The sequence below is a fragment of the Myodes glareolus genome, chromosome 8, assembly GCF_982192425.1.
Source record: "Myodes glareolus chromosome 8, mMyoGla1.1, whole genome shotgun sequence".
Taxonomy (NCBI): Eukaryota; Metazoa; Chordata; class Mammalia; order Rodentia; family Cricetidae; genus Myodes; species Myodes glareolus.
In genome coordinates, this window is record NC_142033.1 from 101,210,186 (window position 1) to 101,492,163 (window position 281,978).

Here is a 281,978-nt window from a genome sequence, read left to right on the forward strand (position 1 = left end):
AGCGTTTATTTAAAACATGATTGACAGAATATAGACAATTCTCCTGCACCACCCACCCATCCACCCTCCCATCCATCAATCCAAGAACCCTCCAACCTATCCACCCATCATTCCACCCACCCTTCCATCTATGCACCACCAACACATACATCCACCCATTGAATCTTCCACCTATCCTTCCATCCACTCATCCATTTACTGATCCACCCATCCACCCACACATTCACCCACCCATACACTCACTCAGACACCCACCCACCCATGCATACATCCCTCTACCCAGCTAGCCATCTACCCATCTTTCCACACAGTCACCCATTCTTAACATCCCTCCAGCCACTCTCTGTCTGTCTCAGTTTTTTTTTAATCACTCTGAAGAGAAATACCAAGACCACAGAAACTCCTACAAAGAAAACATTTAATTGAGGTGGTGGCTTACAGTTTTAGAGGTTCATTCTGTCTGTCTATTACTTCATGGTGGGAAGCATGGTGGCATGCAGGCAGATGTGGTGCTGGAACTGAGAGTCTTACATCTTGATTTAGAGGCAACAGGAAGTCAACTGGCTGTTACACTGAGGGAAGCTTGAGCAAAAGAGACTTCAAAGCCTGCCCTTACAGTGACATACTTCCTCCAACAAGGACACACTTCCTAATAGTACCATTCCCTTTGAGTTATTTTCTTTCAAACTACCACACCATAAATCCATCCATCCATCCATCCATCCATCCTTCCATCCATTGATTCATTCATCCCTCCTATCTACTCATCCCTTCATCCATTCATCCACCTATCCACCCACCAATGCACGCACCCATCCATTAAGTCATACACCTATCCATCCATCCTTCCATCCATTCATCCATCCATCCCTCCTTCCATCTACTTATCCCCTCATCCATTCATCCATCTATCCACCCATCCTTCCATCCATTCATCCATCCATCCCTCCTTCCATCTACTTATCCCTTCATCCATTCATCCATCTATCCATCCATCTATCCACCCACCAATGCACCCACCCATCCATTAAGTCATCCATCCATCCATCCATCCATCCATCCATCCACCCATCCATTCACATACCTACTTGTAGTGGGAGGGAGGAACCGGGCAGAACAGAAACCTCAGAAAACACCCACCCATCCATTAAGTCATACGCCCACCCACCCAACTATTCACACATCCATCCTTCCACCAATCTTATGGAAGGCAATAGCATGGGCCAACTGGTTACCAGAGTTGATATGGTGAGTGTGGCTCCCATCAAGCAGTCTCTGAGGCAGAGTGAACAGATGTCCACCATGCTGGACTGGGCAGAGCAAGCAGGCAGGGCTGTGTTTGCCCTAACTATGCCCACTTAGCATTTTAAGAAGCTGTCCTGACCAGAAAAGGATTACAGATACACAATAAAGACAGATTCAGATGAAAAAGACATCTAAATAGGTCACAGTGTTGAATAAATGTATGTAGGCTTGGGATAAAGAAAAAAAGAGTACTGAGAGTTATAAAAGAAGTAAATTGTTTAAAAAATAAAAGACCAAGACCCCCTGAAAGGTCTTTGTGAAGCCTCCCCAAATTACTTTGCCCAATAAAAAGCAGGAGGCAGTTTAGAGAGAACGACACCCAAATTCCCAAATATTGTTTGTAAATGTTTATTTACATTTAAAGGGGGATATGCTATATATATGAATACTTTGCTTTGGTATGAATTTTGGTCTGTTGATGCAAATTTGAAGTCAATTTTGCTATATGTTTATTTCTACTATTTATTAAGGTATTGTGTTTGTGCTGATCACTTAAAACTATAATGTATAATTAAGAAATACAGGTTAATAATCATCTATAATGGTTAACTTTGTAGTCATGTTAGTTAGGTTTTCTAGATATATAGAAATACATTTCAGTTAGATAGATATTCTTCAAATCATTCAGAGACCTTCAGAATATGGAATTTAAAATATTTTAAGAACTTAGACTTTTCATGACAATGAGACACATCTGTTCCTGGCAGCACCAATAACTTCCAAAGGAAGATGGACACTGAAGAGGCTCCTTATGGAGTTTGCTAGCCATTTGGACAAGAAACTGTTCTTGCCTGGACTGCTTGATGTTATGCTTTATGAACTGAACTTGCAGGACCCACAGAAAAATTACTGCTGAAGCTGCCTAAAGTAGGTGAGATATCAAGTCCAAATGGATCAAAGACCTCAACATAAAGCCAGCCACACTGAACCTTACAGAAGAGAAAGTGGGAAGTACTCTTGGACATATTGGCACAGGGAATCACTTCCTAAATAGAACCCCAGCAGCACAGACTGAGAGAAACAATGAATAAATGGGACCTCCTAAAACAGAAAAGCTTCTGTAAAGCAAAGAACACGGTCAACAAGACAAAACGAGAGCCTACAGAATGGGAAAAGATCTTCACTAACCCCACATCAGACAGAGGTCTGATCTCCAAAATATACAAAGAACTCAAGAAATTAGACACCAAAAATTACATAATCCATTTTAAAAAAAAATGGAGTACAGACCTAAACAGAGAACTCTCAACAAAGGACTCTAAAATGGCTGAAAGACACTTAAGGAAATGCTCAACATCCTTAGTCATCAGAGAAATGCAAATCAAAACAACTCTGAGATTCCATCTTACACCTGTAAGAATGGACAAGATCAAAAACACTGATGACAACTCATGCTGGAGAGGTTGTGGGGAAAAGGGAACACTTCTGCATTGCTGGTGGGAATGCAAGCTGGTACAGCCCCTTGGATGTCAGTGTGGCGATTTCTCAGAAAATTAGGAAACAACCTTCCTCAAGGCCCAGTAATACCACTTTTGGGTATATATCCAAAGGATCCTCAAACATGCCACAAGGACATGTGCTCAACTATGTTCATAGCAGCTTTGTTTGCCATAGTCAGAATCTCGAAACAACCTAAATGCCCCTTGATCGAAGAATGGATAAAAAAGTGGTACATTTACACAATGGAGTACTACACAGCAGAAAAAAATAATGACAGCTTGAATTTTGCAGGAAAATAGATGGAACTAGAAAACATTATTTTAAGTGAGGTAACCCAGACACAGAAAGACAATTATCACATGTACTCACTCATAGGTGATTTTTTAAACACAAAGCAAAGAAAGCTAGCCTACAAACCATAATCCCAGAGAATTTAGACAACAATGCGGACACTAAGAGAGACTTACATAGATATAATCTACATGGGAAGTAGAAAGTATAAAAAGATAAGATCTCCTGAGTAAATTGGGAGCATGGGGACTTTGGGGGAGGGTTGAAGAGGGGAGGGGAGAGGCAGGGAGGGGAGCAGAGAAAAATGTAGAGCTCAATAAATACCATGGGAAAAAATAAACCTAAAAAATGCTTTTTACAGGTTTGATTATTTGTTTGTTACTTTAAAAAATTCTTATTTGATCAGACTCAGACATATAAGTTCTTAGGCAGAAAAAAAAACTGTACCCCGGCTATCTGCTCTCAGTATTTCTTTAGCATCATTATTTCATTGGGCAAAATGAGAATATTCTAAAGACTCTTCTAATTTCTTTTCAGTACATTTTCTTCAGAGCAATAGCCACCATGCAGGTACAGTACAAAAAAAAAAAATAGGCGAGATAGTCCTTTGGGGTTCCTGCTTCATGAAAATGTCTGCCAGACATTCTGCAGGACACAGAAGAAACTGCCAATATAGGTGGAACTGTCTTTGAAATTTCCTGCTTCATGGAAAAGTCTGCTAGATACTATGGTCTGTAGCTGAAGATGGATGTCCAAATGTTATAGAAGAACTTTGGGTGACTGTCTAGGTAGCAAGATGTCACTGTCAATTCTAGAGTTTTGGAAGTTGCTTACAATGTACTTCCTGTTTGCTTAGGTAATATTATATCCTTCTGGAGTCTTTGATGGCGTTGAAGAATAGATAGTTACAGTTATAGTTTTCCTTAGTTTTGATAAAGATAAAGTAGATATAAATATTGTAACTCTAATTCTTGCTTGATACCTGCTTTGTTATACATAATTTTACTATGTTAAAGTTAAAACCTTCCTTTTAGTTTTTTGTTTTTAGACAGAAGATGTGGGAAGTCCTTCTGTCTATGTGTTCCTTTTATTGGTTAATGAATAAAGAAGCTGTTTTGGCCTGTGATAGGGCAGAATAGAGCTAGTCAGGGGAGATTGAATTGAATGCTGGGAGAAAGAAGGTGGAGAGAGGAGACACCATGTAGCCACCACCTGGGACAGACGCCAGAACCTTGCCAGTAAGCCACAGTCACATGGCATTACACAGATTAATGGAAATGGGTTAATTCTAGATGTAAGTGCTATCTAGAAATATGTTTAAGTGATTGAACAAGCAGTATTGTAAATAATGTAGTTTCTGTGTGATCATTTTGGGAGGCCAGGAGGCCAGGAAATGAACAAGCGGCCTTCCCCAATACCCATCTATCAATCCATCAATCCACCAATCCATCCATTCATCCAACCATTCACCCACTGACCAACCCACCCACCCATACAACCATAAGTGTACATACCCACCCACCCATCCATCATTTCATCTATCTATCCCTGTACCTACCCACCCTTCCAGCCATATTCTCAGCCATCCATTTGTCCATCCTTCCCACAACCACATACCCATCCACCCACCCACACACCTATGCACCAAACCACTAACCCGCCAATCCACCCACCTACACATCTACACATTTATCCACCCAACTATTTATTCATCCACTCACCCATCCATTTTTCCAACATCTATTCACTCATCCACCAACTCACCCTTCTACCCATTCATCAATTCTCTTCATCCATCCATCCATCCATCCATCCACCTGTCTACCCTTCAATGCATTAATGCATTCATATCCATTCATGCACCCATCCATCTATCCATCCATCCATCCATCCATTTATCAATCCACCCACCAAGTATTTACCTATCCATCCATCCCTCCACCAGTCCAACTACCTATGCATCCACTCACACACCTATCTGCCCATCCATGTATTTAGATACCCAAACACACCCACACCCACATACACACCAAACCATCTGTCCATTCACACACTCATTATTTATCCACTCATCATTCCACTCACATGTGAAGGCCCAGAAATGTGAGCCTGTTTTCAAGTTGACCAAAAGTCAGAGAGTTGGAACTTTCCTCTAGTCCTTCAAGGTTATTATGCTTCTACCTCAAACAAAGGTCCCACCTAGGTGTTGATCAGAGAGTTCTGTTCTCTTAAGGTTATTGTCTACAGGTGTGCTAATTGCCAGACCTTGTGCTCCGGGAATAGCTAAGTAGACTTGTTCCTACCTCAAACAAAAGTCTAAGGATCCAACTAAGTTTCAGTTCCCTTTATGGAGATAACTCGGGATTCCACCCAGGAAGTGGTTTGCCTAAAGAATGTTTTGGTCTAGGGTGTGAGCGTGACTTAGTGACTTGTGTTGTTCTAGCAGCAGAATGTTTAACTATGAATGTAGCCCATGACTTTCAATTGGTATATTCATTTCCTTGTATCATGTTAATGCAGTCTTTTGTCTTACTCCTACCATTTGGGGTCAGGGGTATTTTAGGCAGTTGGAAATTAAACGCGGGCGAATTTTCAGTACCCATGAAAATTCCCTTCCAATACTATCCTATATGTTTCTTCATTTTATTATTTTCATTTGCATCTTCATATTCTTTACCATATTTATAATCCCCCACCCTTACCCTGGCTATAGGTGTTTTTATCGAGGTTGGTGCCTGACACTCACACACCCATCCTCCCACTCATACGCCCATCTGTCCACTCATCTCCCCACTCACCCATTCATTAACCCACACACAATCAAAGCAACCATTCACCCACCCATCTACCCACTCATCATCCATTGGTCATTCATCCATCCACCCATCCTTCCCTTTGTTTACCCAAATATCCCCTCATCCACCTATTCATCCATACACCTACCCATCCATACTTCTATCAATCCTTTCACCATTCAACCATCTATCCACCCATTCATCCATCCACTTGTCCATCAATGATCCATACATCCATACATCCATCCACCAAGCCACTGACTTGCCTATCCCCTCACCCATTTATCCATCTATCTACCATCCATCCATCCATCCACTTGCCCATCAATGATCCATACATCCATACATCCATCCACCAAGCCACTGACTTGCCTATCCCCTCACCCATTTATCCATCTATCTACCATCCATCCATCCATCCATCCGTCCATTTATCTACCCACACATTCATCCACACATCCACCCTTCCACCCACCACCTTCCAACTACCCACCCATCTATACTATCACCCATTCACCCATTCATCCAGCCACCCACCCAGTCAGTCAGCCATCTGCCAATCTGCCCACCCACCAACCAATCCATTCACCCACACATCTCTTTATCCACCTATCCACCATCCACTGACCCATCCACCTACCCATCCACCCATCCCTCTATCAATCTATCCATTCTCCTATCCATTCAGTCATTCACCCACCTATTCACTCTACCTATTCACTCACGCATCTATCAGTGGATTCAGCTACCCATCATTCCATTCATCTATCCATCCATCCATCTACCTATCCATTCACCCTCCGTATACCCATCAATCCACCCACCCCCCATCAATCAACACACCCACCTTCCCATCCATGCATCTAACCACCAGTTCATCGATCCCTCCACCCACCTACCCATCCACCACCTGTCCACCCACCTACCTACCCATATATACACACATCGATCTACTCAGCCACCAACTCACCCTTTTGTCCATTCATCAATCCCTTCCTCTCTTCCTTCCTCCCTCCATCCATCCATTGATCAACCCACCCACCCATCCGCCCATCCATCCACCAGTTGATCCAATTACCCATCCCTCCATCCTCTCACCCATACACTCATTTACACACCCACTCAACTACCCATCTATCCAGTCATCCATCTGTCCATTCATCCACCAAATGAATCCACCCTTCCACCCACATCCACGCTTCCACCCACCAATCTTTCCAACTACTCATCCATACCATCACCCATCCATCCATTCATCCAGACATCCACCCAGCTAGGCAGCCATCTGTCAATCCATTCACTCACACAACCATTCATCCTCCTATCAACCCATCAACTGGCCCATCCATCCACCCATCCACCCATTCCTCTACCAATGCTCCACCCTCTTATCCAGCTGGCCGTTCTCCCACCTATCTATTCAGCTAATCACCCATCCATTCATCCATGCATCCACTGTCCCAACCAAGCAACCATGCAAGCATACATCCACCCATCCATTCACTCATTTTTCCACCCATTTACCCACCCACCTATTCATCAATTGGTCCACCCATCTCTCCACCCACTCTCCCATCCATCATTCTGCCTACCCATCCTTCTGTCCACCTACCTGCCCATTTATCTATCTATTAACCCATTCATCCTTCTACCCATATAACCACCCATTCACTCATCCACCAACTCACCCTTCCATCTGTTCATCCTTCCCTCCACCCATGCACCCACCCATCCATTAACTCATACACTCAGCCATCCATCCATCTATCCATCCAGTCACCAAGTATCCACCCAACCATCCATCAACCCATCCTTCCACCAGTCCAACCAACCACCTACCCACCCATCTATGTGTCCACCCACTCAACGACACATTTATCCACCCACACACCTATCCATCCATTCACAAACTCATTCATCCACCTATTTATTCATCCATTATTCTACCCAACCATGCATCTATCCTCCCATCCTTCCTCCCATCCATCTACTCATCTGTCCACCTGCCCACTCACTCATGAGTTTATCTACCCACCCATTAACCAATATACTAATTACACAACTATTTACCCACCCATCTACTTATCCATCCATTCAGCCACTTATCCATTGATCATCTACTCATCCACCCACTCATTCTTCCCCTCATTTATCCAAACCTTCACTCATCTACCCACTTATCTATCCACTCACCCATCCAGTCATTCATCTGTCCATTCATGCACTCACCCATTCAGCCATCCACCCACCCATCCATCTATCCACTTGCCAATCCATCCCTTCACCCACACATCCTTTAATTTATCTATCCACCCATTTGCTGACCCATCTATCCACTCTTCCCTCGATCTACCCTATCATCTATCTTCCTCCACTACCCCTCTACTTATCCACCTGTCCACTCATCCACCCACCAATTCACCCATCCTTCTACCAATCCTTCCATTTCCTACCTATCCAGCCATTCATCCATCCACTCACCTCTCCATCCGTCCACCCATGCATCTGTCCATCTCATCACTCATTCATCATTCCATCCACCCATCCACCCACCCACTCACCCATCCATCCACCTACCTACACATTAATCCTCTGTATACACATCTATCCATCCACCCCTCATCAAACCAATCACCCACTCATTCATCAACCAACCCACCCACCCACTTTCCCATCTATGCACCTATCCACCCACCCTTCTCTACACTCACCCACCCATCCATACACCACCCATCCATCCACCCAGCTATCCAACTTCCCACCCACACATCTCTCCATCCAACTACCCATTCATTCATCCACTACCTGTCCACGCATCTACCCCCCCATCTACACCCATCCACACATTCACCCCTCTCTTTTACCCAACAATCTACCCACCCACCCACTCATTCTTCCATCCATTCTCCCACCCACCCCAACCATCCACCCACCCATCCATCCATCCACCCACCCACCCATCCATTCACCCACCTACCCATTCACCCACCCACCCACCCATCCATCCATCCACCCACCTACCCATCCATATATCCACCTACCCATCCACTTACCTTTCCAAAGCCCTCATCCATTCACCCATCCACACACTCACATACTCACCCACCCAGCCACCTTTCCAGCCAGGCACACACTCACCAATCCATTCACTCACCTATTCACCCCCAATCCACTTATCTTTCCACCCTTCATCCATCCATCAGTATGTTCCCCTACGTCCTTGACATCAGTGCTGACTCTGGTCACACCTCTGTGAACAGAGCGCTTCGATCCTGCCTCCCCTGTCTTCACATCTGGCTTGGAAGGAGGTATGAACAGCACAGGCAGTTAACGGCATCACAGAGTCTCTGAGAATTCTGAGTTGTAGCATGCAAAGTGAGTTGGGAGTGGAGTTGGTGTCCAGACACAGGTTGCAGCACTATGAGTGTGAGAACTAGTTGCTGTGGGGTACATGGGCGGGGAGGTGTAAGGAGAGAGCACAGATGAAGGAAGGACGCAAGCAGGTGGAGACAAAGACTGGGTATGAGGGAGGACTCAGACTATGACTTGGGGATCACTGATACATGGGGTATCCTTGACTGGGACCACAAACCTGATGTCATCATCTGGTGTCCTCCTAAGTTGTTAGTCACCTGTTTTTTGAGACAAGGTCTAACAGCATGGCAGCCACCAAGTTGGTCAATTTAGCTAGCCAGGGAGCCCCCAGGATGCCCGACTCCGTCGGCAGCACTGGGATCACACAGTGCACCTCACCACGTTTGCCTTTTTAAAACGTGGGTGCCGGTGATTCGAACTCTGGGCCTCACACCTGCATGCCGAGCACTTCCTCCACCTAGCTGTCTCTGCAGTCCCAGGGTTTCTTAGGGTCACCTTGAGGCCGGTGAGGTCCTCTCCGGGAGTGACAGCCTGACAGGACCTCCCCAGGCTGTGGTGATGCCGAGGACAGCGGTGGCAGTCGACAGCCATGTAGGAGCCATGCAAATGGCTGGTCCAGGGCGCGCTGTGACAGTCGAGTGACAGGCTTTATTAGTCCACGAGCAGAGCGGGTTTAAAATAGCATCATGGTGGCAACAAAAGCAATTTGCTCCCGAATTTTTATTCTGAAGGGACGATGTGCTTTTAATCAAGCAGGGCGTCCCAGAACGCTTCTAATTACCCAAGTCAAGGGCTCAGCAGTCATCCTGGCGTTGATGCGGGGCACGTGATAAGACTTTTACCAAACAGGTTCTCCTGGAGCTGGGCCAGGGACCAGGGCATCTGGGAGTCCGTGGGCTTCTAGGGTAGTCTGAGTTTGGACTGGTGGCAAGGGTGCCAGGTGCTGGCTCCAGACCTTGGGACAGAGGGCGTCCAGCTGGGAATCAAGAGTGATTCTGGGGGAGTCCCTTCTTTGGAACCCCAAATTTGACTTCTGTAAAATGAAGCTAGTTCTACATAGCTTGTCACTGTGGTGAGGCGTGTGGTACTCGGAGACTTACATCATGGCTGCCGTGCTGTGCTAGTGTCTGTGTGTCATCCTGACATCAGAAGATTGAGGCAGGAGGATTACTCATCCTGAGTCAGCTTGAGCCACAGAGCAAGATCTCATCTCCAGTTAGTACCAGCTTAGTTTTGCTGCTGTAACAATCCGGCCCATATTTCTAAGCCTTACAGCACAGGTTCCCTTCTCACCCACATTGGCAGGTGCTGTGAGCTAGACCATGTAGCTTTGGTCTAGCTCACAGCAGCTGACTCCAGGACTATGACACACAAGTGACAGGTCATTACCTGTTGACCACATCCAGTCCTGAAGCCCCTTGTAATCCAACTAATCTCAGAAGCCAGGAAAGGCAGTCTTAGGTTGTGTGCATGTAATAATCAGCTCCTGCTGGGTAACAAACGCCTCCCACATCTCTGGCAGGCAATCCTGAGCCTGCCCTTGTTCCCATGGCCTCAGGCCATCTGGACCTCACTGGAATGTGGGCACTGTCACTGTCCTTGGATATATCTGTGCCATATAATTGCCACACCAAAGCTATGCACGTTAATGCCTAGGTTGCAGTTGGGGAGTCCCACGCATAGTGACTTCAGGAATGGTTGGATCCAGGGACTCACTTCTCCTGAGTCTGCTGTGTCCAGACTCCCTGCAGAGGTCTTGGGGAGAGACAACTGTGCGTTTTGAGCTGCACACCGTGAGCTTGAATTTTCATCTTTTCTTTTTTAAATACCAAATCGCCCAGACAGCATGCCACAAAAGCTACAGCAACTTCGGGCACTTGATTGGCGTGTAAAATGGGCAAATTATAGCCTTCTTTTCCCACAGTTCCGCGCACACTCCTGTCACATTGTAACTGGTCCTCAGGAACAGACAGGGTCCTCCACGGTGCTGGCTCACGGGTTCCCCCTCCACTCTCGGTTGGATCAACTGACTCCATGTTCCTGGGGCCAGTGAGCCCTGCCTGGAAAGTCCTGATCCCGCCTCAGTTCTGACCACAAATGGGTTTGCTTCCAGTCAGAGAGACCGAGGGCAGAGTGCTAAGGGCAAAGCCAAAGCACAGTTTGCTTAATTGATTTGCTCTTAATTGGCGCCTTTCCCAGAGGGTCTTGGTGGGGGAGGGGAAGAGCGCTTCCTCCAGCTTTGTTCTGAGAGCAGCTGACCCCAATCCTCTGGCAGCTTTTCCCGGGGCTGGGGGTGTGGTCAGAGATGGACCCCTCCGCCCAGAGTCCCCCAGTGAGGGACGGGGGCGTGGTCAGGGTGAAGGTCCTCCTAGAATCCCCCAGTGAGGTGCTGGGGGCGTGATCAGGGTGGAGCCCCGCCTGGAATCCCCCAGTGAGGGGCTGGGGGTGTGGCTCTGCCAAAGCTTCATCTCATTCCCAGCACCCATAGGTGGGGGAAGACTCTGGGTCGCTTGGGCTGCAAAGCTCAGCTTGTACATAAAGATATTGTGGAGGAACCCTGCGTGGCCCTGTATTTAAATCTGACCTCCTAACCAGAACCACCTTGGCCAAGGGAGATAATCACATCTCACTGGGAGTAGATGGAAAAGCCATGAAGCACATAAGCACTCAGGGGCAGGGGGACCAGGTTGACCAGAACGCCTGCTCCTCCTGGCTCAGCCTCCCGAGTGCTCTTATACCCGGTTTCCGTGGACTGTGGTCCTGCGGCTGTGTCTGGGTCTCACTCTGAGCCTTCCCAGTTTCTTACTTCTCTGTTAAGTACCAGGAGGTGGATGTCCCTCAGCTGCGTAGATGGCAGGTCACCCCACACCCATTTTATGCTTGGGAACAGCATCTTGGGGACTCCTCCGTACGGAGTTCTGCCCTGCCAATGTCCGAAGGCCTGAGAACATCTGTGCTACACGTGGAAGACTCCTCGTTTGGTCTTTATTGTGACTGGGGGAAGGGTGGCCACCCATAGAGTATAGACTCAAAGTCTCTCCCGGCTCCTACGCCCCCCCTCCAGTCCCTCGGTCTCCCTCCTTCCGTCCTGTCTTCCCGCCTAGACACCCCTCAGGGCCAAGGTCCATTGGAAGTCGTGTCCTCCTTTTACCTGGAGACCCCACGGTGGCTCCTTAGCCCCCAGTTCCTGTGTCCCCCTCCCCGTGAGTGTGAGCTGGAGTGGATTTGCTTCCGGCCAATAGAACAGGTAAAGGCGATGTTACTTCTGTGACTCCCCGACCTTTTCCTCTGATTGACAGCCGCGTCCTCTGCTCTCCCCACTTCCAGTCTATCTAATATCTTCGCCCTCCTCTCCAGCTGCTTTTCCCCAGGTTTTTTTTCTCCAAAGATTTCTGCATTTATAAGTGTTCTGTTGTGAAATAATTTTAAACTTACAGGAAATAGTGCTGGGATGGCGCCCCCCCCCCCCCGCATCGCAGCCGGGCGGCCAGATGGCCAAGCAGCTGTGTCCCGCTTCACCAGCAAGTCCCCTGATTTTTTTCTTTTAAGACAGGGTCTCCATCTGCAGACCAGACAGGTCTGGAACTCATAGCGATCCTCCTGCCTTAACCCTCCCAGGGCTGGCATGCAAGCAATTCTGTGCCCTTTTCATGGTTGTGGCCGGCTGGACCCCAGGATCTTTGCACAGGCCGAATTCACAGTTCCCGAGAACAGTGTGTCCTCACCTGAGGGATCCGGTCCCTCTGCTGATACTGTCTCAGTTTTCCACCATTCCTGCATTCTTCCTGTCTGAGGGACAGGCCTTGTGGCCTCCCGGGAACTGTTGAGGTCCCTGGGCATTGCAGGGCAGCCCGGCCAATGATCTGTCTTGGAAAAGGGGTGGGGCTGGAGGGACAGGGCCAGGGCCTCCAAGATCAGTCTCAGCCGGTACTAAGTGTGCTGGAGTGTGAGGCAGGAGAATTGCCGTGACTTCAAGGCGAGCCTGGGTTACAGAGTTCAGACAGCAATGAGACCGTGATTTACAGGTGTCATGGTGCAGGCCCCGGACCTCAATAAGGGCTCTCAGCGATGTGGCGGGTGAGGCCTGAGGCACCTGGAAACCTTTGGCCGCCTCTTGGGAGAGATGGGACCCCGCCCACCCCGGAGTCACGTGGGCACCTGCAGGCAAAGAACCCAGGTGCTGGAGGCTGGGTGGGCGGGGGAGGGGGGAATTATTTAAGGTGGAGCCTTAAAGGGGCGGGGCCTGGAGGGAGGGCTCTGGGTTGGGGGTGTACTTGAGAAGGGGTTTGAGGGACCCCAGATTCCTCTTTCCCTTGTCTCTCTGTTTCTCTCTGATATCTTACACGCTGGCTTTGAATTCCAGGCAATGCCCCTGCCTCAGATTCCTGTGTGCTGAAGTGACAGGTGTGCCCCACTACTTTCTCTCTGTCTCTCTCTGTCTCTGTCTCTGTCTCTCTCTCTCTCTCGTTTCCCCCCACCTCTGAGTCGGATCTTGTGACGCTATGAACCAGGGAAAACCCAGCCTAGTGGCCATGCCTTTAATCCCAGCACTTGGGAGGCAGAGGCAGAAGGATTGCTGTGAGTTCTGGGTCAACCTGGCTACATAGTGAGTTCCTGGACAGCCTGAACCCTGTCCCACAAAAACAAGAAAACAGCAAATGACCAACTACACAGAAGCACCGACCTTTCCTCTTTATAATCAGACCGCGTCAGGCTCCATCACAGACCTGCCAACGGGCCGGGCCGGGAGTGCTGAAAGGGGTCAGTCCCGTGTACGCCCCTGCCTGCGATCTTCAGTCACAGCTGATCATGAGGCCTGTCCCAGTACCCCTCTCTGCTATGCCCAGAACGGAGGGAGGACGAGGTAGATGTCACCAAAGGGGACAAGAGAGCCAGGGCCAGAGGGGCCGGTCTTCCCGAGGGTGGCACAGTAGGCGGAGGAACCGGTTCTCGGGCTGGAGGGAGGCAGAAGGCAACACATTGTAGTTTCAGTTTTCTTGAAGATCTCCCTTCTAGAATAGTCCTCAACTGAGGCAGCATGCGCTCTCCAAGGTGACAATGGAGACGACTTGCCGCTACCAAAGCCGGAGAGCGGATCCGGCTCCATCTCTAAGGTCCCCAGAGTGGGAGCTCCTTCACAGTCTCTGTGTGAGTGGGAAGGTGTAACCCCTCACCAAAATACAAGCTCCTATCATCCTGGATTGTTTTTTGGGGTGCGACATTGAGCAAAGTTCAGCGAATCAGAGCCTTGAGTTCCCGTGGCCACAGCACAAGCCTGGGGCTGACATGGGGCCTGGAGAGTGGGCGACAAAGTTCCCCTCCCTGGGGTGTCTGTCTGCACAGCTGCGCTGGGGACGGAAGAGCAGGGAATCCCCCAGAATCCCTTTTGGAGCCCTTTCCTGCACCCTGAACTCTATCCTTGTGTTCGGATGCTGAGTGAAATTCGGTTCCCACTTCCAAGAATGGATGTCCCATGGGACCCATGTCCTGGACTTCTCTGGGAATGCGCCACCAACTAGGAGTCCGCACAGCTGAGTGTTCTTGGGCATACGTGACAATGACGCCACAGAGGTCGGAGGCTTCTAGAACCCCGAGGTGTCATCCTCAGAGCAGGTCTCCTGGACACCATGTGGACCGCGCTGTCCCCAGGAGCCACTTCCGCTTGAGGCCCTGCGTCCGGCCACAGCGGGCGCCGCTCCCACCCGGCCACGGGTTCCCCGGGTGGCTCCGGAGATGCCCGAAGGGCTCCCGTGCCGTCCCACGCGGGACTTGGCGGCGCGCGACAGCTGGAGGTAGGGACGGCCATGGCGTGGTCGGCGTGGGCCCGAGTAGCCCTGGTGGCCCTCTGGCTGGTTCTGTCCCCGTCGTCCGCGAACGCGCAGGTTAACCTGAGCTCCGTGGACTTTTCGGAGCTCCCGGCGCTGCTTGGGGTCTCCTTGGACCCCCAGGGCGCACGCAGTTACTTGCTGGCTGCCAGGCCGGCCAACGCCTGCCTCGCGATCGAGGCTCCTGGGCCCGATAACCTCTCGCTGGACCCACTCGTGCTGGTCCGGCCCCTGGGCTGCACGTGGGAGCGCACGGGGCGGCGCGCGCGGAGGACTGGAGTCACAGCACCTCCCGCGCGCACTGAGGCCCCGGGGCAGCTGCGCGCGTTCGACGACCTGGAGGTGACCGTGCGGTGCGATCGGCCAGCGCGCGTGCTGCTGCCCCACGGGGGACCCTGTCCAGACCCCGAGTGTTACCCCGCCGTGGCCGCATCCTGGGCGCTCGCTCGAGCCCTGGCCCTAGCCGCGTCCACGCTGTTCGTGCTGAGGCAACTGTGGCCGCGTGTCCGGGGTTGGGGGAGCCGGGGCACCACGGTGAAGACGCAGACGTGCCAGAAGGCCCAGGTGCGCACGTTCACGCGCCTCAGCGACCTGTGCGCCATTTGCCTGGACGAGTACGAAGAGGGCGAGCGGCTCAAGATCCTGCCGTGCGCGCATGTGTACCACTGCCGCTGTATCGACCCCTGGTTCTTGCGCGCTCCGCGCCGCTTGTGCCCCCTGTGCAAGCAGTCGGTGGCCAGCACGCACGACGGCTCCACGAACAGCAGCGTGGGCGGCGACGACCCACCCCTGCCCGGACACCGTCCCCCCATCTGGGCCATTCAGGCCCGGCTGCGTTCCCGCAGGCTCGAGCTGCTAGCCCGGACAGTCCCCTGCCGTCGCTGCAGCAGCACCACGTCCCTGGGGACGCCCGAGAACGTGGAGCCGTCAGAAGTGACCCCCGAGACCTCCTGACCCCAACTGACGCGGGAAGGGGGTGTGGGGGTTTAAATAAAGTCTGTTTGAATCTGGAGGGCTCCCGCTTTCCCGCGCCGCGCTGGGGAATTCAGCCGCCCAGGACCCGCCCCTAGAATAGCCACGCCCTGTCCTACTCCGCCCCAACGTAACCTTGTCCCCAAGTCCCAGCATAGCCCCTCCCAGTCCTGCCCCAGGGCACGTGGGTGAGGGGCAGAGCGGAGGGGCTTTTTGAATAACTGCGTCCTGAGGCCAGACAATCTACTTCTTTGTTTCGCCTCCCTGAGCTCAGTTTTACCATCCGTAAAATGGCCTCAACAGTACGTCTGCCTCACAAGTCTGAAGATGGCTGATTTTTCACTGCATGTGCAAAGGCCTGGGTGAGCGGCCAGCATCTGTTGACTAAGTGAGTACTGAAGGCCCGCGGTGGTACAAGGCCGCGGTCCTGGAGGCTGGGGATGAGCGGTGGCCGCCGCCTCCAGCAGGCGCCTGGTAAGTGCACACGGGATTCCCTTCCTCCTGTGAGTGGGGTCCCCCATTTTGTCGCAGCCTCTCTGTCCCCCACCCGAGCCCGGGCGCGTGTCCAGCCGCCTCCGGCTGCCATCGGCTGCCAAGAGTCCCAGCTGCTGGGGCGCCCGTGCCAGCTCCCCACCCCCGCTCCGGCGGGGGCCCCTTCCTGCCCGGCCAGGCGGTGTCATCTGTGTTCTCCTGAGGAGGGGCAAAGGGGGAAACTGAGGCTTTGCCGAGCGTGCTGGCCGCGGTGACCCGGCGCTGGCTGGGACCATGGGCATCCGTCGGGGCTCGGGCATCGTTCGTTCGGGACCCCGAGACACCCTTATCCGAAAGGGAAACTGAGTCTCCCAACCTGCTGCTGTAGCAGGGGCACAGAGGCAGAAGGGAGCCGGATTTGAACTAAGTGTCAAGGCTACCGGGACTCGGTCTGTGCAGGGAGGCGGGGACCTCGGATTTCAGACTCAGGGATCCCCAGGCTGGAGTGCAAGGCTAAGGAGAACCAGGGCTGCGGGCCCCGGGGGTCTGGGCGCACGCCGCGTGCAAAGGTCCTAAGACCAGGGTGGGCTCAGAGGTGGTTAACGGTGTCTCACCCCTTCCGAATCGAGTTAGCTTCGGCGAAGGCCAAGCACGCACTCACCCCGACCCCTCTGCTTCCTCTGCGGACCCCCTGCGCGGGAGACCCCCTTCCTCTTCGTCATCCGTCCTCCGCTCCTTCTTCCGCACCCACCTCTTCTCCTCCCACTCCTCCCTTCTCCTCCCCTCTCCCCTCCTCCCGCGCTCCCCCCAGCCCCAGCCAGGCCCAGAAGGAGAGGACATCTTCGGAACAGATGGCCGCCGTCCTCGCCCAGCGCTTTGCCAGTTAATTAACGCCGCCTGTAATTAAACTTCCCACAAATTAGCTGTCAGCGTCGCTAAAGGGAACCGTCCTCTCAGATGCCACCTTGACGAGCGGGATCCTGAGTCTTGTCAACAGGATAATTAAAGGGGGGCGGGGGGCTCGCCGATCTTCCTCCCCTAATATCTCTATCTGCACTACGGAGGGCAGCGCAGACACGCGGGCGTGTTTTTCCTCTTGTTCCAGGAATTCGCAGTTTGCATTGTGTTTTTGAGTCTTTATTGAGAACCTACTGTGTGCGGGCACCGTGGTGGGGCAGGCAGTTGGCAAGCTACGGGGATCATTGCCTATCTTGACTGGCATCCCGGGGTTTGTGCAAAGGTCCTCAGAGGACCCGGGAGTCTCTCAGTCTCTGTCTCTCTCCCTCCACAGCGGCTCTGAACATTTGCAACTGTTCGATCTAACTGAATCTTAAATCCTGCCTTAACTGCGATGCAGCCCGGGGTAGTTTCCTCACAAGTGAAACCCCAGAGGCTGCTCCCACAACACCGTGTGCACGAGTCTACCCCACCCAACCTCAGCTCTGCCCATGCGTCGGAATATGATGTAGCTGTCAAAAAGGAATGAAGTTTTACAGAGACTTACGGGTCCTAGGCAGAGTCTAGGGTGCTGCACTGGGTCTCCGGTGCTTTCCTGAGTCTCAGGTGCTTTCCTAAGTCTCAGGGTGCTGCACTGGTCTCGAGGGTGCTGCACCGAGTCTCAGGGTGCTACACCGGGTCTCAGGGTGCTGCACCGGGTCTCAGGGTGCTGCACTGGTCTCGAGGGTGCTGCACTGAGTCTCAGGGTGTTGCACCGGGTCCCGAGGGTGCTGCACCGAGTCCTGAGGGTGCTGCACTGAGTCTCAGGGTGCTGCACTGGGTCCTGAGGGTACTGCACCGGGTCTCCGGTGCTTTCCTGAGTCTCGAGGATGTGCGCTGGGTCTCCAGTGCTGCACCAGTTCCAGGATGCGAATGCCTTCTGGCCCCATGTCTTTGTGTCCCTGAGTGGGCAGAGGGCTCTGGAGCTCTAGGACACCACTGGAGGGTCGTGGGGCTGAGTCACCGGTGCTGCGTGGAGACTTCAAGGTTAGCCTGGCTGTGTGACTTCCTGCCTCAAAAAACAGCAAGGTTGGCCACACCTTTGATCTCAGCATTTGTGAGACAGAGGCAGGGTGAGTTCTGAGTTCCAGGCCAGCCTGATCTATACAAGAAAACCCTGTCTCAAAACAAAAACAAAGTCAGAAAGACCCAAAAAGTAAAGGGATGAATGAACTTGAAGGCCAGGCTAGCCCAGAGTCAGAGACCAGAGATTGTCCAGCAGGGCCCGGGATCCCACCCCTACATCACAGTCCCAACATGAGACAAACCTCAGGATTAGCCCCATGAGATTCGCTGCTTCCTAAAATTTTGAACCTTAGAAGAGGTCCGATCTTCCACTTTGCCTACCCTGGCCTCCATGGCGACTTACATCTGTGTTCCACACACCGGAAAAACTGAGGCAGGATGATTGTGATAAGTTCAAGGTCAGCCTGGCCTACGGTGGGAAAGTGAGTTCATTTCAAAATGAAATGAAAGTAAAGAAAAATACATTGAAAACTAAAATTAGAAATAATTGAAAGTCATTTAAAAAATAAAATGAAGGCTGGCAAGATGGTTCAGTGCGCAAATCCTGACGACCTGAGTTCGATCCCGTGACAAGGTGGAAGGAGAGACCTTTGACTGCCACAAGTGGGAGGTGACACACATACTCCCAGCCCCAATAAATAATAAAATTTTAAAATAGGATAAAGTGCAAAGTAAACTAATTTTAAACACAAAGATAACAAAAATTATAAAATAAAATGCGCACTTGGCAGTTTGGGCACCGCATCCCACGTAGGTGGCAAGTTGGCACACCATAGGCGTTCGATAAATGTGTAGGGCGTGGCAGCACGGGTGGTGAGCTGGCACACAGTAGGTGCTGCATAAGGGTTCACGTGTTATCCAGCACACCGAGGGAGGCGAAGACAGGAATATCAGGGGTACCAGGCAAGCCTGGGCTCTACAGTGCGCCCGAGGCTAGCCTGGGCTACCGGAGACCTGGTCTCAGAAATTCACACCTTGAAAATAAGAAGCGCTCCTTTCTGGAGAGTTCCACGTAGCCCCCTCTGCAAAGCAGCGAGTCCCGCCCTGAAGGACAAGCCTGTGGCCTGGCAGAGACCAATCAGGACGCGGTTCCGGGCATTACCTCATCGCGAAGCACGGTTATTGGCTGCGTGTCCCTGCGGCTGAGTCACCACAGCGCCTGCGCAGACTCCTGGGGCCTCAGCAGGCAGCTTGGGGGTCAGAGGGAACTGTGATCGCCCCCCCCCCCCCCCGCCCGGCTCGGAAAGGAGCTCAGCGTGCGGGAGATGGGAGATTCTAGAACTCTGCTCCCTGCCCTGTCGTCCCAAATTCTGCTTGGAGACACCCTCCAAGCTGCATCACACAGCACCTCGCTTTGGAGACTGGGGCTGGGGCTGGGGACAGTGCAGTGCAAAAGCCCCAAGGGTGGGGGACGGGCGTGCAAAGATCCCTAGGCAGGGGACTTAGCTGTGCAAAGGCCTGGGGCAGGGGATTCAGCTGTGCAAACGACCGGGGCAGGGAACTCAGCTGTGCAAAGGCAGGGCCTGGCCTTGAGGAGCAGGGAGGAGGCCTTTGTGACTAGAGTAGAAGATAGGAGGTGCGGAGAGGAGACAGCAGCTTCCTGGGCTTCAGAGAGGACTGGCCTTCGGTCTGAAGGAGCCATGGGGGCTTGTGGGTAGAGAAGGCGAGTTGACTCGGTGGTCACAGGAAGTAGACGATGGTGTAGACATTCTATTCTCCCTGTGTTGAAAGAAGTGGGTCGTGGGCCCCTCCCAGTAGCTCACTCATCGAGGGTGTGTGGGGCTGCAGCTCCCTGTGCTCCAGGACGAATGGATGAGTAAGTCACTGCAGGCGACAGTGGCGCTGAGGTATACACTAGGCGGTGACTCAGTGCCGCCCGTGGCTGCGGTGACTACGCCTGAGTCACATGCGTCCTGTGATGTTGCCATCCCAACCTCAGCCGCTCTTCATTCTAGACCCTCCCCAAGCCTTCCAGGTACAGCCCTGTCTTAGCCTGACCCCCAAATCCCACTATGGAGCCGGGGTACGTCTTGGGTGTGGTCACTTGTCTGCCCGGAACCCTCCATAACTCCCTATTTATTTCCCACAGAGCCGACTGTCCTCACAATGGAGTCCAGGCTGTGTGTGGACATGTTAGGTTCTGGCTTCCCTCCCTGGCACCAGCCACTGTCATTTTTCTGCACAGTGACTTCCAATTTGTCACCAAGCCCAACCCTGCAAGACCCAGCCTCCAGCAAGCCTGGCGAAGCTCTGCTCTCTGGTCACCTGTCTCTGAAGTCACCACAGCAGCTCCCCAGCACACTCCTTCCTTTGTGTACTTCCTGACTTGGCTTCTCAAAGTCCACACCCAAGGGACTCTCGTCCCAACTAATCCCTGTGCACCCTTCACTCAGCGTCCCACCCTCTGTCACGCCAACTCTGCATGCTGGCTGGCAGGCTTCGTCCTTCATTTTGGAGGCAGCTGGAGCTTGCTGATTGGTCTGACTAACAGCGAGTCTTGTGTTCTCTCTGTCCATTCGGTGTCCTGAAGCCCCAGAGGTCATTGCACCGCCTGCCCGAAACCATTTTCCAGTTGGGGTAGTAAAGTGCCCTCCTCAACAGTTGAAAACTAAGCCTGTCCCAGGCGCCACAGTGTCCCATGTGGGCCTCAGAGCACAGGGGTCCCCACTTCTCCTCCCACATCGCGTGACAGGAGATGCTCAGCCTCAGAGGCCACAGTAGGGCCAGACCCGGCCCATGGCTCCCCGTGTGATGGATCTGGGCTGTTAACCTAGGCGTGATGTAGAAGTGACATTCTACTAGGTTCTGTCCTGAACTTGGGGCCAGTGTGACAAGTGGCAGGGTCTCCCTTCCTGCCTGTGTTGGAGGACAAATGGGTGCTTCCACGTGTCCCAAAGAAAGTGCACCAGCGTCTTCTCTGCTGTCCTGGAGCCATGAGCTTGGCACTGCCATCTGACGTATGGTGACTGGACCAGTGCATCCATGGAGGGTTGAGTTCATGGAAAAGAATCAATTTTTTGTGCCGTCTGTGTTCCCCCTGACCTGTCGTCTGGCCTTGTTATCTGTTCAGTGTCTCGGTTCCCTTAACAAGCACCACCACTGCCATAACCACCATCAGTATCATCATAATCAAATCACCATCATCACCAAATCACCACCATCACCATTACCAAACCACCAGTCACCACCATCACTACCGTCATCACCATCATCGTCATCGTCCCCATCGTCGTTGTCACCGTCGCCATCGTCACCGTCATCAGCAGCATCGTCATCATCATCACCATCGTCCTCATCACCATCGTCGTCATCATCACCATCGTCATCATCACCATCGCCATCATCATCACCATCGTCCTCATCACCATCGTTGTCATCATCACCATCGTCATCATCACCATCGCCATCATCATCACCATCGTCCTCATCACCATCGTCGTCATCATCACCATCGTCCTCATCACCATTGTCGTCATCACCATCGCCATCATCATCACCATCGTCATCGTCACCATCATCGTTGTCACCGTCGCCATCGTTACCGTCATTAGCAGCATCATCACCATCGCCATCACCATCATCATCATCATCACCATCGCCATCATCATCACCATCGTCATCGTCACCATCATCGTTGTCACCGTCGCCATCGTTACCGTCATTAGCAGCATCATCACCATCGCCATCACCATCATCATCATCATCACCATCGCCATCATCACCATCGTTATCGTCACCATCATCGTCATCATCATCATCGCCATCATCATCACCATCGCCATCATCACCATCATCGTTATCATCACCAACATCATGACTATCATCTCAACCTTTCCAGTCTCCCAGCATATACTGCGCCTGAGACACTGCTCAGAGTGAACCTTGGATACGACTGACCAGCCCTGGTCTTTGTCCTTCAGGATCTCCTGCGGTCCTTGCTCCCATTTCACTGATGCACAGACTTGATGCTCAGAGAAGGGACACAGCTGTCCCAAGGCCGGTCGGTCAGTGTATGGCTGGGAGTCTGAGAGTCGATGGCGGGTCAGCAGCTGCGCCCATATCCCTGTCCATGTGGCTGGAGCTGGCTTTGCACTTGTCAGCGGCTTCGCGGAACTCTGATAAATCGGGAGAATTAAAATCCATTTAGAGGGAAATCTCTAAATAGGCCTGTGTTGTTGTGTTTTCTCCTTTTTTTCCCCTTTCTCTTCCCTGCTGTCTCTGGCTGGTAATGTATTCCAGACGCAGAACGGAGGCTGATTTAATTGAATTTAAAAGCAGGTGTTACATCTGCCCGGTGTGAACCAAAGCACATGGAGGATGCTGAGGACAGTGGACAGCTAGTGGGTTTGCTGCTTGTCCCGAGGAAGGAGACTGGAGCCTCTCTTGGGAACCTGGGCTGGAACTTAGTGAAGTCATCCCAAAAGGTCAGGACCGCAGGTAGACTGGAAGGTGAGTGGATGAACCCAGGCAGCTCTCACTTCTGACTTTCCTGGGACCTCATCTCTGACAGTCCAGCCGCATTAGCACCAAGGGGCCCCAACTATCACTGGGGGATTCTAGGCGGGGCTCCACCATGACCACGCCCCCAGCCCCTCACTGGAGGATTCTTGGGGAGTGTTTCATCCCTGACCACGGCCCCAGTTGTTGGTGCGTTTTTTCCTCTGTGTCTATGCATCATGTCCGCACCTGGTGCCCACAGAGGCCTGAAGAGGACTCCAGTTCCCTGGAACTGGAGTAACAGACGGCTGTGCACCAACCGTCTGTGGGTGCTGGGAATCAAACCAGGGCCTCTGCAAGAGCAGCTGGTGCTCAGAATTGCTGTGCTGTCTTTCCTAACCCTCAGAGTCGTTTGAAGGCAGAGTCTCACTGAGTTGCCTACGTTCTGCCTCAGCCTTTCCGGTACCACAGGCTTCCACCACTGGGCTTTGCTCCTAACTCTGTCATTTAAGCGATGACTCCTATCGTCCCCTAGGTCCTCTGTGTCTATGCATTTTGTTTCTCTGGAGACCTTTCTATAAGTTGGGTCATAGTGTCTTAGTTACTGTTCTTTGGCTGTGAGGAGACACCATGACCAAGGCAACTCTTGTAAAGGAAGCATTTAACTGGGGCTTGCTTACAGTTTCAGAGGCTCAGTCCACAATCATCATGGTGGGGAGCAGGCCCTGGGCCTGCTGTAGGCTGTTGAACCCTCAAAGCTCTCTCTCAGTGACACACCTCCTCTAACGAGGCCACACCTCCTAATCCTGTTCTAACAGTTCTATTACCTGGGGGACCATGCTTTAAAAATACATGAGCCAAAGGGAGCTGTTCTCATTCAGCCTTTCTCTCTCTCTCTCTCTTTCTCTCTCTCCCTCCCTCCTTCCCTCCTCCCCTCTGTTTTTCAAGGCAATGTTTCTCGACGAGGCTTCTGTCACTGAATATAATATCCTCAAGGCTCATCCTAACTGTACCATGGGTCACATCTGCCCTTTTCGTGGCTGAATAATATTTCGCTGTCTAATGGCCACGCCAGGCTCTTGCAGTCCTTTGCACGTGAGCTGTTTCCAGCTGTTTCCTATTGGGAATTTAATGGCACATCTGTTACAACAGCTGCGCTCCACTACTAATGGTCACCGCCTAGAAGGTGTAACAGCTGGTTAATATTAATAACTCTATGTCAAGATGATGTGTGTTTTTGGTCTTTCTGAATCAGGGTTTCTCTATGTAGCCTGGCTGCCCTGGAACTCACTCTGTAGGCCAGACTGCACTTGTACTGAGATCTGCCTGCCTCTGCCTCCCAAGTGCTTGGGTTGAAGACATCACCCATTCCTGCTTCCAGTTCTCTCAAAGAACCCTGGTTTGATTCCCAGTACCCACAAGGCAGCTCACAACTGTCTGTTACTCCAGCTCCAGGGGATTCGATGCTCTCTTCTGACCTCTGTGAGAACTGTACTCATGTTCACACACACACATATAATTCAAAACAACTCCAGCCATGGTCCACCAGTGCCTCATGTCCTCCTGAACCCAGCTGGCCACACAACACCTTCTGACACTGCTCTCATGCTTCTCAGCACAGCCAGGACCCCCTCGCTCCCTCCAACTCAGACCCCAGCCCTTGAGAAAGAGGAAGAGGACTCTCCCTGCCTCTTGGCTGTCATTGAAACTTGTCTAATTGATGTCTGTGTTTTCGATCTGCAGAGTCTTGGTGATGGATGACGGCGGGGGTGCAAGGAAGCCAGTGGAATTTTCTCTGTTTCAGGCACTAGGCAGACTTTCTTCAAAAAGCTATCTGGCCTGATCTCCAAATGAGAAAGCCATTAAACAGTCACTCACAGACATGCTGCAGACAGCATCTCGTATCTTAAATTAAAAAAAAAAGGAAAAAACTAAGCAATTAATACACAGCAGCACAAATGCTACCTTTTGCAGGAGGAGATGGGGTTCCAACTGACAGGAGCAGGGCCAGAGAGGGCTCCTCCCCAGCATGGGCTCCAGCAGCACAGACAGGGCTGTGACCTTTGTGGCAACCCTCTGACAGGGACAGATGGACAGCTCATGCTCCAGCCTCCTCAATGGTAGGACTGCTCTGCCTAGCCTGGCCTTGTCAAGAGTTTGCAATTCAGAACAGCTTCGTGAGGCCTCTACTTTACACAGACATTGTCCCTTCATTTAACTGATTGAGTCCTTACTTGGGGCTGAGGAGGAGGATATGGAGGAGAAGGAAATGGAGAAGGAGATGGAGGAGATGAGGAGGAGATGGAGGAGGGGATGGAGGAGAAGGGGATGGAAGAGGGGATGGAGGAGGAGGAGATGGAGGAGGAGGAGATGGAAGAGGGGATGGAGGAGGAGGAGATGGAGGAGGAGGAGATGAAGGAGGGGATGGAGGAGATGGTGGAGCTTTTGTGGTCTGGGGACATCAGTTAACAGACAGATCAGCCCTCATCTTCATGGAGCTCAGGGACATTGTCAGTACCATACAGTCTGAACTGTAAGGTGCCAGGCTGCTTGTCTTTTGTTCTGTAGAGGTCACTCCTTCCTCATGATTGCTGTCAGTGCGGGAGGTTCCTCAAAGGGTGACAGTTAAGGATGCCAAGGCATTAGACGCAGGGCGCTGAGGAGAGAAGGGGTGGGAACAATGGAGTCTTGAGCTTGTACGGGATGTTGAAAATATCAAGAAGCGTGTGCTTTCTGCTGAGGGCGCAAGGGAGCCATAGAGAGATAGAGAGGGAGAGAGGAGGAAGGTCAGGATTTACTGAAGATGGATTGATGCCTGCTTCAATCCACATCTGGCTGCTATGTGGATGCCTGGAGGCCCTCAGGAGACCTCGGAAGACGCTGTTTTGTCCAAGCAGGATCCGCCCTTATGATGACTGTGGAACCCAGAGGGGGGCAGAGAGATTGGAAGGCTCTTTTTCTGTAGGGCTACCATGGGGTGGGATTGGGGAGACAGGGCTGCACTGGGGTCCAGTCTGTGATGGTACCTGGGAGACACCTGGAAGATGATAAGGGGGCTGGAGGGACGGTTGTGGAAGTGTGTACAGAGTCTGATAAGATGCATGCTCCAAACAGACCCAGGTTAAAGGCTGTAGATTAGCGGTAAATAGAGGAGGAGGAGGAGGAGGAGGAGGAAGAGGAGGTGGAAACTGTACTTCTTTCCACCCACAGCGGTCCTCAACAAGGTTAGACCTTTGAAGTTCTTTATATATCTGTCTGTCTGCATCCTTCCGTGTCATATGATCCAAACTAGTCACACTTGCTGTGATTAGCTAGAGTGGTAGGCAGGGGATGCGGGGAGCAGGTCCTCCTCCATGGAAAATGCATGGGCAAGCCTGGAAGTCACAGCTCTTTTGCTTCCTCCTGCTTTTGCTCCATTCACATTTTAGCTGCTTCAGTGCCCTGCTCAGAGGGCTGGTTGCACAGAGGAAAGGGAGACTGGTTGTGAGGCTCCCCAGTCACAGCAACGCTGGGAAGGAAGAGATGGGGAACCTCTGTCACACAGAAATCTCATGATGTCTTTTAATATTTGCAGGCTAAGAAGTTTCCAGATAGGGTCATGGGTGTGGAAGTCACAACTGTGGCTCCACAGTAAAGAATGATGCTGACTGATAGCAGAGACAGATTGTATTAGAAGAATGGTAAACATAGGCAGCTAGATGTGTGAATGGGTGGGTGGATGGATGGTGGATGGATGGGTGGATTGATGGATGGATGGGTGGATGGGTGAGTGGATGGATGGGTGGGTGGATGGATGGGTGGATGGGTGGATAGATGGGTGGGTGGATGGGTGGGTGGATGGGTGGGTGGGTGGGTGGGTGGGTGGATGGATGGATGGGTGGGTGGGTGGGTGGGTGGATGGATGGATGGATGGGTGGGTGGATAGATGGGTGGGTGGATGGGTGGATGGATGGGTGGGTGGATGGGTGGGTGGGTGGATGGGTGGGTGAATGGATAGGTGGATGGGTGGGCAGATGCCTGTTCTACCTATGCCTCTTCTGTCTAGCTATTGGTCATTCAGTTCTTTACTCAACAAATCAGGTGCCTTAGGCAGGCAAGGTGAAACAATTACACATCTTTACATAGTTAAATATTTCACAACACTGATGTATCAGTTTTCCTCTCTGTAGGTTTTGGCACTGTCCTCTGCCCCCCAGGTAGATACACCTGAGTGCAGTGAACAGATGTTTTTGATGATGCTTCCCACTGCCTTCGATGCCGGTGGCTCTGACTGCAAATCCGATCTTTTCCTTGCATTTTTTATACGAAGACTATCTTAACGCTCTAATCAGGCTCTCATCACTCTCTAACACCTGGCTCTCTCTCTTTTTTTTTTAAATTTATTTATTTATTATGTATACAGTGTTCTGCCTGCATGTACATCTGCAGGTCAGAAGAGGGCACTAGATATCATTACAAATGGTTGTGAGCCATCATGTGGTTGCTGGGAATTGAACTCAGGACCTTTGGAAGAGCAGCCAGTGCTCTTAACCTCTGAGCCATCTTTCCAGCCCCCCGGCTCTCTTTTTGGACTGAGCGAGTCCCAGCAGTGTGGGCTGTCACACAGCTGTCCCACCCTTCGGGAGTCTGGGTCTCGTGCGTCCCTCAGTTCAGCACCAGACTGGGCTACACAAGGAGAAACGGTGTCAATAACATGAATGAGTCAATCTGCCTTATTAGAGGCACCCATGTCTGTGTAGATTGCCAGCACACAACGTTGATTTCCTTTCAATGTATTTCTGCCTCAATCTGTGAGTTCAGCTTTTCATTCACAGCCAACAACAACTTTTGTGATAGGTTTCATGATGAGGGAAAGAATATCCAGGAAGTCCTGGTTGGGCTGTGCGCAGGTGCCAAAAGATTTGTGTAGATTTGCTCCCCTGCTGCTGTGTGACCCTGGGCAAGCCACTCACCTTGTCAGCCCCTCAGTTTTCCTCTCTGAAAATACTTCCAAGCCCCCTTGTGTCATCAAACAGTCGCTGTTTGTCTGTCTGTCAAGGTCTTACTATGTAGCCCAAGATGGACTGAGATCCATCTCGTCTTCCAAGTTTGGGGGTGAAGGCAAGTGCCACTTCCCGAGCAAGGGGACCAAGGTTTGAAGTGGGGCTTCCAGGGGCTGAGCCTTCATCCTCCTGCAAGGACTCGAGTCCATCTTGGAATGACTGTCGCGGGCAGGTACCAGTGTGTCCGTGGGACTTGTGGTCCAACCTTGGTCCCCCAACCTTCTCCACCTTTCGGCTCCACTCTCTCCTCCCATCCCCACTCCCATCACCCAGGACCCGGTGTGTTTTCCCTCGATGACATTTGCAGGCTTTTAATAGTTGTCACATTTGCATACATTTGCATATGTTATGGTAATCAGGCGATTTATTTTTGATGGAACACTTTGCCTCCGTGGGGCCTTCAGTCACCTGGGAGGTCTCACATAGTTTTGTTTCAAGAAATATCTGCTTCCCTAAGGTCACTGCAGCCCAGGACAGAAGTCGCAGGCACCTCACCAGCCAGGACTCTTGAATGCTTGGACCTCATCCGAACTGTCATTGATTTATTTCTTTACACTCTGGGGACTATGTAGTCCAGACTGGCTTTGAGTGGTTGATCCTCCTGCCTCTACCTCCCAAGTGCAGAGATGATCACTGTGCACTCTGGAAGGGAGGGTCCAAGTGTGTGTGACGACAGAGAAAAAAGAAAAGAAAATAGTAAGATTCCAACCTGTACACTGGCCATGCTGGCATTCAAAAGGCTGAGTGAGTTCCAGAGAAACATGGGCACAGTGACCCACTCTTTTCCAAGGGCAAGCAAGGGCTGTGAACAGGGCTTGGTGGCCTAGCACCTGCCTGGTGTGCGCAGGCCTGCTTTGTCAGGGAAGAACTCAGAGAACAAAAGCTCAGTGCAGCTGCAATCCCACAACCCAGGACAAACAGAGCCCACCCTCTGGCCCTTCATCTCTTCCTTCTGGAAACTGACCATCTCCTGACCCCACGCCCCCAGCAAACTGTCCCTTCCATCCCTGGAGTGTCAAAGGAAGTTAAGCCCAGTTCTGGGGTGGTGACATTTGTAAAACACAAAGTTTAAGCATTTTCAGCACAGAATGGGGAGCATTTTGATTTATAGTCATTGGAAGAAGCCTTGGTGGCAGGGGCTGTGTGGCTTCACCAGGGCCTATCAGCACCAGGTGGGTCGCGGCCCAGGTAGGTTAAGCAAATGTGACACTTTAATAGCCTGCAGAGGCGGCTGGAGCCATTAGTGAGAGGGGAGGATAAATATCACTTGAAGAAGCTCTGAAATCGCCGGTTTTATCACCCAAAATTGTCCCTGTGCTATTTACTTTCAATTTAGATTTTTGGGAAAATGGCTCTGGGTACAGTTATGTATGAAGGAGTGCAACTGGAATGGGAAAATGACCCGGTTTCACCATCCAAGACCCAAACGAGCCTCGTGACTGCTTTTGAGTCATCATCCCTGTATTTAGTGGGCACCTGGGCTCTGGGCACTGAGGCTGGAAGAGTTTCTTGACATCCTACAGCCTCAGCAGGCTTCCTACTTGGGAAACTGAGGCTCAGAGAGAGGTCCTTGTGGGCAATGTGGCTCTGTTTCAAAGCCTACCCTTATTCAAGAGCTTTTATAGCATCATGGTTCACGGGAGAAGCCTCCTACGGTTACACTTCACACCAGGATGTGATGAGAGTATGCCTGCCATCCCAGTACTTGGGACTGAGGCACGAGGATGGTGAGCTCCAGGCCAGTATTGTCTGTGTAGTGAGATCCGAAGGCAAAACTGAAAGTAAATAATATAAAGGGAAAACCAAACAAAAAACCAAGAACTGAGAAGTGACCCCATGAGCAAAGGTGTGTGGCAGTGAGCTGAAGACCCAAGTTTGGTCTGCGGGGTGGACATGGTGGAAAGACAAAACACCCTATGATGATGAGCCACAAGCACAGGTTCACAAGCCACAGCTCCAACCAGGAGAAGCCTGGAAACTGCCAGGGGAAGTGAGAAATACATGCAGAATGACAGATTCAAGCCGTATCTGTGACCAGGTGGGAATGGTCAGTTGTGAATGAGGATAGAGACCACAGGAGGGATCGCTATGCCCCTGTCAAAAAGGAAAAACAGTGCAGTAGAAATCCTGGCAAGGAGGAAAGAAAGATTGTTCAGAAATGCTTAGGAGACAACATCCACAGGACAGGGGTGTGCACAGTTACAGGTGGGGCTGCAGGCTCCCTGTCATCACAGGGTTGGGCAAACTCAGACCCTGGCCCGCCCCAGCCCCTTACCGGGGGACCTCAGCAGGATAACCAGTTTCATGAGAGAGGCTTATCTTGTCTGGCTAGGTTGGCCTCAAACTCACAATTTTTCTGCCTTTGCTTTCTGAGTACTGTGTAGCAAGCGTGTACACCTGTGTCTGCTGGCTTGCACAAGGCCAGGAATGTCGGCTTTGTTTCTGTTAAATTTTCTACTGTATCTCCCAGCCTGGTACCAACTGGGTGCTCACAGGTCTCTGTCAGCTTTCCATTGCTATGACAAAATGCTTGATGTAATCAGTTTAGAAAGAGGTAAGTTTATCTGGGCTAACACTCTTGGAGATTCTAGTCCAAGGTCAGTCGATCACATTGCTTTGGGTGTGGAGAGAGGCCATGAATCATTACAGAAGAATATAATGGGCAGAACTGTTTACTTCATGAGAGTCAGGACACGGCAGGGGGGAGTAGAGAGAGAAAAAGAAATAAATACAGAAGGATAGACAAGAAGAATGGAGAGGGGAGAAGATATGAAACAAGAATGGGATTCTACAACTGCTTCAAGAGCAGTGACCTTACTTCCTTACAATAATGCCATGGGTTAGACACCAAGATGTCAACATCTGTGCCCTTGGGACCCAGTGCAACAGATTCCATCCCCTACCCTCAATTCCTTCTATCCTATGGCTTGGTCTTTCAGAGCACAGGAGGTTGCCTATGTCAGAAGATGTATGGGACAACCCCTCACTGTTAACAATCCCTTGTTGGCTGAGTCATGCTCCCTCAAAGATGGCCAATCCTGATGTAACTCATAACAGAGAAGGAGGGTTTTTTTTATGCAGTTTTTTGAGGCAAGAAGTCATCCTGGACTATGTAACTGCCCAGGGGAGGCAGGAGGACCAGAGAGCAGCCAAGGCAGAGATATCAGCTGGATCTGAGTTTCTCTGACAAGTGTGAGGCTGTGGATTCCTACCCTAGAATAAAGCATCCCAGAGATCAGCTTGTTTTGGGACTCTAGACTCGTTGCCATAGGCAGTACCTCAAAGTGGGAAATACAAGGAACATTACTCCCCTGGAGCTTCAGAAAACATCCCTCTCAACACATTTTAAAGCTCCAGCCTCCAGAAGTCTAAGATAAGAAATGTGTTATTCAAAGCCACTATGTTTGTGAGAATTGGCCACTGCAGCCACAGGAGATGAAGACAGATCCCACGTGGGTAAAAAGCACTATGACTCTCATCCACATCCTATTGGCCAGATTATATCACATGATCACACCCATGACCAGGGAATCTTGGGAATGTATTCCATGGCTAGTCAGTCACACCACAGGTGACTTGGCTCCATGAGATGTATGGAAGAGGGTTATTTGTGAGTGTCAGTTTTTCTGTATTCAAGGTCAGCTAGTGCTATGTGATGGGGTGTGGGCTGCGAGATCTTCAGGAGGAAGAAATTCAGCCAGTGATCATTGGGCAGGGACAGAAATCCAGTCATATGGAGTTATCCTTATTAAGAAAGGCAAAACACAGTCCAGCCATGTAGGGACACAGGGAATGGGCCTTTGCCCTTTTTCCCTGGGTGGTGCCCAAATCACTCATCTCAATCCCTGAGACCTCCTGAGCCTGGCCTCCTTCTGTTGTCTCTCCACCTGCTAGCCTTTTCCTACAGCCTCTCACTCTCTCCTATCACCCTCTCCCCTAAAACTGTTTCTCTCAGCCCTACCCACCCCTCCACCTGCTCATCCTGGAATTCAGCTGATTCAGTCTCTAGCTCTTGGCACCAAATCCTTGCCCACATGGTGCTCCCTCCCAAGCACAGCCTCCCACTGGCCACCATCTCTTCAGCTTTTACCATGATAAGATATGAAGGTGGAATGTGGCTCGAGGAAGGAGTTAGGTTTAGGGGAGTACTGGGAGGAGGGTGATTCAAGGGCAGAAGTCCTGGAGCAGAATGTACTTGTGTGTCAGGAAGACAGCAGGGCAGTTTGTGTGATTGGAATAGTGGCAAAGTTTTTGTTTATGCTTCATTTGTGGTTTTTGAAACAGTCATATACCTGAGGCTGTCTTTGAACTTCCTATGTAGCCAAGGATGTACCTTGAACTCTGGATCCTGCTGCCTCCACCTCCCAAGTGCTGGGATGATGGGGATGCATCCAGGCTTGGTGGTATTTCTGAAGGTAAAGATGGAATCCAAGTTTTGAACATGCCAGGAAAGGGGTCTAACTCTGAACTATGCCCCAGCCCTAGAAGTTGGAGCTTAATTGAAATGCAACAAGGATTGTTAGACAGTGAATGAATGAATGAATGAATAAATGAGCATAGATGACTTTGGTATGTCGAAGTGAAGCCATCACTCACTATTACTACCTGGTTGCCTTTGATGGACTAAGTCTGTCTCCCCTTCCCCAATGGCCTGAGCTCCCAGGTTCTCTCAGAAACTTGTCACCTGAGCCCATTGGCAGTTTCTGTGGTGGCTGAACCTGGTGCTGGTTCTGTCTTAACACCACTCACACAGACACACAACCAAACGACTCAACAGAGTTATTATAAAATATTAACATTACTCACAAGATAAATTATTCACACTTCTTGTGTTCCTGCTTGCAGGTGTTTAGAGGCTAATGAGGTTTTTATTTCAGTGCAGAATGGAGATGGACTCTCAGGAGGCAGAGTCATGGGGGATGGGCCACACTCACACCACAGGGACACTGAGGCATCTGGCTCCGTGACTTTCTGTGTCTCAGTTAATCTCAGCCAACTGGCTGCGGTGGGTGCATGAGCAGAGTTTGAGGCTTCCCCTTCCCTAAGGGTGCATCTAGAAGAGCATGGGTGGTCAGGAAGGGGCTGCAGAGCAGACAGACAGACGTGGACAGGGAGGAAACCAGTGAGCTTGAAGGAGTCACAAAGACTGAGTAGTTGGACTATGTCAACCTCAGGAACTTTCCTGCAACAGCTGGGAGCTGACTTTGGGCAGGGAAAGCCCTTTTCCAGGCCGCCAGTAAGTAGGGGACACACGGGGATTCCGGGTCCCCCAGCTACACTGCATACCTAGAGGCTGGAAGGAGCCCTGTTCCCATCCACTCAGTACTGCACCCTTCAGCATGTGGCCCCAGCCCCTCAGCATTAAGGGCAGCTGCTCTCTGTCACCCATGTCAGGGGGCCCTGCCCCCTTTACTGTTGGGTAAAGTGAGGCTGGCACAGGATCAATCGCAGAACCCGGCAGCACCAGGTGGGCAGTCACCTGACACCACTGTATGAGGTCTCTGAGCCATCACGCTCTCTTTCTGATGGGCGTGCACCAGGGACAGACTCACTCCCACGCATGACTATGTTGGCCTTTGGCAGAGGCCACAGACAAAGGGGTTTTGAGCAATTCGGGGTGCAGGGCCTTCTGTTTGGGAAGCCCCCAGCCCCACTGGCCCTATTCTCCCTCTACAGGTACATACTCACCCTCAGGTCCCACCGAGCATCCCCATTGAGCAGGAGAGCCCCCATGTGGTCCGTGTCTGCAGCCTCGGGTGCCAACCGCACACAGGGCACAGATGAGGAGCCGACCCTCCTTGTTGCAGTACCACCCCTGGGCTTAGGTGTCATCCTGCCCCTGAGATGGGACCCTCACTTCCACAGAGGTAAGCAATCCTGTCCAGAATTGACCAGCTCTTAAGTCCTGGGAAAAAAATAAATAATTAATTAATTTAAAATAACAAACTGTCTTTTTTCATTATACATACCAATCCAAGTTCCCACTCCCTCCTCTCCTCCCATTCCCTCCACTTACTCCCCCACCCCCATCCACTCCACAGACAGGATAAGGCGCATTGCTTTGGGGAAAGTCCAAGGCCCTCTCTACTATATCTAAGCTGAGAAAGATATTCATCCAAAGAGAATAGGTTCCCAAAAAGCCAGTGCATGCAGTAGGGATAAATCCTGGTGCCACGATTAGTGGCCCCACAGTCTGCCCCAGCCATGCAACTGTCACCCACATTTAGAAGGACTAGCTTGGTCCTATGTTTGTTCCTTCCCAGTCCAGCTAGAGTTGGTAAGTGACCATTAACTCAGGTAAACTGTTTCAGTGGGTGTATCCAAGTCCAGCTGAAGGGTGGGAGGAGTGAGAATGTGAGCAAAGAGGTCAAGACTATGATGGGAAAATTCTTCTGTGAGACTCTCAGGCGTCCATGGAGACAGGGCACTAGGCAGGAACCTGATCCCTTCCAGCCTCTTGCAACCTCCCTCCTAGCCCCCTCCAAGCCCCCTCCAGTCCCCTCCAGTCTCCCCTCCCCCTCCAGCCCCCTCCAGTCTCCTCTAGTCTCCCCTCCCCCTCCAGCCCCCTCTAAGCCCCCTCCAGTCCCCTCCTGTCCCCTCCAGCCCTCTCCTGTCCCCTCCAGCCCCCTTCAGCCCCCTCCTGGTCCCTTCAGCCCCCTCCTGTCCCCTTCAGCCCCTCCAATCCTTCCTCCCTTCCCCAGCCCCCCCTCCAGGCTCCCCAGCCCCCCCCTTCAGCCTCCCCAGTCTCCCCAGTCTCCTCCACCCCCCCCATCCCTCCTCTAGGACCCTCTGTCCCCTCTCCAGCCCCTTCCATCTCTGGGGAGAGGTGAGAGCGATCACATAAGGAGGTGCTGATGGCCTGGACAAAGGCTCTGCTGCAGGAGATGCTGAAGATGGCTGGTGAGGAGATTTTCCCACCATCTCCTGCCCCTGCCATCTCCCCTCCCTGAGCATTTATTTAGCTGGATACCACCCCGGGGCACACAGTAGGTGCTATGCTGTGCACCCATGTACTCTCTCCCTCGGGCACAGTGCCCCCTTCTCTCCCTCCCTTCTGGTGTGGGTGGTGAGGGACTTCATCTGGTCCCCACGGCTGTCACTCAGCCCTAGTCAGAAAGGCGACAACACGGTTGCCATGGAAATGAATAAGCAATCCCCCCTCATGGAACAGATGTGTGAACCAGGCACAGAGTGACCCAGGCTGGTGAGTCAGGACTAGGGTGCGGCTGCTCCCTGCTCCCTGCCCATCTTCTGCTCTAGGGCGAAACAGCTTCATGGTGGAGAGTGAATCCCTGAAAGCCCAGCTCTTGACCCAGAAAACATGGCCTCTCCATAACTCAGTTTCCTCATCTGGGAAGTGGGCCCGAGAATCACAGCTACTTGTTCACTCAATCTCTCCTTGGAGAAGATAAACTAGGTTGGACTGGGAGGGAGACAGCGGCCTCCACAGACCTTAAAGCACTATGTCTCATCTAATCGGATTCTGCTCTCCTGTTCTGACAATGGAGAAACAGAGAGGGCAAGACACTATCTGAATGTCACACAGCCTTCCTTACTGAGCTGAAGTTCCAGGCTCTGGCTATTTGTGCAAGTGACAAATGCTGGCTGCCTCTGTTGTGGGAACTTCTGCCCCCTCCAGATCCTGGCCTGATCCCAGCACTCAGTGATTAGCAGGACTGTCACCATGATTGGTTCAGGGGCGGTCATGTGGCCTGGGACAAACTGACCAGAGTAAACCATAAGCAGTCAAAAGATTAATTTCTACTTCTCAGCACTGGGTAGGCTGAGGCAGGAGGATTGCCACTACTCAGAGACAATCACACAAGACAAGGGGCACATACTGTCGGCTCCCAAATGCAGCTGGGCATGAACACTGAAACTTCTGGATACCCTGTCTGAGACTTCTTTGTGGTAAATAATGGTAATTATCATCCAGTTGTTTTCAAGACAGGGTTTCTCTGTGTAGCCCTGACTGTCCTGGAACTTGCTCTGTTTACTAGGCTGACCTCAAACTCACAAAGATCCACCTGCCTCTGCCTCCTGAGTGCAGGGATTAAAGGCGTGCTCCACCACTGCCCAGCTGTCATCCAGTTTTTTGAATTGGCTTTATTTTTGACTATGTCTGTGAAGGAGGCGCCCGCGTAGGCCAGAGGCTGGGGACCCCAGAGCTACCATCTCAGGCCATTGTGAGCAGCCCAAAGTGGGTGTCAGCACTCAGACTTGGGCTCTCTATAAGAGCGCCGCACACTCTTGACTTTCACGTCACTGTGGCCCTTGGTCGGTCGTGGGTCTCAGCCTGAGGAGACACCCTGACAGGCTGGACGCGAGCCCAACACCGGCCTGACTTATCAGGACCCTTAGTACAAAGTGTGAGTGGGGGGACGGAGGAGGAAGGGCGACAGGATGTCTTGATGGGTCTGAGCACAAGAGTCCGGCCGTGTCCCTTCCGTGCCCTGCACGTCCACTCCTTTGCGTTCTGCGCTGGGCGTGCGAGTTCTCTCTTGTGTCCCAGAGATTTGCAGGCGCTGTTCCCAAGCCCTGCCCGGAAGGCAAGGGAAGTGACTTAGAGCCCCGGCTTACAGCTCCTGCTGCTGCCCTGTGGGGAGAGGACGGCCGACTGGCTGGGAGGATTCAGATAAGTGGGACAGAGTCTCACTCTGTGGCCCAGGCTGTCCTGAAACTCATTCTGTCGACCAGGCTAGCCTCGAACTCACAGAGATCCTCCTGCCAGCTGGAGCATCTGTGGGGAGGAGTCAGTGGATGCCAAAGTGCCCCTAGCTGGGACCTCACAGCCCCTAGAGAGGGTTATGGAGGCACCTCCATCACAAAGTCCTCCAGGGTTGCCCCCAACTAACCACCAAGGGCCCAGCTTGGTCCCCCAAGTCCCCCGCGGGGCTCCCTGACATTGGCACAGACCGAAGATGAGCTTTTATCCCAAAAGCGAAACCCAGAGCAGGTAGCAGGAAGTGATAGGTGTCACTGGGCCTCAGTTTCCCCATTTGAGTCAAGGCAGAACTTGGGTATCCTCAGGGGGATGGGGTGCCCAGGAGTCTGCATGGTTGCCATGGTTATGCAGCAAGCACCCTCTCCCTCCCTCCCCAGCCCTTCACCCTTGGACCAAGCCTTTCCAGGGACCAGCGGCTCCCGGTGTCATAGTAACCGTTTCCCAGGCACCCGTTGCGCTTTCTCATTGGCTGAGCCTGATGCCAGCAAAGGTCAGCCTCGAGGTCACTGCTAGGGCCTAGGCATCTCCCTCCAAGATCTGAGTGGGAATCTCGGTTTTAATTCCTTGGCTCCCAGTAGGCCCAGGGACCAGATAAAACCGCCTTGAGGGAGAGTTTGTCTAGGGGACCCTCAGCTGCACCTCCCGGCTCCCCAAAATCTCAGCCAAATGCTCAGGAAGAGTCTAGGCCGCCAGGTGACCCCTCTTGCCTCTAGAACCCTCACCTGGTACTGGAGCCTGTGGGGACAGTAGGGTCAGGGCTAGCCTGGGCTACTCAGCCAGACTCTGCCTCCCCCCAAAACAGTATCAAGATAGCCCGGGTTTGGCTCAGCCAAGAGGCAACAAAGGCCCAGGGGCTGTATCTGAATATCTGAAGCGGGACACAAGCCATCCACAGTGGTCCAGTGGTCGTGTGCCCAGGCTGAGGGTAGGCGTGGTCGTGGGGGGTCACGGTGGAGACATCATCGCCGGGCCTCCCGCCATTCTGGCTCCCGCCAGTTGCCAGCCACATGCAGCCCAGATGTTCCATCCTGGGAAACATCTGTCAGGAGCGCGATGGCAGGAGGTTGTTGCAGACAGAAAAGCCCTCAGCAGGGTTGGGGGTGGACCTAGCCCCGACCCCCAGGAACCTTCCGCCTCTGCCTTTGACTCATTCAGGTACTGAACACCAACTGTATACCAGATGCGGTCCCAGGGACCAGACAATGGACAAAATAGCAGTAAAAGTTTCTGTCAGTGCCTGTGAGGGACAGACAGAAGGGGAGCATGGTGACAGTCGCTGGAGAGGATTCAGCAGCCGTGCAAAGGCTGGGGGGAAGCACATCACCCACATCTTGCCAGCTGTATTTGCTGGACTTCTTTCCCAATGACTTAACCAGGGAACACAACACAGGAACCTCTCTAGTTCCTTATGTGGAACAGGCACAGGGCTCCTGCCCTGCCAGAGAGTTCTGCCATGTGTGGGTCCCTGGGCTTTGATCCTGCACCCATCAGGAGGGAGTCAATCTCTGCAGATGCATGCACGGTTGGTGTAGCGGTCAGCAAGACCTGACAGTGTGTGTAACAAAACCACCTTCAGATTGTAGGCTGCAGTGCCAGTCAGGCGCTTGCTCTCCATCCATCCACTAAAGAAAGTTTTAAAAATCACTTCTCTCGAATTCTTTCCTCTATTCCCCATCGGAATGACCTTGATGCTAGGGAGATGGTTCACTAGTTAGAACGCTTGTGGTGAGAGTGTGAGGGACTGAGTGTAAGTTCCCAGAACCCAGGCAAAAAGCCGGTGCACCGTGGGCGTCCAATTCCAGTGCCATGGGTCCCTGGGCCTCACTGGCCTGAGAAGTGAGAGACCCTGTCTCAGGAAAACAGAGCAAATAAAACACCAAACAGTTCTTCTATTTACAGTCCCAGGCATTCGGCAGTGCCAGCTCCCGCCCCACCAGCAGCAGAAAGACTTTCTCTGCAGCCAGGATTTGCACCTCCGCAGAACACATCTTTGCTGGACGGTGTCCCCGAGAATGGGCTGTGACTTCTCAGTGGACACCACAGCTGTCCGGTGACCACGGACCACATACAGTGAGGTCCTGATGTGCGGGGTGACGTTAGAACCCCGTGGTCTGGATAATCAGATTAAGGGCCGTACACATAAAACTGCTCTGATCACTAGGTGCGGACAGTTAACAAACGTCAGGGACCAATTAACTCGAAGGCCAGGAGGCTTTCCACCAGTTAGCTGCAGTTCCGAGGGACCCAAGGCCCTCGCTTCCTCCTGTCATGCTCTGCCCATTAAAGGTCCCACCACCTCTAAGTAGCACCATTCCCGGCCACGCCTGGAACGCACAGACCCTGGAGAATATTCTAGATCTCAACTGCAGTAGAAGTTCAACAGGGGACAGCCTCCCGATGCCTCAGTTTCCATTTTTGCCTCATGGAGTTGATGGTGCTGCCCAAGGGCATTTCTTCTGGGTCTGTGCCGTCCAGGCTGGTCCGTGAAGCTAGGGAAGGGGCCTGGGGCCTCGTGGAACTTCCCAGCCATTCGGCAAGTCTCCCCTTGCCCTTGCAGGAGCCCCTGGTGTCCCCATCCCTGCACAGCCCCACCTTCCCCGGAGCCATTTAACCGATTACAGAGATTCTATTTTTATCTCCAGGAAAATTCAATTATAGACCACGACCTTTACATTTCTTCCCAGGCTCACGTGGGCCGGGCCAGGGTGCGAAAGGCTTACGCTTGTTCACTGAAGGCTATCACTCACTAGGATGGCAGCCAGGAGAGGGGAGCTGAAGGGGGGGACTGAGGGATGAGAGGGAGGGGAATGAAGGAGGAAGGAGGGGGAAGATTAGAGAGGGGAGGAGTGTGGAGGCTGAGGGGTGGGGAGGCTGTGGGGAAAGGAGACTGGGGTAAGAAAGCTGAGGGGAAGGGAATCTGTGGGGGAGAGAAGCTGACGGAGGGGGGAGCAGGGGTGGATGGAGTCTGAGGAGGAGGGAAGCTGACTGGGTGGGGGGTGGAGTTAGGGGGAGAGAGGCTGACATGGGGGTGGGTGAGGCTGGCAGAGGCTGGTGCACGATGGTGGATGGAGCTGCCAGGCCACTGGTGCCTTCAAGGTGAAGATGTCTTCTTTTTCGTTTTTCTCTCTGATTGTTACCATTTTCTGCACACACACACAGGGGTTCACTCTCTAGCACAAATCACCCTTAAACTTACCATGCGCCAGTCTTTCCTCATCACCATCTGCATTGGTGCACAGTGGGCATCAGGGGAGACTTCTGGAGCCAAGACACTGATCAATCTCAGCCCAATTGCCAGGCTATGACTAGAGTGGGCGCTCATCACATGGGCACCTGTATCCTCCCACCCATCCATCCATCCATCCATCCATCCATCCATCCATCCATCCATCACCCATCCATCTGTCCATCCATCCATCACCCGTCCATCTGTCCATCCATCCATCCATCCATCCATCCATCCATGTGTACATCCATCCATCTATCCACCCATCCATCTGTCGATCCATCCACCCATCCATCCATCCATCCACCCACCCACCCATCCATCCATCCATCCATCCATCCATCCATCCACCCATCCATCCATCCACCCACCCACCCACCCATCCATCCATCCATCCATCCATCCATCCATCCATCCATCCATCCATCCACCCTCCCATCCATCCACCCATCCACCCATCCATCCACCCATCCACCCATCCTCCCATCCACCCATCCATCCGTCCACCCACCCACTTGCCCACCCACCCACCCATTCCCCTAGCTTCCCATGTGCCCCCCCCCTGCTACTCACTGATCCATGACCTGTCACGCTGTCTTTTACCTGCACCCTGTTCCCTCCGTTTTGCCGGCTGCACCTATGTCTGCCCCTGCAGAGTCAGTTCCCCCACACTCTGGGGTGGCGTCCCACACTGTTTTTGCCTGCTGCATTCCATGTCATGGCTTCCCCCTTCTGCCTGGGATCCCAGGTTTGGGCTCCTCTCCAGCCCCAACAACCGCCATGGTGTCCTGTGTGTGACCTCCAGTTGTGTCTGGCCTCAGTTTCCCACTCTGGACACTGGGGTTCCAGGCATCCCTCCTGAGAATCACCCTGGGTTGTAAGAACGTGTTGTGTAGTTGATCTCCCACTCGTATACAGATTCTTGTGTGGTGACATCCATTTGTCTGTCTATCCTCTTCTCGTTACTGCCCCCAATGTCTGGGAGGGAGACACCAGGTTAGGTTCTCATGGAGGCCTCAACCACTCTACTGAGCTGTTTGCTTTTAAAGATTTAAAGAAAATTTAAAAAGTTTTTTGTTTGTTTGTTTTTGTTTTGTTTTTCAAGACAAGGTTTCTCTGTAGCTTTGGAGGCTGCCCAGGAACTAGCTCTGTAGACCAGGCTGGCCTCAAACTCACAGAAATCCTCCTGCTTCTGCCTCCCAAGTTCTGGGATTAAAGGTGTGCACCACCACTGCCCGACTCGAAAATTTAAGAAGATTTAAAAATCTTTTTAGAGGCTGGAGAGATGGCTCAGAGGTTAAGAGCACTGGCTGCTCTTCCAGAGGACCTGGGTTCAATTCCCAGCAACCCATGGTATCTCACAACTGTCTGTAACTCCAAGATCCAGGGTTTCTGACACTTTCATATCAATAGGCATACAATAAATAAGTAAAAAAAATTCTGCTGGGCAGTGGTGGCGAACGCTTTTAATCTCAGCACTTGCGAGGCAGAGTTCGAGGCCAGCCTGGTCTACAAGAGCTAGTTCCAAGACAGGCTCTAAAAGCTACAGAGAAATCCTGTCTCGAAAGAAAAAAAGAAAAAAGAAAAAAACTGTAAGTCTGCTTTCATAAGTCTGCTTTCATAGGTTGTAATTCAGGAGCTCGGTGTGGGGCACTGAGGAGCGGCCACTCCTCCCCACCTGGGACTTCCTTGAGTGTCTGGCAACTGGTTCCTCCGAGAGACTGATTAGGAAACAGGAGATACCTCCCCGCCCCTCCCCTGAGTGCACAGTTCCAGAAGGATGTGTGTTGCTCCCCCCCACTCCTCCCTCCCAGGCTTGGTGTGGTGGGAGGACCCCTGACCTGAGGGACTCAGTTTCCCCAGGTTGCGTCACCTGCTCTGAGGCTGGTCCCTGGAGGCAGGGGAGGGAGTGAGAGAGGAAGGGGTGAGGTCACCAGCTAGGAGATTGCAGGTGCCCACTGGGGCTGGTGCCAGGAGCTGAAGGAACCCGCTCAGCACAATGAATGGAGTGTCCCAGACCTTGTGCTGTGACCCTGAAGGGCAGGACCACCCTTCCTCAGGTCTGTCTGATCACCGTGTCCACTTTGTGGATGAGAGTGTGGGCTGCACAGAGAAGGACGGGTTTACAGAGTGTCACGCAGCAGATCAAAATCTTAAAAAGAGATTTAATCATACTTCTCGGCTATTGTGAATTCCGAGGATCTCACAGGGTGCCAGTCACGTGGCACCCGTCCCAAGGGCTATTGTCACAGTGACGCCAACCTGTGTGCTGTTTACCCTGCCATGTTCTGTTTCTACTTACCTAGCTCCTGTCACCTGTGTCCTTCAATATGTTCACTTTGTTTGTTTTTGTTTTCCGACACAGGGTTTCTTTGTGTCTCCCTGGCTCAAGATGACAACTAGGCAAGTCCACTCTGTGCCCTACTGCGTGATTTGTTTGCAGTGTCCCTCTCCCTCTGTCTCACCGGGGGCCCTGCCAACTGCTAAATGGGCAGTGCTGTCCCAGCCACCTGCAAACATAAACCTGTGGAGGGAGAACAGAAAACTTATGGAGGGGACCAGACACAGGCAGGGCCAGGCCAGGTGTGTGGACCGTGGCCCAGGAAGGGCTCAGGCCAATCCCTCCCAGCAGCTTCCATCTCGACGCTCGCTGTCACCAAGTGTGGACAGGGGCAAGGAGGTTAGAACGCAGGTGGGCGACGTGGCTGATGAGCTCTGAGGTCTCCAAGGCAGAGCTGCCATCAGCCTAGGACTGAAGCTGCAAATGAATTGATTTGGGCTCTGCCCAGGAGTCAGGCTGTCCAAGTTGCCCTGTCCTCTCTTAGAAGAGAAAACCAAGTGAATACCATGGGCCTGTAGGTTGAAGAACAAGTGAGCAGCTTCCGATGACAACCGAGGGTCAGGGACAGGAGGCAGCTTACTCCACAGGCATATGGTGTGAAGACAGCCCGGCAGGTGCCACTTCTACTTGTTCAGATAAAAACAGCCGACAACCCTCCCAACACCTTCCTTGGAGGCTGCAGAGTGGTCTCTTTGAACAGAAACTGCTCCTTGATCCTGGTAGCACACATGTGTAGCATGCAGACCACCATGTCTCAATCTGATGCTATGGCAGACATCATTAATCAACAACTAAACTCTCCCCAGGAACCAATGAGTAGACACAACCAGTGGACTGTAGCACCTCTTTTTGTCTGAGACTGATGCTCAGAATATTTACTGCTTCTTAATGAGACATGGTCTCAGGTATCCCAGGCTTTCCCTGAGTTCACTATGTAGCCAAGGATAGCCTTTAACTCCTGATCCTCCATGATAGGTGAGCATCACCATGCCTGGTTCCCGCAGTGCTGAGGACAGAACCCGGGACTTCCTCTGTCGTGGGCCAGCAGTCTACCCTCTGAGCCACTTCTCCCATCCTCAGACTCCCAACGCAGCCACAGATAGCTTTGTGTGTGAGGGGGAAATGTTGCCCCTGTTTTTTCCAGAACTCTCTTTGTATGCCACAAATGGAATACACCTCTCTTCTAAACAACAAAATTAAAAAAGTAAAATCGAAAGAAAAAGCAAGACAACTTAGGGAGGGACTGAGCATGACCCCTAAATGACCTGGAAGACACAGGCCTCCAGGACCTCCAGAGCCGGTACTGAGCCTTGAACTTACAGCAGTCACTTGTGGCCTTGGAGGACCCAGTGCTGCTGCAGCTGCGGGCACCGGAAGTGTGTGTTTTTACACCCGGGCACTCCCCGGCCTCTGCTGTGTTGGAATGGCCCGTCCCTTTATCCTCCTGAGAAAAGAAGATTTAAAAATAATTTTCTTTTTAGCTCTTCCGCTGTCACTTGACTCTCAAGTCTGTATCCGAGGGCGACGAGGCCAACACATGCTGACTGGGGCGGAAATGGAGACGGTCTCAGTTATACTAGCAGGAGAGTGGAGAGCCCCACTGGTGGGCAGCTGATCATGTCCAAGATAATTCAGCAATGGAGGCCTGGGAGGTGACACCCTTACCTCCCCACTGTGGGGGATGCCAGCCCTCTGTCCCCACGAGTGTGTACCACTCCCTACCTGACCATGGGGAGTGTCACCTCCTCCCTCCCCACCAGTGTATGTGTGTGTCCTGTGTCACGCCCTGTCTCCCCACCAGTGTATGCGTGTGCCCTGTGTCACCCCCCCCCAACCCCCGTCTTCCCACCTAGGGTCCCTCACTCGCGCTGTGTAGAGAAAACCCACCTTCTCCATCCCCAGGCCCTTGGTACATTCTGTTCCAGCAACCAATGGTTGTTTGTCCCTCATCCGGTCTTTGTGTCCCAAGGGGTGTCTAAGATTGTCCCTGTGACCTGGTGACCCTGGTGAACCACAGGAGGACCGACAAGGGGACAATGAGGGGGAGTGAAAGCTATGTGCCAGGGTCCCGGGTTGAGTCAAGACAAGGGCCCTGGTTCCGTCTCGCCAGAGAAATAAATATTTAAAATATGTGTTTGTCTTTGCGGAGTCCCACCCCTCCAAGTCTTTTTCGCAGAGAGAGCCAGGCACCAATCCTGGAAGTCCTAATGTTCGGCCTGGCCCGTGGGGACTCCCCCTAGTGGCTCCTTTTAAGGAGCCTTTGATGCCAGGGACCTCATTTTGAGACCCAGCCCCTGCCCTCCGCGCCGGCTTGTCTCAAGTTCATCCCGCGCACAGAAAATGGGTTTTCACTCCAGGCTGGTTTCGGCCTTTCTGTTACTGTTCCGTTGCACAGAGCACTAACCACAGCCAGATCGGTGCGGGACAGAGTGCGGGAACAGAGTGTGGAACAACCCTGGATTGCAGGCCGCTCCTTCAGAGCCAGGATCCTGCAGTCGCCACCAGGGGGCGCCGGTGAACACACCCGCTGTCCCCCCACCCCCCACTCCGCGACGGCTTCCACCACCCTGCAGCCCACCAGGCCCTGCCCTCCTGCTCCCGCCTCCCTGTGCTCTACGCTCCCGCGGCACAGGGGTCTTTGCTCTGCCTTCCTTGTTCCTGTCCCTGGAGCCTCTTCACAGCTGCGTCCTGGCCCCTGGCTTCTTTCTAACATCACAGGGGCCTCAGTGGTGACAGCATTGCTAGTCTGGACCTGTCTGTGGTGGCATTCAGGAGGGAGATACAGAAGGATGGGAAATTTGAGGTCAACCTGGGCTAGTGTGATTCTCTCAAAAATCAAACAAAACCGAAACTTTCCCCAGAGCCTGGCTTCCCCTGAAGTCTGTTTCTCTAGCTGTAACAAAGGGAACCGGGCCTCATTTCATGGGCATCCCCCGCTCACGGACTGGCCTTCTTGACCCGGTCCCAAGCCTCCCATGAAGGCAGACATTTCACATTGTGTTTGTAGACATGGGCTGGAGTGTCTGTCCAGGGATGGGACTCAGGTCCTTTGCCCAAGCTAGATCCTGAGCTCCCCCCACAGCCCTCCTCTCTCTCTCTCTCTCTCTCTCTCTCTCTCTCTCTCTCTCTCTCCTTCAGGTTGCCCTTAAGTTTCCTCTCCAGCCAAGGCTGACCTTGACCCCTGATTTCCCTGCCTCCGATGCCACCAAGGTGCTGGGGACAGAGCCCAGGACACGCAGGGCGGGGGCTTCAGTCACAGGATCCCCACTTGGCTAGAAGAATCCTGTCTGTGGACACTCGGTGCTTCCCTGGAATCTCAACAAAACACACACACACAAGAAATAATTACCAGGTTCTGGAAGTTGGCAAGATGAGGGTGGGCGTCTGGGGAGAGCCCCTCCCGCCCCACGAGCACAAGAGGGAAGGAATATTCCAGAGCGAAGGAACTATTCACCCAACAGTGAGTCACGCCGCCTCCCTCCCCATGTGCAAGGCTGGACAGAAGCCCAGAGACCACCAGACAGGAGACCAACCCCCTCTAGAGAAGACTGGTATCTTTTGGCAGCTGCTCGGTCCCTTTCCTCGGGGGGCCTGGAGGCCACCAAGCTCACAAATGCAAAGTTGGGTGTTGACCATCTTGTTAGATGAGCCACGCCCCCAGGCCCCAAACTCCCAAGCTCCACCCCTGAAGTGATTGACAGGCTGCCTCTCATCCTAAATCACACACTAGGAGTCCCACACTGACAGGACATCAAGGTACACAGCCAGAATAGGGAGACTCACGGAAAACCAATCAACGGTCCTGATGACATCATTCCTATGAAATTCATGGTCACTTCAGCACAATATTGGGAACAATATGTCAGGAACCGGGTGGGGAGGTGGGGGGGAGGGTCAGCTCTGGGCAGCCAGAGGAGCAGCACGCTAGACTGAGTGCACAGTATGTGCGAGGGTCCTGGGGCAGGCTGGAGCCTGTGTGAGAGAAGCACGGGGGGTGGGGCCGCGGGGGGAGGCGCTGTGACTGGAGCCACACAGCATGGCGGCCAGGGCTGCAAGGATAACCTGCTTTGAGCTGATGTATTGCGACCTGTTTGCTCTCTGTCAGCTGCAGGCCGATTGTCCTGTTTGTTACTTCCCCGTCCATTGCATTGAACACGGTGCGGCTGTGTGGGTGGATGAATGGCCGCCGGAAGCTTCCAGACGCTTAGATCCGCACAGTTTACACGTTCTCCTTCGCTGCCCACCAGGACCCGGGGGCAGAAGCGGTTACTCAGCTTGGACAGACAGGATGAGGCCTGGTTCCCTCCCTGATGGACGGCCAGCCCTACTAGCCCCCAGCTCCATAGTGTGTGTGCCTTCTGTGTGAAATCAAACACCTGCAGGAATATGCCAAGCTGAGCCCCTACCGTGTGCAGCAAAGAGACCCACTGTGCACACATGCCAAGGGCCACTGAAGACTGTAAAGCTCTGGTACCTACTGTATGCAGCCAGTCTCGCTAAGTGCTTGGCGTGTAGACCAGGCAGGCCAGTCAGGGTCACCCCTGTCAGGCAAGAGGACAAAGCCGGCTCCGCAAACCTGGCCTCGGTGCCGGTGCCGGCCTGGGAAGCCCTGTTCTTAATTTAGGCGCCTTGTCAATTATTCATGGCGCTCTTCCCCATTTACGACCCAGTCCTTCCGCTCCATCTCCAGGCTCCTTGCTCATGGCTCCATCTTTGGCCCGAATGAATGAATTCTGAAGAGAAAACAAAAAACAAAAAACCTAAATTGTAAAATAAAATCGTTTTACTGCCTGAGGCAGGGTCTCAATGTGTAACCCAGGCTGGACTTGTACTTGCAGCAATCCTCCTGCCGCCGTCTGACAGACCAGCATCCCACACTCGTGATAACTCTTTAAGTCTCTTGCTGTTTTTATTTTTGGGCATGTCTAGTAGCTCTGGGGACATGCGTGTGCTTATGCACGTGGAGACTAGAGGGTAACCATAAGAGTCGGGTTCCGCTTTCCTCTGTAGGACCTCGGAGATCGAACTCGGGTTCTCAAGTTTGGCAGCAAACACCTCTATGTACTGAGCCGTTTTGAGAACCCCTTTTATCTCGTGTCAGGGTCTCTAGACTTTTCCCAAGCTGATCTCGAACTCACTGTTAGCCCAGGCGGTCCAGAAACTTGACATTCTCCTGCCTCAGCTTCTTAAGCCAGCAAGCTCAGCTTTGATAGGAAAGATTAAAAAAAAAAAAAAGATATTTTGGCTAAAGGAAGCAGAGGGGGAGGCAGAGGCAGAAGGATCATCGGGTCGTCCTCAGCCACATTGAGTTCGAAGCTAGCGTGGGCTACTCCACACCTTAAGTTTAAAGGGAAGAGAGAGGAGGCAGGCCTGGCCCACGTGTCGCGCGCCCCACGTGCTCCCGCGGCCCTCCAAAGGCTCCCACAGCACGTGACCGAGTCGCGCCTCTCACTGGGCCTTTCTCGGCGCGCATGCGCAGTTTTTCCACACGGCCAGCCCCGCGGCCGCGGCGGCGGAAGGGTGACGTCACCGGCTGGGGGCGCGCGAGCCGCAGTGGGTTTTCGCCCCGCCCGCCAGGCAGCTCGGGCCGCGCGCGCACGCTGAGCCGCCGGAGCCCGGGCCGACCCGGTGCCGGGAGCAGCATGCGGATCCCGCAGGTACCGGGGTGCATGGGGCGTTCAGGGGTGCACGGGGGACACGGGGGCGGGGCGGGCGGCGCCGGCTTTGTGCTCCCAGGCTTCTCGGCCTTTGTGCTCCGAGGGGGTCCGGGCTGCAGCCCCGATCGGATTCTGCAAGATGGAGAGGGGATGGGGAACCGGGAGAGATAGAGATGGAGGGAGACGGGGACCGAAAGAGATGGAGGACGAGAGAGATGGGAACCGGGAGGGATGAGAACCCGGAGGGATGGAGGCCAAGAGGGACGGGGACCGGGAGGGATGGGGACGCGCGGGCGACTTGGCGGGTGCCCAGGGTCTCCGACTGCACCAGCCGGGCGGGGACGCGGTACGCGGTGTCGCCGTTGGGAGCTAGGACCGAGCCAGGCACCTCAGCACACCTGGGGCTTCAGCCCCACCCTTCCGCGGCCCAGGTGCCCCCGCGATCTCCTCCAGGCTCGGGATTGGGGTTCCGCATCCTCCGGTCCTTGCGGCGCGGGGCCCCGTGGGTATTCCCGGAGAGGCACTCTGCGGCCCCGGGCCCCCCCATACACCCCGGGAGCCCCCCGGCTGTCTGAGGGTGGTGACGTCACTGGGGGCGGGGCCTGGGGCGCAGGTGGAAAGGGGGTCCGAGCTCGGGGACCCCGGGTTGCAGCGCGCGCTGGGTCGAGGCCAAGTTCTACGCTCTTTGTGGAACCTCCTCGCCCCCAAATCCCGGTACCACTACAAACTAGGATCCTTTTGATTGCCACACCCCCAAACCCCTGTTCCGTTACCCCCTTTCCCTGCACTTGGATCTGCCTCCAGATGCCCCCGAAAGCCTGCAGCAGGTGTGAGAGCGCCCACCTTCTCGGTCACCCCCACCTCATCCCTTCCTCCAGTGAACCCCCTAACGGTCACTTCCCTGGGGTGTCTCCTGGCCTGCCTGGGATTCCCTCACCCTGGCTTCATTTCCCCAGTCCGAGCCAGGAGTGCCCCCCCTCAACAAAAAGCGTCCTTGATGCTCCGGGGGAGACCTCTGAGGTGTCCCAATCCAGAATGGGCACTTGGGGACCCAAAGACTGTGCTTCAGAACGAGGGGGATCCCGAGGGTATTAGACTGGGGGATACAGGTCTGTACCCATCTTTCTCCACCGGGATTCTGGGTCCTGGCTTCTATGTCCCCCTCCGGGGTGCGGAGAACCGGCGGTCTGCTTTGTCTGGGCTAGCCTCGGACCCTCCTCCTCGGGCTCCTTCCCTCATTAGAGGCCGGGAGTCGGTACTCCATTTGCATAGACTCCCCTCCCCCTGCCCCGTCCTTTCTCCTTTCTTTGTGTCCCTCCCCCTGTCAATCTCCAGCTGCCTTCTGTCCCCGCTCCTGCCTTCTGCCAGCTGATTTCTTGGCGGTGGCAGGCGGGCAGCTGGGGCTGGGGGCGGCTTCTCGCCAGGCCAACCGTAGAGTCCCCAGCTCGGGACCGTGGGGGGACACTCGGGTCCCAGACCATATCCCAACCAGGCCGGCTCCCCGCCTTCCTGCCCATCACTGCCGCCTCCTCCAGAGAGACCCTCAAAGTCCCGTCCTGTGCCCTCCGGAGCCCCAGGGAGGATGAGGGGGACACACCCTCACCATGACATCGCATTTCTTCTTGGGGACGGCTCCCCCACCCCCAGTCCCTCGGGAGAAGCCGAGACTGCCCCGAACCTCCTCCTAATTGGGCTCAGGGTGGATAAACCGCGGCGGGAGCCCGGGCTGCCTGTGAGCGCCGCAGCCGCCGTCCCGCCGAGAGGTGACATCGGTGTCCCCAGGGCGGGCGACTGTGGCGGGTGCCGGTCCCCGAGGCGTCCGCAGCCGACAGCGACGCCCGCTGGGCGTGGCCGGGCAAGCTGTCGGGGTCCCTGTGAGTTGAGGGGCTCTGTGGAAGAAAGGTACAGAGGGGAGCGCTCGCCCCACATACCCCCTTGGTCCCCCGGTCTGCACCAGCGGGTGCAGCGTGGCCTGTGACTCGCGCAGACTTGACCCGATTCGGACGGAGCCTCCGGGGCTCTTTTCTCCACCACCCAGGAAGACGGGGTGTCTCGGTGTCCCTCGTGGACTTAAAGGCAGCCGAGTACCTCTTGGTGACTCGGTTTCCCCTGCTGTTTCGACTCTCAGTCTGCTGTGTCTGCAGACCTGTGGCTTCAGTGTCCCACCTGCCTGGTGGCCCTGTCGCATGGCCTTGTTCTGGTGGCCCTGCCGTAGTGGTTCTGTCCTGGTGGCCCCGCCATGGTGTGGCTCTGTCCTGGTGGTCCCGCCATGGTGGGTGGCTCTGTCCTGGTGGCCCCACCATGGTGGCCAGGAGGATGGGTTGTGCTGTGGTTATGGCAGCCTCTGCCGGCAGAATGCCCCGTGGCCCTGCGCTCACCTGTTCCCTGAAATTGTGTCTCAGCCGCCGCGTGGGGAGAAGGAGGGGGCGTTGAGAGAGTTCGGGGTGCGGGCAAGCCCGAGGAGAGCCTAAGAATAAAGCCGGATATTTATAAACTCGCTGGGTTGGGGGCACATGGAGAGCCGCGTCTGCCGCCCTGGACTTGGGGTCTGGTTGGGTCTGCAGAGCGTTTCGTGGCTGTGGTGTCTTTTTGGGAGGTGTCCCGGGCTCCTGTGGGGAGCCCTCAGCCTAGGGTCCCAAGTGAGGGAGGATGTGCACCTAAGTCTGACTGTTTCCCGTTTGCTGTGTCTAGCCCTCTCTAGTCCTGCGTTCTAGACGCACCTGACATCCCAGAACCTTGGAAGTCCCGGGAAGAGGCCGGCCGCCCTTCCTCTGTCCTCTGTGGCAGACGGTGGCCTGCCCGTGCTGGGGTGGGGTGGGGGGGTCGGGCAGCCACACAGATACCGCACCCACCGAGGGGTCCCTAAACAAAGGCCGGGCCGCAGGGATGAGAGCTGAGTCTCCCCTGAAATCAGAGGGGGAGTTGCCTGCTGGGGGAGGGGGCTGCTGGCCGGGGAGGGCGGGTTGGCGGTGCTGTCACCAGGGAGCACTTTGACCTTAGGGATTAGAAACTGCTGTTTGCCAAGGCCGACCAGAGAGGGTGTCTGAGCCTGAGACTGCACAGCGCTCCAGTGATGTCGGGGTTGCCCCATCTTGATCTCTGGCGACGTGTGGCTCCCCCCTCCCCCTTTTTTTCCTATATAAAAAAGGCCCTGGATTATCAAATTCTTTTAAAGAACACAAATGGAGGAGTGTCTGGGTGGCCAGCCTGGGCAAAGGCCTGGGGCATCCCGCGAAGTGTCGCGGATCCTGGCGCACAGGCGACCGTTAGGGCCTCGCGTCCTCGGTTTCCCCTCACCGAATTTTGTTCCTCCCTTCTTTCTGCGCTGCCCCCCCTCCGCCAGGCGGAGCTGCTGCGGGGGACTGACCAGGGATTGACGCCATGTCCGCCCTAGCTGAGAGCCAGCCCGGGCTCGCCCCCCCCCACCCCCGTGAGTCGGATGTCACCCTCTTGTTGGCTCACGACCCCCTGTGCCTTCCGGGGGACCTCAGTGCGCCCGGTGTTCGTGCTGTGCAGCCCGGCTGGGTTTCTAAAGGCCTTTCTATGTCCCGCTGCGCCCATGTCTGTCCCTGGCGCCCAGTAGGGAACCGCGACCCCGTGTCCTTGTGCGCTGTGGGCCTATGTCGCCTCCGTGGGGGCCACAAAGCCAGAGTGGTAGCCTTGGCGGCACACTTACCGCCCTCGCGAGTTAGAGAAAGAACGGGGACCAAGGTTCAAATCCCACCTCTGCTGCTGGGAGGCTGTATGGCCTGGGGTGGATGCTCCACCTCTCTGTGTTGTGTGTTGCTGCGGATGTATATAGTGGGTGCTCAGCGGTGATTCCTGGCATCCCCCCACCTCCTCCCTGGCCCCTTGAGCCGGATGACTCAGTGCTGCAAACTGGGGCGTTCCCGTCGCTAGCTCCCTAACCAGGCCGCCCCACTTATGTGGGGGGATCCCCCTAGAGGGGTCCCGCAGGTGGGATGCTCGGGTTCAAGGTCATCCTTGACTACTGTTCAGAGACGCAGGGCTAGCCTGGGCTACGGCTAGCACTTGCTACCAAGCCTGCAGGCCTGAGTTCGAGTCCCAACCCCAGGACCCATTCCCAGTTGTCCTCTACCACCGAGCACCCTGCGCGTGGCTCGTCACGTGGCTTTCCACGTGCCTCACTCAAAAGAGAAAATAAACAATTTTTAAAAATTTTAAAGAGGAAACACTCGGTCTGTTTCCCAGAATTCTCCAGGGTTGAGCAGGGACGTTGGGTCTGAGGAAAGGCCCGTGTGGACTCAGCTGGGCCGGCACTAGAGCAGGCTACCCACTGGTCAAAAAAGGGGGAACTGAGGCAGAAACCTCAAAAAGAGCAACTTCTTATAGGCCTGCAACCACTGCAGCACTCAGGAGGTGGAGGCAGCAGGGTCCAGAGTTCAAGGTCATCCTGTGCCACGGGCTGCTCAACTCCTGCCTCACAGCCTCACCCATGCTCCCATCCCGGGTCTGTGAGTTCCAGAAAACCTGGAGGAGCCGAAAGAAAAGATCTTGCGGGGGTACCCATTCCCCAGCACCCCACACTTTGAGAGCCATGCAGTGCCTCAGTTTCACCAGCTGGCAATGGGTTGTGTCACATCAGGGAACCTCTGGCTGCCGAGTGAGGTCACAGAGAGGGTCAGTGACCTTCCGGTGGACACAGCTCACAGGCAGAGGAGGCAGACCTGAACCCAGACCCCATCAGGAGCTTCGTGCTTGCTCTTGTTCCCTGGGGGCTGTGTGGCCTTGGGACTGTTGCTGAGCATCTTTGGTCAGCAGCTGGGGTTCCCACAGCTCCCGCATGCTCCCTTGGCCCTGAGGGCAAGTGCAAGGGGATAGCTGTGTGTCCTTTTCGGAGAGCCTAGTGTAGCCTGACCCCGGTAACCCGGACCCGGCGCTGTGGGGGTGGAATGGCCCCACCCTCAGCCAATCAGCGAGCTCTGGGTTCAGGTGGGGAGTCACCTGACAGCCAGAGGTCCCACGTTCAAGTGCCAGGTCCTCTCAGGCCTCAGTTTCCCCTGAGGCATCAGGAAGCATGGGGGGTGCTCTCCCCCTCCAGTGCTCCCCTGCGTCCTCCCCTCCTGTCAGCTCCCCACTGTAGCCTGGGGGGAGGGGCCTTCTTCCCGAACTCAATTAATGAGCCTGTTAAAAACTATTTATTTTCCCTGACATTTGTTTACGGAGTAGAAAGAGATAAACTGTCGGCGGCGCCGAAGGAGCCGGAGGCTGCGGGTGGCTGGCTCTGGGGCCCCCACCTTGGTGACCCCGCAGGGCCTGGCATGGCCTGGGGTGTCCCCTGCAGCGTCTGCATTCCCTGGAAAAGTGCGGGAAGGGAGGCGGGTGGATGGCAGGTGCTCGCGCAGCTGCTTTTGAGCCACGAGGCCTCGTGGGCCATGCGGGTAGGAAGGTTCACCCCGAAAAGCCGGGATTCGCACGGGCTAAGTCAAGTGCTCTCCGGGAACGGTTCTCTTGTGATGAGTGATGGTGAACTAAGCCTGGCGGTACTGGCGCTCTCCCAGGCTTCCTGTTGGGTGCTTAGAGCACAGTTCCCACCTGAATCAATCCAGTCAGGGTCAGGCTGACCCACTCTTAGCACGGGAGCTCTTGGGGACCCTTCCCTGTTCCCCAGCGCCCACCACCCTGCGTCAGGCCTCTGGGCCTGGCACTTGTGAGGGGAAAAGCAATTTCCAGTGTCCCCTGGCTCTGCGAAGCCCCTCCCCCTTCCCCGGGTCCCACCCCTTACCCCTCTAATCAGTCCCCTCCTTCCTCTGCCCACCACCCTCCATGGCTCCCACTTTACCCCAGGTCAAAGGCTTTGTCCTCCCTAAAGCCAGGGCCCTGCCAGCCCTTCCTCCCCTCCCTCCCTCCATTCCTCCCTTCCCTCCCCCTCTCCCTCCTCTCCTTTCCTCCCCCTCCCTTTCCTTTCCTCCTCTCCCTCCTCCTTTCCCACCTCTTCCTCCTCCCCTCCTCTTTCCTCTTTTTCCCTCCTCTCCCTCCTCCCTTCCCTCCTTCCTTTCTTGCTCTCCTCCCTTTCCTCCTCTCCTCCCTCCTCCCTTCCCTTTCCTCCTTTCTTCCCTTCTCTTCTCCCTCCCACCGCCCCTCCCTCCTCCCCTCCCTCCTCCAGCACTGGCTCCACCCACCCTGGGGCCTTTGCACATCCTCTGCCCCAGGACACATCAGGCTCCCCAGCCTGCACACAGTAGGAACCCTCTGTGCAGGACTGCCCTGAGGGACAGGGACAGCAGCTGTGACTCTGTCCTGATCCCTCTTTGGCCCTGGCAGTCCCCGGCCGCAGCTTCTCCTTCCGCCCCTGCTTCTCACCTCTATCTCCAGAAATAGCCACATCCCAAGTTCCGGCGCTGCCCACGGATGTGACGCGCTGTCCTGCGGCTGCAGAAATAGCTGCGGTGGGGATCCCCCCCCCCCAAGGTCTGAGGAAGCCGGGCACCCACGGGACCACGTGTGGCCGAGGACTTGACCACCGACGGGGTCCAGCTGGCAAGGGCAGGAGGACCAGTGCTGTGGAGACCTCTCTGTGCTGGGAAGTTAGCGGTGGTTGGCTCTAATGCCAGGGTTCCCCCTGCCCGCCTGGGTGCGGCCAGGGCCACCAACCCGACGCCCCCTTCCGGCCTCCGCAGGCACTGCATGCACGTGCACAGACACAGAAAAAAATAAAATTAATCTTTCATAAAAGCATCTTCAGGACTGTGAGTTTGGGGCTGGGTAGCCAGCTTAGCACGGGCGCAGAATGTCTCCCCGACTCGGTGACGTCCAGAAACCTCCAGACATGGCAGAGAAGGGCCTGAGAACCGCACAGGGCCTGGGGGAGCTGACTGCAGAGGTGAAGGTGGGAGAGGGGAAGGGGGTCAGCTGGAAGGCTGCAGATACCTGTCAAGTCTCCTCTAGAGGCGGAGAAGGCTGGATTGTTATGGAATGACGGTCCCGCTGCCCAGAGAGGCCTAGCCAACTATCTGAGGCTACACAGCAAGGACGCAAAGCCCACTGTTGAGCAAAGTTCTCCGAGTGGCACCAGTGGGGTTCTTGGAGGGAGGTGGGACTCAGGGAGGGCTCTGGGCCTAGGGGAGGGTGGACTGTGGTGCGAGGGTTACCAGGCAACGGCGAGTGGAAGTACTTAGTCCAGCACTCAGCATGTACTCAGAACAGCACCTGGGACAGACAGACTGGGTGGGAAGCTGCAGGGTGCTGACCAAAGACGGTTCAGCACGTAGACCCCCCCACCTCCCCCCCCACTCCCCGCCTCCTCCCTCTCCCGGGGCTGCCAGCTCCTGCTCGGTTCCAGTCCCGCCTGACTCGCCCACCCTGCCTCCCGGTCCGCAGCGCCAGGTCGGTGCCAGCTGGCCCCACTGGCAGGCCCCTCGGCAGGCGGCCCCCTGCGTCCGCTCGGGGTTCCTTCTGCCCCCCACGCCTCCCTCTGTGTCCCCGCTGCCGAGGGCGGAGGGGGAGGGGAGGAAATTACACACGGACAAGTAGGAATTGGTTTAGGATCCGGGCCAAGAGCCACTTGCGCTTGGCCGGGCATTGTGGGTAATTCATCGTTCAGCACCATAGAGGCCGGAGAGACGGGCAGACCTGGGGCTTTTGTTTGAGATTCTGCTGAATGTATGGTTTCACTACCGGCCCAGGGCCCCCACCCCCGTCCTCAGCCCTGGGCCCCCCAACCACCGTCCTCGGGACCCAGGGCCCCCAACCCCCATCCTCAGCTTCGTAGGGCCCCTACCCTGTCCTTGGACCCCAAGGCCTCCCAACCCCCATCCTCAGTTCCCCAGGACCCCTCAACCCTATCCTCGGAACCCAGGGGCCCCCATCCAGCCCCCAGAGCCCAACACTCCCTTGGACCTCATAGGATCAAAGGACCCCCCCATCCTCAGCCACCCAGGACCTCCAACACCCATCCTCGGGACCCAGGGCTCCCAACCCCAATCCTCAACCTCCTGGGGCCCCCAACCCCTGTCCTCGGAACCCAGGGCCCCCAACCCCTGTCCTCGGAACCCAGGGCCCCCAGCCCCGATCCTCAGCCTCTAGGGCCACCACCCTGTCCTCAGTCCCCTAGGGTCCCACCCCATCCTCAGAACCCAGAGCTCCCCCACCCCGTCCTCAGTCCCCTAGGGCCCCCACCCTGTCCTTGAACACCAAGGACCCCAACCCCCATGCTAACACCCTAGGGCACCCCAACCCCCCAGACCCACATCCCATTCTTGGACCCCCAGAAACCCCACCCCCATCTTCACTCCCCAGGGTGCTCCAGAGAAACTGGGCTCTGTATTCAATGTCTCCCACCCCAAGGGCCTGTGTGGGGTCTTTGGGTCCCCAGCTGTACTCACCCTCAGTTTTTCCACACCTTAGTGGTTTGGGTTCTTTGTCAGTTTTGTGTAGTAGTTTTGTTGTTATTTGGTTTTTTAAGACCCGGTTTCTCTGTGTAGCCCAGACTGGCCCAGCAGTCGCAGAGATTTGCCTGCCTCAGCCTCCCATACTGGGATTGGAGGTGTGACCACCATGCTTGGCCATCATTTTCTGTAATTTTTTTAAAAATAATATAGTGTAGTCATTGTAGCACAAATTCTAATTGATATTCATAATGAAAACCTGGAGTCGGATACTAGGGGGTGAAAGCTGAGAGATCAGAGAAACAGAGCAGCCAGTCATGAGAGAATTCTTACCTCTACCAATGCTCAGACCAAAGGGGCAACCCTGTATGTAGGAAACCTCAGACTGAATCCTCAGACTGCACTGAGCTCCTGTCTCCTTCTGCCTTATATTCTTCTCTCCACCCAGCCATATCACTCCTGTCTCCACCTCCCTAGCCCTGGAATTAAAGGTGTGTGCCACCACTGCCTACATAGCTAACTAGCAGCTTAGTTCTGCACTCTGATCTTCAGACAAGCTTTGTTAGGTTACAAACAAAATATCACTAAAGTCACCGCATCTCTCCCCACCCCCTCGTATCTTGGGGTGTGGTCTCATTGGGGTCACCACGCCTGGCTTCTTAAGTGGGTGCTTGTCCGGCAGACACTGCACTGGCTGTGCTGCTTCCCTGCAGCACCATTTTTCCCCAGAGCGTGGACTTGAGGGTTCTGATCACATGACTCCCAAGGCACTGGGGGCCACGGTGAAGGGAATGAGATACTTCCCTGGGGATGAAGGTGTCTGATTTTAGGGTTTGACTTTTCTTTCTTGGTCTTGCCCTGTAGTCCAGGCTGGCCTCCAACTCCGGGCAATCCTCCTGCCTCAGCCTCCCGAGTGCTGGACTGAAAGGCATCTGCCACTGTGATTATCAGACCCTAATAATGAGCAAGAGGGGTCACTCTTGCTCATTTTCCCACCCTGACGGAGGCCTCTGCAGCCATGATGCGCTTGTCCTTTGTGCCTTCCACGCTCAGCAGCCCCTCGAGCCCCCGATGCGATGCCCACACACACCAGTGGGTGTGACCCTGCCCCGAGTCCCGGGTGCATACCCCCCACCCACGTGTGTGACCCTGCCCCGAGCTCTGGGTGCGTCCCCCAGTGCGTGTGACCCTGCCCTGAGTCCCGAGTGCGTCCTCCCAGTGCATGTGACACGCCCGCCCGTACCCTGACGGTGTCCCCCAACTCCCGCCTTGCACTTATTTCTCTCGCTTTACTTGAAAGCAGTCCTTTGCCTTTAAAGCACTCAGGAAGCAGAAGGAGGAGGATCTCTGTGTTGGAGGTCACCCTGAGCTACAGGGTTAGTTCCAGGACAGCTTGGGTTACGTGGTGAGACCCTGTATATATAGAGAAAGGAAACAACCGTTCTAGACTAACTGCAGCTGTCCTCAGTTTAGAGCCTGGTGTCCAGCCAGCAGCTCCACAAATGCTCCTTGTGATGGGACGTGATTGTTGTTGACCCCGCCCAGCACTGCCCCTGGGCTTTGTCCCGCCCTCTTCTGATCAGCTTTTGGCCTCAGGGCCTTTGCTACTAGCTGGCGTGTCTCAGGACATCCCTCCCGTCCTGGTGTTCTCTGCCCTCTCCCTTTCCACAGAGGACATTTCCTGCAATGTCTGTGATTCCTGTCTCAGTTTCCCCAGTCTCCACACAGACCTTGAAGGCACAAAATTCGGTCCCAGCCACCAAATAGCCACGGCTTCCCTGCCATGCACCGGTGGAAGAAACTGAGACCAGAGAGTAGCAGAGGCTTGCTCAAGACTCCAGAGACACTGGGGTCTCTGCCTTTGTGATTTGTGATTGTACAGAGTCAAGCACCTACCTACTTGCTGAAGACGGTTCGCAGTAGTGACTCAGGGCCACCAGCCCAGCAAGCGGTTCCCTCTCTCTTCCTAGCTGGACTGAGGTGGGGAGGTGCCCCGAGCCCCGGGTGCGTCCCCCAGTGGGTGTGACCCTGCCCCGGTGTCCCTCCCCCACCCCAGGCGCCTGTCACTGAGGACCCCAGCTGAAGCTTCGGGTACCTTCCAGCCCTGAGAAGTCAGAGATCCGTCACCCTGGTCTGTGCAGTTGACGCCTTATGTGAACCTGTTTAAGGCGGAGCCATGTGACACCGGTCAAAAGATCCCTGAGTCACAGGGCTGTCTGGGCGACCCCACGGGTCCCCTGGGGCCGAGAGTGGGTGTGATGTGCGTGACGTGGTACGTGCGCCAGCTCTGTCTTCTTGGCGAATGGGGAGTTTTGTGACCCTGTGCCAGAGTGAGGGTGGTGGGAGCTGCAAGGGCCTGGTGGAACCCGAATTGCACAGCTAGGTCAGACAGTCGACAGCCATGGGCATTGAAAATCCTGAACCGCACAAAAGAAATAAAATTCAGGGATGTGTGATGGAAGGTGGGGTGTTGAGGAGGCCCCGGGGCAGAGGACCAGCTGTGCAGAGATCCTGGCATGGCAGAGGAATGTAGAGGAACAGAGGAGGAAGGAGGTAGGGAGAAGCAGAGGAGGAGGGAGGAGCAGAAAAGGAGGAAAGAGGGAGAAGCAGAGAAGGAGGAGGAAGGCAGAGAGGACCAGAGAAGGAGGAAGGAAGCAGGGAGGAGCAGAGGGGGAGGAGGGAGGCAGGGAGGACCAGAGAAGGAGGAAGGAGGTAGGGAGGAGCAGAGGAGAAAGGCAGGGAGGAGCAGAGGAGGAGGAAGGCAGGGAGGAGCAGAAGGGGAGGAGGGAGGCAAGAAGAAGCAGAGAGGGAGGAGGGAGACAGGGAGGAGCAGAGGGGAGGAGGAAGGTAGGAAGGAGCAGAGAGGGAGGAGGGAGAAGCAGGGGAGGAGCAGAGGGGGAGGAGGGAGGCAAGAAGAAGCAGAGAGGGAGGAGGAAGACAGGGAGGAGCAGAGGGGAGGAGGAAGGTAGGAAGGAGCAGAGAGGGAGGAGGGAGAAGCAGAGAAGGAGGAAGGAAGTAGGGAGGATCAGAGAAGGAGGAGCAGAGAAGGAGGAGGGAGGCAGGGAGAAGCAGAGGGGGAAGGAGGGAGGCAGGGAGAAGCAGAGAGGGAGGAGGGAGATAGGAGCAGAGGGGAGGAGGAAGGTAGGAAGGAGCAGAGAGGGAGGAGGGAGAAGCAGGGGAGGAGGGAGGCAAGAAGAAGCAGAGAGGGAGGAGGGAGACAGGGAGGAGCAGAGGGGAGGAGGAAGGTAGGAAGGAGCAGAGAGGGAGGAGGGAGAAGCAGAGAAGGAGGAAGTAGGGAGGATCAGAGAAGGAGGAGCAGAGAAGGAGGAGGGAGGCAGGGAGAAGCAGAGGGGGGAAGGAGGGAGGCGGGGAGAAGCAGAGGAGGAGGAGGAAGGCAGGGAGGAGCAAAGAGGGAGGAAGGAGGCAGGAAGGATCAGGGAGAAGCAGAAGGAAAAAAGCAGGGAGGAGCAGAGAGGGAGGAAGCAGGAAGGAGCAGAGAAGGAAGAGGTAGGCAGGGAGGAGCAGAGGAGGAGGAAGGCAGGAAGAGCAGAGAGGAAGGAAAAAGGGAGGAGCAGAGAGGGAACAGGCAGGCAGGGAGGAACAGCGTCACTGCACCTAACCAAACCTGAAAGCCTTTTGGATTTATCCCAAAGGAAAGAAACCCGTGATGCCCACGGGTGGGCGAACCTTGCAGGTAACAATTGCTGACGAGCAGCAATTGTGCCCGTAGGCTGTGAGCATGGGTGGGGTGGGCTCCCCAGCCTGTTGGCACATGCTCCTGCCCCAGGTCACACATTCTAGGACGAAGCCCTACCAACCATGCGGTTCCTTGGAAGCCACTGCTTTCAAGGTGTGGTGCTGGGTGTTGGGTGTTGGGTGTTGATGGGTCGGGTCCTGCCCAGCCACAAGGGGCAGTGTTGTCTGCGAACCCCATTCAGAAGCAGAGTCACACGGGTCACCCCATCATCAGATGTCCTGGAACTTCATAGTGAACCTGGCCGTGTGTATCATGGGGGGCCCTCTGCTATACCCGGGGGGACACATGCCACCACGTGGTCTCAGGAAGGTAAACCCCAATGTGGTTGAGATCTGTCATCTCAATACTTGTAAAAAGCTGAGGCAGGAATATTTTGTAAATATTTATTTATTATGTATACAATATTCTGTCTGTGTATATGCCTGCAGGCCAGAAGAGGGCACCAGACCCCATTACAGGTGGTTGTGAGACACCATGTGGTTACTGGGAATTGAACTCAGTACCTTTGGAAGAACAGGCAGTGCTCTTAACCTCTGAGTCATCTCTCCAGCCCCTGAGGCAGGAGTATTGCTGCAAGTTCTGAACCAGCCTGGGGTACATAGTTAATAGGACATAACCTAGCACAGACATAGGCCTGGACGGAGGTGGCTTGTTCCTTCAGACTGGAGTGCTGTTCCTCCTGTGGGTTGTGACTTCACCCGGCCGAGGGGACCCAGTGTCACCCGACTCCAGAGCCTCATCTCCTACCTGTGCTGGGGCCGCTCCAGGCCCAACCTCCACCCTGTCCCCAGCAACCCCGCACATAGTAGGTTCTCAGTTTGTGTTCCCAGGAAAGACTGAATGAATAGTCACAGTCCAGTACGCTGTTCCTGCCCTGGCCCTGTGCATTCTGGGTAACTTTTATTTTCCCTTTTTCTGCGGACGTCTGCGGATTTTTTTTCCTGCACGGGACTGTTTCATAATTAGAAGAAAAGTTATTTTGAAAAAACAAAAATTCCCCCCCCAACATCCCAGCTGCAGGAGCCGCTGACGCGATCCGTCCCCGTGTCTGTTCCCCAAGGGTGGCTGCATCTTGGTGGCGATGGAGGATGTAGTGACAGCGAGTTCCGGAACCACTGGGGTTGGTGCTCAAGGACACCCCTTGAGTGCTCACCTTCAGGGGGCCTAGATGTTGGCACTGGACTTTCCTAGCCCAATATCCATAATAACCAGTCCCCGGAAAACTCACTGGGACTTTAGAATTCTACCCAGAATCCACCTTCCCTGCCTCTACCTGGACCAGCCTGTGTCCCCCGTCCTGGGCACCTGACTCCAACCCCTAGTCTCATCCCTCCTGCCCACAGCTCTGTGGCTCCCACCTCCCTTGGGGTGAAAGCCCACGGAGCCCAGCTCGAAGCTTTCCTGCTTCTGCCTTCTACTTCCCTGCCCTTTGCTCCAGCCAGGTGGCAAGATCAGTACTACCCCAGGGCCTTCACACGACTGGTCACCTCACCCTCTACCCCAGGGCCTTCACACGACTGGTCACCTCACCCTCTACCCCAGGGCCTTCACCCGACTGGTCACCTCACCCTCTACCCCAGGGCCTTCACCCGACTGGTCACCTCACCCTCTACCCCAGGGCCTTCACCCGACTGGTCACCTCACCCTCTACCCCAGGGCCTTCACCCGACTGGTCACCTCACCCTCTGCCCCAGGGCCTTCACACGACTGGTCACCTCACCCTCTGCCCCAGGGCCTTCACACGACTGGTCACCTCACCCTCTGCCCCAGGGCCTTCACACGACTGGTCACCTCACCCTCTGCCCCAGGGCCTTCGCACAGCTGCAGTGTAGGAATGTTCTTTCGCTGGCTCCTTTCCATATGGTTCCCATTCCCACATAGCCCCTCATTTATCCACATTGTTCCCCTCCATTTCCTGTCACCTCTTGATCTCTAATGTGATTGGCTCTCTACAGTAGACTAGCAGAAACTTTGCTTTACAGGAGACACACCACTATTGTGACAAGGGCTGGAGTGGAGCGAGGTGGCTCTGTGCTGATTGGGAGGGGGGGGGGTATGGCAGATCCCAGCTGCTCCATCTAAGGAAACTTCTGATATAGAGGTGGGTCCTGTGGCCAGCTGTTGATATGTGTGCCGTCAGCGCTGTGACAGGGTGCTTGGGGTTCCTCAGATTGTATTGCCCATTGCAGAAGGACACCTGGCCCAGATTTCCCTGACTCCCATGTTGGTGGCTGTGTCCCAGCCCAGTATGGTTACCATGGTGAAAAGAGGCAGGATATCAGTTCCATATGCTTGAAGAAAAGAAAAAAAAAAAGACCCAGGCAGACTGGGAGCAAGCCTCTAGCCCTTGGCTACTGTCCCCTGTATGCTAGGCAGCCCAGAGGGTCCTCCCTATCTGCACTGCACAGCCCAAGGGGCTTGGGCAGGTAGACATCCTAGCGCATGCTGCGGGTTGCCTGAGCCTTTGCATGCCTGAGCCCGGCCAGAGAGGCATTTTGTTGATTTTTGGAACAGGCCGACCTCACACTTGCTATATGGCCCATGGCACAGGCATCTGGCCCGGGGTTGTCGTCTATAGGTCACCAACTGGGTATCAGGGGACTCCAGCCTTGCTGTGTCCCTGATTATTGTAGGGCCTTTCAGTACGTGGTGTGCCGTCCCGTTGTGTGGGGGGTCGCCTGCTCTTTGGGACATGGGGGAGGGGTGAGAGCACTGAGTCCCCTGCGCGGACCCCAAGCCTCCACCAGGTCTGTGTGTGGAGGGTGTGGGAAGCGGCATCTGTTTCCAATCTGGCGTGCAGTTGGGCGGGAGCTTTGGCCCCCAGGTCCGCGCTTTACAGCCCCTAAGACCCCAGGGGAACCCAGGGTGAGGGGACCAGAGGCCTGAGCTGGTTTGGGGCTCCTGGACCATCCCCGGCCCTGCCTGCATCTGTTGCTATGGCGATGGCGCCGCTGTAAACCGGGTCTGGGGTATCAATTATGGCCATCCCCCCCCCCCGACACACACACACACACACACACACACACACTGAAGCTGGGGGGGGTCACTCCGCCCCACTTCCGGCCGGTCCCGCCCCCCCTCAGGAGACGGGGCGTGTCCTACCGCGGAGCCGGGCCTCCAGGACCACGCCTCTAGACCGGCTTTGTGCCAGAAAGCCACGCCCACCAAAGTCCCGCCCCGTGGAGTCCTACAATCCACAGCCAGCCAGTCTCAACTCTATCGGCATCTCCGCCCCTGAGAGGTCTTGGGGGGGGGGGGCCTCCTCAGCCCCGCCCTCCTGCTTTCGCCCTCACCCTGTCACCTTGAAGCTCCGCCTCCTCCTCAGGCTGCCACTGCGAAGTCCCGCCCTCTAGCCCGGTTTTCTCGGAAGCCCCGCCTCCTGCCCCTTCCTCGGAACCTCAGGGCCCCGCCCCGCAGCCCAGGCTCCGCCCCCTGTCCATCTGCTGCTGCGCTCCCTGCGCCAAGTCTCCGCGCTGAGCTGTGCGGGCGCTGACAGACGGGCTGTGCGGCGAGCGGCCAGCCAGGACCTCGCAGTCGCGGTGAGTCGCTCGGACAGGCTGCCTTCCTGGCCGGCTTTTGTCAGGTATCCTCTAAAGAGCCTGGGGACTCCTGCGTCCCTGCGCGCCGGACCTCGGGAACACTCGGGCGCGATCGGGGACGCTCGGGCGCGATCGGAGCCGCTCGGGTCCCCTCGGTCCCGCGCGTACCCTGCCCGCGCCCCTCACTTGGCAGAACTCTGGACCGTTATGCTCCGAGGTCCCCTCCCCCACCTGGGGGTGGAGCCCGCGAGCCGCGGAGTTATCAGGAGGGGGAGGGGCGCTCGGAGCACAGAAACTTTCCCGCTCGCCCGCCCCGGGGCTGCCTGCACCCCCCTCCACCACCCCCCCCCCCCCCCCCCCCGCTCGCGCCTCTCGAAGGTCCTGGGACTCAAAGGGGCCCGGGCCACGCCCACCGCTCACCCCACGACTTCACGCCTGGGCCTTTCCTGTCCCCAGGTCCTCAGCAGACGTACATCTCACTCTTGTCTCCTCCTGTTGCTCTGCAGTGCTGGGCTCTGTAGCCTCAGTTTCCCCTTCTAGCGCAGAGGGGTGTAATGGATTAAAGCGCCCAACGAGGTTTAGGTACGCGTAGGCGTCGGTGCGTGCGACTTTCGTTTTAATTCTTGCAAGGGGGGAGTGGGGCGAGGCTGGGAAAGTATATTTGGGACAGTGCCCCGACAGTGTTTTTGGGATTCCACCTGGGATGTCCAGGTTGGCAACCTGGAGGGCTGGTGTTCGATGGGGAACGGGGAAGGGTGTGCCGCTTGCAAGAAACAGCATGTAACATCAGGACGGACTCAGGCAAGGAATGGGTCATGGTGGATGTAGGTGGGAGACACGCAGGATTCTAGAGAGGAATTGAGTCCCAGCCCTGATTGGGGGGGGGGGTGTCTTAGGACTTGAAGGATGTGTCGTTGGAGCTGCATGTGAGAAGGGGCATCTGGTAGAGGCTCAATGCTCTGAATCATGGGTAGTTGGGAGAGACTGCAGGCCAAGCCAGCAGCCCCAGTTGAGGTTGGTGGCAGCCAAGGAAGGTCGACTACTCCATCCTGGCCCTTTGGGCACAGGAATCCCCTCTCCGAGCCTCAGTTCCCTTGATCAGTAGGTGTGATCAGCTGTTCTCTGTAGCCGGGCTTGGCGCTCAGGCGGCTCCCACCCACTCCTGGCCTTGATGTCCACCCCTCAATAGATGGACATAGATCTGTAGTAATTAAAGCTGGCTCTGGGCTGTGGATGGGCTGAGGGACTAGTTGGTTGGAGAAGTGGTGCCCTCTGGACACTTTGCCTCCTAGTGAAGCAGGTTCTACTTAAGTCCCTCTTGGCTGACACCCCATTGATCTGGGGGGGACAACCCCACACCCTGGAGTCTCTGACCCAGGGATGGAGCATGATAGTCATGGGACTGTCCGGGGCTCCAGCTTCCGGTGTCCCCCAGGGTTTGGGAAGCCCTGTCTGGGCTCCAGGAGACGCCCCTTGTGCAGGGGACCCAGAGCCTGTGTGTTGCGCAGCCTGGGTTATAATCACCCTTTTATGTTCCTGGGCCACGTGGGCACAGAAAGCCGGCTCCATGCCCGCGTGACCTGCGGCCTGGCGCCTGCTCATTCCCTGGGGGTGCAGTGTGGAAGCCCCCAGAGGTGGCTGCCTGGTAAGACTCAGTCCAGACACCTCCCAGGCTCCAGCTGAGGCAGCCTGGAGGAGGCCTAATGCCTCCTGAGCCTCAGTTTCCCCTTCTGTAAAGCAGGTGGGACCTGCCTCTAACCAGCTTTTGAGAATGGTAGGTCATTGACTGATGGCTAGATGGATGGCCAAGGTCTCAGTTTCCCCAGTTGTGTGCACAAAGACCCTGGGACAGGATGGACCAAGTTAGGGTGACACAGTGTCCTCGTCCTCCCGCCGAAAACCCTTCAAGGGTAATGAGGTGTGATAGACTCTTGAATTTTCTATCTGCATGGGATGGTGTGTAGACTTCCTCAGTTGCTCTTTTTCTGCCTCAACCCCATGTCCCATCATGCTTCAAGCGAATGTGGGGGTGCCCTCCCATTCCCTCTGCCTGTGTCCCTTATACCCCACTCCATCGCTATGTGACACAAAGCCGGGACCCTGACAGGCCGGAGTGGTGTCACCTTGGGGACATTCCCTACACATCCTGGGCTGTGAGCTTGCTTGGCTTTTCAGTTAACCCCAGAGGCTTCCCCAGGCGTTGTCTGACTGTCCTAGGCCTAACAACTCCTGTCCTCGCTGTAGTTATGCACAGGCACCTTGAGTGAGGCTGGCATGGGCAGCCTGCCCTCAGCTGGCACGGCCCTCCTTCCTGAGTGTCTGGGGTTACAGGGTGGGTCCCAGGCGAGAGGCTGATTTGGGGCTTTATCTGTCCACCTGGTTGCCAGTAGATTGGGTCCATGGGTGTCGTGTGCAGTCTGACTGCGTGCAGAATCAGACTGGGTATAGAAGTGGGGACGTCCTCATCTTGGCAGCCTGCCTGTGAGACTCAGAGTTAGATGTATCTCTGTGTCTACCACGGCCTGACTGTGTCCAGGTCTGCCCATCACCTGACTGTGTTCCCTGGGTCTGTCTACTGTCTGACTGGCTGTGTGTATGTCTGTGTGACTGTGGTCTGACTATGTGTATACGTAGTCCCCCCCTTGCCTTGCCTTCCCCCATCATGCCCTCCTAGCTCACACTAGGCCATGAACTGGCTGCTGCAGGCGCTGCCCTCCTTCGGGGCTGGGTGAGGCAACCACAGCTGGATATTTTGGGAGACAGAATCACAGGGTCACCTGTCATTATGCGCCTCTCTCCTCCCCAAGGCCACAGCCTGGGCCCTCTTTGGGTGTGGTGGTCACACTCTCTGGCCTCTTCTTGGTCTTTCTTCCCCACTGCCTTAGCTAGAGGTAGACTGTGAACTTCAGGATGCCGGGGCACAGCTGGTCCTGGGTTCGAGGCGTGCCTGAGGGATGCTGCCCCGGGGAACTTAGGTCCTTGTGGGTGGGCTGGAGACTGGTGCCCGTGCAGGATGCTGGGTAAATGCCATGGCACCATATCTGCTGTTTCCGAGCTGAACAGTGGGGTGCTTTGATGAGCTGAGACTCACCCGGTAGGGGAGAGGCAGCAGCAGCTGTCCTGGGGGCCCTGGAAGCTGTGGCCTATCAGGGCAGGGGAGTGTGGAGGCAGGTAATGGGGCTCAGTGTGTGGGTGGAAGTACCTGCGGGGTCTTCACCTCAGCACCAGGGAACTGGTGAGCAGAAGGTAAAAGGGTCAAGAGTTCGAGGTCATTGGTTGCATAGCAAGTTGGAGGATAGCCTGAGCTACAGGAGGGCAGCCTGGGCTACAGGAGATGCAGTCTCTAGAAACCCCACATGTGGGTCCCTGGGCATGGCTCCCTCTCCCAGCACCGCCTGCGGGGAAGCCCATTCCTGACTCACTGCCACTCTGTTGTCTCCACAGTTGCTGCCCCTCTGGACACCTCAGCTCGAGGCCTCTCCGTGAGGGGCGGGGACACCGTCCCCCACCGGGGCAGAGGCCAGAGGCCACTGCCAAGCATGGCGCCCACCTGGAGTCCCAGCGTGGCGTCCGTGGTGGGTCCCGTGGGGCTCTTCCTCATACTGCTGGCCAGAGGATGCACCGCTGAAGGTAAGAGGCCCAGCTGGAGGGGGGTGGACCTGGCCACACGTCTGGTCCACGGCATGTGTGCGTGCACTTCCCACACTTGAGGAAGAGGCCTGGTGCCTAGATATGTGAACGGCTGAAGATAGCGAGGTGACGCTGGTGGCGTGGTAACAGTGAGGTGACTCTTAGTGTCCACTGCACCAGTGTCAGGTCAAGTCCAGCCAGGAGGAGCTGAGACAGGCTCTCAGGAGAGAGGGCCCAGTGGTCGGGGTTTTGTCGGTATATAAGAGTCTGCTGACATTCCAGATGGAGCTGACTGACCATGGAAAGTCTGGAAATAAAAATTGCTGTTGGTCAGTGGTGGTGGCACACGCCTTTAATCCCAGCACTTGGGAGGGAGGCAGAGGCAGGTGGATCTCTGTGAGTTTGAGGTTAGTCCTGGCTGATTAGTGAGACCCTGTCTAAAAGAGCCAAAACAAACCCAAAAGGGAGTGGGAAGGATGGCTCAGTGGTTAGAGCACCGACTGCTCTTCAGCACCCAAATGGGCGTTCACAGTCGTCTGTGACCCCTGTTCCAGGGGCTGTGACCACCCCCTTCTGGCTTCCAAGGATGCTGCATGCGCACACACGAAATAAATCTTTTAAGGGGAAACTGGTGTGCTCCAGACAAAGTCAGGGTCACATTTTCCTTATTGTTGAGATGTATACAGAACCTCAGTTTGGGTTTGGCACCAAGATCCATCAATTCGTAGGAGACCCTTACCCAAGGGGCCTTGGAGGATAAGGGCAGGCCAAACCCCTCTCCTCATAGGAAGTAGGGAGGGGGCAGAGCTGGTGATGCAGTCGTAGAGGATGGGCACCTGGGACCCAGATAGCTGGTCCAGGAGGGCAGTGGTTCTGGACAGGAGTCCCAGCGTAGGCTTAGGTGCTTGTGTTGTGGCCAGTGGATGACAGATGCAAGCCAGGTCTGGTCCCCAAGGCTGTGCCGTCCAGAGCCCAGAACATGGTTCTGTCCAGCTGGAAGCCCTTCACCCAGAGCCTAGACTGTTACAGCCACCGTGGTTGGCGCTGAAGTGTTCGGTGGGCTCAGATGGTCAATTTCTGATATAAAAACAGCTCTGGGTCCTGGGGACCCTTCCAGGACGGGCATGGGGGAGCTGGGACAGATGTCCCTAGGTATCCCAGCCCTAGCCTTGACTCTCACATGGGCTGAAGTGGAAAAGCTGAGCCAGGCCACAGCTTTGTCAGCCTCTGTAAGATGCGACCTCCATTGTGGACTTCAGTCTCTTCTAAGGCTGGGGCTGGGGAAGCACGACCTCTTTATATAGGAGTTGTCCCAGACATGGAGCCCTGTGGGGCCAGGTTAGACCCTAACTACTCAGCATGAGCTGGGGACCGTGTGTCCCCTCTAGACCTCTGTACAAATGAGTGTAAGAATTCGGTGAGCCCATCCAGGCCCGGTGCTGAGGGGACTTAGTCCCTTAGAGAGTGTCCACCCTCGCAGGACCAAGGTGGTTTTCCTTTTTGAAAAATGGGTGTGTGCGTGCCAAGCGGAGATGGCAGGAACCAGAAAATTCTGTCTACTGCAGCGGGTGGAGCATCCTCTGCAGGGTTGGCTCAGGGCCCAGAGCCGGGTGGACCGATGGACATTTGCTCAGCACCAGGGGCCAGCGGGCAGAGGGGCAGGGACCCATGTTCTTAGAGGTCACTGTGGGGGCCACAAAAGGGAAGAGAGGTGCTGTGGAAATGTGGGCTCCCTGAGGGATCGGTAGGGGGCAGCTCCACAGGACTGACTGGATTGGAAGACATGAGGGGCGTGTCCACCTCTGGGGGCCGTCCCACCCAGCTGGACTGACTCTCCCCACAGCCTTGGATGAAGTCATCTCAGGGCCTGGACCTGGTGTGGGCCGAGGGTTGTCATTTCTGAGTTCTCTAGGGAACCTTGGGAAACCCATTAGTACCCCGAAATCTGTAATGGGGACACACCACATACAGCAGCCTGGACCCTGGGGGCTTTGAGGGCCTCTTGCTGGGGGAGGGGAGGCTGGTCAGTCCCATGGCAGCCGCTTCTGTTGACAGCTTTCCATGAGGTCTGTGAGGAGGGTCATTGTGCTCCCTCTACCCCCTTCTGGTGCATGTGTGTGTGTGTGTCCCATGCCTTTACCGGTTCCCCTTTTGTTGAGTGCTTAGGTTGTGTCCCAGCTTTGTTTGGGGTTTCTGGGGAGGAGATTGCAGCTCAGCTGAGATTAACACTGTCCATCCAGTCCTGCGCTGGGCCGGGCTGCTACCAAACAGTCAATGAAAGGGAAGCCTGGCAGAGTCTTCCCCCACCTCAGATCCCCAGGCAAGCATCAGAGCTGGATTCCCAGCCTTCCTCCAAGTCCCCATGAGGCCGTCATTAGGCCTGCGCCCCCTGCTCACACCACTCTCCAGGGCTGAGTTCAAATGCTGACTTTGGTCTTTTTTTGTATTTCTATTTGGATGCCCGTTTACTTGTTAATACTGTGTGTACGTGGGCTTGCCAGGGCATGTGAGCTGGCGTTGGAGGGCTTGGTGGCAAGCGCCTGTACTGACTGGGCCACCTCACTAGCCATCGACTCTCATCTTGTGGTCACCTTGAACCCCCCCTCCCCCTGCCGGTGCCTTAGTTTCCCCACAAGTCTCATTAAAAAATTAAGGCACATTTTGTATGTTTTAGGGGCGAGTCCAGATGTAAAGGGTCTCTGGTTACCGAGGCGTCTCTAGGGGCTCAGTGTGGGAACTCCAGTCTCCAAAGGATGTGCATGTGTGAGCGTGTGGGAGGCCCTCGCCCCTCACTCCTTTGCCTCCTCCCCTCATTCAGACCTCCCCTCTCCTTGCTGAACCCCCAGAGCCACCCAGGTTTATCAAAGAGCCCAAGGACCAGATTGGTGTGTCGGGAGGCGTGGCCTCCTTCGTGTGCCAGGCCACGGGCGACCCTAAGCCACGGGTGACTTGGAACAAGAAGGGCAAGAAAGTAAACTCACAGCGCTTCGAGGTGAGCTGGGGCTGGGGTGGGGCTCACAGCTCCCGTCCTGCACCCCACTCCCCAGCACCACAGGGTTCTTTCGTCTACCACTTGGTGCTGTGTGTCCTCGGGCAGGGCCCTCCCTTCTCTGAGTCTAAACTCACACCCTGACCTGGGACATCTGCACGCATGCCCACGCCTTGTAATCAGGATGGAGTACGTGGGCCTCAGGCTCAGCGCCATCCCAGTGCTTAGTCAGTGTGGTCAGGTGTGCGTCTCTTGGCTGCTCTTCAACTGTGACTGATCCTGGGTAGCATCTTGTGTGTGCACTCGCGTGTCCCTACCCACACACATGTGACACCCTTGGCTCATAGATGCCATATGTCTGAGGTGGCTACTGTCCCTACCCCAGCAGCACAGCCTGACTGGGCTGGAACCCACCCTGGACCCACTCACTTGTCCCATTCCTTGTGTGTGTGTGTCCCCAAATGTGTGTTCCTGTCCTGTGTCCTGCCCCCCACATCCCCCACATATCCTCACCTCTACTCCCCACATGTGTCCCCCCACGTGTCCTCACCCCCATTCCCCACATGTGTCCCCCCACGTGTCCTCACCCCCATTCCCCACATGTGTCCCCCCACGTGTCCTCACCCCCATTCCCCACATGTGTCCCCCCACATGTCCTCACCCCCATTCCCCACATGTGTACCCCCGTGTCCTCACCTCTACTCCCCACATGTGTACCCCATGTGTCCTCACCCCTATTCCCCACATGTGTACCCCCGTGTCCTCACCCCTGATCCCCACATGTGTCCCCCCATGTGTCCTTACCCCTGTTCCCCACATGTGTACCCCCATGTGTCCTCACCCCTATTCCCCACATGTGTACCCCCATGTGTCCTCACCCCTATTCCCCACATGTGTACCCCATGTGTCCTCACTCCTATTCCCCACATGTGTACCCCCATGTCCTCACCCCTGATCTCTGCATGTGTCCCCCCCACGTGTCCTCACCTCCATTCCCCACATGTGTCCCCCCCACGTGTCCTTACCCCTACTCCCCACATGTGTCCCCCCACATCCCCCACATGTCCTCACCCCCACTCCCCGCATGTGTCCCCCCCACGTGCCCTCACCCCTACTCTCTGCATGTGTTCCCCCCATGTGTCTTCACCCCATATGTCCTCACTCCTACTCCCCACATGTGTCCCCCCATGTGTCTTCACCCCTATTCCCCACATGTGTACCCCCGTGTCCTCACCCCTGATCCCCACATGTGTCCCCCCACGTGTCCTCACCCCTGATCCCCACATGTGTCCCCCCACGTGTCCTCACCCCTGATCCCCACATGTGTCCCCCATGTGTCCTCACCCCTACTCCCCACATGTGTACCCCCGTGTCCTCACCCCTGATCTCTGCATTTGTCCCCCCCACGTGTACTCACTCCTATTCCCCGCATGTGTCCCCCCACGTGTCCTTACCCATACTCCCCGCATGTGTCCCCCCACATCCCCCACATGTCCTCACCCCCACTCCCCGCATGTGTCCCCCCACAGCCCCCACATGTCCTCACCCCTATTCCCCACATGTGTCCCCCCACATCCCCCACATGTCCTCACCCCTACTCCCCGTATTTGTCCCCTCCACGTGCCCTCACACCTCACTCCCCCTAGACCATCGACTTTGACGAGAGCTCCGGAGCAGTGCTGAGGATCCAGCCGCTGCGGACACCCCGAGATGAGAACGTGTACGAGTGCGTGGCCCAGAACTCGGTGGGGGAAATCACAGTTCACGCGAAGCTGACTGTTCTCCGAGGTACCGGCCCCCAGGTGCAGGGAGGAGGAACAGACCGCAGACTTTGTTCCCAAGCCTCCTCACTGCCTGTTGCTTTAAGGACATAGGTTTCTCGGTCCCCCAACACTGCCGGCCCCGTGGTGTGTGTGGTTTAAAATGTCTGCAGTTGGTGGGCTTAGGCTCCTCACTTGCTCAGTCAGTGCTGTCTGACCTCTGCTTTCCGGCAGCCTGGGTCACAAGTGCCCTGCCGCTCAGGATCAGATGGCCATAGCTGGTCTCATGTCTGTCTGCAGCCACCAGTGGGCCAGCCCCCAAAGAAGAATGTGGCAAAGGGTGGTTCCCCAAAACCAGGACAGACACAGCGCAACAGCCTGAGCCCCAAACACCCTGTGCCCTGCTCAGTCTAAGGGACATTGAAATAAATGTTCTTTTAATACTGGCACCAGACGGCTGGGTTCAGAGCTGTGTGACCCAGGCGGGGTTAATGAACCTGCTGGGACTGGGTATCTGTTCCTTAGGGACATTGCATTTATGGCCATGAACATCAGCCCTGGGCATTGCAGGTTCCCAAGGGCTCTCTTGTGAAGCTGGAACACAGGGCCAGTTGCATTGGTGGGAGCTCTGGGCCACCTCAGGGCGCTGTGCAGTCTGGGAATTTTGTCATTTCTAACAAGGGGCCCCTCAGTACCCCAGGGCCCCTCCTCTTCCTTCTGTCTTTGGGATATTTTTTGCCTTGACACCCCCCCCCCTCCCCGCACAGACTCGGCAGCCAGCCTCCCGCTGCCCCGCCCCGTGTCAGCCTCATGGTCAACACTCCCGGAGTTGGGACTTACTCTGCATCCACTAGGCACTCCTCTCTGCGAGTCTGGAAAGATCCTCTCGCCTCCTCCAGGCACCCCAGCCACCTCCCTTTGTTCTTTGACCATCGCCTGCTCCCCACACTGAGCCCCAGGACAGACACCCCTCCCCAGCCCTAGGCAAGCTCATGTTCTGCCTCTTGCCTGCTGCGGGCTGCCAGAGCTGATGCCATTGCACCTGCTTCCCACCCCTCTGATTATGACCTGGGGTGTGTGAACCCTGAGGTGTGGGGCACAGTGTGGCATGTTGGGACACCAGGAAGCAGGGCCCCTCCCCAACTCTGCACCCTGGCCAACTGCTGCAGCGCACATATATGCACAGGACCCCTCGGGTTTGTCTGGAGCCTGCTACATCTTGGGTTGCTTTCCCTACCAGGGCAGTGGCTTTTTGACCACTTCTATCCCCAGCCACCTTCACGGTACCCACCATCCCTTCTGACGTTGTATCCCAAGCACGTGACCATTATGCTTCCCCTCCACCCACAGCACCCCAAGTGCTCCTGAGGGTCCAGGCCTTTCCTTCCAAACACCTTCAACCACAAGCCAAATGACTCCCTTTGCAAACACCGATTCTGGTGTCATGACTGGGGACATGCCACAGATGACAGGGCCACCTGCACGAGAGGCTGAGACTTGTACACTGTTAACACAACAGACAGTGTCCTGTTTGTCCGTGGGTGGCATGGGCCCCTTGCAGTATCTCATTTCCACCCTGCATCCCCCGGGAGCAGCAGGTACCCCTGGGACCGGTGGCTCCATGTTGTCTCTGCTCTCTGCTCTTCTGGTGGCCCAGGCTGGCCTCAGGGTCGTGTTGCTCTTACCTCTCCATTCTGGGTATCTGGGTGTCAAGCTGGGATTCTGCAGTTGCATTCATGTCCCAGCAAACTGGGTTTGACATTCTGGAGGAGACGTTTGGGTTCTGAGAAGTTCTGGGGGCGTCTAGAACAAATTCATTTGTTCCAGGTGATATTCGAACGGAGGCAGGGGTTGAGTTTGGGAGGAGGGGATGCAGAAACAGATGGCCCAGACCCAGCTGGGAATCTAAGGGGCCTGGGTTGGTGTCACCCCTCCATGGTCCCCAGTGTCCCCATCTAGCTGTAGACACCAGCATTGGGGCCCTCCCAGGAGCAGCGTTAGCCCAGGTTAGTCAAGGTAGAGGGGATCCTTCAAGCTCTGCCCACAGCAGCCATGGGGGTCTCGGGGGCGTGAGCCATAGAGGGTGGTGGGAAGGTGGCAGCCTGGGACCGCGGTCACCTCAGGCCCACCCTAAGGGTGTTTCCCTGCAATAACCAGACTCCTGCCCTCTTTTCCCGGTCTGCACACCCCCAGAGGACCAGCTGCCCCCTGGCTTCCCCAACATTGACATGGGCCCCCAGCTGAAAGTTGTGGAGCGCACGCGCACAGCCACCATGCTCTGTGCCGCCAGCGGGAACCCTGACCCCGAGATCACCTGGTTCAAGGACTTCCTGCCTGTGGACCCCAGTGCCAGCAATGGGCGCATCAAGCAGCTTCGATCAGGTGGGCATAGGTGGCCAATGGGATACAGGTGCCATCGAGGGTAGCAGAAGGCCCACGCCTCAGGCCTGGTGGGGGACCACTTGGTACACAGCATGGATGGCAGTGACCCGAGGTTGGAACATGGTGTATGCAGAGCTGGCCAGGAGCAGAGCTCAGGCCCAGCACCCAAACCACAGGGCGCCACAGAGGCCCGCACTGGGAGCAGAGCTCTGCGGTGTGCATTGTGGGTGGGGACGACTGTAGCCGACGGGCAACTGCAGAGCGTCTGCCCTGCGGACAGGTAGTCAGGGTCTGCCAGTGGCATGTGGGCAGTCAGACAGTGGAGGACTCCCAGGAGTGTCCTCTGTGCGGAACGTGCCAGAAGCAAGCCGTGTGGATGATTGTCTGTCATGGTTCCTGCTGGTCTGGGGAGGCCGGAGGTGGAGGCCAGGCTTTGGGACCAGTGAGACTGGGTGGTTCACAGTGGTGTGTGTCCGTCTGGGGCACTGTTTCCTGTCTCTCGTCTGTGTCTGTGTATGCGCGGCTCCCTGAGTGGCTCACCCTGCCTCCCTCGTGTGACCAAAGTGCAGTACTGGGCTCTCTGCCACATGTGAGCCACTGGCTCAGGTGTCCCCTGTGTCCCCTGTATCTCCTGGTCTCCCCAGCCACTGGCTCATGTGTCCCCTGTGTCCCCTGTCTCCTGGTTCCCCCAGCACCCCATGCTGACTTGGTCACGCTCTTGCTCTCTCCCCCTTGCAAGGTTGCCCCTGTCCCAGGGCGTCCACTCTGCCCCCTACCCCAGTGTCCCCGAGACAGCTGCCCACTGGCAGCCACAGTGATCTGCTCACATACTGGGGGAGCCCTCGCACTCTGAGGCGCCTCCTGACCATCATGTGGCCACGGTCCAGGGTCACAATGACGCCCCATACCCTGTGTTCCCCCTCAGATGCCAGTGCCCACCTTAACCTTCTTCTCTCTCTCCTTCCTCCGTGTAACGCTCAGAGAGCTTTGGTAAGTCCTCACTTCTTTGCCACGCCAACCACTAACGGCCCTGCCACCCCTGCCCCTACACTAACAGCCACCGTGACAGTAACTGACCCACTGCGTGTGGCATGTGTACTAACGCCCTCTCCTGCCACCCCCCTGACCCCAGGCTGGGGGATCTCACACCTTGTGAGCCCTGCTCTGAGCTTTCTCCAGTGCTCCAGTTGGTGGAGCTGGGGTTTAATGCTGAAGATGCTGAGTCTAACCGGAGCATTCATTCTGAAGCAGCTGCCCGGCTAACTCTTGCTAAAGTTATAGTGACTGATAGAAGCATTCACAAGGCCCTGAGGTTTAAACCAAGTACCATCCAAATAAAGGTGGGAGAGGAAACACGGTTTCTTTTCCCTTACGGGACTGGCAGTGAGTATGTCCTGGCGCCGTATCCTGCCACTGTAATCCAAGCAAAGTTAGAGTTTCGTTATGGCCACTCCTGACTCTCACCGCAGTTGGCAAGTTCCCATTGGCTCTCACTTGGGGAGCCCCAAGGGAGTATGATGTCTCTATGGGGTATGGTTGCACCTTTAACCCCAGCACTCAGGAGGCAGAGGCAGGAGTATTGCAATGAGTTCCAGGCCAGCCAGGACTGTACGGACACTGTGTGTATATTGCGGGGAGGGGGAGCCACACAGAGCAGGGAGGGGTCAGGTACAGGTCCAGCTAAGAAGGTGTGAGAAAAGGTGTCAAGCCTACTGCCTTCTGCCAGGAGGCTGCCTGAGACCGGCACTGTCTGCCTTGGGTCTCAGTTTACCCAACCATGCAGTGGGCCTGGGCTAGCTCTTATGGCTGCGCCTGGCTTTGGCCCCAGCAAAGGAACAGCATTAGAGGCCGCATGGGCGCCCCCAGCCTGGAACTTTCTCTTCCCTGGGCGTGGCCAGCCCATAGAAGGCTTTTTCCTCTTTTCCTTTGGAGTCGAAGGAGGCCACACGGTCCACTCCACCCTCGGCTCCCTTCCCATGTCTCCCTCTCAGCCTTGGTGACACCTGACCCCACCACACCAGTGTCCAAGCCCTTGGTGCTAACTCCTGTCCCTCCCTAGTCCCTAGTCACTAACAAGACTCCTGGGATCCTGCCGCTACTCACCCCTTCCCATTTGGATTTCAAAGCAACCCCTTGCTGGAACCCCAAAGTAACTCACAGGAGGAGATGCAGTTTCCCTGGGGCTCTACCCAGACCTGGGGAGGCCACCTGCAGGAAGCGCCCGCCCTGAAGGCCCACAGCCCCAGCCTGGAGCCCTCAGAAGGCTGGCTGCGGCTCCACTGCCCGGCAAAGGGGCAGGCGTGGCTCCTGACCCCGCACCCCCTCTCCTTTGGCACTCACCTGTGTCTCTCTGTTTCCCTTACAGAAAGCACCCCCATCCGAGGTAAGAGGTCCACCCCTCACCAGCCTAGCTCCCTACCTGCCACGTCCCTCATCCATCTGGTGTTTGTGTCTCTGTGGCTTGGGCTTGAGTGTGGCTACAGGGAACAATGTAGGTGTCCAGCTGCAGGGGCAGGCGCGGCCTCCTGTGCCCCCTGAACCCCTGCTGAGCCATCTCTCTCAAAGCCATCTACCATAAACTACAAAAGCCCTTCTGAGATTTAGGGCGTTCAGCCTGGGAGAGAGTAGAGAAGGAATTCTTCAAGGACAAGTCTGATACCCCACTTTCCCGGGGCCCAGTGCTGTCCTGCTGTGCTACCTCAAACAGGTTTCCTCCCCTCTCTGGTCTCTGCAGTAGCCTTGAAGTCAGTAGGAAGCTTTCTATGGTGGCCATCCACCTAAGAGAGGGGCCATGGGGGCTTCTGGGTCCTGTCACTACTGGAGTGCCACCACCAACAGAACCAAAGATCATGAACAGGAAGTCTGGAGCAGCCGGGTTTAGGAGCCCAGGGTTTTTATGTGGCTGTCGCTCAGTCAAGCTCTGTAGGAGCCGGGATGCAGGCCTGTAATCCGGCATACTGAGCCAGGCTCCCTCGCCAGGATGCGGGCCTATAATCCGGCATACTGAGCCAGGCTCCCTCGCAGGCCTTTGGTGACAGGCATGGCTGCCTCCGCCACACTTTCTGTTTTTAATTTGTAAACGCTAAGCTGTTCACTGAGGCAGAGATTTCAAGTGTTCCAGGCTTCTCTGTGAACGGGGAATACCCAATACCCGGCTTTAGCTTGTTCGAAACATCCTTGGGGGAAACGTGGCCTCCTTCAGGGCCCTGTGGGTGTGAGTGGTTCCTCTGTATTTGAGTTTTGGTTTTCGTTGGATTTTGGGACGAGGTCTCCTGTAGCCCAGGCTGGCCCAAGAGCATGCTGATCTTCTGCCTTGGGCGTGCACCACCAGCCTGCTCAAAGGCCACCCTGGGCCTCAGGACCTGGAGTGAGACTGAGGTGTAGGGCCTTATTAAGGTCCCTAAGCTCTGCCCTGGGCTTCAGACTTGAGATCTGACCCAAGTCACTGTGCTTCTGGCCCCAGAGGTTCTTCACCCAGTGACTGTCAGCCTCCACTGACTGGCAGCTGCCCTGGGGTTGGGGGAGGGCCTGGGCTCACTGCCACCACCTGCAAGTCTGGGATGGCCTGTTGGTCCACAGGAGGCTGGAGTGGCCTCTGCCTCCTCCCATGCCCCTGGGAGTGGCACTCGGTGATGCTGTGCCCATGGAGCCATTTTAGTGGGAAGTATGGATGTGGTAGTGGGGGTGCTCGTCAGACCCGTCCCATCCGATGCTGGCCATCATGGCTGAGGTCCCATCCCTGTCCCCACAGGTGCCCTGCAGATAGAGAGCAGCGAGGAGACCGACCAGGGCAAGTACGAGTGCGTGGCCACCAACAGCGCTGGTGTACGCTACTCATCACCCGCCAACCTCTACGTGCGAGGTAGGGAACTCCGCCAGGCAGAGGCAGGGACCCACCGTCCCACCCTGTCCCATCCCACCCTGGGCTCATGGCCTCCTGGCTCCCCTGTCCTGTGCCGACCCGAGCAGGAAGGCCCTGACCTCATTCATGGGATCTTTAGAATGACAATCACTGTACTGTGGGCCTCTGGGGGTCACACTGATGGCAGGGTGGGTGGGAGCAGTGTGGGCTTGGGGGGCCACTCTCGGGCCTACAGGGCTGGGGGAGCCTGAGGGCCACTGCCCCTCCCCGCCACGTTCCCACCCCCCAAGTTGGCTTGTGTGGTGTGTGTGCCTCCTGTGTCCTGCTGGCTTTGCTTCTCTGAACCTGTGGCCTCGTGGCTCCCTGCTTCCCTGCCCCATCCAGTGTCCTCTAGCAAAATCTGTGGGGAATGGGGTTTCCGAGCTGTCCTCCTACCTGGCATCCCAGAACCCAATGCTCGCTCTATAAGAAATATATCCAGGCTGTGGGAGGCCAGGGCCACGGCTCACCCCTGTGCTTGTGGCTTGGTGGCGAGACATGCCACCTGGCCCTTGGAAACCCCATGTGGGTTTCAGAATCCCAGACTCGCTCAATTGTGGCTAGAAGCCTGGGGTCTTGGACGGCTGCCTCCCCATGCCTCCACCCCCAGGAGGCTTCCTATGGGACCCTTGGTGTGATGCCCCTTCCTCCACGTCCATGGGTACCGGGGACCCCATCTGCTTGTACCAGCTGACCTGCTCACCTTCCTCCCCCAGCCTCAGTTTCCCTGCAGCGCCCCTGGCCTTCACCCGTCTCCACCCAGGGAGGCAGGCAGGCTGCCCCTCTCCCTCCAGCCCTTGCCTTCCTCAGCCCCTAGTCAACTCCTTTGGGTCCTGGCTGTGGGTTTTCCATCTTGGCTCCAAGCAGGAGGCCGTGTGGAGGGAGGGTGTGAGTGAGTGGGAGGGGGGCCAGTCTGATCTTCCATCACCATGGCACCCGGGTGAGTTGTGGTCCACGCAGGACTCCAGCGACCGGCCTTCATCTAACTTGTGTGTGTCTTCGTAGACACTGGGGATGGGGGTTGTGAGTCTGGTAGGGTGCAGGAGAGAGGGGCCAGCAGGGGTGGAGTGGGGAGGGAGGAGCCCTTAGCTGAGGGTGTGAGGAGGGAGGAGGGCCCTGTGTGTTCCGGCCTAGCCCCTCCCTGGGGGCAGGTGAGGGTCGGGGAACGAGTCAGCAGTCAGCGCAACTGGCTGTGCTCGGCTGAGCCAAGACAGGGAGCTTTATGTTCTTTTTTCTTTTTCGATTTTAATTTTTTTAATTTTTTTGGTTTAAAGAAAAAAAAAAGCGAACTATTGCAGCGTTAGCCGTGGGAAGTCCTCTTTTTACTCTCTGTATCTCCCCTATTTTTTCTCTTCTCCCCATGTCATTGTGCGCATCAAATCCCCTTTACATCCCTCAGAGCTTCGAGAAGGTTGGTGTGGTTTTTTCTTTTTTACTTTCTTTACCCACATTTTTACATTCTGAAAAAAAAATTACTAACAGCTGACACGTGCTCACACACGCAAGAAACACATGCAGACGCTGTGCAGACACACGCACACACGCACACGGAAATGAATAGCAAAACAGACATAAAGTGGAATGAGGTACCAAGCCTAAAGCAAACAACCCAGAAAGACACACAGACGTAATGTCAGCCGCCAGCGCGGCCGGCACACGCGATGCTTGCATTGTGGTCGCCTCTGCATCCCTTGGTAATGTTGTTGCTAAGTTTTTTTTTTTTTTTTGCACTCGTCGTCATGGTAACTTGGGCCTGATGCATGCTGGGAGAATGTAAAAAAAAATTTCTCTGCATGCCACTCCTGTCATTTTGGTGGATCCTCGCCTTCTGTTGGAGTGTCTGTCTTCTGTTTGTTTTCTTGGTTTCTTTCTTTTTCTTATTTTTTTAAACTTTTTTTTGTAAGTTTTGTTTTGGGGGGATTGATTGCCCCCCTCCCGCTCTGCCTCCCCTCACCAGACGCCCTTCTCCCCAAAGCAATGTCTTTGGTTCTGTCTTGTTTTGTGCTGTTTGGTTTTGGTTTTCTTGGCCTGAGCTGTTGTGGTTGTTACCAAATGCATTGTGAGTTCAAAGCCAGTGTTCCTGTCCCAGCTGTCACTCAGAGGGCAGAAGGGGTCCCACAGCTGGGATGCTTTGACGAAAAGTGACCACTTAGGCACCACAGGACAAGGGACACGAGTAGGGGGCACTCGGGTTAACTGGTTCCTAGTTGGTGACTGGCAGGAGGGAATCCCAAGGGCATCTCCCATCCTCCTGCCTCAGCGTATTTAACATTCTGCCCTCCCAAAGAATGCAGCAGGGTGGGGACTGCCAGTGCCCGGGTTCCCACTCAGTGTCAGCCAACCTGCGAGAGAGTGGGGGCCAGAGTCTCGAGCGCTTGACAGAAAGTGCAGAGTGGCAGCCGGCGGTGGCTTCATGCATGCTGGGCTAGACCTGCCCATTGGCAGGGCGGGGAGAGGGGTGATGTGACAGACTTCGGGAGAACACCTGGCCAGTGAGCTGGTCTGCGGCGTGTGCGCCTCTGCCTCCCATGCTGTGTTAGCCACTGCTCCTTCCTCCTGGCTCTGAGGGCGACCACGGCTGTGTTGTCCCACGGGTATTGTCCCATAGCATGGTCACTTTCTGATCGCCTGAGCATCAGGGCTGTGGGATTCCCTAGAAAACCATGGTCATTTGGGGCGTGGCCTCTCCCCGCTCTCTCTCTCTCTCTCTCTCTCTTTCCCTCTCTCTCTCTCTCTCTCTTCCCCCCACTTCCTCCCTCTTCCTTTGTCTACCCTTCCTCTTTCTAAACTCTCTTTTTTCCTCTCTCTCTTAGCTCTCTCTTGCTCTCTCACTCCTGAGATCCACACATCCACAGTAATTAAACCCCCCATGATGCCCAGCCCACTGTCCACCTCTTTGCCCCCCTGGGACAGCTGAGGGCCAAGCCCCCTCCCCACAGGTCACCCTGTCCCTCCAGCCTCCTCTCTGCCCTTCAGGTTATTAAATCCAAAGCACTGTCAGCAAAGGTCTCTAGATGCCTCAGGAAGAGATGATGTTGCTCCTCTCAGCCTGAGCCCTGGCAAAGCAGGTCCTGGTACTCTGTACCTGGGTGACAGGGACCCCTAAGGACCCACCTGGATTGGAGGGCAGTGCCGCCCAGCCCAAGGCAGGTGCTGATGCCCACACGTGTGACCCTGACTGCTCATGTGACTTCTTAGGATTCTTGATGGCTTTCTGGCTCTAAGAGCCAATGGTGTCATGTGCCCTGGGTGGAGAAAATCCCAGGTACTCACAGAGTTGGAAGGTTGGGAGTAAGGGACTCCGGCTGTAGGCGGTCGGGTGTCTCCCACGTGTGACAGTTTAAGGGACAGTGGTCAGACTTGCCTGGCTGCGGCCTGTGGGGGCTGCCACAGAGCTCCACAGTGCAGAAGCGAATCCCAACCCTGGACCCTATGGTCTTTACTGGTGTTTTCCTGAGCCCTATCCACTGGGGGCAAGTGTCTCCTCCGGGCCAGTGATATCATTTTCCCCCTTGTGACTTTCTCTGAGGAAGTCCTGGGGCCCAAGAGGCAGAAAAGGGAGCCTGGAGAGACAAGGTCTCTGGCACAGAAGTACCCACCAGGAGAGCAGTGGCGGGCCTGCGAGGCCTGCAGAGTGCCAAGTCAGTCAGTCGGCTCCAGCCCCTTCCCTATCTGGCAGGCTCAGCTCCTGCTGAGGGAGCCAGGGCCTGCTCAGACTTTGACCCCCGGGGACTAAGCCACCAGAGCCTGTTATATATGTATAGTATATGTCAGTTTTCACATGCACGTTCCGCACCTCTCTGAGGTTTCCCTGATGGAAGACCATGCCAGGAGACAGACAGATGGCGTCATTGGAGGCTGCTCACATTTTCCTCAGTAGTAGTGTGGTGCTGTGAGCCTTTAACAGGTTCATGGTTTAACCAAAAAAGATGGTGTCTGACGGCACCCATTGGAACATAGCAATACTGAGCCATGGTGCACCCAGTTAATGATGCGTCCCCCACCTGCTGCAGAGGGAGGGACAGTCTCCCACCTACAAGAGACTCGAGGTAGTGGCCATCAGGCTACCCAGTGCTGGACAAGAATGCCCGGTCCCCTCACGAGTTCAGAGCATGGCTGGGCCTAGGTTGACCTGCTCCACTCCTGTGGCTTGGGAAAACAAGTTGGCCTTCGGTGAACTGCACCCAGGGTCTGGAGGTATGGGACCTCGGATCCCTCTCACTTGTCACATCTCCCTGCTTCTGTGGGGTCTGTTGACTGTGCACTGTACACTAGGCCCCTGACTTGATCCCGGGGAGGTGATGGTACACCATCCCCACCATCCTGTCTGTCCTGAGGGAGAGGGGTCTCAGGGCGGGGAGGCCCTAGCGGGGTCTGGGGGGCTGCAGGGGCTGTCCCACAGGAACACTGAGCACTGACTGACACGTCGCCTGCTGCCTGCCTCACCCCTGCATCTGTGTCCACTGTGGGTGGGGTCGGATGGACATTAGATTACACCTGGTCCTTGGGAGAAGCCATAATATCCCACAGCCACAGTGGCGGGTGGGGGTGGGGAAGTCAGTTGGCAAAAATATGAGGGAAACAAAGAGGTCGAGGCTGGGTGCCCCTCCCCCCAAATTGAACAACCAGAAAATGATCTGTGGCGGAGTATAGAGCCAACAGCCTGCTGCAGCCACTGCTCAAACACCCAAGCCAGGGCTCTGGCCCTCTGGCCCTTCAGGTGGAAGCATCGTAGCCAATGGAGCTGGTGGCAGACAGGGAGGTGGGTCGGGAGGGGACGAAGGGGAAGCGATGGGAGATGGGCCATGAACTTGGGCCTCTGCCCCCTCCTTTCCGTGACAGGTGTAATCTAAGCTTAACTCACCCCTCCCTGGAGGCCTGCACAGTCCTTGGCACCCCTACCCCAGCTCCCATCCACACATCTATTTTGGAGTTCAGAGAACCAGCTACATTTTTCTCTCACCCCAAAATGCCCCACAGACCCCCCCCACCTGCAGCTTGCTCGCTGCTGCTTGTGTGACGCTGTGGGCCCTACCTAGCACTTCAACCAGATCACCTCACTGTTTGAGTTTTCTCCCCTCTCACCCCTCCTGTCCCTGCCCACCCATCCCTCACCCTGAAAACCCCACTTTGAGTTTTGGTTTCTGCCTCTCTTCCTGCCTGGGGGAGAGGCTGTCTCCTGGTTGCTTTGATGGTTTTTCAGTTGGTTTGATTTTTTTTTTTTTTGCCATGTGAATCGGGGTTTGAAGCGGCCATCCCCTCCTGACCTGCCACCACCATCCCCCACCCCTGCCACCCAACCCTCCTGACCCCACTCACCCACACGGGTTTCCCCTGCTGGGACCCTCCCGGCTACTCGGTGACCAGAAGCGCTGGGGACCAGAGCCAGCTGGAGCGTGCTGAGGACCAAGGCTGGTGTTGCCCCTTATAACCCGCCTGGACCCTCCTTTCAGGTCGGTAATTTGGGGCGGGGGTCCCGCGGGGCCTGTCCGTCCCATGGGCTCTGTGCCCCCTTTATTTCCTAATGTGCACCTCAGGCCTGCAGCCAAGGGGTGGAGGAACAAAGCGGGGGGCGACCGCCCAAAACGAGGGTGCAAAACACAGCATCGGCCGGCCGCCATCCCCTCTGGGTCGGAGGGTGCGGGGGGGGGGGGGTGAGAGCCACCTCCTGCCTACAGCACCCTCCCTTGCAGACTCTGGCAAACCAACCCACTTCCTGAAGGACATAGAAACCAAGGGGCCGAGAGGCCAGTGGGCAGCACAGCTGCTTGACATCTGTGTAATAACGGGAGCTGCCATTTAACTCCCAGCGGCTGGGCGTCTAACTGATAGCCACCAGCCTTTTCACTGGCAGTGGCTGGCCATCTGCCCTATAGCAATTGGCCATTTAACCTATAGAGGCTGGCCATTTAACTGATAGCTACTGACCATTCAGCTGATAGTGACTGGCCACGTCAGGGATGATGAGCATTAAAATGACTTGTGGTCCTATCCAGCATTTAAGGCCACAGTCACAGCCCTGGATAGAAAGTTATTATTCAGATTGTCTGTGGCCTCTGTTCTGGAAGCTGAGGTCCCTCCCACGCAGCAGTGCCCTCAACATAAACTAGGATTGGGTCAGGAATGGGCAGGACCTCTGGAACCAGACATCGGAGCCCTGTAGGCTCTGGACTCTGCCCCTTTGGGGTTCCACACATTTGCATAGGACCTGAGTGTGGCAGCCATGACTGGGTCCCCGGAAAGGCGCACACATTTAAAGGAGCCCGGATGCTGAGAAAGGGACATTCAGCTGTCCTTGCTGCTCGTGTGCAAATGGCAGAGAGAGGGCAGAGATGGCGTTGAGGTTGGCAACTGCTCATTGTCGTTGGCTTTGTCACCTCTGGCACACTGTCTCCTCTGCAAACTGGGCTTTGTAGAGCAGGGTCAAATGAGACGAACGTGCAGCCAAGGTCTCCAGTTCCGGTGTCTGGCTTTGGACAGCTGTGAAGTAGCACATCTGAGTCTGCTATCCCAGCTGTCAGGAGGCTGAGGCTGGGCCATTGCAAGCAGATAGGTGTTGATCGATTGATGAACAGATAGATAATTGCTGTTGAGGCTGATAGACGGCAGCCGTGAGTGGCTAATAGGTAACCAATCAAATCTTCCGTCACTGGGGGTCTGGACAACAATGTTGGCAGCCACCTGCCTGTGCTGGGTGGACCCACTCCCTATGGGTCACACAAGGGGACTTAGACCGTGGGCCAAGGCCTCTGCCTCTGGGTTCTAGTGCACTGTGCCCCGAATGAGGTTCAGGGCCATCTAGAGAAGCAGGTTCTGAGTCTGGGTTGGTCTGCCCTGAGGAAGCCTTCTCTGGTGGCTCATGGCCCAGCCGAGGACCCTGGGTACCGGGTGGCGAGGCCGGATGCTGTGTTCTGCTGGTGGGGAGGGCCCGGGCATCTCCCTGGGGCAGCCACAGCCCTTCTCTGTTCAGACCCCGATTTTCAACCCATACCCATATTCCATGTTTCTCTTCTTGCTTTGAGTGTTGATTCCTTTCAGGGCACTTTTGTTTGGTCTTTAGATTTGTTTTGCTTTTTTATTTTTTTGAAATTTGTTGCCTCCTCACCCCTCCTAGTTTTGGTTTGGACGTCAAATGCCGTTTTCTGTCCTGGATTAATTAGCCTCTCCACACTCATTCCCATTCTGTTTCCATGACAACGCAGCCTCAGCATCTCCCACCCTGAGCCTCGCTGTGGATGCTGGTAGCAGGTGGCCAGCTGGACCCCAGTGCCGCCACCCCTGTTCCTCACCCTCCACCCAGCCCTGTCGGAACTGTGTCCCCCATCCCTGTCCCACCCCTCACCTCCAGCCTGCATGCCCCATGTCTTCCCTCCTCCTCCCCTCCATCCCATGTCCTCCATGACTCTGGACTTTTTGTGGGGCTACGTTTTCCGAAGGGCTCCAGCCTGCAGATGTTCACCCCCATCTTAGTGGCCCCTGTTCCCGCCTCCCTTGACTTCCACCTGGATTCTGAAAACAACCTGAGGTACCTGCCTAAAGGCCCAGACTGGCAGGAATGGCACAAGCTGGCTTCCCCCACCCCAGGCAGAGCAGAGTAACCTTTAACAGCAGTTAGTGATAAGTGACCTCTTTGAGGCTGTACCCCAGAACCGTGTGGCAGAGGCATGGCGACGGCCTTCACGTGTCTTCCTAGGTTGGGGTTAAGCCTGTCAGAGAGTCTTCACACACCTAAGGCCAAGCTCTCACCTCTTGTCTTCTTTGGGCTCTGGCTGGGTGTCAGTACTAGCCTCACCCCGGGGAGGAGGCTACTCTTCGAAGCTTGGGTCCCTGTGAGTGTCCCACGCCCACCTCAGAACCCACCCAGCTTCCGAAAACGGAGCCCTGGAAATGTCCTGCTGCCTTCCAAGCCCAAGAGGCCCCTGCAGAAGGTGGTATCCATCCCCACCCACTAAGGAACGCAACAAACATGCCCCTGTATCCAATGCTCCAACTCATCGGCCCCTTATTGTTAAGAATTCTCAACTATGAGTCATCAGTAACTATCCTATTTATGGTTGTGCCAGGGCTGATGTGGCAATTGCGTCGCATTGCGCCCCATTGGCTAGAGTACCATGCAGCACTGAAGTGGCTCCCTCCGCTGTCCCCATCTTCTCTCTCTCTCCTCATCTCTGCTCTCCCCCACCATCCTGAGACCCACACTTCCCTTCCATCAGTCTCTCTCTCTCCCTACCCTGTGCCTCCCTCTCGCTCGCTTTCTCTCTCTCTCTCTCTCTTTCTTTCTCTTTCTCTCTCTTCTGCATGATGTTTGTGACTTTTGAGAGCTGCATCTCTTGATGGAAACGTGTCCAATCCGACAGAAGCTTCAAGCTCTAGGAGGGTTTCTAACACCCCAAAACCACAAAAATTTCATTAGCATTTTTCTCATCTTTCCCTTGGGGGATCGGATCGGGAGGCCATGGGGTTCCCTGGTCCTTCCACCTCCTTATGATCAGGTTCTGTCCTCATTTCCCAGGAGGATAGCAAGCCTCATTCCCAGCCTCAGCCCTCGGCACCAGAGCCCTCTGGCACCTTCCGTGGTAGTTGCCCCTTCTTGGGTGGCCTTGCAGGGGGCCTCCGCCTAAGCCACATCTCTCCACAAAGATGAGAAACTGCCGATAAATTTTTGTGTGTCCTTCCGTGCTGCGATCAGCAACGGCGCTGGTCGGGGAAACCCTGTTGCTATGAGATACCGCTTCGTGTCCCACTCCAGTAGATCTATATTGTTTGTGAAGTTCCTACCTTTGAAGTTTCCTTTGTGTTGGAATTTGTTTTTATAATTTGTTTGGTTTAATTTTGTTGTTGTTCTGTTTTCATTTGGGGGAATGAATGACCTGGGGGCTGTAGTGGCCCTGTTTATATTTAAATGAATTTCTACCCTTTCCCCCCCTTTTTTTCTCTTTCCTCCTCCTCGTCCTGCCCTTTGCTCATTCTCCTGCCAAAACCGCCGCCTGCCCTCCCCAGTCCGCCGCGTGGCCCCCCGCTTCTCCATCCTGCCCATGAGCCACGAGATTATGCCCGGTGGGAACGTGAATATCACTTGTGTGGCCGTGGGCTCACCCATGCCCTACGTGAAGTGGATGCAGGGGGCCGAAGACCTGACGCCCGAGGATGACATGCCCGTGGGTCGGAATGTTCTAGAACTCACTGATGTCAAGGACTCAGCCAACTACACGTGTGTGGCCATGTCCAGCCTTGGTGTGATTGAGGCTGTGGCCCAGATCACTGTGAAGTGTAAGTCAGGACCGCAGTGGGGGCAGGGTGGATGTGGCACCCGCCTTCGTGGGGCTGAGAAGCAGCAGCTGTACCTGGCTAAAGGGTGTGAGACAAGCACTAGGGTGATCTCAGAACTTTGGAGCTGAAGCAGGAGGATCGGGTGCTCGAGGCTATCCTGGGCTACATAGCAAGCAGGGTCGGGTCCAGGAACGAAGTCGGTTTGGTGGGAAGAGTTAAAGTTAAACAGATGATTCCGACCCTGGGGTGAGGGCAGCCTGTGTCGAGACTAAAGACCCCATGACTTGAATTCTCAGTGAGAATCCAAGGCCAAGCTGAGCCCCCACTCTCCACTTACTTAGATGAAGTGTTTTGAGGTGGCCTCACACTCACTCATCTCGTCCCTGACAACATCGAGACTGTTTGGGAAAGCTGGATCCCAACACTGGACAAGTGTATGGTGAGCCTCAGTTACTGCAGCCCATTGGCGTGCTGAAGGTTAAATATGTAACTGCCAGGCCTGGTGGTGCGTGAGGTCTAAGGGTTGGGCATAAAGCCCTGGCTAATGGCAAAAAGAGATGGAGATGGCAGAGGTCTAGATGTCATGTGACCCACAGTGAGGAGGAGGAGGAGGAGGGACCTCATCTGCCGGAGGCTTTAGTGTTGCAGGGGTGAGGAAGAGCAGGTGTGGAGTGGGACTCAGGAAGCTCCGTATGCAGAGAGATGGGCCGGGTACACTGTCAGCTTCTCACAGGAGATAATGCTCCTTTATAAACATCGTCTGCTTTTGCAGACTGGAGCAGGACAGGGCCTTACTGTGTAGCCCAGGCTGGCTTCTCAAGACCTGAGGTGACAGGTGAACTCTAACATACCTACAAACACTGGGCTGGTGGCCTGTGTCTGTTATCCTCAGCTACATAGTGAGGTCGAGGCTAGCCTGGGCTACCTGAGGCCCTGTAATTTTGTTTTCTGAAGTAAATACTTTTTAACCTCATGTTAACGTCTGCTGTGTTCCCTCCTCTCTGGCATGGCGGTGTGACCGTCAGCCATTAGCAGTGCTGTGAGTGCTGACCTGAGGTCGGTGGGTGTTGGCCTGTGTGTTTGCTGATGAAGCTGAGGTTGGGGGGATGCACCCGAGTCACTGTGCCTCCCTCCTGCAGCTCTCCCCAAAGCCCCTGGGACTCCCGTGGTGACGGAGAACACTGCCACCAGTATCACCGTCACATGGGACTCAGGCAACCCCGATCCAGTGTCCTACTACGTGATTGAGTATAAGTCCAAAAGCCAGGATGGGCCGTATCAGATCAAAGAGGACATCACCACCACACGCTATAGCATCGGGGGCCTGAGCCCCAATTCCGAGTATGAGATCTGGGTGTCGGCTGTTAACTCCATCGGCCAGGGTCCTCCCAGCGAGTCAGTGGTAACCCGCACAGGCGAGCAGGCACCGGCCAGTGCTCCCAGGAACGTTCAGGCACGCATGCTCAGCGCTACCACCATGATAGTGCAGTGGGAGGAGCCGGTGGAGCCCAACGGTCTGATCCGTGGCTACCGCGTCTACTACACCATGGAACCCGAGCACCCGGTGGGCAACTGGCAGAAGCACAATGTGGATGACAGCCTGCTGACCACCGTGGGCAGCCTGCTGGAGGACGAGACCTACACCGTGCGCGTGCTGGCCTTCACCTCGGTGGGCGATGGGCCACTGTCAGACCCCATCCAGGTCAAGACGCAGCAGGGAGGTGAGGTCTGGGGAGCAGGTCCCACACACTGCTATTGCAGCATCCACTCCTAGACATAAGTGGTGCACACCCTGAATCCCATCACTGGGGGAGGGGGCAGAGGCAGGCAGAGCTGTAGGAGACAAGCCTGGGCTATATGGTGAGACACTGTGAAAATAAAAGAATTGATGAGAATAAATGCCCAGCCCCAGGCAATTTCTATTTGTCTTTTCCTTGGAATAATTAGAAAGGACGGCCCATCCTGAACCCTAGCTAACTCTAGGGGGTGGGGAGTGGGGTGGGGTGGGGGTGGGTGGGGGTGGGTGGGGGTGGACCCTCCCCCTCCCCTCCCCTCCGCTCCCCTCCCAGGAGTGGCTGGTTCGGGAAGTATCCTGAGCTGCTCAGGGAACAATGTCAGGAGCCTGGTTTGAGATGAGAGTTCCCTTGGTGAGTCAGGTAGCCCATGTGAGAGACTGACCGACCTTCCCCCGCCTTGTCCCCCCCTCCATGTGCTTTTCCCTCAGTGCCTGGCCAGCCCATGAACCTAAGGGCAGAGGCCAAGTCTGAGACTAGCATTGGGCTCTCGTGGAGCGCGCCGAGGCAGGAGAGTGTCATTAAGTATGAACTGCTCTTCCGGGAGGGCGACCGAGGCCGAGAGGTACCCGGGCTGGCTGGGCGGGAGATGACAGCTGGGTTGGGTGAGCCGCGCTGGCCTCCATGACCTCTGGTCAGCTCTGTCTCCCCACTTCTCGCGGATCTCTGCCTCTCTCCGTCCCTCTGCCCTGCATCTCCCACCCACTCCCACCCCATCTGTTCTCAGGTGGGGCGCACCTTCGACCCAACCACAGCCTTTGTGGTGGAGGACCTCAAGCCCAACACGGAGTATGCATTCCGGCTGGCGGCGCGCTCGCCGCAGGGCCTGGGCGCCTTCACCGCGGTCGTGCGCCAGCGCACGCTGCAGGCCAGTACGTGTCTCTTGGCACCTTGTCCTTGGGGAGGGGGGAGCACAGTGGCCACTGACCTGGCCTGAGCCCCTGGGCGGGGGTGGGGGTGCCTCCCGCCTGGCCTGCCTCAGCCTTGGCCATGTCTGCCTGCCATGCCTCAGTTTCCCCACAGCAGGGTGGGTCTCCCCATGGGGATGAGACCAGCACAGAATGGCCACTCAGCCACTGGTTCCTTTCTACTCTCCCCAAATGTGGAACCAGTCTGTCCCCAGGAAGTCCCTACAGGGCCCCAAGGCTGTCACCCGAGGATATAGCATGACAACCTCTATCAGGTCCTCCAAAGGGACAGGGCTCTAGAAGCCTTCATACAGGGTCCCTGGTTCCTAAAGCAGTTTGTTGTGCCTGCCTGGCCCCTTGTCACAGAAGAGTCACCTGTGACTAGGTTGCTGTCTCTGGGCCACATGGTGGCCCTACTGTCCCCACTGCCATTCCCACCTCTCAGCTCGGCTGGCATAGCCCCTGCTACTGTAGCCTCTTGCACTTTCCCTGCTCCCTTAGCCACCAGACACGGTTCTGGAAGCATCTGCCTCGCAGTGCCCTCACTCCCCATGTGTGCATTTGGTCTCGGGTCCTTCGAACGTGTTATAGACTGGGGCCAGGGTTTCTCTAGGGGCAGGGGCTGTGGAGACCCGGTCCCCCTGCCAGCCTCCTCCCCCCCCCCCCCCGCGGAGCCCCAGATGGCTCTGAGGCGGTGATCAGGTGGAGGTCAGTGAGGGTGGCCTGGGGCCTGGGGTCACCAAGCGGCCGGTAGAGGTGGCCCACAGGTGAGTATCAGCCGGTCTCAAGCGACTCACAAACACAGCCCACCCTGCATGTCACCCCTGCCTCCCTGGGCCACACACATGGCCCAGAGGAAACTCCAAATAACTCTGACTGGACATCACACACACTTGTCCAGCTTCTGGCATATGTCCTCTCCTGAGATACCATGCAGGTTGGGCTGGATTGTGAAGGTCGTGACCTCCGAGGTCACCCAGAAAGCATCTTCGGCCCAGCCATGTGCCTTCCAGGGCGGCCCAGGACAGGGAGTGGGGGAGCGGGCTCCCCACTTCTCACCCCGAGACCCAGGGCCAGGCGTGTCCCCAGGGCTGTGGGCTCATTAGGCCCTGTCAAGGGTAGGTGCAGGTCTGCCCGCTGGCCACTCCGGGTGTCCCCAGACCCCGCCATCCCCTACCAGCCGGGAGCTGCAGAGTGGCTCTCCCGGCCGTGGGCCATCAAGAGCTCATAGCCTTGTAGCCGGCGCCGTTCCCTCTCGTAAGAAAGTCTGTTAAGTTAGCGCTTGAAGGAGTAGAAGGTAGGTAAAGACCAGGCGTCTCTGCGAGGCGTCTGTCTGTCTGTCTGTCTTTCTTTTATGATTTTTTTCCATCATTGCCACCATCACCTTCACTCTGGTTTTATTATTTTGGTTTGGTTTTATCGCTTTGTCTTCTCCCGTTCACAGCGGAAGAACCTTTCCAGTGCATACCCAGTGGCTTATTTTGTTTCCATCATCCCTGCCTGACTCACCCCCCGCCCCGGGCACTTTGAATTGGGGTGACTGGTCAAGAAATGGGCCCCGCTCCATCCCATGGCTACTGTTCAGTGTTCAGGAAGGGGACCTGGAGGTTGTTCCAAGGCCCACCGCAGCCACCATCTCTGAAGATGAAGCGTGATTGATTCTAGGTCCTAACACGGTCAGGGGATGCACACAGCAACACTGACTAGATGCCAGCCTGAGGTATGGCAGGTGGCCCTGCCAGCAGGGGCAGATCCATGAGCTGTCTCTCTGCCACCTGCATAGACTGAGGTCTAAGGTCCCCAGCTCAAAGTCAGGCCACCATAACTGACAGCTGAGCCTAGGTCCGAACTGTACCGTCTGAGTGGTCTCTGAGTCGGCACCTGCTCTCCCAAAGACTGCGGGTCACTGCCTGCAGATGAGATGTGCCCCTGGGCTTCCAGGAGGATTCAGAGTCTGACACCTGTAGGTGTACAGTGATCCCAGCAGCTAGGTTTCCATCTGTGGCCTGAGGCAGGGTTCAGAGGTGATGACTGAGTGTCTGTGAGTCTGGTGTGGGAGCCTTCACCATGCCCAGGAGACAAGGCCACAGGGAGCCAATGTCAGGCGCACAGTAGGTGCATGGCGTGTGTTATCAGTCATTCCCACAGACTGGCCTCTGGCTTGTGCTAGCGCTGCAAGTGTTCCCCAGGGCCTTTGAGGCACACAGTGGCCTTCCACTGTGAGCAGAGTCCTGATGTCCTGCCCAGTGCATAGTAGGTGCTCCTTTAGGGTTGTTTGAAGTTGAAATACAGATCAGGATATAATCATAAATGAAAGCTATCAGCCATCAGAGACAAGCTGGATCTGAAGCTGAGTGCATCGTAGGTCCCACACATCGGGTTCTGACAGTTTGCAAGCCTCTTCATACACAGTAAGCTCTCGCTCCCATTTGCTGTGAAGACATTGGCTTGAAGCCAGGTGGTGGTGGCGCATGCTTTTAATCCCAGCAGAGGCAGGCAGATCTCTGTGAGTTCAAGGCCAGTCTGGTCTACAAGAGCGAGTTCCAGGACAGGCACCAAAGCTACAGAGAAACCCTGTCTCAAAAAACAAACACATTGGGGCTGGAGAGATGGTTAAGAGCATTGCCTGCTCTTCCAAAGGTCCTGAGTTCAATTCCCAGCAACCACATGGTGGCTCAAACCATCTGTAAAGGGGTCTGGTGCCCTCTTCTGGCCTTCAGGCATACACACAGGCAGAATATTGTTCACATAATAAATAAATAAATAATTTAAAAAAATAAAAAAAAAACATTAAAAAAGAAGAAGAAGTTGGCTTGGTGTTTAACACACAACACACAGGTGCTCGTATCTGGACTGTGTTGGTCTGAAAAAGAATTGTTCTGCTCAGGTTTGTCCAGCACAGTTCCTGCCAAAGCCCTGGCACTGCACCATTCTAGGGTCATATCATGGTACCTGACACAAAGTACCTTCTTCATATGTGAAAATTAGAACTCAATTTAATAAAATCCCTACAATATGGATGGATACCCCATAAATGCTTAAGCGACAGCCCTAAGAGTACCTGACACAGAGTAGGTGCCCAATACACGAGCACTCCTAGTGCTTCACGGGGTATAATAGACCATGTTTGACGCATAGTAGGCACTGAGTGATGGAGACAATTACTCCAGTGTCTGGCACACAGTGGCTGTTCAATACGTGGGAGCTGTTGGTCCAGTGCCCACACAGTAGGTGTTTAACATGGGGATTGTTCTTGTTCTTCAGTAAAGCCCCGGTGCAATATCAGGCACATAGTAGGGACTTAATGTGTGGTCACTGTTAGCCTAATCAGTGCCTAGCATATAGTATAGTAAGTGTTTAATGTATGGGTGCCTATTAGCCCAGTGCCTGGCATGCAGTAAATGTAATGTATGGGTGCTACTAGCCCAGTGGTGCTTGGCACACTAAGTATTTGAGATACATACATACATACATACATACATACATACATACATACATATATATATATATATATATATATATATATATATATATATATAGCCTATTAACTCGATGCCCTGTACAGAGTGGGTGTTATATGCAGGAATTGTTAGGCTAGTATCTGGCACATAGTATGTGCTTATTATGTGGGGGCTGTTTACTCAGTGCCAAGTTCACAGTGGGTGCTTAACATGAAAGATTCCTTGATATTCTCTAGAGTTGGTAGTCCAGAGCCTAGCACACAGTAGGTGTTTAAAGTATGGAGACTTCTTTTCAGTAGAGCCCCTAGCACAGTACTAGTACACATTAGGTGACTTACCGTTTGCAGTCTGACTTTCTGATTTAGCAATAGCATAATACCCACCACATGGGTAAGTGCTTACCACGTGAGGAGTAGCCTGGTGCTCTGGCACACAGTGGGTATTCAGTATTCGGAGACCTGTCCCAGTGCCCAGCACACAATCGGTGCCCTCACAGGCTGTGTTCAGCGCCTCTGTTATTACTCTGTCAAACACCTGGCATGTGACAGGTGCACATGAGGTGCTCAAGACACCCATCTTTGAGTAAGGCCAAGAGAACAGAGGTGTCTGGAGTTGGCTGCTGGGATGGCCTCAGGGCTCAAGTGTTAAGTAAATAGATGAACCCTAAGAATAGTTTAAGCACTGTATGCTTTAACCCCAGAGTACTTCAGCAAGGCCTGCAAGTAGATGCTCAGAATAAGTAAATCTGCTGTTGTCTTAAGACACCTTGGTGTGATGCCTTGAACATAATAGGACCTGATATGATTGCTAATCCTCTTGGCAAACACCCAGCACACAGTAGGCCTCTGATAGCACATGCCTTTATCTTATTCTATGAAGCCCTTGGCAAACACCCAGCACACAGTATGTACCTGTGTGTAGACTTCTCCCCTGGCATGATGCCCAGCATATAATAGGTCTGGGGGCCATAGGTGATTTTGCTCCAATTCTTTTAAGCCCTGTGGGGGGCCTGGCACCTAGTAGGTGTTCAGTTGCTGGAGCTTCAGTTGTAGTCCTTGTCATGGTGCCTGGCTAAGTACATCCCTTAGTATATTATGGGCCAGTATATGCTTGGCCCGTAGTAGGCACGCAGGAACTTACTTCTGCCATTCTCTGAAGGATATGACAGTGTCTTAGCAACTTTGTGGAGCCTGACACATGGTAGGAGTCTGGGAAATGATTTTCCTATTCTGTAAAGGAGCTGGCAGACAGTAGGTCCTTAGTGTATGGGAGCTTCTGTTCTGGTTTCGTGTCGTAATGCCAGGCACAAAGAGGGTGCTCGGTAATTGTTTTCTCTGTTCCGTGAAGCCGGCATTATACTCATGACACACAGTAGGATCATCTCGAGCACATAGTGGAGCCCAGTGGCAAGCGCCTTCTCCGCCACACCACCCACCCTTGTCTCTCGCACAGCTAGCGGACGAGTTCTTGGCCAGCCCCCCCCCCCCCGCCCACCCCCCATCTCACCTTTGTTTGACACCCGCTTCTTTTGGGTTCGATTTCTCTTTGGTTCGTTCTGTTTTGTTATCATCTTTTTATTTTCTCTTTCCCATCTTCTGTCCCTGCCCTCCCTGCCCATCCCACCTCCCCGCCCCCACGCTCTCCCCAATAGAACCGTCAGCCCCCCCTCAAGATGTTAAGTGCACCAGCTTGCGCTCCACGGCCATATTGGTAAGTTGGCGCCCGCCACCGCCAGAAACTCACAACGGGGCCCTGGTGGGCTACAGCGTCCGCTACCGACCGCTGGGCTCAGAGGACCCGGACCCCAAGGAGGTGAACAACATACCCCCGACCACCACTCAGATCCTTCTGGAAGCTTTGGAGAAATGGACGGAGTACCGTGTCACCGCAGTGGCTTACACAGAGGTGGGACCAGGGCCCGAGAGCTCGCCCGTGGTCGTCCGCACCGACGAAGACGGTAAGCACCGGCCCTGGCCGGACCCAGGGCTGGGGTCAGAGCGGGAGCCAGGAAGCCAGGAGCAAGCTGCATCTCAGGGGGCCTCGCCACAGGTAGCCTGAGCCTGGGGCACCCTCTTCCCTTGGTGCGCCTCTAAGGTGGCCTCCTTAACCTGAGTTTTAGACTCTTGGTGGCCCTGCATCATCCTGCCTCCTCCACCAACATATACCCATGATGGCCTGTTCAAGAGGCCATGTAGCTTGAAGCAGAAAAGCCGCGTGACAGGCAGGCTAGTGACACGCTAGGAGCAGATCATCATCGGACGTGGGACTTGTGAATAGCAGTTGGTGCCCAGTGCCGGGAGGGAGGCTTTGGGCCTGATGGCAAGCTGGGGAAAAAAAAAAAAGGCTCCCAGCTTAGCAGACCAGGAGACGATGATTTTGGACTGACCGCCCAGTCTGTCCTAGCTTTGTGATCACCTGGGATCAGGGTTCCATTTTCCAGGCCTCAGTTTCCCCATCTGTAGACTGCAGAGATGTGTATCAGCTCTGAGGGGGACAAGCGCTAAGAATGGGGCCTGGGAGAGGGACCACGGTTGGTCATTGTGTGGTACAGCAGCAGGTCCTGGGAACGTAGGGGTTGGAGGGGGCCACGCCCTCCCGGGCCAGCAACTCCCAGTACTCTGGCCCGGGGCGGGGCCTAGTGCCCCTGTAACAGCCCCGCCGCCCCCCTCCTGCCCGCCAGTGCCCAGCGCGCCCCCGCGGAAGGTGGAGGCGGAGGCGCTCAACGCCACGGCCATCCGAGTGCTGTGGCGCTCGCCCACGCCCGGCCGGCAGCACGGGCAGATCCGCGGCTACCAGGTCCACTATGTGCGCATGGAAGGCGCTGAGGCCCGCGGGCCACCGCGCATCAAGGACATCATGCTGGCAGATGCCCAGGTGGGCCACACGGCTGGGGTGGCATGGGCGTCTGGGCACTGTTTCCTCTCTACTCCCCACTCTACTGCTGGCCCCCCTCTCACGTCCCTCCTCTCTCCCCCGCCACCGCCTCCCGCTCAGTGGGAGATGGACGACACTGCCGAATACGTGAGTAGTCTCCTGAGCCACCTGCCGTCCGCACTGTGCAGTCTGCACGCCCGTGGTCCCCAGGTCTCCTCCTGTGTCCCCCACGTGCCCTCCATAGTTTCTGACGGACCCAGGGTGGGGAAGGACAGCTGCCAGGCTGCCACCTCAGAGCAGTGTGGAATTGGCATGTGTCCTCAGGCAAGGCCCTGCCTGTCTCTGGGCTGCTCAATCAGATTGACAGGAGACAAGGGCTCTGCATAAGGTCTAAAGTTGCCACTGACCTGGCTGGGGCTTGCAAAGGTCTCTCTCCGGCTCCAGGGGATGCCCTCTGTCCTTCCTGCCTGTTTCTGTCCCATCCCCCACTCCTGTGCTCCTGAGGACTCTGCTTGCTGCCGGGCATGCTGTGTGTGTGTGTGTGTGTGTGTGTGTGTGTGTGTGTGTGTGTGTGTGCGCGCGCGTGCACACACACACGCGCCCCTGATTACAAGAATGCATGTGTACATAGGTTGTATGCAAGACATGTCAGTCACCACTATAGAGTTGACATATCTTATGCTGTGGGCTCAGGAGAGTTGGTGGCCAAGGCTGACTAAAGTCCCCAGGAAGAGGCAACAGGATCCAATGTGTTGGAACATCCACTGTCTGGGGTGTGGTGTGAACGAACTGTATCCCAGCATGGTGTCACACTGTCACCTGGATAGGAGAGGGGACCAGGCACAGGGTGGTCCGGGAAGGATGAAGCATTCCGCTGCGGGGTTGTGTCTGACACAGGCCTCACTGTACAGCCTGTGCCAGCCTCCCACTCCAGTCTGCACCTCTGCAGCTATTGACTTTAAGTCTGCAGTTTGCATCGTAGCATGAGACGGCTGCGGTTCACAAGTGACTTTCAAAACTCCAGCTAGCGTAACTGCATTTCTCAAGTCGGTTAGGGCATCTCTAAGAGGTCAGTGGGCTCAGAGTGGCCAAGCCATGCCAAGGCCTAGGGTGCCCAGGACACCCTGTGACTGGAGCTGAGGGAGTGAGGGGTGGGGAGGACTTCATTGGCTTTACAGAAGTGGGGGCGCCCTGGAGGTGGCTGCTCACAGCACTCTGGTGGCTCTGAGGATCTGTTGGTGACAGCCTGGCCCAGGATGTGTGTTGTTGACAGGGTGTGGCCGCTGCATGCTGTGGTCTGTGCATGCGCTCACCAGTGTGTCTGTCCATGTCCCATCTTTGTCTTAGGGGAGAGGGTGAGCATCTTGCCCCATGGCTGACACCCACTCCCGTCCACACTCACAGGAAATGGTGATCACGAACCTACAGCCTGAGACTGCTTACTCTATCACAGTAGCCGCGTACACCATGAAAGGCGATGGCGCTCGCAGCAAGCCGAAGGTGGTGGTGACCAAGGGAGCAGGTACAGGCCCAGAGCAGCCCCCATGATTCTCAAGCCTGTATAGTGTAAAGATATACCAGGACAGTGGGACCAAGAGAGGAAAGGCATGGGCTTTTCTTGGAGGTTCCAGGTTCCAGACACTGCTAACCCGTGTCTGTCCCTGCCCTCGTCCCGCTCTCTGCCTGGACGCTCCTTATTTGACTGTCTCTCAGCAGCAGTGTGGGAGTCAGGCTTCCAGTGATAAAAGGATGCTCAAGAGATGTCCTTGTGCCCCACCTTGGAATCCAAGCCTTTGCTTAAAAGTCCTTGCTAAAACGCATCTTTAAAAGCTAGACCTTTGGAGCTGGAGAGATGGCTCAGCGGTTAAGAGCATTGCCTGCTCTTCCAAAGGTCCTGAGTTCAATTCCAGCAACCACATGGTGGCTCACAACCATCTGTAATGAGGTCTGGTGCCCTCTTCTGGCCTGCAGCAGACACACACAGAGAATATTGTATACATAATAAAAATATTTAAAAAAACTAGACCTTTAAGGTCTGGGGGGCATGGTCAGGGTGGAGCCCCCATTTAGGATTCCCCAGTGAGGGGCTGGGGGCGTGGTCAGGATGGAGGGGCTGAGTGACGGGCTGAAGCACGCTCCTGGCTCTGGCTGACCATCTCTCCCTGCAGTGCTGGGCCGCCCCACCCTGTCGGTGCAGCAGACCCCCGAGGGCAGCCTGCTGGCGCGCTGGGAGCCCCCCGCGGACGTGGCTGAGGACCCTGTGCTCGGCTACCGCCTGCAGTTCGGGCGTGAAGACGCGGCACCGGCCACGCTGGAACTAGCGGCGTGGGAGCGGCGGTTCGCAGCGCCTGCACACAAGGGCGCCACCTACGTGTTTCGGCTGGCGGCGCGCGGACGCGCGGGGCTGGGAGAAGAGGCGGCGGCGGCGCTGAGCATCCCCGAGGACGCCCCGCGCGGCTTCCCGCAGATCCTGGGCGCCGCGGGCAACGCGTCCACGGGCTCTGTGCTGCTGCGCTGGCTGCCTCCCGTGCCCGCCGAGCGCAACGGCGCCATCGTCAAGTACACGGTGTCCGTCCGGGAGGTTGGCGCCCCGGGGCCCGCGACCGAGACGGAGCTGGCGGCGGCGGCTGAGCCGGGGGCGGAGACGGCGCTCACGCTGCAGGGGCTGCGGCCGGAGACGGCTTACGAGCTGCGCGTGCGAGCGCACACGCGCCGCGGCCCGGGTCCCTTCTCACCCCCGCTGCGCTACAGTCTCGCGCGGGACCCAGGTAGGCGCCGCCCCGGCCCCGGCTCGCCCCTCCCCGCAGGTAAGTCTCGGCCTCCACGGACTCAGCCCAGGCGCCCGAGGCTCCGGTCTGCACAGGTGGGATGCGGCTCGGCGGCCACACCCTGGAGGCCACGCCCCTCCCGCTTCTCTCCGCAGTGGCGTCGTCCTTGCAGCAGCAGGCACTGGGGACAGGGCAGGCAGGGCCGGGCCAGGCAGGAAGGCCGAGGGCACAGCGCACCGCAGGGACGACAGGGGCCGCCCCAAGGGCCCCTCGGCTCTGACTCAGCGCTTACCTGGACTCTCTTCTTTCTCTCCCCGCTTGCCGCGGCCTGCAGTCTCCCCCAAGAACTTCAGGGTGAAAATGATAATGAAGACATCAGTGCTGTTGAGCTGGGAGTTCCCTGACAACTACAACTCGCCCACGCCCTATAAGGTACCACAGTGAGAGCAGGGCGGGAGACACCCGGGCTCTGGCCGGAATCAGCTGGCAAAGGCCAACCGAGGTCGGGATTCGACATCCGGTCTAAGATCAGGAGTCACCTTTAAGTTTGAGGTTGGGTTAAGGAAGAGTCTGGGACCTGAGCAGTTTTGAGACTGAAGAGGATCAGTCAGTGTTGGGCCTCTGCCTGGGATCGAGGGTCAGTCGGTGATAGGGCTCACGTCAGGTTGAAACTCAGTCCAGAAGCTCAGCTGGCCTGCAGCCAGGATTTCTTGTGGGGTTGAGGCCCAGCCAGGGTTGGGGCTTAGCATTAGAGATGGCCTGGAACAATTGGGTTGGCCCTCAGACTGGCTTCAGGGCTTAGCAGATATGGCAGTTTGGCCCTCGATCAAGGCTTAGTTGGATGTGAAGTTCAGTATAGGACCAGAGCTCAGTCAGGTTTGGGAGGGTGTCAGCACTCTGCCTGGGTTCTCAGGACAGTCAACCTGAGCTCATGGTGAGCATTCTGAGGTTGCGACTCCACTGGGGTCAACAGGCTATGAGCTAGCTGCCCCCACGCTGAGCCAGCCCCACCCACAGATCCAGTACAACGGGCTCACACTGGATGTGGATGGCCGCACCACCAAGAAGCTGATCACACACCTCAAGCCCCACACCTTCTATAACTTCGTGCTCACCAACCGTGGCAGCAGCTTGGGTGGCCTGCAGCAGACGGTCACTGCCAGGACCGCCTTCAACATGCTCAGTGGCAAACCTAGTGTCGCCCCAAAGCCCGACAATGACGGCTTCATCGTGGTCTACCTGCCCGACGGCCAGAGCCCTGTGACCGTGCAGTACGCCTCCCTTCCTCGCATGACCCGGTCCTTTGCTGTCCCCACACAGGCTCTGCCTTGGTTTTCTCCCTTACCGAGATGACAAGGGTCCATGAGCCTGCCCCTGGCACTGTCCCCCACAGTGCAATCTTAGCACCTCTGTGAGGTTTTGATTCTGTTCTTTTGGGCTGATGGGAGCCTGACTAGGAGCCCCCAGGGAGGAAGTGCTCCTGGGAGCAGGGAAAAAGGATTTAAGAGCATATGGGCACTCAGACTTGGACTTTGAGGGGTACACAAGAGTTCGAGAACTAGAACACCATGAAGTTAGCAGAAGGCATGTGACCCTGAACTGGGATGTGGAGTCGTGGGGGCTACGTGGGCAAGGGACACATACCTCCAAACTTCCTCCACAGGAGCTACTTCATTGTGATGGTCCCGTTGCGCAAGTCTCGCGGCGGCCAGTTCCCGATCCTGATGGGTAGTCCAGAGGACATGGATCTGGAAGAGGTGAGGCCAGCGCTCCCCTCTCCCAGGCCTGCTCACAACCAGACTGTGGTGCACACTGACCCTGGGAGCACTGAGCCGACATGCCACTGTCTCCACAGCTCATCCAGGACATCTCCCGGCTGCAGAGGCGCAGCCTGCGCCACTCACGCCAGCTGGAAGTGCCCCGGCCCTACATTGCAGCCCGTTTCTCCATCCTGCCAGCTGTCTTCCATCCAGGGAACCAGAAGCAATATGGCGGCTTTGACAACCGCGGCTTGGAGCCAGGTCACCGCTATGTCCTCTTTGTGCTGGCTGTGTTGCAGAAGAATGAGCCTGTAAGTCCTCCGTGGTGCCTGCCCACATTCCAGTTAGGCTTCCCCACCAACCTGGAAATAGGTGTGGGAATGGGGGCACAGAGGACTTTGGCTTGCGCCCATCACTCCACTAAGCTGATGGACAAGGGGACCTCTCAGTGAGGTTGACCTAAATTGATCCCTGAAGCCAAGCATAGACCTCATCAGCTCCCAATTGGTCAGTTCTGGAAAGAGGGAGGGACTTGGCAGAGGGGGACCCAAGGGCTTATCCTTTAGAGAGAAGGACCCTGGGAGCAGGGGCTTTGAAGGATGAGTAAGAGCACTTCAGAAAAGGTATCCCATCATTCCCCATCACTCGTGGGCTCCAGAGAAGCAGAGGGAGTCAGGGAGGCACCAGTGTGTGTCCAGCCCTGATGGCAGCCCCTCCTGTCGCTCTCCTGCAGACATTTGCAGCCAGTCCCTTCTCAGACCCATTCCAGCTGGACAACCCCGACCCCCAGCCCATCGTGGACGGTGAGGAAGGTCTCATCTGGGTGATCGGGCCCGTGCTGGCCGTGGTCTTCATCATTTGCATCGTGATTGCCATCCTGCTGTACAAGAAGTGAGCCTTGTGGCTGGTGGGGGGGGGGGGGCAGGGGCCTCGCAGGCAGCGTGAGGGGCGGGACCACTACACATCCCACAGGTGAGGGCCCACCACACCTTCCCCGGAGGGCTGTGGTGAGCCTCGGAGTGGGGTCCAGACATGAATGACAAGCCCTTACTTGCCAGAGACTGAGGGTCAGCAGGGTCGCAAAGCCACTGTAGTCACAGCAGGGCACGCTCTCACGTGATCTTCTCTTCTCTTCTTTCACCTCATCCGGCCTGCGGACAGCAAACCTGACAGGTGAGGACCAGTCTGAGGCAGGTGGGCAACGGTGGGAGGAACTGGGCTCAGTCCTGATTGGAGCCCCAGATGGAATCAGCCATCATCTGGGATTGAGGCTCTGTCTGCATTTGGAGCTTTGTTAGACCAAGGTTAAGGCTCAGTGTGGGATCAAGGTTAGTGTTGAGTCTCACACCGCTGGGCGTGTGCTGACCCTGGGCCGTCTGTCCCACTCACTCTCCATGAAGTAAACGCAAGGACTCTGAGCCCCGCACCAAATGCCTGCTGAACAACGCCGACCTCGCCCCTCATCACCCCAAGGACCCTGTGGAAATGCGGCGAATCAACTTCCAGACGCCAGGTGTGTGCTGGCCCTGGGGCCGGGGCGGCTTGGTGGGGCCACTGTGACTGGGCCTCCTGCACCCCAAGAACGAGCCGGGCTCTCATCACCAAGCGAGGTCAGTTACGTGGCGGCCTAAAAAGTCAGAAGAAAACAGTGGATTGGACAGGAGAGCCGCAGTTTTGTGCCCCCACCCTCGGGTAGGGTTACAAGGATTATCCTGGCCATTTCCCACACAGGCCTTTGGCGGTGTCCTCGCACCTGCCGAGCCCTGAGTGTCCCTCTGTGGCCTCAGACTTCTGCAGGCCTCATCATCAGCTGCACCCCCCCCCCCCCCGCCCCTAGCTAGGGTTCCTCTGTGTAACAGTCCTGGCTGTCCTGGAACTTGCTGTGTAGACCAGGCGACCGTGAACGCATTGATCCACTGCCTCTGCCTCCGAGTGCTTGGGTTAAGGGCAGGCGCCACCACTGCCCTGTGAACACACACTCACACACACACGCTCTCTTTCTTGCTCCCCACCATTATGAACTCCAGCCAGCAAGGGTTTTGAGTTTGAGTCTAACTGACATCTGCTGTGTTCTTCCAAGTGCCCAGAGTCTCACATCACCCTAAAGTCCAATTCTGAGCTAGTTCATAGCAGACATTCGGACTCTAGTGAGAATCCCCGAAAGCTCCTGACAAGGCCCGCGTGTAGCTCCCTTACCCTCGGCATCTACCGTCCCTCCAGGTCCCTTCTCCATAGGGGCCCCACCAGGTCGGTGTAGGAAGGGGTACACAACCACGCAGGGACCCCACCAGGTCAGTGTGAGGAAGGGGTACACAACCACGCAGGGACCCCATCAGGTCGGTGTGAAGAAGGGGGTACACAACCACGCAGGGACCCCACCAGGTCGATGTGAAGAAGGGGTACACACCCACGCAGGATCAAAGCTGAAAGAAGAGCTCTCCTGGCCGGCACTGGCAGGGCCTGGACTGCAGATTGGAGGCGCCAGATCCCGCCTCCTTCAAGACACAGGAAACCAGGGACAGCCCAGCACGTGCACATAACACAGTGTGCTCTTCTGGAGGGCTGCTCGACCCCTCTGGTCAGGGAGGGCAACACCTAGGCATCATGTTTCAGCTGCACCAGCTGCCTTTGCTTCTCTGTCTCTGCCCCAAGACATTGGGACCTTGGAGCCCTGGGCAGTGTGGGGACCAGGACATTATCTTCCAGCTGGGCAGCAGGGGCACCACCCCCATCTTGCCCACTTGTCAAGTCCTCTAACCACAGTGCCTGTATCCACTGACCCTCAACCCGCCCATCTCCCCACAGGCATGCTCAGCCACCCACCCATCCCCATCGCAGACATGGCTGAGCACATGGAGAGACTTAAAGCCAACGACAGCCTGAAGCTCTCGCAAGAGTACGAGGTGAGCTGGGGTTACAGCAGGGCCTCCCTGACCTATGCCCCAGCACCCCAACCCTGCCAATCCTGAGCCTGCCCTCTTCCTGCAGTCCATCGACCCCGGGCAGCAGTTCACCTGGGAACATTCAAACCTGGAGGCCAACAAGCCAAAGAACCGCTACGCCAACGTCATCGCCTACGACCACTCACGTGTCATCCTGCAGCCGCTTGAAGGTGGGGGAGGGGGCTGCACATGTATGATGGTCTCTGCTCAGCCTGTGTCAGCCTCTGTCCTCTCAGGGTTGTCAACGTTGTGGGGGAGGGTGCCATAGTGACAGGCGTGTGGCAAACAGTGCATCGGGGGAGAGGGTGAGTTGGGCAGCCCCCACAAAGCTGTTCCTGGCACCCTGCCCGGCTGCAGGCATCGTGGGTAGTGATTACATCAACGCCAACTATGTGGACGGCTACCGTCGGCAGAATGCGTACATCGCCACACAGGGGCCCCTGCCTGAGACCTTTGGGGACTTCTGGCGGATGGTGTGGGAGCAGCGGTCAGCCACTGTGGTCATGATGACGCGGCTGGAGGAGAAGTCACGGGTGAGGACCACAGGCAGCACCTGCCCACGGCACCCAGGGCACTGGCCGCCCTTCCTCACCCACCTCCCCTCATCACCTGCCCACGGCACCCAGGGCACTGGCCGCCCTTCCTCACCCACCTCCCCTCATCCCAACACAGATCAAATGTGACCAGTACTGGCCTAACCGAGGTACAGAAACTTACGGCTTCATCCAGGTCACCCTGCTGGACACCATGGAGCTGGCCACCTTCTGCGTCAGGACCTTTTCCCTACACAAGGTACAGCCTGGGTAGGAGAGGCGTCGCACAGAAAGATGAGTGTGTCCCAGGCTGACAACATTCCCACCGCCACAGCGGGACAAGGCCAGGCTTGGCTTGGAAGTGTGGTGTGCCCTGCCTGCCTCTGAGCTGATTGGGTTCTGCCACCCACGAGTCCTGTCCTGATGGGAAAGGACACAGTCATCTCTCTATCCATGCACATCTTAAATGATGGCCACCCTTGGTGTGTAGCAGAATCCACTCAGTTCATTTGTTGTAACAGGGCGCAGTGTACTGCGTGTTTGTGTGGCAGGAAGGAGCACCATGGGCCACCAGGGCTGCCCATCACCAGCGTTCTTCCCCCTCTATAATGGGTGTGGCTGTAGAGCACGGAAAGGGACGACTGTCGTGTCGTGTCGTGGGAGGGCTGCAGGTCTGGGCGTCCCAGCAATGGAGAAACGTGAGGGTGGGCAGGATCTGGCAGGGCTGAGCTGCAGAGGGGACACGGGCTTGCTTTGACTCTGAGGGGAAGGGGGATATGGAAGGGCTATGCTCAGGGAGCTGCAGGCCCTGGGAGCAGGACAGGGACTCCTGGAGTTAGCACGGAGTTAGTGCGTTTTGGGGCGAGGGAGGGAATTGGGGGGAGCTGAGTTACCCCAGGCTGTGGTCAGTGTGATGTGGGCACAGTGGGAAGTATGGATTGAGGTGTTCTGGGGTGCACTTGACCCACGGTGACAGATTGCTTTCCCTCTGTTCCAGAATGGCTCGAGCGAGAAGCGTGAGGTGCGCCATTTCCAATTCACAGCATGGCCGGACCACGGGGTGCCCGAGTACCCCACTCCCTTCCTGGCATTCCTGCGCAGAGTCAAGACCTGCAACCCACCTGATGCCGGCCCCATTGTGGTCCACTGCAGGTGTGCACAGTGCAGCCCCGGCTTATCCCCTGCCCGGCTTGCCCTGTCCTGCCCTGTGTCCTGACCGTGGCATCTGTTCCCACAGTGCTGGCGTGGGCCGCACTGGCTGCTTCATCGTCATCGACGCCATGCTGGAGCGCATTAAGACCGAGAAGACAGTGGACGTGTATGGGCATGTGACGCTCATGCGGTCGCAGCGCAACTACATGGTGCAGACAGAGGATCAGTACAGCTTCATCCACGAAGCTCTGCTGGAGGCCGTGGGCTGCGGCAACACCGAGGTCCCCGCGCGCAGCCTCTACACCTACATACAGAAGCTGGCCCAGGTGGAGCCTGGAGAGCATGTCACAGGCATGGAGCTGGAGTTCAAGGTGACTGCACATGGGCCAGGCCCCAGGACCCACGGGTGTGCCTGAGAACTGACTCCCTTAAGTTGCCCTCTGACCTCTTCATTCACCTAATACATACAGTCAATAAGGTGGGGTCCCCCCTGCGGCTCCCTCACTGTGGTCCTGACCACCCTGCCTCTGGTCCCCACAGAGGCTCGCCAGCTCCAAGGCACACACTTCGCGCTTCGTCACCGCCAGCCTGCCTTGCAACAAGTTTAAGAACCGCCTGGTGAACATCCTGCCATACGAGAGCTCGCGCGTGTGCCTGCAGCCCATCCGCGGCGTCGAGGGCTCTGACTACATCAATGCCAGCTTCATTGACGGCTACAGGTGCGCTGGGGCCTCCAGGGGCCGCCTCTTCACCCCCATCCCGGCCTTCGCCTCCTCCTCACCCCCACCTCCGTTCTCACCCCCGTCCTTGCCCCTGCCCTCAGCCTGTGTTGCCTGGCTTTGATTTTCAGTTTTTTTGGTTGTGTGCTGCATCTTTTCCTAGGCACGTTCTTTAATGAGCGGGGCATCTGAAACTCCCCAAGTAGGTTCTACAGGCTGCCTTAGTTACTGTCCTGTTTTGCTGTGACGAATGCCGGGGCAGTTTGAAGAAGAAAGTTTATTTGGGGCTCAGGGTTCTGGGACTCAGTCCATCGTGCGTGCGGCAAGCAGGCAGGCAGGCAGGATGCTGGAGTAGCCGAGAGCTCACATCTTAATTGCAAATGAGAGGCAGAGAGAGCCCTGGGCCCCTGAACCCTCAGAACACAGCTCCACGACATGCACTCTTTCCCTGCAGTGCATCTGTTGGGGACCTGAGCCTGTGGGGCTGCTGTTGCTCAGACACCACAGTGACTGAGCGGTGACCACCAGGACGGTTTGTCGCCATGTCCCAGAACCGAGGACTGAACTCAGGTCCTCACACGCTCAGCCAGCTCTCTGCCCACTGAGCCACCTCCGTGGCCCCAGACCTGGCCTGGTCATTACAGGAGTTAGAACCCAGAGTCCCCTCAGTGACACTGAGCTGAAGTCTGACCTGAAGCTGAGATGGTTCGGTGGTTGGAGCTCTGGCTGCTCGTCCAGATGGCCCTGGTCTGGCCGCTAGCACCCATGGCTCCACGGAGTCTGTAGTTCCGAGAAGTGGCGCCCTGGCTGGGGTGAGGGACCGCTGTCGCTGTCGGCACAGCTGAGTGTGTCTGATGGCTTTGGAGAGTGGACAGAGGACGTGTGTCTCGCAGTATGCCTCTCTTGGAGGCTGACCCCACGCTTGCCGCCCTCACCCCCAGACAGCAGAAAGCCTACATTGCGACGCAGGGGCCGCTGGCGGAGACCACGGAGGACTTCTGGCGCGCCCTGTGGGAGAACAACTCCACCATTGTCGTGATGCTTACCAAGCTCCGGGAGATGGGCCGGGTGAGTGTGCCTGGGGCCACCAGGGAGGTCCCTGCAGGACCATGCCACTGACCCTGCCCTTGGCTCCACAGGAGAAATGCCACCAGTACTGGCCCGCCGAGCGCTCTGCCCGCTACCAGTACTTCGTGGTGGACCCGATGGCAGAGTACAACATGCCGCAGTACATTCTCCGCGAGTTCAAGGTCACGGATGCCCGGGTGAGTAGGGCATAGCAGAGGCTGGAGCAGTGTTCAGGAGGAGTCTTCACCAGGGTGGGAGCAGCTTGGCACAGCTTGGCACTGCTGGGAGCTCTTGTGGATTTTAGTGATCACCATCAGCTTTGGGGGTTGTGCGGGCAGCTGGCCACAGAAGGTGGCATCTTGGACATTGATAACCAAGGCTCTCATGGCAATGATCACATTGTCCGTGTGGAAGACACTGTTAGATGCAGAAGGGGTTTGTGAATGGTTATCCCTTCCAGGATGGCCAGTCCCGGACCGTCCGACAGTTCCAGTTCACGGACTGGCCCGAGCAGGGCGCGCCCAAGTCAGGCGAAGGCTTCATCGACTTCATCGGCCAAGTGCATAAGACCAAGGAGCAGTTCGGCCAGGACGGGCCCATCTCGGTGCACTGCAGGTGAGTGCACAGAGGAGCTCAGGTGGGGGGTCTGGGCAGCCAGCACCCATGTGACTGCCATCCGCTTCCACTGCAGCGCTGGAGTGGGCAGGACAGGCGTGTTCATCACCCTGAGCATTGTGCTGGAACGGATGCGGTATGAGGGTGTGGTGGACATTTTCCAGACAGTGAAGGTGCTGCGAACCCAGAGGCCCGCCATGGTGCAGACGGAGGTATGGGGCCATGCCTGAGACGTCCCTGCATGCCATGCCTCCTTTCCTCTGCTCCCCTCAGGCCTGCTCCACAGCCCTGCAGACTTGGGGTTGGTCGGGTGTCTGCCTCTGGGTCACAGATCTTAAATCTAGTGATATTTGTGTACAACTGGGGAAACTGAGGCCTGTACCAGGCTTTTTATGGGGGGAGTCACCAGCCAGCTCCCAAATCTTGACACAGAGACTTAATATTAGTCATGAATGCTAGGCCTTATTTTCATTTCTTGCTCTTACAGCTTAACCTGTTTCTCTGCATCTTTGTTTTGCCTGGGGGCTGCTACCTTTCTTCTGTGTTCTTTCCTTGCTTCTCAGTCCAGCTGGCTGGTTAACCACCTGGCTTCTGGCCCTGGGCATGTCCCTCTCTTTCTCTTTCCTTCTCTTCCTCTGTCCCCTCCATCCCCCACCAACCAGCCAGTCCCACCTATCCCTTTCCTGCCCAGCTTTTTATCAGACCAATCAGGTGCCTTAGGTCAACAAGGTGAAACATATGCAACACATGTTTGCATAATTAAAGTCAGCAGGAACACATGTGACACGCCTTGACACAGTTAACAAAAGCAGCGGGAACACATGTGACCTTCTTCTTCATATAACTAAAGTAACACCCACAGCAGAGGCCAGGGGAGGATGAGGCTGCAGGCCTTGGGGAGGACCCTGCTGCTGCTCGGGGAACCCTGTGTCTCTGGAGCAGGTGCCTCAGTTTCTCCTCTGCCCCGCAGGACGAGTACCAGTTCTGCTTCCAGGCGGCGCTGGAATACCTGGGCAGCTTTGACCATTATGCAACATAAGCCATGGGCCCTGCCCGACGCCAGACCCTGTGCAATGCGCCCAGAAGTGACCCAGGCCCCGCAGGGCACGAGGAGGCCCGGCGTTGCGGGGCCCAGCCGCTGCCTTCCGAACTCGGCACAAACGAGGTTCCAGGGTGGGGGGTGGGGGAGAGAGCGAAGAGGGTGCGGCTGCTGCTCCCCACTGCCGGCAGCTCTGCCCCATGCTCCCTGCCTGCCTGGCGGGGACTTTTCTTTCTTTCTTTCTTTTTAATAGTGTTTTTTTTTCTTTTTCTTTTTCTTTTTTTTTTTAAGAAGAAACAAAATCAATCGTGCCGGTCAAAACTTTGAAAAACAAACAAGATCGCCATGTATGCCTCCATGGGAGGCCTATTTTTTCAGTCAGCTTGTCGTGTGGCAGTTACGTGCGAGCGTGGGACTGAGCCCGCGATGTGTCCCTCGTCCCCGTGTGAGTGACACACTCTTAGTTCTTGTTTTCCTTTTTTTTTTTTTTTAAATCAATCTTCAGACATATCAGATACGGAGGGTGAAGCTGGGGGCACTCGGGCCACCGAGGACACTGGTCTAGCCCCAGCCGCCAGGAGTATCCTCGCCCACTCGTGGCTCCGTGCCCTGCATGGAGGACCTGGTCCCTAGAACTGCAGGACACTTGGGGGCATTCGACCCCCCGGAGCAACTGTAGAGCGGGTCAGCTCTGCCCACGCCAGTTTTTTGGGCAGAAGCAGTGGGCGCCGCCCCTGTATGTAGATAAACCGACTTTGTATTAAAGGAAGATTCGTCCGACCTCAGTGTGGATTGGTCCTTGATGCTGCCAGGGAGGGATGGGGCGTGATGTCCTCTGAGGTCACAGCACTGAGGAAAGGGCTTAGCGGGTAAAGGGCCGTGGAAGAATACAAGAACCTTTGTTCGAATCCCAGCACCCGCATTAAGACCCAGGCGTAGTGGCAAATGTAGGTCATCTAGCACTCGGGAGGTGGAGATAGTGTTTGGGGGCTCACCAGCCAGCCACGCAGGCTGCTGAGAGGCTGGGGAAGGGAAGGGAGAACACTGAAGAATAACTGGGACAAGTCCTGAGTTTGAAAGTAGAGAAAACAGCCAAGGAAGGTGAGAGACTTAAGCCTGGCCCTCTGGAATGTTCTATAATCTGACCAACAGGTTTATGAAGCCTAAGCAACTCCGACCCAGTTCCCAAAGCCCACTACTAAAGCCCTCTAAGAAGGATCTCTTATTTTTCCCTGCGCAGGCTGTCTGAGCCTCGAGGGTGCTGACCTAGGGGGTGAGAGGGGTGAGGACCTGTCCAGAATCCCTCACTACCTGAGTCTTTCCGTGACTGTGTAGTTCTCCTCTCTGGATTGAAGCTGGAGCTCTGAAAGCCTCATACAGAGGCTGGGAATATTATGGGATGTGCACAGGTGATGCTTAGCAACAATGTCCTAACCTTGAATAGCAGCGACTGAGCAAGTGCCATGCATTCCAGACCCTGGGCTGAGCAACTTTGTCCCCTTCATTAAAAGTGAGACCAGGCTGGTCTTGAACACACGAACCCCCGCCTCAGCCTGTGCCACCCCACCTGGCTAAACGCATCAAGAGTTTACTCAGATGAGATTTATCCTGAGGGCCCTGCTCTGGAAATAGCCAGATGGTTTTACAGCAGTGAGAGAGAGCCAAGGGTCTGCTCATCTCTCCTGTTTTTTATTCCAAGATTAATCCTTACTTTCCATGTGAGTGTGGCACCTGTGGGCGGCGAGTTCCTCTCTGATTCTCACTGTCCTCCATCGGGGTCACTTTACAAACCAGAAGGAAAAGTAGATGTGGTGGGGGGTTCCCCGAGCCCAGCCTGGACAGAGACTGTTCTGATACAAAGTCCATTTGCAGCCTGAATGTGCTAACAGACAGATTTCCACTCTAAATCTCCGTCAGGCAGACAAAAGACACAGTGTTGGCTGCCCCTGCCGGAGGCCCTAGACAACGCCAGGGTGTCCATAGCCGCAAAGGCCACAAAGGCGACTGTCTACCCTCTCACCCCTGGCTGTGCTCAGCCTGTGGCCCTCTGGACCCTAGAGCAGGGAGGAAGACAATCGCCCAGCGTGTCCCCTGACCTTGACGGGACTTTGCACAGCCTCATGTTGCCCCTCTGTCCTCCAAAGCCAAACATCAGGCAGATGTGGGCTCACGTCACAACACAGACTGAGGCATGAGGGTCGTCAGTTCAAGGTCAGCCTGACACAAAATGTCTGGAGACAACATAAAGGCACAGTGACCTGGAATACACAGCCACAAAGAAGATAAAGTGTGGGGGACCAGGTTCTGGCTAGAGACCCCCCCACAAAGACCACGCTGTGTGGAATCCATGACAGCATGGGGTGATGGTTCATGGTGGTGGCAGTCACATTTGACATAACAGAAAGCTCAAGAATCGGAAGGAAAGCCTGTATCTATGGAGGCTAAACAAGGAGATGACATTGTAGCTGTGCAGCACTCGGGAGGCAGAGACAGGCGGATCTCTGTGAGTTCGAGGCCAGCCTGGTCTACAGAGGGGGTTCCAGGACTCAAAAACTCAAAAAAAGATTCTAAGAAAGATCCTCCTCTGCCTGACCCTGAGGACCAGCTGCATGGAGGCTTTCTTTAAACTTACCATTTTGTCTTTGGGGAAATTTCATAGAATTAGTCCAAGTAGATAATAAAGGTATACAAATGTTCTGGAAGGAGTGTTTGCTTTGCATCAGACCTGAGGACAGGCATGTGGAATGTATAGGGGGCGTGGTCGGGTGGGACCCCTGCCTAGAATCCCCAGTGAGGGACTGGGGACGTGGTGGGGGGGATGCCTTGAGTCTGGTGTCAGCCTCTCTCACCCAGCCTCTCTCACCCTTCCTCTCTGTGGCCTGGAGACCTTGCGGCCATATTGACCACCATTTTATTCCGTGGCCAACAGCACAGGAATGATTAGTTTTCTGTAAGATTTGTTTCAAACAATTAGTCCCCACATATCAGCCTCTGCAGTGAGGGAGGAGGCAGATAAATCCTGGCCGGCCTCACTTAGTCTTTTAAAGGCAATTAACTCCTCGTTATTAGCCTTTAATTAGGGTGATTATGTCCTCATCAATACACATTATTATAGTTGTTAGCAGACAGCTGTTGAGGCAGACCGCATATCAGATGTCCCCACTGTCCCCCGTGGGGTCTAGTTACCTCCTTCACCACATGCCACAGCAGCCTGGCCCCGAGGGAATCCGCCTCCCCTCCCTGTGGTGCAGTGATGTGGGTTCTGGGTGTGACGTCACGGGTGAAGGCAACTGTGGAAGTTTCCTTTACAAAAGCTCCACTTCACAGCTGTGGGGGACACAGCAGGCTGAGGCAGGAGGATCAGGAATTCCAGTCAGCAAGACTGTATCACAAAGAAGTAAGGGCCCTAAGCCCAGGAGGTCACATGGGTGTAGCAGCCCTCACGGACAAGCCCTGCTGATTTTGGGTCTCTTCACATCAGCCATCACAAGGAAAGAAATACGACATCCCAAAATACTCCCAGAAGCTCGACGTGGCTGTTGTCACTAAGTCAATGATCAGAAAGTTGTGGCTCCCGGTAGACTATCCCACAATCAGACAAGAGGAACAGGCCAGAAACACGCTGGGTGGTGTCCCAGCCCTTCAAAGGGACAAAGGCCTTGAATGACCAGCCTGAAGAGCCAGGAAGCAGTGATGGTGGAAAAAAGGTTCTGCTGATGTTTTCTTGTCGGGATATATGTGTCGGTTAGGACGCCGCTGAAAAATTTAAGACAAGGAGAAGAAGGTACTAAATGTGAGACAAGGGTAATTAGGGACCATAAAAATGTGCAACATTAACGGAAGAGTTCACAACCTTACACTGTAGGAAGAATGACTGCAGGGAATTGGTCACCGAACGGTGGGTAACAAATCATTTCCAAGACTGGTGCTTCTAACTCGTATGGAGACTTCACCTAAGCTTCAGACTTATGTGGAGACGTCATCACCTCGCTTCAGACTTGTGTGGAGACGTCACCTCAGTTTCTGAGCTTCAGAGCAAGGGGTGTGAGGGTCATAGCCTCATGATTTCTACACAGGATTCCATATCTGAGGGAGTGACTCGCTGGTGAAATCCCTACCCAAAATCCCCCAGTGAGGGGCTGGGGGCATGGTCAGGGTAAAAGGATGGCTAATAGGATTAAACTCCTAATGACTAACGATGTTGTCTAGGTTCCTGGACTTGGCTTTCCTACTGCAAATATCAACCAGCATAGTAAGTTAGCCCTTTTCAGGGTGGCTGGAACATCAGGCCTGGACAGGCATTCTGCAGGGCAGGATGCTAGGGTTTCTGGGTGCTTGGGAAAGGGGTTACTGATATCAGCTACTTGGGGCATTTCCTGTCAGGCAGATGTTTGCAAGGTCTGGTGATCACCGCTGCACCTCCACGGCCCCGGACACACAAGGCCCTCACAGCCTTCACCTTCACTGTGCGCATGTTTCAGAATGTGGTCCAGGTGCTGTGAGTGTGGGCTCTGAGCACAGCTATCATGGGGTCGAATCCCAGCTCTGCCTTTACCCTGTCTGCAACCTTAGGCAGCTTAACAGCCATCTCTGTGTCCACGAATCCTCTCAAAGTGCAACGGACTTCTCAGGCTGAGGGCCCGGCCCCAGGGAAGGACGCAGCCTGAGCACTCACTGCCCCACCAGGGACCTGGAGGGGACGGTAACTGTTTTGTCTGCCGTGTGACCAGACCCATGGCCCAGGCAGACTATGACAGAGTTTACTGCCGATCATGGTTACAAGGGTGAATCCATGACCATCGTGTGGGAATATGACAGCAGGCAGGGTGGTTCTGGAGCAGCTGCTGAGAGCTTACTCGTTCACAACAGGAGGCAGAGAGAGCGAGGCAGAGAGTGAGAGCGAGAGACAGAGACAGAGACAGAGAGAGAGAGAGAGAGAGAGAGAGAGAGAGAAATGTTGCCTGGCATGGGGCTTTTGAATCCTCATCCAGCAAGGCCATGCCTCTGAATCCTTCCCGAGCAGTTTCAAACACAGTAAGCTTTAAAAATATATGAACCGGGCCCTGGAGAGATGGATGGCTCAGCAGTTAAGAGCACTGACTGTTTTTCCAGAGGACCTGGGTTCCATTCCCGGCAACCACATGGCAGCTCAACTGTCTGTAACTCCAAGATCTGACACTGCACACAGACATACATGCAGGGAAAACACCAGCATACATAAAATAAAATGTTATTTAAATATATGAATATGAGCCAATGGGGTCATTCTTCTAAACCATACTTAGCTGTTGTTAAGGACAGGAGCAGTGGAGGGAGCGTTCTTGGAGGGGGAGCCTGGACGGAGCCTGGTTAGCCCTGGGAAAGCGAAGGCATCCGGGTTTAAGGGGCACAGGTACAGAGGTGCTAAAAGGAGTGTTCGGAGCACAGCAAGCATGGGCACCGCTGAGTCGGGCTCCGAGTGGCTGTGCAGACTTTGGACACTGCAGGGAACTACTCTTCCCACAGGACTCCTCGGCAGCCACAGGAATAGAGGTCCAGGAGTCTGTGGACTCTAAAGCTGTCGCTGCCTGATCATACCCATGAACGCACGTGTCCGTGGACTCTGAAGCTGTCATTTCCCGTTTATATCCACGAACCCGTGTGTCCGTGGACTCTGAAGCTGTCATTGCCCGTTTATACCCATGCTCGTGTCCGTGGACTCTGAAGCCGTCACTGCCTGTTCATACCCACGCACGCATGTGTCCGTGGACTCCTGATCACTCCTTCACTGTGTTTGTCACGTGCCTGTGTCCTGTTACCTCCTCAATACCGCCCAAGTGGTCTCACACACAAAGAACCGAGCGACTCCATTCCACACCCGCAGGGACCCCTCCAGCACCCTAGGTGGTGTCTTGACGTGGCTCAGTCCAAATCCCACGTGTGCATTTTCAAAGACACTCGTCTGTGATAAAACTTGATGTTTTCTGGACCGAGATCCTACAGTCTTTATCAATAAAAGCCTGGAGTCAGATGTGGGGTAAAAGCTGACCAGTCAGAGGAACGAGCAGCAGCCACCAGACGGCTCACCTCTCAGAGATCCCGCCTCTGCCCCTCCTGACAGCCAGATCTCCCTCCCTGCTTAGCTAGTGGCTAGCTTCACCCTCTGATCTCCAGGCAAGCTTTATTTGTCAGAACACAAACAAAATATCATACAAGATTTTTCTTTATGGGACTGGAGAGATGGCTCAGAGGATAAGAACACTGGCTTCCCTTCCTGAGGCCCTGAGTTCAAGTCCCAGCAACCACAGGATGGCTCAAACCATCTGTAATAAGATCTGGCCTGCAGGCATACATGGAGACAGAATGTTGTCTACATAATAAATAACAATTAAATGAATGAATAAACAAATAAATTGAAAAAAATAGTTTTCTTTATAGGCCAGGTACTGTGAGAGGAGGCATAAGGTAAGACACAGAGACTCAGATGCACAGAATTCTGGAACAGGGTTTCTATTGCTGTGATGGGACACCATGAGCAAAAGCAACCTGGGGAAGAAAGGGTTACTTTGGCTTAAGCTTCCACATTGCAGGCTATCACTGAAGGAAGTCAGAACTGAAACTCACACAGGGCAGGAACCCGGAGGTGGAGCAGGTGCAGAGGCCGTGGAGGGAGCTGCTTTCTTACAGAACTCAGGACCACCAGTCCAGGGATGGCACCTCCCACCATGGGCTGGACCCTCCCCATCAATCACCAATTAAGAGGATGCCCTCAGGCTTGCCTACACCAGCTCTTAAGGAGGCCTTGTCTCAGTTGAGGCTCCCTCCTCTCAGGGAACTCTAGCTTGTGTCCACTCTCTGATGAGGACCCTGTGCCACCAGGCCCAGCAATAACAGCTTCTAAAATCTGTTTTTAAGGGCTCCTCACTCTTCACCTCTCCCCTTTCTGAGGCAGGCCTCCGCAAGCCTTCCCTTTCTTTTCATACACCATTAGTAAACTTCCACGTTTATTTATTTATTGTACATTGTGGTTCTTACTGCCGCTAAGCTACAACCAAAACCAAATAGTTCTTTTAAAATTTTAGTTTTCAGCCGGGCGGTGGTGGCACATGCCTTTAATCCCAGCACTTGGGAGGCAGAGGCAGAGGCAGTTGGATCTCTGTGAGTTCAAGGCCAGCCTGATCTACAGAGCGAGTTCCAGGACAGTCATTAAAGCTACAGAGAAACCCTGTCTCGAATAAACAATAAATAAATAAATATTTTAGTTTTCAAAATACTGCCGAGTGGCCAAGCCTCATAAGCAATGGCAGGCCTCATGGACACCTTAGTTTTTGTTTTGTTTATCAAAGACTTTTATAAAGAGCAGGACTGAGACACACGTGGATCTCCAGAGTTCGAGGCCAACCTGGTCTAAAGTGAGTACCGGTACAGCCAAGGCTACACAGAGAAACCCTGTCTTGAAAAGTCAAATAAATAAATAAGAATAAAAAATAGCGGCTCAGTGGCTGGGAGCTGCTCATCCAGGTTGACAACAGCCGGCCCAGAATCAGAAGGCAGCTGACACACGGAGCCTCGCTGTAGGGTGACAGCTGATCCAGGGAAGTGCTTCCATCAGGGCTTGGGCCTCCATTCTGCCCACAGATTTCCTGCTGGAGCCGGATTGAAAAGCCACCCACAGAGGTTGTGTAGCACAAACCAGGCTTCAGGCTACCAGTCAGGTTTCTGGGCCACAGAAAGTCAATCACCATAAAATCTGCCAGATTTTGCTCAATGGTTGTAAAATGGGGCCGTAAGGAAAAAGTGAAACGTTATCGGCTTTCAGATGGTTGGTTCCAGAAGAATCTAGAACACTTCCCCACTGGTGTCTTCTTACACAGCCATTGTTACGCTCGGGTTTCTAAGTGTCAGGCGTTATAACACTTTGCTAACCCATACAGTTTTGAAATATCACGCTGGTAACCTGAGACTGGCCGTGACAGGACAATTTACACAACCAACCCACAGGTGACCTCATGAGCAAATGGTCTCCCTCAGGACTTGCTGACAGCTGCCGCATCCAGTCGCACACAGGAGAAAGGAGAGCAAGTGACTGCTGTCCTGAGGAAAAGACAGAGACCTCCTAGAAGTTCCCAGCCACGGAGGCTTCATTTCCCAGAGCCGTGCCGTGTGACCTGGGAAGTAATTGGGATTTCCTGTTGACCAGGGGCCACAGCGAGGACTTCTGCTGATCATGACTAGTCTTTGTCCACCCTTGTAGGAGCCACAGGGCAGCTTGTGAAGATCAGAGTGGAGACAGCTGGGGACGCCATTGCTGCATAAGTACAAAGCCCACCCCACTTTCCTCTCCAGGAGCCAGTGAAGAAAACTCTACAGTGAAGAAAACCAGAGCGAGAACGGCAGGGGGCATGCCTGGGGCCTCAGGAGCCAACCCACCTGGAAAGGCAGCCAGGCATGGTGCTGAGCCCAGTGACTCCCAGTTCTGGAGACTGCAGGGTCCCCTGGGCTCGCAGGCAGAACAGCCTGGCACAAGGGATCAGTCGAGTCCAAAAACAAGGTTGGAGTGGAGCAACTGAGGGAGATACCCAATGGTGACCCATGACCTCCACACACACAGACACAGGCACGCACGCAAGCATTCAGAGGCCTCCCGGCCCTGAGACCAGCCTAGCGGCTGGTGTCAGCCTCCTGCCTCAGGGCCCACGACCTACAGACACTGTTTACTGCAGGCTGGAGGGCAAGGTACCACACCTTTTAACCATTCCAGCACTCGGGAGACTGAGGCTGGAGGATCTCTGTAAGTTCAGAGCCAGCCTGGTCTACAGAGCAAGTTCCAGGACAGCCAGGGCTACACAGAAAAACCCTGTTTCAAAAAACAAAACAAAAAAACAATGGCAAAAAATTCTTTATGTGTGGGCTGTACGCTGGACTCCTGTCTCCAGCACTGTTTATAGACCAGGTGTGATGTCCCCAGAGATCCTGCTTCAGTAATAATCTACACTAGAAACAGGCCCTGTCCAACAATAGCAGCTTATTAAAAAACAAAAAACAAAGCAAGCACACAAACCATCTGTATAGTGCAAGACCCAAAGGCCACAGCCTGACAATGGGGCGTCACCTCAGCCAGAGAGGCTTGTGACTCCTCCAACAGCAAGAAGCTGCCTACTACTAACCCCAACCATCAATCACTGCACCTTCCCCATCTCCTAGCCTGACAGCTCCTTCCCGACCACGCCCGGGCTCCACCCCTGAGCACACCCCAGTCAAGTATCTGTCTGGCTCTGTTCTTCCAGAACCTGGGAGAAAGTGTTTGCTGACAGGGCTGCAGGACTGAAGAGCTGGTTTGTCTGATGGGATTTCAGACCTAAGACAGGAGTTTTTACGAGAGAGAAGCAAAGTTGAGAAGACACAACTCCTGCCGCATTCCAAGTCAAGGAGCCTCAACTGAGACAATGCCTCCATAAGACCGGGCTGTAGGCAAGCCTGTAGGGCATTTTCTTAATTAGTGATTGATGGGGAGGGCACACAGTCCATTATGGGTGGTGCCATCCCTGGGGTGCTGGTCCTGGATTCTACAATAAAGTAGGCTGAGTCAGGCAGTGGTGGCACACACCTTTAATCCTAGCACTTGGGAGGCAGAGGCAGGCGAATCTCAGTGAGTTCCAGGCCAGCCTGGGCTACAGAGTGAGTTCCAGGACAGCCAGAGGTACACAGAGAAACCCTGTCTCAAATTATATATATATATATTTTAAAAAAGTAAGCAAGCCATTGGGAGTAAGTCAGGTGGCGGTGGCGGCAGCAGCAGCACCCTCCACAGCCTTTGCATCAGCTCCTGCCTCAAGGTTCCTGTCCTGAGTTTCTGGATGATGAACGGAAGTGTAAGCTGAATTAACCCTTTTCCTTGCCCAGTTGCTTTGGTGATGGTATTTGACCACAGCACTAGAAACCCTAAGACACTGAGGTAGGAGCTAGAGCAATCATGCCCCAAGTTAAGGGATTCAGGATTCCTGCAGATGACCCTGTGGGTCCCCTGCTTGGTCTTCAAGCTTCCAGCCAACAAGGACTACAGCATATCATCCAAGTCCCGACTTTGTAACCCTGAGTCTCCTTGCAGTCCACCAGCAGCCCCAGAAAACAAATAAGCAACAGGGACAGGTCTGACTCCTCCAAGCCGCCGAGGTTGAGGCTGGATTGTGTGGGGACAGAATGGACATGAGGTCTCCATTCTGCTCAGGAAGGGCCAGAGGGCTACAGACCCCAGAGATCACATTTATTTCCACTGCAAGTGCAGGGCCCTGAGGCAGTGACCCCCACCCCCCTCACCTGCTTTGGTGATGCCCCTGGGTTTGTGACTCAGGTCTTCAGATAGGTTCTCCACAGACCTGGGTGAGACGGGGAGGTCTGAGGAGAGAGAAGGGGACACGACTTTTCAGGTTGTCTAGGAAGCCGTGAGCTGTAACCACTGCGGTTGGGAGCCAGGGAGCACTCATCCGTGGAGCACTCACAGGTGGGATGAGGATGAAGGCCATGCAGTCTCTCCACTCTGACCTCCTGGAATTAGGTGCAATTGCAGGAACCTGAGAGCCTATGAGTGACAAGAACCGGGTTGGGGCGGGGGCAGGCAGGGTGTGTAGGCTTCTGCTGAAGAAAGCAGGTGCTGACTTGGTGCTTCTGGGTGCCCCTGGCTGCCAGGGTAGGGGCTGCGGAGCAGGTGGCCCAGGTTCAAGCTAGGTTCAGCTTTACAGGTCAGGCAATCATTCAGCAATCTGAGGTTAGGGCCAATGGCTGCCACATGCAAATAAGTATCACAGTGGCCCATGTGCAAATAAAACTTTATTGACAAAAAACAGGTCTAGGGCTAGATTTGGCCCAGGGCTGCAGGCCTCATGTCTGAGCTCAGTAGGATCTGCCAGTCAGGGTCAGAGCTAGTTAGATGTCCCCTCTTGGCACAACATCCTACCCCCACAGGATCCTGGCCATGTCCCCATCAGGGCTGCCTTCCCTTTCCTCCAGAGCTTTTTGCCTGTTCCAAGGTCTATTCTATGTTTCAAAGAGGAATGGAAAATCAGGGTCATCTGCCCCACCTGGCTGCCTGCTGCTGAGATCCCTCTGTGAGTACACTGTTGGCTCCTCCTCCCTTGGGCCAAACCCAAGTGTCCCTTGCAGCCCACCAGAGGCCCCCCCAATCCTCCCTCCGTGCCGTTTGCTGTGTTCCCTCTGCTCCAGCAGGCCAGGATGTGCTCGGCCGCAACACCACTGCTCATCTGTGGTCCCTGCTAGCATTGGAAGCAAATGGAAGCTGCTGAAAATGAGCGAGTCGGAGAGCCCCATACCCTGCAGGGACACACTGCCTCAGCACTGTGCCACTGGAGCAAGGTGGAGTCTTGCGGAGGGTGTTCCACCTCCTGGCAGCCCCTACATCCAAACCAGAACATGCTGTGCCCATCATCCTGTCAAGGAAACCTCTGTCCTGAGCCCATCTGGCCCTGGCCAGAAATGAGAACATAGCCATGGCCAGACAGGAATAGGAAGTGCTTGAGGCTTTTAATTGATCCTGAGCCAGAGGCTGGGGACTGAGGCAAAAATATGGCATCCTTCATCTGGGGTGGGGAGAAAAGTAAGGGAGGAGCGAGGTTTTGTTTCTGTTTTGCACATTGTAAAACCCAGGCCTCTCTGTGAGACGCATGTGCGGGCCACCTGCAGCCTCTGCAGAGCCCATGAGAGTCACAGCCTGAGGCCCCTGTGGCCCAGCCGATTCCTTTAGGCCCAAGGCTGGGCCCTTTTAATTCTCTTTACAATATAAATAGAATTTCAAAGTACATGTGGACATGGTGGTCACTGGGCACTCAGCAGAGGCCCAGTCCCTCCAGGTCCCCAGCAGGTCCCCAGGGCCTGTCTATGCAGTCCTTTATCATTTACAGACGAGCTGGCTGGCCATGCTGGGGACTGACGGAGGCGCTAGGGTGGCAGTGGCTTCTAAAGAGACAGAGCCAACCCACAGGCAGTGGCCACTAGTGAAGAGCAGGCCTGAGTAGTCACTCAACCCATGCCACAAGGGAAGGCGGCACCTGCTCTCCTGCCTTCAGCCACAAAGAGGCTCTTTCATGGGGGAAGGCTCATGGGACCTCAGGCCACAGCTGTGGGACTCAAACACCTTGGCAGCCTGGCTCACCCATGGGGCAGCTGCCATGCCAGGCCTCAGAGACAGACTCTGCATGGGGCGGGGGACAGGACAGGGAAGGGACTCGGCGCCTGCAGGGCCTGCCTCCCCAGCAGGAAGCAGAAGACACTACCAGCAGCCACCACACAGGCCACCGTGCACTGGCTGTCCGAGTGCCTCCTCTCCAGCTGCTGAGGAGAGAAATGACCTCCACAAGCGGCGAACAAGGACGAATCTCCTCATGTCTTGGTTCTAAGGAAAAGAGTAGGTCGCTGTCCGTGTTTAAAGCCACGAATCTAGAAAACAGGTTGGGACTGTGCCCCAGTGTCCTCGGCTGGCGTCTGTCACAGGAGGCTCTGGGATGCCCCGTAGCACCTTTAGGAGAAAAGCACAGCCAGGATGGGTCCCACGGAATCGCTGCAGTCCAGGGACACTGGCCCCTCTCCCTGAGTCCGGCCATGTTGGATCCTGCTGGTTCTGTTGCCCAGGTAGGTCCCGCAGTGGGAACAGGAGTGGGCAGCATTTAGAAGGGTGCCCCAGGTCGGCCCTGCGCTTGCAGCAGGCTCTCCACGAAGGCCAGGTATTCTGGGCTGTGCCTTGTGTCCTGGGTTGTGGTGGTTACCGTAGTAGCCACCCGTGGACGCTTGGCAGCCTTCACATCCTCTGCAGAGAAGCCGGGCTCCTGTGGAGTGCCGGTGCTCAGCGACTGTAGATGCCAGGGACACAGAGGGATGTTAGTCTAAGATGTGCTGTTCGTTCAATGATATAAGGCTGTATTGCATTCTTTCATGTTGCATTTAATTCTGTGAATCTGTGTTTGTTTGCCTGCCTAAAACACCCAATTAGTTTACTAAAGAACTGAAAGACCAAGAGCTAGGCAGGAGAGAGAAATGGGCTGCCAGGCAGAGAGGAGAAATAGAAGAAATCTAGGCTGGAGAGAAAAGAGGAGTAAAAAAAGGAGACGGAGAGGAGGACACCAGGGCCAGAACCCGGCCAGCCACGGGTAAGAAGGAGAGGTAAAAGCCCAGAGGGAAACACAGTTAGAGAAACGGGATAGGCTAAGCTAGTAAAGCTGGCTGGAAACAAGCCAAGCGAAGGCCAGGCATTCATGAGTAAGAACAAGTCTCTGTATAAATTGGGAGCTGGGTGGCAAGTCTCCAAAGTGTAAAAAAACAAAAAAACAAAAAACCTCAACTACAGAGATGGATGAGGCTGTCGCCCTCAGCACCGTGACCGTGCCTGTCACTGCACCCTGATTCACACCCAACGGGTAGTCCCCACCTGTCCTTCGGTCTACAGAGTCTACAAAGTAGACACCTGTCCCTGGCTGAGCAGAGTGGCAAGCCCTGTATGACTGTGATCAATGCCAGAGCATCATTTATGGCCAAGGAGGAGGGGACAGCCTGTCTGGGGCATGCATCTTCCATGCCCCAGAGGGAGGTGCCCAGGACACTTACCAGCCGGGACCGTACCCTCTTGGGCAGCTCCTCTTCCAGGGTGAAGATGTCCCCACGTTTCACCGTTAGCTGAGACCCGTCCTCAAATTCCACCTGCAGCAACAAGGGGTCTCGGCATGAGGAGGGCCACAGGACGCCAGCCCTACCCACGGAGAGCCCCAGGGGTGTCAGGGGCTCAGGCGGCCTGAGTGACCAATGACTGACACGGGGAAGACGCGCCTGGGCAGCAGCACTGGCCCTGGACAGGAGGCTAAGGGCTCACAGGGTCCTTGGGACCCACTCAGAATGGCAGCTGTGGCCCAACACTCCAAATAGGCCCCATCCTCCAGAAGTGATGCCCAGGGGCTGGGTTGGGCAGCTAGCTGGGAGGCAGGCGCCATGGGGCTCCAACATCTGGCCACCTTCTCTGGGGACAGCAATGAGGAGCACAAGCAATCAGGGGCCTAGTTCCCAGCCTGGCCTCCTGGCTGGGTAAAGTCACGTGCTGGAAACCAAGGCTCCTCTGGTGTCTTGGAGGGGACCCTGGAAGTGCGCCTGGGCAGGAGACCTGCCAAGGCAGCAGCTGGACAGTGCTATGCACTGGGGGTTCTGGAAGGTGCCTGCTGCCACCCACCTGTGATACTCCAAGGGGCAGGCTGTACCCCACCCCCAACACTCTGAACAGCTGCAGCCCTCAGCCCAGGCTACCCTGCGTGGGCTCACACAGCTTCTGGAAATATCCTGAGAGGAGTGTGACGGGCATGTGAATACACCTGTCCCTGGCTATTGGGCTTCAGGGTGGGGTAACCCGGCTGGCCTACCATTTTATGCCAGCACCTTGTTTAGCCACACATGTGCTGTGTGTGTCCCCACGCTGCCTGGTTTCCAGGCAGCGGGATAGCTGGGCTGGACTGTCCCCTCCCCCTCTCCGCCCAGGTGGGGGCACAGCCGTAATGCAGTTCTGTCGTTTGGCTCTGTCATGCTGTTTTGAGACAAGGTGTTGCTGCACAGCCCCAGGCTGGCAGCTCCACCTCAAGCTGTTTGGTGAGCAGCACCCCACCCCAGCCCCCACCCGGGTGCAGTGCCGAGTCCCAAGTCCCCAGCCCTGGCCTCCCCTACCCTCTCTGTGAGCACTGATAAAGTGTAGGCGGGCAGAGGCTGGGTGTCTGTTAGAGGACTGCTGTGGAGGTTACTCACCTGGTAGATGAGGCTGGTAGCCGCGGAGATGAACCTGGCTCTATACAGGTTGCCATCTGTCCACCGCAGCTCCACCAGCTCGCCCTCCGGAGGTGGTCCTAGCCGCAAGCAGTCTCTGCTCTGCAGGGAGGGTATGGTGAGGCACTGTCCAGCGTGCTCACCCCGTCCCTCCCCTCCCTGCCCCGCCCCTCACCGTGATGCTTTCTGGGTACAGGTTGTCGCTGTAGGAGCCATCATCAAAGTTGACCTCGTAGAAGGTCTGTGCGGTGGTGCCAATGACACGGCAGCGATAATATAGCCCATTGCGGTTCTTGGTGATGACGACCTGGCCCAGGGACACAGCGCGCAGGAGCTGGCCCTGGGGGCGGGGCGATGGTGCGTGTGGGTGGGGTTTTGCTCAAGTGGGCGAGGCCGGGTGGTCAGGGCTAGTACACAAGGGCGGGGTCCCCTGGTGCAGCACTCACCCCAGCGCCGCCTGCTCTGTGCTTGAGGCAGGTGATGGACACCACGTAGGGCCAGTCATCAGGCTCCATGAGGACACCAGCGGCATGTGCGCAGGTCACATGGAAGGACGTGGAGCAGTGCTCATAGGAGCACTGGATGCAGGCACCAGACACCCTCTTCATGCGCTTGCGGCAGTACACACATTTCTGCATAGGATGGGGTGCAGGGTTACCAGCAAGGCCAGAGAAGTATCTTCCAGAACGGGGGGGGGGGCAGTCATCTGAACCCAAACTGCCAATTCTCAGACCTCTTCCCTGACCATGTCCCCACCCTCCCTGCAGCACAGAGCTGGGGGATTGTGTCTCCTGGTGCAGCACCATAGGGTTTAAATTGTCAGGACATGAATGGAGACAGACAAGGTCTTGGGATTTGCACGCTATCCACCTGAGTCATAATGCTCTCACTAAAGGCCATCCAGTTGTCAGATCCTGCTTCTAAAGGGGCTTCTAAGGCCATCCACTGGGCCTGCTCTGGTGGCCTGTATCCTTAGGCTGGAACATGGCCCCTGAACTTGTGACTCTGTCACCAGTCACTGGAGAGCCCAGGCTCTGGCTGTGAGCCAGCCTAGTCCCTCCTGGGCCTAGTCCACAGCGGCCTTCCACTCAGTGTGTCCTGGAAGCAGGGGAAAAAAACCAGGCAAAACAAATACAGGCACTGTCCATGTCCCTACCTGGGGGCCTGGCCTCCAGTTTGACCACAGCCAGCTGCCCTCCCCTAGTGTGCTAAGTGCACCACGGAGAATGGATGTGGGAAGGGGCTGCATGCCCAAGGGCAGGGATGGAGGAAACAGCAAAGGTTACTCATGTGCTTGTGGCATGCATGCAGACAGGACTATTCTGCATCACATGCTCCAAGATGCAGAGTCCAGCAGGTGAGTGAGCCTGGTCACGCCGTCGAAAAGAGAAAGAAGGCTGGAGAGATGGCTCAGGCAGAAGCACTTGTCCAGCTCTAAGGACATGGGTTTGCATCATCGGAACACATGTAAAGCCAGGTGCGGAATGTGTAACCCCATGTGCTATGGCATGATGGGAGTCAGCTGGCTGGACAGGCAGCTGGGCATGTACATGGAAAGGCCCCATCTCAAGCAAGATGGAGGGCAAGGACTGACACCTGGGGCTGTCCTCTGGCTTGACACATGCCTGCACGTGTGTGCACACACACAGGACACACTACTGTGCTTGTAACATAGTGGAGGAAGATGAAGCTTGGGACGTCACTCTATGGGAGCTAGGAGTCACAGCATAAGACAAGGCTCCTCCTCCCCAAGTCACAGAAGGCAAGCACCGTAGAAGGCAGGTTGGGCAGGGGGAAGGCTGGAGCTGCCAGGGCCTGCTGGGACAGCTCTCAGCAGCGCGAGCACACTGAGCTCAGGCACTAATAGTAGGTAGGAGTATCTGCAGAGAGGCCTGAGAGCTGGGATACTTAGACCGGGGCTGCCTGGCTGAACTTGGGGATAGGTTCTCACCACTGTGCCCTACGCACTGCACAGAGCCCCCCACCTTGCTGCAGGGCTATGGGTTTGGAGAAATGAGCATCCTAGACCAGGCTGGGGCTATCCTCCCAGGGTCTCTTAGTTCACCCCAGGACTAAAGCTGATGGCCACAGCCTTGGAGACCTACCAGTTTCCACCGCTGTTCAGGGATGGCACTGACATCCACGGGGTTGCGCTCAATCACATTCAGGAACCGTACCTCGGGGACTGCAATGGCGCAGATCACGTGAATCCACCTGAGAGGTCAGGGCAGGGTCACAAATGCACTGCAGATGGTTCCAGGCTATCCCCAAGGGGCCAGCCAGGCTGGGTTGTTGGGGGGTGGGGAGGGGAGGTTTATGGGCATTCAGGACACTGCTCCCTTCATGTTGGATACCCTGTTCCTCTCTCTCCAACCTCCAGGGAAGCTGAGCAGGGAGGCAGGAGAGTGACAGTCGCATAGGGCAGGGCGGAGCACACACCTGTGCTCTGTGGTCGTCTGCAGTGCTCCCCCCCGGAGGTTGCACAAACAGCATTCCTGAGGAACAGATTAACATGGTAAGGTGCAGCCACCTCCATCCGAGAAACATCCTAGGAATAGCTAGTGTCAAGCCCCAGCCTCAGCATAGCTACGATCAAGACCACTGGCCCATGGAGGTCTAGGCCCTCCCAGGCTTTAGGCGCCACCCAGCACAGGTAAGTTACCGCAGTCCAGGCATGGGCCGCACACCGGGAGCATGTCCAGCCCTCCTTGGCCAGCTCAGGCCGGACACCGTAGCAACCTGGAAGACAGTGGAGTGCTGGGACCAGACAGAATCTGTCACCTGAACACGTGCAGCCACTCTCACACCTGCAGCCCTTCCCCCACATCTACAGCTCTCCACACCTGCTGCCCCCCCATACACTGTACAGTGTAGCCTCCTGAACGAGAACCCTGGACAGTGCTCCTCAAACTCAAAATGCACTGTGTCCAAAAAGTATTCCATGTCCCCAGAGTCCCTCACACTGAGATGGCTGTGGAACACTCACTGGCGTGGACCTGCAGGCAGCAGTGGGCACAGGAAATGAGTGGGCTGGTACCATCCTCACCGACGTAGGAGTTAGCAGGCAGCGGCTCCGTGTTCTCCCCACTTGAAGTGAAGCACATCTCAGGGATCAGTGGCCGTGTCCTCTGGCCACTTTTGGAGGGTGGCTGGACAGCACTGTCCCCTGGAGCGGCTGGGACCTCTCGCTCTGTCTGTACTGACTGCAGAGGCATGGACATCAGGAGGTGACAAGGTCCCATACCCAGCGCAGGGCCACAGAAGGTCAAGCTACAGTTCCCTCACCATCCAGAGTCTAGGGGTGCATAGCTGCTCTCTCCTGAGTGGGGTGGGGGAAGCCAGCAGCTGCAGTGTCAATATAGGGAGGCCAAGCAGGCAGCTCACCTGGCTGTAGGGGTAGAAGAGGGTACAGATGGCGCAGTAGGGCTCGTTGAGGGCAGCTGCCGCATTGAACTTCCTCTCAGCTTGGAAGCTGGCTGCCTTGTTCTTCCACTGCAGCGAAAGCAGGGACTTCAAGGCCTCGGGGTCACTGACATCGTCCTCCCCTGAGAATGGGAAGGCTTCTGTGATGGATGAGGGACTTGGGTTGGAAGACGAGGCCCCAGCAGAGCACCACCCCACTGGTTCTCTGTCTGAGCAGCCCTGGCTGGCACTCGGCAGTCTGCATTCCTGCAGGGAGCGGGGGCTGATTTCCCTCCATGGTCTCCCCAGAGTCTAACCTAAGTCCTGGACACCAAACATGCCACCCTCAGACACATCCTCTTGTGTGTAAAGCTGGGCACAGTGCTGCCTACCTGCCCGGGAGCCTCAGCCACCAGCCTGCTAAAACCCATCTAAGTGGCAGCACGACCATGACGGGCAGGAGGACGGAGGAAGGGGGCTATCAGCCAGAACCACTCCATTCTCAGCACCTTACACCTTCCGGTCCGAGGAACTCCTCATGCAGGGCTTGGACACCCTGCCAGGGATCCAGCCCACTCAGCCTGGAGAAGCCCCACACCAGCTCGAGGGAACCAGAAATCTTAGGACTACGCTAGATTCAGGCCCTGCCACCTGCCAAGAGACACAGGGCATGGAGCTGGGGGGAGATTTGCCTGCCTAGAACTCCCAAGAGAGCCTTCTGGGAAGAGTTCAGTAGGGAGGTAAGAGCCAGGGGCCTGGTTTCCACTGTTCCCCAGATTATTGTCACTCCTATAGTGAGGTCTTGAGGTCCTGGGTACTTCCAGAACCATCCTGCTAGCACAGGAAGGCCTTGGGTGGAAGAGCTGCCAGTGGCTCTCAGACTCTGCCAACAGTTTTAAGAAGGAACTGAAACCCACCAGGGCCCGCACACACTACTACTGCCCTGCTAGCCTGCAGAGACAGATGTACCCAAGGCCTAACTATCACTGGAGAGCAGCCTCCTGGGTACCACCTGCACTCACCAGCACACCCCCCCCCCCCATCCATAGCCACACTCTAAGCGTTTGCATTGTGTCTGGGGACACTCTAGATACCTAGTTCTGCAAGCACTGATGAAGCTCCTGTGCAGAAGTTAGGGTGCAACCCTGGGACAGAGGAGCTGCTGCCAGAGCCTAACATCATGGCCCAAAACCATGACACCACGACCTGCACACCGTACCCTCTGCCACCATGGCCTCCACACCACACCCTCTGTCTGCATGCTGCACCCTCTGCCATCACAGCCAGCATGCCACACCCTCTTCACAGGTGCTAGCACCAGGCCTCAGCAACCTGTCTCAGACGCTGGCCCCTCAATCTTCCCACTGAGACCCTGAATGCTGCAACCCATTGGAATGGGGATTGGAACTATGGGTCCTGGTTGGAGATGGCTGTGATCTAGGCCCTCCCTGATCACATGATATTTGAGGCACTAGGTCCTGGCAAGTGACTGGTTGAAAGGTGGGGTCAGGTGGAGGTCCTGTAGGCCACAAAGAACTGGGGTGGTTAAAGGTATGTGTGGGCAGCTAGGTCTCTGTAGATGTGAAGGGGCAGGGAATTCTGTGGTAAATCTCTCACAGCATGGTGACGAGGGTGCCACATTGTAGGAGAACCTGATCCCAAGGGACTGGATGGGTGGACACTGGCACCTGTGCAGAGGGGCTGGCCTGCGCCCCATGCAGGTGGGAGTAAAGTGGCATGGTGGCAGGGTCTTGCTCACCTTCATCACTCGAAGCCTCCTGTTTAACCACAGACAGTGGAGACCGTGTAGGTGGACGACCCAAGGGGTGACGCCGGCTTTTTTTGATTTCTACCTTCAGCTTAGAGAACGAGGATGGTGCCTGAAACACATGGCACTATGGAATGCTGGACCCTGTCACCCACAGCATGCACACATGCACTCATAACCACTCCTGTCACCCACGACACACACTGACTCCAGCTGCCACCCTAGCATTCAAATGCCACACACAGCTGTGTGGGCAGAGTCACAAAAGCACCTGGTGGCCATTAATCACCCACCTGTGCATCGCCAGCTTGGGCCTGGTTTTCGTCTTCCGGTCCCAGCTCCATGGGTGCCAACTGCGGGTGGGCAGTGCGCTCCCTGTCCCCATCAGCGGTGTTGGTACGCGGAAGCACATATAGCATTGGGATGATGGGCCGCGGCCGCACCTCTGCCTCCTCACCTGGTGCCCCAGGAGGCACCACATTGAGGGTTGCTGGTGGAGGGCCCCCCTCTGTGGCCATGGGGCCCATGGCCGGCACCGGAGACTTGGGTGGGGGCTGTGGTCTCAGGACCTCCTCAGTGGGTAATAGGGCTGGTGGGGCAGGTGGCAACAGGGGTGACAGGGGGTTGGGGGTCTTCTTCTTGCTCCGGGCCTTGGTTGGTCGGGGTTTGCCTCTGCCATCCTCTGGGGGAGAGAACATATCATTCAGAACCAAAAGAATCAGACAGAAACAGGAGACCATGTTCTGTGGTGAGGAGAGCACAGCTGGCTGCAGACTCAGGATCCCCAAAGCTTGGGTAAGTTCAACCTCCGAAAGTGACCAATACTGGCCACTGCACTTAAAGAGATTCCTGACCTGGTGTTGAACTGCAACCTGCCACCCCAGCACTCAGGGCACCCTTGTCTGAAAAAAAAAAAAAAGACAGAAAGAAGAGGGAGGGGGGAGCCTTGGGAGGGGAAGCCTGGGTTTTCAGAAAGTGGCTGCGAATATGCTTAACTGTCCCATGTCATGGGCTCCTGCCAGCCCAGCGCAGGTATGGGGAGGAGTGGACTTGTACAGTTAGCGCAGACAACACATCACAAGCCAACACAGAAGGACCCAGCAGCAGATGGGCCTGGGGGCCCCCATCTGGCAGCCTCTGGGGTGAGTGTTGGAGACAGTTCCTGACAGGGGACATGAAGAGTGGCTGATGGGACTTGTCTTGGTGGTACTTCAGTTTGGTGCTATAATGGCTGCACAGCACATCACTTAAGCAGGGACAGAGTGATCAGGGGCTGGTCACTTGTACCATGTTCTCCAGAGAACCCCACCTGACGTGTGCCCTGGAGCCTAGTTCTCAGGGTCAAGATGTCACCTAAGGGTATCACGGGATTCTACCCTGCTGTGAGGGGCCTGGGTGCCACTTGTGTTTTAAGAGCCCTAGACTGAGTGGCTTGTGGGTAACAGCTATACCCCAGGCTTGGAAGCTGACACCTGTACTATCCAGGCAGGCTGCTGATGGGAAAGGAGGCACACTGGAGTCAGGCATCTGGAGTAGGCCCCTTGTGTATCACACCCTCACACCCTCCAAGGGCAAGGCTCACTAACCCGGATGACAGCATGCACTCTGCTCGGTTTTGAGTGTATTAGATAGCACCACCAACCCCTAAGACACTCAGTTCCCCAAGCTGCAATGGGACATGGGTGGGAACAGGTGGGGTGTTGCCCAGCCCCCAGACAACAGACTTCATCCACTTCCATACTGGAGTCGCTGTGGTCACCAATGCCAGGATGAACCCCTACAGGATGTGTTCTTGGATCCAAGGAAGGATGTCAAGTGTGGCCTCAGGAGTCTGTTCCTATGACCATGGCAGCTGCTGTGGAGTGATCATGGTGAACCTGGTATCTTTACAGCCCTTAGTGCTGGACCACAGGGTCCTGCCCTAGTTTTCTTATGACCAACGACAACTGTGGATCCTTGGCATCTCCAGGCTCTGTATGGCCATGAGATAGCCCGGAGCCCTTAGCAGAAGGCCAAGAAGGGCACCTCAAAGCCCACTGCCTCATCACAGACTCAATGGCTGCATCAGTGGGAACACCTCTGGTATTGCCTTGGGGATCAAGGAGAGGACTGCCACAGTCTGGTCCCTCTAGAGTGCTGGGGTGAGCAGTCTGGTGGAGAGGTCCTTCAGGGGTGACTGGGAGCTATGGCCTGGTGTCCCAACATGCCTGGGTTTGTCAGCCTGGTTGGTTGAAAGTCATAGGCCACAGGAGGCCAAGGGGTATAGTAGGCCACACATCTACAGGTGTGGGCTCTGCTCTAGCTCCTGAGGCTGGACACACCTGGAGAGCAGTACCTTCTAGCGTGGCCCTGCTGAGGAGCACTGTCATGGAAATCAGGTCCAGCTGCTGGGGATCCCAACCCATCACCCGCCGATGCCCCCTCAGACAGGCTGTGGGACACAGACAGGCTGTGATTTGGTGCCCCACTCAGTGCCCAGCACCCCGTCCTGAAAGCAAGGCCATGCTGACTACCATCCATGCGTTCCACAAAATGTCGCCTACCTCCTACCACAGGACAGATGCTGTTTCCACTACTTTAGGAGGACTTAAGGTCAAGGAGTCCTTAAATCAGAAGTGTGAAAGCCTTCAAAGACAGCCACACCCTGCCCTGGTGCCTGGCGGGGGCACCTCCCACAGCAGAAGGAACTCCTTAGAAAGGATTAAGCCAAGGACTCTGAGGTCACCACAGGATCCTCAGAGGAAGCAGGATGAGAAGCATAGACTAGAGAATGCCACATTGCTAGGTGGGTCAAGGAGACCCTCCTCACACCGTACTCAGGAAGGGGGAGCACCTGGCACCAGATCCACAGGGAACAGACTTCAGTAATTGGTCACATGGCTCCGGGGCTCACATGCCAGTGTGTAGGTGGAAGCAGGGAGCTCAGGCTAGACTCAGCACACCACCTACGTCCTGCAGCTTCTCTGTGTAATTGTAGCTGCTGGCATCATTCCAGCCCTCAGCTCCTGCAGATCCACATGCAACCATGGCAATCACACACAATCCAGAAGGGCGCAGGGATGTCACAGAGACCTCACACCTGTAGCCTCCTGTAGTTTCCTGTTTCTACAATAGCTGGCTGTTGTCCTTACTCTCAGTGTGGAGGAGAGTGCAGGGCCTTATGCATGCCAGCGGGTACCTCGCCACCTTGCTTGAGCTGTGCTCAGACGTCAGCTGGAAGCCCCCCTGGTTACGTGGCCATCAGTTTCTTCTTGTCAGCCTTAATTTGCTGTGTAGCTACTTCTGGCTGGTTCTTATTGGCTGGTGTGAGCTGCTGTCCACCAGTGGCCTCACTCGTCCACAGTGCCTACAGAGCCTAAGTCTCTGGACACGCGTGGCCTTGTCCACAGCCCCATGGATCACTCTGTCTGTGGTCACATCACATTGTGGCCACCCTGCTTTCCCTCACTGGGCCTTTCTGGGTTGGAAGACCCTGCCATGGTGTGCTGTGGACAGGTCTCTGTAACTCTCTGCTGTGGGACAATGGTCTTGTACCCTGTAAAGGTTTGTCAGTTGTACTGGTTTAATAACATGATGATTGGCCAGTTGCCAGGCAAGAAGCATAGGTGGATGACCACAACAGGAGAATTCTGGGAAGAGGAAAGGCTCAGTCTTCAGTTGTCACCCAGATACAGAGGAAGCAAGGTGAGAAGGCCTCACTGATAAATGATACCAAGCCATGTGGCTAACACATGTCATTAAGAAGCTTGAGCTAATTGGCCAACCAGTTTATGATTAATGTATACCTCTGTGTGTTTCTTTGGGTTTGAAGGGCTGTGGGACCTGGTGGGACAGAAATCTCTGTCAATGATTCTCCTGAGCAGTCAGTAGGAATCTGAGACACTGTGTTGATGCGTTCCAGTCCCTGCCTCACACCCCAAAAAGGTCACAGAGGAAAGCCCTTCCCTACGCTGGTGGAAGCCAGTGGTAGGAATGAGGCACAGAATATGCAGGGCAGGAGAGCTGGGAGACTCAGTGCCAGACTGCAGCTCAAGGTTCCCACGTGCACAGGTGCCTGCACCACTGTGCTGCCTCCCTGGGCCATGTCCAGGCCAGCAGGAACAAAATGCCAAAGTAGGGCTGCAGAGACCCAAACCCGGGCTGCAGGCATCCAGCACTGACCTTCCAGGCCCTCAGCCTCTGGGCCCTGTGAGGGCAACAGTTCCTCTTCCTCATCCTCATCCTCAGGAGCAGCCTCCTCCCGAGAACAGCCCCCAGGCTCATCCAGACCAGGAGACTTGGAGTCTTCAGGCTTGGACTTCTTGGGCTGGCTCCGTCTCCGGTGTGACCTGGAGGAGGGCACTGGTCAGGCAGCAGGGGAAATGGAGACTGCAGTAGTCCAGGGTGGGTAGGAAGGAGGGTCAGGGAAGAGCAGGGCTGGGGTGAAGCAGGCGATGGCGGCACGGGATGGGCAGGACGCTGTGGGCTGGAGGGAGATCACTTACGCTGGCCCTGGCCTCCTGGTCGGCTCCCGCCTCCTCTCTAGACTCGGCCTCCTCTCCTCCTCAGCCTTTCTCCAGGGTCTGCTCTCCTTCACACTAATTTGTCTAGAATGTAAATTTCAGGGTTTTCCTCTGGCTCGGGGGCCCTCTCTGCACACAGGGCTCTTAGGACCCATGCCCAGCCTGAGCACAGTAGCGTACCACCTTCATGTTGACAGCAAGGACGGCCCTTGGCACCACAAACTGGCCTCGCTGAATGAAGAGATAGGGTGAGGATGTGGAGCAGGGGCAGAGGCAGGACCCCCCACCAGCACCTGAAGCTGCTTAGACTCACAAGGGACAATGGTTTCCTGCAGATCTGTGCCCTGGGGTCCCCAGGCCAGTAGCCCTCACCCACCACAGCCTCTCAGTGGCCCAGAACTGGCAATGCCCAGCTCTGGGTGGTGGCTTCTGTGACTCTGACCATGGCCTGCCCTCCTTTCCCTCACTCCTGTGGCTGAAACACCCCCTGACCAGGGCAGGACCCCTCAATGAATGTGTGAGCCCCACAAAGATGACCAGCAGGCAAGCAGGTGGCATTCCAAGGAGGGACAGACAAGGTGTGCAAGGGCAGTGGCTGCAGGACAGGCTGGGGACAGGCAGGAGCGGGGCGGGGGAGGCAAGGAAGCACTGACAGGGAGAGGAGAGAGGCTGGGGACACGAGGCCTTGGATCCAGGGACACACACCCTTCTGCTCTGGGTGGGCAGCCCCAGCAATGGGGTGACTTGGAAACACCGAGTCAGGAAGGAAGTGAGGTGGCTCAGACTGTAACTGTTGTCCTCAGGGTCTAGGGCTGCTCCTGGTAGCTCTCAGTTCAGATAGCACTCACAGCCTGCCACCAACTCACTGGGCCACAGCTTCAGGAGTGGTCCTGGTTCAATCACTGTCCTGATCCCACTGGAGGCCACCCTTGCACAGCTGACTGGGACACCCCAGGCCTCTTTATACTACACTCTTTACAATTGAGCACAGCAGCCACTTAGTTCCCACAGCCACAGGACTCAGATGTGTGTGCTGCACCCATCCAGAGCAGGGAGGGTACTGGATACCAAAGAATAGCCATGCTGTATTAGGAAAACAAGCTGGAACCCAGCTCTGTGCCAGCTGTCCCATCTCCTCACTGACGCCTCTCCCACCAGGCTGGATGGATACACACAGATGTGGCCACCCTTCAGCAGCACACAGCGTGCCCTTACATCTTGTGACCCTGAGCTGGGGCACGGCCCCTTTTCTTGGCATCTCCAGGTGCTCTGGCCCCACCCTAAACTCCTAAGTGGCATGTCCCTGCTCCAGATAGCCTTCCATTGTACTGCAGCTCGGGGGGGGGGCTTGTGCTGGGCTGACGGACGCTCACTGTGGAGCTGCAAGTCTGAAGCTGTCTAGCAGGCAGTCAGGCTAGGGGACCCTGGGAGGGTGCCCTAGGCCACAGTGGCTTGCTCTGCAGCCTTTAGCCTGACACCAGGGTCTCTCTGGAAGTTCTGGGGGCTGCCTGCTGAACCCCGGTGAGGGACCCACGGGTGTGTTCCACACTATGGGTGGTCATCACCCCGCCACAGGACCAGGCTGCACATGGTCACTGCTACACGTGTCTTTGCTTCTCTTAGAACTCCCTGGAGGCTGGATACGGCTTCCGGCACCTTCTGTCTGCTGCTGCCTGCTGTTCCTGCATTTCCCTGCAGCATTCTGGGCTGGTGTGCTGGCTCTTCCTGTCCCTGCTCTTCTCCCATATGCTGTGGTAGCTTTGGAATCTTTCTGAAGTCTGTATCTATACCATTCTGGGCTCTGGCTTTGTTATGAGCTGGCATTAAGGAAGGTGGGTAAGGGGCTCGCTGAGGGTGATGGCAGGTGGAGATGGAGGTCGGGGAGCTTCATGGAAGACCATCGTTAGGATCAGAGCCACTAGATGGGTCCTGTACTGAAGATGCCAGTCCTGTGCCATGAGGCAAGTGGTGTGTCCCAGGGAGTAGGCCTGGCTATGGGGTCTCAGGAAGAAGAGCCTAGGACTCCTCCATACCAGGGCTCCCACTGGCCTATGCAGCCTGGGCCTGCTGGGAAGGCCTCCTACTGCCCTGTCGAGGCCTGAGCCATGCAGCTGCTCCTGCAGTCCTGCCCTCTCCCCATCCTGCGGGATCAGAACATGGCTGGAAATCAATCTGCCAGATTTCAGAAGTCAAGTGTTGGCATGTGAATGACACAAACTCTTCTGAGATGAAAGTAGGTGTCTCGGACTTGAGCGATGGGTGACGAGGAAGCCTACAGCCTTCGCTGAGCGGCAGGACACACAGAGAGATGACAGCTGCAGATATATGGTGACCTGTGCCCACAAAGCAGCTAGGAGACCACCTGCAGGCTCTAGTTTCCCCCAATATGTTCTGTTCCTGCCACTAAGGCAGACCTATGAGTATTTAAAATATCCCCTGGGAAACTGTGGTACATTCTGGGGTTCAGAAGACATTCATGAAGTCCTGGGTGTGAGTGCCTTGGGTCATGGGCCAATTCTGGTGTTGAGGTCAGTAGGCTAGGGCATCACACTATCAGCATCAACACCTCCTGACCCCCACACGTCCACAGCAGGCCAGGTTGGCTGAGGACTGTGGCATTGTCTCCTGATGGTCACCCACAAGAGGGCTGGAGTTGGCTCACCTGTTAAGTTGCTGCGGGAGACAGGAGACTGGGAATGGGGACAGGGTGGGCACAGGACAGCCTGAGCTTAGGCCTGTGCTGAGAAAGTCCAATGTAGACATGCAGGGATATAGACGGGGGGCTCTCCTGTAGTGAGGAACCTCTGATGGGTAGAGTTATGGCCAGGACACTGCCCAGAAGACAGAAGTCAGGGGCGCTCTTAGTTCTTGCCAACAACAGTAGCCCCAGATCCTGGTGTGTCAGGGAAAGAGAGCTCTGACCCAACTCAGAACCCCTGACATGCCTCAGTTTCCCTAAGGAAGTCCAGCATGCAGCCAAGGCACACCTGGGAGAAACTGGGCACATGTTCATTGCAATCCCAGCCCCAAGTGCCGTGAACTGTGAAAGCATGGCAAATGGTTCAAAAGAAACAAACAGCTCTGACCTTGTGCATTGTTACAGCTTTAAAGGAAATTATGTCCTTGGGAGCGGGCTTCATCTGCTACTCAGCCACTGCCACATTAGCACGGCTTCCAGAGTGAAAAGATGGGATGCTGCTTGTGGGAGAGAGCCTGTGAGAGTATGGCTGGAGACTTGAGGGTGGGAGATCCCATGGGCCATCTCTGGATGGTCCTGGTGTCACTGTGGTTCTGGAATGTGGTGCCTATTTACTGGTTGTCTGCTCAGCTGACCCATAAGCCCGGACACTGGACACCAATCATCATGAAACCACTCCAGAATCCTGCAGGCCCACTCAGGCAACATCACAGGCTGTCACCGGACTGCTGGGTGCTGCAGAATGTTGTGGAGCACAGACTGCTCTCCAGAGAGGAGGACACAGAGCAGGAAGTGGGGGTAAGACTGCAGTGCACAGGAAGAGGTGTCTGAGAGGACATGAGGGAAGGCTGCAGGCCACAGGTCACTGCCCAGACACAGGCCCATGACGAAGATAGTAGTGACCTCAAGCTTGCCAGGAGTGGAAGGTAGCAAGTTGCTCACAGCACAGCCAATGCAGGGTGCAGCTGCAGCTGGTTCCAGAGGATGCCATGGATTCTGTAGCATTTGGAAGACATTGGGATCCTAACAGCTGTGTCTACAGGCCAAGGTAGCAGCTGTGTTCCTATGTAAAGTCCTGTCAACAGTGGTGGTTCCATAGACTGGCCTGCCTAAATGCACAGTTCTTGGGACTCCCTGGCTCTTCACAGGTAGACAGCTGAGTTCCATGCAGTCCCACAGTTGTGGCCCTAGCTCAGCTCTGAGGACCATCCTTGGCCTGTCAGAAGCTCAAATCCCTGAAGGGCTGCCAGAGTAAGATGGATACCCTGGAGTGAAGGACTGGGCCCAGCTGGACAGGCCTCCCTCTTAGACAAAGGAGTCATGTATTTTTAGCTAGCTCTTACATTTTAAATTAACCCATTTCTATTATTTTGCATTTTACCACGAGGCTTGTGGCCTACCGGCAAAGTTTTGGCGGGCTATGCTGGAAGCCTTTGTCTCCTGTAGTGGCTACATGGCTTCTAACTGCCTACTCTCTTTCTACATTTCTGTTTTGATTTCCTGCCTGGCTTTACTCTGTTAAGCCATTAGCCAAAAGCAGCTTTATTCATTAACCAATAAAACCAACACATAAACTGAAGGACCTCCCACACCAGTCAAGCTCCTTCCCAACCCTGCTACCTGTACTACCAATGCTAAAGACCACACAGTGCTCAAGGTTGTAGCAGCCCTGCCCAGGTTCCCAGTCACAGGTGACCACATTATTATAAGAAGCAGGCCAGGAGGGTCCAGTCATCCTTAGGAGCATGGCATCTGCTATGGGCTTTTGGCCACATGAATGCTTGCAGGGAGGGGACCTTCCGGCTCTCAGAGCTGCAAGGGTACCAAGTTTACGTCACCAGGGGAAGCAGCAGTGAAATGTTCATTTGGATGTCCAAACGAAGTAGAAACGAGAGAGAGAGAGAGAGAGAGAGAGAGGAAGAGGAAGAGGAGGAGGGCAAGGAGGAGGAGGAGGAGGAGGAGGAGGAGGAGGAGAAGGAGAAGGAGAAGGAGAAGGAGAAGAAGAAGAAGAAGAAGAAGAAGAAGAAGAAGAAGAAGAAGAAGAAGAAGAAGAAGAAGAAGAAGAAGAAGAAGAAGCCACTCACCTGCGCAAGAGCTTGGCCTTCAGTGAGGCACGCGAGGCACTCCAGGAGCTAAGCTCAGGGCTGCTAAGGGCTGTGGGCCGAGTATGGTCCAGCACCGTGAGGTCACGGCCCTGCTTCCACTGCTCATAGCGTTCAGGCTGCAGGATGCGTACAAACACGTCCATGGAGATCTTGACCATGTCCTTGCGACATGTGCACTGTGGGGACACAGCAGGCACTGAATCTTAGGCAAGGCTCCTGGCTCCCACACTGCAGACAACTTGGTGAGGATGGGACTGCTAGCCCAGTGCCTTCCCTACCCGACCACAGGCAGGCCAGGCCGAGAAACTCCCGGAGAGATTACCCGTCAATAAGTGGATGCCCAGTCTTGCCCACCAAGAAGTGAAGAGAAGAAAAGTAGACACAGACCATTTCCAGAGGGCAACATGGTCTTACAGATCAACCACCCAGGACGAGGCAGTCTGGGTGTCATCCAGAAGGGCCTAGAAGATGCAAGGCGGGGCTTGTACAGTCCAAAGCAAGGACTGGCAAATCCAGACAGTTACTGAGTGCAGCCAGGGCCTGTGCTCACGACCCAAGCTGAACACTTCTGAGCCAGCCTTCATTCCCAGCTTAGTGGACACAGGCCTCTCGACACAACACGCTATGCCAGAGCAGAGCAGTAGCAGGGGGCTGACTCACTCCTGGCTTCTGAGGACACTGTGGACAGGGCTCTTTCTGCCCCCATTCCACAGCAGCTGGGGAAACAGAGGTGAGTAAGGAGAGCACTTCCCAGTATCCCTGTCCTGCTGAAGATGGTAAGAGCGGCCTAGGACATGAGGAAACATCCCAAGGCTCCTGCCCCTCTTTGCTGGGGGTGGGGTGGGAGGCTTGGGATCTGCCTCGGCTGAGAGAGAGGGAATATTTATGGCTGAGCCATTCCCAGCAAACTCGACTTGCTTAATGGGAATGTGCAGGACAGCGGCTGTGTGGGACTTGGCCGGTCAGTGGCAGCCACAGATGGTGCCCATGTTACACATTCCTGGGCCTGGCCTCCCCAAACCCCCATCAACTGCAGATTAAGGGATCTGTGCCAAGTGGCTCAGCCATCGCTTTGCTGTCAGTAATTAGCAAAAGCACCTGAGTTCTCCCACGGGGTCCATAGACACTGCCGCAGCCAGCATTGGCTCCATGGCCAGCACCAGCAGTCAGGACAGAGCTGCCAGCACAGGCTGGCCTTGCAGGGAAGTGGTTTTCACAAACTCCATATGGGCTCTGTAGATCTGGGGAGTGTGGGTCCAGAAGCAAATGTGTCTGGGAACCCAGTAAAGGTGGCAGGGTGGCCTGAGGCTCAGCCACAGGGAGGGCCCACTCTGAGGCCCAAGAGGCTTCCCCGGGCTCTGCATCTGGTCCTAGCGGCTTAGCACATCAGTATGGGAGATGGCAGAAGGCTGCCACAGTGAAGTCACTCTGCAGATGAACAAAAAAGTCCATCTGTGCAGAGGATCTGACTGGACTCCTGCAGGTTGGAGCCTGCTTAGGGCTGGGTGTCACCAGGTGAGTGGCATTGCAACGTCATCGCCCTGAACCATAAAGAAGGAAAGCGGTGGGGCCACCAACTCAGTCCATTCCAGAGCAAGGTGGGGCCTAGGACTCCATCACCTCTTGGAGACAGAAGTGACCTTAAGGCTACCTACCAATGCACTTTAGGTTCTCTGTTTGGTGAGCAGTTGTCGCCACCTGGGATTCTGGGGTAGCCACGGACCTTTCTGGCGAGCCCAGCCTGTGAGGGATAAGCAAGCCCTGTGATGACACCTGACACTGGATGTGGAGCCCAAACTCAGCTCCTGCACCGCCCTGCACTCCTGTGCCTTGGCAACCAGAGCTCCAACAGAGTCCTCAGTGACACCACACTCCACAGGAGCCCCTGCTCACTGAAGTTTGCTAAGAATCTTCCAGAGCCTGAGGCGCAGGCACCTCAACTGGAGCAGCCCCTCACTTCCACCATCCCTGCAAACCCCTACTAACAGGGCAGTCTGCCTTCCGAGTCTGCCTCAGAGAGGGATTGGGGATTGGGAGGAAAGGCTCCCTGAATGCCCCTCCTGAGGCTGCCCTGAGTCCTGAGCAGGGGTCCTGTCAGAGACCTGGAGAAAGGGCCTAAGCTGAGATTCAGCTGAGACAGCTGTCACTCATGCATGGCAAGCTGACAGGATATAGGTTACTATCAGTGTCCCCAGGCTTCTGTCCACCCTGTCACTGCCTGGGACGGTCAACACATCAGAAAGGCCCACCCCTGGAATCCAGGGAACGAATGAATGGCAGGGCTGCTGCTGTCCATGGCCGTGCAGCATGGTTTGCAGCTAGGATGACTGAGTCTGCCCCAAAGTGAGAATACAGGGACTCTCGGTGCCTACTGAGGATGTGGCCTGGGTGTTAGGAGTGCAGGGTGGAGTCCCAGGTGGGTAACTAGAGACCTGCCTGGTTGCCTCAGGATGCCCATAACAGTGTGGGTCACAGGGCAGCAGCAATGACCAGAGGATGGCAACCAAGCCTTACCCCTCTTGCTGGGGTTGAGGGTAGGGAACCATGGAAAGAACCAGGAGACATCAGCTTTCCTCCACCTCACTCTCCAGAACCCCAAAGCTGACTGCAAGCCTGCCGTCTTCTAAGTGTGGATACCTTTGTGCATCGTGCAGGCCCTGGGGGAAGCACAGAAATGCCTTCTGAATCTCCTGCTGCTGGGGCCATGAAAGAGAGGGACATTTGCCCCCCAGCGCCTGGGATCCCCACTTCTGTTTCCTGTCCCTATCACCATCTGGAAGTAGCCAGAGGGAAGCAATGCCTGTACCCCAGTTGCCAGACTGTTATTCTCAGCTCCGCTCTGAGACAGTTCCTCTAGGAGCCTCCACAACTGCCTAATAGGAAGTGGCCACACAGGACAAGGCCAGGCCTTCATGAAGCACAGCACATCTGAGGTATGGCGCCCTGGCCCGTGCTTCCCAGACCTGCAGGGCATGCTCTCCAGGCCCATCTGATATGGTACCCAAGAGGCTCAACAGAACTCACAGCAAAGAAGAATTGGAATGTGCAGTGTGGACAATGAACACAGACTGGCCAAGGGAACTCAAGGCACAGGGGTGGCTCCGCAGACTCCGAGGATGGCCCTGCCACACTCTTCTTCTGAGGTGGACACCAGACAAACCCGGAGTCAAGCTTGGACAGCCAACCTGGACCAGCCTCCAATTCTGCATGCAGACTCTAGGGAGACCCATGGGACCGACCTCCCCACACATGTGAACAAATGGCACCCTGCAGCCACCACTGCACCTGCACTGCACTCTGCACCCTACTGCAGTCACAGGTGTCCACACACAGCAGACACCTTCAACATGCTGCTGCACAGGAGACCCCATCTGTCGACAGTGGCACCCTGCTTCCCCAGTGGTCCTCACTACTGGGTACTGGTGCTCCTCAAAGCATGTAGCCTGCTCCGCTCTAGGCACCTTCACTTTACACCATCTGTGTCACCATTCACTTCCCCACACAGGACTGGTGGAGACCCCTTATCTACCCCACAGGTCCTTGTGGTCATTGACATCATCAGAGACACTAGAAGACTTGTCTTCCCTGGCTACCCAAGACACAGGAGTGAAACACTTGTGTGTGGCTGGCAAACACAGGGCACAGTTAGCAGTTTAAGGTCCCACACTTTCCCTAAGCAGCTGGTCCAAGGCTCTGCACTTAGGTGAGCCTTGCCCCCATGCTCCTGGGGCCCAGGATCAGCCCCGTGAGCAGACTGTATCTGTGAGCCAAGCATCTCCAGCAGTTGAGTACCATGAAAGTGTCTTATCTATAGTAGGGGCACACACACTTTTCCAGGCCTGTGGTGCCCCAGCTCCTTCAGAGCTGTGTCAGGAATGGAGGTTCTGCTGTGCCCCCCAGGGGTTCCCACTGCCTCACTCAAAACTTGGCTGGGCATAGAGTGGTGAGGCCACCTGGGCTCCCAGGATCCTTTGTTGGCTCTGAGCTCTGGTTGGAGGCTGTTCTGTTCTGAGAAGCTGGGTTACGCTTGAACTCACTAGTGTACAACAGTGAGTTGGGGGATGCAGCAGCTAGAGAGGAGATGATTAAAACGTGGCTCAATAAAACCACCAACCCGAACAGCATGTTACTGCAGGGACCCTCCTGCTCCACCAGTGTGACAGCGACAACTCAGTCATTGCAAGGAACCAGGGCGGAACACGGAGCCTGTTTCTGGGTGACCAGCACCTGCTGGGGTTGTGGGCGTGGCATCCCTAAAAAGTACCAGTCCTAAGGGGGACAGAAAATTTGTCCCCAGCTGTAGGCGGACACTGCTTTTTCGTTCACCGGATCCCACATCACCCAGCTGATCACCATGGTCACTTGTGACTGGACATGTTCTGGTCTAACTGTCCCTACCCTCCTGCCTAGGTGTGTACTATATCCCTTTCACATAAACAACACAACCTTATGGGATCCCTGCCCACAGGCATCCTATCCCTGCTGGGGTGTCCAATATGGCCTCCAAACTCAGAACAAACCCAAACTCCTCCCCAAACAAAAAAACGAAGCCAAGTGGTTCACCATTCCCACTTTCTCTGGAGCTCCAGATCTGTCTGAAGATGGGGTCCCACAGTGTGAACAGGTGAATTCCTGGCCTGGAGTCTAGTAGCAAGGGTAGGGGCACACCAGAGGCCGCAGACGGGGCATTGCCCACCCCCACTGACCTGATGGAGACTGAGCCTCTGGACCCACGGCTCAGGCCTGGATTGTCAATCCTTAAAGGTGGACTTTGCCAAACCATGGGACCATGTCAGCTGGCTGTGGTTACATTCACTCTTTCTCAATGGCACCATGGTCTCCCAGGTCAAAAATATCTTTAAAAAATTAAAATAGCCCAGTCTGGCCTTTACTTGGAGCAATCTTCCTGCCTCAGCCTCCTGAGTGTTGGGATGACAGGCGCGCACCAGTGCCCCAGCAGAGGAAGGTGGGCACGGTGACTGTGAGGGACACTACTGTAGAGTCTTATGCTTGATGCTGCAGCCTGCGAAGGGTTAAGCACAGAGCTCTGGCTGTGCTTGGCCCATTTCTTCTGTGATTACCAGCACTGCAGAAAGTCCAGTTCATTAGGGAGTCACAGGAACCTGTGCACAGGACCATTAGGTGCAGCTCGGTGCTTTCTGGTGGGGTCTATGCCCCCGAGCAGACACCAGAGTCATGAAGCCTCTCCTGTGGCACTGCACCCATGACAATATGTACCCCACCCTCCTCTGGGCACAGGGACCACTTGTCCTAGGAGGCATGGGGCACAAGAGACAATAAGCAGGGAATGGTGGCACTGGCCTGTCTATTCTCTCTGCACTGCTCTTTGGTTGGGTCCTTTCAGTTCTGGCCTTCTGCAAACCTCAGTGCAGCCACAATAAGACAAAAACCTGGCACTGCCATGCCAAGGGCCTCCCAAGGCAGCCCAGAACACCCTAATATCCCTTGACATGGACACCCCTGGAGCCCCACTTTACTCCTGGGGAAATTGAGGCACAAGGTGGCAATGCCCAGGCCACACAGTGTCAGGGTGTCCAGAGTCTGTGTCCAAGATCTACTCTGCACTCAACTTACTGGGGAACCACTGCCAGGGGTCAGGAGTCTATCAGCAGGATCCTCCGCGGCCAGGGGCCCCAGTGACACTTGGGATCACTGTGGCTGCCAGGGCTGTGGAAACTCCTGTCATGAGGTGCAGAGTTAGGATACCCCACAGAGAATGACAAGGCCATACGTAGTGCTGAGGGGCCACACTAGGCTGCCTTTTAAGACCCTTCCCCTCCCCGCACAGGACCCTTGGTGCTTCCAGGGTCTTCTGGGCACATATGTGCTTAAAGGCATGATGACTGAGAAAGGGAACAAGAGGGAAACCCATTTCACAGACAAATTTATGGCCAGCCCTGTGCACACAGCTCTGCCATGGCACAAATCAGAGGTCAGTGAGACAGGGTGGCCACAGCTAATCACATAGCCTGGGAGACACTTCACTGACAGCAGGGAGCAATGCTGGCGGTTCTCAACGGGTCAGTAAACTCAGTGCTCTCTACCCAGTGACTGCTGCTACCAGCTCACCACAAGGGCATGGTGACACACACCGAATGGCCACCTCCAGACTTTGACCCCAAACTCTATAGAAGGTCTCCCAACCTCATGTCTACTCCCTCAGGCATGCCAAGCATTCCTGGGAGGACTGGCATCCAGCTACAGGAACTGCAAAGGGACAGAAGCCTCTGAGTGTGTAGCCAGAGCCAGGCTCTCGACCACAACCCTTGTTTCACTACAGCTAAACCTGGTGGAGTTCTGGTGAGTCCTGCCAACAGGAGCCTCTTCTGAAGTGTGCAGGCCAGGGCTGAGCTTCTCATGCAGTATGTGGCCTGTGACCAGGAGAGGGCTGACACAGCAGCCAGCGAGGAGCAAAGAGGAAAAAAGCTGTACAGGTGGCACCCCTCCCTGGAGAGCCCCTTTGGTTCTCTGCTCCTGACCTAGCCATGGGAAGGCTGCTTCAGTCTGCCAGGGTTGGCAATGTGGGCAGGCAGACTGTGCCATAGGCCCGTACATGTCTCCAGGCCTGGAGAACTCTGACGGGGGGCGTTGACCTGAGCACCCCCAGAGGCTCACCCCCCACCCATATGCATGTCATTGAAGAGGTCTGAAGCCTGGAGAGCATGATGGACATGGTGCCTGCTGTGCATCAGTAGCTAAGTTGCTTGGCCTGTCTGTCCTTGTCTGTCAGCCCAGGGTGAGCATGCTAGAGAGTGTGCTGACTTCGTGGAGCCAGGAATGGTCCATCTCTATGAGAGCATAGAGAAATGCCTGGGACTTGGTAGGCACTCACTCTGGCCCCACCAGGCACTAGTAGCCCTGCCCCAAGCTCATTCAAGGCTCTTGCTGTACATGTGGGAGGCAAAGAGATCCAGGTGGGGTGCTGAACTTTCTGGATTCTTAGCTTTGTTTCATTTTTGCTGAGACAGGGTCATGCTCTGTAGCTCAGGCTGGGACCAAGCTCATGGCAATCCTCCTGTCTTAGTTTCTTGGATGCTAAGATTCCATGTGAGCACCAGGTGCAGCTCTGAAGCTTCTCTGTAAGGATGGTGCTGACAAGGCAGGAAAAGACCTGAAGGGTCTACACCTGACACAGGGCTGTGGGATTTTGATTGAGACAAGTCTCCCATGTAGCCCAGGCTGGCCTCAAACTCACTATGTAACCAAAGGCATCCTTGAACTCCCTGATCCTGCCTCCTGAAGGTGGGGTGGCAGGTGTGCACCACCATGCGTGCTTTCTGCTGGGGACAGAACTAGGGCCTTGGGGCTGGGCAAGTCTCTGCGCTAAGACTCACTGTCCATCTGGTTGACTTTCAACCTTCATCTTAAAACCAACCAAACAACAACAACAAAGAAAACCCCAAAAACAAAAAACCTCTGCTGTCAACAGCTGGTGCCGCACATAATGCTGCACACAGAAGGGCTCTGGAGGGGCCCACCATAACCAGGGCCACGCCCAAACGTCCTGTTGTCACCACAGAAGGAGGGTCCAGGAAGACCAACTGACACCATCTCTCCAGAGAGCCGGTTCCTACCAAGTTTAGATAAGTAGGCCTGCCCTGTCCCAGGCAGAAGCAGGAGCTGAGGCTCAAAGCCCATGACCTGCGCTTGAAGTCAGACCACTGGGTCACCTCTCCACCACTAAGGTAGGACCCATGAGAGAACTCATCTGATGGCAGTGTGATAGTCCCTGAGCATGTGTGTTACTTTTTCTGGGGAGACCTCCAGCCATTTCTGTTTGTGAGACCACACTGCACCTGTGCCAAGACAGAAGTGGACAGAGGAAATGTGACTTGTGAGATGGTCTTCTTTCTGCAAAGGCTTCATGAGTTGCTGCAGCTGACTCAAGGGATGTGCCCCTGGTGACCTAGATCTCCCAATACCAGGCCTCTTCCCTGTCCTCAGGACAAAGTTGAGCCTCCTACAATGTTTGAGCTCACATGTGTATACTCTAGAAAATTCCTCACTGAGGTACCATAACTGCTCAGCCTGTGACAGTCTGTATGTCTCCACCTATTCCACACAGTAGTGGTGGTGCTCATGCATCTGGGGAACGTCAACTGGGGCTGTGACTGGATGATCCCCTGGGCCACCAGGGGATAGCCCCACCAGGACACCTTGTCCCCTCCCTAGCCCTGGCACCCCCACTTCTGCCTTTGGATTCCCTAGTCTAGACGGTCTTCATCATGGAGTCCACACCACACTGCTTGTGTGACTGAGCATGACATTGCTGAGAACTTCACAGGCAGTGGGTCAGAGGGCTCCTTCCCCTCCTACACATGGTTTGCAGGGGGCATGCACATTCTCCCCAATCCCACCCCCCTCCCGTTACCTGCCTTGGCACCCCTTTCAGGGCTAGGGCCCTCAGCGCCCCTCTCATTAAGGGGAAGGCATGGGGATATGCACAGCGCTAGGCAAGGCCAAGGTCTCACTAGCATAGTCAGCAAGCAACTTCCTGGGCGACTTGGGTTGCCCGGGTGCGCAGAGGGCCCGGCTTGGCACTACAGTGAGGGGTGAATGACTCCCATGCTGGTAGCCGATGTGCCTTAGGGACACAAAGAAGAAGCTCCAGTGCCTACCATGGACCATGTATTGTTCTACACCCTCCAGCCATTAAAAATGCAAAGTGGTACCTGCCAGTGGGCAGGAGAGGGAAAAGACAGCTTGCCTGCAGCTCCCCACTGCTGCTGAGGATGTGTGAGGATGGGCGAGGTCCCAGGAGAATGGGAATAGGATAAAAAGGACACAAACTGTGCACAGGCTGGGGGATGGGGAGAGGGGCTATGACCATCATGTGGGAACAGTTGAGATGGAGGCAAAAGGCTGGAGAGAGACAGGAGAGACAAGCACTTGCCTGCCCAGATGCCTTGGGACTCAGATCCTTTCCTGCCTTGCATGGCTTAGCACCCCTCACAGCCTCTGTGTCTACACTGGCGGAAGAGAAGTAAGTCCTGGTCTCCACTCCCCACCATGAGGCCAAGAGTCCACCCTCAGCTGGCTGTGTATCCCCTTACCACGAGGACTGTCCTGGTAGCCGGGTGCACATGAGAGGGTGTTGTGCTAGACACCCTGCCTTGTCCCTAGCTGGTCTGCGGTGCTGCGGGCCACTTGTTCCCTAATTTCATGCTATGCTGCCTAACAATGTGAGCATGGCGCCATTGTGGACAGCACTCTCCAAATGCTGCTTGTTTGTGAACACATGGCTGAGCCTGGAATTGTTTTCACTATCTGGGCAGTTCCTGTTGTGACTGTATCTGAAACAGCCCTGCAAACTTAGGCCCGGCCTTCACCGCTCAGTCTGCCACAGGTGCAAATGATCTCAGTTGCCATCCCACCAGTCCTGGATATGCATGCAAGGTGTCTAATCAATCAAAACCGGACACAGGTCCCAATCTTGGGTCATGTCACCTCCCCCCAGACTTAAGTGTTTCATGAAGACTGAAGCCAGCCTCAGCGGCCTTGGAGCAGGTCACCAGGTTCATGTCATGTCCTTAGCGAGCACCTGCTCTGGCCTCATGACCAGCCACAAAAGGAAACAATGCCCATGTAGCAGAGTGAAGGTAGCAAGCAAGTGGGGAAGATGGGGTATGGCCTGATTTCCATCCTCAGAACCCACAGAAAGTTGAAAGTACTAGTGCATGCCAGTGAAATGAGGGACTAGTGGGGCACCCCCAAAGCCATGGTCAGGAGACCCTGCCTTACACAGGAAGACGAGGGGCAGCAGACTACACATGCACACACGTGCACATGAACATGCACAAGGAAAGTAGCAACACAGATAAAAAGCTAAATGATGGCCCCATTCTGGGCACAGGGACATCTTGTGGTCCCACCACTAGGAAGGATGAGGCAGGATCAAGCCAGACTATGTTTGATTTCAAAAACTAAAACTAATAAATAACTTGGCTCAACAACAAAGGCCAGTTTGCCAGAGCAGCACTGCCCAGAGAAGTGGTCCCTGTGGGGCACTAAGAAATGAAAAACTGAGCCAGCAGTGGTGGCTGGCTTTAATCCCAGCACTCGAGAGGCAGAGGCAGATGGATCTCTGAATATGAGGGCAGCCTGGTCTACAGAGCGAGTTCCAGGACAGTCAGGGCTACATAAAGAAACCCTGTCTCGAAAAATCAAAAGAAAAAAGAAATAAAAAACTAAAGATCGGGTTCCTTGAACACCAGCCTCTGTGCACACGACAGCAGCGGGGGCACACACACCCGCGTGAGTACAGGCTGTCCCCACCACCCACTGAACCTGAGGCGGCTGTCATACCTACCTGTGTGGCCACTTTGCCATAGTCAATCCAGCGTAGCGTGGCAAAGTTGGTGGACTCAGCGCAGTTGAAGCCGTGGTTGAAGCCCGCATGGTAGCCATAGGGGAAAGTGATCATGAACTCCCCGGCTTCCTGTGTGATCTACAGAGGAGAACGATAAACTCAGTGGGCAACGCTGGCTTGAGGGCGGCCCTCAGCTACTGGAGCCCTGTGATGAGCTTGTGGATTCAGCAAGGGCACAGAGCTTAGGAACCTGTGGGATCCTGCCAGGTTTAAAAAAAAAAAAAATGTGTGTTTAGGGCTCGCAAGATGATTCTGCGCTAAAAGGTATTTGCTGCCAGGTCTGACAACCTGGTTCAGTGCCCAGGCCTCACACTCACACTTGACTCCTATGGGCTATCCTCAGACCCTAGCCATGTCCCCAGGCCTCACACTCACACTTGACTCCTATGGGCTATCCTCAGACCCTAGCATGTCCCCAGGTCTCACACTCACACTTGACTCCTATGGGCTATCCTCAGACCCTAGCATGTCCCCAGGCCTCACACTCACACTTGACTCCTATGGGCTATCCTCAGACCCTAGCATGTATCCTTTAGTACTCACAGCCACAACATTCATAAACAGAGCTTTTTAGAAAGAAAGCTGGACTTGGGAGGCAGAGGCAGGAGGATCTCTGTGAATTCAAGACCAGCCTGGTCTACAGAGCGAGTTCCAGGACAGGCTCCAAAGCTACACAGAGAAACCCTGTCTCAACTGCACCCCCTCCAAAAAAAAAAAAAAGAGAGAGAGAGAGAAAGAGAGAGCTAGAGAGAGAGAAAGAGAGAGAACTGAGCATGTGGTGCACACCTCTAAAGCCAGCACGCAGAGGCTCTCGAGTCCCAGGCTAGTCCAGTCCACACAGTGAGACACTGTTTCAAACAAGCAACCACAGAGCAGAGCTGCTGTGGTGGAACACATCAGTCATTCCAGTGCTTGCTGGCTGAGGCAGGAGAGTCACCAGTTTGAGACTAAGCTGAACTACATGGAAAGACCTGGTTCCAAGCCCTGGCCACCAAAGATCACAGGGCAAGCAGAATGTTCCCCATTCTGCACTACGGCTACCATGGCTTGGCCATCCCACCCAGCCTAAGGGATATCATCTACCACAAGGTAGCACTGGGCCACCGACTGCTCTAGCCTCTGAGGCCAGGCCGGAGTACACACAAGCAGTATGTCCTGCATGCACAGTGCCCTACATGGCACCACTGACGCATATGGATCACCGTGAAGTGAGTTCTGGGGCCAGCAGCCACAGCTCCACTAACACGCTGGAGCACCTGCCGGCCTGTGGGCTCAGTCCCTGAGACAGGCTGCATCACAGCGCAGCAGTGACAGACAGGGCCAGCTTCTTCTGGGGTGGGGAAACTGAGGTCCCAGGAGGAAGAAGGACGGCATCTCTCGAAGGCCGCCGGGTCCTCACCGTCCACTGCACAGGCAGGAAGGTCTCATGAGTGCAGGTGTCTGCAATTCCGAGCTTGACATGTGGCAACAAAGAAGGAAGATTCCAGAGACCTGGTGAGGCCTTGCCCCTCAGCCTGGCTCATTATGCGACTCTGGTCACCCTGGCTTATCTTAAGCACACAGGAGATTCACTGGCTCAGGGCGTCCCCCTGGATGGCACCACCCACGGTGCCTGCCTTGGTGGCTCAATGATCGCACTGAGAAGGTGTCAGGGGTTTCTTCTCTCTGAACACTTCAAGTCACAGTGGTTACTACTCTAACTGCCCCCAGCCCCTCACCCCGGGTAGCTGAGCTGGGTTCCACACAGGCCTGAGTCCACATCACTGGATTCCTCTTGGCAGCTCTGGGAAGCAGAGAGTGGACACTATGGTGGGAGGCTTGTAGCATCAGCCACTTGTTCAAAGAATCCATCAAAACCGCAGCCTGCCCTGGAGAATGTGTCATATTTTTCTTTTCAAATAATTAACTGTCAATCAAGGGAAGTCAGCTACATTATGTTTTAAAATTTCTGCCCAAGTGACAGTCACTCATGGCACAATGAAAGGTGGTGGAGTAAGACACAGGTGTGCCCCTGGATCCCGGCAGCCTCTTCATTGTGAGCTCTAAGTGGGCAAGGGGAAGGAAGGTCTGGAGCTTTAACAAATGTTCCTTCAGAGAGTGGTGGTGACACTAGCTCACTGCTGGATGGTGCTCTCCACTGTCCAGCACTCACAGTGAGCACATGCTAGGAACTGTCACATTCGGCCTCCTGGGCAGACATCAGTCATGAGAAAGGCTTGCTGGGCTCCTGTCACAGACATCACAGGTACTGTGTCCCCCACGCTGCTGAGCTGCCTCCCTTCACTGTTGTCCCAGCAGAGTCACAGTAGTCAGGGCCGGCGCCAGTCAGGGAGAGAGCTGGAGACGCGGGGCAGATGAGGAAGTCGATGGCAGATTACAGAAATGCACACTCTTAATTATTAACAAGCTGGCTATTGATCAGTTTTCCCTTCTAAAAGTAAATACCATTACAGACTCACAAGTGCAGTGCGCAGCTGCTCATCTACAGGGAAGGTGACGGGAATTCTGATGAGGAGACCCGCAGCACATGGAGGAGAGGATGCTCATCTCTAGCCTTTGCTCTGCCCTTAGGTCCCATCCCCAGGCGGGGCAGCTACCTTCTGATGCCAGACAAATGCCTTCACCCACAAGCAGGTCCCAGACACGCAGCACAGCAGTGTGGGGAGCATAGCTCTCAGTGTGAGCAGCCCCTGTGAGCCGGCTGCCTGGGGCTGGGCACCATATGTGCAATCCACGGTGCTGCTGAGACATCGCCTGGGGGAAGGACGAGGCATTTACTCTGTACACGGAGGTCCCTGTACATGAAGCACTAGCCTGGAGAACATTCCCCACAAGCTGGTTGCAGACACTTCTCACTTCCACAAGCAACAACGCTGTCACCTCACAGTGGAATCTCTGCTTCTCAGAGCCAGAGCCGGAAGCAGCCTCCAGGCTGCACCAGCAGGAAGAACACAGCGATGCTGCGGGTGCCTTGATTGAAATGTCAGGAACAATTTCCAACATGCTGATGTCCTGTGTGAGCATGGAGTGAGGGGTCTCATAGAACCCGCTCCTGGGCTGACAAATTGCTCTTCAAAGAGAACTTTAGAAACATCTGTCCCAAGGGCCCTTTCCCTCCCTCATCCCCAGAGCACACAGCTTGTGTCCTCTGTCAATGCATGCCCAATTGGGCTGGCCTTCCCTACTGGGATGTGCCCCATGTTGCCTGAAGAAACCTGAGGTCCCAGGTATACAAAATTGTCAATCCAAGAATAGAAAGCCCACTGCTACCTGTCCCCATAGCAGCTGCCACAGGGCTGACTCACCCACCTCAGACCCCTCCTTTACAGCCTTTAAGTCGACACACTGAATGAGCTCAGTCTCCATGCTCAGGAAGGCTGAGCCACCCATTGCTTAGCAGAACACCTTTCCTGTGACTAGCCACCCTGTTGGCTGTAAGCAGTTAACACTAGATGTGGCCCAGACAGTCAGGGATCTGCACTTGGGCAAAGGGCTCTGTGGTTTGGAGACAGCGAAGACCCTGCGAAACCCACACTTGTCTGTGCCCTCCCCCACTTCCCATGCAGAAGATGAGAGGCCACCTGCCCAGACTAGTGGTGGTTACCATTCTAGGACCTTTTCTGGGACCTGTACATACCCGGCTGAAGGGGATGCCATACTTCTTCAGGATGATGGGAGAGATAAGTGTCATCTTGTGCCTCAGGAAGGCATCGCAGCCCTGTGAGCTCCCAGGGAAGAAGCCTGGAGTGAAGGAGAGCAGTGTCAGAGTGGGTGCCAGTGTGGGGAACAGTGGTTGTTGGCCTCGTCCTGGGGAGTGGACTGAGCTGGGACCTCAGTCCTGGGCTCAGTGGAGTGAGTTGCAGCACGTTGCAGCCCAGAAGTGTGGAAGACAGAAGCAACTGCCACTCGTGTGACTGCCCAACAGACACCTTTCCAGCAAGCTCTTAGGAGTCCCTCCTGTTCACAGGACAACCTCTCAGGTGACCTGAGCATACAGCTTCTGGGGGTCAGTACCCCAGAACCATATAGGTGGGCATGGTGGCCTAGAGAGCATTTGGCACCCCCTGGAGAGTACTGGCAGTTCACGGGAGCAAGACTGAGACTAAGGGTTAGCACCAAGAGACAAGTCAAGTCACCTATGAGCGGCCTCCAGGTCCCAGCATCTCAGTAGTCCAGAGGAGAAAGTGAGGCCCCAGTACACAAGTGAGCTCAGGACAGGGAGCAGCCTATGTTTCCACTGTGGCCCCCTTGCTTCCCCAGGAAAATGGTCCGTTTGCCTCAGAGCAGGGATGGCTGTCTCACAGCTCAACCACATCCTGGGGTCCCAGTGCAGATCCTGGCCTTGGGCTCCTTGGGATGAAATGTACAGTTCCCAGTGGGAAGGGGACAACCCTCCAGAAGCCCAGGGTAGGCTGGGACTTGGCCACACCCTTTCAGAACCATTACTACAGAAGCCAAGATGGTCAGCACAGGGAGCAACCAAGGCAGGGCACACCCAGCCCCTAGACCGGCTCCTCACCACACCGGCCTGTGTGTCATCAGATGCCTGTTCGCCATCACCCCACCACAGCTAGAGCCACACAAATCTGCTGTGGGCAAAGCAGAGGGTGATGGCAGAACAGGCCCACAGCCTCAGTCTGAGGAAGTTTCCAGAAGCCCACACAAACACAATGCCCCAGCCTCCAGGACAGCATGGCCCAGTCAGTCTCTGCTTCAAGAGCACATGTTCATGTGTGTGTGCCCACAGACACATGCATGGGTGCATGGTGAGCAGGGCTTTGGAGGCCCTGCTGCTGGCAGGGGGCTAAGTTAGAAGAGCAGGCTCCAGAGGGCCAAGTTCCCATCTTTCCATTTCTTGGTGCTAGAAGTGCCTTGGTTAAAATTATGACTGCCGCCACCGTCAGCTGCACGTCCCCTTTTAATGCACAGCTTAAGTGGCTCTCATTAGGTCCCTAATAAAGGCTCGCATCTGAAGTGATTAGCGCCCCCACATTAGTGCTCTCCCGCGGGCATCTCTCCCCGCATGCCCACTTACGGCTCAGCTATTCATTTTCTGTGCTAACCGTGAGCCCACTCCACCCAACTCTGCTGTGGGTGGCATCAGTGGTGCATGCCCAAAGATGGTCTCAGGACTGCCAAGGCCAGGGCTGTGGGGGAGCTACATGTGGCCTCCTGCAGACACTGCTGTGTCATGCATCTGGCCTCCCTGGCCTGTCCCCACCCTCCCCACTCCCCTGGGAAGACTGCTCAGTCCTTCCTCTGGTTCCAGGCAGGTGCCCCACCCTTCTGGTTCTTTAAACTTCTTTTGGAGGCAGGGTCTCACTAAGTGGCCCAGGCTGGTCTTGAACTCACAGAGATCTACCTGTCTCTGTCTCCTGAGTGCTGGGATTAAAGGTGTGAACCACCATGTCCTACAGGCCAGATGTTTGAAGCAACCACTCTTGAGCCTCAGGACTGAAATTCTGCAGCTGGCTCTCCCCTTCCTCAGCTTCTGCACAACACCTTCTGGGAAGGCAAGGTGCCACCATCATCCCCTACCGGCCCTGGGAATGGGGATGTGGCTACTGGGGAAGACAGAGGGCACTGAAATCCTAACCATTCATCATTCTGAGGTTGGCCTTGTTGTCTCCAGAGGAGGCCACAGAGCAAGAACCACCTCACATGCAGAGAGGAGACACTGTCACTGTCAGTGGAGGCCGGGTAGCAACTGTGAGCTGGTTCCCAAGTCCTGAGCTGGTGGCTGAAGAACATTTCCTTTGTGTTTTATAAGTAGTGTCAGCTCGCTCAGGAAACCCCCCAGGACCTGCAGCATCACTTTCAGGGTCAGGAGGGACTCTGTAGATGGCTCTAGTGAAAGACCCTGAGTCAGGAGGATCCTAGATCACCCTGGACCCAGCAATCTCATGGGTCCTCAGAGAGAGGCAGGAGGGGGTTGCTGTTGCACTAGATTAGGAAGAGGGGTGGGCTACAGAACTCCCAGGACACTCGCTATGACCATGGTCTGAGGACTCTAAGCAAGGCTGTCTACAGTCACCAAGGTTGTGGTGCTTGGGCACAGCAGGGCTGGGAAGCAGTGCCCAGAGAGGCCTCACTCATGCCCACACTGTGAACACTGCAGTGGGAGGTGTCTAGAGCGCCATTCAGCTATGGGCTTCCAGCAGATGGCTCCTGAGGGCTGCACGGCTGAGGAGAATTTCCAGAAAACTCAGAGCTGCCATAGCCCTGACTGCCCACCGAGGGCTGCCGTAGCCCTGACTGCCCACCAAGGCCATCAGAGAGGCTGCATGAGCAGTCCCTCTCAGTACTGACAGTCTGTGCCAGGGCTGCTCTGAGGATGACAAAGGACAGACAGACCTTTCAGGAAGTCAGGACTCACGCCTCTCAATATGCGTGTCCTGAAGTTCCCACACACAGACTTACACCTGACAAAGAAACGGGTGAGCTGGGCATGGTGGCAGAGGCCTTGTCACTTCAGTCCTTAGGAGGACACACATACACGGGCGCATACACACACACACACACACACGCATACACACACACTTGCGCATACACACATACACACACACATACATACACACACACACACACGCATACACCACACACACTCGCGCATACACACACACACACACACACACACACACACGTCACAAGCAGGCAACTCTCTGCTGCCTGAGCCCTGGCTGTTTCATTCCTTTCTGGCAGCCAGTACTCAAAGCTTTGCCATCACCCCAAGGAGACAGCTCAGAGGGGTGACTGCAGGGTGGTTGTGTGACCAGGAGACAGGCACAGTGAGATTCACCTGGATGGGCCACCTGCCCACTTCATCTTTGTCCTTGTCCCACCGGGGCTCAGATACCTACCTATGGCCAGGCGCTCCAGGCGCTTGCCGTGCTCCGGTGGAATGGCGTACCTATGAGAGAAGGGAGGCACATCAGAGTCCAGGACCTCTGGCCAGCACAGTCCACACCCATGGACAGCAGACACGGCTGTCCCCCAAGGCAGGGAGTCAGAGTGGAAAACTTCAAGGCCAGGCACAGGCTGAGTCTCGGACATGGTGGCTGTCACACTGGGGGTCTTACACAGAAGGCTGGAGCATGGCTCAGCACCCTTCAGGCAGGGCTGGATACAAGAAGACATAGGAGCCACGGTAGAGGAAGCCCAGAACAGTTGAGAATCGAGGAGTTTTCCAATGAAATAAAAAGGTGGTGGGAGACTCAGTCACCACCATCACTACATCTATAAAGGACCCAATAAGGAACTTTCATGTGCCCCCAGGACTCTGTCCAAGGAAACCCAGGCACCCTCAGTTCTAGGGTAACTCCAGAATTTCCACGTCTGGACAAGCTGAGGTCTCACTTCTGTCCAGGTCTCTTATCACTCACGCAGCAATGCTAAGTTCTGTACAGCTCAAAGCACCATGATTCTGGGAGCCATTTGGGGTGGGGGACAGGTTTCTGGGAAGCCACAAGAGGCCTGGAAGGAACCAATTCCCAGTTCTGGCTGCAATGATGAATGCCGCATCCCCAGTACACAGCACCTTCCACTTAATTAGTGCCTGCAATTAGGAGTTGTAAAGATAAGATTAATTGAATCTGGCGGCTGCTGGAAGTTTAATACATTGGAACATGCCTTGCGTTATCGGGAAGTGCAGCCTGCAGGCCACTGGCCAGAGGTGCAGAAGGGTGGCCCTGGGGAGACAAGCTTGTGGATGGGTGGTAGAGAGCAGTGGGCTGGGAACCTCTATGCTTCACTGCAGACAGATGAGGCCACAAAAACTGTGCCCAGCCTCCAGGCCACAGCCAAGGAACACCATGATTTCCAAGCTGAGGCCGGGGTGAGGGTCCAGGGCTGAGCCTGGAGGAGGCTGCAGAAATCAGGGCGGCCAGGCCCATCATGAAGGACAGTTCCTGGTGGCCACAGCCAAGTGCAGAAGGAACCTTCCCACAGCTCCTGTGGGCTCCAGAGCAGATTCTCAGTGAGCCTTGGACCTGCACTCTGCTGGGGCATCATTGACACTCAGGCTCGGCTCTGCAAAGGCAGTCTGGGCTGGGAACTGTGTACCACTGTCACCCAGCACCACGACATCATCTCAGAGCTGCAGCACAGGCAGGTGCCCCCACCACAAGGTTCCACTCCCTGCAGCACGCTCCAGCAGCTGTGCCCCAGACAGCACCACATCTGCACAGACATGGTCGTGCTGCAGACTGACCCAGGCTCTCTTGTTCAGTTCTGGTCACCTCACCTCCTCCTTCCCACATGTGTCGATGCACACAAACACGTACCCACACCCACTGCTCCATGTGAACTCCCTGTCCCCACTAACAGCTGAAAAGCCTATCCCTGCCTGGACCAAGCCAGTTCACCTGTCCCAAGACATCCTCGGGTGCTTCAGCATGGGAGAGAAGCTTCCAGCAAGCTGGGCTCTGTGGACACTGAGCGGCCCTGGGCTGTGTACTGGGTCCAGGAGAGCCCTTCAGAGGCTATAGGAAGCTTCAAGTTGGACACTAAGCAGGTCACTCAAGGCCCTGGGATTCTGAAGTTTGGCCTCCTAGGAGATGCACAGGCCAGAGACCTCATGTCAGGCAGGTTGCATCCTTTTGAACAGTCCCCATAGTCCCCTGGCACCCACCTCCAAGTTCTAAAGCCTTTGCTGTCCACAGAGTACTTCACAGACACCTGCAGCAGAGACAATCTTGTTCTGTGTCTCTAGCATGTTCCACAGACTTGGTCTCCCTAGCAACCGTACCGGAGACTGCACTGGCCATCAGAACAGCAGTTCTGTGCCTGCACATAGGGTTAGGGGAACTGTGATGGTCTGGATGCAGCCCTGAGAGAGGGTGCTGGTGTGAGCACTCCCCAGTCAGTGGTGACACTGTGTGAAATAAGCCTGAGTAAGGGCAAAAGGGAGCTTACATCTAGAGGGAAGCAAAATCTGGGGTCTCCAGGAAGTATAGCTGATCTGACCCCTTACCTCCAAGGCAAGTCCTGCCTCCTCAAACCTTAAATTGAACCCACAAACCTGTGCTGGGGCATGAGCAGTGACTCAGCCCTATCTGCACCCACCATGCCTGACTCTGGGAATGACTGAGCCATGTGGTGAAAGTCGGTCTGGAGCAAACCGGGTGCACAGGCACCCCAGGTGCTTCAACATGAGGCCAGGAGGTGTGAACTCTGGGCCAGGCATTGAGTGGTGCTGAGTGGGGTATCCCAGGGCCATCAGGGGAACACATGGCACATGGCCCTGAGGGTACAGTAAAGGTTCAAGTAAGTAGGGGGATCTCAAGGCTTCAGGGTGCCATGGGCCTCCAGCATGGGAGGAACTGAGCAGCTAAGCCCTGGTGCAATAAGATGAAGAGGCCTCAGCGGACACACCAGTCTCCCTTCCTGCCCTACTGCCTGCCTCCCGCCCACGAAGGAGGCCACCATTATTAGTGCAATTTCCGCGGTGTTCTGTTTATCCCCCCGGAAGGGCTGATGGATGTGAATAATTACCAAACTATAAAAGCCAGCGTTTGTGCTGCTCTCTATCGCTCTAAATCATCAAACAAATAAAGCAAGAAACAGCGTTTCTGAATATAATTTTCCCCTCTAATGGCTCAGAATTATTATCAAGAACAATGAAAATAAATAAGCAAAAGCCTCGCCAGTTAAAAACTAAATGAGTGTGTCAGGAAGGGGCACAAAGGCCTGGTGGGGAGCAGGCTCGCACAGAGCCCCTCACCAGGGTGACAGTGAGCCACAGGTCCTGTGTCCCAGCTGCTCTAATATGCTCCAAGCCTCCTGGCCTTGGTGGCCTCTGCCTAGCTCCCACAGGTGGGGTACCTTGCCAGGCCTTTAGCCTCATTTGAGCACCAAGCTCCTAGACCATGCTGGGGACCATCCTGCTCAGTCCCCACTGATGGTTCTAGCAGGGGACAGGAGATCATCCTTCAGCTGAGCCAAGGATAAGGGTGGTGACTCCACAGTGCCTGTGCAGTGCTAGGCAGGAGCTCCGGACAACAGCAACCTGCACAGACCTAGGAAATGGGACAGGGCATTTTCATCTTGCTACAGAGGCCACGATGTGTCATGTGAAGGCCCCTGACATATGCACGCACACATGTATACTTTTGCCATAGCCCAGGATGTTACCGTAGATTCAACTGCAGTGCCTCTCCAGAGCTCCAAGAGCTCACTTGTCAAGGCCACCCTCAGACACAAAGCCCTGGACTGTGAACAACAGGGCAACTCCTGTTCTGCAGTCCACACAGTCTAGCAGGATGGCTTTCCCTCCTCATGAGTCTGAAGCTGCCCAGGCCCCAGTGGGAGCAGGTCAACGTGGCCCTCTGCTTGAGACACAAAGGCCAAAGACAGCGGAGACAGATCTGATGATCACTGGACGACACATCAATCCTCATGTGTTTAAACATCTTGGCTCTAAGGGTGAGGTCAGTGTGTCAGTTGCTGCAAACAAAATCTCAAGTGGTCTGGGCCCATCAGAGAAGCAGGTACCAAGTCATAGGCCTCCCTTTGGAAAAGGCTGTGGCCCTGGCCACAGGAGACACAGCACCATCTGCCCATAGACTCAGGAAGCTGGGTGTAATCAATTGACTTAGGGGCAGTGGCCAAGATTTCTTAATGGAAGAGAAAGGAAGAACAAACAAAAAACAATGTCAACAGGGGCACATCGAGTGACAGGCCAGCGCCACAGTGGGGAACCAGACTGGAGAACTGATCCCCAGGGCTGCCTAGAAACTGCTCCAGACATGAACCTGGACAAAATGCCAAGCCAGCTGGCCATGGTGAGCACACTTTTAAACCTAGCACTAGGGAGACAGAGGCAGCAGATCTTTGTGAGTTCAAGGCCAGCCAGGGCTACATAATGAGATCTTGAAAGAAAGAGAGAGAGACAGAGACAGAGAAAGAGACAGAGACCACCAAGTCACTGCACATAAAAGCCTTTGACTGCCAGGACAGGCAGGACTGTGTTCCCAAGTAGAAACAAGGCAAGACTGAAGAAGTGATCTGCAACCATGGGAGCTAGGTCTCATCCCAGACAAGCTCACCAGCTCTACAATACTGCAGAAATGAGACAGGGCTGCTCAGGGGATGGCAAGAGCTAACTGGCCCCTGCAGGACTGAGCCAGTCTCAGCACGTGGACTGCTGACAGCAGAAGGGACCCAAGAGCACATTGCCGAGAAGTAAACCAATGCCACGCGGGAGTTCAAAGCCACCTGTCCTCTAGCAACAGGAACTCAGGCAAGAGTGGGAGACACCTCCCCCTTGTGTTCACAAAGGCAAGAATGGGTGACCCCCACCCTAGCCACACCAGGGGACACCTTGGAGAATAAGCAAGGGGACGTCTTGGTGTGAGCAAAGAAGTCACTGCAGCTGAGTCACAAGAGGAGGGACCCTACAGGTCAGAGTAAAACCTGGACAGGTGTTCAAGGTGCCTTGAATTTGGGCACCCACTGCCCACTCTATGGAGAGGCCACAGAGAATCTGACACACATGGAAAAGACAGTGGGGGTTGCAAACAGCTCCATATGAGGGAACAGGATTCTGTGTACCCCAATTTGATCACTGCAGAAAAAGGGTTCAGTTCATCTGAGCTAAAAGGAGCTTCTAGCCAGGCATTTGCCTGGCCTAGCTGGCACAGAGTGAAGCCTGTCTATTTCCACCGGGAAATCCCATCTCTTATGCCTGCGTGGGTGGGACAGACACAGACAGAGACTGCAGCGAAGATAGCAGCAGCCAGAACAGGGAAGGATGCTCCCAGGGTAGACTATTGAGCTGCTGGCTTTATCTCTAATGGATCATTTTCTGGGACAATAGGCAGTAGAATCTGGTGTCACACACCAGCAGTGTCAATGGCTTCTAGTAATGACATTTTTATTAAAACACACAGGGGATCAAGAGAGCTGACTTGGAGAACACGGAGACCTGGGGATGGGACCAACCAGCCATAGGGAAGCTATGAAAAGGCATCTTGGTGGCTGGGGGTAGGGGTAGGTGAATATCTGTGGCTGTCACATCTCCCTGAGGGGCTTGGGGAGGAGATGTGGGCGCTGGCCTGTTCATATCCACTCATCTCAGTTACAGCAGATACTACATGCTCAGTAGAGGTGTGGGACTCCACCTCACTCTGAGGATTTTTAGTTCATGACCAAGATCAACAGAGACACCAGTGGTCTTGTGTTGGATGGCACCTACCCTGCACTGCCAAAAGTCTAACACATGTTTACAGGAAGGAGACAGTCCGAGAGGCAGGTCATGCTGATAGTGTAAAGTTGGCAAGAGGCCTGGTGTTGCATGCACGGGTATTTGGACTTGTGGCTATGGATATGCAGAAGCTTCCAATTTCCCTGTGTCATCACCCTGGACAATGGCTTAAACAACCAGGAGCCCACATACAGCAATGAGCCTGGACTCCACAATCCACGCACAAAACTGCAGCAGTGGTCTCCCAGGCCAGTCACTTGCCTAGACACTGAAAGGAAAGGGTTAAGGATGGGCTCTCTGGGAACCAGTGGGGTGCTACAGAGGAGGAAAAGAGCATGGATGGACACTCCTGGGACCAGTGGGCCATACACTGTGGCTGGTATGGTAGCTAGCATGGGACCCAGGCCTGTGGCCACTCAGGTCTCTCTGGGGGTGAGCCCAGTGCAGACTCAAACTGGGGACATCAAAAGGACTCTCTCCTACGACCCCCTCTGCACACCCAGATGCAATGTTTGCTGGGGGGGCCTTGCATCTCTACCTGCTCCATGCAGCTCCAGGTTTCTGCTGCAGATGGAGCTGGGAAAGGCTGAGCTCACATAGGGTTAACCCCTCCAGTTCCTCACTCTCAAATCCAGGGCAGGAAGCCACTGAGTGGGGTTGTGGACGGGGATGCGCTGGACCAGAGCCTGACTTTTGGGCAGAAACCAGGCAGGTGCTCTGACTCAGGCAGTGGTCACTGTGGAAACCAGGCGCTGGGGAAGTGGGGCCTCTTTCCGCTGCAGGCTCCTACTTCAGAGCCACCCTGAGGACAGGACAGGCCTGATGTCCAAGTGTCCAGATAGCGAAGGACACACCTAGCCAGTTTCAGATAGACTAGGAAAATTCCTACCACAGAGACCCTGTGGTCTCCTGCACCTGAGCAGTGTGCCATGCCATGGTACCAACTCTAAAGATGCTGAAATGATACAGGGCCATCTGCTGCTATAGATCCAGCCAGAGAAGCTGGGGATACAATATTAGCGCCACCAGTCACTGGTGTACAGGACATGACCACACTGGGAACATTTGTGCGTTCCAGAGCCCCATCCCCCACACATACGAAGGAATCTTCCCAGAAGGCACTATGCACTGTAGCGGCTCCTCATTCCTGACCCAACCTCCTCTTCTGGAAGACTCCCAGTTTCCCACCTACACCTTGGGGCCTAGGGTCTAACAGACCCAGAGTAGGTGCCCGTCAAATCTAGAATGGTCCAACTGCCTCAGGCCAGTGAGTGTGTTGACATTTACCCCAGACAACTCTGCAGGACCCAAGTGGAGGGCAGGCTGGAGCAGTGGCCAATATTGGCTGTCTGTCCACTGCGGTCAACAGGAGCTAGCCCACTGGTGGGGAAAGCAGCAGATGAGATGGTGGCAGGGTCCCATGCTCATCAACAGACCCCCTCAGACACAGCCTAGAAAGGTGAGCTCCCAGCAGGAAAATGTGCCAAGCACTGCTCCCCCTGGCAGAGCCAGCTCTCACAGGTGGAGACAAGACTGGCCTGTTTGTACAAAGTTTGGAACAGGCTCTTTCCAGGCCATGCAGCCCAGGGACAGACGCACAGAGCAGGCAGCTCGAGTCCTAGAAGCCAGGACAGCAGTGTGTACAGAGGGAGCAAGGGAACGACAAGGGCTGCTGCCAAGCACACGCGGAGAGCACACCTGCTCATAAGGGCACAGGCACGCATCCAGGCCCCGAATAATCCATCCTCTGTCCCACAAGACAGGAAGGAGGGGCTCCACGGCACATCTGGAGCCTGCAAAAAATTAAGCAACTTGGGGCTGGAGATAACGGCCGAGCAGTTAAGAGTACTGGCTATTCTTTCAAAGGACCCAGGCTTAATTCCCAGCACCCACATGGTAGCTCATTCCAGTTACAGGGGATCTGACGCCCTCACACTGACATAAAAATACTAAAACCACTAATGCACATAAAATAAAGATAAATTAAGTCATTAAAAAAACCTGACCAACTTCTGGGCTGAGGCTGGGCTGAGGCTGGGCTGAGGCTGGGCTGAGGCTGGGCTGAGGCTGGGCTGAGGCTGGGCTGAGGCTGGCCTCCTCAGGCTGCAGAGAGCAAGTGTGTTCCCATGCAGCCTGAGGGTAGGGCCTGCTGTAAGCAGCCTGGAAAGCCTGAAGGGCCCAGACACTCACTTCTGAGCAATGCAGCCCCAGGTGACTGCTCCATTTGTGATTCCTCTCCAGGAAGAAGGAAAGAACCCCAGCACCCTGACGAGGAGAGGAACATGCACTGGCACAGTGCTGGGTGCAGCTGCCAACCTGGCACAGGGCCACTCTGCTTGACTTCTCTGATAATTAAAACATTTCATTTTACAGAGTCCATTTCACCTCAGAATGCAGTGGGGGGGGGGTGTTAAAGATGGCCTATAGGGAAAAGACACCGGCAGATGACCAGAGTCACAAGGTCAAGAACAATATTCTCAGGGCTGGTCTAGGATGGAGGTGACCATAGAACACACAATGCTCCACATCACCAAGGCCTCAAGCATAAGAGAAGTCAGACAAAAGGCTGGCTCAGAGGAGCTGAGGACATTTCACAACTCTGGATGGAGTGCAGGAGCTAGGGGACTGTGCAGGACACTGAGGAATGGTCCTCTCAGTCAGGACTCATAGCAGACAGGCTCTATGGATGGCAGGGATAACTCATGGGAACCTGCACTGCTGGCTCACCATCAACAGACCCACCTGCACCATTAAAGGAGGAGGAAGAGCAGGGGCAGGGAGGAGGGGGCCAGAGAGAGGGAAGAAGAGCAGGGACAGGGAGGAGGGAGGGATCAGAGGGAGGGAGGAAAAGCAGGGGCAGAGAGGAGGGGGCCAGAGGGAGGGAAGAAGAGCAGGGACAGGGAGGAGGGGGCCAGAGAGAGGGAGGAAGACGAGCAGGGGCAGGGAGGAGGGGGACAGAGAAAGGGAAGGAGGAGGAAGGAAGAAGAATCCCCAGCCAAAAAAGTAAGCCATATACAACCAAAGAGACAAAGTTGCAGGCCATCTCCCCAGTTCACTAGTTGGCCAGAGAGCCCAGCTCAGCTCCAGCTCCCCAGATCTACAGGGGGAAGGCTCCATAAACTGCTGAAAGTTAACGGCCCTGTTTTGGGCAAAAAGACAGAAAGGCTGGGGATAGAGTCAATGGGCTCTGAGACAGCCCCAACACGCACATGGTGTCCTGGCTGCTTTGATCCTCCGATCCCGGGGACACAGCTGCAAGGCTGGCAAGGCCTGGCTGTGGAAAGGACAGAATGGGACGGCTCATCGAGCTAATGGGCACAGGCTGTGATTCAGAGCCGTACCCTGCAGTGTGCACCAGATTCTCTGAATTGCCCACCATTATCAGAGCACTATGGTGGCTAATGACACAGGGCTCATCTTGCTGTACCAAGGGCCCCAATGCCCCAGTTTGAGCTCAGGCATGTTACCTGCCTCAAGAGCTAATCCTCCGGTTCCCAAGGTAACTGAGATGTACAGAACCGTCTACAAGTAGAAGGCCAGAGCAGCGGATAAGGACTACAGAGTGGCTCTGGCCAGAGTGAGGCCAAGGGCCCAATAAGGAGGCTGCAGGGGCACCAGGCCAGGGATAACACAGCTGTCCCTCTGAGCTGGCCGGCATGCCAAGCCCTGCAGAGCAGGGCCTCGATGCCAGCTGGAGAGCAACCCTGGTTGGCTCTTGGTTACCTTGCCATTCGGGGTCTCCCAGCTTCTGGCAGCACACCCCCCTAGGGAAGGGTGGACAGCAAAAAGTCGCATGTGGACTGACATTTTGCCTCACATACCCGCAGTGTCTTGAGACAGGACAGGTCAGGAGACATGGAGCTGGCAGCATTCTTGGGACACACTGGCTAAGATCACCACAAGATGTGGACTGTATCCCTTGCTGCCACAGCTATATTTAGTGCACCAGCCACACAGCCACAGAGCTGCTGCTGAACTTCCACCTGCGACAGCTGTCACCCTCAGAGGAGGTGCCTTCTGCAGAGAGCTATGCCTCTCATAAAACTCTGAGGACAGCCGAGGACAGGCACCATGGCCAAGGGCTCTGGAGAGGACAGAGTGGCAGATCAGGGACCAGTAGCGATGCCCTAACACCATCACAGCCACCAGCTTCAGGTGGAAGCCGTAACCTTACATTTCCCCACTGAGTTAGTCAGACAGACATGATGGGGCACCCAGCTCTCCCAAGTGCTACAAGAGTGGTAGATAAGTGAGAGCATCTACCTCACAGGCACCACACAGGGGGGACAGGATGAGGGAGCGGCCACGGGATGCAAGCTAGATGAGAAACAACCATTGCAAGCTGAGTTGCCTCCTAATGTCTGGACCATTAGAAGAACCTGGTGGCCAAGAAGACCCCTGCAGAGGGTCATGCCTTGGGTGAGGTGCAGGACCATCTGTGGTTCCTGAGGACTGGGACAGCAAGACACTCAGAAGCTAGTACCTCACAGGCTGGCACAGATTCAAGCCAGGATAGGTCCCTTGCAGGTGCAATTGTCACTTGTGTTCTTAGGTGGTGATGCATCTTCCTAGGCTAGGGCCCAGGGTCTGACTAACCAGTGGCCAGGTTATACATTAGGCAGGGAGGAGGGGAAGACGCCATCGGGGGCCCTGTAAGTACAGACTCCTCACTTCCCATGCAAGGCAATGTCCTTGGAGGCCACACGGCAGCCACACCTCTGTGCCTACTCCACAGAGACCCCAGTACAGACGCAGCTTTCTGTAGAAAGCATGAGAACCCATTCCTCCTGCAAGTGCCACCTCCACCTGTCATAACAGTTTCTGGGCGACCGAGCAGAGCCTAGTGTTCTCTATCCGGCCTGCCAGGGCAGCACACACTCCTACCTTCAAAATCCTTTGACCCTGATCACATCAGCCAAAGTAGCCACAGACCCAAAAAGCTTCAGAAAATGCTGGGGCTGCGAATACCCTCACGCACCTCAAGCCATCACGGCACTGAAGCACAGCAGACACAGCCCACAGCAGGGGCTATGATGGGGGAGACGGGATGTAATAGTTTCCTGAGATTGAAGCACTCCACCCTACAGGGAAGCTCTTTAAACAGGAAGGTAAGCAACTCAAAACAGCTTCAGGACAACCCTGAAACCCACCAGTTTTACCAGGCCCCTCCTCATCAGAGTGAGCAATAAATGCTGCGAGTCATCCAAGCTGCCAGGAGGAGGCTCAGAGCAGCTGAGGCATCTGCAAAGGATGCTCTCCAGCTTGCTGTGGCCTGCAGGCTGTGCAGTGTGCTCCAGGTGTCCAGCTCTGTGCGCTGTCACCCACGCTGGGGTGGCCTTGGGGATGCAGCTGCCTCTCCTCACCCACAGGCCTGTCAGTGACCCCAGGAAAGCTCATGGTCCACCAAGTGGGACTTGGGTGGTGTCTGTACTCAGTCTGCTGTGGGCTCCCTACCTGGTGAGTGTCCCTGTGTGCTGCAGCTCCTCGGGAAAAGTCTCTGGTCACACAACTGGGGGAGACAAGAGGACTCAGCAGTGGGGACTCTCCAGTTTTAAGCCACATCCAGGGAGCAGTACCCACATGTATATCACTCCAGTGATATAACAAGGACTTGAGTGGCACTGACCCCCTTGAGGTCCCTGCTGGAGCTGTGGACAGAGGCATATGTGAAAACCTACTTTCTGGGGCCCATAGCACGGTGGGGAGAACCCAGGTAAAACTCATACATGGTCTGTGTGTCCCCAAGGACACATGGTCATCCTTCCATGGTCAGTTGCCAATGCAACAGATCTAGAGTGCCCAGAAGAGCTAACCTCACAGAGAAAACGCTCCTACCAGACCGGCCTATAGAGTAGAGTAGTGTTCTGATTATGACTAAAATGGGAGAACCCAGCTCCCCCGGGGGGGTGGGGAGTGACCCTGGGCTGTTACTCCTGGGTTTTATAAGAAAGCAGGCTGAGCCGGGTGGTGGTGGCACACAGCTTTAATCCCAGCATTCTGGAGGCAGAGCCAGGTGGGTCTCTGAGTTTGAGGCCAGCCTAGTCTACAGAGCAAGTTCCTGGACAGGCTCCAAAGCTATACAGAGAAACCTTGTCTCAAAAAAAAAAAAAAAAGAAAAGAAAAGAAAAGAAAAAAAGAAAAAGAAAAAAGAAAGCAGGCTGAGCAAGCCAGTAAGCAGCACCCTCCATGGCCTCCGCATCAGCTCCTGTCCTGACTTCCCGCCATGATGGAGCGTCACCGGAATATATAAGCCAAGTCAGCTCTTCCAAGCTGCTTTGGGTCATGGTGTCTATCGCTGCAACAGAGAACTAACTAAGGCCCCTCCCTGCCATGGAAGAGGTGACAGGGCCTCCCGCACCAAGACCAAGGCTGAGGCTTTGCCGGAGCTTTCTGTCCCCAAACAAGTGGCCATTGTGTTCACTATTAGCCCTGATGTCCACCCCCAGCCATAGCAGAACACAGGAAGCTGGGGTGGCTGAACCTGCACCCAGTGCATCATGAGTGACTGTTGGGACAGGTGGGCCAGCCAAGTCACCTAAGGCACACTGCATGGATTCCTGCCACCAACAGTCATCTGTGAGCAGCTGTCATCTTCCAGGGAGCCCCAGGCCTCACAAGCTGCAGGGCCATGTGGCCATGCACAGACTAGCACCACCCTCAGACAGCATGGTTCTCTGTCCTTGCCAAGGTGCTTCCCAATACTAGGGACATTCTAGTCTCATACAGGCCCAGAGCTGGCCCACCAGCCTGCCTCTCTGGGGCTGGCTCCCACTTAAAGGCCACTCTGGTGGCTCCTGGCAGCTCTCGGGTCTCTGAAGCTAAGCAGTGGGTGCTGGCCAGGTCTCATTCTCAGACTCTCACGCCAGGGTTTCTCACGCCTGGTTTCTCTCTCTCTTTCTGTTCAGCTGAACTGTAGCTTAACCATGCAGCCCTGGCTTGCCTGCAGCTATTACTCTTCAATCTTATTTTCCAAGGAAGAAAGTGGGGCTGTCTCCCCATCCCCAAACACAGCAGCTGGGGAAGGGGAGCCAGGGAACAGCCGCTTGTCAGAAAGGCAGGAGTGCCACCTTGTGGCCACAAGAATCAGGACTCGGGCTCAGGTCCTCTGTCCCAGCATATCCCAGTTACACACTCACACAAAAACAAACCCACCACACATGCGCATACAGGCAACTGCTGTGCACATGTGGAGATTTGCAGCAGAAGCAGCCATGGGCTGTTTGTATCTGTGGGTGTCATGAGCCCTGCTGGACAATGTAGCCACGAGGAGCAGGCCACTGGCCCTTGTTGCTGCCACAGCACTTCTCAGGGGATCCTAGTGGCCCAGGTGACAGCTGCCACAGCTGGCTCCACACAGGTGGCAGCAGGGCACTATGGGAGAAGTCACCTAGCTGGACAGGTGTACACAGAGGATGGTGCCACCAAAAGCCAGGAGTCACACTGGAGGTTGAGGGTACAGCCTAGGCTGCTCATGAGATGCCATTCAGCCCATCGCTGTCACACCAGACTTCCACAGACAGGGACCTCGTCAACTGAACTTATAGAAATGGGTGGTGTGCATAACTCAGACACCCCAGCAGGAGCCCACAGGACCAGTGTACCGGGCAGTGTTAACTGTTGAATGGACAGGCTCCAGAGCATGAGACGGGCCTTCAGGAGGCAAGACTCGTTCTACTGTGGGTGGCACCATTCCCTGGGCTGGGATCCTGGATCAAATACAAGGAGAAGGAGCTGTACTAGCATCCATCTGGTCCCCTTCCTGTCATGTGGCCAACTGCCTCAGTATCTTCCCTGCAAGATGACGGAGCCAAGGCAAACCCTTCTTCTTGCTAGCTGCCTTTGTCAGAGGATTTTTGTTGCAACAGGAAAAGCAGCTGAGAGCCTTGGCTGACAGAGTGCTGCCCACGCACCCCTGACCTTCTCCCAGCTCTGTGGGAAGTCACCTCCCAGGTGATCACCAGTGTCACCACAGAGTCCTCAGAGGGCGGCAGCATGGTCAGAGGCAGAGACTTGGAGACTCCTGACAACCAGCTCTGAAGGGGGCGCAAGGGTCGCGCCCCAGGTCAGGGAACACAGGGTCTCTGACACTGGGACAGCGGAGTGCAGGGCTCCCTAAGGCCGCAGGGAAGCAAGAAGTAGCAGACACAACACTTCAGGGATTTCTCAGTTCTGACACTGTGAGGGAACAGTGGTGGGACCCACAAGGTATGAGAATGTCAGAATATTTGGGGTTCACTTTCCACCTCTATAGACCAGGCTGGCCTTGAACTCACAGATATCTGACTGCCTCTACATCCCAAGTGCTGGGATTAAGGTGTTTGCCACCACTGCCTGGTTGGGATTCACTTTCCTAAACAGTGGGAGTTCAGCCCAGCTTGGCCGTCAGCCAGGAAGCTGTAGGACAATGGCTGGCTACAGGGTCCACCTGGGAGGCACACATACCAACACAGCTGTGCCCTCCAGGGAAGGAGAGTTGTCCAGAGCCAAGCATTGACTCCACTGGAGCAGGGAGGACTATGTGCCTAGGGTTTGAGTGCAGAGACACCCAAAAAGAGGGTACTCTTGGTGTGGCCTTTCACAGCTCAGCATACAGCCCTGTCCATAACTGAGCAACATAAAGAAGACCCCAAGTGGCTTTCCACAGTGACAGAAATAGCAGCAGGACAGCCAGCTACTGGAACCTGCCTTCAGTGGGGACCACAGACATCCCCCGCCCTCAGCATTGCCCTCCCCGCTCAGCATAACCAGGAGTGGGGGAGGGCATTCTTCCCGTCCACAAGTAAGCTGAGCTCAAGGGGAGACAGATGGGAGCCTGGCCTGGGATAGCCTGGCAGCCAAAGGGAGACTGAAAGAGAGAGAAAGAGAGAGAGATTGAGAGAGAGAGAAAGAGATGGGGCACTGTTGGCAAGCTGGCACCTCACACAGCCTCCAGGTAAAGTAGGAATTGACCCCTGTGATGTGGCAGCAGGTGACATACCCATTGGCCTGTTTGCTGCCCAGAATGACAGGATTGCAGGTGGGTACCTGTTAACCACCAAGGCCATGGCCTTGGACCAGCACATCTCCCCCAAGACTGAAGGGTGAGCAGGAGGTGCACCACAGTAACCTGTCAGAGTAGCCAGATCTTCCCATGCCTCACACCCTGGCACTCACCAGGACTTGGGCTCGCCGAAGTGCAGGTAGTTGATGCTGTAGAGGTCCATGTCCTCTGTGTGCCAGGCAAAAGTGGTCTTCCACATGCCAAAGTACAGGTAGGGTGTGTTCACGCCCTCAATGATGGTGCCACACTCACGTTCTACCATATCCAAGATGGTCCTCAGGTTACCAATGTTCCACTGGGCCACATCCTGTGGACAGCAAGTATGTGGTCAGCAGAGTCCTCCCAGGTTACCTGTGCTCACCTGCACCCTGAGTGCAGTCACCTGGGGTAGAACGGGGCTACCGAGATAAGTCAGCACCAGATCCCCAGGCTCCAACTGGTCATCCCAAGAGGCCAAGGGGACCAGGGTCATGGGCCCTGCACTCTCACCTGCCACCCCAGCCTTCCTGGAATAGCATGTTACAGGCAACAGTCTACAAACCATCATGTGCCAATGGACAACTATAGCTTGGCAGTGATCTCCACACCTCTACGTAACACAGAAAGAGAAAGGCAGTCTCCATGTGAGTGATCCCTTCACAGGCATGTGAACCTATGTCCAAATGACAGCCCTTCCAGAACCTTCCACCAAACAAGATCAGACAGCTTCAAAGAATATAGGCAAACATGTATGAAGCCCCAACCCTGACCTGTGCTCTCATCAAACGCTAGCGGGAGCTAAGGTGGGGCAGGAGCCTCGTGTGCCTGTGTCTGAGACCTCTCCTCATCTCAGAGCCAGCAGGGTGCAATCTCAGCATCTCAACACATGCTGACCCCAGCGGTGACCACTCCCCTGCCAGGAGGCTGAAGGCCCAAGTCTGGAGGACAGAGGCTGCTGAGGTCACGGTAGCATAATGGCAACAGGTCACCAAGCATATAATGGCCTTGTTGTCTTGCCTGCCACCCAGCACAGTGACCATGTGGGTCATGTCATGGGCTACAAGAAAGGGACCCAGTTATAGCCTCATGCAGAGAATTCATCTCATGGCTGGGTCAAAAGTCCTCTGCTCTGGATCTCAGTTTCCCCATCTGTAACAGATTCTGTACTACTTCAGGTGAGGCAGGTCAAAGCTACAAGCTTCCAGGGGGCCTGTGGTAGATGTGGCTCAGGGATGGGCCTTGGCAGCTGAAGCCTGTGTGTGGCCAGAGCCCTCCATAAAGTCGGCACACTGGCTGACAGGAGATGGGGTGCAGGGACATGCCTGGAACATCTTGCTAGGCTAAGCCCAGACTCTGATTTCACATAGCACTGCCCCAGGAGCACAGACAACAAAATGACACCTGCTAGAGGACAGGGAGCCCAAAACCAAGAGAAGAGAACACACAGCACAGACCCGAGACCTGACTGCCACCTGTAAAGTTGCTAGGGACCTGCAGTGGATAAAGCAGATCAAGACACCAAGACACCCCCACACTCCCCCACCAGAGTGCAGAGGCTTTGATCATGTCGGTTGCAGTGCTGGACAATGTGAACAGGACACAGTACACTGACATTCAGGAGGTGGAACAGGAGAGTAAGGAGTCCAAGGTCCTAGCAAATTCAAATCCAACCTGGGCTCCATGAGATCCTCGCTCAGGAAGAAGGAAAAAGAAGCCACCTGTTGTGTGGTCTTTCTGTACGCTGTGAATATGTGTTGCTCTCACTGGTTAATAAATAAAGCTACTTGGCCTACAGAAAGATAAGATGGAGCCAGGCAGGAAACTGAAGCAGAGATACATGTGAAGAAGGGTGGAGTCAAGGAGACACCAGACAGCTGCTAAGAAAGCAAGACTTGTAGAAAATGAGGAAACAAGCCACGAACCATGTGGCAAAGCATAGATAAGAAATAAGGGTTAATTTAAATGTAAGAGTTAGCTAGTAATAAGCCTGAGCCATTGGCCAAACATATCATTATTCTATAATTAATATAAGCCTCTGAATGGTTATTGAGTAAAGAGTCTCACCAGCTTGGCTCACAAAAGCTGCTGTTTGCTGCCTCCCTTTGCCCCAAAGCTAACAAAATAGGCGGGTTCCCAATTTGGAGCTGGCTGGTGGAAACCCAGGCCTTTGTTTGCTATGCAGTTGTCTGGGCAGCAGAGCAAAGAGACATAAAGAGATTAGCCAAACCAGAAGGCCCAGAAAGGACAGCCCTCCCATTTAGGCCAAGAATGGTAGGAACCACAGTGTCAAGGCATGGGCTCCCAGTTCCACACCTCAGCAGCTTCCACTGAGGTGGCTTAAACCTCAAGGACACAAGACAGAGGAGTCAGAAGAGGCAGAGCCCAAGTATTCCCCACCATCACTGAGATCAAATCAGGCTGTAGCCTCCTGTTCAGCACACCAGTCTGGGCCAAAAGCCAGCACAGTCCTGCCAAGTAGTGTCCAGGAACATAGAGGTGGTGGGAGCCACTGGAATCAGAGTGGTCCTGAGCTGTGAGGCACTGTCACTCTCCTCCCTTCCCTACAGCCCACATGGTAGTCAGGCCCATGGACACTTACGTCATCATATAGGGAGCCACTAATGTCAGCCCCATAGATGGGCGAGACGAAGGTCAGGTTCTTCCAGTACTTTCGTTCCAGGTCATCAAAGTCTTGATGGCGCGGGGTGCAGTACCTGGGGATAGCACAATAGCTCAGACTGTGCTCTGGGCAGTATGAGACCCTTAGCCACCTCAGAACCAAGGCTGCCTGTGACAAGCAGGGGCAGAGATTCAGGAACCAGGGGAAGCTGGAGCAGAGAACACAGGGACCATGTGTCTGCACATGCTATGACTGTAGGTCTCAGGATGCGCAGAGCAGGAATCACGGGGACCTCCACTGGAGGGCCAACTTCAGGCCATACACTGGGATGAGGGAAGACAAGGAGGGGCTGAGGGCCTACAGCCCAAGTTGGGCCTCCAGGAAGTGGTGAGGAGTGGGAAGATGGCTCGTGCCCACATACTTTTCACTGTTGGCCAGGCGGCGGTATTCGCCCACGGTCATGGCCTTCTTCTGGATGTTGTACTGTGTGAAAAGCCCCGACTGCCCCGTCACCACCTGCTGTATGGGTGCTGGGATGACCACATCATCAATGTCGTCATACGTCTGCCGTGGCTTCCACTCCTTGGGTGGGATAATCTGTGGGGCCAAAAAGGATACGGGTGATGCAGCTCCAAAGGATAGGGGATTCCAGGTCCCCAAAGATCTAAATGCTCCAGACCAGCACTGCCACACAAGTACCACACAACCATGACAGTCATGGCAGCCAAAGTGGTAGTCGGGCCCCACTGCAGCCGACACGGGGGTGGGGGGCGGGGGCCTGGACCCAAGTCAGGGTTGAGTTGGGTATGATGTGGGTGGTTCTAAACAGAGCCAATGCACTCCAGGGCTGGCTCAACAAGGGCCCCACTTTGAGACATTCTTATACATGAACCTGTTCTTAGTCACTGCTGCCATGCATGGGTGCCTCTGGTTGTAAGAGATGGCAGGCAGGGTTGGGGCTCCTGAGGCCTGCTTCGACAGTGGGCACACAGCAGCATGCTGCAAGGGAGTACCTGAGACAAGGTCAGAACCAGCGCCTGGGGTCCTAAGTAGACAGGGAGTGGATGCTGGAGGTCAGGAGCTCCACAAAGATGGATATGGCAACAATGCCAGGGGGCAAGTGGCTGCTCTTAGGAAACTGAGGCACAAGGGATCATAAACCCAGCCCCCAGCACTAGGATGGGGGAATGGCACTTAGAGACACAAGCTAGGGCAGAAGCCATACTTGGAGGAGCCAGATGAGGACAGGAAGGTGGCACTATCACTTCAAAGATGGGCAGAGTCAGAACTGTGCCAGCCCTCCTTGTGGGGAAGTGGAGGGCACAAGCCTGCGGCTCTCAGAGTTGCTGTGCCAAGCCTTACAGCTTCACTCTCCATTCTGACCACTGGCACAGGACTGGTGACCCCAAGCTGACAGGTTCAGAAGGCTTGAGTCACCTGCTGTCCCCAGAAACAAGCACAGAAGCAGTTACTCCCATTCCCATGCTGCGTGCAGGGAGGACTGCAGGCTCACGTCTAGGGATGCCTGTGGCTGACACACACAGAGGGCACCCTGCTCTCAGTGGATGGGGACACTGTTTAGAATGCTGTAGCACCCAGGACATTCCCCAGAGAACCAGCCAACTCCATGTCCACAGTGCCAGGATGGGGGTGGGCGGAGGGACAACCTTGGGTTTGGTGGCACAGTTACCTATACAACCCCTTAGTCTGCCTGGGAATTGAGTTCTATTGCCACCTGACACCTGTGCGATTTCTGAACTGTCTCTGGCACTCTGAAGTGCTAGCTAGACTCCAGAGAACCATGGTGGCCATGTGGGGACCCACCAGCCACTGCTCCAGGTGAGGTGCTGGCCTGCCCTCCGAGCACCTGGGAGGGTCAGTGAGCCCCGGGCGGTCTCAGACGAAGTCCTGAGGCTGGTCTGCTGTTTACCTTGCACATGAGGGGCCCAGGAGACCCATTCCCCAGCACATGCAAGACCTAGGCAGACCCCAGTGCTAAGGAAAAGCAGAAATGAAGTGAGAAGCAGAGAGCTGGCTCAGCGTTCAGAGCCCAGCACCCCATTCAGGAGGCTCCTGACTGCTGTGGGCCCATGCCCCCTTCTGGCGCCAACATGCACCACACACATGTGTGCACCCCCCCCCACACACACACAGTTTGTTTTGTTTTTTTCAAGACACGGTTTTTCTGTGTTGCCCTGGCTGTCCTGGAACTGGTTCTGTAGATCAGGCTGGCCTCAAACTCACAGAGATATGCCTGCCTCTGCCTTCTACATGCTGGGATTAAAGTCATGTGCCACCACTGCCCAGCCATTTTTTTTAAAAAAAGAAAAAAAAAAGATGCCAGGGTGGCCCCAACACCTTTCTGTAGGTATCAAGCATACTCTGCTATACAAGGCCTTGTGCCTACATGCAAGCGCGCGCGCGCACACACACACACACACACACACACACACACACACACATCTCTCTCTACTCGCTCTGGATTACTGCCACTTAATCAGGAATTCAAGGTGTCTGCAGGCACCACTGTTTCTAGGCATCGGGTCCCCTCCCATCCTCGGCCTGGCGTAGCACCCAGACAGGGATGCTCCTTAAGGCTATGGACACAAGTGCCCTGATTTGGTCCAGGCCCCCTCACAGAACCCAGTGCCTCTGCGAGTCTGAGGAGGAAGCTGGAGCAGCATGACCCACCTTGGCCAGGCCTGCACGGTGGGCACCTTGCGACTCAATGTAGGCCACGTATCTGTTGAAGTCCCTGAACTCGTCCATGGTGGGGCGGAAGGTCATGATTTTGCAGCTGGGGTTCTGGGCGCTGTGGTCCTCAGACCCCATGGCTGCTCCACTGAAGAACCACACCTGTGAGAGGAGAAGAGCGGTCAGCACAGCCCTGCCATCAGCAAAGCCCACCAACACCACCACGATGTTCCCCTCAAGACAACAAAAATACCCGCAGCAGCAGGAGGGCAACAGCAGGCAACCGGGGTACGCCAGCAAGCCACAAGACTCCATCACTCACACCAGCCCGAGGGCCAAGGTGGCACCAGCTGACTAAATGCACAGGTACCTCCCTCCAGAGCTGACAGGTACCAAATGCACCTTCTAGCCAGAGGCCATCAGAACCCAGCACTGTTGTCAGCAGGGGCCTTCTTCCCATGTGGACCTTGTGGCTTTGTGGTCACCGCAACCACCAGGAGCCCTGTGAACACGAGACCACCCTGGGCTAGTTTGAGAGTGTCTCACTTGCGCACAGCGCCCAAGCATTTGCAGCCTGGAATCCATCAAGCTATTCAAGGAGGCCTGGGTCAGGAGGGCAAATCAACCCATCTGAGTCAGCTCAAGCCATGGCCAGCACCGACCTGCCCATGTGCCAGCACAGAAGGGATGTCAGATGCTGGGGCATCTATGCTGTAGGGAGGCAGCATAGCTGGTCTTCTTAGTTAGCGACCTCTCCTCACTGGGAGACCACATAGCCTGCAGCCCAGACTCCAGGAAGGGAGTGTCCCTTCCTCCTGATGATCCCCCCCAACACACACACACACACACACACACACACACACACACACACACACACCAGCCCCAGCTCCCACTCACTTCCCAGGTTGGCCACCAGGTGGCAGCACATGCCCAGGAGTAGAGTGCACAGAATTAAGGGGTTGGTGACCAGGCACCCAAAAGCCACTGCCCTAATGGGCATCACCTGGGCGTCCTGAGACTCTACTGCCTATGTCTACTTGACACAGCCCTCAGAGACACAGTGCCATGAGACAGGACATGGTTTACCAAGAGGGGCCTTCGGACACTGTCCTCCAGGGCACTATGGACGGGCCCTAGCCACAGACTAGAAACTACTCTGCTGGAGATCTGATGCACCCCAGGTCTCAGAGCCGCCACTGTCCCCACCAGACCTACACCAGATGCTGAGCCCAGGATCTATATATTCACCTGACAGCCCTCCCACATGCAGAGGTGAGAGCCGGAGAGATGGTGTAGAAGGAACACCATGTCCTCGGGGACCTCGCAGCCTAGGAGTCAGCAGTCTCCATGTTCAGGAGAGCAGGTGGGAGGAGCATGGAGCGCAGTGACCACTAGATGAGTTCAGCCCTGAGTACAGTCCACCTCGGCCGCCCAGCAGGCCGTGTTTAATGGTGGAGCACAGTGTGCCTTCTGGAGGACATGAGGACACCACGGTTCCTCCTCCATGGCTCCCAGCCCATAGGGTGGCCCCAGGGTCTGACTCCCCACACTCCGCACACCCACTCACCATCCCCCTCTCACACACGTCTCGTTCTCAGGGAGCACGTCCACCTTGGCTGGAGCAGCACCCAGCCATCCTCGCTCCTGCCTGTCTCTTGCTCAAGGCCTCTATGGCCAGCAAAGCCCAGGTTGTCATTGTCACCAGAGCTCTGTATGGGCAACTGGGATGGACGTGGGACCTGAGGGTTGTGGGAACAGCGCAGCACACAGAATGAAGGTGGGAGGCAGGGCAGGGTCACAGCAGGCAGTGCTGTGTAAACATGTGTGCAGGAGCCAGTGGTCCCCTTCCACCATGTGTGACCCGGGGACTGAACTCAGGCTGTCAGGCTTAGCAGTAGGGACATTTATCTTGAAGGTCCCAGTTGCAGATATCAGCAGGGCCCAGGGCTACAGTTGTTCCCTTGGGCTATAGTGAAGATGCACAGCCGAGGTGTGGACCAGGACTAGGGGTACGGAATGTCACTCCTAGAGGAAGCCAATCCTGCAGCTGGGACAGTATACAAAGAAAAGGACTCTTAAGATGGGAGGAGGGACAAAGACAGGGATCAGCCAGAGCTACCTGGGCAGTGTCATCACAAGGGAAGCAGGGAGCTGAGGGCTCAAATGCCACCAAAAGCTGGACCAACTGGCAAGTGGAGTGCCCCAGGGTCCCCAGAAGAGCCAGCCAATGCCAAACAGCTCACTTGCTACAACACAAATGCACCACGGACTAGGGCATCATCTGAGGATCCCCACACGGCAGTGGCCATGTCTATAGTTACAACCTACAAAAGCTGGTGGTGGTGCACACAGAGATGGGGATCCCAAGACCCCAGAACACAAATGTGTCCATCACCCATGATGGGTCCAGCACAATCAATGTTCCAGGTGCCACCTGTCCTGAGAAGTCTGAACTAGGCAGAGCTAGTAGCCTAGTGGTTGGGAACAAGTTGCCTAGTAGCCGAGCTAGTACTAGTAGCCTGATAGCCTAGGCAGAGGTAGTAACCTAGTAACCTAGTAGCCTAGAGCAGGGAGCTGTGGTTAGTGAGCTTGAAACCTACTAGCCTCAGAGTGTGTCCAGGGTGGGGTGGGGATGGCGATGGGCAGACACCCAGCCGCTACAAGCCAGCTGCCAAACAGCAAGTGCCCTGGCTCCACCTAGTGGCAACAGCTCCTTACTGCCCACAAAGTGCCCTCTCCACCTCCTGCCAGTTAAACCAGAGCTCAGAGGGAGTGGTCCACTGAGATCCAGGAGTTGTTCCCCACTATCCAGGGACATGTGTCGAGACCAGAGCTCCAGGCCAGGCTGGCTGTGGAGCAAGGTCTGTACACAGAGGGCTCAGCAGGACGCTGTGGCCAGGCCAGGCCCCACTTCACTCAAGCCCTAGGACAGAGTCCTCAGGGCAGGACTACGAAGATAGGGACTGGGCTCCAGGGACCTTATGCTGAGCCCCTGGGCACACAGCAACAGGCCGATACCATGAGGCCAGGACAGCACAGACCCCGTGACCTGGTCATCATCCTTTGTAAGCAGAGAGGAGCACAGGAGGCTGGCGTGTTCCTCCCAGTGGCACTGAAGGCGCCAGTCCCCCAGGTGTCGGGGGTGGGGTACCTTTCCAACCCCTCTTGCTCTTGAACGTCCCTACTGCTGAAGGTCTAGTGACACCCCAAACTCTCTGGTGAGTTCCAGAGGCTCCACATCCTAAGTTCAGCCCCCAGCAGGGAGATTGCCATGACTTCCTGAGATGGTTCAGGAGTGTGGCTAGACTCATGTTGGGGTGCCCCACAGCTCCAGAGGTCACACAACAGGAGAAAGTGAGTTTCCTGATAGGTCCCAGCTGCTCAGGGCCCAGGCAAGGTGAGAACAAACAATCTGCCCCTAGAACTGTCTGCCCCACTTCTCTCGCTCACCTAGCTATGCCACCCCTGAGCACAAGGAGCCCACATGCTGGGACAGAAGGACCTCCCTGGCAGTCCTGCAGGGGTGGGGTAGGAACAAGAAGGGCCATTCTTACCCAAAGTACCACAGCCCAAAGCCACTGCCACCACAAACCAGAGTCCAACATAAGTCTAAGGAGTGACTTCATGCTCCACACAGCCGCCAGCACAGACGATGGGGAAAGAGCGGTCCAGCCATACACTGGACACCACACAGTCCTGAACAAGACTGAGACTCACACACACAGTGTGGAGGGGCCTCAGGATCAGCTCCAGTGAGAGACCCAGAACCCAAAGCCACTCAACGCTGACGAGTTTTACATCCACTTGATACAAGCTTGAGTCACTGGAAAGCAGGGAGCCTCAGTTAAAAATGTCTCCATCAGCTCTAGCTGGAGACAAGTGATTGATAGGGAAGACCCAGCCCACTGTGGGAGGTGCCATCCCTGGACAGCTAGTCCTGGGTTCTATAAGAAAGCAGGCTGAGTAAGCCATGAGGAGCAAGCCAGTGAGCATGGCCTCTGCACCGGCTCCTGCCTCCAGGTTCCTGCCCTGACTTCCTTCAATGATGGACTGTTAGCGGGAAGTGTGAGCCAAAGAAACCCTTCCCTCGCCAACTCACTGTGGCCACGGTGTTTCACCACAGCTGAGACATCTCTCAGTGTGGGACTCTACGACAGGGAACTTCCAAAATGGATCAATCCACAAGGGAAGAGGATTTGTGGGTGTTAGGGGCTGGGGAGAGGGGATGGATGTTCTGGAACTTGACAGCAGTGATGGCGCCACCACTCTGAATAGACTGCAAACCATTCTTGTCGGTGGGCCCGAGAGGATGCTCCTCACAGGAGCCCACAGGACCTGCTAAGCCCTGTCTGTCCCAAGCACCATCACTAGGCAAGGCCTCACTGTGGAATCCTTGGTACTAAAAGAAGCCTGAGTTACTGCTGGACAGGTGCACGGACTCCAGCCACAACCACTAGGTCTTAGCATGGCCCAATCTCAGGACCCATGGACCCACACTCAGGCTGTCCACCTGGGGCCTGGCTGCTGCACTTACCTGGGGGTTCCAGGAAGTTCCAGGGGGCTGAGCTGGCCAAATGACTTGGGCTCAAGGAAGCAGTTTGCTTTCTGTCAGGCACCTCCAGGAACAGCAGTGTCCTGCAAGGTACAAATAAAAGCTGCTGACTAAACTGCATGGGGCATCCCTGCTAGTCCTGTCCTTTATACCACACGCAAAGTTTATTCTAAGTGGCTTCAGACCAAATTTTAAAAATCAAACATCAAATTTCTATAATACAAATATTTATGGCCTTGAAGCAGGTGGTGTTTAGACAAGGAGTAAGAGAAAACATACACTGGGCTCTGAACTCAAGGTTGTGATGAAGAGACAATCTGGGAAACACCTGAGAGCCACAGGTCTAAGAAGATCAGCATGCAGACGTATAGAGTCTTCACCACTCAACAAGGACAAGGGGCCAATATCCAGATTATACAAAGAGCTCACCTTTGTGCTGACTAGTTTCACATCAACCTGGCACAAGCTAGAGTCCTCAGAGAAAGGAGCCTCAAATGATAAAATGTGTTCATGAAATTCAGTTGTAAAGCATTTTCTTGGTGTGGGAGGTCCTTCTGTTTATGTGTTGTTTTTATTGGTTAATGAATAAAGAAACTGGCTTGGCCTGATAGGGTAGAGTAAGCGGGGAAAACTAAACTGAATGCTGGGAGAAAGAAGGCAGAGCAAAGAGAAGCCATGGAACTGCCGCTGGAGACAGATACACTGGAACCTTGCCAGTAGGTCATGAGCCTTGTGGTAAAATATAAAATACTAGAAATGGGTTAATTCTAGATGTAAGAGCTAGCTAGCAGTAAGCTTAAGTGACTGACTAAGCAGTGATTTAAATAAAACAGTTTCTGTGTGGTTATTTTGGGAGTCTGGGTGGCTGGGAAACAAACAAGCAGTCTCCTACAACATTTTCTCATTTAGTGATCAGTGGGGGGGCCAGTCCATTGTGGGTGTCTGATTCCCAGCACCCTCACAGTGGCTCACAACCATCTGGAACTCCTATTCCTAGGAATCTGACACTCCAGGGCCCCAGGCACATATATATACATGGACATACAGGCAGACAAAATAACCGTACATAGGTAATACATAGTGGTAATACAATTATAAACACAATAAAGTAAAAATTAAAAGTAAGCCCAATACAGTCATTGGTTGGGGGGAGGGAATGACTCTGGTTTGTCAGTTGGCCTAACTGTGAGGGGCAGACATTGCCTAGAGCAATGAAATTGTCCTAGCGTTCTCTAGTGTCCCCTAGAAAGAAATTCTCCCAACAGGTCTGCAGCTATGACTCTGCCACAGCACAGAGGCCCTGACTCCATACATTAGGGCGCTCACATCTGCCCAGCCCAAGCCGATCACCAGAGAGACCAAGGGCCAAACAGAAAGTTGTCACCTCAGTAGGTAGCAGCCAATCATGACAAGAGTCCTGGAGCCCACACCTACCTGATTCCAAACTCCTTCCTAAAGTTCCCAAGATGGCAACCCAGGCAGGATGGACTGCCACAGAAAGAGGTTCCCTGAGTGGCTGGAGCCAGGCTCTGCACCCCCAGGGAGCTTTGGGTGCATCAGGAGAGGTTATCTGTCCTCAGTTTCCTTGGGATGTCACTAGAGTCAGGCACAGTCCTGGGAATCTCTATAGAGCTCCTACAAAAGGGTGACACTAGGAATTCCTTTGCAGACTTCCTTCTCGGTACCCACTCACCATCAGGACAGGTCAACACAGAGATAACCAGGGACAGGTCACAGATAAAGAACTTGGGCACCCACCACCTGCTCCAAGGCAGCAGGAGTGGGAGGGCAGGAGGCATGGCGGGGAGACGCGGAGGCTGGCCCAGGGCATGGTAAGGATATTATCCAATAGGGGGACAAGGCAGGGCTGGCCCACAGTGCCAGGAAGACAGGAGAAAGCTGCACTCTGCACCCTGCTTGTCCCAGGCAGCAGGACCCTTGGCCACACCATTCCAACCTGTCATCACCAGAGACAGACGTGCCTGGAGACCAGGGCACAGGCAGGGCCTGGAAGGTGGGCAGTGAGGACTCCCAGAATCCCAAGGTTCAGGGCTTAAAGCCAAGAGAGGATGGATGTGAGGCCAGAGCCTCAGACAACAGGGTGGTTGCAGACGGCAGGAACAGTTGGGTCACTGGCTTCTGCCAAAGGTAAAGACCTGGCACAGGATGATGCCAATGGGCCTCTCCACCTTCCGCAGGAGAACTCAAGAACACAAATCCAAGGCCCTGAGTACCCAACAGCACACTCACTACCTTCCAGAAGGACAGAAGCCATCTGTCTGTCCCTTACCCCACCCACCTTGAATTCTGATGTTTCTGTTGTGGTCTATAATAAGCATCTGCTACCTGGGCACAATGAGAAATGCACAAGCCACTGAAGTCACACAGAGGCTTGAGGAGACAGGAAACCAGGCAGACTATGAGGACAGATGTCTTAGCGGAGTGAATGAAGGTGAGCTGCTGTGAATGCATGTGTCGTCACATGGGTGTGGCGGGCAGAGGACACCTGCAAATGTTGGTCCCTGCCATCACACAGCCAGGCTTGGCAGCAAGCACCTTACCCACTGAGCCCTCTTGCCAACCCAGAATTGCCTTTTCTCTTTAAATCAATCGCACTGGGCCCCAAAAATTGTTATAGCAACAGAAGATAGACTGTAAGTGGACTGGGGTGTAACTCGGTATGATGTATGCCTGTCATCCCAGTTTTCATGGTCTGAGGCAGGGGATTTATGAGTTTGAGGCCAGCCTGGGCTACATAACCAGACCCTGTCTCAAAAAACAGCAAAAATGAAATTTAAATTTTTTTAAAACTGTCAGGCATGATGCACACCTTTAAACTCAGCACTCAGATGCAGAAGGATCGCTGTGAATTCAAGCTCAGCCTGAGCCAGGGCTACACCCTGAAACCTTGTCAAAAAAAAAAAAAGGAAAAAAAACAAGAACAAAAGAAAGAAAGAGAAATTAAAGTAAATAAAAGTTGAAGGGCTAGCGAGGGGCTCAGTGGCTAAGCACACTGGCTGTTCTTCCAGATGTGCCTTTGTCCCAGCACCCATATCAGATGTCTCCTGTAGCTCCAGTCCTGGGGAACCTGACACACTCTCTGGTCTCCTCAGGCACTGTACACACACACACACACACACACACTGATTAGATATTAAAATTTAAAAATTATAAAGTAAATAAATCAATAAAAGGTGAGTGTGAGACAGTTCAGAAGGTAAAGGTCCTTGCTGTCAAGTCTAGCACCCTGACTGGTGGGAGGGGAGACCAACTCCTGCAACCTGTCCCCTGAGCTCTCCACACACACTGGAGAGGGCCACCCTTGGGCACACACACAGGGTAAGTAAAGAAATAAAGAAATGCAATTTTTAAGAACTAAATGAAAGTTGAAGGAAAGGTCAAAACTCCCCTAGAAAATGAGTGAACAGCAAAAACCAACAGGAAGATGGCACTGCAGACACTGGGGACACAGGCTAGGCAGAGGACACAACTGTCTGCAGTGAGGCACAAGAAGCTGGCCTGAGGGCTCCACGCCCAGATGCTGACAGCAGGGGCAGGAAGTTCAGGAGCCTGAGCCTCTGATAACTGGAGAAAGAGCTGTAGAGGCGTTGGGCAGGGCAGTGACACCTGCACCAGGCGTCTTTCCAACAGACCCAACACTGGACTTCGTTCATCTTCCACATTCCAAGGGCATCAGCAAGCAGAAACCATGAAGGCAAGAGGAAGCCCAAGAAATGACTTTATTTCAAGGGAATAGCATGGCCAACACAGGAGACATGACCACAGAACTTGCACAAAAGCTAGAACTGTGAGCCCCAAGACAAACACGGAAAACACAACTCCTCTGGGGGTTCTCAGTGCACAGGGTGGATCCTATTGTCAGCAGAGAAAGTTTGTCAAAGGAGCTGACAACTGAGGGACTCTCCATGGGAAGTGCAGGCCCTGGTGTGGACTCAGCACTGCTGCTAGGAAGAGGGCAGGAGGAGGAGATGGGCAAGTAGATAGATGGGTGGATGGATGGGTGGATGGGTGTGTGAATGGATGAGCGGATGGATGGATGGGTGGGTGGATGGATGGATGGGTGAGGAGGTGAGGGGTAGAAAGGTGGGTGGGTAGACAAAAGCGTGGATGGAAGGACAGAAAAGTGAATAGATAAAATGTCCACTTAGGGCCGGTGGGTGGGGGGGGAGACCCACAACTTTAATCCCAGTACTTGGGAGGCAGATGCAGGCGGATCTCTGTGAAGCCAGTCTGGTCTACAGAGCAAGTTCCAGGACAGAAAAAACTGCCTTAGAAAAAAAAAATTGTTCACCTAGATTAGCTACACAACAGACATGTCCCTCAGTTTGGAACTAGGCACACGCCTGTTCTTGTGGTGTTCACGGTGCCCTTGCAATGCTGATGAGGCACGAGAAGCAAGCACAGCCCTTAGACAGACAGCACAAGGCTCAACGCTGGGAGGACTGTCCAGGAATCCACCACAGGGTAGCAGGTAAGCCCAGCACACTGTGATCTGTGGAGGAGAGGAGGTCATCAGTGACCCAGGGAGAAGAAACTGTGCCACACCTCCAAAGGGAAGGCAGGTAACAGGTGGGCACAGAACAGTGGCCCGAGAAGCCTTCTCTCTGCACGGCTTTCCAGGGTGGCACCACAGGGAGGCCTCACAGCTTCACTCTCTCTCAACAAGGGTCCTAAGGGACAGTGTGAACGCGGAGGGCCACACCAGGGCCGTCTGCAGCCACACTAAAAGGACACAGTGGCATCTCTCCTGCCATGCCCGGGGCCTGACCTCATGAAACCCACACAGGCTCAACGCTGTACCCAGTGAAAAGGAATAAGAGGATGTGGGCCACTTGGCCCCTGGGTTCTCTTTCTACTGACAGGCTACTACAAAGTCAAAACGGGGTCTGACAGTACTGAGTGACAGATCCGACAGCTTGGCCAGAGGAGTCCCAGGCTGGAAAGAGCATGTAGTCAATATCAGAGATACAGAGGCTCAGGCAAAGGGCAAAGTGCCCAATGTGGAGACTTCAAGAAAGACACCCAGGAGTGTCTTTCTTGCTAGTGCTGACTCAGACTGGACCCCAGATCCAGTGTGCCTGGATCCCGGAGCTGTGGAAAGGCATAATTGGCTCTTACTTGCTGGCAGTAACCCAGTCTGGCGGGTTAGCTTCCAGCTCATGAAGCTGCATCTCAGAGACTAAGGCAGAGAACACGTGCGGGAGCACACAGCCACACACTGACCCCGCCATGAACACGCATGAGCGAACACACACTTGCAGTCACACACACTTACTCAGGCAAATAATCAGTGTAACTAAATAACACCAATCAGGCCAGGGTGACTTGCCTAGAACAAGCATAGGAACGGCCAGGCAGTTGGGTGCCAGCACTAGGAAAACAGGGGCAAGGGAATCTCTGTGAGTCTGAGACTAGCCTGGGTTACAGAGTGAGTTCCAGAATGATGGGTTGGAGGGAGAACTGTGTTAAAATGTAAAATGAAATTAAAATAAGTAAACAAATTTTTTTTAAAAAAATGGCAGGCACCCACCCCAAGCCCCAGGACCCCTGAGGTGGACTCACTCCACGGGCACAGATACACGTATACATAAAATGTAAACACACTCCACTCCACAGGCACAGATACACGTATACATACAATATAAACACACTAAAAGTTACACAGAAAAACAAATTAAAACTAAGTCAATGCTGGAGTATGGACGGGGTATGGACATGACTGCCCATGCAGGAAGCAAGGGCCTGTAACACTGCCAGCTCAGAGGAGGGGATCAGACTGGTGAGAGTCACCTGTCTGTCCCTTGCCAGCACCCCAGCACCCAGCGCTGCAAGCGAGAGACCTCCCACAAGCAGCACAGCCTCCTGCACACACCTCTGACTTTTGGGTGCATCCTTGGCTACTAAGTACCAGCTTTGGCCAGTGTTTGTCTACTGACCCATGAGCAAGCCTTGCATCAGACACCATAACCAGTGTCTGGGGACACAAGGTGAAGCTGGATGCCCCTGCCATGCCTGGACTCACTGAGCCCAATGGTCTAGGTCAGGTCCCTTCACCTGCCACTGCCTCAGAGATACTGCTCAAAGCAGGGCAGCTAGGTCGGTCAGAGGCATCTGGTCCACACACACATGCAAAGATGCATGGACACCCACACATGCACATGGACATGTGCACATTCATGGACGATGCAGACATGGACATGCACACACACAGATGCTGCCTGCCCAGCACCACAGCCATCTGAAGCAGGTACCATCACTACACTGCCCCAGTTGGTGAAGGAGACACAGGGCAGGACATGGCTTGCCCAAGGCCACCCAGAAGTAGGGGTGTAGGGGGCACAGGAGACAACAATGGCATGGGTGGAAATGCTGAGAACAAAGGTCGCAGTTCTCAGAGGAACAGTAGGAAGCACTGCCAGTCCTGTCAATCACTGACAAGGTCTGGAGTTGGAGGAGGACGCAGACCTTCGCAACAGCTCAGAAAAATAAAGGAGACACAGCGAAGGTCAGACGCCCTGCAGTCGGAGACATCACTGACTGTCATGACTTGGACCAGGAAACGTTGATGGCCCAGGGATCCCCCCTCCCCTCATCCACGGAGCTCTCAGGCACGCCCCCTCCCTACAACCCTGTCCTGAGGCAGTGGAGGGCATGATGCCAAGGCACATGCACACACTCCACTCCACAGGCACAGATACACGTATACATACAATATAAACACACTAAAAGTTACACAGAAAAACAAATTAAAACTAAGTCAATGCTGGAGTATGGACAGGGGTATGGACATGGCTGCCCATGAAGGAAGCGAGGGCCTGTAACACCGCCAGCTCAGAGGAGGGGATCAGACTGGTGAAGGCACTGCTGAAGGCTTCTGCCATCACAGGCCACGGCCCTGACACTCCCCAGCCTGTGAGCCTTGGACACAGCAGCTCCTTCACTCTGGGAGCACCACTCCGGGGCTTTACATGTGGGTCTGTCTGTCCACATCACCTGCAGGACACCCAGTGCAGGGCAGTGCCCAAGAGACTCCATTCAGTGTTCCCTGGTGACTGTCCCATTCACCCCCAACCCCACCTATGCTAATGTCCTAGCTCCTGGCCTGACACATGAGGACTCATCTCAGGAAACAAAATCTGCAGCTCATTTCAAAACAAAACAACAACAAAATTAAATATTAAAAATTTTTACATTTTTTTGAGACAGTGTTTCTCTGCATAACTGCCTGGTTGCTACCAAGCCTGACCCCCAGACCTCCACATGTGTGCTCTGGCAAACACCCCACCCCGCACAACAAATATTATTAAAAAAAAAAAACAAACTGAAATCCAAAACTAACCATTTATTAAAGCAACTTGGGCTGGGGCAGTTACTCTGATGGTGACACCCTACATGTCACGTGCGGGGGGGCCAGAGCCTGTTAGGTCCGCAGCAGGACCACGTTAGTAAAAGAAGACCCAGAAATGCCAGATCTGGTCACAACAGGGTCACTATCATGCAGTTGGCAGACCTCCCAGTACTGTGTCTAACTGCTGAGCCATCTTTCCAGCATGAGGGAGGGAGGAGGAGGCCTCACACTGCCTGTGATGCTGAGCACTCCTGAGGGAAACCCACAGACTATTTCCATGGGGCCTTGGTACTGGGGAGCCCTAGAGACCAAGAGACACCCCACAGTCTAGCATCACACCTCATCCCAGTCTGCTTCTCAGGGTCTCCAAGGCCGTGACCCCAGCATTCCTTCCTCTTCCTCCTTTCTCTGCCCATCATCAACCAAAATAGACAGACATGGCCCCAAGGGCACACCTCTAAGAAACCACGACCATCTCCCAGGCCAGCTCGCCCACAGTGCCAGGACAAGCTGTGCACATCGGGTTCCGCTCACAGGCTGCTGCGGCGTCTGCCCCAGGCACACTCAGTCCATCTACACAGAGGCAGCATAACAGCATGCCACCCCAGCTGCCGCCACTCCAGGAGACCATGTCAACCAGCTGCAGACAATCCATCTGGTAGAGAGCCACAGGAACCCAAAGGGTTCCCTGTGCTGAGTTAGACCACTGGTGACTCTGGCTTGGGATCTTGGGGCTCCTAGCTGCAGCATGAAAGCACTGCAAGGGATCCCTTTAGGTCCCCAAGGTACCAGTGACCCCTAAGAGGGGGTCCTAAATTCCTGGGCTCTCTCCCACAGTAGCCATGGTCCCTGCCCCTCTGCCCACACCTTCTCTGAGGTGGTGGCACACAGGGACCCCTTATGGCCGACCCTCTCTAATTGAAGAGACTGTAAGGGGTAAAAAATCTCATGGAGAGGACACAGGAGTTTGGGGGAGCTGCTGAGACCCACTGGCTCCCCAGTCCTGGCTGTCCCCCTTCTCTCATCATGCCCAGGAGTCCATGGCACATCCCCCATCCAGGGAGGCTTCTGCTAGCCCTGTGGTCAGAGCGACTCCAGGGACCCAACACCCCACAGCCTCTCCTCTTGCAAGGAATCACCTGGTTCCACACCCCATCTCCCAGGACAGGGCCAGTCTTGGCCGTGAAGGGACCCAGGGCCTGGAACTACCCTGAAAAAGCACTGCGGCTGGAGTCTGCCCTGGAGTTCCACCTGTAGCATGTCTAGACACACAGATGTCAGGCAAGTGGGCCCAGAGGTTAAGGTTTCAGTCTGCTGTGCTTCCTTCTGTACTGGAAAGCCACCAGAACAGTGACCACAGCCTGCTTTACAAACCAACTCTTTGTCTACTATCCAGGGATGACCAGTCTAGCACTCCAGTATCAGTAAGAGGGACAGCCTGGGCTAGGATGGCCAGGATAAAGCACGTGCTGTGCAAAGACATGAGTTTGAATTCCCAGAAATCATAACAAAGCCAGGTGTGAATGAGCAGGCCTGCAATCACAATACTGCAGAGGGGGAGGCAGGAAGCTCTCTAGGGACTAGGGAGATACTTCAGTGGTCAAAGTGTTTGCTGTACAAGTGTGGAGAGCTGAGTTCAAATTCCCAGAAAACCTGGTGAAGGACATGTAAGCTTCGAGGCAGAGACAAGAGCTGGAGGGCTGGCTGCCCTAGTGTGTGCATGCAGAGGCAAGAGGTTGCATCCTGAGATAGTGAAAGCAGGGATCCACGCCTAAGTCCTGACACATGTGCACACACAAAGATTTAAAAAAAAAAAAGCCACAGGGTCCACAGGGTACAGATGGCTTAGAACTGACTTGTCCCCAAAACTGTGTGGGGCTGACACTACTGGGGAGGGGAGGGAGGGAGCAGACAGACACAGCAAAGGTGAGATCTGGAAACAGGAGTGAAGCAGGGTTATGACCGGCACCCTGAGAGGCCCTCACCCAGAGCTGCAATGGAATACAGCTCTAGGGGCGATGGAGCTCTTCCCACAGCCACTGGCACTGGCTCAGAGAGAGGCTGGGGGCTTATGACATGTCACCCAGAGGAGGGGGATTCCACGAGGCCCAAGGCAGGACTCCTGTGCTACTCACACCATAGGAATTGTCACCCAAAGTGAGGAAAGGCAACAAGCCTTTGCTGTCATCTATCTGGGGCTAGGATGAACCCAGGACCTAATATGTGCCAGGCCGCACTTCCACCCCAGTCATATTTCTTTGTGGCTGTTTTTAGGGTGTGTGTGTGTGTGTGTGTGTGTGTGTGTGTGTGTGTGTGAGTGCTGGAGGTCAGAGGTCAACAAGGGAGTCCTCCATCACCCTCCACCTTATTTTCCTGGTCTCTGCTGAAAATGGAGCCCACCATTTTACCTAGGCTGGCTGCCCTGGACTTTGCCCCCACCTCCTGTGCTGGGGCTACAGGCTCACTGGGCAGTGGCTGGCTCTTGTGTGAGCTGACATCTGAGCTCGAGCCTGTCTTCTGCAGCAGCAGCCCCCACCCTTTTCCAGCCATGGATCTGTGGCTGTGTTTGGAGACAGGGTCTCTATGTAGCCCTGTCTGGAACTATGGCTAGCCTGGAACTCTCCATCCTCCTGGCTCTACCTCCTGAGCGCTGGGATGCACACCAGCTGGAAGCCGGTGCTGAGCACATCTAGGCATGCATTCTACTCACCCAGTCCTGCCCCGGCCCCAAAGTTTCATTGTTTAGTAGACTTAACTTTTCTGGAGTGGCTTTAGGTAGTGATGCCTCATGCTTTCCTGTCCCACTTGGGCACAGCAGATATGACAATGACAGAGTCCAAAACCTTAACCAGCCAAGAAGAGGGTCCCAGAACAGACCATACCCAGAGGGGATGAATAGAAAACAACTCATCTTCTTTTTAAAAATTAATTCATAGGGGGCTGGAGAAATGGCTCAGCAAGGAAGTACACTGGCTTCTCTTCCAGAGGACCTGGGTTCAATTTCCAACACCCACATGGCAGCTCACAACTATCTGTAGCTCCTGTTCCAGGGAACCTGACACCTTCATACCAATAAACATAAGATAAATTTAAATAAATTGTTTTAAAAAAATAAAATCAGTTTATCATTTCCAAGTTGTTTTTTGTGGTACTAAGGTAGAGTCAGGGCCTCACTCCTTACCATGTGACCTGCCTGGCTGGACACTACTTAGGCTTACAAGTCACTGGGTCCCTGTCACGAATTCAGGGACATCATTGTGGAGGAGAAGGCCAAGATTAGAGAAATGAGTCAACAGAAGTCAATTAGCACAAGTTGATCAAAGCAACAGAATAGGGTACAGCAAAGGGAGGGGTGTTAGTGCCGATTCAACAGCGCCAAGGAAGCCAGAATGGGGCCCGCACAGGATGGGCATCAGGTGCCAAGGTCGGTCACAGGCAAATCCCGTCCATGCAATCACAGGCCTGAATTGGAGACAGAGCCAGTGGGAGATGGGTGCAAACAGAATAATCACTAAGCAATGAAGGCGGATGGAGGGCGGGATCTGGGACAGAGAGGCAGGTGAATCTACAGGGCTGAAGGCCAAGTCCCAGGTCTCATGTGGAGGGACTTGGGTGAGGAGCAGCTGCACACAAGCACTCTGAATGCTCACCCCAGGGGTGACCTGGCCACAGTGGACTGAAACAGTGGGGACTGTAGGGCAGTGCAGGAAGTGTTCAAGCTCCTGGCTCCTTGCCCCTGACCCTGAAGGTCACTAGAGGAGAGGAGTGTGCTGGGCACCCACTCTACAGATGGAGGAGCCAGGATGCTGGAGAGAGCAGGAAAGAACCTCCCTGCCTGAAGGAGGAACCTCAACCCAGACCTCTGGGACTCTACCACGGCCTGAACTCCAAGGATGAGGGATGAAGTCCAGCACCCCACCCCCAGGTCCTGCAGTGACAGGTCTCTCCAGAGGCTGGCCATCTGCTACAGTCTGCTCCCTGTCCCCTGCTCCCAGGAGGCTGTGAGGACTAGTGGCTCTGACCTTGCTTCTGGAGCAAGGGACAAGCCCAAGACCACTAGGCCCCGAACCCTTCACCCCACCTCCAGATTCCTAGACAACCATCAGAAAGTGTCTCACGGCCCACACTTCTACCCCTCACCCCACATGGCCTCACTGTCTGTGGGTGCTGAGTTGGCCCCAAGCAGCCTCCTCCCAGCACTCCCAATGAGCCCCAGGCCCCTGGAGTGAGACTTTGCACAACCTGCCAACTGACGGACCAGGTGACTCCCCACAGGTGTCAGGTAGCACAGGGACAGATGGTTACCCTGTGCTGGGGCTCCAGCACAATATAGGAAGAAGCAGACAGAACAAGGGGGCCAGGGCCCAGCAGAGGAAGGGGAGCAAGGACTGGAAGTCTAGGTCAGGACTGGGTGGGCTGGGAGAATAGAGGGCCCCTGGGATGGGAAGGAGACAAGCTATGGGTTAGGGACAGATAGCCACAGGATAGTGGATGAGTCTCTAGAGACCCTTCTATGTAGTTAGCAGCCATCACCCTGGGAGGAAAGAAGTAGGAAACCACTTGTACTCAGACCTGTACATTCCCAGGTCTGCACACACAAACTCATACAAGCACACAGAGCACCTGGCACAGGTCTCAAGCTTTGTGCCCTCCCAGGGAGAGCATGGAAACTCACCCAGTGTCTCCCAAAAGGACCCCGTAAGTTTCAGTACAGGGCACCCACAAGGTTTGGAGAAAAGGAGAAGGAAAGACGAAAGCTGGCTGCTGCTAGTGCAGAATGGGGAAAAAAATGCTGGCCCTGGCTGGGGACACGCCCTCCTGGTGGCTCTGAAGGCAGCAATTACTGGAGAATTAAAGAGAGTGATTACCCTTTCCTGGTAGGGGGAAAGCCCCTGAAGACCCACGTAATGATCCCATTTTGAGGCAAGAGTTGTTTGGGGACGGAGTAGGCTCCAGCCCGGGGACTGTCAGATGCACAACTATTGGGACACAGAGACATCCCGGGGCCCTGAACCTTCTGCAACCAAGATCCTCAGAGTCTAAGAAGGTGCAGGCTGCTGGCTAAGCAAACCCCACTTGTACACAAGGAAAGATACACTCTTTCTTTTTGCTTTTTGAAACATGTTACAGGATCCGCCCTCTCGCTAGCTGAAAAAAACTAGCAACTCAGGCAAGACACTTCCCCAGGTGTTACTGAATTATTAAAGCAATACCATCCTTTCCCCTCCCCCAGTCAGACAGATGGGACAAGAGGAAGCCCAGGAGCGGCAATGCTCGAACAGCACGGCTTACACCATCAAATCTGCAAACCAGGACCCAGGCGGACCAGAATTCCTCATACTCGCACCTGGCTCACCATAGTCCCCACACACACAGTAGACCCCCACCCCGCCAACAAACCCCCAGCTTTCCTACAACCGTAGGAAAGTCATCCCCAGCTGTCCCCGGCTCTGCTGGCTTCCTGGGAAAGAGAACCGGGGCTGTCTGCCGGGGGACGCCCTGGACGGGTATGCACGCGGGCAACTGCACAATTCATGGTTTACAGAGAGAAGAGGACTTGAATGCAGAGGAACCGGGGGACGGATGCGAGGTGAGAAGGCTGCCATTGCAACAGTGGATACGTGCGCTATTTATTTTAACTTAAAAAATGCAGATTACATAGTGATTTAGGGATTCTGGGACAAGAGGGGGTCAAGTTTGGAAGGCATGATGGATGGGGTGTTTGAAGGGGACAGCATCTGTGTCCCCTAAAGGGAATCAAAATCCAAGAGGGGAGGAGCGAGGGCTTGGAGTGAGCTTTATATTTTCAAGGATTTAGGGGTGCTGAAGGGATGGCAGGACCAGGCCACCCACGCTGTCATCTTTTGTGCCCTGGAAAGGGGACGCGGCGCCCCGCCCCCGCCCCGCCTTTGTCCGGCCCCATCGTCCCCCCTCCCCCCCCAAAAAAAACACACCCTCCTTTCCCAGGCACACAGTCGTTTTGTCGATCAACAAACAGCAGCTTCGCCCGAACGGACAAAAGCCCGGCGTACCCCACCGCCTCGCGGAGTCGAGTAGGCCGCAGCCGAAGCCTCGGCCTAGAGTATGAGCGGTGTCCGCGAGGCGCGGCGCGGGGGCAGGCATGGCGGCTGCGCGGCCCCCCGGAGGGGCCTGGAAGCTGCGGAGCACCGTCGCCGATCGCACACTCACCTGGCGCGGTGCGCGCGGCCCCGAGTGTGGACAGCAGGCTCAGCGGCGCGTGCTCGGCCACCTTGCGTCGCCCCCGCCGGGCCTTGCTCCCGCGGTCGGGCCGCTCGGCTACAGCCTTCGCCGGGTTCGTTCGCTGGTTCGATCGTTCGCTTGCTCGCGGCCGAGCCCTCAGTAAGCGCCTCGGGCGGGGAAGCGAAGCTCCACGGGGCGGGGCGACAGCTCCTCCTCGGCCACCATTGGGTAGCCAGCCCACGCCCGCACGCTGATTGGTGGCGGCTGACAGCTCCGCCCCTCCCCTAATCAACACCGCGCGGCCCCGCCCTCCGCGACCTGGGGCGGGCGCAGGCACTCGACCTCTTCCCGTCATTGGTCCAACCACGAGGACGCTCCGACACCCACTCACGTGCCCGGTGACCGGCTCAGCTCTCAATGGGTGCTGAGCACGCCTGTCTAAAGGGACTCAGCCAATCCGACAACGGTCGGGACAAGTATACCGCGGAGCGCAGTCAGATTGACAAGCGCGTTCTCAGGGACCCCGCTGAGAGAAGCGCGGATTGGCGTTCGGCACCGACCTCTGGGCGCCTATTGGTTGGAATTGAATGTCAATCACTGTCTTGCTGCTCCAGACCCCGCCCTGTTATCAGGCGGTTGTTGAGTACGTGATATCCTGCACAACATCGGCCGTGGGTCCGAGACGCCGAGAGACAGTGGTTCGAGACCCGCTGGATCAAGACCGGGAGCAGGGATTTGAGCACAGCTTTGCAAGGGGCCGAACTAGGGTACAGAGGGTCCCGAAAGCGCCGTTCCCTTTATCGTGCGTGAGTTCTGCTGGGGCGTGCCTCTGGGGAAGTCACCTAACTGGGCCTCGGTTCCCCCTATGAAGGGATAGCGGTGCCCACGGAAAACTTTGCAATAATTCAATGAAAGAAGTGGTGCTTTTTCTCTGTTTCGCAATCTTCCTCGGTTCTGCTCTCTCCAGCTCAGTATGTTCCAAACTGGGAACCTGTGCACCCAGATCCTAACTCTATGGCTCTATGGAGGGTTTCTTAAGGTTTGATATCATCCCTCATCAATATGTATCTATAGTTTTACATTTCTATTATTTTGTGTATATGTGCCCTGTTAGGGGGTCACTTGGGAGCTGACTCTCCTGCCACCTGGGTACCAGGATCAAACTCAGCTTTGTTAGACTTGGTTGCAAGTCCCTTTACCCACTAAGTCTGCTTGCTGTTCCACCATCATTTCTTTTGGTCAAACAAGGGTGAAGGTGTGCCCGTTTTATGGAACAGGACTAGAAGTTCTTCGATTTTAACACCTATACCTGAAAGTACTCTCCTTGGAGCAAGTTGTTTGCTTCTCCTGCACCCCCCACACATGTCTCCCAGTCAGTCACTAACTCCCAAGGTTATGCATAAATTATTCCAAACTGGATGGCTCTTGAATTATTTTTCCATGCTCTTCACTGTGCGATAATTGCAAGGGAAACAGCCATTGTCATGCCTGTCATCACCACCCTGTCCTCACGCCAGCAGAAATTAAGTAGACTTGGAGGTCAACAAGTCTCTTCAGCTAAGAGATGGTGGCACACTCCTTTAATCCTAGCACTGGGAGGCAGAGGCAGGTGGATCTCTAAGTCTTCAGAGTTCCAGGACAGCCATGGCTACACAATGAGTCTTGAAAAACCAACAAAAAGCCTGTTTCGAACAGGCAGGTGAAACAGCTCAGTAAGCTTGCCATCTAGCCAGACAGACGACCTGTGTCTGATCCCAGTTCCCCAAACAGTGAGGGAAGCATCCTTTGTTCTGGTTTCCATAAATGTCATACGTCTGCCTGCACAGGCACACACACAAACGAACTCAGCATAAAGAAGAATCATGTGTGGTCACCACCACATTTTCACGAGCACATGACCTTTGTGAAGGACTACCATTAGTAATGGTTTGCTTTTAATTAGGAGTGGGGTTTTATTAGATTTGCTCTGCTCTCCGGATTCCTACAAAGTGGTATGGGCACTTGTCTGAGCTGGGAAGGTTGGCTCAGCAGTTAACATGGTGGCCTGCTCTTGCAGAGGCCAGAGAATTCAAACATCAGCACCTATGTCAAGTGGCTTACGACCAGCTCCAGTGGATCCAACATCTGTAGCCTCCAGAGGCACCCACTCACATGTTCATATAATTAAAATTTTCTAAAATCTTTTCATGGCGGCCCATGCCCCTCAGTTGTAGCGCTGGGGAAGTAGAGGGAGGTAGGCCCAAGTTCCAGGTCAGTCTCAAGGTTTCACACTAAGGATGGAACCATTGTTTGGTTTTCTGAGACAGGATTCCTCTATGCAGCCCTGGCTGTCCTGGAACTAGCTGTCAACCACGCTGGTCTCAAACTCACAGACCTGCCTGCACCACCATGACCGAGTATCACTATGTAGCCCAAGCTAATCTTGCAGTCACGATCTTCAAGTTTGTCACACAAATACAGGCTAAGAGGCATACCCGCACCACACCCAGCTCTGCCCCACGTTCCTGAAAAATAGTGTCATGTTGGTGAGGGCTGTGTGCGTATCAAGGTACTTTTGGCCAAGCCTGACAACCCAAGTTCCATCTTGCAAGAGCAGCCAGTGCTTTGACCTCTCCAACCCCACGTGTAATTTTTTTAAAAAGCAGACTCATCCTTGGCCTGAGAGCAGCAGCTGAGGCTCCCCCCTCAACCATTCTGAGCAACCTACTGTGCTATAGATGGGGGACATGCCCCCCCACCATGCTCACCCATCCACCCATGACTCCACAGGAGCCCAGACCCTTCTGCAGCCTACAGTGCCTGTGCCAAATGCAGGCACACCAGCCACACCAGCAACCAAAGTCCTCCCACACTCCAACCCCCAGGGCCAAAGCCTCTGCTCTCACAAGTTAGCACTGCCTTTTCCCTGTACATTTTCAACATCCGGTTTTCTATAAACCTGTGGTGTTGTCTGTACAGCGGAAGAACCTTCCAGAACAGGGGCCAGCAAACTGCTAGTCAAAGGTACTGTTCTCTGCTTTCAGGACTGGAGTTTCTGACTGACTGCAGCAAGAGCAACAACGGGGATGAGTGAACGGCTGTCTGTACAACTTTATCTGCACAGCCTAGCTGTGCCCTGGTGCCCATTGTCTCAGCCTCTCAACTCGTTTTCTTTTTTTTTATATATTTATTTATTTGCTTATTATGTACACCGTATTCTTTCTTCAGTCCAGAAGAGGGCACCAGGCCTCATTACAGATGGTTGTGAGCCACCATGTGGTTGCTAGGAATTGAACTCAGGACCTTTGGAAGAACAGGCAATGCTCTTAACCGCTGAGCCATCTCTCCAGCCCTCCTCTCAACTCGTTTTCATGACAGCACCACAAAAGCAGTTCAAAAACAAACAAGCAAACACAAATATTCAAATCTGCAGAAAAAATTTAATTGAGATCTAAAATCTGAACAAAAAAATTGAACTTCAGAAAACATTCACATGGACACATGGAATTCCGTTTTCTTTCCTAATATGTTAACAATCTAACAAAACAAACAAACAAAAAAAAAAACCACGAAACAACAAAAAGTGACCCTTAAAACTGCTGTCCAGTCTGCCTGCAGTTACGTGTTCAGTTCCCATGCCCTACTGAGGTACGGCCTGCACACTTTGGCAAAGTCATCAGTTACAAAAGAAAACGAAAACCAACCACGCAATCACAGTCTTCAGTATAGGCTGTAACTAAAGAAATTCATCAAGGAAACCATTCATCCCGTTAGAAAAAAAATAAACTCCCATAATTTTCAGTTGCTGAGTTAAAAACAATATAAGAACTGGTTGCTACACCTCAAGCCTCCACGAAACCCAGCCAGCGAGTACCCAGTGGCCAGGCTTCCAAGATAGGCATTGGACAGTTCAGTGCTGATGGCAGTGGAAGGGGCGGTGAGCTGAGGGTGCATGGTCAGCTTCGCCTCAGCCAGTGTGCCCTGACTTGAGGTCACAGCCAAGTCCCGCTGAAGGAGTGTCAGTTAGGCCCCAAAGGCACCCATGAGGATGGCAACGCAAGGGCTGAGGCTGGCCCAGGGTTTCCTTCAGGTCTTCTGTGAATGCCTGAGGCATGGCTGCCAGGGAGATATGCCTGGTCTTTTCAAAGATGGTTGCAGAGTTGTTCTAGGCAGCTGCTCTCGAGGTGAGAACTGACAACATGGCACTGAGGTTGGTGCGGGCTCAACAGTTTCCAAACCCATCTCCAAAAAAGAAAAAGGCAGGGTTCTTTTTCCCTTCTCTTGGAGACTTACAGACATATTAAAAAAAGAAAAAAAAAAAAAAAGGAGAGAGAAAAAAATAGAAATGAAAGACAGATGTCCAACTGGTAGCCAGAACACAGTGTTCCTGGTTAACTGGCGATCAAGGCAGACGGGTCACCAGGGCAGATGTGGAAGGAAGGACAACACCTTCAAGCTAAGCCCACTAAGAACTTAAAGCAGGATCGAGGGCCTGGGTCGCGGCATCACCGGCCGCTGCCATAGCCAGGGAAGAGCTGGTTGAGAATGGTCTGCAAAGGCTGATTCACCCGGGTTGGGGAGCTGTGGTCCAGGTCGCAGCGACAGGCTGGGCAGCTGAACACCTCGGCCCGGAAGGACCTGTCCAGGCAGTCCTGCATGAGACATAGGCAGGGTGAAGGGGGCAACTGGGAGCAGCCACGCAGGCATTCAGGGCTCCCTTCTGACCCTCATGTGCCCACTCAAGACTGAGTTCCTTCCTGGTAGTCCCTGGCACTGTCCTAGAGGGGGTTAGTGTATGGGAGCCTGGGTCTCTATAAAGAATAAGGCTGAGAGAACAGCCATGATACCCCAAGAGTGCAGGCAGTGGGTCCAAGCACCCGCCTCCTCACCTTGCAGACATTGTGCAGACACACGGTGGTGACAGGCCGGAACACCAGCTCCTGGCAGCAGATGCACTGGAAAGCCTCATTCACCTTGCTCAGAAAGACCTGGTACTGCAGAGCGGGCATGGAAGGGCACACTTCCATCATCTCATCCCACCACAAGACAGAAACCCCAGCCCCATTTGAGCCTCAGGGAAGACTGAGGACACTGTGGTATGAGGCAGAAGGCCTCAGGCAGCACAGGGTGGTGGCCCTGTGTGGCCGACCCAGCCCAGACCTGAACTTTCCGCCATGAAGGCATAAACAAGGCCTGCACTGACTGTCTGGGGTGGTGGCTTCATTGCAGCAGACCCTGAATGAGCCAGGGAAGCTAGCCTCAGTCATCCTCACAGGGCCCCTGCTGTGCACACTCTGCTTTAAGGGGTTCTCATCAACACACCATCCACTCCTGGGACACACTTATGCCAAGCTCAGCAGGAGCTAAGTGACAGCTGCACACCTAGGCCACAGTGGCACAGAGGCAGCCCACATGAGCCCGATGATGGCCGGCCACTGGAGAAGGTAGTCTAACAGGACCATTGCTCAAGCAGAGAAGGGAAAGGATTCTGATATCCACTGCAGCCAGCACAGATGAACCTCAGTGACGTGAGCCATCACACAAACACAGAGCTGCCAGGTCCCACTCCCAGGAGGTCCCTGAAGTCATCAGACCACAGAAGAGGAGAAATGGTAAATGCCAGAAGCTAATTAATGTTAAAACGGGACAGAATCTCAGTGTGGGACATGGGAAGCTCCAGAGGGAACGGGCTATGTGAGGGTATATTGGAGTGCTGCCGCAGGCTAGGACATCGACTCTGACCCTGCTTGCCCACAGGAAGGTCATAGGATGGGGCCCCGTGGCTCACCGGCCCCCCCTGAAGCGAACTCAGCACGTCGTCCCACAGCTTGGCATTGCTCTTGTCCTCCTTGATGAGGTTGGCCTGCTCGACAGGGAGCGTGAAGGGCTCCAGTTTGCTCTTCTTGGATACACGTGTGTTAGTGGCCTGGCCTGGGGGGTGGGGACACAGAACAAGGTCTGTGAGAAGCTAATGAACACTTCAGACATGTGGGATAAACAGGAAGGGAAGCCAGGATGGACAGGCACCCACCTGTGGGCTTCCGCTTGCACGAGCCTGTCTTAGAGGGTGTTGATTCCTGCTCCAAGGCCTTGGCTGGGCGCTTCTTGCTCTTCTCTTTGCTAGCCAAGGCCTCCAAGTAGCCTTCAGGGTACTGAAAGGAGAGGTTGTGGACAAAAGTCAGGACCCAGCCCATCCTGCAGGGTCAGTGTCCTCACCTAGCAAGCTCTTGGGTACCCGAGGGCATGACTGGACAAGCATGAGGGCCAGGTGTGGCAGGGCTGGGATCTTTCCCACATGGCCCCCCTGTAAGCCAGCCGGGGACATGTGGGGAAGATCCCTACCCAAAACAAGAGCCAGGGCTAACAGCACACTCCTGTCACCCCGCACTAGAGGTCAAGAGAGGGTCAGGAGGTCAAAAGTCATCCTGGGCTATGTAACAACTTCAAGGCTAACCTGGGCTACATAAAGCCAGGTGTGGTGGCACCCCATCTGTGTGACACAGCACCTAGGAAACTGAAGCAGGACTGTTGAGTTACAGGCCAGTCATGAGAGTGAGATCTTCAAAAACCACAGAAAAACTAAGCTTACCAGTCCTACCACTGACACTGTTCCCAGCCCTTTAGCCCACAAACATGCACACGTTCTGCACATCCTGCTGTACCACCTGGGGACAGAAGCCATCATGTCCCATGGGTCCTCGATAGGATACAAGCATGACTAGAGCCCCAGGGCAAACATCCACCCACCACGTGGATATGAAATGCTCTGGCTGCAAAGAGGTGAGGCGGCTGCAGAGGATTCGCATCCTTACCTGCCCACCCCAACTGCCTGCTTTCTATCAGTTCTGGTAGCTTCTTTCTGCTGATGCTGGAGGGGTCACAGGTCAGAGGTTGGTGTGGCTGGTTGGATGTGTCACCTGTGTGCCCTCAGCCTCTCATAACCTCAACGTTTCTGATTTTTCAGTGTATAGTGTACGGCCTCCGAGTGTCTGCACCAGGTGTGTGCAGTGCCTGCAGAGGCAGACAGGCTCCGGGACTGGAGTTACACATGCTGGGAGTGTGTACAGAGGGACTGAAGCTGTGTGTGTGTGTGTGTGTGTGTGTGTGTGTGTGTGTGTGTGTGTGTGTGTGTGTGCAGTACCTGTGGAGGCCAGGACTGTTACATGTGCTGAATTGCCATGTGGGTGCTAGATATCAAACCGGGGTCCTCTACAAGAGCAGCCAGTGATATTAACTGAACCATCTCTCTTCGTCCCCGTATTTGAGTTTCTTGAGGCAGGATCTCAGAACCCCTCCCTGATCCTGATTTATGTTTGACTGGAACAGAATGAAGGCTTTGTATAGAAGAATGCTCTACCCACTGAGCTGCAGAACGAGCCCTGGTTTTGTTCAGAGAGGCTTGCTAAGCCTTCTATGCCAGGCTAGTCTCAGCCTTCTGAGGACCTGACTGGTAGTTGATTTGGAGGAGAAAGGGACCCTGGGAAGTCTGGGGCCTGGAACATCACGATGGGCAATAAGCTTCATAGAAAACAACCTCAGAGAGGGAGAGCTGGAGCCCCTGACCTCCAGGCCACACACCTGCATAGTGAGCCCCAGCTGCCGCATGCGGTCCTTGCCCTCCCGGGTCCAGGGCCCAGGCTCCGTGTCATCCCGTCGCAGGAGGTAGCGCCACACGAGGAAGCCGGATTTGCCCTTTTCTGGCCAGTACTTCACCACCTGTGGAAAGAACAGCGTGGCTGGTGTCATGTGGCGCAGGAAGTTCAGGGACACGGGCAGGACACAGGCAGGTGCTCACGACCCACCTTGTAGATGCCATCGTAGCGATTGCCCTCTGCAGGCGCGTACTTGCTGTGTTTCCCACCCTTCATGTTGCGGACGACGCGCACTGGCTTCCCCTGGCGCCAGTCCTTGGCCTCTGCCCCATTCTCACTGATTTTGGAGTTGCAGTTTAGCGCCAGAGCCCTTTGGGGAAGATGACACGAGGGAAGTCACACCCTGGCACCCACAGATACACAGACCTCATCACCATAGGATACCAGGACAAGATCACTGGCATAGGCCAAAAGCTGCTGTCTGATCTAACAGTCCCCACAAGGCACGCAGGTTTCCCAGAGGCTGGAGAGCAGGTGTTCTTGCAGAGCTCACAACCATCGCTGACTCCAGACCCAGGGGATCCAGCGCCCTCTCCTGGCCTCCGTGGGCACTGCACCCAAGTAGCACACAAGATTGCAGGCAACATACTCACTCATACACATGAAATAATTCTTTAAATGTCCCCAAGAAGGCCTTGTGTTGAGGGCAGAGCTACAGGAAGTGTAACTTTTAAGGCACAGGGCCTGGCAGCACTGCAGGTGCTAGAATAGGACTGTAGGACTCCAGTGCCCTCTCCATTCTCCTGCCCTGCTCAAGTGCCACACACGGCTGCCTTGTGTTGCCCCCTAGTGGAAGCCTCAAGACAAAGGCTCAACCAAGCACAGCACAACCCAGATGTATAGACCAGCCAGAAAACCTTGCCCCTAAGCTAATAGTCTCAGGATGTTACAGTAGCAAAAGCTGTCCTGTCTATAAACTGGGGGATGGGGGGGGGGTGTGTGTTTGGTTTTGTTTTTTTTTTAAGACAGGCTTTCTCTATGTAACAACCCTGGCTGTCCTGGAACTAGCTCTTGTAGACTAGGCTAGCCTCAAATTTAAAGATCCACCTGTCTCTGCCTCTGCTGGGATTAAAGGCGCTACCACCCAGGGGTTTATTACTTCAACAGAAATCTTCCTTATAGGCTCACATTTTCAGGATTTGTTACAGTAACAAAACCTTTCCCTTCTAAACCACTGAGCTGGATGTTCTGATACAATAACCATGCGCTGAGCTGAGCTACACCCTGGCTGTGCAGCAGAGCAGAATGCAGGACCCTGCCCAGGATGTCCCCTCCACACTGAGATGGAAGTGACACCCCTGGCTAGGACTGTGGCCATGTGAGGCAAACCTGTGCCCTTATCACCTGCTGCCATATGAGGCATGTGGGGCCCCCACCCTCCACAGAATGCCAAGCTTCCACACACCTGTTGGTGTTGGTAAGCTTCTGGTCAGAGGACTGTCCTGCAGTACGCTTGTTGCCTGAGAGGTCCCGGCCACCGCTCCCTGTGTACGTGAAGGAGTTGCCGTTGTCCTGCAATGGGGAAGAAGGGCTGCGTGAGCCCTCGACAGTGAGATTGGGGCAGGGGTGAAGAGTGAGGGGCAGTGGCACACAGCAAGCCCAGAAGATGCGGAGGCACGGTGCCCCCATAACAGAAAGAGAACAAGTACAGTTCTTTGAAATGCCACTAAGACCTGTTCCAACACGAAGGGTCCTTGAAGGCAATGAGCAGTGACACGAGCCAGACACAGGGACAGATGTCACAGGGCCCCATGCCCTGGAACCCCAAAACTGTCAAGCCCACAGAAAGAGAGAGGACAGCATGTGCCGGAGAAAGGCTGAGACACTGGTGGTCAAGTGTCTCAGGGGACAGAGGCTCAGTGGGAGGAAGATGCAAAGTTCTGGAGGTAGAGGCAGAGAAGTACCTGACACCATCGCCATGCTGCTGGGCTTGGGGTGCCTCCTAGGTCAAGAAGAGTCAGGCTGCCCTCCACCAGTGGGTGCGGAATGTTCGCCGCACCCTGTAATTTCCCACCTTCCCTTCTAATTAGCAGCCATTATACCCCAAAAGATAGCCTGCAACGAGAAGCCAGCCCAGCTCCTGTCGCCCTCACCACACTCAGCTAAGGCATCCTCAGAGTTGATTTTTCTTTCCTTATAAAATTGAAAGACTTATTTTTGTGCTTATAGGTAACAGCTCATGACATCTCCAGCAGAAATGAGCCACACGTGTTGTCACTCTTGCTGTCTGGGGACACTGTTAGGTCCAACAAGAGTGACTAGAACAAGCTGGCAGCATGACCTGGCAGCTCTGGCCAGCACTGAGGGCAGGCAACAGCGGGAGACTGGACAGAATGACAGAGCTGGGTGCAACTCCTGAGGGATCAGTCATGGTGGATGGCGTGTGAGAGCCAGAGTGGGAGGCCATGGGGGGCGGGGGTTGAAGGGGGCGCAGTGCTCACCACATCATCCTCGTAGCCACCAGCCAGCACCAATGAGTAAGCACCATCATTACTCCGCCCATGAATGCCCGCCACATGCGGCCGATGCACACCAGACTCACTGACCTGTGAACACCGCCAAAAGACCCATTCCATCTTCTGGGAACTGTGACCCTGTCTAGACCCCAGGATGACAGTCCCTGACAAGAACACACTGGCCCAATGGCTGAGTCCAGCTACCATAAAAGAGCTGGCTGTGACAGGGATAAAGGATCATGCTGCAACCCAGCATCCCCCCCAAGCAGGCAGCCTCCTGAACCCCACTCAGCAGCATTTCCTGCCCCCAACCACATCTAAGACACAAACTCGAAAGATGTCTGGAACCCGTGACATCAGCAGATACCTGGACTCTGAAGCGCCACATGGTGCCTACAGGGACGCCAGGGATGGGCCCGAAGTGGTTGGCGGGCACAATGGTACACTCTCTGGTGCGGCCCACACAGGCCATGCCCTGCCATGTGGAGAGGGCTGTGTAAGCACTGGGAGTGCAGAACAGGGACAGGAACAAAACAGAATGTGTGTGCCTCACCTTGCCCCAGTCCCGACGGGAGGATGACGTGGCTGATGCCATCTTCGCCTTCTTCTTGCTTTGCTTCAGCTTCTCGCCTGCTTGCACCACCTCGCTGGAGTCGGTCCGGCAGCTGGGGCAGTACCTGGGACAACAAGAATGTCACCTGTATATGGCCCGATACCCAAGCGCAAAAGACAGATGGAGTCCTTCCCCAGACACCTTACACAGGCCAGAGACAGGGGACACAGCCCATGTGGCTGTTCAGATATAAGGTCGCTAGAGCTGAATCAAATCGGAAACTTGGGTTCCCAGGCAGCAGTGGACATGCTCCAGCATCTGCAGCCATGGGCAGCTGGAGGCACAGAGTTAAATTCCAGCTGGGCCATCCTTACAGAATCCCTGCCAATGTTCTGTAGGACATGGGTTTCCTCAGCCTTCTGCTAAAAGCACTGCCTGAGAAGGCCAGTGAAATAATCAGTGGGTAGAGGCTTGCCACCAAGCCTCAGGACTTGCATTTAATCCCCCCAGGTCTAGAGTGGAGAGAACTGACTCCCAAGAGTTGTTTCCTAATCGCCACACATACACAAATAAAACTAACAGTTATTTTAAGAACCCCCACAGAGAGCACCCCTTTCCCAGGGAGGCAGAAGCAGGTGGATCTCTGTGAGTTCCAGGTCAGCCTGGTCTACAGAGTGAGTTCCAGGACAGTCGGGGCTACTCAGTGAGACCCTGTCTCAAGGATATCAAATCAAAACAAGAATAACAACGAAAAGCAAATCGCAATGCTGGGTAAGGGAATGGGCACGAGTCACCTGATAGCGCTCACCTCCCCCTCTGCCAGAGCCTCGGGTGTCCTGACCCGCACAGGCTCAGGCAGCCACACCACTGCCAGGAACACAAGTCCCCAAGTGCAGCCAGAGTGGGACAGGGCACCCAGTGCCAGGTCTGAGGTACACAAGCTAGTCCCTCGATGCACTAGCACAGCTTTCTCTCCTAAGCCTGCAGCCAAGCAGGCAGGCAGCAGGCCCCAGCCCCGAGCTCTCACACATAACAGCCACACCAGCATTTGATTCAAGCTCTGGGATTTACATTCAGGAAAGTGGAACCACGCAATAGGCTGAGAGCCACTTCCCAGCCTGTCTTAAGTTCCCTTCTGGGCAGTCCAGGGGACCCCATAAGTCCGCCACTCACCACTCAGGCTCAGGGGGGACGCAAGTAAGCTGTGGCTGCAGGCAGTACAGGTGGAAGGCCATGTCACACTCATCACATAACACCTGCTTCTCAGGAGCCTCACGCCCACCGCATACGTGGCAGGCACACTTGCGACACAGTTTGTTCTCGTCGTCCTTGCAGTATTGGCAGGACGGGCCACTCTTCCCTGTTTTCCGGAGGGGAGGAGGGGCTGCAGCAGGCCACCATGCCACCTGGGCCTGCCAACCCCCACCCAGGCATGCTCAGGGCCCGACCAGTACTCACGCTGCGAGGGGTTCCCAATCAAGGGGCTCCTCTCATTAGGGAGCTCAATCTTAAAGACTTCATCCACGAACATGAGCCGGCAGTTGTTGAGCTGAGAATCGTTTCTGCAGAACATCCCCAAACATTAGAACACTGTGGGGCTGAGCCTGTCTGAAGACAGGCTTTCAGATTTACTGTGGAGGGTGAGGCAGGACGACAGCAGCAAGCCCAGGTAAGCTCCTCCCATTGGTTTCTGCATGTGTTTCTGTAATGTGGGCACTCCTATGCCACACGCAGGTCAGAGCACCCTCACTGTCCATCCTCCATGTCTGCCTACACATGTCACGTGTCGGGACATCCAGGACGTCCTACGGCACTGCTAGCTAGCAATACAGACAGGCTTTATGTGGCTTCTGGAGACGTTCACATAGCACTGAGTCAAGAGAATAAGAGCTGGTGCCCTAAGTGAGGAAAACACCCTCGGCCCCTTGGAGGTTCCCAGGCACACGCAAAGCTCCAGGCCTCCTAGAACCACTCAGGCCCACACCCTCATGTATGGAACATCATGAACACACATAAAGAAGCCTCCAGAAAGCCGAGTCTGAGGGCTACGGAGCTAGCTGTGTCTAGGGATGGACAGTGTTAGGATAAGGGAGGATAGCAGATCCCTGTCCAGGCAGGCCACTCACAAGAGCATGACGTTGCCATACAGCTCCCGCGCCGTCCTGGTCTGCCGCTTCCTACAGATCTCAACGTCATACCAGAAGCCGCGCTTCCTGGGGTAGTCCACATTGTAGTTGGCCATTACCACCTGGCCCACTTCCAGGTCCTCCCATGGGATCACAGTGCGGGCACGGGCACGGACATCCTTGGCTTTGACGACCTCCACTCCACTCTCCGGGTAGCTACAAGCAAAGGCCCAAACTCAGATACCCGAGGCCACCACATGCTATCCCTAAACAGGCCCAGAAGTGGTAGCATGGGGAGCCATATTCTGGGTGACCATGGCCATATATGCTGGTGGGCCAGGTATGTAGAACATGTAGACAGATGTGACTCACAAAATGACCTGATCCCCATCCCAGCAACCAGGGAGACGGCAATTTGTAAGGAAGGCTCTTTGCAGTGAGGTAGGCCTGATGCAGTAGGAACAGCTCTGGGCTCTCAGGAGAGAAGTGAGGTGGCCATGCGCCCAGGACTGCCAAGTCAGGGCAGGAGGGTTGACCTGGGGACCAAGACTGGGAAGCTATGGGTAGGGATAAGCGAGTGTTTCTCCACACACACGTATAGAGTGTATATACACATGGATGTGTGTGGAGGCGTATAGACTAAGATACCACAGTGCCCCAGAAGTGAGTATTCCACACAGAGTGCTCCCCAACCCAGAGCAAGGCACACTCTCTGGGCATCTGTGAGCTACAATCACTTTCAGGTTCATCACAGAACTTAGCTCAGCAAGCATCTTCCACAAAGGATTTCAATAAAGTCAATAAATATTTGACTAAATGGCTTGTCAACAACAAGCAGGGGTCCACAAATGATCCCAGAGCTAGAACATGAAAATCTCGACAAGATCTCAGTTAATACACTGGGATCTTCACTATCTACTGTCTTAGGGAACCATCCATGAGCAACCCAAAGCCATGAACAGAAATGACAGCACCTCTCCCTCTAGTGAAGGGCTGACACCAGAAACCCAGCATGACCAGAATGAAGCAGAGTTCACCAAGTGCACCCTCCACCTATGGGATGCTGGCCTTACAAAAAAGTTCTGCGGCCTCCCCAGGCCAGGAGGGGCCCCCAGACCCAGGGAAAAGATGTATATGGCTTAGCTGTCTGCCTGAGGTCCCTCAGCTCCACCCGCGTCATCAGGAGGAACCTGGACCTGAGATGCCCTGTTGGTCCAGGGACTGAAACCAAAGACCCTCCTGAGAAGGCTGGGACCAAGGACATTCAAGAGATCTTCATGTCCTCGCAGACTGAACAAAAACTGATCAAGGGATCCTACGGTTGGAGGGCCCTTCATCTAGTCTCAAGTGGAAACAGGGCGCCAAGGATGAGCCTTCCAAGGCTTCCCCACCCCTGTCCCCTGGCAGCAGTCACTCAGGGAATACAAAACAGGGGCTGTGGACAGCGCTGGAGACAGGACCAAGCTGGCAATGGCACTCACTCATCATATTTGATATGGTACATGATGTCATCCTCCGGAGTCATGCTGGCACTGGAGCTGCAGGGCTCCTCCTGGGACGGGGCTCTCTTCTGCACCTGGACCACCTGGGCCTCAAACCATGCACCCAAGGTATTGTCACGCACGTCCACGTACTCATCAACCTACAGGAAGCAAGGAGGCTCAGGGACCTGGCAGCAGGGCAGGACCAAGGTCGAGGATTTGGGTAGTGGGGCAAGAATCACAGGGCCACACACCAGGGAAGCGTATCTGTGCCCAGTTATGCCTAAAGGTCTCACTATTCCAGGTTAGCCCCACAAGCACAAGGGCGCTGCCTCAGCCCCCAGAGCACAGGGATGGTGAGTGTGAGCTGCCACGCTCCAGCTGGGAGTAAGCCTCAGCGCTGTGGACATCAGATGGTACTGGACAATTCTGAACGGCACTCAGCCAACAACACCCTCTGCTGCCAGAAATTTCTGCTCTGATGGCTGCAACTATCTCCAGAGGTTTGATGACAGACCGCAAATAAACAGGGACCACAAGCGGTCCTAGGGCTCCAGGTGCTGAGCCACATCCTAAGCCTCCATACTCCAGACCGGGACCTCCCATGCAACTCCGGGTCCTGGATAAGAAGCTGTGCCTCCACACCACAGGTCAAACACCAACAGGTGGAGTCAGAGCGATGTGCTCACAGAGGGCAGAGGATGGCCCTCATGGGGCACTGGGCAGCCTCGAACACAGGCTGGGATTCCTACAGAGGCTCAACCTCCAGTTTGTCAAATGCATTTCAATCTTGATGCAACTCACTGAAAAGAGTTCAAAATGTCAGCTCCTATGCCTTGTAGCTATGAGAGCTACAAGTACTGCCTATAGTGGGTCACCAAAGAGTCCCAAGAGACCTGTGTGGCTGTCAGTGTAGTAAGGGGCAGGGAGGCTAAGGCACTGACAGGGTTGAGGGCAAATCCAGAAAGCCACTGTCACATGTCCACACAGCCACCTCACCTTGTACAGTCCCAGTTCTGTGTCCTCCCACACAGTCTTGTCGTCCCCTTCAGCCGCCCCTTCGCCATGCGTGGACGACTTGTCGGACTCGCTCTGACCCACTCCATAGCCAGAGTCAGAGTCTGAGAGCTCCGAATCCCGTTCCTTCGAACTGGAAGGCAGTGCCAGACTCTGGCGCACCAGCAGCTGGATTGTGTCATTGAGGCGCACGTCATAATCAAAGAGTGTGTGGCCGTCCTCCATCTGTGGGGAAACCCAAAACAGACTGTCTTCTCTGAAGGCCTGGCACAGGGAGGGGCAGATGGGAATACATGGCTAGCTGAAGCCCTGTCCCAGGATGAGGCAGGCACACACAGAGGACTGGCAGCACCCAGACGGCCGCAGGCATAAGCAGCACAGTCCCTCCACACTGTAGATGTCTATGGGTCCTCCTTCCAGGGAGACCTGCTGAACTAATGTCCTCCTTCTGGCACCTCCCAAAGGCTGGGAAGGCAGGCAGAAGGGCCATTAAGCCAGTTTACATATTGCTAGGTGGTATTGCCCGAGAGAGAGCTTCTGTCATCGAGGTAGGTACACTGACCAGCACATTGTAGGGACCAAGAAGGTTCACAGGGACAGACTGTGAAGCCCATGTCCCATTGTGTCCAGGGGCAACCAGACGGGACCCACAGCAGTCTCCAGAATCCTTTCTAAAGCTTTCCACCAATCTCCCCCAGGCTGCTCAGTCATTCATGGCGCCACAGTATTCCCTACCACATCATCTCTCACCATGGACTCCTTCCCCACTGTAGGCCAGAGGCACCTCCCGTGACAGTCACATCTACTGGAAGGGGCTCCCTTAGGGATGGAGTCACCTAGTGCCTTACAAATGGAAGGGGAGGTAAGCCGGGTGGTGGCACTGCTCGCCCTTAATCCCAGCACTCAGGAGGCAGAAGCAGGCAGATCTCCATGAGTTCGAGGCCAGCCTGGTCTACAGAATGAGTTCCAGGATAGGCTCCAAAGCTACACAGAGAAACCCCCTCTCAGAAAAAGTTTAAAAAAAAACGGGGGGGGGGGCGCTGGAGAGATGGCTCAGCGGTTAAAAGCACTGTCTGCTCTTCCAAAGGTCCTGAGTTCAATTCCCAGCAATCACATGGTGGCTCACAACCATCTGTAATGAGGTCTGCTGCCCTCTTCTGGCCTGAAGGCACACACACAGACAGAATATTGCATACATAATAGATAAATAAATATTAAAAAAAAAAGAATAGGGGTTTAGTCCCTTCCAGGGACCCTATTGTCATGCAAAGAGCTCTTGGGGTTGCTTTGGAGTCCTCAGATCCCTGGGGACTAGCGGGGAGGGCAGGCCCAGTGACCTACTATGATAACTGAGAATAGGTTGGGAATCCTAGTGTGGAACAGGACTGTGGGAGCAGGAATGTGTCGAGATGGGGGCACCATACAAAATGTCTTCTCTTTAGAACTCTGTGCATGCAGCAACAGGGCTCCCGGGAACAAGGAGGACGCCATGGGGGAGAGATAAGACTCTAGGGGAACAAGACTCTGCGGGAACACGGGCGACTCCGTGGGAACAGGGGATTCCGCGGAAATAGGGGGGACTCCACGGGAATGGGAGGACTCCGTGGGAACAGGGGAGACCCTGCGGGAAAGGGACGACCCTGCGGGAAAGGGACGACCCAGCAGGAACGGGGTGGGGGGGGGTCCTCCAGGGAACAGGTGGGACTCAGCGGGAACAGGTGGGACTCACGGGAAAGGAACTCTGCGGGAAAGGAACTCCACATGCTGGAGGGGACTCCGGAACAGACAGCTTGGGAGATAAGTGGTCAGCAGTCTGCTCTGAACACATGCTTACATTGAGGCCAGCACCCACAGGTCACCATGTCACCCAACACAGGAACTTCTGCACCACAAGCCACACTTGGGGAATCCCGAGAAGGGAAAAGGGGCTGGGGAGAAGGCACTTGCCTTGCCCAGTATATAAAGTCCTTCCACAGATGGACAAGCACTGCCGCATGCCATCCACAGAATGCAACACTGCTCAGGCATCAACAGGACCACGGCTCAGGAAGCAACTGAGGCCACCTGACATCCATGTGCACACAATGCATTTAGGCTGCTCACATGCACATGCCCAAAGGTTTCAAATACAAAGCAAACCCAGGGGCTGGTGGTCAGCGCTGGGACGGCCAGGAGGTAGGGTCAGGAGGGTGGGTAACCAGACCATACAACCCACCAGGCTGCCCCACCATAGTAACAGCCCCCACTCAACAAGCAGGGCAGGATATGGCTGGGCCTGGCTCGGGGCAGACTCACCCAGCAACTCCTAACTCACAAGGCCGGTTGGGCAGCTTCTGGCTGCTGTTTCAGGAACTATCAGGCCAGTAGAAGCCTGCACTGGCATGTGACTAGGGCAAGGGGTGGGAGTAGTGTCCCCAACCATATCCCACTTGAGTGAGGTCACCCTTAGGGCCATCTGTCACCGGTGACAGGACACTCTAAGAGCATAAAGTAAAGGTCCAGCTCCCTCCCACTCAACGACCTCAACAATAACTGAATCCAGCACTGAGTCACACACACCTCCTTCTAATTTCTAAGACTGAAAATGACTCAGCCGTAGGGGCTGAGTGTGCACCGGTGTGCACAAGGCCCTGGGCCTCCATCCCCAGCACTACATAAACCAGGCGCTCACACGTGCTGTCATCCCTTTCCACGAGCAAACAAGTACTTCAGGGTTATCCTTAGCTCCATAGATCTGACTGCAGCCCGGGCTATGTGAGACCCTTCATCCAAGTAAACAAAGGTCGACCCATGAGGGAGCACTCCCTCACCCTGTGAGCCTGATGCTGACTTCCACCTAGAGCCCACAGTAAAAGGTAAGAGCTGACTCTCGATACCATCCTCTGAGCCCCACATAGTACAGCATATACACACACAATCAACAAACTAAAAAAGTTCAACAAATAACATGTTCCGACAAAGCAGCAGCTACCCTGCCTCAGTCTCCTGAATAACTAGGGAACGAACGTTCAAGATGGCCCTGGTGGCTTTTGTCCATTCTTGGGAGGTCTGCTGTTGTGCCTCCAATGAAGGGGGTAGGGGACTTGCCTTACTTGGCTTGTCACATGATCCTGGGTGACGCAAGTTAATCTTGCAAGGAAATGGCTCTGGGGCCACAGTCTGAGTCGGGCCTTGGTCCAGCTACTCTGTTCGTGACTTTTTTTTTTTTTTTTTTTTTTGGAGGGAACAAGGCTTCACTTTGCCATGACCCAGACTGACCCTGGACTCCACAGGTAGAGAAGACTGGCCCAGTGCTGGAATGACACATTTGCTGGGTACTGGACTGGGTGGACTCCAGGCTTTGTGCATGCCAGGCAAGCGCTGGACCAACACTCTCAGCATAGCTGACATCAATCACCCATGAAACCAGCAGATATGAAGGGAAAGGAAAGTACCCCAAAGGACTCCGGGGTGATATCTGGAGACTGAACAGTGGGGACCTGGTGTGAGAACCCTTGGCTGATTTTTGGTGCCTCCATCACCGAGTCAGGACCTGCTGAACCCTAACACATCACCATATACAGTGACAACCCGCCACCCATGCTTGCTGTTCGGGACATGAGAGTTAGCTGTCCCTGAACAGAGAGGAGCAAGGAACTTAAGCCACATTAAAGTCTGCTCGTGCTCGGCATATTTCCACGGGTGGTTTTAAGAAAACAAAAATCGGTCTACCAGACACATCTCACTTTTCCCTGGCAGGAACAATACCCAGCATACCCTCCCACTTACCCACCACCCTGCTCAGAGATAAGAAGGGGCCAAGCACACACCAACTCCCTGACACCAGCCGCTCCTTTTAGCTTTGAAGTCAGGCCACAAGAAATAAGAAGAAAGCCAGGGCACCGTGAACCTTCCATAAGAACGACCTACTTGCATTGTTTCTGTTGCCGTCAGCCACCACAGAAGCGGCCTTTCCCAGCCCCTTGCTCCCTCCCCATGGCCTGCTGTGTCCCCAGTAGCCACTGCAGCTGCCTCAGAAACCAGAAGCCATCAACTGCTCCCTGACAAAGCGGCAGCATGAAGGGAGCTAGGAAAAGGGATCAGGCAGTAGCATGGGCTTCGGTTTGGTCAACCTTAAGAGGCAGAGGCAGGTGGTTCTAAGTTCAGGGCCAGCCTAGGCTACGTGAAACCCTGTCTCTCAATAAAAACGTAACACTGCTCAGGGAGAACCTGAACAATCATTCCCACCAGCTGGGATGGTCCCAGGAGGAAGCAAACCCAGTGACTTGACAAAAGGCAGAGGTGCCAGCAGAAAGCCAAGGGGATGGTGTGGAATCTCTGCAGTGGGTGAGGCTACTGAAGTTTGTCTTTCAGACCCGATGTAAATTTGTCCAGCTATAGTTTCCAGGAGAGACACACCGCTAAACCCACACATAGGGAATGGAACGAAATGAGCCATCATGACAGGCAATCAGACATGGTTTCCACACACCATCCAGCTGCGCCAAGGAAACCCCATGACTGGGGGCAGGGAGGCACAGCCAAACTGCCATAACCAGGGCACAGCCAGTTAAAGAAATGAACCTGGACACCAGAGGGCGGCAGTGCCCTGCCCAGCCACAAAGGCGGTACAGGTTGTGAAATAGGGACTTCAGATCTACTTAGGACCGTTCGCCACTGGCTGAAGGCACACACCCTACACCAGAGATCCCAATGTTGGCACACGCTACTCACAGCACCGCAAGACACCAATTAGAAAAAAAAAGGCCCAGCCAGGTGCCAATGATAACCAGTCCCAAGCGTGGGCAGCTAGGCTATAAAGATGACCATTTTGAAGGCCAGAGAGCTGGACAGAAAGGGGGTAGAGAGGTGCAACAACAAGGGGCTAACCACTAGCCCATTTCCCCATTAAGCCTAATCTAATGAAATTTCTAATTCGTGAGTGAAATGGATCCACGGGAGGTTTAATGTCTCATGGGAGCAAGCTGTGGGCTATCACAGTGGTTTTCAAAAGGAAAATCTGGTCCCCTCTCACTGCTAGCACGTGAAGCTGTTGGAGAAACTTTAATCTGCAACCCCCTAGAACCCTCTGTTGACCACTTCAAGTTTTTTCCTCAAGAAAAATGATTTAGAAGACTTTAAAGGATAGCTAAAAAGGTAGCAAGTTTTGCAGCACAGAAATCAGCCTTTGTTCACCCTTCCCCCCAGCATCTGAAGCAACCAACAAGGGGAGTAGGCAGGTTGCCTGGAACAAAGATCGGCGGGTGGATGGAAAGCTGAGGTGGCCACTTTACCTGTTTCCCCCTGTAAAAGAGTCTCTGCAGTTGGGGTTCCACGTGAAACATCTCCGCAATCTTTTTTCTCAGCTCCTGCACTTTGGTCAACCTAGACAGGGAGTCCACGGTGCGTGTCTCCTTCCCATCCATGGTTCGGACCTGAATCCACATGGTGCCGATACACTGGAGGGATAGAGAGGAGGACTGGTGTCAGTGTGGACGGCCTGCAGGCAGGAAGTGGGGGGTCCCTCGCTCCAGCAGCTTTTTTTACATCTGACTGAGCAAGAAGAAACTCCCAGGATCAACCTCCTGGCGTCCTGGCCCCTCTACTCAGCCAGACTGCACCTTGGAGGACCAGGTGGCATAAATTAGGTGCTTAATATTTTAATGACCAGTGAGTGGGGACACTTGAGCGTGGACCGCCAAAGATATACTGGGTGGTCCAAGACAATCCGCCACGTCTTCCAAGACGGGGAAGCAAAAAAAAAAAAAAAGTAATACCCGTGGCGAGAGAAAGGCCTGCCTGGTCAGGCAGAGTGGTCACAGGTACTCATTCATTCATTCACCCATTCATTCATTCATTCCACAGTAACGGGAACTCGCCAACTCCGAAACGGACCAGAACTTCTCAAGTCCCGGGAGGGGGAACTCGGTCACAAAAGTCAAGACCCCCCACCCCCGACACCACTCGATTCTCCCCCCGGAGTTCCGGGCCGGTGCCCCCCGCGCGCGTGCGCGGACTAGCCCCCCCCCGCCGTGGCCATGGCAACCGGCAGTCCCGGGCCGGTTACCCCCGGGCGCGCGCTCTTGTCTAGAAACTCACCTGGGCCCCACACGCGGCTGACTACCCTGACCAAATCCCGGGATACCGACCCTGGACTCTTGGGACGGCGCTTTAAAGACCCCCGAGGCCCGGAGCCCACGCCCACACCCTCAGCTGCCGCCCAAGTCGGACCCCCGGAGCCGCGCCATTTAAGTTCCGCCCTTCCAGAGAGCCCGCTGCTGATTGGCTCCTCCAGAGTTGTATGCCCCGCCCACCTCGCACACAATTGGCCGAAATGGACTCGGAGAAGCCAGGGCGCGCGAAACCCGACTCAGGCGCGACAATTGAATGGGGGGGGGGGGGGGTGTGCGAGCGTCCGCGCGCAGGCGCGGAGCCGCGTGTACTCCCCTGCTGTACCCCACGCGTTTCCCGCGGACTCAGCGGCACCCGGGAGGGTAAAAAATCGGGTGCAGCATGGAGGACGCCCCTCAAGTTACCCCTCAACGGACGGAGAAGCACGCATGCGCGGTGGCTCTCTGCCGTACCCAGAGCCACGCGCGGGAGAATTTTGCCAAGTTTTGGGGTGTAATCGTGTTTGCGGGGCCAGAGATGGGGATCGAACATGGAGGATACAATTCGGATTCCCCTTACACTCGGTGCGGAAGTACGCGTGGGCAATGGCTCTCTGCAAATCTCATCCCACGCGCGGGAAAATTTGCAAAGTCCTCCCCAACCCCCACCGCAACGTTGTGCGGCTAGCCAGGCAGGAGGTTCACCACGTAAGACTGGAAGACCTCGGATCCCCTGAAGTAAGCCCAGTGGCCACGCGTGAAAAGTACTCTGCAGTTTTGAGCTGCGCCGGGCCATGCCACTGTGTGCGCACAGCCCGCTCTCCCACTCACCTCTCCCGTGGCGGCAATCCGGACTGTACTCAGGCCTGGAGTGCCTGCTCCTGGTTAAGGCTCTGGGGTTGGGTTGACCGAGGAGGAAGCCGCGTGCGTGGCAGAGGACCTGAATGAGCCCGGGAGCGCGCGATCCTTCCAGCTGCTAGGAGTTTCTTTTTTTTCCCGCGAAAACTCAGGGCGTTTTCAGAAATGTCCAAAGGCTGCTGCGAGAAACTCTGCCACCCTAATGGGTGGAGGGGGCGGGCTCTTGATTCCTGATTGGCTCTCGCTGTGGCGGGAAGCGAGAAAGACAGTGGGGGCGTCCCCACGGCTGAGTATCTACCCCACCGCCGGCTCCGCCCAGCAGGCTATGCCCAGTTTACCAAGAAGGCCCAGGTCCCCTGGCATGCATAGGAATCCTCGGAGGGATGCCCCCCCTAGAGATACCCCTGACCTCAGTACATGCCCTTTCCCCCTCGACTGGACACATTTTGACCTCTCAAATCTAAGACCCTAATTTTTGGCCACATACCCCAGAAGAACTTGAGGGGTGCGTCCCCTCCAGACATTCTGCACCCCATATCCTGAGCATCCCCAGGCGCATTAAGTAACACCAGGGCGCTGCTAGTGACTCCCTCACCCCATGCTACCCATCCACAGGGCTTCTTTTCCGCCTGGTTTTCCCCACCTTCTGCAAGCTGTCCAGGCAGGCAGCGCCTCCCTGTCCCCTCCGCCTAGGCCTGCTCCATTCTGACCATCCTTGGCAGGCACTGGGCATCACAGGAGAGCTGCGGGGTCCAGCCCTTCGCTCCAGCATTTGGGGTTTCTGGCAAACCAAATTCTGGTTTAGGGTACCAAACAAGAAAATTAATAAGTCTTAGAAAACAATTCCAAGTACAACCACAAGCCATGAAGTGACCAGCGGCCACGTGGTGGCTGGGACGGAGGCACTTCCGTCTGGGAACAAGGACACATAGGGTGTGGAGAAGGCTTAGGGTAGGGGTGCCAGAGGAGGCCCCTGGGCTGGGCAAAAAACAGGTAAGACTTCAGAGGCCATGGGAAGGACGTTGTCCATTGCCTTCTCTACCTTGGAGGTCCTTAGCAGAAAGACTTCCAATTTTTGTTTAACTGTTTTTGTTTTTAGAAACAGGGTCTCACATAGCCCAGGCTAGCCTCCAACTTGCTCTGCAGTCAAAGATGACTTTAACTCCAGAGCCTCCACCATCCTAATTCTGGACTAACAGAGGTACACTACCACACCTGGCCCATTTTGGAGGGCTCATACAAGGTCGTCCCTCCAAAGATGTTTGAAGTGTCTCCCTGTGACCCCAACAATATCCAAGCCCTCATCTCTAAGATCTGGGGAAAGGGCCTTCCCCAGTGAGGTAGGCTTTGTAAGTGGCCAGGGATTTCCCATACTGCATAGCCTAGCGGCACACACCTGGCACCCTAGCACTGGGCCAGTAGGCGCAGGAGGACCAGGAATTCAAAGTCATCTTCACTTACATGGCAAATCCCAAGCCAGTCTGGACTATTTGAGACCCTGTCTCAAAAATGCAAACAATAAAATAATTAACATTAAAAACCAGAGCATACAAGGTGGCTTCAGTACCTGCTGCCAAGCCGGATGACTTGAGTTCAATCACTGGACACAAATAGTTGGAGAAACTGGTTTCCATGAGTTCCAACCTTCACATGCACGTGGCCACACACATATAAGTAAATAAATAAGTAAATAATTTAAATGTTTATTTAAATAATAAAACAGGGAGACATGATGCCACTGTCTACAAAAGAAATCACACAAGGCAAGGCAAGACAGACCACAAACAATGAACAGGATCTTCTCATGGAGCATCAGGACCTGTAGCTCGGGCTTCAGTGTCCTCTCACTACATGCCCCAGACTGATCACAAACTTGGCAATCCTCCTGCCTCACAAGTGCTGGGATTAAAGGCATAAATCCCCAAGCCTTCTGGCTTATTTTACTTCAAACTTCACACAAAGTTGTCAAGTCTAGCTTTGAACTCTTTTGAGCTTCCTGCCTTGGCATCCTAAGTTGATGTGGTGACAGGCTGGAGGGTTTTGGCTTTCTATAATGTCCTAGGAAGGAAGAATCAGGACTGGGGAGCGATGGTCCCAGAGACCACAGCAGCAGGATCAGGAGTTCAAGGTCATCCTTGGATACAGAAAGAGCTCAAGGCCAGGCTAGGCTAGCAGAGAACCTGTCTTCCTTCCCAGAACTCTGGGTGTAGTGATGTCACAGAGGTCACCACAGTTGAGGAGCCCAGGGGGAGCTGGGTGGCACTCGGGGGAGGGGAAGGATGTGTCTCCCCCCGCCCAACCTCCCATGTCTGTGGTGAAGTCCATCGAGGTAGCGCTGCCCAAAGATGCAGTCTACCTGGCCGGCTCAAACATAGACGGACAGGTGGTCCTCACCCTCAACAGTACCCTCGTGGACCCTGTTGTGAAAGTGGAGCTCGTCGGTAGGGGTTACGTTGAATGGAACGAAGAAATTGGACAGACCCGTGATTATAGCAGAGATGTTATTTGCAATAATAAGGCAGATTACGTACATAAAACAAAGACATTCCCAATAAAAGGTAAGGATGCAGCCAGCAGCCAGGGGCAGAAAAGTAAACACATCTGCTAGTCAATCAATAATCCCTTGGGAGTATCATGACACAGATTGGAGATAGGTAGAGGGAAGTCAGGTTAATCATGACCATTGTGAAAATGCGAAGACGTGGGAACCAATCAGGACAGAGACACCCAAAATGACCTCTTGGAAGGTAATATATTCAGTCCCACAATGGCTGTGAGAGGCCCTCTAAGAAATCATTCCTGTCAGCTTTCATGAACATCTCCCTCTGGTACTAAGTCTCAAGGAGACCCAGAAAAGGGGTCCTGAAGGTCACTTGGAAGGAGGGGAAGACAGCATGCTCAGGACAAAGTCCTCAGTCCTACCAGTCCAGCTCTGGCATATGTAATTGTTATGGCTCAGACGGAAAGGTATCCTGGCAGTCAGGAGCCAAGGAATACCACAAAGTCACACTGCACAACAAGCCTCACATAAGAGACTGGGAGGAAAGAAGGCAGGTTTATACAGAGTTTCTTGGGGCTTTCCAGGGTGGGGATTGGTAGGATTTCAAGTCCAGAGCTTAGGCTGTTTCACTCTGTAGGGCAGGGGCTGGGTACAGCCATTGGGGCAGTTAGAGTGTTCTGTGGGTGGGACCTGGCGATGGGAAGTCTAAGGTTCCCCACATCACTTCACCTAAGCATCCTGGGGACTCTGTTTCCTTCCCAAACTGTGTTACTAGGTTGTTGTGGGTATTCATAGGGTTTCCAAATTTGGGATTTGGTTTGGTTTGATTTGGTTTTTAGAGACAAAATCTTACTATGTGGTCCTGACTGTCCTGGAACTTGCTCTATAGATCAGGCTTGCTTCAAACTTAAAGAGATCCTCCTGCCTCTGCCTCCCAAGTGCTGGGGTTAAAAGTGTACTCCAGGGCTGGAAAGATGGCTCAGAGGTTAAGAGCACTGGCTGCTCTTCCAGAGGTTCTGAGTTCTATTCCCAACAACCACACGGTGGCTCACAACCATCTATAATGAAATCTGATGCCCTCTTTTAGCATGCAGATATACATGCAGATACAACACTGTATACATAATAAATCTTTTAAAAAAAGAGTGTGTGGGGGCTGGAGAGATGGCTCAGAGGTTAAGGATGTGCTGACTGTTCTTCTAGGGGTCCTGAGTTCAATTCCCAGCAACCACATGGTGGCTCACAACCATCTACAATGAGATCTGGTGCCCTCTTCTGGCCTGCAGACATACATGAAGGCAGCACACTGTATTGTATACATAATAAATAAAATCTTTAAAAAAATAAAATAAAAAATAAAAAAATAAAAAAAGAGTGTGCTTAGGGGGAAGATGGGGGGCAAGAGAAAGGGAGGGAGGGGGAACTGGGGCCAGTAAGTAAAATTTGAAGAAAAAAAAAAAGCATGTTCCATCATGCCCTGGTTTTGTTTTGTAATATTTTTATATTTCTTTTTTATATGCATGAATATTTTGCCTGTGTATCTTTCTAAACATCATGTATGTACATGGTTCCCCAGATCAGAAGAGAACATCAGACCCCAGGAACTGGAGTTGCAGCTGGTGTTACTGCCATATGGGCACTGGGAACTGACCCTGATCTTCTGTGAGAGCAGCCAGTGCTCTAACCGCTGAGCCATCTCCAGCACCTTGTTTTGATTTTAAGAAACTGTTTTACATTTGGACGGTAGTGGTACATCCCTTTAATCTCAGCCCTTGGGAGGTACAGGCAGGCAGAGCCTGTGAGTTTGAGGTCAGCCTGGTCTACAAGAGCTAGTTACAGGACAGACATCAAAGCTACAGAAAAACTCTGTACCACTAAGCCGAGTGTCAGGAAGTGTTTTCTTCATTAAAAGAGTTAACATTTAACTGAGCACAGTGACACTTTGGAGGCTGAGGCAGGAAGACAGCTGAACATTTGGGGCCAGCCTATGGCACAGAATGCTGGGTTCCATTCCCAGCATCATGTTACCTGCGTGTGGTGGTGCACATCAGTCATCTTGGCACTGGAGAGAGAGGCAGAAGGGTCAGGAGAGCAGGTCATCCTACACAGTGACCTCCAGGTCAGTCAAAGCTCACCCTGACAGACCAACACAAAACCCTGTGGCTCATCAGCTACTTAGGCATTTATTGAGCACCTACTGTTTTCCAAATGTGTGCTAAGTGCTGAGCCTACAACCCTGAATTCAACAAATAGTGCTTCTGATGTCTCGGAAATTGCTCAGGACAGGTAGCCATGAAGAGGTTTAGAGATGGACACGCCTTTAATCCCAGTACTCAGGAGGCAGAGGCAGAAGGATCTTTGAGTTTGAGGCGTGCCTGGTCTACACAGAGAGACACTATCTCAAAACGGGGTGGGGGGTAAGGCTTGAAGGGTCAATGCGAGGGCTCATCAGGCAAGGGCTTCTTTGCCAAACCTGGAGCACAGGCACACACACAAAGAAGCAGGTAAATAGAAACGTAATAGCTGAGCAGTCGTGGTGTACACCTTTTATCCCAGCACCCACGAAGTAGAGACAGGTGGATCTCTTGAGTTTGGGGTCAGCTTAGTCAACAGAGCGAGTCCCAGGACAGCCATGGTTACACAAAGAAAGCCTGTCTCAAAAAACCGAAAAGAAAAGAAAAATAAGTTCACAGAAAAGGAGGCAAGGTAGGAGGGCCCATGTCAATCAATAAAAACATGAGGATGTTAGTCAGTGGTTAGCCCCAGCCCCAGTGCTGCCACCAGACAAGGCTATGGAAGGTTCTCACGCACGGCCTCGGTGTGTTTTGCTTACAGATAATTGGTTAAGGGCAGGCAGCCACACCTTTGACTTCTGGAAGGTTCTCACGCACGGCCTCGGTGTCTTTGCTCACAGATAACTGGCTAAGGGCAGGCAGCCACACCTTTGACTTCCATTTCAACTTACCTCCCAGGCTCCCGTCCACGTTCAACAGCAAGATCGGCCACGTCTCCTACTTTGTGCAGGCCCTGTGCATGGGCCGGGAGCATATCCTGGCCAAGAAGAGGCTGTACTTGCTAGTCCAAGGGATTTCTGAATTCCGTCAGCGGAACCTAATTCAGGTACCCAGGAGATGGGAGCAGGAAGGGTAGGACTGCCTAGCCAGGTTTCTGAATGATTTCACAACAGGTGGCTTGCGGGAGTCAGTAATAGATAGGGCTTAGCAGGTAAAAGTGATTGTTGCCAAGCTTGATGACCTAAGTTTGATTTCCAGGACCCTTCTGAAGAGAGAAGGAAAGAACCTACTCCTGCAAGTTGCCCCTGACCTCCCCATGCATGCTGAAACCCGGGCTCTCCCAACGAGCCTTATACATACACACACACAATAATTGATAAATAATAATAATAATAATAATGAAAAAAGTAACTCAGAAACCAAAGCAGGAGCCTAGTAGGTGGGGTGAATCTCAATTTTGTGATTTTACATCCTGTGATATTTGACACTGGGACATTTTGCAAATGAGTGACTGTTGGGAGTCATTCCAGGCTTACGGTTCATAATAGAGCTCCCTACCAGCACCCCCAAACCTCCTAAAAGTCAAGTGAGGGTATTTGAAAAAAAGAGTCCAGATGGAAATGGCTGCTGCACCGTGGAAGCTTCTGGCAGAGCCAGGAGGCCCAACACCCGACAGGGCCCAGGATGCTTGCAGGGAACAAGCCAGTCCTTCCTTAGTGCTGCTGAGAGACTCGTCAGCAGGCCCAGACTTCATGGCCCAGGTGACACTGTGGTAGGAGCCTGGGCCTGGCTTAGACCAGTGATACAGTCCCAACATAGAGGTTGTCACCTCTGCAGTGAAGGACACTTGTGATCCAGCCAAGCATAGGGGAGATGCCCCCTGGGTGCCCTTGGATGGGTCAGGCACCCTTTCTGGGGCTTGCATGAGGACTAAAGGTGACTCATCAGCAAGTGGGGGTATAGCCTGTGCAAAGGCCCTGGGGCTGCCCAGAGCCCAGTGTGGAGGCGTGGCGAGGAAGCCCACCTGTAAACCCTAGCTTTGTCTCACTTTCGGCGGCGGGTTCCCTGAGGCCTGCAGAGGCCCTCTTGCACCCGTGAAGTTGAAGTTTTTAACAGAGGAGGGGCTTGAAGGGAATCTCTTGGCCTTGGTGTAGCAGGCAGAGAGAAATGGCCCCTTGCTGAGAAGTGGGGGTGAGAGATGCAGGGGTCAGAGGTTGAGAGTGGAAGGTGATGTCAGAAGGTCAAAGGTTGGTAGACCTACAAGACCCTACAAGAATAGTTTGTTAACCTGATTGTACTTTTCTTTTTCCTTCTTTTTAACATTTATTTACCTTGGTGAAGGGGTCCACAGCAAGTGTATGGGCCTCAGAGAATGGCCTGTGGGAGTCAGTTCTTTCCTTTCACCATGTGGGGCCTCGAAATTGAACTCAGGTCTTCAGGCCTGGTGGCAGGTGCCTTTGCCCTTTGAGCCACCTGGGAGCTGCCACCCCACCACAGGGCCTGTATCATTCAAGTCCCATGACCTCTGACACAAAGTTGCAAAAATCAATTTAGCATGAACTGGGTGTAACAATTACATCCTGGCACTTGAAAGATTTAGGCAGGAGGATGATGGTGCCTTAGAGGCCAACCTCAGTTACTCAGTGAGACCCCGTCTCAGTGACGATGATGACCATGATTATAATAGTGATAACAGAAATAAAGCAACAGCGTAAATTCAGACAGGAAATCATTGTACAAATGCATGGAATGTGGAACTAAAGCCCGGTGTCAACTCAAAACGCTTAGGGTTTCGAGTGAGCTGAGACATCCAGCTTTCAAAGTGGACAAACTCTTAAACACTCCAAGAAGTATTCTTGTTTTTGAGACAGACAGGGTTTCTCTGTGCAGCCCTGGCAGTCCTGGAACTCGCTCTGTAGACCAGACTGGCCTCAGTCTCACAGAGATCCACCTGCCTCTGCCTCCTGAGTGCTGGGATTAAAGGTGTGTCCCCACCGCTAGCTTTGTCCTGTACATTTTAAAAGTCTCATTCTATAACCCTGGCTGTCCCTTCTGTGGCCCAGGCTAGCCTTGAACCAACCATCTTTCAATCTGAGCCTCCTGGTGCTCCATGGTCCCTAGGGCTGGAGACACAAGTCAGGGAGACAGAAATGTGGGTCTCAAGTCCCCCCACAGTCCCTCACAGCCTGCATGAGCTGCAGCAATAGGTCCTCAGCAGGTCTATCCTCTTCCTTTATAGAACCCCATATTGGTGGAAGCGGAGAAGAAGGTATCTTACAGCTGCTGTAGCCAGGGCTGGGTGAGCCTGCAGGTGCAGATGGGCAAGAACACCTTCGTGCCAGGTGAGAAGGTGACATTCACGACGGAGATCCGCAACAACACGGGCAAGTATATCAAGACGGTGGTGTTCGCTCTCTACGCCCACGTGCAGTACGAGGGCTTCACGCCCAATGCTGAGCGGCGCCGGCGGGCGGACAGCAGTGAGCTGCTGCGGCAGGTGGCCAACGCTCGCATCCCAGCTTTCAACAGCACCACAGTGGTCAGTGCCTTCACCCTGCCACTGGTATTGTCCGTGAGCAATGGCTCCCAGGAGAACGAGATCATGCGAACAAGCTATGAGCTTATAGTCACTATCCACCTCCCCTGGTCCTTGTCCACCGTCAAAGCCCGGCTCCCCATCATCATCACCAGCAGGAGAGAAGACCTGGACAACTGCCCCCAGGTGGTTGAGTCACCAAACGAGGATCAACTTGTTTGAATGTCCAAACTTTAATATTAAAAACCTATTGTAACTCTAAGTGAGTTGATTGTCTGCTGGGCCTGGGGCTGGCAGGGCACGTACAATACCCTGGGCTCTATCCCAGATACCACACAATCCTGGTGTGATGGCGTGTACCTGCCACCTGGCATCCAGGAGCTGGAGGAACCTCTGATACCTAGCGAGCTCCAGGCTAGCCTGGGTTATGTGAGACCCAGTCTGAAGGCAACAGAGGTGTCTCTTAAGTCTTGCCAGAGCAGTCACTGTGGGCCAAGTTCCCATGGGTTAAGTATCTACCTCTAAACAGAGATCTCCAAGGCCCAGGCATGGTGTCACACTATCCCGGTACTGGGGAGGCTGAGAGCTTTGAGGTCATTCCTGGTTATATATTGCGTTGTCAGCCAGCCTGGGCTATGTGAGACTCTGTGTCAGTGCTATGCCATACTGCCATTAGCAACCTAGCGAAGGCTTTCTGGAACATTCTGTCCAGCTCTGCAGCTTTCACAGGGAGACTCCTTCCCCCTCCACCCCTGAGACTCAGTGACTCAAGCGTTGGGGACACTTCCTGTGTGGTGACTGACGGCACTTACCATGCCAGGTGGGCCAACGGGAGAAGGCAGCTGGGGCAACCAGGTTTCCTGTCCTCCGTGGAAGGGCCCCTCATTCTTCCTGGTTCCCAACCCCAAAATAACCCCCTCCCAGAAACCTAAGCCACTCACACAGCTGCAAGCTCTGGGGGGAGCAGTGGCTGCAGCTGCCGCCGGGGGGATCCTCCACACTGCAAGCCCCAGCCACCAGGGCAGTGACCAGTCTCCCCACCACCTAGGACTGGTGGGAGGACTTAAGGATGCCCCCAGGTCCAAGGTGACACCTCTGTGTTCACTTATTCAGTTTCAAGGTGGTCACCAGGACAGTAGCCCCCAGTCTCCAAAAAGGGGACAGCAGGAACAGCTTGTTCCCACTGGCGTGACATGACTAGGATGTCCTGGACACTGACAGTGCTCTGAGGAGCCGGCCAAGCCGGGCCACCCTTGGCTGGCTTCTCTGGGACCTGGGAGGGCTGTGGTCCCTGAGGGATTGGGTTACAGGCCCCACAGGGCACAGCCTTTGGGCCAGTCAAGATATTTATAAAATGAAGCCTGCCCACTGGGCCCTGCTTGCTTTTAAGTCGCCTCAGGAGCCACCAGGCAGCCTGCACGATCTGTCTCAGAGTCCAGAGAAACAAGGAACCAAGGAAACATAGTGGCTGCCTCTCGCAGGAGCTGGAGTGCCAGGATGTGGTGGACAAAGGAGACCGGGAGACTCACGGGGGCCTGGAAGAAGCTAGGATAGCCTGGGGGGCCCGAGGGTCTCAGAGCTGTGCCCCTCCCCCAAGCCTGCCACCACCAGGCCTCTCACAGGGGACAGCGGGCAGCTGGCGCCATGAGGCCCAGGGGGGCGGGGACAGCCAGGGCCTGCGTGTTAAATGTCCCCCAGCTTCCTGTGGTGAGGGGCAGCATAAAACCCTGGCCATACAGGCCGCATGAGTAGGAGATGTGGACAGAGGCTGGCCATCAGGTGCTGAGTAAAAGCAAGAACTTGTGGCTATAATGTGTTCTCCAAAGAGTGGGGACCATGGGGACGTCAGGGCTCAGACACTGCAGACAGAGGGCTAGCTTTCCTTCATCTAGAATCTTTGTTTTTCCTGCCTAAAATCTTATGTAACCCAGGCTGACCTCAAACTCACTGCACAGAACAGGCTGACTTGAACTCTCCTGATCCCCCTGCCTCCAGCTCCAGGGTGCTCAGGTGACAAGCATGCAGCCCACCAGGGAATGTAGTGCTGAGGACAGAACCCAAGTTTGGTGTGTACTGATTGAGCAGCAATGCCCAGCCCCTAATTTCTTCTAAAAGATGCCAGAAGTGGTTGCAAATGCCTCTCGTTCCAACACGGAAGATGGCCTCAGTCAATGAGACAAAATAAAAGTTCCTTGGAGGTCAGCAAGATGAATCAATTAGGAAGGGAGTTTGCTGCCAATTAAGGCCAGAGTTCAATCTCCAGGCACCACGTGGCAGAGAGAAAGGATGCCGGCATACTCTTGTCTGACCTCCACACACCAAATAAATAGATGTAACACAATTTTAAAATATCCCTTGGATTAACTCCCCCAAGTATTATGCTGTCTTGTTTTTAAAACAGACTCACTATGTAGATCTGGCTGGCTGGCTGTCCCCTAAATTTAGTCTTAATGTTATCCTGCTGGCCCGAGTTCCCACTGGTCTCTGAGTGCTACCAAGCCAAGAGGATTCAGATTATGTCCCCAGGACCAAGGTTAATAGTACATGCCTGCTAAGACACAGGGAGGGGTGGTGTTGGGGGTCACAGAAGGAAGGGCACCATGGGGGGCACAGAGGAAGGGGTACCGTCAGAGGCACAGAGGGAAGGAGCACCCTCGGGGATCACAGATCACAGAGGAAAGGTGCCGGGGCATAGAGAAAAGGGGTGCATCAGGGGCACAGAAGGAAGGGGCGCCATGGGGGGCACACAGAGAAGGGGCACTGTCGGGGCTTTCCTGTCGGTGCCACCTGCCGGCAGTGTGCCCCATCCCTCCTCCGCCCCTGTGAAGGCCACATTGTTCAGTGGATGCAGGAAGATGAGGAACTCAATCATCAAAGCAATCCAGAGAAAGGAGGTCCGAAACGGAAGTCGGGAAAGATTTGTAGTACCTCCCCAGGTTGGGCTCACGCTTGCACATGCGCAGTTGCAAACGTCTGTTCCCATTCCCCCCCCCCACCTGAGAGGTCGGGGAGTCTCACCCCCTCAGCAAACATATTCAGCTCTTTCTTAGCCCCTGAGGCCGTCTGAGGTTAACCCCTTGGCTTACAGACCACGGGAAGAAAGACTTCAGGAAGGTGGGCAGCTTCGGGGGCTGCTTGGCCCAGGAGTCTGGGAAGCACAAGTGGACATCTCTGGGTCCCAGAAGGCCTCGGCACGCTGGCCGAGAGAGAGAGAGCAAGCTTTCACCTAGGGCCCCATCCGGACTGTGTATATTCTTGGCTATTGAGTCCCCGCGTCCGGATTGAGACTATCACTTGGCACATCTAAAGATGTCATTCAACCATCCTCTGGATCCTCAAGCCTCTTTGAGGTGTTTGGAAACATGCGGGGATTCAAGGACACCCCCCCACACACACACACACCAGAAACCTCTCAGGAAAGGACATTATACAGGGTTTCCTCACTTCCACTCCATCCAGGACCAGGGCTCTAGGCCTTACTGGGACTCAACGGGCAACCTGGTCTGGGTCTCCTGATAAAGGTGGATAAGTGGGTGGGCGGGACTAAGACATGGGATCCTTTGATTGGTTCTCTTTCTCGTCACTCCCAAGCCCCTCCCCCCACGGGATCCAAAAGGCCGCCCCGCCCCTTCCAGGCAGAACCGAGCTGGCCTTGGGAGGGTAGCTTTCCTTGCCTCGACAACCTGAGGACTCTGGTGAGAGCTGGGGGGCCCAGGGTCGATCTTGAGGCGCCCCGGGGGAGGAGGGAGACACGAGACTTTTGCTGGAAGGATCAGAGGCCCCCAAATCTCTCCACGTTAGGAAACTCCACTTTTACAGGAGACTAACTTTTACCGGAGGCTCCAACTTTTACAGCGCTTCCAACTCTTGGCCTGGCCACTCTGGGACTTTGGCGGTAGCGACTGAGTTCCTGAGTGCCAAGGAAGGTGGATTCTACCGTCCTGGGTCCCCAGAATTAGAGCTGTGCTCAAATGCACGCCTCATGCTTCCTGACCTGCGGCTCCACCCTCCTCCCCGGTGCTGAGCAACCAACCCAGCAGGGCAGCCTCGTTCGTAAATACTTTCACCAGCCCAGCACTGGCCCCAGCCGCTAGAATGCGTGGAGGGAAGGGAGGGACCCTTGCACAAAGCCAGGCCCTGTTCCACAGAGGGTGTGACCTGAGATCTTGTCCCGAGCTGGGCCTGGTGCCTTCTCTTAGAATCTCAGTCCTTTGTTTCTGTCTTGGTGATTGGTTTTGGAAATGGGCCTGCTCTGTAAACTAGGGTGGCCTGGAACTTGCCATCCCCCTGCCTCCACCAGTAATGCTGGGATGACAGGATTGTCACCAAACCAGGCAAAAAGACTCCTCGACCACTTCTAAGCCCTGACCCGCAGCAGTCTTTGACCCTGGGGGCTTCTGGCTATCTCAGCAGAGAAAGTAATCTTGTGGGCGGGATATGAGGGGGGGAGGGTCAGTTTCTGGCAGCTAGAGCCCGTGTAAGGCGGTCACAGACCCTAAGAATTCAGAAACTGCTTATCTGCAGCGGCCACCCTTTGCTTGGAGTGGGGGCTCCAGGGTGTCCGACTGACTCCTAAGGAATCAATCAGGCTTTGCCGCACCCCTGGTAAGGTGACAGTAATGGGGCTTAGGAGGACCTTACAAGGCCTGAGGCCTGACCCTCATCACCTGACTCTGCTGTTGGGAAATCTTTATCACAAACCGGAAGCTGCTGTCTTCCTAGAGCAGTTAGGCGGCAGTACCCCGATCCTCCGGACTCCACCAAGCAATCTACCTGAGAGTCTGAGCTATAGCTCACGGCAAACAAGTTCCCCAAGGGTTTGAGACCTCTGAAGTCCTCCCAGGGGGCTCCAGAGTCGGGATCAGGGATCACCAACACCTGAGTTTGATCTCCAAGACTCTGTGGTGGAACAAGAAAATCTGCTTCTGCGGGTTGTCTTGTGAGCTCGACCTGGGCGTGCTGTGGCGAGCATTCACTCACTTGCACACATGATACATAGTAAATAAAGTGTAGAAAATAAAACAGGAAGAGGGCTGGGGGTGTGTGGCTCAGTGGAGAGCACCTGCCTAGCATGGGCTTAGACCCCTTGGCACCCACCCCAAACATTGTACACACACCAGAACAGACCCAGTCAGTGTTCTGGAGTTACTGGGTTCAGACCTGGCACATCAAAATTTCCTGGGGTGCCAGTGTCTGAGTTAGAAGCAACCTTTAAATTCAGTGTTGTTGTGAGTCAATGGAACCGGGTGGGGAAGACAGCATGGCCCATCGCAAAGCTGCTTTCAATGAGCTGAGACTCCAGCTTCCCTCTGACATGATCTCTTATTTGTTCAAAACCTGGCCTTATTTCTTGAGACAAAGTCTCATGTAACCCAGGCTGGCCTAGGATTCATGATGTAGCCAAAGATGGCCTTAAAGTCCTGATCTTCCTCCCAAGTGATGGGGTGACAGGCATGTGCCATTACCCCTGGTTTCTGTAGTTCTGGGGGCATCATTGGGGTGTGTTAGCTCTCCCCACTAACCCCAGCTCCATTTTTAACTGGTTTTTGAATAGGTGATGTGACTTACCTGGCCTAACATTCAGGGACCTGCCTTCTACACCTGTCCTCTATCCAAAACCTGTTCTTAGTCTGTTTTCCCGATCTTCTAGCATCTATGTAAAGATAAACAAATCAGGTTGGAGAGATGGCTCAGTGGTTAGGGCACTTCTACCGCTCCCTCGAAGGACACAGGTTCAGCTTCCACAGCTTCCAGCACTCACATCAGTCGCCTCACACCACCTGACTCCAGCTCTGGCCACTGCATGCATATAAAACCAAAACATAAATCTTTCTAAGACTTACTGTGTTTTTTTTTAACTTTTCTGTATACACACACACACACACACATAAATCTTTCTGAGACTTACTTTTTTTTTTAACTTTTCTGTATACACACACACATACACACACACGCACGCGTGCGCGCACACACACTAAAGACTTACATCTTTTGTTTGTTTGGTTTTGTTTTTGTTTTTTCTAGACAGGGTTTCTCTGTAGCTTTGGAGTCTGTCCTGAAACGCGTGCGCGCACACACACTAAAGACTTACATTTTTTGTTTGTTTGTCTTTGTTTTTGTTTTTTCTAGACAGGGTTTCTCTATAGCTTTGGAGCCTGTCCTGAAACTCGCTCTGTAGACCAGGCTGGCCTCGAACTCACAGAGTTGTTTTTGTTTTTGAGATAGGTTTTCACCCTGAAGACCAGGCTTGCCTGGGACTCAGAGATCCACCTGCCTCTACTCCTGGGTACTGGGATTAAAGACGTGCGCCACCATGCCTGACTTAGCTGATTATTTTTAATTACTCGCATGTGAGTGTGGTACCCATAGAAACCTCAGATCCCTTGGAGCTAGAATCACAGGTGGTTGTAAGCCCACTGCTGCGGATGCTGGGAGTCAAACTCAAGTCCTGTGAAAGAGCAGCACATTCTCTGTTCCTTAGAGCCATTTTCAGCCCCAAATACTCTTTAAGGAGAAAGAGAGAGGAAGAGAGAAAGTCTTGAATACTTTTTCACACATTTCGTCTCTGAACATCTTGGCCTGTGAGAATTCTCTGTCATTGAACACATGGGGAAATTGTTAATTTTTAAAAAAATCCCTCTCTGTTGAGCATCTAGGTTGTTTCTACTGTCGTGTTGGGACCCACAAGGGGGCACAGCCCCCTCCCATAGTAGAGCAGATGTGGTGTCAGTGTCAACTGTCTGGTAACATGGAAGAGGGCTGTGAGGGGAACAGTGCCTTGAGAGCAGTGTTAGACCTCACCTTTCTCCTTAATAGATGGACAAAGTAAATTTTTAAATGGACGGATCTGCTAGGTGTGGCCTAGGACCTCTATCACAACCATCCAGTGTTGGGGGGGTCTAAATAAGAGTTTGGGGACGTGGTCAGTTTGGAGCCCCTGCCTAGATCCCCAGTGAGGGTCTAGGGGCGTGGTCGGGGTGGAACCCTGCCTAGAATTCCCCAGAACGGGGCTGGGGGCGTGGCCACGGTGGAGCCCCACCAAGAAACCCCCCATGATGGACTGGGGGCGTGGTCAGGGTAGAGCCCCACCTAGAATTCCCCAGCAAGGGCCAGGAGGCATGGCCAGAGTGGAGCCCTGCCTAGAATCCCCCATGAGGGGCTGGGGTATGGCTCAGGGATGCAGATTTGTTGAGTGCACCTGAGTCACTAGGTCGGCTCTTTAACACCAAAGGGTCAGGGGTTGAGGTGCTGTGGTGAACTGGGCCCCACCTTGGACCTTCTGAACTGATGACGGGACTCTGACAGGGTGGAAGGTTCATAGATCACCTCGTCACTTGACTGTCTCTTCTGCCCACAGCACTTGCTGCAAGACCATGTCTAGCAACGGGTCAGATGTCCCTACTGAAGCCCAAGCTGCTGTGGAAGAACCTGTCCCACAGGTGAGGGGCTGAGCTGCAGGGAGCCCTAGGCTTCTGAGGGTGCTCCGTGGCATCCTGCTGGGGGCTGGGAGGGGAGGGGCTGGCCAGGAAAGAAGTCCCTCCTTCTTTCTTTTACTTTTCCTTTTTCTTTCCTTTCTTTTCTTTTAGTTTTGAGACAAGGTCTTACTATGTAGCCCAGGATAGCATGGAACTCACAGAGATTCCCCTACCTCTGCTAGGGATTGAACACCTAGGCCCGGCCTTTCATTCTTTCCTTTCAATATAGGGTCTCACGTAGCACAGGCTAGCCTCGAATTCACTATATGACTGAGGATGATTTTGAATTCCTCTTACATCTCTTTGTCTCTCTTCATCTCTCTGAAACTGTCATTTAGCCCAGGCTGGCCTCTAATTCACTATGTAGCACAGGGTACAGTAGTCATGGTTGAACTTTCGAGGCTCCAGCCTGTGTTGAATGACGTCATGTACTGTCACCCCAGGTTTCTAGGGTTGGGGATGGAACATAGTGCTCTAACAACCAGTGCCTAACAAATACGGGGTTCCTCTGTCACCACACTGCCTGACACATCACTGGGTGCTCAGTCCAGTTCTCAAACAAGTCACCAGAAGCACTTGACGGGACTTTCAGGTGCCTTGCCTTGTGCAATTGTTTGTACCAGTCATGGTGGAGCCCAACTGGTCTGCTCCCTCAAAATGAAAGCATGCCTGTGGGCACCCTGACCTGCTAATCGCGTCTCCCGCTCTCCACAGCCCAGCGTGGTGGGCCGCATGGCCAACCTGCCTCTCATCAGCTCCACGTGTGGGATGGTGAGTGCCGCGTACGCCTCCACCAAGGAGAGCTACCCCCACGTGAGGACCGTGTGTGACGTGGCTGAGAAAGGCGTCAAGACCCTCACTGCAGCCGCGGTCAGCGGGGCACAACCCATCCTGTCCAAGCTGGAACCCCAGAGTGAGTTGAGGACCACAGGGTTTGGAGAATGTTCCTCATGGCCATCTTTGGAGGGAGTCACCCCCACTTCTGAATTCCAGTTCTCTGAAACTGACCCTGGGTGGCTCTCCCGCCTCTGAAGGGCAGTTACAGTGGATGTGTTTTTTCTGGTGCCCTGCAGTTGCGACGGCCAGCGAGTACGCGCACCGCGGGCTGGACAGATTGCAGGAAAGCCTGCCCATTCTCCAGCAGCCGACTGAGAAGGTCAGTACCAGCCATCAGTTGACTCTGCTGTGCGAACCTGCCTGAACCCACCAGGTCCCAGCTTTATCCACAATACAAATACGACAGCCCTCACGGTCCCCCCCACACTGAGCAGAAAGGTCCTGAAGGTGGCAACATCCAGTTAGAATACTACCTGGATCCCATCCAACCCAGAGGAAAGGACACACACTGTCTGTCATCTGGTCTGGCCCCTCAAGCACCACACACAGTTTAGATGGTGGAACATACCTTTAGAAACAGATGCACCATGCCGTGGTGGTATACATCTTTAATCCCAGCAATCAGGAAGCAGAGGCAGACAGATCTCTGTGAGTTCGAACCAGCCTGGTCTACAGAGCGAGTTCCAGGACAGGCTCCAAAGCTACAGAGAAACCCTGTCTCAAAAAAACAAAACAAAACGAAAAACTAAAGAAACAAACAACAAACAAACAGAGTTGTAAGCCTTTGGGAAGGAACCTAAACCCAAGAAGGCAGGGTCTACATATATAGCAAACACACCCATCAGAATCCTGCCCAGGACCTTCTCATGTGCTATTCTTTTTTGTTGTTGTTTTGGGTTTTTTTTGTTTGTTTGTTTTGTTTTTTTTTTGAGACAGAGTTTCTCAGTGTAGCTTTTGAGCCTGTCCTGGAACTTGCTCTGTAGACCAGGCTGGCCTCAAACTCATAGAGATCCGCCTGCCTCTACCTCCCGAATACTGTTTAAAGGCGTGCACCCCCATCGCCCGGCTTCACGTGCTATTCTTTTTTTTTTTTAAATATTTATTTATTTATTTATTATGTATACAATATTCTGTCTGTGTGTATGCCTGAAGGCCAGAAGAGGGCACCAAACCCCATTACAGATGGTTGTGAGCCACCATGTGGTTGCTGGGAATTGAACTCAGGACCTTTGGAAGAGCAGGCAATGCTCCTAACCTCTGAGCCATCTCTCCAGCCCTTCACGTGCTATTCTTAACTGAACCAGAAACTCTAATCTCCAGAACATCTCCATTAACCAAATCCAAACTAGTAGATTGGTCTCTTTTTGTGTGTGTGTTTTTGTTTGTTTTCCGTTTTTTGTTTGTTTGTTTGCTTTGAGACAGGGTCTTACTTAGCTAGCCCAAGCTGGGCTTGAATGTTCTATCTACCCCCAGGCGACCCCCCCCCTCCCAGCCCCTCACTGGTGGAGTCTAGATGGAGCTCCACCCTGACCACGCCCCCAGCCCCTCCCTGGGGATTCTAGGCGGGGCTCCACCCTGACCACGTCCCCAGCCCCTCACTGGGGATTCTAGGCGGGGCTCCACCCTGGCCACGCCCCCAGCCCCTCACTGGGGATTCTAGGCGGGGCTCCACCCTGGCCACGCCCCCAGCCCCTCACTGGGGATTCTAGGCGGGGTTCCACCCTGGCCACACTCCCAGCCCCTCACTGGGGATTCTAGGCGGGGCTCCACCCTGACCACGCCCCCAGCCCTTCACTGGGATTCTAGGCGGGGCTCCACCCAGAACACGCCCCGGACCCTCGCCAGTGGGGGTCCTAGGTGGGGTCTCCAGCTAGCTTCCATCCTAGCTAGCTTCTGAATCACGTGCCTTCTGATGGGGACACACTTCATTCTCATGTTCTTGTGGGCTGGGCCTCCTCCTGGATACCATGCCGAGGAATAGTGTCAACTCCAGGAAAATAGGACAGGTCACTGCTTCTGCACAGAGGCCCCACATCTGGGTGTAGTCGCAGCTGGAGGCGTCCCAGCAGCGAGCGCCCCCAACACTCCCAGATCTTTTTCTCCTGACACTGTGAGGTGTCCTTCACAAGGATCAGTTCAGGGTCAGAGTCTCCTGATTCTTCTAACAGAGCCTTTGCTGTGGTTCTGGGCTTTGCATTTGGGAGGGGCTCAGCTTTGTTTTGTGTTCTGCGTGCTTGGAAGGTCATTTTACCCTCTGGGCTATGGAATGAGCGTTTGATCCCGGGCTGTTGCTTAGATCGCAGCTACACAGTGAGTTTAGGGTTGGAGTCAGCCAGGGATAGCCTATGTCAAGGATAAATAGGGCCAGGGTAGCTCAGTGAGGACCTGCAGTCAGTTCTGAGGACCTCAGTTCTATCCCCAAGGACCCACAGAGTCGGAGAGAACTGACTGCCTGTTGTCCTCTGTCCTCCACACGTGTTGTCACACACACACACATGTGAAAAGAAATTTAAATTATTTACTTTTTTTACATGATTAATTAAGTGGCGATAGAAATGGCTCGGTGGTCAAGAGTGCTGTTCTTCCACATGTTGAGACAGGGTTTCTCTGTGTAGCCCTGGCTGTCCTGAAACTAGCTCTTGTAGACCAGGCTGGCCTTGAACTCAGTGATCCACCTGCCTTTGCTAGGATTAAAGGTGTGCACCACCACTGCCCGGCTCAGTTATAAAGTCTTAACCACATGGGAATGACCCCCCTCTGGCCTCTCTGGGTGGGAGATCTGCCTGCGGAAGGACGTTGACGTGTCCCGTCTTGCAGGTTCTGGCGGACACTAAGGAACTGGTATCATCTACAGTATCTGGGGCCAGAGAAATGGTATCCAACTCAGTGATCAGTGCAAAGGACACAGTGACCACTCGGGTGACCGGAGCAGTGGATGTGACCCGGGGGGCTGTACAGAGCAGTGTGGACATGACCAAGTCAGCAGTGACCAGCGGCGTCCAGTCAGTCATGGGCTCCCGAGTGGGACAGATGGTGATTAGCGGAGTGGACACAGTGCTGGTAAAATCAGAGGCCTGGGCGGACAACCGCCTGCCCCTGACAGATGCAGAGCTGGGTGAGTGTCCTTACCCTGTTCCTATGTTTGGTCCTCCCCATAACTGTCCTGAAGAGGGTACCCTCCTAAGCCCTCAGCCCTCCACGTCCTCGGGTAAATTCTGTCCATCCACCATGTAGGTCCCAGGAATCAAACTCGGTCAGGCTTGACAACAAGTCTTTACCCACTGAGCCATTTCTTGGTTCAAGGATGATCCCCCCCTGCCTCTACCTCCCAAGTACCAGGGAGAGAGGCATGTACCACCACCCAGGCATCCATGGAGGTCTCAGTTCCTCCTAGGCTGGCCATGAGCCTGCAGCCCTGTGGGTTTTGAGTGGTGTGTGTTCATGCAAGCGAGAGCAACGCTCACTCCCGGCCAACAGTGACTCTTTGTGGGGGAGATGCGCCTGCACCTCAGCAGATCAGCAGACACCAGCCTGAGAGAGGGTGGGGTGCAGTATCCAAACAGGAACCAGAAGCCCTGTGGCAGCAGCTCCTGCCTGAGCAGGCTTGGTTTTAGCTGGTGTGGGATTTCTTTTTAGCGTCTGTCTTCACTTGGCTACGTAGTGAGTAGCCTGGGCTACATGAGACCCTGTCTCAAAACAGCAAAACTCAGGAGCAGGAGAAAAATGGTAAAGTGTTTGGAGTGTGACTAGGAAAGATACTTGATGCCAGTCCCTTACTTCCACAAACGTGTACATGTACACAAGGAAAACACAGGCTATTCTAATACCATCTCCAACGTCCAGAGCTTTGGAGACATCATGTTAGTGACCTGAACCAGACTTCTGTTTAGAATCCCCCAGTGAGGGGCTGGGGGTGTGGTCAGGGCAAAGCCCCACCTAGAATCCCTCAGTGAGGAGCTATGGGTGGGGTGGTGCGTACTTGTGAGCCATCCTTCCCAACCCTTCACTGGGAGATACTAGGTGGGAGTGGGGAACAGTACACCATGGTCACACCCGTAGCTTGGTTTTAGCCACTGACCTCCTAGCTGCATCCCTGGTGGCTTGTAGAGAATAGCAGAGGCATGTGGGAGCTAGCTTTGGAGCCCATGCAAGAGGGCTGTACATGTCACCCCAGCACATGCGAGGCTGAGGAAGGAAATTGGAGCAGTTCCAGACTGGTCCCATTGGAGCAGTTCTAGGCCAGTTCCATAGCAAGACCCTGTCTCAAATACAAAAATTAGCTGCAGACTGGGCTGTGGATAGAGCGTTTACCTAGCGCATTTGAGGCCCTGGGTTCTGTCACCGGCACAACAGACAGGCGTGGTAGCACACACCAGTCACCCCAGTACTCGGGAGGTGGATTCAGGGCTCTGGAGTTTGAGGTCAGTTGAGCTGCCTATCTCCCAGAGACACAGGTCTGTCCCTTCCTATGTCACGCCACACTTTGCCCATGGCTTCCTGCCCTTGGTTTGGCTAAGAGCACAGAGCTCCTTTCACTTCCCGGGGTGCGGTCCCCAGCTTCCAAGAGAGCTACAAACCAGATGACCTGAACCAAAATGTAGCTATTTTCCTTTGAAAATCCGCTGTGTAAGGAGAAATGGGAAGGGAAAAAAAAATTTTTTTTGAAACATAGGATTTTGCCTGGAGTGATCCCACACACCTTTAATCCCAGCAGTTGGGAATTGGAGTGTGGCCTGGACTACACAGGTGAGATGCTGTCTCAAAACAAAACAAAGCAAAAAACCCTGGGATTTGACTTTATGTCATGCTGTCTCAAAGGCCTCTGAGTGTGTCTGCCAAGGCCACTCTTCCCCTTGTTTTTTTGAAACAGGGCATCAGTGACCTGGGGCTTACAAGACTTGGCTAAGCTGGCTGTCCAGGGGAACCCCAGGATTCATCCTCCTGTCTCCTCCTCTGTAGCAGGCTTTCTTGAACTGCCAGCCCCCACATCGTGACATGGAGACTTGTTATTAATTATGCATGCTTGGCCTTAGTTTAGGCTTGCCTCACTAGCTCTGTAACTTATATTAACCCGTTTCTCTTCGTCTGCATTTGCCTCAGGGCTTTTTACCTCTCTTTCCTTCTGTGTGTCCTGCTTTCCTGCTTCCTCCGTGTCTGACTGCTTGTGGCTGCCTGCCTGGCTGGCCCAGACTCCCTTTCTTTCTCCCTCATTTCTTGAGCCTGGATTCCTGCCAGCCCTGCCTATCCCTCTACTGCCGGGCTATTGGCCAGTCGACTTTGGATTAGACCAGTTGGGTGCCTTAGGCAGGCAAGGTGAAATGGCATCACATCTCTACTTAGTTAAACAATTATTCTGCAACACCCGCAAATGCAGCACATCTTTACAAGCCTGTTCCCTGTTCCACTACCTTCTGCTATTCTCTTTCTTTCTTTCTTCTCCTCCTCCTCTTCTTCTTCTTCTTTTTTTTTGGCAGAGTGAGGTTGGATTTAGTGGGTTATGGAAGGGAAGGGGAGAGGGGCTAAGGAGAGAAGGGGGAAGAGCAGAGAGAGACAGAGGAGGGGGAAGGGGAGAAGTGGGGAGAAACAAGCTTCCACTTCGAGAGGGAGATGGAAAAGGAAGGAACTTGGGCTGGAAGCTGAAGCTGATTTTCAAATTTTTAAAAATGTATTTCATTTTAATCATATGCAGTATGCCTGTGCTAGGTGTCCATGTAGCATGTAGCATCCAGAGTACAACTTCCGATCGTCGCTTCTCTCCTACTGTGGGATCCACGGATTGAACTCAGTTTCTCAGGCTTGGCAGCAAGCATCTTGGCCCGCCCAGCCATCTTGCTGGCCCAGGCCTGGGGATGAACCTCTAGACAGCTGCTCTACCACAGAGCCACACCGTCAGCCCTCTTTTGCTTTTTATTCTGAGACAGTCTCCTGTAGCTTGGGTTGCCAGAGTCTCCCAATGAGGCTATGCATTGGGCACTGTGAACCTAAGCACTCTCTCCTGTGCCACAGCCTTGATTGCCACGTCCTCAGAGGGCTCGGACATGGCCTCACTGCAGCAGCAGAGACAGGAGCAGAACTACTTCGTCCGGCTGGGCTCGCTGTCGGAACGGCTTCGCAACCACGCCTATGAGCACTCACTGGGCAAGCTGTGCAATGCCAGACAGAGTGCGCATGAGGCGATGCAGCAACTCACGCATGTACTCAGCCTGGTGAGCTTTGGGGTGTTGGCCAGGGCTGGGGCCTCCTTCCTGCAGCTCCCATCCCTCCTGAGCTGGGATCTCACCAGGTGGACTGGACTGGTTCCCCTGGGCCGACTTCCTCCATACCATGGTGTGTGAGTCAGCTCAGGCTGTGTAACAAAGGGCACAGTCTGGGCAGCTGAGCCAGGCACATTCATTGTCTGACCATGTGTGAGACTGAAGTTCAGTTGAGAAAGGAATTGCGGACTTTGATGGATGAATCCAGTGTGACTATCTAGACTGTCCCAGGGTGTGTGGAGCACAGGCTTCTTTTTCTCTACCTGGCTACCTAGGGGTGCTGGTCACTGGGTCCCAAGTCCGGCTAAGGTACTATTCAGTCTTACTCATTTGAAGTTGATGATGGTTGCTGGTGGAGCAGGATCTGTGCTCAAGCATTGCCCAGGGGGACTCCTTGGTGCTTACCTCTCATCCTGGCAGAGGCCAGTCTGGTCTACGTAGTCAATTCCTGGCTAGCCAGAAATGGAAAAAAATGTACATGAAGAGCATTCCCATACCTGCTGTCCCCGACTGGAACCCGGTGTCAGGCACAGGCTCCCTCAACCCCCACCCCTTTCTCTGTGCTGCAGATGGAATCCATGAAGCAGGGTGTGGACGAGAGGCTGGGGGAGGGGCAGGAGAAGTTGCACCAGATGTGGCTCAGCTGGAACCAGAAGACACCCCAGGATGCAGAAAAGGACCCAGCTAAGCCAGAGGTACTCACTGGGTCCAGGGATCCCTGTGTCTGCAGGCCCTGCTCTGTGCACACTGGGCTTCCTGTCCTGGAGTGACCGCAGAATCCAGACTTTACACAATTGATTCTGATTTGTTTTGGATTTTTTTCTTTTTCTCTTGGTTTCTCATGGCAGGCTCTCACTGTGTAGCCCTGGTTGTCCTGGAACTCTCTCTGTAGCCCGGGCTGGCCTCGAACTCACAGAGATCCACATTTCTCTGCTTCCCAAGTTCTGGGATTAAAGGTGTGCACCACCACCACAACCACCTGGCATTTTGGCTTTGGTTTTTAATTTTTGCATTTTTATTATTACTGTGGGGGTTATTTGGTTAGTTTTGAGGTCACAGCTGTATGGCCACCACATCTGGCCTCCTAGCACCCATGTTGTAATTTGATTTGGGGTTTGTATGTTTTGTAATTTTTGCTGTTTGGCTTTTGTCCCCTCCTAATGGCTTTTGTGTCCGATGAGTCTAGATTCTAGGCATCTTCCGATGTCTAGATGTCCCTGAAAATCTATTTTGAAAAGGTTACTGGGGCCTGTGGAGAGCCAAATCCCTGTTCCCAATGCTGGGCTGTGCCCCTGCTGGCTCTCACCCTGCCCCATTCCCCTTTCCAGCAGGTGGAGGCCCGGGCACTCGGCATGTTCAGGGACATTGCTCAGCAGCTACAGAGCACGTGTGTGGCCCTGGGGGCCAGCATCCAGGGCCTGCCTGGCCACGTCTGGGAGCAGGCCCAGCAGGCCCGCAGCCAGGTGGACGACCTTCAGGCCACTTTCTCCAGCATCCACTCCTTCCAGGACCTCACAGCCGGTGTTCTTGCCCAGACCCGCGAGCGCATAGGCAGAGCCCGGGAGGCCCTTGACCACACTGTGGAGTACGTGGCCCAGAACACACCGGTCACATGGCTGGTGGGCCCCTTCGCTCCTGGAATCACTGAGAAAGCCCTGGAAGAGAAGTAGAGAGAGGGGTCAGGGCCAGCAGCTGGTTCCAGTCAGCTTTTCCCAATAATCCTGTTGCATACTAGGTCCTCAGCTACCCTGAGTCTGAAGAAGTGTTTAACCTTTTCCCATCAGTCTTTCAAAGAAGAAAAAAAAAACCTCTAGAATATTCTAGGAGAAAAAAATCCTAAAAGAAAAAAGCAGTCAAGGTAACCAGTAGTAATGGCACATTCCTGTCATCCTATGCCAGCACTGTGGCGGGAGAGGCAGGAGGATCAAGAATTCTAAGGCAGATGCTGTATAGCAAGCAGCGTCAGTGAGCCTAAAACACACTTCAGACCACGGCCTGATGATAGCCCATTCCTGTGCCTTTAGCATGGCGTGGCCCATAGTAGCAAGCGGTTTCCTAACCTGACACTTGGTCCTCACGGGGTGGACAGCAGGGATGTGAAATTGTTTCAAATGAGAAAGTGGCTGAGGACTGAGTGTCCATTGTTCCTCAAACCCTGGGGTTCAGTATTGCTATAATAAATTTTGTGAGCATCAGAAGCCTGGCGGACAGTGTGTGTGTGTTCCTTTCACAGCTGCTGAGCCACCCTGGCAGAGGGGCAGGAGGGGGCCCATTGCCAGATTTCCCTCCACCCTATGTTCTGTGAGGTGTGGAGGGGGGCAGTAAGATGCAGCAGACCGAATGTAACCTTCCAGACATGGCTGTTCCCCTTGATCTGGAGAAGGAGGATTAGGAGTTCAAATTTCATTCTTGGCTGGTGTAGGAAATCCTTCAGCCAGTAGCCTTTAAGTTACCCGCCCACTTGGGCGTGGCCTCTTATATTATAAATGCCTATGTGAAGCACTGTCCCTCTCTCTTCCGGCTGCCGGATTCAGTACTGTTCCCCATTCGAGCAGAGGACTGTCATCTGTTAGACTACCCCTAAATAAATAACCCTTTGTTATACTCATTTCTGAGCTGGTGTGGGATTTCTTTTTAGCGTCTGTCTTCACTTGGCTACGTAGTGAGTAGCCTGGGCTACATGAGACCCTGTCTCAAAACAGCAAAACTCAGGAGCAGGAGAAAAATGGTAAAGTGTTTGGAGTGTGACTAGGAAAGATACTTGATGCCAGTCCCTTACTTCCACAAACGTGTACATGTACACAAGGAAAACACAGGCTATTCTAATACCATCTCCAACGTCCAGAGCTTTGGAGACATCATGTTAGTGACCTGAACCAGACTTCTGTTTAGAATCCCCCAGTGAGGGGCTGGGGGTGTGGTCAGGGCAAAGCCCCACCTAGAATCCCTCAGTGAGGAGCTTCGGGTGTGACCATGGTGTACTGTTCCCCACTCCCACCTAGTATCTCCCAGTGAAGGGTTGGGAAGGATGGCTCACAAGTACGCACCACTTCCCAGTGATTGTAAACTGCTTCTGCTTTTCTGTTTTCACAATTTAGTTTCATCAGGTTTTTTTTGTTTTGTTTTGTTTTTTGAGACAGGGTTTCTCTGGGTAGCCCTGGCTGTCCTAGAACTTGCTCTGTAGACCAGGCTGGCCTTGAACTCATAGAGTGCCTCTGCCTCCTGAGTGCTGGGGTTAATGGAGTGCTCCACCATTGCCAGGCTAGTTTCATCAATTTTAAAACATGCCTGTAATCTAAGCATCTGGGAGATTGAGTCAGGAGGATAGCTAAAATTCCAGGATAGAGTCACATACATACAAAGACTGTTTCTTTTTCTTTTTTCTTTCTTTTCTTTCTTTCTTTCTTTCTTTCTTTTTTTCCCCGAGACAGGGTTTCGCTGTCCTGAACTAGCTCTTGTAGACCAGGCTGGCCTTGAACTCAGAGATCTGCCTGCCTCTGCCTCCCAAGCACTGGGATTAAAGGCGGGCGCCAACACTGCCCTGCCAAAGATTGTTTCTTAAAATACTAAATATCCAGAAATATGTTTCGAATTTTTTTGTTTTGTGTCCTTGTGAAGGTTCAGCAGCTCTTCTTTGACCTACAGATACACATACACAAAAAAAACACAAATAAATAAAACACTAAAAATATTCTCAACCATTTAGATTTCCTTGTAGTCACTTGCACTCTAGTTTATTTATTTTGTATTAATTTTTTTTTTTGAGATATGGCTTCTCTATGTAGCCTGGCTGTCCTGGAACTCACTCTGTAGACGAGGCTGGCCTCAAACTCAGAGATCCACTTGCCTTTGCCTCCCGAATGCTGGGATTAAACGCGTTCACCACCACTGCCCAGCCTATTAATTTAGTTTTGAGATGGAGGTCTCACTGTGTAGGTTAGGCTTGCTTGGAACTCAGGCAATCCTCCTGCTCAGCTTCCAGTGTGCTGGACTAATAGGCATAAATCACCAGGGTTCCTGTGAATTTAGCCACGTGGTGTTGCGAATCCCCACTGAGTATGTCACTAATTGAGGTCTGTGGCCACCAGCTCCTCGGTCTCTGGGATGTGGGTTTCTTCTTCCCCTACCTTGGCTCCATACAATGGGAGCTCTGCCTTGTTCCACGTGGCACCGTGGCACTGGGCAAAGGGCAGTGTCCGGTCCGGGGAGTCCTGGGGACTTTCCCCTCTGGGGCGGGACACAGATGACTTCATTTGCTCCTCCCCACACGGAAGGGGTGGAACCGTTCCCTCTTCCCCCTCCTCCTTCTCCTCCTCCTCCAGCGGCCACCAGGGATCCTGAAATCCACCAGCCCAGGACCCCACAGCCAGGTAGGATGAGGCAGAGGGGATACAGGTGCCGGACCTGGAGGGCCGTGGACAGCCTGGGTGGCACGCTGGGCCCCCACCTGCAGCCCGTTCTGCTTCCTCAAGCTGTTTCCCGTGGACACTCAGATCTGCAGCCCAATTCCTGCCCCAACCCAGGCCTACAATCCTTGGTGTTTGCTCAGCCCCCAGTGCCCTCAAATTCCTAGATCTTTCTGCCCCCAGGTCTCTCCCAGCCACACAGCAAATCCCCACCCTCCCCACCCCCAAATCCCTCTCCTGGTCTCTATTTCCTGACCAGATCCGCTTTCTCTACCTCAATGTCCCCTGTCAAAATCCCTGTCCCCAGACTAATACAGGCACTGTCTGCTAAGTGTAGGGACTGGCCTGGTGCAGCTTCTGCAGCCAGCTGCCCCTGGGTATATGCAAGATCAGCCTGGGAACCATTCCAAGTCCCCTGGCAGCGCTCGGTGCCTGAGACCCAAAGCTGACAGTCTCTAGAGACTGGGGGAGGGGACCCTGAGCCACAAGAGACTGCCATTTCTGCCAGAGGAAGGCCAGGCAAGAAAGAAAGGGACCCATTCACCCACTCACCCATCCATTCATCTGCCCCACCCCCACCCACCAGTCCTGGTTCCGGCTGGGGACAGTGCCCAGGGTCTCATGCATGCTAGATGAGGGCTCTACCCACTGAGTGCCTCCACCCCTCTCTTAAAAATAATTACTTTTATTTTTATGTCTTTTATGCTATGTTATTTATTTGTATCTTGAGGTAAGTTCTCACTATGTAGACCAGATTGGCCTGGAACTCACCAAGGCTGGCCCTGATCTCTTTGTCTCAAGAAACCCTCCTGCTCCTGGGAGGTGGTAGCACAGGCCTTTAATCCCAGCAGAGGCGGGAGGGTCTCTCTGAGTTCAAGGCCAGCCTGGTCTACAGAGCAAACTCCAGGACAGCCAGGGCAACAGAGAGAAACCCTGTCTTGAAAAACCAAAAAACCAAAACAAGACAAAAACTGTATGCCTTGCTATATATTACCTGTTTATTGCTTAACTGTGTCAATAACATTTCTCTCTCCTCTCTGTGTCTCTTTCTCCCTCCAACCCTGTCCCCACCGGGCATTGGGAGTTGAACGCGGGGCGTCATGTATGACAGATAAACACCCTAGCCACTCAGTTGCGTCTCTAGGCCTCAATAAGCACTTACTAAGCACGTACTGTGCACCAGGTACTATCCTGTTCATGTATTGAGTTTTTTCCTCCACTGACTGCTTATTTTATTTATTATTGTTGTTGTGTGAGACAGGGTTTCTCTGTGTAGCTCTAGCTACCCTGGAATTTGCTCTGTAGACCAGGCTGGCCTTAAACTCAGAGATCTGCCTGCCTGTCTCTGCCTCCTGAGTGCTGGGATTAAAGAGGTCCAACAATTTCTTTATTTAGTAATTTTAACTTTTTTTCTGTCTTCCTTCCACCATATGGGTCCACGGACTGAACTCAGATCATCCAATTGGCAGTGTAAAGCATCCTTACCCACTGAGCCATCTTGCCAGCCCTCAGTCAGAATTTATTATGCACCCACTGTGTGTCAGGAACTCTGGATACTAGGAATTAGACAGAGAGAGCTGTACCTGAGCCTTGCTCCTGCTGGGGCCCACACTGGGGTCTGTTTGGGTCATGATGGCTCTTCCACACAACATGGAGTCAAATTCAGCGGGTGCAGAGTGAGTGTCAGTGGGTATGAGAGCTGCCCTGCCGCGGAGGGGACTGCCCTGAGGATATGAGCCGAGAGGGATGCTACCCAGAGGGACAGCCATGCAAAGGCCCTGAGATAGGACAGCGCGTACAAGTGACAGTATAGCAGGCACAGAGGGACGAGGGAGAGAGGGACAAGCCATCCTTAACTCTGTAATGCTGTCTCCTCTGCCTGGTGCCCCCTAATCCAACAATCTATCTTCCCAAAGGCTTCCTTCCTAGAGCCTCTGCTCACAGCCTTCCAGGGTGCCACCTCCCTCGGGGTCAAAGCTGCCCTGGGCCTCTCTCTCTGCTCTGGCCTACTTTCTGCTCCCACGGGCCAGCATCCTTCTGTTCTTTAGGCTGAGCCCCATGCCCCAGGGCCTTTGCGCTCACACACTCTCCGAGGGAGCTGAACTAGCTCACCTCCTTCAGGGTTGCAGCCTGATCTTGCCCTCCCTAGGGCATCCCCACCCCAGGTTCTGTCTCAGGTTCGTTTCCTCCCTGGCACTTCTATTTCTCGAAATGACCTTAGGTGATTTTTTTGTCACTTCCTGTTGCTCTGCCCGATGCCCGCGCGTGTGCCCCCTTCCTGTGCAGCATCTCCCATGGCAGTGCCCAGGCTATGTGAGCAATGCACAGCCTATGAAGAGACTGCATGGTGTAGGGGGAGAAGGAGGGACATGAGGATATGTACCTACATGTGGGTACAAGGTTTTGGTGTGGTGGGGAGGCTATAACAGGGGTTTATCTGGTAGGGCTTTGACCCCTGCCGCAGGGCCTTTGCATGAGCCATGCCCTCCACCCCACAGCCTTTGCATGAGCCGTGTCCTCCGCCCCAGGGCCTTTGCATGAGCCGTGTCTTCCCCTGGGTGTCCTCTCAGGCTTCTCCATTCTCACGTCCTGTCCAGGTGCTGTCTCTGTCTTAGGCCCACACTGCTCAGATCCGCCAATATGAGCCTTACTCCCTGGAGTTCCCCACCTTCTTCCGGGCTTAGTCTAGTCTGCAGCCATGATGGGCAGCTGGTCGGGCTTAGCTCTGTTTCTTTTGTTCCCACTGTCACTGCGTCTGTCTTCACTTTCACACCTGACTGCCTCCATTTCCCAGCAGCCACGAAGACTATGGTGGCCCTGCCTCCTTCCCTCTTGGCTCCTTCGTTTTTCTCAGCCTCTCTGACACCTTCCTGGTCTGCCATCTGCCCTCACTGCCCCTACTTGCCAATGGTCATTAGGCTCCTTCCTCTGCCTACCTGACTCCCTTGACCTGGGCCCAGCCCACCTCTGCTGCTCAAAGTCCAGGCTTTGAAGACTTTTCCACCGTCTGTGTGCAAAGTCTGCGGTTGACTGGATGATGAGTGGACTTCTGCTCTAGACCAGGTCCCTCTTGAGTAGCCCAGACATTTACACGGCCAGCTCATTCTTTGTGAGGCATTGTGGACTCTGTAGGCGCTGAGAAGCGTCACTGGCCTCCACCCACTCCATGCTAGGACTGTCTGGTCACAGCAGCCACACCTTTCCCTGCCTGAGAAGCCAGCAGGGCACTGGGGTGTGACAGGAGTGAGCCCCATCCCAGTCTGGCTGTGTCAGAGGCACTAGGACTAACAGCCTCTGAGTTCGTCTCAGCAGTGAAGAGGGAGCAGGGGTGAGTGACAGCCTTGGTCCTCCCACCTGTGGGTCCCTGTGAGAAGCCTTTATGCCAGTTCACACATCCGCTCACCCTCCACACCTGGCCATGCAGCACTGGGCGTGGAACCTGCAGAGCCCGCGGCTCTGTATGCTCGACCAGAGCTCTCCCCTCTGACTACAGCCCTCTGCTGGTTTGGAGACATCACTCTCTGTAGCCCTGGCTGGCCTGGAGCTCAAAGAGATCCCCCTGCCTCTGCCTCCCAATGCTGGGGTAAGTCACGATGAACTCCCAATCCCACAGGTCTGCTGCACTATCCTCCAGGATCCCCTGCAGCCGGGGACACGCGTGCAGGAGGCTGTCGGTCCGGAACATGTCTTCACCCACCCCAGCCTCTGTGGCTCCAGGCTTCATCCTCCCTCACCCATGGCCAACCCAGGCCCATCGCTCCATGGCGTCTTAGGCATTTTAGGAGCCGTGGGAAGGGACAGGCTGGTCCACCTGGAACATAAGCTGGAGAGTCTGCACCCAGGCAGCCAGGAGTCCAAGCTTCTTCACGCCATGGTGCTCTTGGTTCTGGGCCAGGACACAGAGGCCAGGACCTCTTTGCGGTCCTTGAAAGCAGACACAGTAGCCCAGCTAGTAGCCCGCCAGTGGGCAGGCGAGGTCAACACAGAGGGCCCTGAGGAGCCCCCAGATTTGTCCTGGACCGTGGCTCGCCTGTACCACCTACTGGCTGAGGAGAACCTGTGTCCAGCTTCCACAAGAGACATGGCTTACCAGGCGGCCCTCCATGACCTTGCCTCCCAGGGTGACCACCTGCTGGGCCAGCTCCAAAAGGAGGCCTGGGATCGGTGTAGTTCAGACACCCTGGGGGACCCCCATGGCTTCCAGCCACTACATTCTGATCAGGGTTGCCTGCCGCCAATTTCAGCATCCCTTTCAGTAACCAGAAGCCAGCCTCGACCCATTGACACATCAGAGTGGAGCCGGGGGCATTCTCTACACTCCACTGGCAGCACGGCCTCACTGACCAGCCACCTGGAGATCAGCCAGTCACCCACTCTGCCCTTCCTCTCTCCACAGCGTGGAACCCATGGACCCAGCAAACTCTGTGACACACTCCAGGACTCCCCTGAGTCTCAGCTTGTCTCTGCAGGCTGCCAAGAACCTGAGGAAGTGAGCTGGCCCCCATCAGTGGAGACCAATGTTCCCTTGGGGTCACCACACAGAACTGGGGTCCCAGAGGTGTCCCCTGAGGTGGCTTCGGCAATTCTCCCTGACTCTCTGGCTGCTCCAGACACAAGTGTCCGCTGCCCGGTTGAATGCACAGAGGGTTCTAATGGTTCCCAGTCTCTCCTGCCACCCACGGAAGGTGTTAGAAGGCAGCTGTCTGTGGCGAGTCAGATATCTCCTCTGGGCTCTGACGGAGATGACGGTCGGCAGAACGCCATGTCCAGCCCCCCTGCGCAGCCACCGTCCCCTCAGACCTCCAATACACTGCCTTCTTCCCCCCCGCCCTCCACCTGTCCCTCCAGCAGCTGTCCTGCTCCCCCAGCCCCCACATGTCCCATTCTGGGTCACTCGGAAACATCTGAGCAGAAATTCTATAACTTCGTGGTCATCCACGCCAGGGCTGATGAACACGTGGCCCTACGTATTCGGGAGAAATTGGAGACCCTTGGGGTGCCCGACGGGGCCACCTTCTGTGAGGAATTTCAGGTGCCTGGGCGTGGTGAGCTTCACTGTCTCCAAGATGCCATCGATCACTCGGGGTATACTATCCTGCTTCTGACCACCAACTTCGACTGTCGTCTGAGCCTGCACCAAGTCAACCATGCCCTTATGAACAGCCTCACTCAGTCAGGAAGGCAGGATTGTGTGATCCCCCTCCTCCCGTTGGAGTGCTCCCAGGCCCAGCTCAGCCCCAACACGACCAGCTTGCTCCACAGCCTTGTGTGGCTGGATGAACACTCCCCGATCTTTGCCAGGAAGGTGGCAAACACCTTCAAATCACAGAAGCTCCAGGCACACCGGATGCGCTGGAAGAAGGAACAAGAGGCCAGAGCCCTCAAGGAGCAGAGCACACAGCTAGAAGCGGAGCGGCAAAGGTTGGCTTCCATGTCTGCTGCTTACTCCGACTATGTCCACAGCTGCAGCGCCTGGCAGGCACAGATGGACAGTCTTCGGATGGTCTTCGGCAAGGACTTGTCACTGGGGGCCCCTGCATTCTTCCCCGGTTGGCTAGGATGTCCACAGCCAATATCTTCACATCTACACCAGGGTGGTACCCCAGCTTCCCCCTATTTCCCGCAGCCTGCGTCTTTCCCGCAACCTCCATCATCTTTCCCGCAGCCTCCGTCTTTCCCACAGCCTCCGTCTTTCCCGCAGCCTGCGTCCTTCCCGCAGCCTCCATCATCTTTCCCGCAGCCTGCGTCTTTCCCACAGCCTCCAGTTTCTTCCCCACAGTCCCCACCCTTCCCATCTGCCTCTTCAGCAGCCCCCCAGACTCCAGGTCCTCTCATTATTCACCACGCCCAGATGGTTCAGTTTGGGGTCAGCAACCACATGTGGGGTCAGACGGGGGCCCAGTCGACGGACGACAAGACGGAGTGTCTGGAGGAACCGTGCTTGGGCCCTCTGAATGACCAGGGGGAATCCTTGCTTGATCCAGAGTGACAGTGGGAGAGGGGACACTCGCTTGGGTGCACATAGTGGCCATGAATTGGACCTCAACTGTAAACTCAGGGCCTGGGAACCCAGAATTCTATTGGACATTGCACAGGACTCTGTGGAACCCCAACCTGCATCCTCTAGGTGAAAGAAGTCAATGGGGCCGTGGGCTCCAACGAGGTGCTCCCAACAGCTGCGTGACCTCCATTCACTGTGGCCCGTGCTGTCTCTGGGGAGGATGCAGTGCTGGGGCAATGGAGAGAGTCCTGTCTTTATAATAAAGTTATTGGCAGCTGAGTCTTGAGCCAGCGCTCCCACCCACTACCGCCCTCAAGAAACCAGAAGGAGATTCAGCTTCGCCAGGGTTGGAATCAGAAAGCAGGAGAGCCAGCTGGCTTCCTGAGAGGCAGGAATCGGAAGTTGTGGATGAATTCTTATCCCATTGGTCAGCGCTGGACATGTGGCCTTTTGCTGCAAGGGACTCTAGGAAATGTAGGCTTTTTTGGTGGTGGTGGGCGGCCATATCACAGAAAGTCTTGTAATGTCAGGAAAGGAGAAGAAAAAAAGACACTGGGGAGTTTCTGGTGATTTTGATTGTTTTGTGCCAGGCTTGTGTGGAGGTCGGAGGACAACCTGTTTGAGCCGGTCCTCCTCCTCCATGTGAGTCCCTGTGACAGACACTTCAAACTCACCTTCATACAGTAAAAGAAAGTTTTTGTTTGTTTTTTTTTCAAACATTTGATAGATTTTGCTACAGCGGGTTTTCTTTGGCGTGTGAGTGTGTCACGGTGAGGTTCAGCCAAGGCGACTTTGCATCTCTGACCCTCTGCTGTTTCACCTCAATTATTTATTGGTTTTAAGTTTTTAAACAGATGTATTATTTTTATTTATGGGTATGCGTGCAAGGTTATGTGAGTTTATGTGCACCTTGCAAGTGCAGAGAGTTACAGGCAGATGTGAACCCCTTGATGTGGGTGCTTGAAACCTGACCAGTGTCCTCTGTAAGAGCAGTGAGTGCTCCTTTATTTGTTTTAAAGGATTTCATTTACTTACTTTTGTGTCTTACGTATATAGTTGTTTTTATGCATGTATGCACACCAGAAGAAGGCATTGGGTCTCATGGAACCAGTTACGGGTAGTTCTCAGCCTATGGGTCGTGACCCATTTGGAGCCCAACAACCCTTTCACGGGGTCACCTAAGACCATTGGAAAACTGAGAAATTTACAATTCATAACAGTAGCAAAATTACAGCTACGAAGTAGTGAGGAAAATATTTCTATGGTTGAGGGTCACCATAACATGAGGTGAAAGGGTCTCCACGTTAGGAAGGCTGGGAGCAGCTGATTATAGACAATTGTGGTTGCTGGAAACTGGACTCAGGGTCTCTGAACCACTGCTCTTAACCACTCAGCCATCCCTGTGCATTCATTTTCCAATTTATTTATCCTGTTTCCCCCACTCTTTATTTATTTGAGTTTAGTTTGCGACGAGGTCTCTCTACCTAACCCTGAGTGAGCCAGGCGTTGGTGGCACACACCTTTGATCTCAGCACTTGGGAAGCAGAGGCAGGCGGATCTCTGTGAGTTCAAGGCCAGCCTGGTCTACATAGTGAGCTCCAGGACAGCCTGGGCTACACAGACGAACCCTGTCTCAGAAAACCAGATTTTAATGTGCCCAGACATCTCAGCCCTCTGTGAAATGCAGACCAACCCATTTTTACAGGTGAGGAGAACTGAGGCCCAGCACTGAATTCTGGCTCTCAGCATCACTCTAGTCAGAATTTTGGGGAGTACAATGCCAGACTTCCCAGGACGGGCAACTGCAGGGCTCATCCCACAAAATGTGGAAAGTCCATCTACACAGTGGCACATGCACACACCCACAATAAAGCAAGAAATGTAATTTAATTATTCTGGCACTTGGGAGACTGAAAAAAGCCAAGCCTGCAGGCTGTTCCAGGCTCTGGTTGATGCTGCAGGAGGGCATGAATCACTCCCCTTGCTATTTCAGTCTCTGAGTCAGACCTGGCCAGGGCTGTTTGGTGCACGGCGGAGCCGAAGTGAAACCAGCACCGTTCCGAGATTCTGGGAGGGCGGGTATGCAATGAAGTCATCTGACCGATGGCGTGTGGGATCGTCCGTTTGCTGGGGTCAGTGGCTGGAAAGGGGCTTGGCTCTTGCTACAGGGTTCCAGGACACAGACGAGGAAAAGGAGTAAAGAAAGTAAAGAAAGCCAGGGGACTTAGGAAAGCTTGAAGGGACTTGGAATAGGCAAGGAGGTGACAGCCTGTCCTGCAGTGTATGTAGACTGGACAGTGCAAACAAAGGCCCGGAGGCAGGACAGAGCATGTTAGGGGTGCAGTGGGAGGAGGCGAGAAGGGGGTGTAGGGAGGACAGGGTAGGGAAGGGCAGAGAGCACCCTGTCAATTCATTTCCCTTGGATTTGGCGGGGGAGGGGGAGTGGGGGCGGAAAGATGGCTCAGCTGGTAGAGGTCATGGAGCCTCCTGACCTGAGTTCCCTTTCCATGACCCACACAGGAAGGCACATGCACACCCACAATAAAGCAAGAAATGTAATTTAATTATTCTGGCACTTGGGAGACTGAAAAAAAGACCAAGAATTGAAGGCCAACCTTGGCTACTTAACAAGTTTGAGGCCAGCCTGGGCTGTGGGAGACCCTGTCTCAAGTCAAAAAGTGTTCATTTTCTACACGGTTCCCTCTTAAATTTGTTTGTGGAGGTGGACAAGGTGGTCTACCTCTGAGCTACAGCTCTATCCTACATGAACTCTGAACGAGTTATTTAGTACCTGCTGTGTGTGGACCTGTGCTGGGCACTGGGACACAGCAAGGCCACGTGTGTGCATTTACTCAGTCATTGGACAGAGTCTTAGGGCTGTGATGGGGCAGAACTGGTGGCTTGATTAAAGGAAGTTTCTGGAAGAGGAAGTCTGAGGGGCTGGAACGTTGGCTGGACATTCTCTGACCTCCAAGGACCCCAGTTTAATGTCCCCTGGTGGCAGCCTCAGCAGGGTGTGGCCCTAGCTAGCTAGGAATTCAGAAGGCTGACTTTGCTCACCGCCCTTTGTGATTTCTGTTGGGTGGTGGGTGGTGTGGGATGGGTCTCATTTTGTAGTTCTGGTTGTCCTGTACACCAGGCTGGTTTCAAACTCACAGAGACCCAACTGCTCCTACCTCCTGGGATTCATGCTGGACATTTTTTTGTTTGTTTTTTGTTTTTATCAGTGCTCTTAACCTCTGAGCCATCTCTCCAGCCCCCGACCCCGCCATGCTGGATGTTCTTAAGGGATTGTTTTACAAATGTTCTCTCCAAGCCAGAGAGTGTGGCTGGGGTTTGGCCTGAGCTTTTTACACTTTTTATGTGAGCAGGTGTGTGGAGGGCAGAGCACAAGCTACAGTGGTCAGTCGTCTTCTTCTGTTGGGTCCCAGGGCTCCAGCTCGGGTGCTGAGGCTTGGCGGCCTCACAGGCAGCGGAGTGGCTCCCGTGTCTGTAGACGGCTGGGGTGAGCCACGGACAGGAACAGGCTTCTGCTCATTTGCAGCTTGTTTGAGAAACATCTGGCAACACCCCTTCCTTGGCTCGGAGTGTAGTGCTGGGCTTAATCCAGGGTTACCATGACCTGGCTCCAACCAGCCTTGTGGGCCCTCCTCAGGGAACTGAAAAGAGGAAGCCATGCCACCTGCCAAGGCCCTCCTGGCTTCTGCCCACACCGGGTAGAACTTTCTGGAAGGTGATGACAGCCCTAGGGGCACAGTGGGTTCCTACAGGTTGTTCCAGAAAGGACTTGGATACAACCCTGGGTGGCGCTCTCCTCCTCTCACTGTGGTACACACTTCAGGTGAAGGCTGCTGTGGCCCTGAGGGGACAGGCCCTCCTCTAGGCGAGGACCTTTATGACTCTGGCTGGAAAGCTGTGCTTCTTGATTCCTCTGTGGCTCCCTCTTAACGTCCTCAGAATTTTGGTCAAATCCAAGCTCTTGGGGCAGGAGGGACAGCTTTGTGGTTAGAGCATGGCTGCTCTCACGGAGGACCTGGGTTTAGTTCCACTCACTCACTTGGCAGCTAACAATCATATATAACTCTAGCTCCAGAGAATCCAATACCCTCTTCTGGCCCCTGTGGGCACCAGACATGCATGTGGTGCAAAGACATACATGCACACAAACACCCATAAAAATATTAACACAAAACAAAACAAAGAACCCAAACCCAAGGCTCTTCCTTGGGGCTTTTGCGCCCACTTCATTTAAAAGTCGTTACTCTGGGGCCGGGGAGAGGGCTTAGTGGGTAACGTGCTTGCTGAATGACAGGACTTGTGCTTGATCCTGCACACAAGTGAAACAGCTGGTGCACACTTACGGTCCCAGCGCTGGGAGGCAGAGGCAGGGGGATTCCCAGACAGCCCAGCTCAGCAAACCTGTGCTGTAGGTCAGTGAGATTGACTCAAAATCAGCCAGTAGAGGGCTCAGACAGCAAAGACACTTGTGGCCATGCCTGCCGGCCTGTGTGCAAACCCAGGCAAGTACCCAGAGTTGTCCTCTGACCTTCACAGATGGGTCATGTGTGTGGACACTCACACACTCAACATACATACACACACAGACATGCTCACATATACAGAGACACACAGACACACATAAAGACACACACAACAGAGAAACACACACAAATACAAACCCAACAAACCACCAAACAGTCAAGGTGAGCAGCTCCCTGAACGATGATGCCCCAGGCCTCCAGACATGTGTGTGTGTGATGCACATCTGTATCCACATGTGCATATGTGTGCCCAAACATGATTATTTCTGGCACTGGGGATCCAACACAGAGCCCTTACAGAGCCAGACAAATGCTGCACTGCTGACACACCCCCAGCCCAGACTCACTTCAGGTCAGCCATTTAACCCAGGCCAGAAGCTCATGTGGCCACCTCAGCACGTGAGAGGCCTTACCTTAACAAAAACCTTTCAAATTAAAAACTAAAACTTATGCCAGGCCAGTCTGGGCTACATACTGAGACCCTATTTCTGAAGCAAACAAACAAAAACCCCAAATCAAAACCCTCTTATACCCCACCCACCTTATCTTCCACATGTCCCCAATACCACACACAGCTACCCCGTTATTCACCGCCCACCCTCTGGTACTCAGCAGGTGATCACGAAACGTCTGACTCTCAGCCGATGTTCAGCTCTACCTTGGTCCCTGTCCCCTTCCTGCTGGATGGTGGGTCTTATTCGTTCTACGTCACTCAGGGTACACTGACGCAGGAGTTAATGGGATGCCTGCTGTGGTTCCTGCCTCCACCTTTGTGAGCTCCGAGTTCCACTGGCCAGCGGTGATGATGCTGAGGGCACAGTAGGAACTGACAGGCATAAGTCCACCTGGGGATGCAGGGCACAGCTGGGCAAGAGTGTGGAGCTTCTGGGGGATCCCCAGGGAATCAATAGTTCAAGGTCAACTTCAGCTACTAGCGAGTTTGAGTTCAGCCTGGGCTGTGGGATAGTTGTAACATGTTAAAGAGTGTGGGGGATGATGGGACATGCCAAGGCGGTGCCACCATGAAAAGACTTTCAATCGGGGCACCCAGAGCAGCAACCTGAGGTCATGAGCACAGTTCAGACTGCTGAGTGTTTCTGCCCTGGGACAAATCAGCAATAGGGGCTATTCAGATACCCTTCCTGGAGGAGCACAGTGTTCCTTCCAAATCTTGCAGGCAGGGAAACTGCGGCCCAGAGAGGTGGCATCCATCTCCAAGACTTCAAGGTGAGATTGATTGCTGCTTTTCTGCCTTGAGATGAGCACCCAAAGAGTGCCGTCTTCTGCCTGGGTCAGTTTCCTGCCAGATGCCAGGGCAAGGCTTTTATTTTTAGCCTGTTCTGTAGCCCAGGCCTTTAAGCAGCTTTGGAATGTGGTCAGAATCTTAGGGAAGCAAGAAGGGGTTTTTTTCTCCCTGAAGACTTAGGCTGTCAGACCAGATGTGAGCTGGTCAATGCTCTGACCACAGCTCTGCAGCTTTGATATGCCCACATCGAACTCTTAATTTTGAGGGTTCTGTCCTTTTGGTTGCTACTGGCAATCCAGCCTCACTCATCCTGCCCATCTGTCCCTACCGAGCCCTCCTTTTTGTATAAAGATTTATTATGTATACAGTGTGCCGTCTGCATGTATGCCTGCACACCAGGAAAGGGCACCAGATCTCATTATATACAGCTGTGAGCCATTGTGTGGTTGCTAGGACTTGAACTCAAGTCCTCTGTATAATCAGTGTTCTTAACCTCTGAGCCATCTCTCCAGCCAGAGCACTCATTAAGTCAACGTTAGTTTTTAAAAAGTGTTCCTCTTGGTGCTGGGGGCTGGGTTCCAGGGCTCCATCCACAGATGCTTACTGCTGACCACCCCCAAGCCTGAAAATCAGCTTATGGGGGACCTCTGGAAATGGCAATGGTTGTGCACCCCTGAAGTATTGATATGCTAAAAACTGTGTGTATATGTGAAGACAGCTTTGCAAACCAAGCATGATGGCACAGGCCTGTCACCCCGGCACTCTAGACGAGGCAGCCTGGGCTACATGAGCCTGCTGCCTAGAAAGGACAGCTCCAGCTCTGGGTGAACTGACACTTCCTGCCTCTGCAGACCCTGCGCTCGCACGCATGCCCCCCACCCCCAACACACATAATTTAAAAAGCCAGCAGTCAGCTAAGAAGGACAGAGCCTGGAAGGCAGCGCTGCGAGACCTATGGGTGATCTAGAGAGCTTCTGTTGATCAGGCTCCATCAAGCTCACGTGGAGTTTGTTTCTGTCCCCAAGAAAGGGTCTCACTGTAGCCCTGGCTGTCCTGTACCACACAGGGAGCACAGGGACCCAGGCCTCCCCTGTTGGGACTGAAGGAGTGTGATGGCACGCCTGGTGCCTGGTTCACTCTCACTCCTTGACAGGCTGCGGGTGCAGAGTCTCAAATGCACAGCGCCAGACCCACCTCCTCCTCACCCACACCTGCTATGCCCGTCAATCCTCCTACCATCCTCTTGGGCCCTCTGTACCACTGGCCGAGTGCCCGTGACATGGCTCTATACTGGGCTATGTCTAACCTGGGGCGGGAATGCTCCCTACCTAGAAATAGCAGACACTGGTGCAGCCTCAAGAGACAGTCTGTGCCACTGCCCTGTTCCATATGAACAGAGAACACAGCACCAAGTGCCAGTCTGTTGTGATGCCAGCCAGAGTGGGATAGGGTGTGGCATCAAATGGGAATATGTCACCCACCTGTGACTGGCACCCCCACACTGGGGTTAGGGTTCCCCTTCCTTGTTCCCAGTCTTTCTATCCACCCACCAATGGTGCTGTGTTCTGAGGAGTTGAACTGGAATCTCACGGGTAGCAAACTCTCATCCACTGAATCATCTCCCCTGCATGAATCTTTGTTTTTGAGGGAGTCTCTCTAGTGGCCCTGGCTGTCCTGGGACTCTCTGTAGACCAGGATAGCCCTGCACACAGAGATCCACCCACCTCTGCCTTCAAAAGGCTTGTGCCACCAAACCCTGCTCTAGTCTTTAATTCCTCCCCAGAACTCCAACCTTATAACCACAGGTCTTTAGGCTACCTCTTAACCAATCACCGCAGCCTCTCAGGCTGTTGTGATTGGCTGGGGTACACAAGTGACACAGGCTTATCCAATCACAGACACCATATAGTGAAGGATAGGCAGACTCTGTGGGGATTCGGCAGGGGATTCTATTGTTCCCACCAAGGAGAACCCCTTGGGAGCTGCTGGACCAACTCTCCCAGGGAATGTCCAGCAGAGTCAGGCCCATGAGACAGATGTTCAGGGTGCTGAGGCAGAGGAATGGATCTGGGCACGTCAACTGCTGAGAGTTCAAGTAAGGCCTTTGGTCATGTGCTACGTGTCCCTAGGCCCTCGGCTGGTGATCTTAACCTCTCTGGACTAGTTCACAGGTACCTGAGTGGAAAGAGCTCCTTCAGAAGGCAGTTACCGTGAAGCAGGGGCACATTTGAGCATTTCGGTAGGGCCCGTACCTCATAGGAGATGGTTTTAAGAGGGTGGGAGTCTTGACTTAATGTCTTACTATGTCACCTCAGGCTATGCTTGGCCTCACTTTGTCCCCTAGGACGGCCTCCACCTCGTGATCCTCCTGCCTCAGCCTCAGCAGTGCTCCAGTGGCGGGTCTATGAACAAGGCATTCTTGACAGGCACTCACCTGGCTCCCCTCCCACAACCTGCCCACATCAATTAACAGCTAGGCAGATTCCTTCACATACCTGTATTTTAATCCATAAATATCAGTGCCAATTTTCACAGGGGTTCATGTTTGCCCTGAGCTTCGGATGGCGGGGCAGTGAGGCTCTGCCCAGTAAGGCCTAAGGCTTGTTTTATACAGAGAACAAGCTACTTAACACTGCAATCACACACCGATGTCCTCGCGGGACAGCTTCCACGGCCAAGGGAGAGACTGGCCTCTCCACACTAGACTTTCTCTCCTTGCAGCTGGTTCCCACAAGCCAGGGATGTGCACCTCCTGCCTCGGTGTGATGCAGGTTTAATCCCACTCACGGTAGAGGACAGGGACAAGAGCTGGTGGTGCCTCAGGTTGGTGTTGTTCGGGCAGTGTGCGCTGCTAGGGCTGCACTCAGGGCCCGGGTGGCCTATCGCAGCCCTGGGCAGCTCCCCACCTTCCCACTCCTGGTAGTTAGTGGGGATACTATGGACTCCTCACGAAGACCTGGGGTCAGGTGAGACAGGACAAGTGTGGCAGGGATGTGACCTGGTGACCAGAGCACCTGCCAGCCATCTCAGCTGCAGCCTGACGTTGGGAAGCATGTCAGTCCATCCCACAGGTGGGGCTGGAGGCAGCCATCAGCCTGGCTGTTCCTGTCACTTGCTCTGGCTCTTCTTGGGGCCAGTCCTCTCTCTAACCTGCGTGGGAGCACGGAGGCTTCGCAGGAAGTGTGTCACAGGTCTGCACTCACAGCTCATGCTGGTTTCAGCTGTGGTCACACCAAAGTCCTGGCAGCAACTTCAAACTAAGTCATTACTGAGTACAACAAACAGAAACCAAGGAAAAAAAGACTGAGCAAAAACCTCAGAACGTGGGCTCCAAGCTGTTGCCCACTTGCTTCGTAAACAACAAACCAACAGCAAACATCTAGGTGGCGGGTGCCCCACTGCAGGAAGGCGCCAGTGACTTCTGACTCCATCTTGACAGAGTCGGGTACACAGGACTCTAGGAGACCAGACTAGCTGGAGACCAGGTGACAGGGCAGAGGTCTCCAGAACCAAACAAGTGCCACTGAGGAGGCCCCAGTACCCTCTGCATTGCCACAGAGAAAGACCATCTTCCTACCATGTGACCCTGAAGGTTTCTAGAACCAACAGTCGGGCTCACTCCACTGCCAGCAGGCCAAGAGGACGGGATGCTTCTGCTTGGAGAAGGCCAAAGTGCAGGCAGGTGGTGGCCAGGCTCAGTGCAGCTGGATGAAGGCCTCTAGCTCCTCTGGGATGAAGCCCTTATAAGGGACCTTGTTCCTGTCCAGGGCACGGGCGGCCAGGCACTGCAGTGTTACATAGTTGAAGGGCTGCACGGTGCTCTTGGCCAGCAGTTTGGCGTCCAGCAGCTCATAGGCAGTCTTCTTGAAGGCGTTAGTGGCATCCATGTGGGCCCCGGCCTCGATGAGTGCATCCATGATGGCTGGGCAGTTGTTTTGGGCGGCAATGTGCAGCGGAGTGTTGTTGTCGAAGTCCCGGCTGTCGGGGTCAGCCCCGCAGTCCAGCAGCACCCTGACCACATGCAGGGAGGGGAAGATGCCCACGCGGTAGCGGCCCACGTTGGTGGTCTCCTTGTCCACTGCCATGTGCAGCGGGGTGAAGCCGTTCTTGCCGCGCGGGGCACACTTGAGCAGGCGGTAGACTGTCTGGTGCTTCAGGTGTTCCTGGCTAGGGGTGCACTCCACCTTCTCCAGCAGATACAGCAGATGGAGGATGATGGCAATGGCTTTGGTGAACTGCGCCGAGTCCCCCGGTTCCTTGGGTAGCTGCAGGGCCCGCTCCACTTCCCGCACCCCTTTGCTGAGCACGCCCATGAGGTCGGGGAAACCAAGTTGCATGCCCAGGTTGCCCTTGGCGGAGCGATCCTGCAGCACATAAGAGAAGAGCTCCGCAAATGACAGGAAGCTGCTGGCCGTCATGGGGCTCAGGGGCTCCAGGTTGCTCTGCTGCATATCCAAGGCATACTTCCAAAGACGGATACAGCGCTCGAAATTTCCAGAGTCTGCGTAGACAGCACCCCGGTACCTTATGTAGTATGAAGTGTCAGGGTGTGATGGGCCCAGGATCCTCTCCCGTATCAGCAGGGCCTGCATCCGCATCTCATCAGGATCTGTGATGAGGGCCTCCAGCTCTTCGGGTGTGGTCACCTCCCTGGAGTAGTCGTAGGCCAGAACCAGCTGTTGGGGCTCAGGCTTGGGGAGGTAGTCCCCACCCTGGTGGCGGAGCTCCATTGCCCTTCTCCAGTGCTTCAGGGCTCCGAGAAGATCCCTTTTCTTATCCACGTACGTGGCTCCCAGCAGCTCCAAAGCCTCCACGGCCGCTTCACGGCTGGTGGGGCAGCAGCTCTCGTAAGGCTCTGCTTCCTCAGGGGTGGAGCGGCCGCTGCGTGCCCCCTGGGGGGACCCTTCCCCGGGCAGCTCCGCCCCCGAGAGATGCCCGTGGCCGGGCTGCTCCTGGATGAGGTACTCCACGATGTTGGTGTGCCCGGTGACACTGGCGGCCAGCAGCGGGGTCATGCCATAGCCGTCGCGCTCCATGCGCGCGTGACAGCCCAGCAGCAGCTGCAGGATCTCCAGGCTGCCGGACTCGGCGCAGTCGTGTAGGGCCGTGTTGCCCTTGGCGCTGCGCCGGTTCACCTGCGCGCCGCGCTCCAGCAGGTAGCGCGCGATCTCACGGTGGCCCTTGTAGCAGGAGATCATGAGGCACGTGTGGCCGTGGCGGTTGGCTACCTCCAGGTCGGCCTTGTGCTCGCCCACCAGGTAGCGCACCACGTCCAGGTGGCCGTCGAAGCAGGCAGCGCGCAGCGGCGTGGAGTTGGTGCGGGTGGTGCGGTTGACCGAGGCGCCGCGGCGCAGCAGGCTCCGCACCACGGCCAGGTGGCCCGCCGCCGACGCGGCCCAGAGCGGCGGCGCGCCCTCGATCGTCTCGCCATCGAAGTGCACCGAGCCGCCCGCCTCCACGCTGGCGCCGCAGTGGTCCACCAGGTACTCCACCACGTCCAGGTGTCCGCGGCGCGCCGCGATCAGCAGCGGCGTGCCGCCGCCCGCCACCTCGCCCAGCAGCTCGTCCAGCTCCTCCCGCCCGCGGCCGGCCAGCAGCTTCTGCAGCAGCTGCAGTTTGCCGTCGTGCGCCGCATTGTACACTGCCGTGTGCAGATCCATGCTGGGCGCCACGTTGCCGGCTCTAGCCGGGCCGCCTGTCGCAGGAGACAACCTTCACTTTCTCTCCCGCCGCCATCTTAGCGGTCTCCGGGCGGAATGAAATGGCCTCCGCGACTGGGCGCTGACGGACTCGGCGCAGGCATGCTTGGGAAATGGAGTCCTGTGAGCGATCGCCTGCCGGGAGGTCCCGGGATGCGTGCGGAGAGAGGAGAAAAGACTACATTTCCCGAAAGGCATAGGGAGAACCGCTGGGAACCGTGGGCAAAGTGGTGGGCAGTACCGACGGTAGGACGGCAATTTAGCCAGGCCAGGCCAACGATCAGTGCGACCCTGGGAAATTCGGTCACTCACGTCCCGTTAGTGAGTGTACGGCGGACTGCAGGAAGCATGTTCTCGCTCGTTCTACAAAAGACACCGTCACCGGCAGAGATTATACAGGGGGCTCGCGCCCTGCTCCCTAGAAGTGACATTTCCCGGGATCGTCGGCAGGAAGCGCGGTGGTGCCAGCAGAAGCGCAGGCGTCCTCCCGGCCAAGAAGGGCTCCGTTTCCGCGCCCACTGCGCCCCCAGGGCGTGATGCCGGAGCGTGCGGGTGGAAATCCTGTCTTGCAAGGCTAAACTGGCATTTGCGTGTGCAGCCCTGGGAAACACGGTTAAACGCGCTCCTGCCCTAACAGGAGTCCCAGAAAGTCGGGCTCCAGCTCAGAACGCCACGAGGAGCATCGGAGCTGGGAGTAGCCGCTGAAAGACTACGGGTTCCATCATGTGAAGTTGTACACCATGCTTTTAAGGGCGCTAGCGAGTCGGCCGAGTGATGACGTGCTTCTGGTGCCTGCCACTGCCGCAGAGCGTACGGGAAAACATGCACGTCCCCGAGGAAATGCCAATGATGAGGCGGTAAACGGCCTGCGACCCTGGTAGGGCTGGGACGTACTTCCGGTTTGCGGGGGGGGGGGGAGGGCTCAGGCAGGAGACGAGGCAGCCGCGTTCCTCGCTGCTGCCTACATTTCCCAGCCGGCACCGAGCGTGCCTTGGAGCCAATCCAGAGCGACGCTGAGCAGAGCCGAGCTCCCTCCCGGCTACAGGAGTCTTTGGTGAAGCAGCCGCTGGCCACCGTTGGGGGGGACGTAAGCCAGACTGGCCGAGCCTGGCTCTGGAAAGCAGAGAAGGGACCCCCCCACTCGCCCGGAGCTTACTTGGCAACACGTTAAGCAGACCCCCTTTTCACGTTTAGTGGTATTTTCTTTCCTTAAAGAGGCACGTGCGTCAGCCACTTGGGCGTTGTGTCCTCCAAGACCGACAGAGCGCATCGGGTTCCCTGCAGCTGGGTACATGTCATTGCTGAGCAAATGACTCCAGTCCTTCATTTTAGTTTGAGATAGGATTTCATTCCCCGCACCCACGTGATGGGAGGTGAGAACTGAGTCACCCCAAGGGTTGTCGTCTGACATCCATCCATGTGCTGTGGCACACGCGCATACACACCCACAGTGAAAAAACAATAATGCCCTTTAAAAATGTGTTCTTGTGCGTGCGCACATGCGCGCCACAGCAAACAGTTCTCACCTTCCACCACATGGACTCAGGGAATCGAACTCAGGTCTTCAGGCTTGGCAAGAGCATCTTTATCTAACCATCTGACTGGTTTTGTTTTCAATCCGATTTGTTTTTCTGTCCTACCGCAGGCCGTGCTTGAGGGCGCTGCACAGCTCTCTGCATCTTTGTGTCTATACCACATGAATTTGGCCTTGCTGTCTCCTTCTCCTTCTTAGCTGCAGACATCTGCCTGCCATGCATGAGCATGTCATGGGCTACCTGACAGGCGCACCCCACTGGAAGTAACTAGCCATAAGCCACCCCCGAGCCCCTGACCACCACCCCTCATGCGGAGATGTGGCTGAGCCACCAGTGCCAGCCATGCAAGAGACTGTTAGGTGAGAAAATGGGAACACAGACCCCAGGGTGGCCAAACAAAGAATGGGATGAATTTGGTCGTTCTGTAACTATTTACTGATCGGGTGCCAGGTAGGAAATGCGTTTAGAAGCTGTGTGATGGCAGCCAGGAAACACACACACACACACACACTGGAACAGAAAAAGGAAAAAAGCCTCATGGGAGGTTAAATCAACGTGCAGTAGGTAGATCTTCCTGGACAAACCCAGGCTGGACAGCTTCAACACTGATTTGTTCTCATAATTCTGGGGACATGCTGTGGGAACTCCTTCAGCCAATAGCATTTAAGATACTGGCCAACTTTGGGCATGGTCTCATGTGCTATAAATGCAGACAAAAACACACGCAGGCCTCTTGGCTGCCAGATTCGGGTCCAGTTCCAAGTGTATCCATAGGACTGCGGATTACTACTGTGAGTTTATCCCCAAATAAATAAACCTTTGTTATACGCCTTTCTGGGCTATTGTGGAACTCTTTAGTATGCCAACAAATTGATGCCCATGTGGCCTGAGTACACACCACTGCCGGGCCCTGCCCAGACCCCCACGGCCTCCTCCCACCCCACCCAGCTGCACTACAACCCTACTGAACAGCTGCACAAGTTTTGGCTCGGCTGACCTGCCACAGTTTCCCACCAGCCCATAGCGATGTGGCTTGGTCCCGTCTAATAAGCAGCTTTTTGCAGCAACTCTGTGGCTTCTCTGGTTTCTGCCAGGCCTGCTCTGATCAGGCTGAGCTCTGACTCATGTAATGAACTTATGTAATGAACTGAATTTGTTAGTATTTCGAAGCGTCAGGTAATTGAGGTACTGATCTAGGAACTGCCTTACTGCTGCAACTGCGACACCTGCTGGCCAATCACGATTATTACACTTACAACAATTTTCTGAAAATTATAACGAAGGTAAGATAATTTGGTTAATAAATAAATAAATAACTTTGAAAATTGTAAAACAAACCCAAAATAATGGTAGATAATACCACCATCCAGGAATTTAACAACCTTTTTGTTTCTACTATGGATGAAATTCTGCAAGAGCTATATGAGCTACCTTGTACTATATATAGATAGATATATATATGCACATATATATCTGTGGTCATGGCAGCTATTAACTTTGTTTTTCTTATTATACCTTTGTTTTATTTATTTATTTATTTACTTATTATGTATACAATATTCTGTCTGGAGACCAGAAGAGGACACCAGACCTCATCACAGATGGTTGTGAGCCACCATGTGGTTGCCGAGAATTGAACTCAGGACTTTTGGAAGAATAGGCAATGCTCTTAACCGCTGAGCCATCTCTTCAGCCCTGTTTTGTTTTGTGTTGTTTTGAGACAAGGTTTCTCTGTAGCTTTGGTGCCCATCCTGGAACTAGCTCTTGTAGCACAGGCTGGTCTTGAACTCACAGAGATCCACCTGCCTCTGCCTCCCAAGAACTGGGATTAAAGGTGTGTGCCACCACCACCAGGTTCTTATTATATTCTTAAAGAAATGATTTGATAACAGAGTCAAGAATGAGAAATTTTATGAATGATACAGTTTTAGTTGAAAGGATTCATTCATTGAAAATGATAACTTTAATTTGACAAGACAAAATTCAACCTATGTCAATGGGTTATGAAACCTTACAAAATAGTACTGAGAGATTATCTGAAAAGATTCATACTGTTGAAATTGACAATCAAAATCTGTTAAAAAGTTATGATGAGCTAGCAGATAGAACATTCTTCCAGGAAGGCAATCTACACGCAATCCAAATAATATCTAAGAATGAGAAAATATCATTAATGGAAATATTTAAAACCTTGGAATCACATGTGCAGAATGAGAAACAAATCAATTGGTTTGATGAAATCATTAGAAATATTCACAGGTCAAGAGATTCAGGCTTGGGGCTGGTGAGATAGCTCAGTGGTTAAGAGCACTGACTGCTCCTCCAGAGGATCGGGGTTCAATTCCCAGCACCCACATGGAAGCTCACAGCTGTCTGTACCTAACTCTAGTTCAAGAGAATCTGACATCGTTATTCCAATGCGCATGAAATAAAGTCAAATAAAATTTTTAATTAAAAAAAGATATTCAGGCTTTAGGCTGAGCGGCAGTGGTGCACACCTTTAATCCCAGCACTCAGGATGCAGAGGCAGGCGGATCTCTGGGAGTTTGAGGCCAGCCTGGTCTACAAGAGCTAGTTCTAGGACAGGCTCCAAAGCTACAGAGAAACTCTGTCGAGAGAGAGAGAGAGAGAGAGAGAGAGAGAGAGAGAGAGAGATTGATTCAGGCTTTATAAGACAGTGATAAAAAGAATTGAATCGGGGCTGGAGAGATGGCTCAGTGGTTAAGAGCATTTCCTGCTCTTCCAAAGGTCCTGAGTTCAATTCCCAGCAACCACATGGTGGCTCACAACCATCTGTAATGAGGTCTGGTGCCCTCTTCTGGCCTGCAAACATACACACAGACAGAATATTGTATACATAATAAAAAATAAATATTTAAAAACAAAAGAATCGATTGAGGAACTTGTCAGAACAGATAAGCAAAGAGAGGAGGTACAGGCAAAAGACATAGTAAAGATTGAGCATCTCCAGTACCTCTCAGAGTCAGAGATGACTTACCAAGACTTACCTATATTACCTATGAAAAGCCAGCAAATACTCAATACCCAAACAGATACACAGAATGTAAAAGAAAGCCTATAGGTATGAAAGATCTAAAAGAAATTAAGCAAGTAATATTATCTTATGGCATGCATTCACCATTTGTTAGGGAGATGGTAGAAACATGGTCTTCAAACAATAGGATTACTCCACATGATTGGCTTCAATTTGTCTCAGAGGTGCTAGAAAATGGGCCACAGTTACAGTGGAAGTGTCATTGTAGAGAGGAGGCTAAAACCCTGAAACATCAATGTAGAGTCAAAGGATTTGAGGCTTCCCAAGATCAAATTCTTGGTGAGGGCCATTATGTTGATGCACAGAGTCAAGCTATTTACAATGAACATATCTTGTCCATATGCCATACAGCAGTCTTGAATGCTGAGACAGGATTCAAGAATCAGGCAGAAGAACTGAATCACATACTAAGGTCATACAAGGCCCAAGAGAACCCATTAGTGACTTTCTACAAAGATTAAAGCTGTACAAACAGGGGCAACAGATTCAGAAGCTAGACAAATACTTATTCAATCTCTGGCTTTTGAGAATGCCAACTTACAATGAAAAAAGATACTTGGGCTTTAAAGGTCAAATCAGCACCAATGGATGAATAGACACTGCACAGAGCCAATGTTGAGTCATTTGACTATTATACTGAGGCTTGAGTAGAAGAAGAAATTTCCAAAGGTATGAGGAGACATCAAAATACCAAATATTTTAATTGTGGTAGAATGGGATATCTGAGAAGGGATTGTAGACAAGGAATTCCTAGAAATAATGTTTCCTATGGGAATGACAAAAATAGAAGGTCTCAGCCTTCTGGATTATGTAGAAGATGTGGCAAAGGCTGACAATGGACCAATGGATGTAGATCAACAAGAGACAAACAAGGCAACCTATTACCATCAGGAAACTCCTTGGGGGACCTCCCACAGTCCCCCAGATAAAACATGGTCCACTTATTCCCAGTCACAGTAAAGGACACGCCTCCCCAGGAAAATTAGAAAATCCAGTGCCTGCTGTAAAAAACCATACTGCTGTGGATGAAGAATACACATGGAAAACAGGAAACATATATGTTTTCAGACTTCCATAAATAATCAAAGACCAAAGCTGAGAGGATGAATAAATACATTGTAATTGAAGGATTACTGGACACAGGTGTGGATGTGACTGTTATTCCTCCAGAATCATGTCATCCATATGGGCCTTTTCAAGAGGCAGAGGAATTGGAATCCTATCTCTAGTAAAACAAAGCATGAGATGGGTTGAATGCACATTTTTCTCTGCTCCCCTTTCTGCCTCTCCCCTCCCCCTTTCAATCATCCCCCCAAGGTCCCCATGCTTGCAATTTACTTAGGAGGAGATCTTGTCTTTTTCTACTTTCTACTTCCCATGTAGATTAGATCTATGTAAGTCTCTCTTGGTGTCACATTGTTGTCTAAATTCTCTGGGATTGTGGTTTGTAGGCTGGCTTTCTTTCTTTTTTTTAAACTTTATTTCATGCACATTGGTACAATGATGTCAGATTATCTTGAACTGGATTTAAAGACAGCTGCGAGCTGCCATGTGGGTGTTGGGAATTGAACCCGGGTCCTCTGGAGGAGCAGTCAGTGCTCTTAACCACTGAGCCATCTCACCAGCCCCTAGGCTGGCTTTCTTTGCTTCATGTTTACAAACCACTTATGAGTGAGTACATGTGAAAATTGTCTTTCTGTGTCTGGGTTACCTCACTCAAAATAATGTTTTCTTTTTTTAAAATATTTATTTATTTATTTATTATGTATACAATATTCTGTCTGCATGTATGCCTGAAGGCCAGAAGAGGGCACCAGACCTCATTACAGATGGTTGTGAGCCACCATGTGGTTGCTGGGAATTGAACTCAGGACCTTTGGAAGAGCAGGCAATGCTCTTAACCACTGAGCCATCTCTCCAGCCCCCAAAATAATGTTTTCGAGCTCCATCCATTTTCCTACAAAATTCAAGCTGTAGTTATTTTTTTCTTCTGTGCAGTACTCCATTGTGTAAATGTACCACATTTTCCTTATCCATTCTTTGATTGAGGGGCATTTAGGTTGTTTCCAGGTTCTGGCTATGACAAACAAAGCTGCTATGAACATAGTTGAGCACATGTCCTTGTGGCACAATTGAGCATCCTTTGGATATATACCCAAAAGTGGTACTACTGGGTCTTGAGGAAGGTTATTTCCTAATTTCCTGAGAAATCACCACACTGACATCCAAAGGGACTGTACTAGCTTGCATTCCCATCAGCAATGCAGAAGTGTTCCCTTTTCCCCACAACCTCTCCAGCATAAGTTGTTTTTGATCTTGGCTATTCTTACAGCCAAGTTGGAAGTTGTAAGTTGGAATCTCAGAGTTGTTTTGATTTGCATTTCTCTGATGACTAAGGATGTTGAACATTTCCTTAAGTATCTTTCAGCTATTATAGATTCCTCTGTTGAGAGTTCTCTGTTTAGGTTTGTACTCCATTTTTAAAATTGGATTATATGTTCTTTTGGTGTCTAATTTCTTGAGTTCTTTGTATATTTGGAGATCAGACCTCTGTCTGATGTGGGGCTAGTGAAGATCTTTTCCCATTCTGTAGGCTGTTGTTTTGTCTTGTTGACTGTGTCCTTTGCTTTACAGAAGCTTTTCAGTTTCAGGAGGTACCATTTATTAATTGTCTCTCTCAGTGTCTGTGCTGCTGGGGTTCTATTTAGGAAGTGTTTCCCTGTGCCAATGTGTTCAAGTGTACTTCTCACTTTCTCTTCTATAAGGTTCAATGTGGCTGACTTTATGTTGAGATCTTTGATCCATTTGGACTTGAGTTTTGTGCATGGTGATAAATATGGATCTATTTTCATTCTTCTACATGTTGATATCCAGTTATGCCAGCACCACTTTTTAAATATGCTTTCTTTTTTCCATTTGATATTTTTTGCTTCTTTATCAAATATCAGGTGTTCGAAGATGTGTGAATTGATATCCGGGTCTTCTATTTGGTTCCATTGGTCCTGCTGTCTGTTCTTATGCCAATACCAGGCTGTTTTCAGTACTGTAGCTCTGCAGTAGAGTTTGAAGTCAGGGATTGTGATGCCTCCAGAAGTCCTACTTGCTTTTTATATAACCAAATACCACTACTTGTAGAAAGAAATCCAAAGGGTACTCAAAGGAATGAAATCTGGCAGGGGGATGTATTCCACTTTGTACAATTTGGAAAGTTAAAATATGTACACCACACCATTGACACATAGTCAGGTTTTCAATGGGAAACTGCTTTGAGTTTGGAAAAGGATGATTCAGTAATCACACATTTACCATCATGGGTATACCTGTTATGATTGTTCATCACTTTAAGAGATGAGCCACGCCCACTCCCTGCAGCCCCTCCCCTCCTCTCGCCATCTTGACTCTCTCTGTTCCCTCTGTCCCCTCTCCCACTCCCCTTCTCTCTCTCTCTCTCTCTCTGTCCTCTTCTCTCTCTTCCCTTTTTCTCTCTCTCTCTGTCCTCTCTTCTCCCCTTCTCCCCCTTTTCCTTCCCATTCCATAACTCAACTAATAAATATCCAATTCTATTCTGTATGATGTGTCTGTCCATGTATCTCTCACCCGCTGTCCTGCCCACAGCGGCTTGTCATTGGGAACTTGTATTTTCCAGGGATACACTGTTGCCGGACCATCCCGGTGCTGGTGGCTCTCAGAACCCGCTACCTGGCCCCTGCTGCTTGGGACCAGACACCAGGACCCCGCCACAAGCTGCTCAGGACCCACAAAATTCATAACATTTTGGTGCCACGTGACTCGGATAGGTGCTCCTGCCTGGAACTCCTCTTCTAGGGTCAGGATCCTGAACTAGGGTCTTTTTTCCACTCCTATCACCGACTTCCTGGCTTCAATCGGTGAGTCTCCCCCACTCTGCTACGGTTGCTTCCCTTAACTGGAATCGTGTTTGGACTGACCCGGGGTCTGTCAGCCCGCGTTAGCACTGCACACTCCCCATGCAGTGCATTCGACTGGGGACCCAGGGTCCCTCAGTTTCTTCATCTTTTTTTCCATGTCTTCACTTTTCTTTTTTTCCCTCATCATAAGCCGCTCAGAGCGGCCTCAGGCCTCTCTGGTTTCTGAGTCACCCAACCAGATCCAGCCAGGCCATAATACTCCAACTGGGGTTAGGGGAGGCCCAGCTCACAGGTACTGGGTGTTTGCACTGATTTGCACCATGCCTGTAGGAAGACATTCCCGTAATAGGCCTTGAGGAGCCGCTGTTTTGCGGGTTTTCATGGTTTTGGATGTGGATAGCAACCGCCCATGGCGGCTCCCTGGCTTTTTCAAATTCCAGCTGGCTTTTTCAATTCCAGCCATGGCATGGTGCAGTTTTTTTGGTTCCAGCCTTTTGCTCCCCTCTGCGACTTGTGGTGTGCCATGGCAGCTCATGGGCAGGTCATGCCTTTAGGTTTCTCTTATTAAGCTTAAAAACCTTACATCTCAAAAATTGTGGCTTTTTCATACAACACGTGGCTGCCGCCATTTTGACTGGGGTCATGTGACTTCGCCACCATCTCGACTGAGAGCCAGGTCAGGTGACCAAACTCTCCCATTTTTACTTAAGTACCCTGGTTTTCACTAAATTCCTCTTGTTGACTCTGTTACATGTGTTTTGCGCAGTGGCATGCCTTTGGTAGGGCCCATCAAGAGCATCCACTTTGCTCAATTCCTGTTCACTCTTTCTGTGTGTAATAATTGTTCATTACATCTCACTTCAGACTACAAAATCAATAAGTCTCATGTTTTAAACTGGTATGTACTTTTAAGTCTCTTACAAAAATGCCTTATATTTAATCCAACCCTCATTTAAAATATATTAAGCTATTCTCAGCAAGCAGTTTTTTTTTCTTTCTGCCTTTTTACGAGTGTAAATCTTACCTGTTTAAGAGCCAGTACAGTCAAGCTCAGACTCAAGCTTCCAGACAGATTCTATACTACAGTTATACCTAATAAACAGCCCTCAACTGCTCAGAGATTTGGGAAATGTGATATTTAAATATTTAATTATTAAAAAATTTTCATAACCAAAAGAGACAGGTTGGCTCCTAGCAGCAGCACTCTGCTTCCTCCAAAGAAGACAGAAGACAAATGGACACACAGAACAACGTCCATCTGCAGCTCGCTTCAACTGCCGAGCGCTGACCATTGGGCAAAACTGCCTTTCATCTAAACTAAAATTCTCCTGACGTGGACAGAATCGCTGGAATCAACAGCCTAGGTGCTCAGGTCAAGGTAGGCCTGTCTTCCTACAGATTTCTTAGCCCTCAGAATCTTCTGGAGCCTGGCAGGCCCTACACTAAACAGCAAAAGGCAAATGTGACCTTCAGCGACAATGGAGGACCCAAAAAGAGTATCTCTGGGTGCCAACCAATTAAGTTCTTTGTCATTTTTTAATCCGTAACTCAATTAAAATCTTAACCTTCTCAAAGATCTCTGATACAGTTTGATAGCTGAGAGGTTTTGCCAGTTTAAAACAAAAACTTTTCATTGTACAAAAATATGTCACAGTCATTATACAATGTATGTGTCTAAAACTTCTGTTTTCATAAACCCAAGGAATTCTTGTGAGTTCCAGGGAGCCGAATTAAAGGATCTACCTTAAACAGGTCAGATACATCCCCCTCAATTCCCTGGTCCTAAAATTTTTTTTCCCCTTAATTTAACTTTGTTCTTTGTTCTGCCAATACCTTAAACAGATATAAGAGACACCAGCCATTTCCATGCCACAAACACTGGACAGGAGCAAAGAGACCAGCTAAGCCAGGATGTGGTCAGCACCCAGCCTTCTCAGGTTCCCCCTCCCAAATAAGCCGGAAGAAGTCTTGAGAATCTGCCATCCCAATTCCATCAACCTGTGGTGTCTAATCTCCTGCTTTTTATTATAAAAAAGAGGAGCTGGGAATGTTATGATTGTTCACCACTTTCAGAGACACGCCCACTCCTTGTAGGCCCCCTCCTCTCGCCATCTTGATTCTCTCTCTGTTTCCTCTGTCCCCTCACCTGCTCCCCTTCTGTCTCTCTCTATGTCCTCTTCTCTCTCTTCCCTTTCTCTCTCTCTCTCCTCTCTTCCCGCCTTCCCCCTTTTTCCTTCCCATTCCATAACTCAACTAATAAATATTCAATTCTATTCTGTATGATGTATCTGTACCTCCTACCTGCCTCCTGCTCACACCGCTGGGTGCGCTGGGCCCTGCCCGGGGCTGGCGGCCCTCGGGACCGCTGCCCGGCCCGCACTGCTCTGGACCAGGCACTGGACTGCCCCCCCACCCCGCGCAACCTCTCGGGACTCGCAGGCAATTTCATAACAATACCTACACAAAGAAACACAGACAGTGGTTCAGCATGTGTGTTTAAGAAAAATGGTCCAGTTTTCTGCTTATGATAATACAAAGCATATTATAGGTATAGCACACAATCCTGCAGGTCATGCAGTTGTAGAAAGATCAAATTGAACGTAAAGAATATGTTAAATAAACAGAAAAGGATGATAGTTACTTTCCTCTCATGACTTAGCCAAGCTATTTTTAAGACTTAGACTCCTTAGGATAGGACAACTATTGAAACATTTAGCATATATTTCTTATTTTATGTTTATGCTGGCTGTAAAATACTACTTTTTATGTATATTTTTGTCTCTTTTTTTCTCTGAATAATACTTGATATTTGTTCTTACTGCATATAGTTTTGTATTAGGCTTAGAACTCTCTTATTTAAAGAAAAGGGGGAGGTGCTGTGGGAACTTCTTCAGTCAATAACCTTTAAGATACCAGTGTAGGGGGCTGGAGAGATGGCTCAGTGGTTAAGAGCATTGCCTGCTCTTCCAGAGGTCCTGAGTTCAATTCCCGGCAACCACATGGTGGCTCACAACCATCTGTAATGAGGTCTGGTGCCTCATTATTATACATAATAAATAAATATTTTTAAAAAGATACCAGTGTAGGGGAATATGTTACAGTTGTAGTGCTGCAGGGAAGTCAGGATATACTTAGAGCCACAATAGGACAGCTCTGGGTGGGTAGAACCACAATAGGACATCTGGTGGGGGAGGGCCTAAATAGAACAGCTGTAGTGGGGGATAGAGCCTCAGTAGGACAGCTCTGGGTGGGTAGGGCCTCAATAAGACAGCTCTGGGTGGGTGGGGCCTAAACAGGACAGCTCTGGGGAGGAGGTAAGAGCTGCAATAGGACAGCTCAGCCCTGGAGGAAAGGTGTCTTGACTATCAGGAAGCCAGGCTACCTGAAGCCGGGGTGCAATGGGGGATGACCAAAGGGGACATCAGATCCCAATAACTGACTTTGCAGATGGCTGCTTGAGCTGCTCTGTGGTTGCTAAGGCTAAGCTCTGCCCTTTACAAGATCCGCCCATGCTCTAACCACCTTGCCATCTCTGCTGCCCTGGAATACCCAATTCTTCTTTAACCGCATTGTTGTGAGCACATGCATGAGCATGCTTGCATGTATGTAGATGGGTTCCCCTGTCCCAACTCCCTGGTCTCAAATAAACACACATTAATGACAAATGTTTGGCCAATAGTTTAGGCTTATTACTAACTAGGTCTTCCATTTAAATTAACCCATTTTTATTAATCGACATATTGCCACATGGCTCCTGGCTTTACCTTCCCTCTAGCATGTCTTGTTTCCTGGGTGACTGACTCTGCTCTTCCCTGCCCCAGCATTTTCAGTCCAGCCTTCCTGCCTACCTCATTCTGCCTCGCTATAGGCCAATCATCTTCTTTTATTAGTCAATGAGAGTAATGCATATTCGCAGCATACAACAGGATTATTCACAGGGCTTGTAAGTTCTGAGGTTGCCATTAGCACTCTGCTCATTGCTCCCCCACCTTAGTTGTCTCTCTGTCAAACTCAGAGCTCAGAGTCTTATGGCTGGGTTCAGCATCCAGCTGACTTTGTGGTTCCAATCTCTGCTTTGGGAAGTTGGGATGGCAGGTGCTCCCCTGCTCCCCCAGTTACACTCCAGCTGCCACACTTGACTTGCTGAGTGCACTCCCAGGTCCTCCAAATGTCCTTCCTTACATTGCCTTTAAAGTGTGTGTGTGTGTTTGTGTGTGCGACCACACAAGTGTGCCTTGATCAGAATCCAGTCTGCCCCTCTACCGTGGAGAGCCTGGGGATCAAACTTGGATCTCACGGTGTAGTTCAAGCTAGACTCTAATTCATCCACTTTTTCTTTGTGACCTGTGATGTCCCTTGTACAGACCCCAGTGTTGGGGCCCGGAGGCCCCAGCCATTGACCTCTTGGCTTCTTCAAATCCAGTCAGATTCAATAACTCTAGGGTTTTTGTTTGTTTGTTTGTTTGTTTGTTTGTTTTTCAAGATGGGGGTTTCTCTGTAGCTCTGACTGTCCTCGAACTCTTTCTGTAGACCAGTCTGGCCTCGAACTCAGAGATCCTCCTGTCTCTGGGATTAAAGCTCTCTACCACACCTGGCTTCATTAAAATTTTCCTTTTAAATGCATTCTGTAGCCGGTTGCTTTACTCTTTGCTCTTTTGGGGGCCCGCCACCCTGCTCCCAAATAAATACACATGAAGAGACTTATTCTTTCTTGGAAATGCCTGACCTTAGCTCGCTTTGTTTCTTGCCAGCTTTCCTTATATTATCCTGCCTACCGTTTGCCTCTGGGCTTCTTCCTTTTCTTATTTCTGTATACCTTACTTTCACTCTTACTCCATGACTGGCTGTGTGGCTGACCCCTATTATTCCCCTCTCCTTCTCTTGCTCACCCTCACCTTTCTCCTATCTATACCCTCTCCCAGGCCACCCCACCTATCCTTTCTCCTGCCTCACTATTGGCCGTTTAGCGCTTTATTAGACCATCAGATGTTTTTTTAAAAAAATATTTATTAATTTATTATGTATACAATATTCTCTCTGTGTATATGCCCGCAGGCCAGAAGAGGGCACCAGACCCCATTACAGATGGTTGTGAGCCACCATGTGGCTGCTGGGAATTGAACTCAGGACCTTTGGAAGAACAGGCAATGCTCTGAGCCATCTCTCCAGCCCCCATCAGATGTTTTAGACAGGCAAAGAATCACAGCTTCATGGAGTTAAACAAATGCAGCGTAAACAAAAGCAACACAGCTTAAAAACTATTCTACACCAGCTTGTGGCCTGTCATTCCAGCATGGGGCGGTAAGGCAGGACTATGATGAGCAGGCTAGTCTGGGCTACAATAGCAAGACTCTGTCTAAAATCAAAAAATGTGTCTGACCTGGTGAGAGGACTTCGGAGGTGAAAGTGCCTGCTGCCAAACATGACAACCTGATTTTGGCCCTGAACCCATGTACTGGAACATGGCAACGTGGCCGCTGATCTCTCCACATGCTTGACACACACAAGAAATAAGCATGAAAATATATTTTTATTAAAAACTATATAGAATCTGGACAGATTTATCTCCCCGGCTAGTCTCGTTTTTTACTGTTTGCTTTTAGACAAGGTCTTACTATGCAGCCCTGGCTGGCTCTGCCTCTGTCCGCTGAGCGGTGGAATAATGGCTGCAGGCCACACCAGCAGGTGTGTTCTCTGCTTACAGTCCAAGGAGGTTGCAGCGTGACAGTTGTGAACACAGTATTCGCATCGAGACCAGTTCTGCGTCACACTGAGTTGGAATCTATAGGGAGGAGAGCAGGCTCTGGGGAGACACCAGTAGCCAGGAGGAGATAGAGAAAGTCAGAAAACAGGTGCTGATCAGCGTAGCCAGGAGAAAAAGTCACTGTTTGATGCCAGCATGTTCTGGAATACTAGGAGTGGCCCGCGACTATGATCTCCAGCACCAGATGGAACTGCCAGGAACCAGAATTACAGATAGGCTGGACCTGGTACAGCTCTGGAAGCCATAGGTCTTGGTGGACGCTGAGTTGGGACGCCTTAGAGCCTTCCAGCATGACCTCAAAGGCCAAAGGTGGCTGCAGTTCCCATAGTGGACAGCAGGGGGCAACAGCCTCAATGACCACAGACCTTGCAAAGACTTGTGTGTAAAATTCCATAAAATTTAGTGGCTAATTCTATTTAGTGGTAACTGAAGTTTATTTTCCACAGAGCCACGGCCCCAGCCTCTCACTGGAGGATTCTAAGTGGGGCTCCACTCCTGAGCCACATCCAAACCCAAGCAGTTTCTCCGCGTTTGCTTCAGTTGGACTGACCAGGGTCGTCCCCACTGTGCACGGGGCCAGGAAGGTGCACCCACTTACAGGTGTCTCTAAGATCTCTGGTGGGTGTCTCCCTGGCCCTAAGGTTAGCTATGGAGAGATTGGCTGCCGGAAGCTTTGATGGGCGCGAGAGGAAGCTCTGGAAGCCACTTCCCTTTTGCTGCTGCCTGCTTGTTGCCATGGAAACCAAAGGTTCTGAAGAACCCATTAAGAAGCAGGAAGTAATCAAGGCTCTCTGGACAGCTCCCACCTTCCCTAGGGACGTGATCTCTGTGGTTGCTGGGCTGGGGGTTGGGGTGTGGAGGAGGGGGGATGTCATTGGTCTTCTGAATCCTACCTCCCAATAAAATAAAATTCCATATGTGGCGTATTCCAAGCAGAGACCTTCAGGGTGCCGGTGTCAGGGAAGGATTCCTGGAGTCACCACCTTGAGCCCCTGCTCGCACGTCTGTGAGACACTCGCTTGCTTGGGAAAGCCAGAGACCTCATCAGTGTTATGCGGCAGTCAAGCTTCCTAGTCCCCTCACCCCAGAAGCTGAGGCCAGGAGGACAGAGCCTGCGCAACACTGAGAGACAAACAGCACAGACAATGATGCCAAGGAACACCAGAGTGCCAAAAATATGTAAAGTATCAAAGAGTCTCATAACTGGATCCCAGGCTGGGCGGGTCCCAGTTGCCTCCTCGCTGAGCTTCCCTGAACCATACGCTTTACATCTCTGGGCCTCAGCCTCTAGGTAAAAGGCTACAATACAATGTCTGCCCCAGGACCTCAGGTGAGAGACGGTTCAGCGTTAGAGCTCTGGCTGCTCTGTCAGAGGCCCCAGGTTCGGTCCCAGCATCCACAGGACAGCTCACAACTGTGACTGCAGCTCCAGAGGTCCCGGGACCTCTGCTGGCCTCGGTGAGCACTGCAGTCATGCGCACAAATCCTCCGCAGCACCAATACAAAATGAAAATACTCTATCAAAAGATAATGTACTCAGTCATAAATAGGAACAAGACTGCTGAAGACAGACACTGCTCAGTAAGAGACTCACCCACAGGATTTCACACAACCCAGACGTGGGAATCCAGAGGCGGAAGTGGACTCGTGGGAGCCAGGAACACGGGGAGAGGATCATGAGTTCCAGGGCAGCCTGGGCTACAGAGTGAAACTTGGACACAAAACAAAGAAAGCAGCATCAGAAATGAAAAGCCAGGCTGGGGCTGTAGCTCTGTGGGTAGACCACTTGCCTGGCGTGCGTGAATTCTCAACAACACAGGTCACACACCTGTCCTCCAGCAGGACAATGGGGAGGTCAAGGTCAACCTCAGCTACAGAGGGAGTTTGAAGCTAGCCTGGGCAACGTGTGACTGCCTCAAAGCAGCAACAAAAGACATGTAATAAGTGTACAGACTGTGGTGGCTCGTGGTGACAGTAACTCACTGCATCGCTCAGCTCTGACAGTGAGCATTGTGTCCTTCTCCCCAGGAAAGGGACACTAAGGCCGGAGGAGCTCTGTGAATCTGAGCCATCCTGGACTTCAGAGTGAGACCTTGTCCCAGTAAAACAAGCCATTCTTTTTTTCCCCTCGAGACAGGGTTTCTCTGTGTAGCCCTGGTACTCGGGAGGTAGAGACAGGCAGGTCTTAGTGAGTTCAAAGCCAGCCTGTTCTATAAGCCTGGTCTATATTGAGTGAGTTCCAGCACAGCCAGGGCTGTTACACAGAGAAAGCCTGTCTTGGGGAGAGAGAGAGAGAAAGAGAGAGAGAGAGAGAGAATTTGGGGGCCAATTAAATAGGTCAGTTGGTAATAGTGCTTGCTGCAAAGGACTCATACTGCGGAAGGAGCAAGCCATTCCTGCAGGCTGTCCTTCTTACACATGTGGGCACCCACACTCACTGGACCCTGAGGGCTGCAGTGTGGTCCCAGATGGCGGATGCTAGGCTGGTGCAGTCGTGGAATGACTGTCACAGGGCAAACAACCAATTTCTGATCAAATTTGACACCTGCTCTCTGCAAACCTGGTAAAAAGTCAGTGCCTGGGGAGGCCATAAGGTCTTGACAGTTGCTGTCTCCCTAAGAGCATGAACAAGGACAGAACTCCCTCACTCTTAGAAGCTGCTTGCCCTCCCTCGCTAGCCCATCTCTGTCTTTAGCGACACCAATGACTGACACAGGATACTTGATCACACTGTGATCCCTGAGATTGCATTATTTACTGGGAAAACCTGTTTTTATTTGTGGTGTGGCTCAGCTCTAGCAAACACCTTTGATCCAAAAACTTTCTGCTTGAATATTGTAAATTGGATTAGCTAAAGTCAACTATAGGTCTATTTGCAACCAGTTTACAGGAAGTGAACAAGAAAAAAAAAACCACAGAGAGTAAGAGGTAGTCAGGAGGATGGAGGAGGGACACACAGGAAGTAGTAGGGAGGGACATTCAGTTTGAGGGGTTTTTGTTGTTGTTGTTTTTGTTGTTGTTTGAGACATCAAAATAAAAGTAGTCTTTTCTGGGCTGATGGTGGAGAAGGAAGGTCAGCTGAGTGCTTTCTCTGCCTCTCTGAGCTGCAGGCTGTCACCCCCCCCCCCCCAGCATCTGGTTCCCGAGTCTTTATTGGTAAGATCAAATGACTGACATTTAGTAATAAACAGTAAATGATACCATTATGGGCATGTGGCAGATCCCATCCCCCACTCCGTGAGACTGGTGAGGGTTCACAGATTGAGCCCTACCTAGGGAGCTAGAGAAACTGTAGGGAGTTCTTGCTCAAGGCCTCAGGCATGAGGTCTGCACCCCCTCGACGGAGAAGAGAGTAGATACTACTCAAGTCTGCCAATTGCTCGGTGTCTTAAAAAGCAAAAAGGAGCTATGTTGTTCCTGGGTCTATGGTGACATTCTTATGGAAACTCCATGGCTTGAGGGCATCAACGTGTAGCCCAGGCTGGCCTTCACCATGTGAGATTTCCAGATCTTTGAGTAACCTTCCTGCTTTTGTAGTCCAGGCTAGCCTTCACCGTGTGAGATTTCCAGATCTTTGGGTAACCTTTCTGCTTTGTAAGAGGATAGGAAAGCCAGGCATGGTGGCTCACGTCTGTAATATCAATGCTTGGCAGATGGGGGCAGAAGGATTGCTTTGAGTACCAAGCCACACTGGGATATAGTGTGAGATACTGTCTCAGGTGAGAGGAGGGAGAAAGGTCAGTGAGATGGCTCAGCCAGTAGGGGGAGCCATCAAGCTTGGGGATCTGAGTTCAGTGCACAGGACTCAAGTGGCGGACAGTCAGACCTCAGTCACAAGTTCAGGGACTTGCACATGGGAGCAGCCACATGTACACATGCACACTCAGTAAGTAAATAACAAAATATAAATGAGAAAGTGAACGGTACTGAGGTCTGACTGCCAGTGTTGGCCTCTGGCCTGCACACGCACCTAGACACATAACCAAGCACTCCAGCATGTGTCTATCTAGGAACATGTGCACACACATGCAAATCCACACACGTACATACCAGGAGTCTCCCGCAAACTATGCATGGAAGCTACCAAGACAGGGTCTGATGGGAGCCGTGTCCCTCCCTCATAAGCTGGTTAGGTTTCAGAAAGAACCAGGGGAAGAATGGTGGCACAGGTGGATCCTGGGCTAGCCGCAGACTCACTGTGTGCAGATGTGCTCATCATTCTTCATCAATATCACCTTTTCATTTTATTACTTCCTGTACACCAGCGCATCGCCAGCACGCGTGTCTGCGCTCCACATGTGTGCCAGGTGCCGATGGCAGCCAGAAGAGGGCATCAGAACCCTGGAACTGGGTGCTGGGAGTCAAAGCCAGGTTTTAAGGAAGGTCAGCGCCCTTCCCCACTGAGCCATCTCTGCAGCCCTGAGAATCCTGCCAGCGTTAACTGCAGAGGTGGGAATCTGCTCTTGCCTTCCACCGTGTGGACTTTAGGAATCACACTCAGGTCCTCGGGCTTGGGACCACTCATCTGTCTACCCAATGAACCAGCTGGCAGTCTGCTGCGGACTGACTCTCTTGGAGATCGATGACCGAGGGGTAATGGGGTGAAGGCTAAGGAGAATCCGGGATTCGGCGAATGACAGACAGACACAACTCTAATGAGGTTTGAATCTGCTGCAATTTTACTAAAATTCAAGCATCACTTTTATGGGATTACAGAAGGAAGTTGGCAGACATAAAAGCTTACATAAAAAAAAATGATTACAGGCAGTCTTGTGGTCAGGGTCAGGTGGGCAAAGCTTTTCTTTGAAATTCGTCTCACACCACTAACCAACTGAGCTTTCTCATGGCCCTAAATCATATCTGCGCTCAAAGTAGCCCAAATACTATTCTTCAGGATTCCGCCCCCAGGGTTTGCTCCAATACTGAATGGCTGGCAGATAGGTGGGTCTCTGTGAGTTCAAGGCCAGCCTGGTCAATGGAGCTAGTTTCAAGACAGCCAGCACTGTTACGCACAGAAACCCTGCCTTCTAATCACCCCTTCCCCCCCAAAAAAAGAGTTGCATGGTCAGTGTCTCTTCACAGAAATAGAAACCCTGACTAAGACACTGCCCCTGTTTTCTTATTTTCTTTTTCCTTTTCTTTTCTTTTCTTTTCTTTCTTTCTTTTTTTTTTTTTGAGACAGGGGCTTCTCTGTGACTTTGGAGCCTGTCCCGGACTCGTTCTGTAGACCAGGCTGGCCATGAACTCATAGAGATCCACCTGCCTCTGCCTCCAGAGTGCTGGGATTAAAGGCGTGTGCCATCACCTCCCAATACCCCTTTTCTTTTCTTTTCTCTTCTCTTCTTTTCTTTTCTTTTCTACTGTTGTGCTGTCCTTGAGTGATTTCTGTTGCTGTGAGAAAGAGCAAAAGCAGCAACTTGGGTAAGAGAGAGTTCCCTTAGCATACAGGTTAGAGCCCATTGTGGAGGGGAACTTGAGGCAGGAGCTGATTGATACAGAGGCCATGGAGGAACCTGCTATGGCCCCCATCCCCAGAACTTGCTCCGTCTGTTTTGTTTTGTTTTGTTTTATCCAACCTCCCCAGGTGGCCCCACCCACAGTGGTCAATATCGAGTAAAGGAAGGATGGGCCAACCTGGTGGAACCATTTTCTCAGCCAAGGATCCCTCTTCCCAGATGACTCTGGCTTGTGTCAAGTTGACAAAACCTAGCCAAGGCAGTGTCCACTCCTGGAGCCCTGAGGGTTCCAATCGACAGGATGAATTTGGGGTGAGTACAGGAAATGTGGATAAGTTGGGAGGGGGTGGCGCATACCCTTAGTCCTGGCACAGGGGAGGGCAGATCAGGTGGATCTCTGTGAGTTCAGGGTCAGCCTGAGCTACAGAGTGAGTTCCAGGACAGCCAGGGTTACACAGAAAAACTCTGTCTCAAAATAACAAGAGAGAGAGAGAGAGAGAGAGAGAGAGAGAGAGAGAGAGAGGAGAAATGCAGGGTCGAGTTTCTGAAACATGGCTGTGGACACGTGTTCCCTATCCCTTCCGCTGTGTGACTTAGCCCAGGCACCTGATGCCCCTATCTATAAGCACCTCTGGCATTTAGGCATCATTTAATCATTTAATCTTGTTCTCTGGGCTTCTTAATGGGCCCACTGAGGCAGGACTCCCAGAAGAGAGAAGATGTAGTTCCTCTGGAGTGAAGGAGGGAGATAGGGCTTCCCTTAACTAATGAGAAATCGATGTCTCTTAATTGCTAATGAACGAAGACCGGCTCTCTCCTGGGACTGTTCTTTCATTGGCTAGCCCCTGAGTATCCAGAAATTTAATTATATTTCCCCAGGAGACACCTGCCATTGCTGCCCCTCAACAGCTGCGCCCTCTTAGAGCCCAGACAGTAATTGCAGTGTGTGTGGTGAACACATGGATTTTATTTACTGATTGCTGCTGTATCCCTTGATGCCTCAACACACATTTATTGACCACCCATTGAATACCAGGGGGAAGCACAGTAGCAGGATGGGCATCACAGGCCATCAATAGACTATGGGGAAGTAAAAATGGGAAGATTCTGAGTTCAAGGCCATTCAGGGCAGAAGAGCAAGACGTCCTCAAGAAATAAAAAGATAAGCCAGGTATGGAGGGGCACACCATTAACCCCAGCACTCTGGGGACAAGACAGAGCAGGCGGGCCTCTTGAGTTCCAGGCCAGCTTAGTCTATATAGTGAAATCCTGTCTCAAAAAAATTACGAAATAAAGGGGAAGAGAAAAAATTACAAAATAAATAAAAGTTGAAAGTATGGCTCATCACTTGAACCCCTGCCTCTCTACATCTGTCATCTGAAATCCTTCCTGGTCTTTTATCTGCTTGACAGGATCAGCCCCTGCTTAGAATCCCTCAGTGAGGGGCTGGGGGCATGGTCATGATGGATCCCCGCCTAGAATCCCCAGTGAAGGGCTGGGGGCGTGGTCAGGGTGGAGCCCTGCTTAGAATCCCCAGTGAGGGTCTGGGGGCGTGGTCAGAGTGGAGCCCCGCCTAGAATCCCCCAGTGAGGGTCTGGGGGTATGGTCATGGTTGGAGTCCCGCCTAGGACTCCCCAGTGAGGGTCTGGGGGCGTGGTCAGGCCTGGCGTCCCTGACTAGAATCCCCAGTGAAGGTTTGGGGTCATGGTTCCGACATAGTGTTTGCAAGGCTCTGGGCTTCCTCTGCAGTGCTGTGCTGAACTCACAATGCAAACAGGAATAGAACTGTAAACATTCTGCTTGAGAGACTCAGTCGATGTGGCCTTCCCAGGAGTCTGAGGGTGTTAATGAAGTCTTGTCCTAGGTGGTTGGTGAGGTATCAGGAATTTTCTCCCAAAGAGCTGAGGCGTGAAGGCAGAGTGGCTTATTTGAGGTCTTGTGAGGGGGCCATGCAGTCCCAGGGAGGAAACTGCATGGAGAAAGACGACAGGGCTGCTGTGTGACTGGATTCTTCATCATTCCACACAACTGGGTTGTCTGGGAAGCAGGAACCTCAACTGAGAAAAGGTCTCCATCGGGCATTCTTTTGATCAGTGATTGATGTGGGAGGTCACTGTGGGTGA

At 54.1% G+C, this 281,978-nt stretch overlaps 8 protein-coding genes and 1 long non-coding RNA gene across 23 annotated transcripts; 6 read left to right on the forward strand and 3 right to left on the reverse strand.

Annotated features, from left to right (window-relative positions):
- Positions 1-15,010: 15,010 nt before the first annotated feature.
- Znrf4 (zinc and ring finger 4) lies at positions 15,011-15,985 on the forward strand. Its single transcript, XM_087909266.1, has one exon. It carries the CDS (start codon positions 15,011-15,013, stop codon positions 15,983-15,985), a length of 975 nt encoding a protein of 324 aa, XP_087765392.1.
- A 31,796-nt stretch (positions 15,986-47,781) lies between these two features.
- Positions 47,782-109,912, forward strand: Ptprs (protein tyrosine phosphatase receptor type S). Of its 9 annotated transcripts, XM_087909272.1 has the most exons (35): positions 47,782-47,924; positions 67,013-67,198; positions 70,045-70,190; positions 71,834-71,975; positions 74,141-74,329; positions 78,081-78,191; positions 87,231-87,500; positions 88,640-89,221; positions 89,725-89,858; positions 90,021-90,165; positions 95,314-95,372; positions 95,505-95,619; positions 96,343-96,536; positions 96,657-96,683; positions 97,941-98,058; positions 98,705-99,343; positions 99,639-99,736; positions 100,322-100,575; positions 100,968-101,061; positions 101,160-101,375; positions 101,798-101,955; positions 102,226-102,237; positions 102,465-102,577; positions 103,870-103,967; positions 104,053-104,176; positions 104,364-104,539; positions 104,679-104,798; positions 105,537-105,691; positions 105,777-106,062; positions 106,232-106,410; positions 107,352-107,478; positions 107,550-107,675; positions 107,939-108,093; positions 108,170-108,305; positions 109,064-109,912. In XM_087909272.1, the coding sequence occupies exons 2-35, from the start codon at positions 67,108-67,110 to the stop codon at positions 109,130-109,132; spliced, it is 5,658 nt and encodes a 1,885-aa protein (XP_087765398.1). In that variant the 5' UTR covers positions 47,782-47,924; positions 67,013-67,107; the 3' UTR covers positions 109,133-109,912. The 9 variants fall into 9 exon arrangements, with proteins under 9 accessions (XP_087765398.1, XP_087765393.1, XP_087765396.1 ...); XM_087909267.1 differs by having other exon boundaries at positions 95,314-95,619; XM_087909270.1 differs by having other exon boundaries at positions 95,314-95,619; positions 98,705-99,304.
- Positions 109,913-119,920: 10,008 nt separating this feature from the next.
- On the reverse strand, positions 119,921-193,621 carry Kdm4b (lysine demethylase 4B). 3 transcript variants are annotated; one of them, XM_087909277.1, is made up of 24 exons: positions 193,427-193,620; positions 179,851-179,951; positions 175,314-175,478; positions 173,044-173,219; positions 172,602-172,716; positions 170,137-170,330; positions 155,642-155,691; positions 152,419-152,522; positions 148,722-148,859; positions 138,371-138,567; positions 133,571-133,672; positions 133,248-133,414; positions 129,380-129,768; positions 129,078-129,198; positions 127,301-127,461; positions 126,903-127,119; positions 126,579-126,655; positions 126,356-126,411; positions 126,022-126,130; positions 124,363-124,548; positions 124,092-124,256; positions 123,899-124,018; positions 122,723-122,815; positions 119,921-121,971 (listed from the first exon to the last, which is right to left on the reverse strand). In XM_087909277.1, the coding sequence occupies exons 3-24, from the start codon at positions 175,452-175,454 to the stop codon at positions 121,789-121,791; spliced, it is 3,261 nt and encodes a 1,086-aa protein (XP_087765403.1). In that variant the 5' UTR covers positions 175,455-175,478; positions 179,851-179,951; positions 193,427-193,620; the 3' UTR covers positions 119,921-121,788. The 3 variants fall into 3 exon arrangements, with proteins under 3 accessions (XP_087765403.1, XP_087765402.1, XP_087765404.1); XM_087909276.1 differs by having other exon boundaries at positions 127,301-127,479; positions 193,427-193,619; XM_087909278.1 differs by lacking the exon at positions 133,571-133,672 and having other exon boundaries at positions 127,301-127,479; positions 193,427-193,621.
- A 3,216-nt stretch (positions 193,622-196,837) lies between these two features.
- Positions 196,838-215,847, reverse strand: Uhrf1 (ubiquitin like with PHD and ring finger domains 1). 5 transcript variants are annotated; one of them, XM_087909281.1, is made up of 17 exons: positions 215,623-215,847; positions 213,976-214,140; positions 208,685-208,927; positions 207,686-207,846; positions 206,205-206,420; positions 205,537-205,640; positions 205,252-205,438; positions 204,079-204,202; positions 203,893-204,000; positions 203,511-203,615; positions 202,475-202,581; positions 201,220-201,379; positions 200,996-201,133; positions 199,449-199,569; positions 199,206-199,375; positions 198,307-198,411; positions 196,838-198,069 (listed from the first exon to the last, which is right to left on the reverse strand). In XM_087909281.1, exons 2-17 carry the CDS (start codon positions 214,126-214,128, stop codon positions 197,923-197,925), a joined length of 2,349 nt encoding a protein of 782 aa, XP_087765407.1. In that variant the 5' UTR covers positions 214,129-214,140; positions 215,623-215,847; the 3' UTR covers positions 196,838-197,922. The 5 variants fall into 5 exon arrangements, with proteins under 5 accessions (XP_087765407.1, XP_087765405.1, XP_087765409.1 ...); XM_087909279.1 differs by having other exon boundaries at positions 205,252-205,462; positions 215,623-215,846; XM_087909283.1 differs by having other exon boundaries at positions 199,206-199,348; positions 215,623-215,845.
- A 2,014-nt stretch (positions 215,848-217,861) lies between these two features.
- Arrdc5 (arrestin domain containing 5) lies at positions 217,862-223,961 on the forward strand. The gene is made up of 3 exons (XM_048427473.3): positions 217,862-218,207; positions 221,064-221,269; positions 223,403-223,961. Exons 1-3 carry the CDS (start codon positions 217,862-217,864, stop codon positions 223,919-223,921), a joined length of 1,071 nt encoding a protein of 356 aa, XP_048283430.2. The 3' UTR covers positions 223,922-223,961.
- A 3,342-nt stretch (positions 223,962-227,303) lies between these two features.
- On the forward strand, positions 227,304-240,873 carry Plin3 (perilipin 3). The gene is made up of 8 exons (XM_085692380.2): positions 227,304-227,394; positions 231,057-231,138; positions 231,889-232,087; positions 232,248-232,330; positions 234,829-235,126; positions 238,018-238,217; positions 238,835-238,960; positions 239,594-240,873. Exons 2-8 carry the CDS (start codon positions 231,073-231,075, stop codon positions 239,933-239,935), a joined length of 1,314 nt encoding a protein of 437 aa, XP_085548506.2. The 5' UTR covers positions 227,304-227,394; positions 231,057-231,072; the 3' UTR covers positions 239,936-240,873.
- A 1,642-nt stretch (positions 240,874-242,515) lies between these two features.
- Ticam1 (TIR domain containing adaptor molecule 1) lies at positions 242,516-249,706 on the forward strand. Its single transcript, XM_048427522.3, has 2 exons — positions 242,516-242,635; positions 246,285-249,706. Exon 2 carries the CDS (start codon positions 246,408-246,410, stop codon positions 248,658-248,660), a length of 2,253 nt encoding a protein of 750 aa, XP_048283479.1. The 5' UTR covers positions 242,516-242,635; positions 246,285-246,407; the 3' UTR covers positions 248,661-249,706.
- Positions 249,707-256,941: 7,235 nt separating this feature from the next.
- Fem1a (fem-1 homolog A) lies at positions 256,942-260,989 on the reverse strand. The gene has a single exon (XM_085691433.2). It carries the CDS (start codon positions 260,117-260,119, stop codon positions 258,155-258,157), a length of 1,965 nt encoding a protein of 654 aa, XP_085547559.2. The 5' UTR covers positions 260,120-260,989; the 3' UTR covers positions 256,942-258,154.
- A 56-nt stretch (positions 260,990-261,045) lies between these two features.
- LOC125395828 (uncharacterized) lies at positions 261,046-274,191 on the forward strand. The gene is made up of 2 exons (XR_007230669.3): positions 261,046-262,052; positions 268,395-274,191. It is a non-coding gene; the product is annotated as an uncharacterized LOC125395828 (long non-coding RNA).
- The last annotated feature ends 7,787 nt before the right edge of the window (positions 274,192-281,978 follow it).

What these genes read in the sequence shown, in the direction of transcription:
- Arrdc5 (XM_048427473.3), top strand. Translation starts at nt 217,862, where the DNA reads ATGTCACAGAGGTCACCACAGTTGAGGAGCCCAGGGGGAGCTGGGTGG. An exon ending in AAAGACATTCCCAATAAAAG is followed by an intron (nt 218,208 to 221,063) that starts GTAAGGATGCAG and finishes CTTTGCTCACAG; the next exon opens with ATAACTGGCTAAGGGCAGGC. An exon ending in GTCAGCGGAACCTAATTCAG is followed by an intron (nt 221,270 to 223,402) that starts GTACCCAGGAGA and finishes CTTCCTTTATAG; the next exon opens with AACCCCATATTGGTGGAAGC.
- Plin3 (XM_085692380.2), top strand. Translation starts at nt 231,073, where the DNA reads ATGTCTAGCAACGGGTCAGATGTCCCTACTGAAGCCCAAGCTGCTGTG. An exon ending in TCCAGCAGCCGACTGAGAAG is followed by an intron (nt 232,331 to 234,828) that starts GTCAGTACCAGC and finishes CCCGTCTTGCAG; the next exon opens with GTTCTGGCGGACACTAAGGA. An exon ending in TCACGCATGTACTCAGCCTG is followed by an intron (nt 238,218 to 238,834) that starts GTGAGCTTTGGG and finishes TCTGTGCTGCAG; the next exon opens with ATGGAATCCATGAAGCAGGG.
- Znrf4 (XM_087909266.1), top strand. Translation starts at nt 15,011, where the DNA reads ATGGCGTGGTCGGCGTGGGCCCGAGTAGCCCTGGTGGCCCTCTGGCTG.
- Uhrf1 (XM_087909279.1), bottom strand. Translation starts at nt 214,128, where the DNA reads ATGTGGATTCAGGTCCGAACCATGGATGGGAAGGAGACACGCACCGTG. An exon ending in GTGGCTACGAGGATGATGTG is followed by an intron (nt 202,582 to 203,510) that starts GTGAGCACTGCG and finishes TCCCCATTGCAG; the next exon opens with GACAACGGCAACTCCTTCAC. An exon ending in AGCTGGGGCTCACTATGCAG is followed by an intron (nt 199,570 to 200,995) that starts GTGTGTGGCCTG and finishes CTCTCCTTTCAG; the next exon opens with TACCCTGAAGGCTACTTGGA.
- Ptprs (XM_087909267.1), top strand. Translation starts at nt 67,108, where the DNA reads ATGGCGCCCACCTGGAGTCCCAGCGTGGCGTCCGTGGTGGGTCCCGTG. An exon ending in GAAGCTGACTGTTCTCCGAG is followed by an intron (nt 71,976 to 74,140) that starts GTACCGGCCCCC and finishes GCACACCCCCAG; the next exon opens with AGGACCAGCTGCCCCCTGGC. An exon ending in CGTCCGCACCGACGAAGACG is followed by an intron (nt 95,620 to 96,342) that starts GTAAGCACCGGC and finishes CCTGCCCGCCAG; the next exon opens with TGCCCAGCGCGCCCCCGCGG.
- Fem1a (XM_085691433.2), bottom strand. Translation starts at nt 260,119, where the DNA reads ATGGATCTGCACACGGCAGTGTACAATGCGGCGCACGACGGCAAACTG.
- Kdm4b (XM_087909276.1), bottom strand. Translation starts at nt 175,454, where the DNA reads ATGGGGTCTGAGGACCACAGCGCCCAGAACCCCAGCTGCAAAATCATG. An exon ending in TTCGGCGAGCCCAAGTCCTG is followed by an intron (nt 155,692 to 170,136) that starts GTGAGTGCCAGG and finishes CTTCTCTCATAG; the next exon opens with GTACGCCATTCCACCGGAGC. An exon ending in ATGGCAAAGTGGCCACACAG is followed by an intron (nt 138,568 to 148,721) that starts GTAGGTATGACA and finishes GTGTCCCCACAG; the next exon opens with TGCACATGTCGCAAGGACAT.
- Ticam1 (XM_048427522.3), top strand. Translation starts at nt 246,408, where the DNA reads ATGGCCAACCCAGGCCCATCGCTCCATGGCGTCTTAGGCATTTTAGGA.